This window comes from Clavelina lepadiformis, chromosome 5 (genome assembly GCF_947623445.1).
Source record: "Clavelina lepadiformis chromosome 5, kaClaLepa1.1, whole genome shotgun sequence".
Lineage (NCBI taxonomy): Eukaryota > Metazoa > Chordata > Ascidiacea > Aplousobranchia > Clavelinidae > Clavelina > Clavelina lepadiformis.
This window is the reverse complement of record NC_135244.1, coordinates 24004486-24278644: the sequence shown is the minus strand read 5'-3', so window position 1 is coordinate 24278644 and position 274159 is coordinate 24004486. Positions and strand designations below refer to the sequence as shown.

Sequence of the window (274159 nt, the reverse complement as noted above, 5' to 3'; positions counted from 1 at the left end):
TTTGTATACTTTATTGGCGAATCGCTTTTTATCAACGTTGACTCCGATGTGGGTCTGATAAGCTGGGTTAAATAAAGGGGCGATTGCCTCCAGTGATGTCACAGAGGGCTTTGTATGCATCGCGCAGTTCCTGATAGAGTTGGCAAACAAGTGGCCTCAACGTTGAAAAGATGAAGGTGTTTGTGACGCAACAATTAATATCTCTGTGACGTTGGTATAAACAGAGTGACCAGATTTCGCGGGCTGGTTATTAAGAGTCACAGAGTTGCAATAAACTGATTTTAATCCCGGCATCGTTTTAAATAATTGATCAGTTGTCGATCTATGGCCTCGTGTTTGCCGCCTTGATGGGTGGAAGGTATCACAGACGCTGTTCTTCGCAACACTTCACCGCACTAGTTGTTCGGTAATAACCGACCAATTAGTCAATAATCAGTGCTCCTGATTAACTGCTTGATTGACGTCATAAACGCTGTAAGTCACGCATGGATGAGTAGCGACGTTGAAGGAACTGGCAGGTTCAAAGGTCACCAAATGCCGACTTGTAGAATTTGTCACGGTCCACAGCATTAAGAAAGCGCGTTGGGCAAATACCTCGCATCTTTGCATTTTTATCTCACCTGTAACAACAACATAAATCGCGACACCGTGCGTTGTGACGCTTCGCATTTTATGACGTAACAATGAATGAGCGCGATTTTCGTTACAAGCACCAACCATTTAGTTTAGTGAAGAGTAAGTTACAACGAAATAACCGCTTTCACCCATTATGACAGCCAAATGGGTAAGGATGCTTTATAGTTGATTCCGAATACATATCGCACCTTGTCAACGTCATTTCCGTAAACATTCTTAAAATTTGAAAACTTTGTTCTTCTTTTGCTAAATATAATTGTGACCTTTCCAGCAATATCGCTTGAAATTGGCCAACGTAAGATCCCTTTTCTTACGTCATAAAGCGACAACTTAGTCACAAGCCAACGCGTGTTGGGCTGATTTTGCGGGCAAGAAACCAACCAGCTTGGGCGTTGTTGCCAAACGTCAATAAATATCAATGCTCGGATATTATGACAAAACAATTGTCTTATTTACGTAACCATGGCTGCTATCAATGATAGCATTGTGCGTGATAATGGCGATTAATTTTGCCCTGATTGGTTCCAACCAAAAGCGCCAGTCGGCAAAATTTCGAATTGAACGAGGCGATTGCGCAGGAAATTGTCGAATGTCGATCACAGTACACAGAAGCCTGGCCAGCCTGACAGCAGCTCTACGCATAGCAGCAAGCGACATGATACCTCGCATTCACGCGGTTTCTCGATCATTTGACGCTTGTGCAGTCATAAATGTCCATTGTTACGTAGAATAAGTTTCATAGAAGTTTTTACAGTATCAGCCGCGCATCACAGCGAGCAATGAATCGGTGAAATTGTTCGACGCGTACCAGGCTGTGATAAATAAGCAGCCGATTATTCCTGATCTCTATTAAGGCAAAAAGCCCACCGCCTTCGATGAGTTGGAGCTGTTTAAGAGGCCCGGCTGTAAAAGTCAATAAAATATTTTGCACCGTGTCAGCAAAGCAACGACACAAAATCATCGCCTGTATCAGTTGATACGCGCATTGCTTACAATAAGCGGAGATAATCGCGCGAAGCCGCATGCTAACAACAAAGCTATTTGCTTTTAAACCGTTTGATTGTGGCCCTCCACATGTGTGCTTTGCCTAATGTTATTACATTACCGCCCTATAATAAAGAAACAAAAAGAGAAGGATCGACGGGATAATAAAGAAAGAAAGAAATTCGTCTTTCCGTTTCGAGTAAGCGTAATTGTGTCAGAACAGGCACACTTTCGTAGCAGCCTAACAAGATGGAACAAGTTGACGAGAGAATTTCAGTTTTTGTTTCAACCTTCTGCCGTCACAATGCCGATTGTTTTTAATGAAACGCGGCTGTTATTGTCAAGTCATAATGCAGCTTTATTATAAGTATTAATTCGATCATAAAAGGAGTTAGGCGATAAGAGATTAGACGTTGTTCATCGATTTATCGATGTTAAGAATACAAGTTGTTGCCCAGTTCAACACAACCGGCCATGTATCGCGTTTTAGTTTGCTTAAATCGCTCATTAACCAGAGATAATGATTATCAGTTAAGGCAAAGACAGTCGTAGGTGGGTAGGGTGGTGACTGACATCCTAATTTATTTTTGTCACTATTTTTTGTTAAGGCTTTCCACTTTATGCTTCGTTTATTCTTTGATCGAGATTATTTACCGCCCATACCCACAGCTATTTCTGATTGATAGCAGGGTTATCATTACTTTAAGTTTAATTTTGACGTCGCAATAGGAGCTTTCTGACGAATTTTGTCGAGGTCAGCAAGTCTGTCTGAAATGGAATTGTTCGTCGTAAGTATTTGGAAAATTTATAATCTCGATATTATGTAAACATCTCGCTATTTCTATTTCAAATTTCGTTCGAGTATTGATTGTTACGTTATAATGGCAAACGAGTGCGAGTCATAATGCATCGGTGCTACGTATTTCCGGTGGCTTTGCTCTTCGCCAAATCGAACTAATCGGTTTTTGATTTTACAAACGACGCCGCATTATTCCTGCGCTCAGGAATTGGTGATTTCAAACCGAGGCTGAATCCTTGCAGCCGACACCGATTAAAACGGGCCCAGTCGCCAGCAGCAAAGTTTATGACTTATTTTTATCGCGTTCGACGCGTTGTTGTCTGAAAACATCTTGCAGTGGTGTAATCTCTAACCGCACCGCGCTGGGATTCAACTTTTTGCTAATTGTGACTCGTTTCAATTGTGAGGTCACAATGTTGATTATTAATCTACAAAGCCTATCCTTTATTACGTCATAATTGCTCACGATTGCGGGTATTTTATATGAATAAAATAAATAGTCATCTTTTAAAGTCGACTATGAAGTTGAAGCTGTCGATATGAGACATGCTGTCTTGCAAGGTGCAGTGTTGGGATATTATTACAAGGAGACAAAACAAACCTAGTTATGGGTTTTGTAACGAGAAGTCGCCTTGATTTGGAAAGAAAGGAAGTGCTATCGGTGAAAGAGGCGAAGAGAATAAAAGAAACAAGAAAAAGAGCAACGAGGGAGGAAGAGCTTACATTACACGGTGGTTTAGTGATGTCACACATAAGCATTTTGAAGAAACAATCAATGAATGAAGTGCTTCGTTATAAGCTTCTCTATTTCACTTCTTGGTTTTGTTGAAGAAATTTTTAAGATCAAAAAATAGGGCGCAGTCAGGTCAGATGAAACAGAATTTAGTTGTTGAAAAATATATTATGCTTGGTTGTAATTAATTAGTGAAGAAAATGACAGGTAATGAGTTTGTGCTGTTCTTAACTACGTCGGTAAGCACCGGTGCAGCGAGCCAGCAACTTTGATAATATCATCACATGTGGAATTTACTAATATCGTGGATATATGTTTCGATGACTTGAATATGCAGTATTTTTGGTCAGGAATGTTTTCTTCCAACGCTAAGTTATGTCAGTTGGGAGGCCAGGATTGACTGAACAAGTAGGCACCGCTATTGAGCTGTTTCAAATCAGGAAAACGTCACACCCGGCTATAAAGCGTCCATTCACCGTTTGTTCGATCCATTGATGCTTATTTATAATTTAACCCATTCATTCGTCATTTAGGGCAATTATCGTTGATGTATTTTATGTGTTAGAAGCAATATTATGTGGTTGACGTTCGAACTGAGTTGAAGTCAAAACAAGATTGTTACATCACAATGAACTTTTTCGATCGTTTTTGATCGAATATCAGAAGTCTCTCGCAACGGGAGACATCTCCAATCTTTATATAAAGGCCAACGTCAACATTTGTGCTCGTCAAGAGAAAAGAAGAAACAAGGAAATTATGACGACTCGCTCCCACTCCTCTCACACCAGGGCGAATGGCCAGAACGTGGAAATGGTTACGGTAAGTTGCTGGTGGCTTCGTTTGCTTTGATATAATCGGCCTCTTTAATGCACCGTTACGTCACAATCAGCATTATTTACGAAACAATCTTTAACCGGGCGAAGGTGATAAAGTGGGAATAAATTAAGTCGAAGAGTGAAATTTTATTTTGGAATTTCACTTGAGTTCGGCTCAAGGCGGTATTTTCGTCAGCGATGTTATTTATGCGGTCGCCAAGTGGACAGCGAGCTGGTTTAACATCAATAATGTATGAAATAATTCATCCCGATCCGCCTTGAGAAACGCTCGATTTTGCAGCTTTAAATTACTTATGATGTCATAAAGACAATCTAATCACAGCAGATGCCAACACGTGAAAGCAAAATGTCAATTAAAATACAGCGACTTAGATAAATGCGCGGTTTATTGCAGATGTCTGCGCGGAAACCATCGCCTTCAAACGTGTGCCGTCTCCTTAGCGGACCGTTCTCTGGAAATCTTGAATCTTTTATAACGGATGTAACGTGGCATAAGTTGCTCGTTCTCACAATCTTCGTTAAATTCGTTTAAATCGAAGATTTGAAATTGTTCAAAAAAGCATCAGATAATTTAAACACCTTGTGCCTGCTCGTAGTTTACAAATATCCTTCAATGCGATGGAATTATTTTTATTCTTTCACTCTGCCTTCTCACTGGCTCAGTGACGCCATAAACGCTTTTTATGACGATCACAAAAGGTTTAAGTGGTTCGTCGCTCGAATAAATAAAGCGGAGAACGCGCCCGGTAGTTTTCTAGAATTTTATTTCACGTTACAAAGAAGCTGCTTCCACTTCATCCGATCGGTTATCACGTTCTCTGTGACGTAATAGACATCGGCAAAAAATGCAACTCCATGTGTTAAATTAATTATTTATCGACGTCGTCTTAGCGCTGATGGTTGTTCGACAAATATTTATCTTTATTCGCGCCACCTAACGACCTTGAGAATTATTACTAAGAAAAGTGCTGATCTATGCTTTATTACGTCACAGTGGGTAGGTGGGAGCTGCGGACGGCACGGATCTTACATCTTCTACAAAGCTTTTCGTTTTCGGGTTTCGAGTGGATTACGTCAAGCCGCTTCGACGTCGAGCGTCGTGGTGCGTAGTAGAGCACGTGATCGACGTAACCAGGTCGAGGTCACGCCGGAAGTGACATCGTCATCGGTGGATCAAAGCGATGGGGAGGAGAGGATTCTCGGTTTAGGGGAATTTTTCTTCGTCCAGTGCCACCCCGGGGACCCGGTGTGTATGGGTGAGATCCAACTTCTTTGGCACGACCGCCACTCTGGGGAGGATCTCGCGTCGAGTCGCTTCTACTTCCTCCCCGAGACCACCCCGGCTGGGAGGAGCCCGCTACATGGGGAGGTGAGGTTATTTGATATCTATGTTGCTATTTCATGTCGGGGTCGGACCGAGATAGGGGGCGCAGATAGGTGGGTGCGTGATTTTAATACCATCTGGTTGCCATTGTTTATGATTGTTTAAAGTTATTATCTTTTGTCAAGTGATAGGTCTGTGATCTCACCATCACATCTGGATAGTGACGTCACATTAGTGAGTGGTAGCCACTGATGTTGGTTTTCATTAAAAAGCCGATCAACTTTGCTCATCTCTTGTAATTATTTTCTTACCTTCGGTCATTGAGCTCGTTTATGACACAACAATGGCCCCTCAGGCGTAGTCGACCACGTGTAAGTTGGACATTGTCTCAGAGACGTAAAATCACGGTTTCGCTCTGAAAGATTAATTTGTTAAACAAAATATTCAGATATCGATCAATTTTTTCTAAATATCTCACTCGAAGTGAAATATCAGGCCCCAGTGATTTTGCTTGTGCGAAAATATGCGAGAATTCTAGAAAATTCTGGTGGTTATTTGGCAACAAAGGGAAAATGTTCTAAACACGATTCGAAATCTAATCACCGATCCGCGTATCATCGCGCAATTGTTGTCATGTCACTATTATTAGCACGACTCACTTGCATTATGTCACAGTTGTAGCTTCCGCATCACGTGTTTTATGAACCAGCGCTTTATGACGCCACAGTGTGATTTTGTAAGAACCTGACAAGTTGTAAAAGCATGATTTTTACTTGGATTCGATTCTCCGTAAAATTATGTCCGCGACCGAGGCCGGATAGCGACTTGCGAGAGATTTAGCTGCGATCGTCGAATTATCGCATTTTTATGAATCGACTTCCAGAGACAACGATAGTATTCTATAGATTACAAGTTAAAGAAATGGAATTATAGAATGTTGAATGTTAGAAATTCGATTGATAGATCTCACTGTGGCCGCATACACATGAGCAAGTCGTCCTCGCCAACTTTGTCGATGATCGATTCGTGCGTCTCCATTTTTCATTTTAACCCGGAAATGAACCGCATTTCCGTCGCCAGGTGGCGTAGTATAATGCCCATTGTAGTAAACAATTAGTTGACAATCGCATGTTTTGGAATGTCGTTTTAGATAAAAAAAAAGTCGTCGTTCGCTGGGTTTAAAATTTGTAAAACCTGAGTGTGACGTCAATATGACCAAAATACCAATGAAACGATCTCAACTTAATCAACTTCACTTTCAGTTTAGAAATAAATTTTTAGTTGAAGTTTGATTCCACGTTTATGCGTCATACCTTAGGTCTCCGCCTTGCTTCTGTCTTGGGTCGCTGCTATGATTTCGCTGACAATTTGTTGACACATTCTCTTTATTATCTTCGCTTTATGAGCTCACAATCCCCTTTTATGAGCTGAAAACTAGTTTCATTTAAATAAAGACCTTTGTAACGTGCCATCCATGCAGCAGTAAGTTCGGCGACGAGATCGAATTTCATTGTTTGTCCTGGAAAGACATTCGCTTTAAATGGAATAATTTATTCCAAACCTACCCAGCACCAATGATTCAGTTAATTCAGAAACGCTTTGTCAATTATTTGCAGGAACTTTTGCTCGAATTGGCAGCCAACATTTTCTCAAGTTTCATTCTACGAGCTCTCATCGACGTGCAACTTATCTTAATACCGACTTCTTGCAATGATTACGTCCCACAATAAAAACACGATTTCCTAAATATATGTTTGAATGACACGTAACTGACATCTGCCAAATAATACAAAAACTTTTATTGACTCATTTTAGCTCATTAAAGTCATTTCAGTTTGTTACGTCACGAACACGAAGCAGACTAATTAGCTGTCAACAACGACGCAATAAATTGTTACGTTGCCGCCAGAGTTTTAACGAAAGTGGCCAAAAGCAGGAGTTTCAAAGAGATTGACAGATGAGCGTTGTCTGAAATGAACCCAAGTTTGCTGCAGCTCCACAATTCTTGTTTACCTTCTTTGTCGCGTGATTACTTACAATGACTTGATGTAATAATGTTTGTTGTCATGACGACCTTGCGTATGTCGACGAAATCCAGGTTATTTTTCTTTATTTTTGCTCTTGTGGTCACCATTGCGTCTCTCTTGTCTCGTCAGTCGTCACCTTTGTGACGACGAGAGCCTTAAACCGAAGCAATCTTGTGCCAAGATTGAAACTTCCAGTCGCTTCAATGCGCCCTGGCTCATAATTCTTCACCAACATTGCTTTATGACGTCACAATGATGTGTGGCACGATGACATTGTCACATGATCACGACTTACCTATGATTTTCTGACAATTGTTTCCGAACTAAATTTCAACATGACGTCACTGTAGCACCACGTCATCAACCTATTTGAACGGCGGTGGCTTAGTTAAACTTCGCTAAGCTATTAACTGGCATCTGGTTAACTGCTAACTAATTACCAGCCAAGCTACCATCAAGATACCTTCTTTGCATCCTTGTCTCTCATTGGAGGGTGATCCCCTGAAACCAACCCATGCCGAATCCATAGATTTTCGCGATCGAAATGTATAAAAGCTTCCCTTGTTACGTCATAATAGTAAATTTGTTTAGTTTTGTTTGAGCAGGCGCGTGTGCAATGAAGCGTTTGTTAAAGCGACAAATCGTCGACATTGTTGAAATTTCACCGCTAACATTGACACAACATTGACACATCACCGTGCAACTGGCTACAGCAGGTGCACGTGATACGAATTATGAGTATCATGTGATGCGTGATGCCGTGATATGATATGTTTGTCGCTTGCTTGGTGGCGAGATTTGTGTCGTTCCAATACATTATTATTGATTTACGCCTTCGCTGTGTTGTAATTATTATGATCACGTTTTGCTGACATTCGATCATTGAATATTATTACGTCATAGACATCTCGTGCAATGTCCAGTGAAGCGAATCGTGTCGCATTAATCCGCCAAATTGCTACCTCCCAATCAACAGTTTCACTTCCAGGATATTTTGTCTTTGCACGTTCGCCCCATTCACAGTAGCGCGTGTTAACACTCGACACTTGATGTTGCTCGTTGCTGCAGATCCCGGCAACAGGAACTTCCATGAATGTGTTGTCTGAAATGATTTGGTGCGCCTTGGAAGTTAGAATGCGTTTTGCTTAAAGCAAATTTCAAATTTTAATTTTAAAAGCTGAGGAATGTTTTAGACTGAAGGATAAAAGCAGAATAATTCGCTTTGAGTTGTATTATGTTGTCATAATTGATATATTGATATATATATTGTCATAGCCAGATAAAATTATTTTGATATCATCGTAGAAATTTGTTGGCAAATATTCACCGAATTTTGTTGGATTTACAACAAACCACTTGAAATATTTTTATTAAACAGTTGTTGATGATGTTTTGTGATTAATCTTCGCAAAAGGTTCAGGTAATCAGGTAATTTCACTTTGTCACCGCGCGAGTTTTCTCTCTTTTATTCTCTTGTTGCTCTCTGATTGCTCCTTACGCCATTAACCGCGAATTTTCAACGCTGCCGCTGTACTGGGTCGTAATCTAGAAATGTAATTCCTTGTTTTAATGCGATGCATCAACACATTGTAGCCGCAAATTGCTGCGTTCGCTGAAGTTTTGGAAGATCAGTTGTTCAGCAGAATTGCTTCTTGTTAGGTTCACTTAGATGTGTTGTCGTTCTTTTAACGCGATCTTTCGCTTTTTTGGAAAATTCTCTGTGCGGATTGGTTCGATGAATAATTAACGCGATTTTTCTTTTGTCTGTTTCCTGATTTTTAATCAGAATATATTTACTTGATGTCGATGTGACCTCTACGCTGTTCATTATTGAAATTGTGACGCAACAAAGCTGGGTTATAGTTACACGATAATGCGCCGCTTTGCTAAGAAGCTGTTTTTCAAACTTACAACTGACTTCGTAAACAAAGAATCTCGCTTTGACATAAATGGCGTCATTATGTGAGGACTGACTAATCTTTTTCCTGTTTATCAGCGATTCTAGAATGTCCCTCTCCACTTGCTATAGAAGTGACTTGGCTCGATGCCATCTGGCAAATATTAATTTCATCGCAATTCGCATTGTGACATCACAAAATATAATTTGATAAAGTTTTCTTTGCAGAAAATGGTTTTTATTGCATTATTACGTCATAAAGTTACACGCTGATGTTCATTGTGTTTTTAATTGAAATATGACGTCGTAATCAGGAGCTCAACTTTCATGGGCGCGGATTGATAATTTTTTTTTTTTCAACTTTGTCGTCATCGATCGCTTTGTTGGAAGTCACCCTTGTCACGTGGGCGCAGCATTGTTATGTTGTGGAAAAATTTTTGTAGGATGAAAATATTTTCTTTGCAAAATTAATTTCTTTTCTTGCCCATTAATAAGCCCATTATTACGTAACACTGTACTGTTACGCAATCGTTGATGCATCCATAGTTTTTGTTATACTTCGACCATTAGTGGTAGAAATTGTCGTTTATTCTGCCTCGTTAGGTGGCGCACTTATATCGTGAAATAAGCGTTTCCATTGTCATTATTGTATCAGTGACGTCATTTGTTATGAAATGTCGACCTGTATGTGATTTATCGAATTGTGAGGTCACAAAGTTGTTTGTTGAGCGATAGTTTGAGTTTATTTGTTTGATAAATAACCTACTCAACGCTGTATAAATAACTCGGTGCCCCCGTATGACCTCTGGCGATAGTTATGTCACGATTACACGATTATAGTAAACCAGGAACAGCGGCCTGCTCAACCCGCTCACAATTTCTCGGATGAAATCGTGGAACGCGCAACGATTTTTTATGCAGGTTATTGTTACGTCATAGTATGTTTCCTGCATAAACGTGATTTGTCAATTTTTGTTCCGTGTTTAAATTTTCCTTTGATTTTAAGAAATTTCTAGAAAAAAAAACCAACTAAACTGACAAAACAACGGCGACAGAATCTTTGGGACTGAAAAAGGTTTTGATAATGGCGTTGAAACGTCAAAGCCAAGGTCACTGATGATGCGGTTCACGTAATCAGTTGCCTACGTGCAGCCACGGAGATAGGTGAGGCGGCTGTGTTGCTGCGTTTCCACGAATTTCCTCGCAAATGAGAGGATTAAAATCTCCAATTATCGATTATTTAAAGAAACCCTTCGCCTCGCCAATAACTGTGACGTCACGTACTTGAGTCTTTCGAAGGTTTTATTTTTTGTTTTTGGATTTTCTTCTGACTTTTTTCAAGAAAAATTGAATTTCTCCCAAAATTCTCCGACTGAAAGTCGAGTCACGATTTAGTCTAATTTTAAACTCATTGTTTTGATGTCTATGTCGCCTCGATCAGAATCCCTTGTCGCTGAATTCGACTGGGAAGTTGGGAACTGATCACGAAGCTGATTGTTACATGACAATGATCAGTTTGTTTATTTTTGATAACCACATTCCAGCGAAGTTGGTTCTGCGCCAAACTGCATCGCGATTTTGGGATCCTATCGACTCCTCCTGGCGCAATTTTAATGTTTCGTTGCTTTGTGTAAACTTGCGCTCATCATACGTCATAATGTTAATTATTCCGTCACAATAGACGTTTTGATTAATATTAAACGTTATTGTTTGTGATCAATTTCCTCCAGGACGAGGTGATCGCGGTGTCAGAGAAAGTGGTGACGAGAGTTTCTGATCTTTCGTCATGGGTCGTTGAGCCCCAGGAGTGGAATTACGGCTGCCCTCTTCCCCCCACCCAGGTAATTCCCCCCAACCCACCCCCACCTAACTTAACCATCGACCACGCTGGTTTGAGAATCTCATCTCTTCAATTTCTTTCGCTCAAGGTTTCTCGCAAGTGTGACGTCATTCGGCCAATCACAGATCCGTTTTCCCGCTATTCCGTCATCCATGCAAGCGTCAATATGAGTGACGTCATAATGGAAAAGAAGGCGCTTCTATCGTCGGGTGAGTTTCACTTTGAAGAATTCGTGACTCACTTTATGGACTCGTTTTGTGACTCTTCTATTTTCAGCAGCCAATGGAGTTTGTCCGCTCCATAAGAAGAGACTTGGCCTGGGTTCGAACCCACAACCTTCAAATCAGAGCAGATTCGAAACAATCCACAGCAACAAAAGAAGTTGCTTCAACTGCTCACCACGTCACAAAGCGCAAGTTATCATACTGAGTATGTCGTCATATTGTCGTCACAAAGCCGTGATGAAGAGGATCGAAGCCCTGGGCCCTGATTGGCTGGCCAGACCCGGAGTACTGGAGCAGCTTGCCGCGTTGGGAGCGCTCACCTCCGATAATCCAAAGACGCGGATCGTCTTCTGTCGCGATTCCTTCGATTATCCTCAATTGTTCGAGCACGACCTCATCTGTGAGGAATTGGGTGAGTTTGAAAATAATAAAACGATAAACTCGCGCTAAAGTTCAAATGCCCAGGAATAGTCTGAGCTTTCAGTTCGACGAAATGTCTGACTTCCGGAATGTTTACTTTGTTTTCTTGATTACGTCATAAAAGACCTCGCGCTGGCATCTGAATCATCTAAACAGCGTAGGTCGAGCTGCTGAAGTCGATCTGAGGCTTTTCGAGGAATTTGTTCGATTACAAGCCGCAAATCTTAGTCAGAATTTTAATGTTTGCCGATCGTGTTATCGCGATTTTTAGCTGGCACATCGCTGTGGAAAGGTCAAACTCTGGGGTTATGTAATTCGCGCAAAGTCTCGGCCTAATTTGGACTTTGTATGAACCCAGCTTTGCAAGTGTTCACGACACGCGCTTCTACCACGTCACAATGCATGCAGTAGGTGTATAAGTTACGTGGATGTGTGAGAACGCCGACATTTTGCAGATGGCCAGTTCAGATAAGAGAGCTTCGTTCCCGCGATGGCAAATCGAACCAAGTGGACGAAGTCGCTGATTTTGATGCCTGTCGATTACATTATGACATCATAATTGATGCTATGAGATAAACTTAACAGAATATTTCCCTCAAGTTTGAGTAGGGACATGTTGTTAGCATAAATAGTTGCGATGGTCTGCTTGCTGTGGGGATGACGCAGTCTTTTTCAGCCGCATTTTTTCTCGAAATTTTCGCCAGGTCGTTTCCCTTTAAGGGAGTCGATTCATTCTCAAATTTTCTCGCGTTGTAACGCTGTGGATCGACTTTTAATTCAGAGTCGCGCGAATTTGGTTCATAGAACTAACAGAACAGTTTGTGACGTCATCATAAGACTTAACAGAGCGATGATATTGTTGAGGCGATTTACATAAAAGCAAATCTTTCCATTGTTTAGTCATAATTAAGATTGTTTATAGGTTCCTGTGATGCAATTTCTCTTGTGACAGTGTAATAGCTGATTGTGACGTGTCAATAATATCTGTTTAGCGCCGGTGTTCAAAGGAAGGCCGCGAAAGAAAACGAAGAAAGGGAACAACCTGTTAGGGAGCAGATTAAACCCCAAGAAGTCAACTGGTGGGTACAGGCCCCCCACCAACGACCGCGTAAGCACGGAGTCACCCATCAAGGTGAGACCCCTATTTTATGAAAAGTGGTTGCGCCAGATTGTGTGAAGTTTTAAATCATGGTTTAGTTTGAGTTTGAAGCGATTTTAAGCGAGTTTTTTTTCAAAATTATCGACGAAATTTTGACTTACGCAAAACATTTACGTTTGATTTAGAAAAGTTTAATTTAGGAACTTGGTAATTTTCATACAAGAGCAAATATTTTTTAACTCCAGTCAAGTCAAGCAAAATATATAATTTACCAGTCGCCCAGGGCTTAACAGCTTCGGCGAATTCGTCGAGATTTCGCTTATTAGACAAAATTGCAAATTTTCTCAACTGCTTATTTGTTCTGATATTCAAAATACCTCGTGTTGTCGCGGTTGGCTCGGTCGAGGCCGACATGGTCGCGCCTTTTACGGGGAAATCTCGAATTTCCTCGAAGTAGCAAACTCCATTCGTTCTTCTCCTGCTTCGAAAGCGGTGAGACGCGCGAGCCAGGATTAACCGATGCGCCGTCGCGATTTTAACAACCTCTTATGGCCTTGAAATTTGGGATTCGCAGAAAAAGATTCGTGTTCATTCGCACGAAATTAGAAGAAATCGACGTCACCGCGATCACGTCTCAAAGGTAGAATGAACACGAGTGGCCGGGCGCCAATGAGAACACGGCTAGCGATAGAGGTCGCCGCTGCCACATCGTGCTTTGTGCAGAATAATAACATGCCTGGTCACGACTTATTCTTAGAAGTGGAAAGGTTGCTTTATTTCGTTACCAAGCAGCCGGAAACCCTTCTAAGAAATTTTAAAAGTAATCACGAATTAACACCTAAGCGCTATAGCTCAGGTTGCGATCTCCAATTCCAATTTACAATTTATTGAGGTGCAGATACGCGCTGTTCTCGTTGCTTATCCTGCCACTTAGATTGCTTATTTCATGGGCGACAAAGTGCATCAGACATCGCGTCGAAAGCTGGATGCGAGAACGCGGTAATACCCTGCTATGTTTCGTGAAACGTCAATCTCTGTTGGAAATTTTCAATTCTCATTTCAAAGATCTGAATATGCATCCCAGCGTAAGAAAATCCCCTTAAATCGCATCCATCAACTTAATAGGCCGCCTCCTACATAAAAGATTTTTAAATTATTGCGTCATGCCCACCTTTGTGTCGTCACAGTTGATTTTCGTGACCGTAAACTCAGCGTTTTTTACCGAATTGCATTTGATCAAATTATGACGAGGTGATTCTTATAAGGCTCGATGATATGCCGGGCAGCGATCGCTTCTTTGAAAACGGCTTGTAACGAAGATAATCTCTAGTTACCTGATTCGCTCATCCGTTTCATTAATCGCGAATTAAGCCGCTATTTATAGAAGCATGCCGCGATAGAACTCGCCTGTATAATTCTCCTTTAATTGAACAGGACTCAGACTCTGCGACCCCGACTCGAAGAAGCAGCAGCCGCCGGAGAAGCAAGCGTCGATCTCCGCAGAATTACGAAAGTCATTTCATTCCTGCTGTGCAGAGATCAAACAAACGCGCGCGTCGTGGATCGGCGCGAACTCCGACCCCTGTTCTAGAATTGGAGAAAGGTCAAACCAGCAATTCCGAGCCAAATTCGCCCGCAATCGAAGAAAACAATTTCTCGGATCGTACAATCAGGGAAGCAATTGAAGTTGCCGCGCAAACAGCGGTTGGACCAAAGAAAAGACTGAAAAAGCGTTCTGGAGGTCGCTCTGCCCTCAGCATCGCGATTAAGAACAGTTTGTTGGAGAATCACAAGAACCCGGTTAGTTTGCCGTTAGATGGAGCGGTAGACGAGTGTGGCAAGAAAAGATCAGATTCCACAACTTACGTCACTTCCCCTTCAGTGTCGACCAGTTCCGGTGCATCTTCTAGAAGCGGAAGCCCATTGGCGGAGTTACTCCCGAATTCGTCGTCTGTGAAAGAACAGTCTCGAACAGAATCATCGCCTTCAACGCTTTCATCGACGAGCAACGAACCTTATGCATCGCCGTCGTCTCCCTCCCCAGATTTTTCGACTATAATGTCGACGAATGAACTCGATTCGAGGCAAGATAACCAACTTCTTACGACATTGGAGGACGATATGTATATTCGCGGGCTTAGCGACGGCCAACTCCCGGACAACAAAGTAAATTTTCTCGAGCTTCTATACCATTTTATGCGGAAACGAAACACACCAATCGGTAGAATTCCGTCCTTGGGGTTCAAAAAACGTGAGTGAAATATTGAATGATATGTTTTTCATTTAAAATGGCGCTTAAGCGATAAATTAACAAATAATAATAATTAAGCTAAATAACCATAATTAAAGCGTGAAATGGTTAAAATCATGCAATATGATGATCAGATATTTCACCAAGTACAGCAAGAATATTGAATCAATTGTTATTGACAAAATATTTAGAAAATGTCGAAAAATTTATTTCTTTTCATTCAACGTCAAACTCCGTTGTGGAGATTTGTAGTTTAACGTAAGAGCTGGATTTGCAAAGAGCTTGAGCCGCTTGTGAGATGAGAAAGTAATTGGGCCACAGGGGAATGAAGCAATGTTTGGGTCCCACTGTTTGTTTACATTTTGCTTATCTCGGAACATTCTTCTGTTCCTGCTGCTGATTTTATCTCAAAATATTTGAACTCGTTATCTAAGTAACAAGATGCGTTGATTCACATTAAAAAATGCTCCTGGGCCCGGATAAAAGTGTTCAGAGAATTTGCTTTAACCTGAGTTTTTGACCAAAACGGATGATTTTATTCGCTTTTTGTTGAATTTTAACTTATCAAAAAACATTTTTTTTGTTTTAGTTGACTTGTGGGCTTTCTTTAAACTTTCCCAGGAATATGGCGGATATGACATGGTGAGTTTTCATTGGCTGCTGAGTTTTCTTTCAATATGACGACTTCTAACTTTTTAAGTCAAACATAAACGCTTTTGACATATATTCGAGTTATTAAGAAACAATACCATCATTACGACGTTGCATTTAATGCTCAGGTGACCGCCAAAAGATTATGGAAGCATGTCTATGATCGGATGGGGGGAAACCCCTCGTGTACCAGTGCTGCGACTTGCACGAGGAAACATTACGAAAAGTGAGTTTGTTGTTTGTCGAGACATTTCAGTCGAAATGACGCAGAGTCAATTGAATATAATTAATATAGTTTGCGGTGGGATTTACCTGTAGATTTGGTCTTCATTTATATGGACGTCAGCCCGGTCTCAAGTGTTTATGCTCAAAGTAGTTCATAATTTCTTACCTCACATTCAGCTTTTGTGACTCATCAATGAGGAATATCGCTTCGTCGTCTGCTAACAACTGATTTCTTAGAATTTTAACCGAAATCTTGAAATTTTTAACTGTTTGTCATCGTAATAATCTGTACATATTTCGATTTGAATGACGTCATAATTTTTGTTTTATGAACAAATGCGTTTACTAAAAACGCAAAACAACGGAGTGACGGAAAATAGACAAAAAATAAACAAATGACAATGAGCGACGAGATGTAAATATTATTGAGCGAAGAGATTAACATTGTGACGTCATACAGGCTGCTACTTCCATTTGAGAAATATTCGCGACAAGTTCTTCGCAAAAAAGACGCAGAATCGAAGCAGAAAAAGTCGGTTGAATGCCAGAAAACAAAAGAGGTCATTAAACTATTTTCTACGTAGCCACCATAAACCTTTGGTTTATGTTGCTTAAAATTATGAAATTTGCTATTATCTTTACTCAAAAGCGCCCCTTTTAACCCAAACATCCTCGCAGACCCGACCCCAAATTTCCGCTTTGAATGGAAGGACTTTCAACGGTGACGCCTACTTCCACAAGGTGGCTAACATAAGCCAGGTGACTTCCACAACCGACCTCTCTATGCCAACAAAATCAACCAATCACGTCGCGACAACCGATTCCAACAGTGACGTAACAATGACGTCACTTAGCCCATCTCTTACGGAAGGATTGCGCATGCGCGCGAGCACCAACTCGACGCAGACAACGCGGCCATTCCTCGAAATGGCGCACAGCATCATTCAGGACAATTTAATGGCAGGCAAGCCACTAAAGCTGGAAGCCACGTCAAAGGAAATTGCGTCAATGAGCGCCAGGTCAGATTCGTCAAGTGGAAGGTCAACTTCAGAGGTTATTGACCTCACCAGCCCTGACCATACAAAGAAGGTGACGTCAAACAATGACAGCTCAAGCTCACATTCGAAGGTGTCCCAGACTACCACGTTTACCATTCCCACCAGGACCTACTGCCCCCGTACTAGTGGCGCCCCTCCCCCCTTCGTTCCCACCCGCTCATCCGGTTTAGTAAACTCTGGCCGTATTGAGCCTGTAGACAGGATGCGACCGCCAGAACTTCCTGGAAAGGAGGAAGAAGTCAAAGCGATTGAGGATCAGATGAAGTTGAGTCCGGTGGAAAGATGCTCAACATCCGAGGTAAGCACGAGACGTTTCTTAGATCGGTTTCGAAAGTTTCGCGCTACTTTGAATTTGTCTCAACACCTCGGTTATATTTCGCAGAAGCTTGAACACCCGGAGTCGATCCTTCGTCCTCTTCCATCGCCGTCCGCTCCGAAACCGGCTCGACAAGCAACGCACGAGTTGTCGCGTAGCAACGGTCGTTATGACATCCGTAATCTCGTGTCCTTGCCACCGGAAGAAGATAAAAGGCGTTTGAACTTTGCCCCGGGGTCATCGGTCACAAAGCATGAAGCCATGGTACCACGACCTCGAAATGATGTCACTTTTGCCCCAGTCCAGGAGAGACGATCTCCGGAGCTGCAGAGAGTCGGGCACGAGCGACAAAATCACCGGTTTCTTCCTTCTCCGCATCCGGCGGACTCAGGAAAAGGGACTCGAGAGGAAGAGTCAAGGAGGGCGGAGAGGAGTTATTACCGACCCTACCCGATGCTTGCCTCTCACCGCGAAGCGAACAAGATTCAACCCCGTCTTATGGAGCCACCTAACGGCCTTTTGAAGCAAGATCGGCTCCCGAGCGGATTAAACGAGGAGCGACTCGCCAAACACCCGGCCGCGTTCATCGATCTTGCCCCGAGAAGTGTGTCCGGGAATCAACAGACTGGATCTCCAGCTCAACGCTTTGAGAAACTTCCAGAACTTTCCCGGAAACCTTTTACCAGTTCTTTCAGCGTCCAGCGTCTGACTCGGGATATCCCGTCTGCGCACCCCTCCCCGCAAGTTGGTTTGGCCCGACCTCCGCCCGAAAATTCCGTAAAAGTTCATTCGATGCCACTGACCCCGAAGCTCCCGCAGCCTGGGTACCATGACAACCGGGCGCCCATCCTCCCCGTGAGTAAGAACCGCCCGGCGCTTCCTTTGAAGAAGGAGGAAGTGACTCGATTCCCCCACGATCGCGCTCACTGGACGTCGAAGGAAGCATTCGGAAGTTCGGGTCTTCATCCGGGGGAACCTTCTAGCGAGAGGGCGCCCTCCTCCTTGCCCGGAAGCGCGATCCTCAACGGAATGTCCCCGAGTTCCCACTTCCCCTGCAACCCTAAGGAGGTCTCGCCTCAGATGTTGGAGCTCATGATGCGTGACGCCATGAAGTCCATGGCGTTTCCTGTTGCCCCCGCAATAGCCCCGGTTGTTAACCCTGTTCCTTACCCGCCCGCCCCCTTCGATTTGTTACGTCAACGCGAAGCAACTTTTCCATTCATGCCCCAACAAGATCCACAAGTAGTGACGTCACAATTTTCCCGACCAATGCTGGGCAATCCCCCAAACATGGACCCGCAGATGTCGCTGGCGCTGTACCAGGCGTACGCCCTACAGATGGCGTCAATGCAACCGCAACCTGGGGGAATTCCCGGTGTTGCCAAACTTTACCCAGACTTGTTCACCGCGATCCCGCCGCGCAGTTTGCAAGAGTTAAGAAACGCTGCTTATCTACCAGCTGCTTCACAACTGGCACCGGGCGTGGCGCCTGACGCGGCGTCCGCGCTTGCTTATTCACTGCCACGTAGATAGCTGCCACGGTAATAGCATGTCGCATATTCCGCATCTTCGGAGTTGGATAGCATGAAGGGCATTGTTACGTCCACAAGCCGCTGTGAGGTCATACTTACTGTGCTACTAAATTTTTTCTAGGACGAGTGACGTCATGCACTGTGCCTAGCGAGCATTCCAGTTTAATAAATCGTTGTACCGCGTTTATGCGCTGATTATTTTATTTTTATGGTGACTATCGCAATTTTCTTGTATTTTTTTGAAGCGTCGTCGAAGCGTTTTTGTTTTCTCCTTCCTTATATGGACGATTTATTTAAAAGAGATTGATGACGAAACATGATGACGTGTGATACTTGACAGCGACCGCAGAAGGAGCTGATAGGCGACATCGAGCTGGTACGTCGTCGAACTGAGCTGGTTCGAAGAAAGAAAGATGATTATTATTGATTAACGCCAACATAGGTTTATGCGATGTTTAATAACCAGGCGAAACAACGTTCGAAGTCGAAGCTCTTATTAGCGAAGCCCAAACTGTCAATTATGCGGTGGCTGAATTTTTTCTATGCAAATATCATCGGCTTAAACAGCACGTCTGTGGTCCTCCAAACAAACCACCATGCTCGTCGAAAACTTGTCAAATTTTCCAATGAACTATTTGGCAAAATATATCGTAGGCTTCATTAATCACTCAAATGAAGTTTTTATTAAATGTTATAAAGTTATATAATCACGTGAATTAGTTTGCAGAATTCTTTGACACAACTTCAAGCATTTTGTTGTTATATAAACGAGACCGACAGAGAAAAGGTTGTGTAACAACTTGAAGAAAAATGGCGACTGGCATCAAAATATGCTTTATCACAAAACTCAAAGAGCTGTTTCGAAATTAACGCGATGTTTTTAACAAAACACACTTCAGAATCTTATTGACAAAACAAAAGTATAAATCATAATAATTACGTCACAATTTCAGAACTTTAATCTTCCTGTTGTTGTTTCACGCTCAAAAGGCGTTTGCAGTTTGTGCGCTAATTACGCTGGTTTGATGACGTTCAAGTGACCAGGAATGAATAAAGATGTTTTGAAAAAACGACGCATTGTTATTCACAAAGTTTAAAAATCAGTTTAAAAAAATCCTTCAAAAAAATATACAAGGCTGCACTTTGTTAAAAACTACGTGGAGCGTTCAACGAAGTCATGTTGAGCAGGTTCAAGTTGATTTTCAAGCAACAGAAAGCTAAGACAGGAGGCAGATGAACAACTTACTATCACATCAATATCGTGTAGGAACTTCCTATTGTCATCACCAATTCCCTCTCAGTTAGGATTTAGTTGCGATTGTTTGCAGAGAGCTGTTTCTAGTTCTTGTTCATTTCGTTCATGTGGACGATTGCTACCTGGATATTTGCGGATTATTTCAATGTAGCAGTCAGCACAAAAATTATGAAAATTCCAACAAGAATCAAAGAAAGCAGAAAGCGCAGGAATCGTTGAAATATTCAGATAGAAATTGGTCCCAAGAAAGAAAATAAGCTCAGGTAATTCCATGTTTTCATTCACACTTTGCATTGAAACATGTCGCTGATATTCTTTTCAAAACATAGTCAGCATAAATGCGCGGTTAATTATTAGTTTTGTCAAACCTGGGCAAGGTTTTGTGTTTGAAAGATTTTAATCTTAATTTAAATAAAACAAGAGCTTACCAGCGCTCCAAGTGCACACAATGCAACCAATTGTGATGAAACAAAGCATTGCTAAGTCATAATGTTTTAATTATTGTCGCGCATTTGCTTGAAAGCATGCTCATGTTTTTTCGTTTGCAATAGCACAAACTTTCTTGCTTACACCAATTATTATCGCTCCACATTGTCAGTTCTGTGAAACGTGTTTGAACGAACCTTATCCAACATTTGTTAATGTTTTACTTCTTATGTCTCCTGGGTTGGTTTATTGATTTTCACATGTTGTTTATAGAAGAAGTTTTTCCTTTAATTTTCTACAACGTTGATTCCTAAAACCATATAACATATCATTGTAGGTCCTAACTAATGAAATCTTGCCACGTTATTGACCTAGTTACATCATCATGACGACATTTATCTGTTTCTACAATTCGAATGAGTGAGATGAGAAATACGCGCGAGTTCCATTTTAGAACAAAACTTTTTGTCAAAAATTACTTTGTGCAATGAAGATAATCCCCGAAGTTAAAATATATTGACATCTCATGGTTTTGAACAGTTAAAACGTTAGTTAAATTTCATTTCATTTTAAATTACAAACCTTCAAAATGTCGAACAAACCTTCAAAATGTCGACGTCATAATCATACGCCGCCATTTTGCAACCAATCTTAATTTCGGTTTACGATTAAAAATCGCTGCATAGATTTTATTGCAGTTTATTTTTTAAATTCTCGAATAATTATTTCTTTAGCGCAAGATTCTGGAAACGACTGTTCATCGCCACGAAGTGAATTTAAGTGAAAGTTGTTTTATCTCCAAAGTTTTAGCGAAAAGTGGCAAAGTTAGAGAATGTGAATAAATATCGCTGCAGTTTTCACTCCGTCTATGACTAATGTGCGTCGCAGCTCACTTTGAAATTGAGTACAAAATACAGATAATAATAATAGTAAATAAAAAAATACAGAAGATATAAATTGACTTTTCCAAATCCTCTACAGGTCGGTTGCAAATCAAAGCATTTCATTAGTTGTTACGTCATTGATACTTTTTGGAACATTTGTTCAAAACAAGGGTTCGGGTTGACGGCTATAGCGCCTCTAAAGAATTGATAAAAGTTAAACGGACAAAGGAACCCATCACCTCGTAAGAGTAGGCACCGGCATTCCCTCTGTCTATAACAGGAGTGCCCAACCAGTCGATCGCGGTCTACCGGTGGACCGCGGACAGATCCAAAGCCGACCGAAAAGCCATTAGAAAAATTAAAATTTTCGGTGTAATTGTTTGTTTTGTGAGTTGCCGAGTAATACAGTAAACGTTAAATAGTTAGTTTTATTCAATTTTTAACTGGCTTTTGTGGGCAACTGTTTTCTGTTACTAATTACTAGTAGGCCTGATACAATCTGGTTCTAATTAACCGAGTGTTTGGGACGATATAATCGATTACTTTTCATTCACTTTCCTAGGCTTGAGTGATAATTTCGTCCAGCAGTTTTTGAATTCCAAAACAATTTATAAAACCGTTGCATTAGTTTCGACATCGCATGAAAAATGTTAACTTATAGTTTTGCTTATGACAGGTGCTTTAGAATATCACAGCCACGGAAAGCATTTTAGAGATAGAGAGAGAATTTATTTCACCGTTCAAACTAAAGCTAAAACATCACAACACAATGGGGTGGGGCAGAGAAAAGACCTCACGGTCATCCAGGTCAGTTGCCCCAGATTCTATTGCAAAAAAAGTACAATGGAAATGGATAGAAAAAAAAACTGAAGCTCAATTAATCAAAACAACACAAAGCAAAACAAAAACAGAGACACGCCACAGAACCAACGGCAGAACATTTTCTTTCAACCAAATCAATAACAATATGATGCAACCATACATATATCAGCCTATTCACAATTATCTGAACAGCGCTTCCCTTGCACGAGTCCACTTCTCAATTGATATGAGAAAGATTTATGAGACTTAATTTTTGTTATATTGATTGGTAGCTTATTCCAAAAATTAGGTCCTCGAAATTTTAACTTATTTTAATCTTTTACTGTTTTGGTTCGGGGCAAGAATAAGCTGTCCTGTGATGATCTAATGTTATATTTCTGTACTGTTTGATTTTCGCTGAAATAGTCATTAAATATTTGGGGAAGAAGATTTGTGTAATAATTATGCATGAATTTGTTTGTCTGTAATTAATAGATTTGAGATATATTTAGAATATCGCTTGTTCTTTAAAGTGTAGTTAGTTTGATATATTTGTTACTATTGGTAATTAGTCTTGCAATTTTAATATGGATTATATTTAATGGTTTTAAAACGCTATTCGATGCAGATTTCAAAGCCAATTATACACCATATTGTAAGGCACTGTAAACTATAGTATAACATTATCAGAACCTTTTTATTGGTAAATACTGTGGAGATACAGATACTGTTGAGCAAATAGACGTCTGTAGTCATATGTGTCAACATTCGCTTCTTTCAACGCGTTCACAATCGACAACATGTAAGTAAGATTTTTTGGCTGGCGAAAAGGGTCATAATAACGAGTTAGTAAATCGCATACTCGTTCAGAAATTGTGTGCACGCTCAATTATCGTGTAAATTTATTTATAGATATTATAAGCTTACTTTTATTTATGCATTAGTCGCCGCTTTATAAGCCCAGCCGCCTATTAAGCCCAATCCAGCACGGTCCTGATTCACTCCATTTGTTCCTGTTGTAAAATGCTCCACTTTATTAGCCTAAAACTCTGTCTAAGTAATTTGAGTAATTCCATAGTTTGAGCGTGAGTACATGGTGGGTGATGATATTTTGGCTGGTGGATGGATGGTTACATGGGTGATGATAGTGTACTACGGTAAGCTGTACATTAAATGCAAGTGTTGCGTCACAAACTTGATCTTTGGTCCTCATTCGTCTATAATAATCGTACTTTGATGTATTGTAACTGTTGCGGTGTGTAGTGATTTAAAATTTTAAGAACTACAGTAACGTGAAAACTTAGCGAAGTGTGCAGACAAAAGTCAAATTGTTAATAAAGTCGTTGCATGCGACAACAAACTTGCCTGTGGTCTGTGGGTATTGTGTACCGTCATTTGTAGGCTCAAGATTGACGAAAACACACATTCCACTTTATAAGCCCATCCGCGTAATAAACCCAAAACGGTCCGGTCCTGAGGTGGGCCCCCGGCGACTACTGTTGTACTTTTGACATAAAAAACAACGAATATTTGGCTGATATGGACTGATTGTTAATTTCTGTTGGGGAGGAATTGATAGTGTTTGGGTTTGCAGGAGCAGGGAAGCGAAAAAAATTTTGAGAACCACCAGGCTAACCATAGAGGACTGCAGCGCTTCTAACAGCTTTGGAGCCAACCCCTTTTAACACCTGTTCTTTTAATAGTGTTGCTGTTATAATAATTAGGCATTGCACGTTGTTATGTGCCTACTTGCCCTCACCAAGAGAGGAGCTTTACTGTGGGAAGGAATTCTCTGTAATGAGGAAATCGGTTTCGTTTCATTTTGCTTCTGCACAAATATCGCTTTATCGTGTCAATGAATGTTATTTAACCTGGCAAAGCACTAAAGCAGTGATTGCGTTTCTAAATAGGTTTAATGTTTCTCGGTTTCGTAATAAATTTAAAATTTTCTTTACGGGTTTTGAGCACATTTTCATTCATTCAAGTTTTGCGTCCGAGTTTAAATAACTTTCAATCTTAGCAAGTTGACGACCATGGTTGGAACTACGGCAGTTGTAGCTTCTGAATTTTTTTGCGCTGAGAACTCTGTAAATGTAGTTGAGTCGTAGCTACGCTCGCAGCGTTAATATCAAAATTGTTTGAAGTGGAATTGGGGTAAATTTTCTTGAAAAAATTTATGTTGAAATAAAGAAAGTTATAAATAGCCATCTCCGCCTTGTAGATTAGATCTGTTTAATCGCGCGATGTTGTATAATTTAAATCGTCAACTTAAATTTTCGCAACCTTTTGATCTTAATGTCCAGTCAAGTGCCAGACAATTGAGAGATGATGTTATTGGCCACATGCAGTGAAGTCTCCGCAAGTCACGACTTCAAAAGATTAGCTTGTCAATGGTTAAATTACCGGTCAATCTTTAACTCATCAAGTGAAATTCTGTCAAACTTGAAGATTATCAAAGATCGTCTGATCACAGGTTTTCGAAACTTGATTACTACTTTCATTTTCAAATATGATGTTTAAGACATCATGATTTCATTAAAATTGTTAAAGATATTGAACACTTCGTCTGGAGACAAAATTTAAACCACAGCGCAACTTTCAAATATCATGGCACCGCCATTTTGTTGACTGCGTTGGCAGTCGAAGGTTTTTATTCGAAAATATTGCACGCTGGAGCATAAGAAAAATAATAACGTTAAGGTGATGAATAAATTCACGAATAATTTTGCAGAATACTTAATAAAAATCAAAGAACGATGGATAATTGTGACGCTATAATTGGTGCTTTCATTGCGTAACAGAAGAAATCTGGTCTCGTATCTTAGCAAGAGAATCCAGCATTGTGTCCAAGCTTTCCGCGCTCATTTCAACATTCAAAGAACCTCTGTCCGATGTCTGTGACGTAATAGACAATACTAAGAAAGACGACACAAAGGTATTTGTTAAGTTGCAAGAAAATACAAAGTTATAAACCGAATATATTTGATTTAACGCGCGTATTTGATGAAACAACATCTTTTACTTTCTCACGCACCAGTACGTCACCCCTGATCGCTTGAATTACGTCCATTCAGTTATATTCATTTTTACAGGAAACTTTTGGCCGTAGCTTCAACTAACTTGGCTTTCGGACTCATAAATTTTGGGACAAATTTTATAAAAAAAGCTTCTGACAGATCGTCTTAATTCATTACGTCATGAATTTGTTTTCAAACAAGAGCAAACGCATCGACTTTAACCGATTTTTTGTTCAAAACTAAACGAAAGTGCAATTTTATCGGCGTCTTATTTAAAAGCAACGCAACTAAAAAGCGATCGCGCAACAAACGAGAAACACTCTCCCAGGAAAAGGCGTCTGTAGTTTCTTACAAAAAATGAGCATATTCCACCGGATAACAAACTTCGGTGGAAAATAGAGGTTTCTACTGAAATGTATGCGGAAAATATTCCGGTAATTGTACGGTCACTTGCTGTGAAAATAGGCAGAAAATCACGGCTGATGTGATTGAGATTATACTGCGGTGTAGAAGCACTTTAAGTCTAGCATGGTTCATAATATTATAACATGGTATGCAGTAAGCGGGACTGGAATTTCTTACTCCTCTTAATTTGGACTTAATCTCAAATATCGTGTCAAAGAAAGTTTGCGGAAACCAGCTTCCAACGACATATGCTAAAACGAACAGTATCCAGCCATTATGAGCTAATAATGTGCTTTGTGGCGTCATACAAGTAACGAGCTATGACGGTGTAGTACAAAGTTTTAAATGTTAACTCACATTCAGATGAAGAACACAAGATGGCGCTACTATGTTCTTCCTAACCTCCCAAGAGAAGTCTTTTAACCTTGGTAAGCTCACTAGAAATACAAAGAAATATGAATGAATTAAAAATGTGAATGAATTTTATTAAAAATAAATGAATAAATTAATAAAATATGAAAATGTGCTTTAATTAATTATGTAAATATGAAACATTCATTTTTTCTGTGCATTTAATTTATTCTATCATTCATTACTCAAACAGTTTTACTCTCAGGGAATCCGAGAACTGAAATTAAATTCCAATTTTTGTTTAGGGTTTTAAGGTTTATTTCATATGATCTAATATAAAGCCACCATTTGTAAGTTTTCTGCACTTCATGGTGAAATAAACGTTTGCGGGTTCGATGATGATTTATGGCATGATGACAAAAACCAGCTCATTTGCACCTAACAGTTAAATTTGAACGGTCGATATTGTTACAATATTGTCGTCTCAACTCAATAGTTGGGATTTGATCGCAAGTTGAAGAACAAAAATGTTACCTTGTTCATCAATTGCCTGACTCGTCCAAACATTGTGGTTATCCAAAATACCCTTGATGAGCAGTTCCTTAAGACTTTTGTGGAATTCCGATGGAAATGCAGCGTTTATTGCATCATAATTGGCACAACCTGAAAATATGTTGCAGAGTTGCTGCCATTTTTAGCATAATCTACGATTAGTTATAATTTCTATAACAGTAAGCAGCCTATAGTTTGTGTATGTGCATAGGTGGGAAATCCCGCGGTAGTATAGTAAGTGAGTTACTGTACCACAGTACTTTTTCAGTAGCGACACAACTACCGTCGCCAAATTACTTTTTTCAAGCATTTTTAGCTGGTCCCGGTACTTCTCAAATGGTTATTTCAAGACTTTGCAAAGTATTATTTTCAAACATTGATTTTAATTAAACATTGAAGCCAATTTTAATGGTTATTGTTCTTTTTTAATCTACAAATGTTTACTAAAGCTGCAAAGAGTGAGGTCACAAATGTTTTGACCTGGAGTAACCTTTAACAGGGGGCACAATTAGCGACAAACATGGCATTTGCAGCAGCATGTTTTGTACAAAAAGTACCGGTACCGAGTACCGACAAAGAACCGAACCACTTTTTAAAAATAGTACCGAATACCGGAACCGTCGGTACATTTTTGTCAAGTACCGGTACCGGCAGTACTTTCAAAGTACTGACTGCCCACTTGCGAATAATTTTTCAAATAGATTTTGCATCGCCATACAACTGAGCTTACCTGAGTAAATCACTTTTCGCAGCAAGATCGTCAACGAATGAAACAGAGCAGCAGATTCATCGGCATCGATGTCGAGACAGGATCTTAAAAATCCAACAACATCGTCGTCTCCACTTCGGAGCAGCTGGGAGGCGACTTTGTTTAAGATTTCTATGACAGTCTTCTTCGACGCAGCCTGCAAACTCAGAAACTTCAATGACATCTTATAAAATACTTATTGGGAAACAATTGAGCGAAAGTTACCTTCAGCAAATGCAGGAGACCGTCATAATCATCCAGATCAGAGCCCATTGTTAAGCAACAAACCTACATTCACATTTAAATCTGAAAAACAATAAAATTCTTTGCAGCAGAAAGTTTCATGCAACAATCAGAAGTTCATTTCATAACCGATTAATGTTGGATATAACCGGTTCATAACAATGCATTTGTAACAAACAAATTGCTTGCAAGATGAATAAAGGCGGCAATAATGCAAAAAATCCGAAACTTTAAGATGTTTGTGACAAGATCAGTTTCAAGTGTTGGTCTCCCTCTAGTGTTCAGTGTCTTCCATTGAATATTACACGGAGACCAAAGCAAATAAATATGTTCTTTTTATAAGAAATTGTTCAGCTTGTCCTCCCCAGCATAGCAAGGGTGGCCGCATATTCATGTCGAGTTTCTGAGATCCTGATAGTTAGCTCCTCCAGTTCACTTTGAAACCTCATCTGTTGTAAGAATCACAAGTTAATTGATCTGAGAAATAACATGACATTATTCGTTGCAACTTTGGTTACCTTCAACATTTCGTTCTTAATATTTTCCCCGTTAATTAAATGTTCCTTCCTTTGTCTTCTCTTTCGAAGCTCCCCGAGTTCCGACTGAAGTTGCTCCAAGCGAGCTTCCAATCGGGCTGAATTGAAAGCAAAATCGTTTTCATGTGATTTCTATGGAGACTGAGACAAGGATTTCACATAAATTGGTTGAGTGAGAGGAATTGTTATAACTTGACTTATACTTTGGAACAACGCTTAAGCTTACTGATTTGTACAGAATGAGATGTCTATTATTAACATTTATATTGATGCTAGCAATAAATAAATAATAGATCGATGAAAAGCTGATATCAATAAACTTGTAACCAGACTAGTCAAGCGAAGCCACGAACAAAGTTCACAAACCTCTCTCCTGCTTGTCCGTGACCACTTTGATGCTGTGGGGGATTTCAATCGAGTCAAAATCCTACAAAAGTACACATCAATCATTTTAAAGAAAATACCGGATGAAGATTTGATGATGTCATACTTTCATCACGTCAAGGTCATCCACGTTAACGTCGTCTTTCTCACTCTCGGAGCTCGAAAGATCCTGGAAGATTTTGTGAAGCTCATCTTGGTCTGAAATAAAAATTAATTTCATCATCACCAAGCAAAGATGAAAAAGTCTTTCATGAAATGTTACAAGATTTCCTACGATGCTTTCATGCCCCAAAAAAAACAAGTCACCTGTGATGTCTATGTCCTTCTCAGACTTGTTCTTCTCTCCTCCTTTTTCCTCCTCATTTATGATCTCATAATCTGCCCAATTGCTGATTAAGAAAGTGTCACACATTGTCGAATACAATATATAAAGGCGAGTAAAAATGTAATGTAATCATCAACTCTATGCTGTATATAAGGATACGGACATTGACCGCTTCCATATCAGCTTTTAGCAATCTTTTTACTTCTTTTTCTATGTCCGGCGAATCGATGTACTATAAAATAGACAACATATAACTCCAGCCAGTCAACAAGCAGATCTACAAAAGTTGAACCTTTTTTCTCGCTGTTTTCCGGAATCTTCTTTTTCGAACATTCTTCAGTGGAGGAGTAACTGGAAGTGAAAAGATTTCATCAAATTCTTTCTCAATGAACTTCACATCAACTACGTAGTTGACTCATAAACTTACTTCCGTGTGGAAAAAGATGTTTTTTATCTCTCGATACAACCTTATCACTAGGTAGCTCCGAGTCTTCATTGGATGCACAAACAAGCAGCTGGAACAAGATGATGTCACAATCAAACTTCTGCTTCAGGTAACAAGCAAAAATAATAGGACGAACAAAGACCTGGCATATGTCGGACGTCTTGTAGAAGGTCTTCATGTCCATGGTCTTGAGGCTTTCTATGATGCAGGGGAGATCTTGCAGCTTGGCGGGAATTGCTTCTTTGTCCAAGGTCACGACCCCGGACCTGCAATCGGCTGCAAACGAAGAAAATTAAGATCGGCGAGAGATGGGCAAAGAACTGCTCACTGACCTTGCATCTCTATGGAGAGCCTGTCTTTAAGATTTCCGGCCAACAATATTTCCTTCAACTTTTCCGCTTGTTCCTGAAGCAACGAATAAATATAATTAACAAACAAAGCGTCTGATGGAGTTCGTAAACACCAGCTGTTGCTCATAACTACGTTTATTGACGTGAACTTGACATTGAGACTTACTTTTGGCAGACGAAGTAGGAATTGGTTCTCAAGTTCATACGATTTATTGAAAATATCTTTCTCCATGGCAGCATTCAGATTTATTTAATTTTATAAAGGTCAACCAAGATGCTATGCTCAGCAGAATTAACAAAGTAAAATATATTTAGATATTCTCAACATAAGTGTTTAAACACAGGCAAGTACTCAACCAAAAAATAAACATGTTTTGATATTTGATATTATTATTGCAGACAGCATTAAGATTTAATCTTAAACACATTTTGGTAGAACGAGACTATCCCACTTGGTCTCCCGAGTGGAATGTTAAAGATAACCGTGAATAGTACAGTAAGATACAAAATACACTGATATGCAAAATTGTACCAAATACAGTTTAAACAAGATATTATGATGTCATAATAGATGAAAACAACCCAGGACTTGTAAATTTCAATTGATCGGGTCCACCAGTCCAATGGTGTTGTCGTTAAGGTTGTTCTCCTCATACTTGTAGAACATGCACCGCAGTCGCACGCGGGCTTCCACCACTGCCTCTCGTTCATCGTGGATGGAGTGGTTGAGTGCCTCATTTTTCCTCTCTATGGCTCGATTCGCTCGAATCAGCTCGTCTCGAATTCGCCACAAGTCCTCCAGCTCAAGCTCATCATCGGATGAGTTTCCTGATGCTGCATCATCCGCGTCATCACGGACTTCCTTTCTGCTCGACACAATGTCTGATGATTCGGCTGCAAGTGACGTGGGCTCATTGTGCTGCTTCTGATTTTCAAGATCGGTTAGGATGCCAACCAGCCTCTCGACTTCTTCTTGTTCCGTTGCGATCCTCTGCAATAGCTCATGATGCATCACCGTCAGCTCTTCGTGCTCCACCAACGCCTCTCTTTCCTGCTCCAGGAGAAGTTTCATAACTTCCATATCCTCGTCATCATCACTCTGAGATGGAGGAGCAACATTGTTTGCTGGGTCATGAGGAGGATTTCCCGCATCAACTTCTTCTGTGCTCTTGACAGATCTGCTCACTGGGCTTGGTCCTTGCTGCTTCTTCCGCTCGAGAGTCAGATTATTTATCTTCGTCTGGCATTGCTGACGCTCAAAATTTCGATTCTGTCGCTTCAGTTGCGTCAAAATCCTCTGGACTTCCCACAACCTCTCGTCCTTCTTCCGATCCTTGCAGCCAGCTTGGAGCTGAGAGTGCAACCGGTTCAGGAGGTGCTCTTGCCGTTTAATCTCAGCTTTAACTTCATCTGGTTCCTTGGGAAAGTCGGGAGTGGTTGCCCAATCCTGCCACCTCATTGGTTTGATCGGAGGTTGCAAAACGACAGTTCCAAGAATGTCCTTGGTATGTGTGAAGAAAATATTGAGGACACGATGGCTAATGTGAAGAGTTGGACTGAGAACGATCGAGATGTTTTGAATTGTCATCTTGCTCTGAGTTTCTTTGCAGATGATGTTGTTGAAATGAGTGATCAGCCATGAAATGAGGGTTCTGTTGCAAGCTGGCAGCTTTCCAAGCAATTCCTGAAATCCTTGAACTTTTTCAGCTTTTCCCGGCCGAGTCGAAGCCTCCTCGAAATCCTTGTAAAGCTCATTCGTCAAAATATGATCGGGAAGTTCTCGTAGGTAAGATTTCAAGACTCCGGCAATTGTATAAGGATCATAATTTGTCAAATCTGGAGCGTCTTCAAAGTTGAAAGATTTGATTAGGATGTCCATCTTGGTTTTCACACCTGATATTCGATAAATTCCTTCAGCAGTGAGACCACGTTGTTCAATACAAGCGATACATTCTCGCACCACAGAAGGCAGAGGGACTCCATCACTGTAACTTGTTCTTTCAACAGCTTCAGTTAATGATTTCCCGAAAACGTGGGGCAGTTCTTCTTGCCCGTCGCACTCTTCAAGGGCGACCTCTAGTGGCAGAGCCACGCTTTGCACTCGCTTGTTTGATTTTGTTTTCTCTTTTTTGTCTTTAAACGAAACTTTCAAATCTCTTGGCAAGCTTGATGACTTCTTTTTCATCTCCTTGGCATCTTGATCCCTTGACTTCATAGCAGCGTGATCTTCCGTGGGTGATGATAAGACATCTGATAACTTCCCTCGTTTTGTGTGCTTTGCCTTAAACGAAGGTTTTTTAAACAATTTTGAAGGTTTTGATTTCTTCGATTGAGAACCTTTTGCATCTATTTTCTCTGAAAAGCTGCTGTCTTCATCACCGCTGTCCAAGTCTGGAGTAAATTGGTGATATTTTCGTTCCTTTTCCTTCTTCTTCTTCTTCAAGTCATCACCAGAGTCAGTGGATTCAGCCATTTTTTTAAATCACCTACGATTATGTAATTATTCAGTTATATAATTTTTAACTGGTTTTAAATATGAAAATATAAATTTTGTTGAAGTTGTAAACGGCTGTCATAAGCATGACTCATCGAAGTACCATGACATGCAACGTTTTTATCTCCACAACAAATTAAAATAAACAAGCACATGTTTGAATGCCAATTATTAATAAATAAAGAAACAATTGAAGTTTCATTGCCGTCATGCTAAAGTTTTTGCACGAACGACTTCACGTCAAAAACTGCCAAACCTTCCAGTCAGGGTTGAAAACACAGCAGGTGGGTCTCCTTTACTGCTGCACTTGGTATAAGGATCAAGTATTGTTTATTTTTAACCTTTAACTGCGCGGAGCAAAAGTTGCGTGAATTTATATGTCATTACTGTATTGCGGAGTTATCATGTCATAATTTTTTTCTGTTACCTCACAATTCCTTCTCACTCAAGCCTTGAAGTTGGATTGCAAAAGTAAAAGAGACCGAACATCACAAAATAGGCAAAGTGGGCTAGTTCGGCGGATGCTTAAAAATGCCTTAGACGCCTAGGCCTAATTCAATTATTTTATTAAATTCAGTTATGGTGGATGAAAACACTACTGAGTAACCTGGCTCTTGGCTTGGTACCGGTAGTTGCTGCACTGAAATCCATCGCTATTCGCTATTCCCTGAACTTCAAACAGAGATTACACCATGATTGATACTCAATGTATATGATGTCTATGCCTGCAGTTCCAGTTCATAAAAATCAAAATTGCTTGTTCTTCGGTTTTTGTTGAAACTTGTTTAGTTACGTAGCACAAACATCCATCTATCTTTAAAAAGCTTCTAAATTTATTATATTTAAACAGAACAAAAATGATTATTAGGCTTAAATTTTTAGCTTCCAGTTGTCTATCCCCCACCCTTACGTCATAAATTGTTGAATTTCTTAGAGTCTGGCACAATTGTTAATTTCAGCAAACATGAGCAAAAAGTTTTTAAAATTTTTACCAAATGTTAATTTAGAATTAGATGCTGTTAGAGCGATGAATTTGACATTTAGTTATGGTCGTGGTAAATTTTTATGTGCAATAGTAACTTTTTTAAAATCCCCCAATCCAAAGATCATAGATATCGAATTTATCTAGTTACTTCGCCCCAGTCTTGGTCCAGATGAAGGTCACTTCGGTCCAAGTGGTTTCATCAGAGAACGATTAAGTCTGACAGGCATATAGTTGCAAATTCTACTTCAAAATCAGTAAATTTTATTGTTCCCTCTGTAGTTGAAGATAATTTCAGTGAAAAACTGTTGCCTCAGGTTTGATAGGTTGTGGCAATCAATCACTTCTTGTTTTCCTAAATAGCATGGGGTGATTTAAGCTTATTGGAAGTGAGCATTTCACAAGTCTTGAAGTCAGTTTTATTGTATATATATATACAGATATAGGCTGTACAGAAATAATACCGGTAGTAATTAGCCTAGCTTGGCGTTGGTTTTGAAAAGTTCCAAAGTTTTGTGCGGATTAGCTCTTCGAAAGCAGTGATTGCCAAAATGAACTTTGCAAGGATTTTAACGAAATGTGGATCGTTTCAAAGAACTCCACTGGTATATTGTTTTTGTTTTCTGATTATAAACTAGGATACATAACTGTTAAATTGTGTAGAGTAATGTTATAAAATGACCGAACCGATACAGTTCTAAATCCTGATAAACCGCTTGAAATTAATAGCCTACATCATAAAAAATCAAAAAGCCAAACAAAAATGATTACATGAGAACAAAATTGGAAACCAGGGCTTCAGCGATGATGAATAGAGATGGTCGAATTTTAAATCGTACAAATCATCTCAGTCCAAATATGAAGGTTGTGATACGAAAGTGTAAAGAAGTGCGACATGGTGTATAATTGTGCCGCACAGCAAACTTTCTGTCTCTGCGTGAACAATTTCTCGTTTAAAACTGTCACAACTATCAGTCTGAGTGTGGTGCAACATCCTTGAGTCTGAAATGTCATAAAATTTTTCTTTTTTGTGTTTTCATCCCAATAATGATAATGTCTTGCAACCCTGAGATCCCATCTAAAAGTTGTGTGACTGCAGCATACTGCTAAAGTTGGGGTCTAACGCAAGTTAACAACCGCAGGATGCCTTTGCTAGACCCCAGCTACTCAAATTCACACGTTATTTGGTTATGCAATTGTACTAGACTCCAAAATTGTACACAGGTGTTGAGAAGCATGAAAGCTTCAAGGGATGCTGTACAGAGGAATTCGACCACTTTGGTGTCGCGGAGGTTGTTGATGTCCAGCGTTGAAACTGGAGGAATTAAACCATTTAAAGCCCCTAAAAGTAAGCTGTCTATTTGCATTCATGATTTTTCTTTTTATTTCTCTTGGAGCAATACCTCTAGGCAAGTTCAGTTACATATAAAAGTTGGATGGAGGAAATTTAATGGAGAACACTGTGATATGTTTCTAGGGTGTATCTTGCTCTGTTGTATTAAATTTATCAGAATTTCTCACCAATGCTGGTTCTAATTTTTGCAGGAATTGGAATTCAGTTGAAAGTTCCTGCTGCAATTTTGCTTTTCGGCAGTCTGTATGAGTGGTACTGGTGGACAGTGAATGAAGACAGAATTAATAACTTTTTGGGTTAGTTGTTGAAGTTTTAATTCTACAATCTAAGGGCAATGGCCATTGCATTGCAAAGTAAATTTAATGTAATGGGCATTGATGCTAAGGTTCATTGTATACTGAGATGATATTCATTTATGGAGTAGGGAGAGCAAAAGTCGACTTTAATGCCATGAACTTGCACGCATTACAAATGTACGAAAACTAACTTTTCCTTGCGACTATTTCCGTACAAAGTCATTATAAATATTTGCACAACTTTGATTTTAACATTTACATCAGTTTTCTACTCTGATGAAGGAAATATCTTCATGTCCGGAACATGCTAGTTCTCGTACATTGTTAATAAATTGTTTCCTGCGCTAGTTACTTTGTTTACTATAAATTTATGGTATTTATTGTAAGCTTCATAATAGCTTTGTCATTTGCTTGTGCCATTTTCTTTTACGGTCGCTTGACAGATTCTTACATTTTTCTTAACTATTTCAGGCACAGAATGGAACACCTCCCTGGTTTTCGGCTTTTTGGAATGTGTAGTTGGACCTGTTCTTGCTTATATTACATTTTGTGCTACTTTACCTTTCTAGAAAATGAAGATGTAATTTATGTAGTTCGCCTTGAAATACATCTTGTGTGAAACAAGGCCTGTTTCATTGAGTTGTTCTTAGTCATTTGATTATAATAAATTTTGTGCCTACCATTGGCAACTCAAAGGTAGTCTATTTTAAACTGTTTGTGTGTGTTATCAATCTTGTAAACCTGACTATCATTTATCAAACAGAGTAAGTTTGGGATAAATATGAAGGAGACCTTGCAGCACACGCCATAAGAATGTAGTCACAATTCTACCCCTAAAAGGGCCAATTTCTTTACATGTTTTACTGGAAATACAATCACTCAAAACAAGATCTTGCAAGATCACCAAGCCTTGTTAGTTCATAAAGTCCCCATCAATACACATATCTCCAGCTTCCGCGATGGCTCGCCGAACTCCATGCTACAGTTTTAAGCTGAAAAAGTTTATTAATTTCAAGCAGATTTTAATCTGACTTGTGTAGACACAACCTGGAAGTAACACGCCATTTGCTAAAACTTCCTGCTACTCCAGCACTGAAAAACGATACTGGCCTCCGATTAGTCTAACGGAGTTTTTAAAGTTTAGAAGTCGAACCTTTCATGGGAGTTGCAATAGTCACCGCAGGAGGGGCTTTAAGCTGGTGTGAATGCAGATTCAGCATTTCACAATTCTCTCACATGCAAGTGATTTATATCTAAAAGAATTTATTTACACCAACAAAAAGATCACAAGAAAACTGGTGTTAAGATTACAATCGTAGATTTGATGTTTCATGCTGCTGAGTGTAATGGTTAAAAGAGTGTCTTGTCATCAGGAGTTGGGGATAAAGTGAAAGCGTACAAAGAATGAGAAACGAAAACAACTTCCAAAACCATCAGCTTAATTAGATTCTGAATTGGATCCTTCCCTTTAAAATAAAATTGGAAATTCAATGAACCTGGTTTAACAGCAAACCTCTCATTTCATACCTTCTCTCATAATTGTCCCGCTCCGGTGTGCAACTTCGTCTTTCGTATGATGGACTGCGTTGCTGTTGGCTTCTAGGTCGTTCCTCAGAAAACGACCGTGACCTTCTAAATATGAAGTTGTATGTGTTCATATTCAACTGTTTATGACATAGCTCACGAAGAAACTCATTGGCCTCTAACCTGGATCGGTTTCCGTGACAATGGTCGTGACCATTTTCAGGGGATCTCGCTCTTCTGTAACTCCTGCGTCCATCTCGTGAGTTGCTACGACGATATGGCGACCTTTTCCGTTCGAACGACCGACTTCTTGAACGACTGTAACGTCTGCGAGGGCTGCGGCTGTATGAGCGACGACGGTGTCTGCGCAAGTCAATTCACAACATTTTCTGTTTAATGAATGAGATCGTGGATATGAGATGTCAATGCAAATGTATATAAAGCACTCACCTTCCTGGTGGAGGGCTATCTTTGGTTCTCATCTGACCTGGTGCTGTGAGATAAAATTTGAATTCTGATTGTTTTCACTGAGCAGGTTACTTGGGATGATTAGCAATGTGAGAACATGAAATGGTCAGCATGCAACAATTGTAAACAAAATTACTTTTACGATCGCCGGCTGCAAATTGCAATTCGATGTATCGACCACAAATCCACTTTCGATCCATTTCATGAAGCGCATCCTCTGCGTCACGAACATCCTCAAACGTGGAACCAACGGATTAAGGAGTCAAATAAATGATGAAAAAATTGCAAATTTGTACTTCAGTTTAAAGGATATCAAGAACAATCTTGTCGACACAAGTTACTGCTTTAAAACATTCTTGTTCCTATTCCCTTAAATCTTTAAACTTTAACTTTATCCTTTGATGCGTTATCTTTTAATCCGTTTGTGGATTCTTTAAATCTCCGGATCTTTAACTTTCAACTTGGCCGACAAATGTCCGATCTACTTGTGCTTGCTTTTATATGCAAAAGAAAATGAACGTTCAGTTCATAAAGACATTAAAAAAATTTATCGTAAAATTAAATCCGTAATAAATTGTAGAGATAATGAAAGCTATTATCGCAAGTCAACATGCTTGAAGGCAAAATACAAACTTTAATTTGACTATTTGCTTTTCATGCCTTAATCAAAGTATTAAACCAACCAAATAAAACACTTGGCTTGGTCTTTGAACACAAGCTTTGTCTTTTCAACATATGCTTGAAAAATCTTTGTCTTTAAATTCTTTCTTTAACTTTAGTTCCTCAGAACTGCGTAAAATTAATAAAAAATCAATTAATAAACAAATTAGTAAAATAATCTTCATACTGTCGTAGTATAATAAAGGATATTGTATGTATGCAAAACCCCTCGGGCGGCGAGTGTAATAGTCAAGTGGGATGTAAACATCAGATATTGGGCCAAATTTGATAAACTCACGACGCAAATCTTCGGGTCTAAACAAAGTCCAAGTAGAAAAAAACTTAATAATAACCAGCAGGAAAGCAGAAAAAGTTTTCTTGGAAACAAAAAAAGATCTTCACACTTTAAACTGCATTAATTTTGTGAAGTCACTATTTCACCATAACTCCAACTAAAAAGTTTGTATTGTATGCCGGATTTCTCCAGCGAGAAAAGATGGCATATTTGCGAATGCACAGACACACAGAAGCTATATATCATCCAACATTTCGTTAACACATAGGCATACAAGTTAGGCTAGGGTCAATCGGCCCTATTGCGGCCACGGCGCTTTTGCGGCCGGTAAAATTTTTTCTGAAATTACCGAAAAATTTTACAACGAAAAATAATTTTTTTTTAATTAGCCTCATCTAATATTCCTAACAAACAACTCCAGCAAATTTCAGGAAGTTACTCCAAGTAAAACGTTTGTTATTACCCTTAGAACGTGACTACCTCAAACAGAGACCAGAACGATATGAAAAACAGCCAAAAATTTTTTTTCACTCTGCAAACTAAACTGCTGTTTCTCCACCAAATGTTGCTCTTTTTTCATTCTTTTTTCGCACACGAGTAGCTGTATCCTTCTTCTGTGTATGTACAAAATTTGAGATGTCTATGTCTCTTTTTTCAATGTTTTTTTTTTATTTTTCTGTGTTTCATCACAATTACAAAACAACCCCTAAATGCGGACAGCATAACGTGGTCATTCTAGTTTATCAAATGCTTTGTTTGCACGTGATTATTTGCTTACTTTGGTCTACTTGCGCAATATGGAGTTACCAAGTAAGAAATCAAGGAACTCTTACGATCAAGTAATGCTAAATGCAGCTCTTTCAGCTATTTGCTAAAGTGGAAAAGAGGTCCGGTTGAACCATCATGGGTAGCTTGTGATTTCTGGGACCATACCAAATGCACCAACCTCAATATCGAGGTTAATGAAATTGAAAACGTGCAGTGGTATTGTGATATGTTTGTGTGAAAATGGTGCTGATAAAATTTTTCGGTTCTTTTTTCATTAGCATCGACTCTCAAGTGGTATTTTCTTGAATTGTTTCTTGTCGCATGAAATAAACAAATACACTATCAAAAAACATGTTGTACCATAAAGTTTTAACATGTAGGCTACACGAGTATAAGCTTGCCGCCTTATTCCTTTGGAATTTTTCTTGTACTCGATGCAGGCTAAGCGTAATGACTAATGAGTATGACTCGCTTTTTATTTTGCATTACGCTGTAAACATACGATAATCGTTACGGTTAAGTTACGCTTATAGCATATGTGAGGTATACTAAAAACGTTTAAAACTTGGCCCGTCCATTATACAAACGCAAAAGTAAAAACGAATCGTAGTGGTTACGCATCATTTTACACCAACCAAGTTACCTGAATATTCTTCTCCCTTATTCTTACAATATTTATACATACATATATTTATTATGCAGTTATTCGATGAATCAATGAATAAAAACAATTTATTTTGCATTGCTTGTAACTCCAATGTTCTTCTTCAGTCTTGCACACAACAAACGGCAATACTGTAAAAGGCTAAATTCTTCATAAAAATACGTCCGCAAAAGCAGGGAAATGTGGACGCATTTATGGAGATGTGTGGCCGCATTTGCAAGGAGTGTCCGCAATTACCCGGAAAAAGTAGTCTTGGAAGAAATCGTTTTGCTCCGTTTTTGCATCAACAGAAAATAATATAAAAGTATAGTAAAAAAGTAGATTAAATTCTGCACAATATGGTGAAAAAATTTTTTCGCTAGCCCCAGGCAAACGTATTTAACATGAGATTTAAATCGCAAAGAAAAAATGTGGCCGCAATACCGCCGATAGACCCTAGCGTCATTAGGGCAAGATGGAATATACAATTTTTTTGCATAAACTTGTAGAATTTCAATTGCTAGGATACAGAGTAGGCCTAATAAATTACTTACGATTCTTTCCTGATTTGATTGGGCAAGGTCGTTACGAAAATACAGGTATAATGCAAAAATGTAATTTTAGGAATAAATTTTAGGTGAAGTAAGATTTAAATTATACCAGACGGTAAATTTAGGTAAAGTAGCTATGTTACAACAACTACGTTACGATTAGGCTATCAAAAAAAACTGGTACCAATACCGTACGTTTTTTTTTTTCAGTGAAATAGTGACAACTTAACTTTCATTCATAGGAATAATAACAATAAAGTTACCTCACATTGTCGGCAATATTTCGGACGAACAAGGAAATGTTGGGATGGCCTCTAGACATTTTCAAGTCAGCGAAAAAACTAAGGATTGCAGTCCTCAAGTTCTTGATAATCGGCAGCACGATGTTGCTCTTCCTTGGAAACGGAAACTTCTAATCTTTGACTCAGATGAGCATTTTGGGTAATGTTACGCTTCAGTGAATACATCAACATCTTTTGTAGTAATAAATTGTGAGAAATTCAATACGACCATTAAAACAGAAATAAAACAAAACCAAACAACTTTTTGGCTCTATAACCCAATAAGTTGCTTAAGTTTACCGATACTCTTACTTCTGAACTTCTGTATTGCTTTTTAAAAGTTATATCGTTATCTTACCTTACCTTATCTCGCTCGGACTGTGGATTTTAAGTCTTTGCACAACTCAAACTCAAAGATGATTCTTCATCGCTCGAGCACTGGTTATCAAATTTCTCATTGTGTATTTTTTGATCGTTTGTTTTATATTGCGTTCCTCAAGCTTGCCCGAATTTGTAATTGTTCACCATAAACAAATGATTTTTTTAAAACTTACAAAAGACAAAAATTTACAAAAAAGTTATCTACAAATATTTTGGTTGATGCCCCATTTATTTAACGTTATATCTCTTAATAAACTTGCGAAAGCTCGTGTTAAAAAATTAAAAATTAAGTTAACCGCAGAGTGTCATCTTATATCTATCTTTTTTATTACTGGACTATGCCGGGTTAACACGGTTCATCTACCATCAAATTTATTAACGAGTAAATATATTTTTTCACAAACGATATACTTACATTAGAATTATGTTAGCTTGTTTTTTCTGAATCGCTTCTTCAAAATAAAAACTGTTAAATTATTAACAACCTTTTGTTCTTCTCTGGGCTGAGTGTATGGAGCATGTTGTTCTTACTTACGTTTGCATTTAACAAGAGCAATGAGTTGCCATGGACTTTTAAAGCTAAACGCCAACTTTTCTTGTTATTTTGTGTTAAAGCTGGTCATTTGACGTGATAGGTAGTTAAGGCCAGAGGTGGGCAGTCGGTACTTCGAAATTACCGTCGGTAACGGTATCGGTACTTGGCAAAAAATGAACCGACGGTTCCGGTATTCGGTACTGTTTCAACACAATAGTTCGGTGCTTTGTCGGTACCGGTATTTTTTGTGTAAAAGATGTTGCTGCAAATGCAATGTTTGTCGCTATTATGCCCCGGTAAAGGTTACTCTAGGTCAAAACATATGTGACGTTAATCGCTTACATTTTTACTTAATATTTTTAGATTGAAAAAGGTCAACAGATGCATAAATTGGTATTAAGGATTAATTTACATGTATTATTGAAAACATAATTGTTAAAATTTTGAAATAATTACGTGAAAAGTACCGGGTACCGGGACCGACCGAAATTTCTTGAAAAAAGTAATCCATTACAGAGATTCGGTACATTTTTTTAAAAGTACTGCGGTACAGTAATTCGGTGCTGCAGTACCTATGGTTAAGGTTTTCTGGTCGTCGGCTATTTGTGCAATAAACGTTAGCTTTTTAGAAAATCAATAGAAAGAAAAATTGTTAACAAACTTTTAATCGGCCGGATGCACAAATCTTGACTCGATAGTCGAGTGGTTCGAGCGCTGGCCTCGCAATAAATGCGGCTCAGGTTCCCTGTTCTACACCCAGTGGCACCGTACCACCGTAATTCCCTTGCGCAAAGCATTGACGACACTTGCTCCTGTTCAGTGGATCTGGTGGACATATATAAATTTGCGCAATGCAAGATAAAAATCCAAAAAATTTGTCATACCATATCAACCTAAATTGTGAGATTGAAATGTAGCAACTTTTTAACGTTTTGCTTATTTACCAGTCTGAGTCTACCTGACTAGAAAGTACGACAGTTTTCGACGAGAAATCGTGCATTCGAAGGGGCCAGACTGCACAGTATGACTGTTCTCAGCAACATCTTGGGTGCGTCAACACCAAAACCAACAACCAGTTTGACAGTTTGACTCAAACTTTAAATCAACTGAAAATTGAGTGCGCAGTAGTTCTGTCCAAGTCATTAAGTGCAAAATAACGCCCCTTAAGTGCGGCACTGAAGCTCTTGAAAAGCAATATTGAGTGCATCTATGCCTAACTCAGCAATCTGGCAAAAACGCAAATTTTGATGGCTTACACCGAAGCCTCAATTGTTTGTTTGTTTATTATAAGTTGGCGTGAAGGTAAAAAAAGGTAAATAAATAAATAAAGGTAAAGGCATGAAGGTAAATCTTGTGCGTGCAGGTGCCAACAGTAAGTTTTATGCAAGTATTGTTTGTACCTTAATAAATAATTATGAGTATTCATTAATGGTGTAGTGTTGTCAATCTTTGTCTCTCAAGTCTCTCTGTCTGTGACAGTACTTTTTAGTTCGATGCAATTGACTAGTGGTCTTCTTTAACGGAGTAAAATCTAAGAGACATTGGAATATTTTGTGTTGTTAGTAAGTAAGAGCCAGAAAGAAATTAATGTAACACTTTTCTGCTTTGTCTAATCAAACATGATACCAGCATATTTTCATATTTTGGTAACTTCAAGAAATTATTGCAATCTTTGTGTTTTCAGTATTGGTATAGGACTTTCTTGTTTCCAATCAGGATGGTCAAATCTTAGAGAAATTTTAAATAAAAAGTTTTAAAGTCACTTTCATCAAAGAAGAAACAAGTTGCATGAAAAGAAGGAAATATGGCTGAGTCATACAATGAGTTGAAGAAGCTTGCGGCAGAATACTACATGAAGAACCATGTGCCAGAAAGAATTGAAGAAATCCTTAATAACATGTTTTTTGAAAATCCGAGAGATATTTATGGCAGATTGGTGAGTTCTTATTTTTACACTTTTTGACTCTAATAATTTGTTGTGTGTTTTTTTTGCTTTAATCTTGAATAAAAGTATATATGGAAATAAATAAAGTAAAATATATGGAAATAGAATCTCTTTTTTTAACATCAATTTGGGGTTTTCAAGCTTCAAACTTAGAATCTGCCAATTTCATGATTAACTTTTTTAAACTTGATTATTTGCAGTCCGAATTTTTTGAGAATTATGCACTTAGTCCTGTGTTATCTGATGTCCATGGCAGCGTTGTGTATTCAGCCAACGGAACACCGGCAGTGAAATGCAGCTTGCTTGCAATTGTGAAAAACAAGGACAAGGCAAGAGATATATTTCTAACTTATACTCTCTTAATTCCCTTCTATAATGGTATAAGTTGGTGGAACTACTTGCACGATAAAAGTTCATGTGTCTTTGTTTCTTTGGTCAGTTTCTTGCATCTTCCTACCTTGCACTTGACAATGAAATGCTGCAAGTTCAAGGCCAGGTTTATCAAGACAACGGTAAAATTAAAAAACAAGTATTTGAAATTGTGCTGAGTTATTATATTTATTAGCTATATTAGTTTTTAGTTAATTATACAGTAGTAGTTAGCTGTAGTCGTGGTAATAGTTAGTTAGTTATGGTTAAATAATAGTTATATTTTATATGAGTTATTAGCTGAGTTATGTTAATTAGTTAGTGCTTAGTTATTAGAATTTTGCACGGATACTTGTTCCCATGTTATTATGGTCATTGAAAGAAGAAATGAGGCTTAAACATTAACACGTTGAAGCTGCTTTCGTGTCAAACTTGTCAGATCTGGCAGAATTTTAGCGACTCGCCAGCTGCTGAATTTTAAGACGTTGATTTAATTTCATCCAGAGAGCCCACCAACAGTTGAAGAAATTGCGGATAAAACTTGCGTGAATATCAACGCTGAAATAGCACCAAAAATAAAGGGAATTCCCCTACTGAATCAAGCTGAAATCGATAAAGCACTGAGGTATGGTTGGTTGGAAATTCTTCTCATAATCGTGTCAAAGTTTATTTCCACCTCAAATATCAAAACTCCATTAAAATTTTCCAGTGATTGGATGAACGAGATGGAAAATGCTGTGTCATCATCTACTGACGTCAGCGAAAACAATAATCCTCGAACTCCCACCCCCTCTAGTGGGAAGAAGAAAAAAGTTCCTTCTGGGAAAGTCAAAGGTGGGAAAGCCCCAGAGAAACCTATCCCCCCAAAAGAGCCCGCAGCACCTCGATTAAAGGTACTTTGCCTTCGTTCAACTTATCAAGACGTTTTTAATGGAAAAATGCAGACATTTCTGCTGTTGACTCACATGCTCTGCTCCTTATTAAATTTGCACTCTTCAAGTTAAAATCTCAATTTAATCGAATCTCGTTAAGATTTGTTCACATAATTTTTGTTTACGGATAATAATTATTATTAATGGAACGCACATGTTATAATGCAATGAGTAGCTCTGTCAAGTGCAATCTTTGAATTGGAGATTGTTCTTGAGTCCAGGGATGCAGCTCCATCTCTGCCACTTCGCTCGTAACTTTGAAGGCAAGTTCGGTATTTCTTGCCCAACCTCCTTTCCTCCACCTCCACCGATCAATGTCCGGATGCGAGGGAAAAGAAGAGATTCGACTTCCTACTCCTGTGATCTCCATCATCACTGGAGGAAAGTCATCTCCAGGTATTTAGATATGAGGAGGAGCTATTTGAAAGACGTTTTAAGAGCATTTATGGTCCATATATTCGATTTGATGATTTCTCCGGTGTAAAATATCTTGGTAAATATTTGACATTTTATTCTTAGGCACCCTGGTAAAATATTTCCAATTTAAAAGTCAATTTATTTCACAGGAAAACTGAATATTTTCAAAAATATATTCGCAATATCCAGGCCTGGCTTGCCGGTCAACGAGAGCATCGGAAACCTGGTCAAGGTTTATCAGGCGGTGGAGCGCAGTTTGGCCGCAAAATCGGTGAATAAACTTGAACCACTTGTCTCATACACTGCATAGGTTTGCCACCTCGTAACGGTCCGTAGTGACGTCAGCGCGCAACAAGCATGGCTCATTCCTGTAGAGTTAGTCTCAATCACTTCACACTCTCATCGACCATGTTCCCATCTCTGCAGAGCGTCGGGGTCGTCACCGCTCCTGGTGGCGGCTTGCAACCGGTTTATGACAAACCTGAACAACCGCTAGATGTCGTTTTGGAGGCAATCCAGACTGCCGGGTTCACCCCAGGTCAAGACATTTACGTCGGAATCGAAACTGACGCAACAAATGCGTTTGATTACGTAAGTAACCAGTTTTCTTCATTTCCGTTGTTATATAATTGCGCGCTTGATAGAATTGATATGAAGCAAAGTAACGACAAGCTGCTGGTGCAGGACAAAGGCAAGTACGAAATATCGAACTCGCTCTTCAAGTCGGCCGATGAACTCGTAGAGCTTTACAGGGACTTGTTGGCGCGCTACCCGGCGGTCATTATGTTGATCGATCCCATCCGCAAGGAGGACAAGGAGCAGTGGCCCAAGTTATGTGACGTCATCAGTGAGAAGTGAGCTCCAACACTATTACCAGAGTCGTACGCGTCAGTAAATGTGACGTAATAAGATGTTATTGGTTGAAAATGTTGACCTTGTCAGGTGCTTTGTGATTGGTGGATCGTCCATTTACGGTCCACTGCACTCCTTAAACCAAAACCAGCTCTGCGCGCGCAGATCAAGCGGCGTCGCCATAGCAACAGGCAGTAGAGTGACGTGTTCAGATTTATATCGAATTGTCCAAGACGTTCGCGCCAATGGTGACGTCACAATCCTCCTCTCGCCTCCTGCTGACGCAAGTGATGACATATACACTGACGTGGTATGTTTCATAATCTTGCAATTATGACTTGATAATGAATTATAATTGTGACGTCATAAAGACTTGGTGATGTTTAGGGCGTTGGGCTCGGAGTGGACTTTGTGAGCTTCGGTGCGCCATCTAGAGGCGAAAACGTGGATCGTTTGAACAGATTTGTTGAAATCGAAGAAATTCTGAAGCAACGCGATGTGATGACGTAAGACCGTTTGACCTTAATGTATGACTGGTCACCCACCAGTCAAAAGCCCAAGTAGAAAATAGCGGCGCCACTGTGTCTGCGCGGTTGGTTAGGACCAGCTACACAGATGGCGTGGTGTCTTCTTAAAAATCAACTGAATCGATGCTGTAATTATTCTTTCCGCTTCTGACCGTTGGTCCTGCCATTGACTTAGCTCATAAACCTCCCCCTTTTTTCAGGGTTTCCCCTCAAAAATCTTTCAACTTTCCTCTCATAAAACCTCCACCGGCGCCACTAAGCGATGAAGAAGGTGACGTCATTCTGAATCCCCCGGATCAAAAAACAAAAAAGAAATGACGTTTTGAACATTTTATGACGAAACAATTCTCAAGTTTTCAAAATACGAGACCAGTAACGACAAATAACATTTAGTTGAAAATGTTTTTTTTGTTTTTATATAAACCAGTCTGTTGCTGAGCTGTTGCGCTTCTCTGAGCTTTTGTGACCCCAAATGACCCATCGAGTTTGGTGGAACTAACCCGGGGGGTCTCCCCTCTGTTTGTACGCCACACTAGTGGGTGGTCTTGGTAGGGACGCTCTTGGTAGAGGTCGATGGGATCGCCTCTAGTAGATTGCAGGGGTGGTCAGTGATGCCAGATCGTTGTTTCATCACTTCCATCGACGTCACATTCCTCTTTGTGGAAGACCATCATCGATTGGACGATGGTCTGGTTCTATGACGAACAAGTTGAGGTTAACACCGGAAATGTCTTGCCTTATTTTAAAAATTAAGAAACAGAATTTGTCGAGCTGTTTATGGAAACTCAGATTAACTCCACCTGGAACAAACTACGTCAGAATTACGTCATCACGTCAGCTTAATATGCTATAGATAAGAGGGGGATAAGTGTTTGACCGAACCTGCCGACAATGGCGTTGGTTAAAATGCCACGGCAACAGAGCAGAAAGTCAACAACTAGAAATTAACCGGTTTATCGGAGAAGCTAGTTGTGGGCTACGCTCATGCTCGGAAAATCCAAATGAAAATTTCGAGGTTTAATTAATTTGAAATCGCGTTGGATGTTTTGAGTTTTGATAAAATACATAAATTTTCGTGAAGGACCAAGATTAGACGCCGGTAGCTCGTGCGGTATGACGTAATTTTGACGCATTGCAATCAGGACCCAGCCAAGAGCATATCAGCCTGCATATACGTCACAGCAGGTTCCTCACATTGACGCACGACTCATAAAACTCGTCGAACGTGACGTAGCCGTCGCCATTCCGGTCAAATTTGTTGAAGATTTTCTCGGAATGGGCCAGGTGGCTCTCATCGGCCAGTGGAGGCTCCACCACCATCAGATGAACCGACTCCACGATTTTTGCCATCTCCTATCAATTGACATCATATAATAAAACACGTTATTTGTGTCTTTTGCGTCCCAATTGAAAATATTTTTTAACAGTTTACATTAACGCAAGGAAAGTTTTCGATGCTATGATACTGTACCAGCCGCACCTCTCTGGTAATGTATCCGTCGTGGTTTATATCATATAATCGAAACGTCCAACGCAGTTTTTCTTCCAAAGTTCCTTTCTGGAGCAAGGACAAACCGACCGCCAACTCCTGGCAAAATTAAATGAAATTTACTTTCGGAAAAATTAGAGTAGAAACCACGACTGCGCAGGGTCGGGTCTGGACTAGGCAGCTTAAAAGTTACCGCGACAAACTTTAACGGAGAGGTGTAAGCTGACGTCACACCTTTGAAATATTATCAAGTAAAATTAAAATTTTCTAAGGACACCTCAAAATTGATGATTTCTTCATCGCGGTGAGCAAAAGCGTGGAAGGCATAATGCGCGTACATTTCGGCCTCTATGAAATAGCAACAACGATTTAATCTAATATGAAATTCTCGAAATTCGATCACAATTCTATAAAAAATGAATAAATTTTGCCGCAAATTCAATTTTATGAGATTTTAAAGCAACCGCCAGAATCACCATAGAGGTAGACACCGATGACGTCATCTATTTATGTGAAAATAGACCAGGACGCAAATTATTTAAAAATCTAAGTAAGCAGGTGAGCCACGATTTCAAATTATCACCCAGCGCCACAGAACAAATCTCACCCCCTGTTGGGAAAAGTCCGCGGTAGATGGACTTGAACTTCTCCTCACTGACGATCCCATGCGGACATTCCTGGAGAAATAACGACGTCACAGTCAATATGTCATACGTCATAAATCATTATAACAATTGGCCTCTATAGTCTATGAGGTAAGAAGCGGACGTTTTGTTCGTATCTGCAGGTACACACGCCAAGGTGTTGCATAATTTATGTCAAATCGGATTTAATGAAAATTTATGAGAGCCGGATGCACGGCCATGCCTGGAGCTTAAACAGGTTTCTTTGGGTTAAATCTGAACAAGAAATGACGTAATGCGCCAGCATTCTCTCGCCTGACCTTTGAACTCGAGTTTATCGATTGTTTCATTGAACTGTCACACCCAGTTCTAATATGAAACGCAATAATTACGTCATTTTTCGCTACGAAGCGTTTTCATTTCAACAAACGCGAGAAGATGTCGACAAAGTTTGACTTAAACATAAACCGCTGTGTGTCGCGCGACAACAGAGCGCGGATTATTTTCCTTTAAAATCCAGTGATTCTCAACTCTTTTCAGCTCACGGCATTCTGCTAACAACCAGAAGGTTTGGCGGCACCCACAGTCAAACCAAAAGATTTCTGCATTAAATAAAAACAATTTTCGCAACCGTTCTCCTGGGCTAGTAATTAGTGCCCAATAACTTGCGGCACCCTTGCCAAACGTAAATGGCACTCCGGTTGAGAACCACTAGTTTAGACTGACAGCTTTAAGCGGGAACACTGCTTATGACGATGACGCACCGAAAGCGTCATATTATATAAAGGGAGAATTGTTGCGGTTACTAAGATGATGACGACAACTTTTTGGTGCACTTTGCGATAAAGACAATAAATTTTCTGGAGTGTTACTCTATTTTCTGAAGGACTGTCCCATTGTCCATTTACTGCGTTTGCTGCCAACCATACAATTCCTCGGGCCAAATAAAATATTTCGGCCGGCCAAAAGATGCGCTTATCGCGCGGGCGTTCCACGTCTATCCACGACAAACTCTAGAAGTGAAATTTCAAATGCGTCCACGTCTTTACAAACAGAAACAGACCAACATAAGACAAACTTTATGTGGCGGACTTAGAGTAACACCTATGAAAGTTTGATGCAATTATTTCTATCGCCAAGCGCCCAATCATTTTGCTGATTTGCTCTTCTTTACGTCAAGACGATTGTTTACGTCATAATGCTTTCGTAAAAATATCGCGCGTGAAAAGCTATATGCATTATGGAAAAGACAAACCGTTTAAAACAATCATCTTCATTCCACCAGCGCTCTGTTTACCTTCAATTCATCATTACGACGCTTTGCAAAACTTATGACGTAACAAAGCCCGTTTCATTACCGTTTTAAAGTTCCTGTAGAGCGTTTTGAGTTCGTCCCTGGAGAACCTGGTGATGGACTGCAATCGTTCAATGCTGCTGGGCACGAAGTGAAGGGTCGGCTTCTCCACGTCTACTCCATCGACATCTGAAAAGGACAACTATTATTACGGGAAATCCCCGAGCCTGACAGCTGCCGAGATTTCAAGTCGTTAATGTCACGTGATGAGCTGATTTTTAAGTCGGGTCTTGCAGCTTCACTCGCGGTAAACCGCGGCGCTAAAGTCACCCTTGAGCGTTGCTTGGTGCATATTGATGTATATATTCTGGCAGTAAATAGGATCACACTGATACCTACAACTTCAAGAACCAACAAACGACCAAACGCTCAAAGCCGAACTGACATGACATTGCTGAATGTCTAGATCAGGAAACGACAAGAATTCAATGTAATCAGAAAGAACAAGAGAAGCTGCAGCATAGTTGGGAGGCGCGGAGGACAAAATGCGACCAAAACAAAAACAACACAATACTATGCATAAGGATCGCAGCAAACCATAATTCCTGTCGTCATTGACCAAACGCTGATTATGACCTGATGGTTGCTTAACAATATAAACTTACAATTGATGGGGTTACCATATTGATCACGTGATTTTAATTCCTATCTGCTTTTGTATGACGTTTATAAGATGTTTATGAGATTTTTGTTAAAAACTTGACATCGGAGTTCAACCATCAGGCCGAATACTTATGCCACGACGTCATCGCAGTTGGTTCTCTCATTTACGTCACAATAGCCGGATAATATCATAATAATCGGCTTTCTGTAAGAAACGACTTTGTTGCCACCAACACCAATCGCGAGCGATAAGATCGATTTTGAACGCGAGCGATTTCATGTCGCGGGAGTTAATTTCCCGCGGGCACGAACCATAGGTGTCGAAATTTTCTCAAAAACTCGAATAAATCGACCATCATGGTCGCTAATTATCGCGTTTTCTGGAAACTAACTCTGATGAGGTCGAACCTTTCCTCCAGCACTTCAGCACCGGGATGTATCGGTGGATCCTGTTGAATATCACCATCACTATGCAGGAGAATGTGATCGCGATCCCGAACTTGTCAGACTCCCACAGACTAGATTCTTCGCTCATCCTCCCTCAACAATGAGCTTAATTCTTATCGCGATCCCTGTCTGAAGATAACTTGAGCTTCAATCGCTGCCTTCCAGCTCCTATACGCGCGTTATGTGCGCGGTCGTATAATCTCTCTATATGCCTGGATGGGTTAAAATGAATGAACTTTAAACAATTGACTTCGGGTCAACTCAGAATCGAGCAAGAACTCGCGACTGCAACGCGACGCAAGTTTCAACAAGGAATTGAACCGACCGCTGCCGCCGATGAAAGCGGTTTAAATTGCTTGGGGCGCCCGACACCGCGACTGAGTGAATCTTTCAACAAACTACGAAGAAGGATTTTTAAATTTTCGTCGCATTGAAAGTTGAAGAAACTCGGCAGCGTCATCTGCTGGAATCTCGACCGAGAGTTGATGATCGGCGACCGACCGCGAGATGGTTTTGTGATTTCAACAACTTCAACAAAAGAAACGGATCGAAGACGACGCTGCTGTGAAATTATTAATCGCTTCTGAACGCTATAAAATATTTATTGAAGCAGCGTCATTGTTACGTCATTTTTCTGTTTCCTTTTTGGATAAGAACAATGCCTGCTTGGATCTTTAACAAATGACTTCACTCTTCCCCCTTTATCCTGAGGTTCTAGAAGCTTTTAAACCTGCAAATTGATTTGACAGTGAACTGTAGACAAGGCCATCAATTCCATTAGTAGCAAAACTTGTAACTTAAAAGTGTGACGACCAAAACAACTGGAACGTTGTCAGCTCGTCGGCTGCTGTCGACTAATCCGCCAAACACGTGACAGGGTTGCTGAATCATTGTGAGATAGAAAGAAATGTTCATTAAATTTTAATGATCAATATTTCAACAATCGGATCTTCAGCGGGTGTAACAACAGAAACAACAAGATCACGATAATGGGGGGTAGAGGGCAATACGTCAAATAATAATCGTCATCGTCTATTAATCGCGCTTTCAGTCAACTTTTTGTTTATTCTTTATAAATGCAGCAGCTAATTACTGAACCTTGTCGAATCCTTTATTTCCGTCCAACACAAATATCAGCTTCGCCCACCCGGGAACCGTGAGCTCATAGAGCTGTCAATTGGTGCCTGGTTGTAGTTCTATGCAGAGAGGGAATATGATCTTGACTCCATTACAAAGGCCACCTTGTAAGCTCACGTCAGTCATCGTAACTGATCTGCCTATGACGTGTCAGCCCAGCCATTACGTCAACGCATTAGTCTGAGCACGTGACAGTACGAGAAAGATCACCAAAAGTTAGACACAAAAGCCTCGTACCCTGGCCAGGGGAGGTGAATATATTCGCGGAAGCAAATTACCGCTGGGCCCGCAGAAAGAAATCAATAATTTCAACGATCGGTTTGACGACGCTAAGCAAAATTTATGCTTTGTTTTGACTGGCGCCAGTGTATGGGCAAACTCAACATGTTAATACCTCACACTGACTTTTGTCACTCTGACGTAGTGTTTGACATCATTCTGACGTCATTAAGACGCCTCCCTACCAGCATCAATGTCATACCTCAACAAGCGGTGGTCTGTTAGAGATGGCCGGTTATGTTGCCTCAGGTTAGTTTCATAAGTTATGTAAGTTTCAGAGACCACAGAGTCACCGCAAATAGAAGTCACATCCAACGGAACAAGGTCATAATATAATGTTTATTACGTCATTGTAACATATATCATACCGGCGTGCGTTGATGCCTTGGATGACATTTGCATACATTTTAAAGCAAACCCAGCAAACATAATGTACCGGCTTCGTAAACACCATTATCTCATCGAACTCAGTTTATGGACGACAACCAAATCGTACATAACTTATCCCTTACATTTCTATCGGTACGTAGAGCAGTGCCCTTCAACCGGGGTGCACATGGTCCACTGATTTATATTGTGTTGTTTAATACCGGAATACAATGTTGCGCGGCATTCATATCTCCAACTGTGTAATCACCTTTCTTTAACTAGACTCTACTAGAGCTATAAACGAAGAAATCGAACATTTACAAGCCTAACTCCTCCAAAAAACAAAGGAGTTAGCGAGCTTTGTTACATCATTAAGCATTCAAACGAAACAAAGCCATAGTGATGTCATACACACCAGTCTTACTTAAAATACCGTAAATTTCATTGCTGTTAGCTTATCAGAAGGCTAAGGTAATGCCAATTGTGGTTTAGGTGGATACGAAGTTAACTTTAAGCAACTACTTGCGATTAACATCAGTTGTCAAATCATTTTCACTGCTGCTCTTTTCAAAAATTCTTCTTAAATGTGCAGAGTTGCCTTGACGTGGATATTAAGTTATTTCAATGACCAGGGCGGAAGAAACCAACGCATCACTATTGAAAGGTGCGCGGGAGGAAGAAGTGGAAGAGCTATGACGTAAGATTCATTTAGGCAAACAAAAACCACATCCAGTTCCAACAAATAGTGTATCGAGATAGGGGCGTCCCCACACAATTGCAGAACTAATCACTTGTTCTCATTTTGGTGTGACTGGAGAGAAACCAGAACGCCACCATGTGGAAAGTTACAGCAATTTACTGTGCCGCTGTGAGTGATCAAGAGAAGGACCTAACGTAAAATGGCGCTCAGCGAGATCTCGACCTCAAGTAACCTCGAATAAATCAATGCTTGACGCCACTGCTACGTCATAATGAACAACTTAAGCATTGAGAACTCCCAAAGATGGTTTAAATCTGCCTAAAATGAACGATGTTAAACTTGGCTTTGACCACGGCAAGTTCCGCCAATTTCCTATCTACTATTACGTCAACGTCGTTGCGACGTGACCAAGTCACGCAACCAACCAAGTTCGTTTCGCGCCATTTGACTTGAAACGACAATTAATCACGCAAATCTGCATTATAACGTCATAGATCAAGTATGACTTGTTACCTTGTTTGCTTGTCTCCATATTGTGACGTCACTTTTCTTCTGGAAGTTGTGCAGAACAGTTTTAAAAAATTATAACAGCAGAAGGCGTTGAACGTGAAATCTGACGCGAAAGTTCGAAAAATGAAAGACGTCGTGACCTGCAATGCGCTGTACACTGCGCAGTGACCAGCGGTCGCTTCTTTCAGGGGCAAACAGCAGGCGACACGAAATCTGGAACGCGTCTTGTACAAGTAATAAAACGTAAAAAACATTTAATTGAGAGAGCGCAGCCTACGATCGCTCATATATTGTTCAACAGCGAACGAGGAAAGCGGTTGGCGGCGCACGACAGGACGATTTCCTTTATTACCTCATATTTTCGTCATAGAAGTTACCTGGCAACGACATCTTAATAAAACGGGTTTCAATTTTTGATTCGCCGCCATCATCGTCATAATGCCGTGATCATCAACCCGACACGCTGTTGACCGGCGCTTGGGTGATGATTATCTTTACGTCAAAGCTGCTATCTCAGATTCCACTGTTTACAAACTCTCACTTATGATGACATAATAGTCTATTACGTCATAATGACTTTTCACGTCATTATTACCGACGAAACGGGTCAAGAATATAAAAACTTTCCCTATCTTGCTCATGAACTGTTACGTCATCAGAGAGGTTTCTTTGAAACTAACTTCAATAGAAGGTACTGCATAGACATCTTCCAACTACAAAAGCAACACGATAGCTTCATCTTATGAGCTCGCTTAATGAGTTGGTGCAGTATTAAATTTTCCTTTCAGCTGTTCTGCAAGTCGGTCGACTGGATCTAACGTTGTTCGAACAACCGCTGGCTGGTTCGCATGCCTTGTAGAACTCAGTTGAACTACGCCATTAATTTTTCAATAATAAAGAAAAAATAAATGAGTTATTACATCACAATGCTGCGATCAATAAAGCTTTGACAACTGTTTGGCGAAATACGACACGACTCGCCAACAAAGCTGATGTTGAAAGCTTTAAAAGAATCAGGTGGGCCCCGGCTCATGCACCAGCAGGCTAGCAGAGCCGGTCGATGCAACAAGTCATTTTTGCTGTGAACCATAATTTTTAAAATGACTTTCAATTTAAACAACTCCCAAAGGTACATCGGCGAAAATGACGTCGTAAATGCGTGGAAAGCTTGGGCGTATGTTAAGGCTCCCGTGGGAATGAAGCTTTTTATATCTCTCAAAACTATTGATTTAGGGCGTCAATTAACTTTTCTGCGTCCACGTTTCAATTAAGAGTAAACGTTGTCATGACGATCAATTCCGGGGTCATGAACCCCAGACCAGTGATCAAGATTTACGTCGACCATAAAATTTGAGAATGAATTTTCTGCCAAGTCATGGAGTTTCCACAACATATTGAGGAAAACGTTTCGATCCATCGAACCACCCAGCTGTGTGGTGGAAAATTTAGAGGTTCTGCTGGAAATAGAATTTCATCAAAAACGCGAAAAAATTGGAACTTTTGCTGAAGCCGCGAAATGTGATGTCACTTGACACTTCGCTTTAAAGTTTAAATCTATTCTCCGCCTGTGACGCGGAAGGAATTATGAATTATTGAGGCGCGTCAGGGAGCCGTTAATGAGGAAAGTTTGGAAATCGATAGAACACGAATCCCGGTTAAGTGGAAGTCGTTAAAACTGAGCAAGTTCCTTGAAAGTTCATGTTTTGTCGCGTTGAAGATATCGACCCAGCAACTTCATTGTGCCACGGTGTGGATGACGACAACGACACGACGACTTATTCACCGATTACTTAACTGCAAATAAGTGGGCAATGGAGTCACGTGATCGGCGGTAGGGAGGAAAAAACACTCCCCGACAAAATTGCCAATTGACGCACTTTTATATGAGCCCCTGGGTCCGGGATTTGAGAAACCATTGTGCAATTTGGGGAAAATTGCATACTGTGACGCCATAATTGTTTTTAGGTCATAAAATGCTTACCCTTCCCGGTGTTTATGACGCCATATCTTCCCAAGAATAGGAAGAGGAAGAGGAGTCCGACAAAGGCGAGCACCGTTCCCTGGAGATCTCCAGTGAAAGCCATGGCCAAGTTTAACAGGAACTCTTGTCACTTTATCGCAAGTTCACTGCCGGATTCTTCTACCTCAACTTCTCTGGTTATTCTATTGTTTGCCGCTGTATCGGACTATTGTTACGTCAGGAATCACAGCGATAACTGGTTGGGACCCAAAATCTCGAAAACTTCCTCGACTTGGTTCAAAACGTCACGATTTCCTTTTCTGAACAAGCATTCGACCTATTTCGATTCTCACTCGCCCTGAAACAGGATATTGTCTGTTTATCATAAGTCCTGTCTACGTCACAATCAAAGTCTACGTCATAATCCGGGTGAAGCCGGTAAGAAACCAACAGTTACCTGGCCGGTGAAAAAACTGCTGGAATATCAAATTTTTGCTGTTTTTTGCCAAATTCTGATCAGTTCTACTTCTTCACGCTTGACTAATCCTGAATGCCAACATCGTTATACGTCATAATTCAAGCGAAACATCACCCTTTAAAGTGACATCATAATGTATGCCAAGGTCAAAAGGTCGCTGAAGCTAAACTGGGTTTGAAATTGAGAACCCACCTCCCCCAAACTAACTTTTTCATCTAAACTCAAACACACCTCGTCCTGACTCCTCTTGTCTTGCCATACGTCATATGGCGGCACATCGCGATACTTGGCGCGGCTCCAAAATAAACTTTACGAGCGAACAAATGACGCAAAGTGTTTAGACAGAAATGCCAGCAACACGTTAAATATTTAACGTACATTTTGCGGAGTGCAATGTCCTTGAAATAGACCTGGCCTGGCCCAATGCGACAAACCAACCAACGAAAGGAAAATGTTGAAGCCGTCAATTCATTTCTCGCTGGAAACATTCGTGCAACTGAAAATATAACACTTTGAACGAAACTTCTATATTTCATGTCCAACGCGTGGCATCATTTGTGACGTCACAAGATCTACGCGTAAGGTAAGAACGAGGATGCAAAGAGACGACTTCATCAACGTCTATTATGACGTTATAATGTGCTTTATTGATCACTGAGTGCTCGTCTAATCATTCTAATGTACGATGTGGCGGATATTGGTCGTATCCACCCGTTATGGTGATAAATACGTCACAGGTAGCTCTTTGTTACATCATAATACGTCAATCATAACCCGGACGTTTCAACGAGCAAAGTCGGGCGAAGTTGAACGTATTAAGATGCAGGAGCACAGGACTCATACCCAGTGATAATAAAAGGCGCATAAATTACACAACAACCTTGCATCAGGCGTTTCATGTCTTGTCGAAGACTTCTCCAATTCTCTGGACAATGTAATCTGTGGAAATGAAAAGTCTTCTGAGATGACGTGCACCCGACACTAGAGATTGATTGACTTGAGGCTGCAGAGGCTTCAAAAGTTTTCCAAGAACCATTTTTATTTCATGTCCACGTCATTGTGGGTCGAAAAGTTTTGAAAATATTATCTGAGTTGAAAGGTCAAGCCTGGAAGAAGAATCAAAGCGAAAGATCCCAGCAATTGTCCGGGGAGGCGCGGACCCGACTGCGCACACTGACATCAGCATTTGTGTGAAGAGCACCTGATTGCCCTCCAGTCGCTTCTATAAAGGCGCATGAAATCCGTCTGGAGGCGCACTTTCTTTAAAAGCATTCACAAAATGTTTATGGCGTCAAGATGTTTTGTGACGATTAATCAATTTTGAAATTGAAAAAATATTAAAACTTGGCGGTTTGACAGACGTTTAAAGAATGGGTAAAACCTAGGATCGATGAAGGATCGATATTCTTAATTATCAGTTCTACGATTTGCCGATTTCTACTTTCAACAAAACAAGTAAAAGCTTTGTGACGTAACAGTGGCAAGCCGTTCCTGGGACTGATTTACTTTGGAAACATTTCGGAAGAAACAAGAACGGAGTTGGGTTGAAATATTAGCTGGTTTAAACAACCCGATCCCGTTGTATTAATCGAGTAAAATTGTTTCTTTATTTTTCTTGTTTACTCTTATTTTGAACCAAACTAAATGAAATAAACCGGGACTGGAACGAAGTTCGCACAACTTTAAACATGAAACATCGCACTCACCTGTTTCCCTGCCTTCAAACACGCCCCTGAATGACCCCGTCAACCTCCATAAGAATTGAAGCAAAATATCTCGCCAGCTTTTCCCCTTCCCGCCAGTTGGCGCCACGGAGGCCGGTTCCGTTGTTGTGGCGACAAGAACAGGTGACGTCACACAGCAAGAAGTTGAAAGGAAGTTGCGATCGGGAATTCTCGAAGATGACGGAAGTCCGGCTTTCTCTGACTTCTTGCTGCGACATCGGGTCGGGTGATCTCTGTCAGCCAGAAATGCGGCGGTTTCATTGTTTTCGTCACAAACAACAGCATCAAGATATCGATTATCCTGTTCCTTTGTCCGCAAATAATTGCCCTCGGATGCAGTCGACTTCCGCGCAGAGGAGGGAAACTCCTTTCGGTAGCTTCGATCAAACTTTAACGTCATTGTTACGTCATTTTTCAAAGTTTTCAGAACCTAAAACATCTGAATTGAAAAAGGAAAAATAAACAAGTTTTTTCTGTACAAAGAGAAATCTCAAAAAACAACACGAAAGTGAGACCCTCCCCCCACTAGCAACTTTTACTTTCTACGCAGACTGATGACGTCAGATCTGGGTAATTCTTGAAACTTTTCAAGAAATAAGCTTACGTCACCCACAGAGAGTCAGTAACCTCTAAACATAAACCGCATTGTTTGAAAATAGAAATCCAACAGAGCAGCGTTGAATAAAATCCTTTCTCTGTCTGCAGCTGACGACGAAGCTGACCAGAGTTAAATTAGAACTGGTCGCGGTTCTAATCAGTTTGCATCGCGCGTTATTGATCGTTGCACCGCGCCTTCCTTCAATCGCTTTGTGACGTAATTTCTTCTTCATCAAGTTACTTTGAGGAAAAGTTAATGGCTCTGCTTTTCAGACTTCATAGAAATCAAAATCGATCACGAATTTGTCCCAGAACTTTCAACTTGTCAAGTCAATTTTTTCGTCACAATCTATATTCGTCGTCTCTTTTAAGAGACACTCAGCGTAAGCTCATCTCGTCCACTCTAGACCTGAATAAGCCGCATTAGAACCTCATCAAGGGCTGAGAATGAATTATAAATGACAAGCCCTTGACTTTATAAACAAACCTGTCTCTGAGAATTGCACAAACCTCAGTCGGCACAAACCTGGCAACGTCAGAGCTTTCTTAGAAACATTTTGTTCCGCTCGTTTACAAATGATTTGTAGCATCGTATATGTTGCGTCATAGCATCGCGTATGTTGCGTCATACCAAGCACACTGATGTTCTTTAAGATTAAAAACTCTTGTTTGGTTCAACTTAAAGTCACAAAAACTTTCTCGTTAGTTACGTGAACAATCGGTTGTTTGTTCTGCTGCTTTTAAATGCGGCAATTATATAAAACTGCAGAGTTTGATCAAACTTTTTTGCTGAGCTTCAGTTCAGTTGTTTCCTCAACTGAAAAATGCTGATATTTTGCCTTCTCGCTAATTCAAATACAATAAGACGTCAGAAATTTTTATTATAAAATTTGTCCTAAAACTCACGGACCTGGATACCGAGTTGCTTGAAGCTACGACCGAAGTTTCTTATAAATGAGTTTTCGTTGAAATCGAAGAAGAAACAGAATCGCGTCGGTCGCGCTCAACCATGACGTGATAAAGTCTCGATAGACATCATCAGCTTCCCTGCGCGCCCTAGCGCGACTTTTTCACCTCATCTAATTAGCGCTTGACAACACGGCTCGCTATGCATTACGTCACAATATCCCTTGTTACGAGTTCGATCAAGTGACATGATCGAGACTGGCGAGGTGTTTGCGCGTCACAAATCGATTTAATTACGCCGATGTCGTCACAATGGAATGGATCCGGCTCATCCCAAATCCAAACCTTTCCTGGAGATTAAGGCCACGACCCGGGGAATACCCCTGTTTAGACCAGTGAATTTCTTCACGTCTTTAGCAGTCACGTGATTAGCGGCCGCTTCAGGGAGATAAGAACCTGTTCAAAGGTAACTTTCCGCTATTTTGCGTCCCACCGCGTTCATGAAACTGCTCTCACCGTGCATCGTGTTGTTGAAGCCTCATAGAAAGAAAGTCTGCAACGTCAGCTTTGTCCATCGGAAGTAACTTATGCCAAAAATGACGTCACGCTATTAAGAAGCTCGGACGTAGAGTAACCGCTGTAAATGATCAAGGTTAACGCGAATTTTATTGGAAAAAGTTTTTAAACCAGAGCAGTTTCTGGACCAACTTCATAGGCCCAGCCGTTTATTGCAGCAGTTTATGCACGAAACTGAAGTCGATTGTTAAACAAGGTCTTGTTAGGTCAAAGAACTTTCCCCACAATTGTTTGTCATTTGTAGCAGAACATAGTTTTCATAAAAGCGCCCACAAGAACGAAAACTTCCAACTGGGCACGGCTTGAACACAGCCAATGTGCGTTCATAAAAATACACATCGAATTGTTTAATTAGATTTGAAACACCAAAAATATTTCCAAACTCACCAAACGCGTCAGTCGCCAGATCTGCGTCATTTCCGCCCCAGGACGTGCAGAAAAATTCGAGACATTTCACCAAGAAGCAATTCGACATGCAGCTCTCTATCGCCCTCATGCAACCTTTCCTTGAGCGTTTTGCTTTTATCCATTTCCTGTCCATTATTTCGTCATAAACCGGGCTGACGTTGGCGATGGCAACGTTCTGTTTATTTGCCATCACGTGCAAGGCTTACTAGGGTCCAGGTCTGCACAGGTAGGTACACTAAAAAATTACAAACGTTTTTCCTAAATAACCCAGTAGGGTATTACTAGGTCATTTTAACCTGCATAATATTAAAGGAAAATATGACGAAGCGAAATGGTTTGAAATAACGGAGCGAAAAAACTTTCATGGTGATTTAAATTGAAATTAACGGCTTTGTTCTTACCCTGAGGTTTAATCACGTGGCCGTGAAAGATTCGAACGTTGAAAATATCGTTTCCATGAAGTTTATTTGTGACGAAGGATAATTCAAGCGCAAATTTTCCGACGTAAAGTTGCCGTTTTGGCGCAGATCTTGCGTCGGGTATTAGGTTGACTTGACGCAATGTTTGACGTTGGATTCATTGCTTTAATTGCCTTTACGTAAACCTTCCGACAGTGACCTACAAGCCCATATGCGTGCTCTGGGCAAAGTAATTCTCGTGTGAACTATTTTCATTTTATCCGTAACTTGATGTCTCATGTTGGACGGAGACATCAAAGTAATCCAGGACACGGTGTGGTTATGTAAAGTCGCATCGAACCTTCGTATGATGCAAAGCCAACGCTAACAGCGCAACAGAACAGTTGCATTGATTGTTGTAATCGTAGATGTTGCGCTATTTAAATATTGACCGCACTTCTTTAACAGCTAAGACAAAAAAAACTTGGAGTATTTTGTCGTACATAGCGACCCTTGCTGGTAAATTTTTTAGTCACAAAACTAAACTGTTTGAAAACAATTGTCTTGTGACGAGTCTAAACGTCACAACCGTCACTCCGCGTGACGTTTTTCGAACATTCAAATCACCACCAGAGCGCACCCGGTACCTTGCATTAAAAATTTAGCAGAATTGAATCGATTTGCGCGCGATTAAATTCATCTTGTGAGTCGCCATTTCTTGAGTTCTTCCGCCCGCGATGTTTTGTTTCGAGACCAGACCCCGGATCCACCCCTGGGTCATTTGCCGACCCCTGTCGTAGGGTTTCTACGGGCGCAAGCGATCTTTACACTTCCCCTTTAGCATGACGTAGTGACCTTTACGCGCCTGCGAGAAGTTTGACGATGATGAGAGCGAATGCATAATTCATGGTGGTTCTTAAACTTGTACTTTCGCTGGTCAAACACCAACTTTGGCGTCCTATTGTTGGATCAGTAATTCAAAGAATTAACAAAACGATCAAAATACTTTTATGTTAAACTGTGACGGACGTTTCGTTACAAATAGAAACTTTCTGAATATTCTGTTGATTCTCAACGGAAAGTACAACTTCATGATTACAAACTCGAAATTTGTCGCCAAATTTTTGTCGTGAGCGCTTTGTTTGTTGATCTATTGCGTCACTAAGTTGCCAATTGAGCAAATAAACAAACACAACTTGCAAAGCTAAACGCCGTTAAAAGCGTTTATACCAGTCAAAACAATTTACGATGACTTGTTCTTAAACCGCATTCCTTGCATAGCCGTCGGCGTTGCAGCGAACCTTAATAAAGAAGCCATCGCCATCGCCATCGCCATCGCTAGAATAATCTCCCCTCAAATTTCAGCAGATCGGTTTAAGATTGATCTTTCGACAAATCTTCTTTCTTGCTTACTTTTTGTGAACCTCATAATGACGTCAAACACGCCCTATTGTGACTCAATCAACCCTAACTGAGCGGCCTGCTTTGATCTTTGTCACTCATTCCAATCAAGATTTATTTTCTATTTTCTTTGTCTTTTAGCTGATTTAGAATTTAGCCTCGTCCAGAAAAAAACTGCTTTTCAAGAATTGGCCGAGAAACCTTCCCGTTGATCTCAGAAACGCTACAATCACAAAAGAGAGCGGATTGGCCTTAAGGTTAACCAAGCGTGACTAAGTGAACACAAAGAGGATTACAACGTAATAATCGACGCATTGAACCTTGCGACGTCTTTTTCACGCAAAACGCGCTTTACGCATTTTTCACATTTTTCTTCTACATTTTGTGCGTCATAATTTTACAATGCTGGCAATTGTTTATGAAATAACCCGAGTCTAAAATGGCGATGGATGTCTAAAATGATTGACCAACCATCATAAATGTGATGTAATTGTGCGTAGGGTACCGTGGCGCATTTCCTCGTTTTAAAGCAAATCATCTGAACGCAACCAGGCACAACAACCAGGCACAGAACTCGTTAGCAACATCCGTTTCAAACCGGTGTTGCTTATTTTTAACCTGATTATAACGTAATAAAGGTCATATGGCGTCATAATGAATGCGGCATATCAGCAAAGGGCTAATCTAATCGAGAATTGAATTCAGGGTCATATTTCCTTTGCATAATAAGGTCATCAAGGATCTGCAAATCTAGTTTGTGAAAGATTGTCATGTGACAACGTTAAATAACAGAAATTACAGGGCAACACAACCAAGATCGATGTAAATACGAAGTTTTGTGACAGTAATAATCAATATTTCGCTCGCGAAACAGTTTTCATCCAAATTTACTTGGCAATGCTTATAGACATAGTTTATACAATTTGCGTTTGACGGTACAGCGTGTACAGCATGACCGTTAGGAGGGCAATGTCGAAGTGTAGGCTTGATGCGACATTGTTTCCAGCGTTAACTTAATTGCTGAATCTAAATATGACACATCCTATAAGTAAAGCCTAATTGTCGTAGCCTAGCTTGGTATGCTTGGCCACGTTGTTCTCGATCGCAGATTGAAATTTATTGCGACGCATTTCTAGCGCACAACATAATTTCCATCCTTTATCTGCTTGGTCTCTGTCGCCTACAACAGCTCATCTCGTCACCATCTAACCTGGGATCAGTCGAGCTGCCGCGTAATATTACTATTTATAACAATCATTACTATTATTAACTATTATTACTGTTATTAACTATTGTTAACTATTAGACAATTCTATTTCTCAATAATTAATCTCCGGCATTAATCCTCTTCATTTCTGTCTTTCTCTCTCCCGGTGTCCGACAAACTTACGTAGACACTCGCAGCTTTTATCGGTATGACGTGCGTGAAGTCTTGTCTACTATAGAAGTAGTTGCTTTAAGATGTCGATAGAATAAGCGTCATGATGAAACAGCTTCTGTGCGTGATTTCTATGAGCGAGGCACCAACTTACTTGCTCGCGGGTGGTGCAGTGAACGCATTTAGCACCCTCCGGTGGAAGCATTTGCACAATCCTGGTGGGACTTGTGGACATAGATATCTTATACCTATAACCGGCTCGCGCTGATGTCACGATGTTTATCCCCGGACCGAGGAAAGTCTTTGCACGACTTAAACCCGGCGATGATTCCTCATCACTCGAGCCCCGGCTACTGAGCAATGGCTGTTGTGCAAGTTCTGATTTTCACAAACTTTTTAATCGGTGCTTTGTTTACAAATCGAATTTGTAAACTGTTACCACAGTTGGCCGTTCACCAGTCTAAGTGAATTGTGCATGCTTGATTAACTTATTTTAACTTCGTCTATTTCATACGGGTGAATGTGTATTACGCGCAAATAAAACGACATCAAAATAATGAGTGGCTGTGCAAACTGCAACTTTCCTGAGAATGAAAATAAACGCTCCACCCTATCATTATTCTCACCTGGATGCTCATTTCAGTCTCCATTGTCTTTCTAACAGGTCGCGCCCGCAGCACTTTATATAATCGAACAAAGGGACTCGGAGTTTAAGTTTAAGCCAATAGCAGGTGTATAGTGGAGGACGTTGTTGGCCATCGGTCGTGAATTTGCATATTTTCTTTCATTTTTATGTTTTTGTCCTGTTTGGCTAAAGATAACAAGCCATGATCGCTGCAGAAAGTCTGCAAATAAAATGAATCTTAGTTATGTAGGCCTATAGAAGTTTGGTCAAATACGTCGATCAGCACAATGCGTCGTCATGCGCGCACCCAACAGAAGCTGGAAGACGAAACAATCTGTTGACAATTCATTGCCAAGTGAATGTATAGTAACAAATTGACTGCATGTTCTCAATAGGACCACTCCACCTCCAGGTTTCGAGTAAAAAAGAATCAGGATATAGTTTGGCGCTCTGAAGGTTAACTTTATATTTTTCGACACGAGCTTTCGCAAGCATAAGCTTGCTTCTTCAGGTGTACAGTGAAATGGTAAAAAATATTTCAAAATTGCTAGGTGAATGTCTGCGTGGAAACCACAATCGCAATTGTGACGTAATATCTACATGGATCCAAGCAATCACAAAATCTTTAATGACGTAACAAAATAAAATAAATCGGTAAATGAAAGGAAAACGAGAATAAAAACGTATTAAAGTCAAATAATGAATATTTATTTATAAACTTCCATAAAACCGGAATCTCTGCTAAGGTGGTCATTAATACAATAAAGAAGTGAATGGTGCGCTGTTCCTCAATTCTGCGATCAAGGCGGTTATTAGAAATTAATTTTCTTAATACGGTGATGCGTAAATCGTTGATGTCATGGCCCGGTGAGTTGAAATGGCGGACATAGATGACGTTAGTGTTGTTGCATTGAAATCTTCCACTGATGCGATGCGTAGATCCATTTGGGCCGACTACTCGGTCAGTTGTGTAGATGTACGGACTCAGTTGACATCTAGTGTGTTGGCAGGGGAATGTTCCCAATTCTTCAGATGTGTCGGATAATTTGCTCGATGTCAGGAGATTTCTGAGGTTGGGAGGTTGTCAGTAAGTTATTAGACGTTGGTTTGGAAAGATAGCATTGAGTGTAGATCTTTAGTTATACGCTTTATGGGTCCCAGTTGTGGAGAAAATGTCATGACCAGTGGAGCCCTGTACGACTCTTAAGGCTTATTCGAGGAGCTTATGGCGTGATTTATTTCTGACTTTTTCGATTTGCTCTTCTGTGAGATCATTTTGGTAGCCGAGCTTCGCAAATTTCCGGTGTAATTTGACAAGATTATCGTTACCGTGAGTCCAGAACATGAATATGTCATCAATATAACGCAAGTAAAGGAGTGGTTTCAGAGGAAAATAGGATATAACGTCCTCTTCGAGTCGAGCCATAAGTTATTGGCGTACTGGGGTGCCATGTGAGCTCCCATATCTGTGCCTTTCTTTTGAAGATAAATTTTGTTTTCAAAAATGAAGTAATTGTGTTCCAACTTTTCGAGTTTTCGAGTAAGTTGTTTCAGATAGTGAAGCACTCACACATTTTACGTAACTACAGTTTAACGATGCATCTGTGAGTTAAGTGAAAAGCAATGACGCTTCAAGGCAGCGCATTGTCAGACTCATTTCCTCATCGAACTCATTGAAACTCTATTCCCTTTATACGATCCACGTATAAAGGATCGGCCGAGTCGTTCGAGCGCTGGCCTCGCAATGAATGCGGCTCAGGTTTCCTGTTCTACACCCAGTGGCACCGTAATTCCCTTGCACAAAGCATTGACGACACTTGCTCCTGTTCACCTGGTGGTGGGCCTCACTTGCGCCTGGTCCAAAGTTGTAAATTGGGGAAAAACAAAAAAATCGTAAATTCTGCTGAATAATATATAAAACTATATTAGAGCAACTTTGTTTGTTAGTGTTTTTATAACTATTTCTTTATTTTTTTGACTGTTGAGCGCAAACTTGATCGCTTACGCAGTTATCTTGAAAAAGTTATCCAAGGTTTCAACTTCAATTCTCAATGTGGTTCAATAGTAGATATGGCAGCATTCAATATTTTAACTGTGCTAGCACTTGCCTTCTGCCAATTCAAACCCATAATCAGAGTGAAGTTGATGACGTCACAATGGAAGTACAGGCTTTTCACATCATCAGCCATCAGGGACCTAGTTTGCTAGAAAACTTTGCAGAGGACAAACTTTGTGTGATTTTCGTATCATTGGAAGTTACAGAATACAATTCCAATTGTAATAGGTAGTAAAATTAAGAGGAACATTTCCCTGCTAACACAATTAACACTTGCAACTTTAAAGTTTCAACCTTCCAAAAAGCTGGTAGTGAAGGTGGTAAATCCCCTAAAAACTTGCACGCGAAGATGAACAATTGTGGGGTTGTTGGTAGCCAGAAAATGAAAACGAAATGGTCTGGTCTGTAGGGCAAAAACACAAAGGTCATAAAAACAGACAGTATCACTGTAATTATATCGCTGCTTGTAATGTTTGTTTTTGTGTTTTTCCGTAAAATCTAAAGGAGAAAGTAAGTTAAATGCTGACGGTTATGCACCATTAGAAGCCGGTCTACAGAATATGACAGTTTTCGCCAAGATCTCGTGGGTGCGGAGGCAAAATTTCAGTGTGCATGGAAGCAGCTGGTGTGCACTGCGACTCGTGACCCAAGGCTGCCCGATGCTTGTACAGGCAAGGGTGCCGCCTTTTACGTTAGAAATCGAAAGATAAATCCGTTTTTCCCATTTTTGCAATTCAAATCGGTGATAAATTTAGTAAATTTGATTTGATAAATTCCTTTATTTTGGAGACACTGATTTGTCCTGCTGTGAAATACCGTTTTGCAAAAAAATCTTGGGTGTGCTGTTGCCATACTATGCAGTCTGGGCTACAATGCAGGCTTGCAATATTATTCAGTTAATTACTGTATTTAGTGTATTAGACGAGCCATGGAAGCTGAATATTTTTCAGCTCAAGTCTATTTAAAGCCAATTAATCACCAAACAACGGAAAAAAGGAATTTTGGTTCGGTGAATAGTAGGCTAGTATCAGTTTTAAATCTATAATGAACAAGTTGAGGTTGCCAAAAATTGTTGTGTCCCTGTCCTATCTAATCGCATGCACCGTTTGCACTCGTGATTCTCCCGTCAAAGATCGCCATGCACAGGTACTTCTCAGTGTAACCTGTTTTAGGCAGTTTGAGTGATAAGTCAGTGAGTTGGCTTTTCCTAATGGGGCTTACGCACTAATATAGACTGGACTGCAAAGTCTGGTTTATAGGACCTGACAGCATCACATCCCCATATACGTCCTCATTGAAGCAATTCCACCTCTTTCTTCTTCCTCTGCTTGTGCTGTGATGAGCGTCTCACTCTGCCTCGCTTTCCGGACCAGTTGTGTGTGAGTGTGTGGTCATTTTCTATTAATTTGGAAATTGCAGCTCAAAGCCAGATAGTGTACAGTGTAGGGCTACACGCTGGACACTCATCATTGTTCAAGCAGAATTATAATAAAAATGTTGTTATGAAATTATAATCCCACTTTACTTTAGCAGCCAGTGACAAGTGATCTGATATAGTCCCATTTTCTTTATGTTTGTTTGTTATTTTTAAGGAAGAAAGAATTTAATAATTATGATGCAATAACATAAATCTTGAAGCTGTATCAGGAAAGTTGATGATCCTAGAGATGGAGAAATTCCTCTTTTCTCCATCTCAGAAGAGGAGACGTGAAGAGGGGCATTCCCAGTCAACTCCAATAAAAGCTGAAAAGAATTCAGTGAGAATTTACAAATGTTATAAAAGATAAGGAGAAAATTTATCACTTGACACTAGGGTTAGTTCGGATATCAATAATTTTACTATCCGGATAACGGATATATCCGTATATTTGGAATTTATCTAACCGGTTAACCGGATAATAACTGCTAAGTGAGACAATCGATTTCACGAGGTTTGCATGGAAAATGGATTGTAAAATCATTACACAGTTTTATTGTAGATCTATGTACACGCGCAGTACGAGCGAATACGAGAAAAATCACGCAAATTTAATGTTCACTGCTTCTGCAACGCCCTCCTTATAAACCTCAATGCATCAATTGTGGAATCTTGTAGATGGGACCGGAGTTTTTTAGTAGCCTCAAACTGGATTATCACTTTTGAAACGTTTAAATTCCATCTCTTAAATTTAGTCACTTCAAACTAGGTTGTAGTCAAAGCTTTTCAACTGACACTTCACAGACTTTACCTTGCCATGAGAATGCAGTCTTCTATTAAAAGAATCATTCATTATGCTTTCTTTGTGACGTGTTAGTAAATTTCACTCGTGCATTTTACGAGTACCGTAGTTGAAAGTATAGCCGGTTAACCGGCAGAATTATATCCGGATATCAGATAGAAAAAAAACCTGCGGTTATTTGGTTAACCGTTATCCGGATAATCCAACCCTACTTGACACCAACACACAGTTGCATTATGATGTGGTTGATAATGACGACATAATACACGAAGGGAGAATAAATAGTTTCATTGTGTGTGGAAGCTTAAGTAGTTGCTCTGGAACCCACCAAGTGTCAAGTTTAATTTGTGTTCAAACTTTTGCTCAGGCCTCACCTCCATTTAAAAGATGTCTATTGTTCGGACGTGCGGACAGCAGCAATATGGAGCTGAAGAATGCTGATATGGAGTCGACCAATCATACAGGTTGAATCCTTTGCACATCTACGTCAATTCTTCTTGCTCCTGTTGCTTCTTAATTTGAAATTTTTGCCTTAAAATAGGGTTGTTCATTTTTCCTTTTAGGGAAGAGTAAACTCAGCACAGACATCTTAAATGAAAGCGGAGATCTTTTTCCCGACGATGACTTTGATAATATTTTATCTTCTCTTCCTGATGAAGTTATGTCCGGGAGTCAACCGTTGCCGGGGGAAACTGCTTCAAGCCAATCAGCATCATCAGACAAAGTATATATTAAGTTTTTAAGCATTTAAAGAGTGAAATTGATATTTGCAAATCATTATTAACTTAGTAAATTTGGGACGGACTTAGCAAAACTTTGAATTACACATATTTATAATTTTCTACTTCGTGTTGCAACATATGTGAATAACTAATTATATATCATCTTTATTATTGTAACTAGCGCAAATGTAAGCCCCAGTTTTGTGTAAATTTCTTAAATTAAACAAAGATTTGTCAAATATTTTTAAGATAATTGAAGCTGACCAACTTCCCGACCACGTCCTGGAGAGCATCTTCTCATGCCTTCCAGCGGTCGATTTTTGTCAATCCTGCTCCGTTTGCAAAAGATGGAACTCCATAATATCCCACGACCAGGTTTGTTAGCATTGCAATGACTTGATTGCAGAGATGACGTTTTGAACGACATGAGATGACATTCTCATGGTTTTAGCAAATTTCTGAGCTTGTTTTAAGAGTTGGTGCCAATTTGTAAATAAAGTTGTATTGTAAAGTATTTTTGAAGTAATGTTGTGGAATCCATTTGACGTCGTGTTGATGCGATGATCACAACTTGAAGTAAACATTTTGCAGCAACAAACATTGCCATATTTTTTTTTGATTTACTTTCAGTTCATGCCTTGGAAGAAGTCGTACAACTTAATCCGCATCAAACAAGATGATGATGAACTCTGCAACAAACTTTCTATGCTTCAATCTGCTGATGGTCCGGATGAGGTTACGATGCCGGTGGTAACGCTGGTGCGGTGAGTTTTGCCCGCATATGTGTGGGGCTTCCCCATGCTAACCACATCATTTGCTGATGTCTCCGTTCTTTAGCTGATCAGTCGCTATTATTACATCAGAACCATGTCACGATGGAGGCCAATCACATTGCGTGAAGACGAGCGTGTTCAGCTTGCCGGGCTCCTTATCAAGCACAGACTCCATGATCTCGCTCATGAAATGACCGAGAAGAGAATTTCTGGAAACTCATCTACAGTGAGTTGATTCACGTGATTCAGTAGATTCACGCTGATATCAAGAAACATTTGCAAACCCACTACAACAACATCTTGTCTCTGACATCACAATAGAGCAAAGATGGATTGTGTTCCAGTGATACTGACGATGACGGTGTCAATCATTTTGTGTTTGATCCATCACTCATAAACAGTCTCATTTTGCTCCTTATCATGTTGTTTGCAATACAGTCAGATCTCGTTAATCCGGACCACTTTGTTTCATCATAAAATGTCGGTTTAGCGGGGTATCCGGATTATCGGAAAGCGAAAAATCAATCAATCTTGCAAATGTAGCACGGTGTTCAAAAAGCTGTATACACCTTACTCCAATTCAAAGAATGCGTATGTGTAGGAGTTTAAAGAGTGAAACTGCAATATTATTATGCGTAGATAATCGGCTATTCTGTTCGTCAACAAACTACTGTGTCTAGGACAATCTAAAACAGGGTTTGGATTAACGAGGTCTCACTGTACTTTGGTTTTCCAAGTCTGTTTCGGCGTAAGTAATAATTATGGAGTCTCGCACGACGTCATGTTCTATTTAAGATTCATTTTGCTTAAGGTTAAAGTTCATTTCATCAGCAGATGAACGATGATTATTTGTGGATGGTGGCATCCAGCATCGTTCTCCTCTCCCCCGACGTGTCATCCATCGTCGTTCTTCAAAAGTTGCTCCTCAAAGTCTTCCAACTTCCTCTTGTCCTCGACTTCTTCTATTCTCTTGCCACCTACGCATGGGTCCTCTACAAGGAGGATTATCTTAGCCAAACGTGAGATGTTCTCCTACTTTATTGGATGAGTTGTTTAAAAATGACTGAGATGATTAATAATATAATTAATGTTAATCGGCCACCACCAGCTGAAACGAACCTAATATTGGGAATTGGCAGGAACTTGTAAAAGTGCTGATTTGTATTTTTCCTTTGCAGACATCACTACCGAATATTCTGTAGCATTTCCAACGTTGAGAATTCATCAAAGCCACTTCCACTGGAAAGGTAGTTTTCCTTTGATCTTTCTACAACAAACACACCCATTGTTGCATCATAACGCCCTCCTGTGTTGTCCATTTGGTCTGCAGAACGGAGGAGAAATCTCTTTGTACATCGAAGAAGAGTTTAACCCACGAGCAGAGGAGAGTGATCAATCACAAGTTCGAGAAGGGACAGAAAGTCCGAGTGATGGCGTACGCTGGCACTGGAAAGACGACCACCCTCGCGGAATGTGTACGAACTCACCCCGATCTTCATTTTCTCTATACATCTTTCAACAAGTACAGTGCTTCGATTATTTCTAAAGCTTCTTAATGATTGGAGTTTGTGCTTCTTGTCTTTATAATCTCATCCACCTGGTGGTGCAGACTGTGATGCTTCGATTAATATGAACTATTGGCTTGGGCAGTCGGTGCTTGACCGTTTGGTTGGTCAAAAAGGTTCCCAGCTCAAATAAGGTTTTCATTTTTGATGTGAAACTTGGCAACCAGACCCTCCTCGCTTTAAATTACTAATTGTGCATCTTTTTATCAAATTTTAAAATATGACCATTAATTTATTGTTCTGATTCCAATGAGATTCAGTCAGTTTAAAACATTTGTTGATTAAATCCCCAAAATGTCACCTAAGTTGAGTTTTTCTTTTATCAGCATCGATTGACGATGTTGCAAAAGTAATTTGTTACATCAGGGAGAATTACGGCACTGAAAATGTAGCGTGGCGCAGTGATTTGGTGCGATTGTATCGTGGTACATCCCACCTCTGATGTGCAACGACTGAAGCAGTTGTGGGGTCTTAACGACTGATTTCGTGTAAACTTTGTGTGATTTCTATTCAGAGCTGTCGTAGATCAAGGCAGAAATGTGTTTCGCGCCGCGAACAACGTCAAATGTTACACGATGCATAGTATGGCTTACAGAGCTATGAGGATGCAGGAGTAAGTATGCATCGTCTCATCTTTATTTTCATCATTTGTTGAATCTGTTCTACCAATCACCGCGAATATGCTCTTTCATATGTGAACTTTGCATGAAAATCGCAGTAAATGTTAGTTGTTGGTATATTTGCGTTCATCTTGACAGACATCGACACAAACTTGGCCGCGGCTCTCTGCGTGCCCGACACATTAGGGAGAAGCTGGGGCTTGAAAGTGACACACGAACCGCGAATCTCGTAAAACGAACCTTCCTCAAATTTGTCGCCTCCAGTGCGAGTGGAATCAAGCTCCAGCACGTCCCGGCATTCGAGAGAGTCCATGATGATGCGCTGGGCATGAAGTCTGAGCCCGTGGAGGAGGATCGGAGGCGGGTGAGGAAGATATCACATTGCATCGAATGAATTGCAGCTTCTCACCAGGTCCACTGAACAGGAGCAAGCGTCGTTAATGTCGTGCCCAAGGACATTACAACAGTAGCGCCACTGTGTATGGAACACGGGTTGCATTTTTATGACACGAGCACTTTAAACACTCGGTTACAGAGCTGACGTGTCGTGATCAGTAATAATGCAGCAGAATTAGAATTTTCACGACAACAGCATTGCATTGAGCACTGTATGAATGCTTGCATCTGAACACATATAAGGATGAAACTCACCACAACGATCTTCAACAAACTTTCTTCTTTACAGTGGGTCCTGGACCTTACCAAGCTCTTCTGGAGGAAGACAAGTGACCTGAGCAACAAAGAATGGACGATGATCGACGATTGTAAGTCCATCGTCGTTTCACGCCACTACAGCGACCACATACGGAGTTGTCACACTTAGATGTCTGTTATTTTAAAGGTTACCTCAAGCAGTGGCAGCTTTCTGAGCCGGAGATCCTCGGTTATGACGTCATACTGCTGGACGAGGCGCAGGATTGCACCGAGTGCATGCGAGACCTCCTCATCAGGCAGCTCCCTCACGCTGCTCTCGTCTTTGTCGGCGACACGCATCAACAAATTTATGGATTTCGTCGAGCGTACGACGCCCTCCTTGCAATCCCGCCCACGCACAGCTACTACCTTACCCAGGTGCATCTCGATGCATTTTGTTAAGTTTTATTGGTCGGATTTTTTCTGATTCTTCGGCGTCTCTTTCTTTTAAGAGTTTCCGCTTTGGACAAGAAATAGCCCAAGTCGCTGACTGCATTTTGCGGGAATTAAAGTTCAACAATCAAGCTGGAAACACTGCTGGTGTGTCTGAGAAAACACTTCTCGGGGTTGGAAACCCTGGTAAGGTTCATGATTGCCAGATGTTGCAACAGCGAAGCTCATTCCTAACTTTCCCATCTCAGGTTCAGTCCACGGGGTGGAGGTAGGGAGCCAGAAAGCGATTTTATGTCGGAAGAACGTCGGAGTGATCCAGACTCTGTGGAAGTTGCTCAGCGAGAACGAGGACGGAAAGAAGATCGCGCTGGTTGGAGGATCGGAGAAACTTGGTCTCGGACTCGTCATGGATCTCTATGCTCTCTCGCTTCCTCAAAAGGAGAGAAGAGTAAGTCGCTTCCTTATTTTTATCTTGTCTTCTCTGGACTATGTTCATCATGTTTATTTGTCTAAGTCATAAACTGGGGACACTTGTACAACAATGTGCATTATGACATCACAATGATTGCAATGATGGGCGTATCATAAAATATGAATTAATGGCGACACAAACAGTTGTGGCCAATTAGCTGCAAAACTTCTTCTGACCAAAGCATAATATAAATATTTAGTAATGAAGTTGCAAATTGACAAAAAGTTCATAACCAATGACCAATATTGAACTTTCTTCTGCTACGATGCTGTCACTTGCAGCCTTTGCTTTCTCTAATAGAAAAACATCTTTGTATAACGCAACTACAGGGATAGCTTCTGCACGATTAGAGGCTGATCAGGCCAGCTTGTATGATATGCTTGGCACTCAGCAGTTTGGTTGCTAATATCTTGTTAAAATAATTTCCAGAACAGGCTTCTTTTCTTTGCATAGGAACAAGGCTTGACTATTCGAAGTCGTTTTGTCCGACAATTTCCAAGTTTGAAAGCGCTGGCAAAAGACGCCGACGAGTGCGATGACACCGAGATGCTGACGAAGCTCGAAATTGTTCGCGTTCTTGGCGATCAACTTCCTCAAGTCGTAGCTGCACTCAAGGTATTCTTTCACTGTTATTTAGTCGAGGGTTCCCCAATATTTTATCCCGCACCGCTTTTTAATTTCAAATAATCATGCGACCCATCATTGAACATGATATACTTGGGCCAGAGTAGAAGACGACCTACTGTGTTAAACAATAGACATCATCTTGCGAGCTCTCGTAATATGTTTATTTTCTTTTAAGAGTTTTTGCTTCACAAATTTCTTTTTTTTATTGTGTCGTAATGGCCGTAGCTTGACTAAAACTAAGATCTGTATTTTCACATTGTGTGGTATGAACTAGCCCTAGCGCATCGTGTAATTTGGACTGGTTCAGAAAACTTACTGCTGTGGTCAAATGTTTGGTCGCATAAAGACAAACCTTGTTGTGAATGATTTGGTTCTTGTTCAAATCTCAATCTTCAGTGTTTTCCAGTTCATTTTTCCTTGATGGTTCAAGTTATAACACTACAGAGCAGAGTGACCAGGTGTTTCATAGTTCACAGGTTTATTGCAAACATGGCTGATAAAAGCGAGCATAGGAGGTTTACAACGAGAAAGAAATCACAATCACTGAAAACATCTGACGACGAAAAGCGTGATAGTAATCATGGCGCGCCATAATGCGTTGCTTTGCACACAGCATGTCCGGCGCTAGATGGAGCACCGGAGCGGGGTAACTTGAGGAGCAGCAGATGACGTGGTTATAATTTGTTGGAGAAAACTTGCCCTTGAGCGATCATCGCGTCTGCCACTTTCTTGAAACCCGCAGCGTTTGCCCCCAGTTGGAAATCTCCTGCGGTCAAAATATGTTGTGGTTGACAATTCTTGGCACAGAACAGATTAATGAATAAACCTTATATAATTAAACAGTGTTTGCACAATAGAAATCATATAACCTGCGTGGCCGAGGTCTGCAGCGGTGTCTCTGCACGTGGTGTAGATGTTCTTCATGATGCCCTTCAGTTTCTCGTCGACCTCCTCCCTGGTCCAATGAACACGTCCTGAGTTTTGCGCCATCTCCAATCCAGACACCGCAACACCGCCTGCATTCGCCGCCTGTGACATCACAATAATGGCGGTCGTTATACAATGCTCGTCCCTGCAATGTCCAACACACGTCGTCGCCGAGGTGTCATGGTACCTTGGCCGGGAAGTAGATGACTTTGTTTTTCTTGAATATGTCGATGGCGTCGTTGTTGGAGGGCATGTTGGCCCCCTCAAACACGTATTTGCACCCCCCTCTCACTAGGTTCTTCGCATCGTCGAGTTCAATCTCGTTCTGAGTCGCGCTTGGAAGGGCGATGTCACACTTGATCGCCCACGGCCTCTTGCCTTCGAAGTATCTGAAAATTTTCATTTCGTTCAGAAATTTGATCCCATTCGTGCTGAGCTGTTCCAGTTCAGTGCTTCAATTTACACTTTGCGCTACTTGGTTTATGACGAAACAATGCTCACTGTGCTGTCTTAGACACTTCCAGATATTCCTTGCATCTTCCGCGTCTGTCCTTGATGGCAATCAGCTGCTTCAGTTTGGCAGCATCGAATCCTTTCGGCTGCAACGAGCGTGAAAATCGTCACAATCAGTCATTTGTGTCGTCACTTCCGCATGACTCACCTCGTATATGGTTCCTGCCGAGTCGCTGAACGTGAGCACGATTCCGCCGAGTTCGTTGCACTTTTCCGCCGCGAACTGCGCGACATTTCCCGATCCAGAGATGGTGATCTTCTTCCCAGCTATGCTCTCCTTTCTGTCTTTCATCGCGAAATCGAGCGCATAGACGAGCCCGTACCCTGTCCACCGACATTTCACGTTATAAAGGGTTGTCCCGGGGTAAGGGCGAATACCGGTCAACGTCACCCACCTGTCGCCTCTGGTCTGATGAGAGAACCGCCCCAGCCCCAGCCCTTCCCGGTCAGGACCCCGGAGTGGAAGTTGGTGATCCTCTTGTACTGCCCGAACATGAACCCGATCTCGCGGCCCCCGACCCCGATGTCCCCTGCTGGCACGTCGGTGTCCTGCGGCAGGTTTTAAGCACTGCTGTTCATATGTCACTTGGAATGGAGTATACAGGGTGGCCGCAGTGATTTCGTTTGCCTAAATTATGTCGTCACAATGACTTTTGTTCGTCATACTCACCGGGCCGATGTGCTTGAAGAGCTCTGTCATGAAGCTCTGGCAAAACCTCAGCACTTCACTGTCCGTCTTTCCCTTGGGGTCGAAGTCCGAGCCCCCTTTGCCGCCCCCCATGGGGAGGGTCGTGAGCGCGTTCTTGAAGATTTGTTCGAAGCCGAGGAACTTGATGATCGAGAGATTCACCGTCGGATGGAAACGCTGCGACAAAAATTTAATAATGACGTCGGACTTTGTGACGTAGTTTCATCTGCTGCCGCTCAATTGTCCATGTTTTTAGGAATTGACACGTTATGATTCACCATCCGCATTGTGCGTTGTCGTGACGTCGAAATGTTGTTGTTTTTACGATCGAGGTCAAAGTTCCACCGGCCCACAACTTATATCGGCTTTATTACGTCATCGCTAAACAAACGTTTCAGTCTAGTAAACAATGACGATTGTTTGCGATTACCGCGCCATTGTTTTCGACCAATCAAAAACGAGACTGATAGATCGGTTGCAAATTAACTGCTGAGCGAGCGTTCGTTGAAAATCAGTTTCAGCATTTTCCAAGGATTTTCATGACATTCAAATACATGTACTAGGCGGTCGGTGCGACTCGAATCGCAGTCGAGTCAACTCACTCCAAGTATGGTGTCGGTGACAGCAATCAACCGCGACTTGAGGCCACAGGTCGAACCTTGCACCGCCACGTTTTGGCTTAATAAACAGACCCCAGATTCATAAACTCATTATGACGTCACTGAATCGATAATAGGTAGGGCGATCGATAATAACGTCACAACTCACCAGTCCTCCCTTGTATGGTCCAATTGCTTGGTTGAACTGGACCCTGAACCCCCTGTTCACCTGCATGTTGCCCTGGAAACAACAATACGTGATTATGACGTGTGAAACGACGCCCTGTTACGTCGCAGTATCCTCACTTGGTCATCCTGCCAGGGGATGCGGAACTGGATCGCGCGCTCGGGTTCCAAGATCGCTTCAAGGACGCTCAAATATTTCGGATACCGGTCGAACAATGGCCGCAGTGACGTCAGCACCTCGTCGACCGCCTAAAATAAAAATTTTATGAAAAATGACAAAAAAGAATTCGTCCAATTGACAACGACTGGGCCTTTGTATGGTCATAATTGTACAATAATATGAAATGTTGACCGTGTAATTTCGAAGCCCAGGTGATGCTCAAATTTGAAGCTGGGGTAGTTAAGATGTTTACAATTACTGCCACTTACTTGAAGGAATTCCGCCTGGTTCGGGTCTCTCGCTCTGCATTTAGCCTGGACGTCTTCCAAAGTTGCCATGATGTTATTTCCACTATAACCGCCTAGCTGCCTACACAGAGCAGGAAAATACATTCAAAAATATGAAATTAGTACTTGATAAAAAAACGATTGTGACGACATAACAAGCTTTATGACGTCATTGTGGAAGTCAACAATGGCAGCACATGTCCAAACTGCTCACTATATTCAGCAAAACCTGGACTTAAATAAACAAATAACTTCTTCGCGTGCCACGTGCTTCTATTGCTGCCAGCGAAATAGAGTACCGGTACTTTTCTATGATGTCACTATTCAGAATATCACGCGTTACACTCGTGGTAGTGACCGTGGCAGGTTCGTGTTGTGGAAGCTTTCCAACATCAAGGGAATTCTCTGCATCTTGTCTTGTTTATGGCTACGGTGGTCTGTGATGCAATTATAAGTAACAATGTGAGCTGCCTCAGACTAAGCCGGCTTAATTGCTTGTCCACTTCACAGGCTGGCTATGTGGACCAGTCATCTCATCGCGCTTACTATGCTGCTAGTTGTTGCAGAGTCATACTGACCGCCTGTGTTGAACATGTGGGCGTGCTTCGTTGTTAATTGGCTGCTTATTATCACGCAATCAATGACGACGAATTTCTCACCATTCTCAGCCGTGAGTAAATAATTATGACGTTGCATCGATTAAAATCTGTCAAATTCTCGATGAAAATCTGCTGCTGGTTTAGTTTTGTGAATCATTTCACCTGTTTCATCATCTAAAATTACACCATTATGACGTCAAATTAAAACACGTTTTCAAACAACAACGATTACGTTGTAGATACGCTGCACCCAGCTCTAACTAGGCCACAATACTTGGCGTGATGACGTCAGATCGTTGTATATTGGCGTCATAAATGATTAATAACTGGTGAAAGGCGTTTTGACACAACATGACAATTTATTTGAATCAGTTCATGTCGTGAACGTGCTCGTCTGCTGGTTGTTGCAGGCTTCAGAGTAATGCTTCGGGCGTTGCACGTCCAAGCTGTCCTGTCCGGCTTTCTACGAAGTTCTCCGTAATTTGGTCACAACACTTCACAACATTTTGATTTGAAATGCTTCCTGAGATGTCCACGTCACACAAAACTTTTCTCTTTTTATTCTCTTTATTATTTACCGGTCGCTTTGTTGTTTCATTTTACTCTTCATGGCCGCCGCTTACTGAGTTTCTTGGGCTTTACACCTCGCTGTGGTGTGGAGATTCCACTTCACTCGTGTGCACACAACACGTACACCATTGTGACCTCATATGCACTGTTACCTTCTAACGTGTTCGTCTGTTGGGAGATCTTATGGCTCTGTCTGGCTGCCTTGTGCGGCTGAATTAGTCATGTTTGTGCACCGCACACGCCTTTCAAGTCTTTCCACGAACTGGTCGAGTGTTGAAGCAATAGGACGCGAACCCTCATCATCCTGTCCCTGGATATCTTCCACCTAGCGTTGATATTTTATATCAAAGTTGTCCACTGCAGGCGCTCTCAAGCCCTGCTCCCACACAGCCGCTCAATAAAATTTAACAGTGACAGTATCAGATAAGGGTCGGTTTAACAAACTCTTTGACTGAGTGGTAAACATTAATACAAGCGCGCTCAATTTCAAAGAAATTTGTCAGCAAGAACACTGAACAAAAAATTTACAACTAAAGCAATTTTAACCTGTAATATGTCGCTAATTTATAATATCTTATGACGTCACAAGGTAAAACGAACAGGCTTGCCAGCTGGTGTTCGTCCGATAAAGAGCTGGGTAAAGAAGGTTACCTCATGCGTTAAGATGATTAAGTTACAGGCCGCCGCATTATTGGAGGCATGAATGAGCTTTCCTGGAAGGCGCCGTGTTAAACAAGAATTGGGAAGTCGTTTTCCCGTTATGTTGTTCGCTTTACTTACTCTGACGCATGACCATGGAATGCGCGGTGAATCGAAGCAGAAATAACCTGGAAGAACGCGGGAAACATTTAATGAAGTTTTCTGTTCAAAATGCAAATTTTTCTCGAGACGTTTGCCAGTTATCTTCGTCACGTGCTGCTTTACGTGCAAAATTTCAGTTAAATTTAAAAATATACTGAAAATAAATATGCTGGAACGTACTATTTTAAGTTAATCGCAAAAACTGACTGTCTTTCTACTTATTCTACTTGTCTATATAAGGACCTAATTACGTCTTATTATGACAAAACAAAGCTGTTGTTCTAAGTTAAGAATATCCCAGAAATAGTTGGTCCCCCCCATCATGTCGCTATATGCAGTATGTCCAATTGTCATGGAATGGATCCCACTGTGAAAGCATCCCACGCAAATAAGATTATTCGTCACAATGATCCATTATGACAAATGAGCCTCTACTGGGAATATGGAAAGAGGAAGTTGTTTAACCAGAAGTGCCAGCGGCAATGAGCGCTGTCTCGGTTCCAAGAATCTTCTGATTACGCCACAAAGTGGAGAATTTTGTTCCTGTTGTTTCAGACTTGATCGCATTCATGGCGAAGACTTCTCGCGGAATTTTGGTTATTTCTTGTCATGCTCCGTGCAGTGAATTCACCGCTCTAGATTATATTTCTCGTGGAATTCTTGAAGTTTCGTTTAAGTTGTTTCGGTATTTGAGTAGTTAGGTTGGCCAGCATTTAAACTCGATGGAATGACGTCATTCAGGGTCAATTTGTGTGTCCAACGTTTTGAGCGAATTTTGCAACTTTCGTAAAACGTCTTTGTACTTATTCGATTTTTCTTAGGAGCTCTTCATTGGCGTTGCTCCACAGCGTGGACTGGTGGCGTTAAAGTGCAGTGTAAACGATTACGAGATGGCGCTGTCGTGTTGTTTCTTCAGCGTAAAAGGCGCGAGTATGGCCAAGTTCGTCTTAACCTTCCCATTGACCTGCCCATTCGTTTAGGGAAGCACCGGGAGAGCTATGACGTATGACGAGCTTTGAAAAGGTAGTAATTCGATTTCAGGCGCGTCTTTGGGCTGTATGCGTCAACTACGGGTTATATAAGTTGCTCTGTGCCAGGGAGAACCTGTTTAAACGCTGCATTCACAGTTTAAATGAAATCTCACTGCTTGTCATGGCAACAACAGACGAAGAATGCGGCCATAAATGTTGGTTAGAATGCGTCATAGCGTGCGTACAACTCTGAAACATTCAGCGAGTCTCTGCTCTAATCGTTGAATTTAGTTTGCTGTCGTGATGAGGTTAAATCGATGTTTTTGAACCGACGCGAAACCCAAAACAGATCACGTTCAAACAAACCGCTTTTGACGTCACTGAGGCATGCATAATCGCTCATTGTGCGGAAATTTTGCAAATATTTACTGCAGAGTTCTTAAAGAAATGGCAGCACTTTGAAGTGCCGACGAGTTCCACCGCAGGGGCCTGTGCTTCTGTGTTTGACCTGCTGCCAGCAAGAGTAGATTGGGGTGGATATCCCATGCAACCTACGCAACTAACCCGCCGCTGGATCTGGATGTTATCTGGATTCAAGACCAAGCCAACATCTTTCAATATCTCTTAGAAACCCGACTAATTATAACTTTTATCCACTGCTTTGGTCTTTTCTTAACTTGTATGTTATTTATTGCTTAATTACGTCATATATAGGTAATTACGAGATCTTACCTTGTGAAGATGATGACGTCACGGTGTCGGCATCTCTGAATGTTTCCTCCGGGAAGTCGCTTTATGACGTTGCAGAAAGATCTTGTCCACGACATCACTTGATGACGTCAGTTTGTAACTTATTTCTGCTCTTTCATTCAAAATTCTGATCCCTGCAATTTGAGGTCTGCATTCAGCTTTGACAATTCTTCTCTAAACCTCCCAGTTCATTGCAGCCGAGAAATTGGCCTTGAGCAATATCTTGTAATAATCTTAACTTGAGGTTGAAGGGATCTTCTCACACGCCGACTCAAAAGTCTTTTAACTGGGTCACGTTTCTTGATTTAAATGATCGTGATTGGTTGGTTGTGGGGGCGTTACTTTGCATATATTATGCTCATCTGTCTCTGTTCCTCGTCACAATCCACATTATCACGTCGTAGCTGCATGTCTGCACTTGCTTCAAATTGCCTTGTGATGTCATAATGGTTCCTTCTGCTTATTGTTAACTACCACTAGTTTCGGTTCAACAAAGCTCTTGGATGTGGTCGGTCGGAACTTTTCAAATATTTGCCGCTCATTATACTACCGAGGACTTCAAATAACTTCATTCGAGTCAAGTTCGCGTCGCTATCAACGCTATCAACTTTGCCTTTCCTTTTAATTGCTTTTAAATTAGCTATGTCTAGTCTCTTTCGCCGGAAGTAATCGCTTTTTGGCCTTCCACCAAAAATTAAAGCCATTTTGACGTGATTTTACGCAAATTTGACAGCCAAACACTCATTTATGACTTCATAATCGGATTTTTCTTGCGCTGTTTTTTACAACCCACCTCGCCTGTGTATAGCCCTCTATATCGCATATATGCATCGGGCTGCAGGCTACATGCACGTGTGATGCTCTAGCGCGGTTTCCCGCAATCACAACTTTGATTTATGTTCTCGGTGCGATCAATTCACATGTTCAAGACAATCCCGTTCGATTGATTTCTTGAAACTGACAAAATATTTTATAGGGCCTCCCGCTGTCGATAGAGGGCGCTGACATCGTGGTGAGCACAGTGCACAAGGCGAAGGGACTCGAGTTCGACACCGTCGTCATTGCGGAAGACCTCGGCAAATGCTTCAAGAACGCGAGTCAAGGTGGTAAGCTCGGGTTATATCGTGGGGAATCCCCCGGTCGCAATGACGTAATTCTAACACGGAAGTAAGTAAGAGTAATCTCAAATTTGATTGGTTGTTAGCTCCCGGACAAGTGAACTTCTTCCACAAAGAGGAGGCGAACCTGTTGTACGTGGCCGCGACCCGAGCCCGGAAGTCTCTCGTCATGTCGCCCACTCTATGCTCTGTCTTGCGTCGTTCAAAGGTTTGTGGTGACGTCATAATTACTCAAAAGAGCTGTTGTAGTTGACACATCGCTGTACAGGTAGATTTGTGTTTATATGTTTGGTTCAAGTGAAATTTCCAGGCTAGCTTTGAGGTTATACCAGTTGTCGCGGCTCCCAAGTACCAGTGATTGGTTTAAATCAGAGGTGACGAACCTGCGGCCCGCGGGCCGCATGCGGCCCGCCAAACAATTTTGTGCGGCCCACCAAACGATTTGACAAACGCCCATACATGCAAGGCATATAGGACTTATAGGAAATTCCTATAAGTATATTCCTATATTGTATATAAGTATATATAAGTATATTCCTATATTCCATATAGGGTTGCCATACCGTCCGGAAAATTCCGGACATGTCCGGAATTTAGGGTTAAATTTTGCGTCCGGGAGACCAGCAGTCTTGAACGAAGCGTCCGGTGAGACCAGCAGTCTTGAACTTTCTTTCACCTGTTTCTAATCTTTGCGCAATGCGATATCAAAAGCTGATAGCACAATTGAGTCGCAGCAGTATGTCTTCAATAGATTGCCGCACTCAATCGATGTATTTTTTGCGGCCGCGGGAGCAGCTAAAAATCTGCCAAATGAAGCGGTTGTGCTTGAATGCTAATTATTATGCAAAATGTTAAAAAAATTGTGCGGCCCGCTTGCTCAGCCGTAACTGACAAAGTGGCCCGCGTCATCGAATAGGTTCGTCACCCCTGGTTTAAATCATGATGCACGTTGGCAATGCACTTGTACTTGAAACTGACGTAGGACGACCCTGTATTCAGTCTTCGTAGGAACAAGAACGATGAATCCCACTTCGTTATTTTTTTATCTCCAGATCCGATTTTTCGAGCCAGGTTTTAAATCTTCTGACGACACAATCTGTTCCGTGTGCAAGAAAATGATTGAAACGAATTCTCGAATCATTTTCAAACTTCCCGCCATTCCTTACGTGAGTCTTCCCGCTCTTTTCACTTGCCATGACGTAATCTGGCCGAACTGACGTCTTGTTTGTGGCGTGTTGCAATCAAGGAGGCGTTGAAGGCCTGGCGTGGCTTTATTGAAATGCCACCTTTTGAATAATTTGAAGTTTGTTCCGCAGTTCATCTTATGTATAACGTAACGCTTTAAATTATGACGTAACAATCATTAAAAAAAACGCGAATGTTGTTTGAACTTTGCAGATGCAAGACGGTGGGGTCATCTGCCCCAATTGTGGGGTTGAAGTGGCCCCAGGGTGGGGTCACGTGCTCGGTGACTCGGATTAACTTGAACCTAACGACAAAGATGAGTTTGATGACGAAATAGTTCGTGAATGGGACGATTCTGACTCTGATGACCGATATCAGGACGGCAGTGTGTTTTTTCTCTTTGATTATGACGTCATTGTGTTTTTTATAACAAACAAGGCACTTCCAAATTTTCTTCATATTCTTTTTGTTGAGAGATTTTTCTTTAAATCATTTTACCGAGCATGTCGCCGTATTGATCAGCTTCTATTTGCGTCACCGCCTTATTCTATTATGACGTCAATATGCTCGACTATTTCTTGCTATTTTATGAAATAATTTTATTGAAGATCAATCGTTGTTCTGTTGAACCACGACCATCGAGGCGTTGTTTTGTCAACAATCATCATTTTATGGTGCTTTCATGTCCTGGTCACTTTCTCAAATATCTGGTCTTAATTCAGCACACGTGTTATATGACGTCATTTTTTCAAGATTTAACATTTTGTGAATTTCATTTAATTGAATCGCAGTGAGCTCGTGGTTTGTATTTCTAGGCAGTGATGAGATAATTGAAGTAAAATTTCTAGGTCGGGACATACCTCACTTGGCACTTAACAAAGCGACCTTCTATCAGATTAGAGTTTGTCGTTTAATTGTTATTTATTTATTTATTTCGAAGAAGTGTCCATTTCAATTCAAATTAGTTGGAAACCCTGCTTACATTCGACAACAAATGGCGCTTACGCGTGACGTCATCTGATTGGTTAGTTGGTTGGTTGGTCTGTAAGCCAGCCTCAACATATAAGCGATATTGCAATGCTGGACAAACCATGGATGACGGTGTAGAAAAGCTCCACTTTAATCTGTTCCATTTTGTTGCGATTGATGTCGCTACAATTTTAATCTATTTCGGTCATTATTTTTATTCTATATTGGCGGCGCCATCGTGTTCGCGTGACTTGGTTCGTGGTGACGTGCAGCCACATAAATCAGAAACAAGACAGTTGACATCTCAGGCGTTTGTGACATATCACGGAGCATTGTCTGCGACATAAGAATCGTTTTCGAATATTTCTGTTTTACCTAAGGAGGCTCCTACGTCGAGCAAGTGTTTGGCCGCCCCCGACATTGCGTGAAATATCGCGCTATTGTCTGGCTGTAGTTGTTCATGATATAACCTCAATGAAAAGAAATCTCAACCACAGAATGTGTGCAGAGATGTGCGTTGGTAGGTTGACCGGTGACCTTCGTAACAAAGTCATCCACGTTTTAAGGCTCAGGCTGAGTCGTTTGAAAGAAGTAACTTGAGTCAAGTGAATTGACATCTGAAACCAGACAAAACGCAAGAACACCGTCACACGTTGCTAGACTTTGATCGACTGAATTCCGTTCGTGTTGTTGCCTCACTATGAACGTTCGCAGGCACAAATGTGGTGAATAGTTTAGTTTTCAGGCGGAAACCAGCACACCGGATATGAATAAATACGACTGTTAACCGGCAACATCAGCTTACTTGCAAAAGTGTTAGGACGCAATCGCTACTGAAATCATTCTTCTCTAACAGCCAAGCTACCGTGTAATATTTAAAATAAAACGCTCTCAATTAAGTCGAATGCGATCGAAACAAGTCGTAATAATGCAACTGTCTATTGCACATCGTAGCAAGTAAGCACCTAGGTAAGTGAAATAGCTAAACAACCTTTGGTCTTTGTGTTTTGAGAAGCAACTTTCCAGTGGAAGTCGATCAAGATGGCAGACACGTCTAAGCAGGGTAAGACCGATTTCTGTTACACAGTTGTAGCCATGAGATAATCCTCACCAATAGCTCAAACCCGGGATGATTCTAATTCTTCTTCCACTGCATAAATGTTTACTCGAGAAAGTTTTGTTTTCAGACAACTTCTTCCAAGACAAGATAACTTCGATAAAATCAAAGCTGGAAAGTGGAAACACTGATGACGTCGACAAGGAATGTCAACAACTCGTTGCTACTTCTACCAAAAAGAGCTGCGCTGATTGTGACGTAGTTGTTCAAGACGTCATAAAAATCGGTAATTCGCTGGTTGAGAAAAAGCAGCTTTCGACGTCACTGTCGCTGATGAAATGGGCGATCAACCTGTGTGAGAATATCTCCGGTGCTGAACTCAAGTTGAAGATGTTGGTTGGTTGTGGCGAGGTCGTTGCAAAGGTTGGTGAAGAGTTTCTTATGAACAACTTGATAGACCAAATCAAAGATCAAGTCTTCCCAATCCAGCTGGACCTCTATACGACCGAATAAAAGCTGTTAAGAGCTCGGATCTTAAACTGAAGGCGGCGATGGAATGCGAGGGGGCTTGTTACTTGGGTGCTTGCCATTGTTACGTCGAAAATAGCGAAGCAGATCTAGAATTCCTGGAGTTGGCCATAAGAGGAATGGATGCTCAGTTTGGAGATCAAGCGATTAAACGTAAAATCTATGCCATGACGTTTGGATCGCTCGCTTACATGAACCACATCAAGGGCAAGACCCAAGAAGCTGTGGATCAGGCCACGAAGGCATTGAACATGCTGCGGGGAGCCGAAGATTACGAGAACGAGAAGGAGAGAGATGAATGGTATTCCTTCGCCAACCAATTCTTGCAATTCGCGAACACTTCTTCCTAGTCATGAAAACAAGATTTATTCTAATAAAATAGAATTGCTTCTGCCTGAATATATGCGGAAATTTTTCAATGCATAAATCTTAACCAGCTTGGTCTTCGAAATTTAGCGTACGTTTGTTGCTTAATGCATAGAGTATATGGAATGTTGTGTTATCAAAATAATACACACAGATGCGGAATTCTCTGTCTTTCCATATCACGCCAAATTCAAAGCTGGTGATGTCACAATACGCCTTTATTCGTCATTACACGGTAACCTGTAGTTTGGTGTTTCGCTTTCATATACAGTGGATCTCGCAGCCCCATAAGGCATCAACGATATGTAGGAAGGTAAAGTATAGTCTTGCTAAAGCGAAATACAGCATAACGGAAGGCGGCAAATAGGGTCTTGTAGACAGCTGGGTTAGGTTATGGGCTAGGTTGTACTATAATCTGACATATAATCCACAATGGAAAGTGTAGCGCCTGTACACTGAACTTCTATATATATCCCTATCTAGGCCTACGCCACGTTTCCGTCCGCTTTGGCCAACAACGATCCCAACCCACCGCTCCACTGTTTGTTATTGCGTGAGCGCCCGTAAATATGGCTCAAAGCTGTTCAAATCTTTCCGAAGCGTTTTCACTGCTGGAGTGTTTTAAAAACTTTAGCCAATCTTTTTGTCCTCATGTTTTGCAGCGACTTTGTCGGACCATTCATCCAGTTCAGATGCTATGTCAAGGCAGAAGAGTTACCACGGGAGAGATTCAGAATTCTGTCACTGAGCTTGCTGACATCTTAATTGCAGATTCTTCCAGCCATTCGTCCAGGCCCATCCGAAGCCCAATCTAAAACAATGCAAAGTACAATTTTTCAATTTGAATTTGCTTCTAAACAAGCCCGGTCACCTCGCTGAGTTTTTGCATCAACCGAAATGTAGGATAAAAGGACTTAATGCAGTATTTTGAGCAAATTCTCGTATCTGGAATTCCCACGCCAAATGCTTCAACTTTTACACAAGTTTTTTTCCAAAAAAAAAACAGCCAAACGCCTTAATTTTGAACCAACACAAAATGTCAACTTTAGCCTGGACCTGCACTCAACAAACGTCATAACAACAACAAACCTTCACAAATTAACGTCACATGTGCACTGGACCAGAACCATTTAAAAATTTTCTATAGTGACGTCTTGCATGGGACCTTCGTCACAATCGCCGTGTTGCCGTTTGAAAACTCCTTTAAATGGTATTACAAGACCTGAACACTTACCTCGGGTCTTCTCACTCGCTGGATCGTTTGAACAATTTGGCTGTTTTAGTCGTTCATCGGGAGGCTGCAAATAGAATAGATATCGATCGAGTGATCCAAGCATTCAGCCAAAACACAGACGAGCCGAAATCAATTTGATGAACCAAGTTCTCGATAATCTTTCACTTCTGCTAAATACAACAACCAGGGAGTTGAAAACAATTATTTCATTTTCTTGCTCTTATGTTACCTGTTGTTCGAGCGGCTGTTCTGACGCACGTGACCTCTCTTTTTTGGCAGCGTGTAAACACATTGTGAACAGGTCCCATGTGCTTGTTATTTTTGTAAACGTTTATGAAGTTTGTTTAACAAGAAGATTAGAAACTAAAAAGCAATAACCTTCTTAGAAAGCAATTAGTTTACACTGTAGCTTTGCAGCTTAACAACTGGGGATGTGCAAAGATTCATTGGTCGGCTTTTTCAGTATTGACCTTTGCCCTTTGCTTTCATTCCTCTTATGACAAACGCACGCGCCGTCGCACACACACTTGTCGCCTTTTTCCTTTTCTGCGATCCACCAATCACGGTTGAATGATTTTCATTTTGTGACTATTTAAGCGCTGGTGCGAAGTAGCAACCATCAAGTTGAGCGACACCGTACGTAATAATCGTCTTCGAAAAGGTCATACGAGGTGAATTGAAACCGTTGTGGGCGAGTGTCGTATTCTGAATAATGTCGATTCCAAAAATAAGAAACAATTCGATTAAAAAAGTTGTGTTTTGATTAGTGAAGATAAAAACTTGGGAGGGGCGAGTATATATTCTGGCATAATTCCACAAAATGTGCAATTTTTGTGATTGTTTGGATTTGTCTGTAATAATAATATGTAGATTTGTGCCTGTGCTTGTTACTATCAATAATCTGCCGACAGAGAATTGATTTATTCGTTCAAACCAAAGATTGTTAAGATCACGCAATTAGGTGCTATCAAAACGGTTTTGACAGAGTCAGAATTGATTTATACGTAGACTCTGCCATGACAATGAGGTTCTGACATCGGCTGCATCATCGGCCATTACATGAAGAATGTATTTGTATAAAATGTTAATCTTTATTGGGCTATTTCGCTGAACAGTAAATTTAATTAAAGCTTATTTTAGAAGCCCCTAAAAAATAAGTGATAATTTAAATTTGAAGAGATTTACGGTTTATCGGAACTGAAATTCTTTACTTGAAGTTGATCAAAATGGCGGACAATTGCACGCAAGGTGAGGATGATTTCTATGACGCAACAATCATGAAATATCGTCATGTGGGGTTCATGGAACATGATGGCGGTTAATTTTTTTTTTCAATGATGATCTAAAATACATGAGTTTAAAGATAAAAGAAATTTATTTGCTGGTTTGGGTTCCTTACCGTTTACTAATCTACTAATATCTATATATCTATATATCTAATAATTATATTAATAATCTACTAATATCTATCTAACAATTACATTACTTATCTACTAATATCTATATATCTATCTAACAATTACATTACTAATCTACTAATATCTATATATCTATCTAAAATTTATATCACTAATCTTCTAATATCTATCTAATAATTATATTACTAGTCTACTTTCGAAAGAAAAATAAGAATTAGAGTGAAAGCTGTTTAATCGTATTAATGTTTTAAAACGGTTTAGTTTGCTTTTAAAAGATCGTATTTTTAGTGGTTTTGAGGCGTGCGCTTGAGTCTCCACATCATCGAACCCTATTGCATAATTAGTTAATGATTATCTATGACAAAGACTCGTGTGACCTTAGAAGACTAATTAGTTTGTTCATGTGCGATTGCAAAGGACTAATATTTGTTAAATGATTAGATTATCAAATGGTCACGTATTAGTAGCTCTCGTTTCGTGTAAAAGGACTGATATATATTGGACCACAGTGCAAAGGTATTAAGATGCATTAATATTTAGCTAATGGGGCGACTACCAACGCGTTATGAACTTTAGACTTTTTACCGTCGCCAGCTTCTATCACGTCGTCATGTGGTAGTTCCTCTAAAGTCTAAAGTTGGCAAAACATAAAACGCTGCCTACTGTTGCACAACTCTGAGTCAAATTTAAATTCATTTTGAATCACAAAGACCTTTAACCGTCAAAGTTTTATTTTCAGACAATTTCTTCCAAGGCAAGATAATTTCGATAAAGTCAAAGCTGGAAAGTGGAAACACTGATGACGTTGACAAGGAATGTCAACAACTCGTTGCTATGGATACCGAAAAGAGCTGCTCCAATTGTGACGTAGTGGTTCAAGACGTCATAAGCGTCGGTATATCACTGATTGAGAAAAAGCAGCTTTCGACGTCACTGTCGCTGATGAAATGGGCGATCAACCTGTGTGAGAATATCTCCGATGCTGAACTCAAGTTGAAGAGGTTGGTTGGTTGTGGCGAGGTCGCTGCAAAGGTTGGTGAAGAGTTTCTTATGAACAACTGGATCGACCAAATCAAAGATCAAGTCTTCCCAATCCAGCTGGACCTCTACGACCGAATAAAAGCTGTCAAGAGCTCGGATCTTAAACTGAAGGCGGAGATTCAATGCACAGGCGCTTTTTACTTGGGTGCGTGCTATTGTTTCCTCGAAAATAGCGAAGCAGATCTAGAATTCCTGGAGTCGGCCATGAGAGGAATGGATGCTCAGTTTGGAGATCAAAAGATTAAACGTAAAGTCTATGCCATGGCGTTTGGGATACTCGCTTACATGAACCACTTCAAGGGCAAGACACAAGAAGCTGCGGATCAGGCCACGAAGGCATTGAACATGCTGCGGGGAGCTGAAGATTACGAGAGCGAGAAGGAGAGAGAAGAATGGTATGAATGGGCCAACCCATTCTTGCAATTCGCGAACACTTCTTCCTAGTCATTAAAACAAGATTTCTTTTAATAAAATAGAATTGCTTCTGCCTGAATATATGCGGAAAATTTTCAATGCATAAATCTATACCAGCTTGGTGTTCGAAATTTAGCGTACGTTTGTTGCTTAATGCATACAGTATCTGGAATGTTGTGTTATCAAAATAATAAACACAGATGCGGCATTCTCTGTCCTTCCTTATCTCGCCAACTTCACAGCTGGTGATGTCACAATACGCCTTTATTCGTCATTACGCGGTAGCCTATAGTTTGGTGTTTCGTTTTCAGATACAGTTGATCTCGCAGCCCCATAAGGCATCAACGATATGTAGGAAGGTAGAGTATAGACTTGCTAAAGCGAAATACAGCATAAAGGAAGGCGGTAAATAGGGTCTTGTATATAGGTGGGTTAGGTTATGGGCTAGATTGTACTATAATCTGACATGTAATCCACAATGGAAAGCGTATTACCTGTACATGTACACCGAACTTCTATATATATCCCTATCGCCTACGCCACGTTCCCATCCGCTTTGGCCAACAACGATCCCAACCCACCGCTCCACTGTTTGTTATTGCGTAAGCGCCCGCGATTCTGCTTTTATGTCCCACTTGGCCAACCCAATACCTTACATGTAACAGTTTTCACTTTCATCCATCATGACTTGGGTGTAAATAAGAATGCATTCAACTTCCATATCGCCCTTCGTGCTTTGGCAAAGCAGAGAGCAAGGCACAGAGCAATGAGTTCTACCTACGCTCTGCGATTGGTTATTCCACATTTGATAAAACAAGGATTGTTATCTATATAACAAAGACAAATGTAGTTGCATCACTACAAATGCCAACACATTCTCTGCAGGGTTATAAATTATCCAGGAAATTTTGGGTTTTTCATGCAAAGTGTGTTGGGCAAGTTGCAGCGTAGCTACTATAATAAATGTAATAAACTTGGCAGCTCCGTTACCGCGAGTTCTGTGTCCGCTTGTTTGTTTTAACTTGCGCAAGTCATGTTTTACCAGTTTCCAGCTTAAAAACGCAAACAACACACGACCTTAGCCTGTGAAAGGTCTAATCCAAACCCAGCACTCGTACCTTGTGGGTTTAGCAATTTCAGTCACTTTCAGCATCAAGCAACTCGAGATTTCTTCATCATTAGAATAGAATTACATCGTCCTCCAAGGTAAGATTAATTAGTTTGTTCAAGTTTGTTTGCAAAGGACTAATATTTGTTAAATGATTAGATTATCAAATGGTCACGTATTAGTTGCTCTCGTTTCGTGTAAAAGGACTGATATATATTGGACCACAGTGCAAAGGTATTAAGATGCATTAATATTTAGCTAATGGGGCGACTACCAACGCGTTATGAACTTTAGACTTTTTACCGTCGCCAGCTTCTATCACGTCGTCATGTGGTAGTTGCTCTAAAGTCTAAAGTTGGCAAAACATAAAACGCTGTGTACTGTTGTACAACTCTGAGTCAAATTTAAATTCATTTTGAATCACAAAGACCTTTAACTGTCAAAGTTTTATTTTCAGACAATTTCTTTCGAGAAAAGATAACTTCGATAAAATCAAAGCTGGAAAGTGGAAAGACTGATGACGTTGACAAGGAATGTCAACAACTCGTTGCTATGGATACCGAAAAGAGCTGCTCCAATTGTGACGTAGTTGTTCAAGACGTCATAAGCGTCGGTATATCACTGATTGAGAAAAAGCAGCTTTCGACGTCACTGTCGCTGATGAAATGGGCGATCAACCTGTGTGAGAATATCTCCGATGCTGAACTCAAGTTGAAGAGGTTGGTTGGTTGTGGCGACGTCGTTGCAAAGGTTGCTGACGAGTTGGTTATGAGCAACTTGAAAGACCAAATCAAAGATCAAGTCTTCCCAATCCAGCTGGACCTCTACGACCGAATAAAAGCTGTCAAGAGCTCGGATCTTAAACTGAAGGCGGCGATGGAATGCGCGGGCGCTTGTTACTTGGGTGCTTGCTATTGTTTCCTCGAAAATTATACAACAGAAGTAGGATTCCTGGAGTCGGCCATAAGCGGAATGGATGATGAGTTTGGAGACGACGCGGTGAAGTATAAAGTTTACGGCGGGTCGGTTGGAGTTCTCGCTTACATCAACCAGGGCAAGGGCAAGCACAAAGAAGCTGTGGAGCTGGCGAAAAAGTCACTGGAGGCGATGCAGAAAGCTGAAGATTATGAGAATGAAAAAGAGGAGAATAATTGGCTTGGTGCATCAAGTCAATTTTTGCACCTTTCGCAAAGCAAGCTTTTCTATAAGCACATTTAATTGCTGTTACGCATGTAGAGTGCAACTTGCATATATTTGTGTATTAATTACAAGTATGTTACTTGTGTTGTAAACGTTACATTCACCAGTCGTATGATAAACTTGTCAATCATGAGTGGCTGCTGTTTTCAGAGAAGTCGAAATTTTTGTTACGTAATTACTGCTGCAATTATTACGTCATGAAAATAAAATACACAGATGCTGCATGCCACAAGTAAGCTTTATGTTTTGTGATGTCAGAATAACATAATCCGTTATTAAGCATCATTCCGTCATTCGAATGTGACTTAAGCATAGCCTTGTTATGGTCAGAGCACAAGCATCGGCTGATCTCGTTTGTTCTGGATTCTGCTCACCACCAAGGATGAAGTTTTGGTTAACTTTTGCCGTAACAGCACTCCTAGTGGTAGTTAGATGGGAAAATTGATTAAAATTTCAAGTCAATCGACTCTAGGGTTATTTTGTATCAATGTATTTTAAAACTTTTATATTATTTTCTCTCGATAATGAGGACATTTGTTTTTCGATTCTGCCTCAAAATACACCGTGGATCACAGACAACAGCCATTCATACACGATAGAGGCATTGACGAGGGTTGTGGGACTTTGCTGTAAGACGCCCGTACATACCGCGCCAAGTTTTAACGACGAACAAAACAAAATGTGAAGATTTCGGATGCAAATTGTGTCAGTGTCGATTCCCATTTGATGGTGGTCAACCCTGCGCCAACCATCATCCGTGCCGTAAGCTCGGGTTTGATTCCTGAGGTCCGGTCGTACCAAAAGTTCTCAAAATGCACCCGAGCATGACGTGGATCGACACGAAGAGGGGTTGACGCGAAACGCGCTGACGTCACTAGAGGTCGGGCAGAGAGTCGGGTCAGAACTTAACACGTGATTGCTTATTGGATGCGGAATTTTTGAGATTGTCGCTTTCAACCAGGAAGATTGTCAAGTAAATCTGTGAGTTTCAAGTCTGGGGTTATCTGGGTGATAACCATGGAAACCATCAAGTCGTGGTTGGAAACAGACGAGCAACTGTAAAAGCTATGTAGGCTATTTTTGAGTTATCCAAATCATTATCGTGATTTTTTTTTACCGAAACTTCCAGAAGCATAAAGTGGCCGAGGGCTTCAGTGCGAGTCTTTATGTCACCATATGCTGCTGTTTATATGACGTCACCCGGGCAGGAAGCGAATGGCCGTTTTATGTTTTGAAATAATCTTGGCGGGATGATAAAAGCGATGAAGAGGACGTGATAATATGCACGACGAAGATTTTGGCGACAATCTCGGTTATGATGTAACAATGAGTCAAACCGCAACAGGAACCATCGGGCGACGAGATTGTTTGATAAGTGTTTAAAGACGAAAAGCGCTGATAGAAAGAGCAGTTTCTTCAAGAATAAGCCTCAAACGTCCCAGGTATGTTGTGTCTTGTGTGACGCTCTTACGTATGTTGAACCTAATTTTGGTCGTTGTTGTTTCAGGTTAAATCGATCAAAATGACAACCATCGCCGCACAAGGTAATCACTAATGCTGGTATTGTTCGTTTAATACAAATATATGATGTTTATGGTTAAGTGTAAGTTGCTCCACACCAGTTACTTTGCCCTGAACGCTTTTAAGTGAATTCACCTTCACCGCTTGATTCTAATGGAAATTCATCTTCCATTGTGAAGATATTTAACCGATAAAGTTTCATTTTCAGACAACTACTTCCAAGGCAAGATAACTTCGATAAAGTCAAAGCTGGAAAGTGGAAAGACTGATGACGTTGATAAGGAATGTCAACAACTCGTTGCTATGGCTACCGAAAAGAGCTGCTCCAATTGTGACGTAGTTGTTCGAGACGTCATGAACATCGGTAAATCGCTGAATGAGAAAGAGCAGTTTTTGACGTCACTGTCGCTGATGAAATGGGCGATCAACCTGTGTGAGAATATCTCCGATGCTGAACTAAAGTTGAAGATGTTGGTTGGTTGTGGCGAGGTCGTTGCAAAGGTTGCTGACGAGTTGGTTATGAGCAACTTGAAAGACCAAATCAAAGATCAAGTCTTCCCAATCCAGCTGGACCTCTACGACCGAATAAAAGCTGTCAAGAGCTCGGATCTTAAACTGAAGGCGGCGATGGAATGCGCGGGCGCTTGTTACCTGGGTTCTTGCTATTGTTTCCTCGAAAATAGCGAAGCAGATCTAGAATTTCTGGAGTCGGCCATAAGTGGAATGGATGCTCAATTTGGAGATCAAGCGATTAAAGTTAAAATCTATGCCATGGCGTTTGCGACGCTCGCTTACTTCAACCACATCAAGGGCAAGACCCAAGAAGCTGCGGATCAGGCCACGAAGGCAATGAACATGCTGCGGGGAGCCGAAGATTACGAGAACGAGAAGGAGAGAGATGAATGGTATTCCTTCGCCAACCAATTCTTGCAATTCGCGAACACTTCTTCCTAGTCATGAAAACAAGATTTATTCTAATAAAATAGAATTGCTTCTGCCTGAATATATACGGAAATTTTTCAATGCATAAATCTATACCAGCTTGGTGTTCGAAATTTAGCGTATGTTTGTTGCTTAATGCATACAGTATATGGAATGTTGTGTTATCAAAATAATACACACAGATGCAGAATTCTGTGTCTTTCCTTATCTCGCCAACTTCACAGCTGGTGATGTCACAATACGCCTTTATTCGTCATTACACGGTAACCTATGGTTTGGTGTTTCGCTTTCAGATACAGTTGATCTCGCAGCCCCATAAGGCATCAACGATATGTAGGAAGGTAGAGTATAGTCTTGGTAGAGCGAAATACAGCATAAAGGAAGGCAGCAAATAGGGTCTTGTAGACAACTGGGTTAGGTTATAGACTTTGTTGTACTATAATCTGACATATAATCGACGATGGAAAGTGTAGCGCCTAAGAATGCATTCAACTTCGATAAGCGCCCGCGATTCTGCTTTTTTGTCCCACTTGGCCAACCTTACATGTAACAGTTTTCACTTTCATCCATCATGACTTGGGTGGACATAAGAATGCATTCAACTTCGATATCGCCCTTCGTGGCTTTGGCAAAGCAGAGAGCAAGGCACAGAGCATTGAGTTCAACCTACGCTCTGCGATTGTTTATTCCACATTTGATGAAACACGGATTGTTACCTAATAAAGGCAAAGGTAGTTGCATCGATCACTACAAATGCCAACACATTCTCTGTATGGTTATAAATTATCCAAGAAATTTTGCGTTTTTCGCGCAAAGTGTGTTGGGCAAGTTGCAGCAAAGCTACTAATAAATGTAATAAACTTGTCAGCTCCGTTACTAATACTCGACAGGTTGCTGTCAACGACTAGTATTTTGAGACACATAGACACTCATATCATCATCAAAAGAGACCAAGTTTCAAAAACAACGTAGCTTAGAGGGTGACCGTCCTTTAAACCCTTTGCCCATCTTTGTCCAGCACAAACATACAACAGTCGTCAATAATTGCTGCAAGTGTTACATAATTTTGTGTCATCGTCATAAAATTGAGTCAGCCCGGTTTGTGCTGCAACAAACATTGTGATTGTGATCAAACACTTGTCTGTATGACCTGGCAATAGCTGACAAACTAATTTGTCACACAATCAACACAATTAGGAATTCAAATAGACATCTTGCGCAATTAAAACTCACAATCATTGTGACTATGATCAAAGTCTGGTTAAATAAAATCATCATCCTTAAATAAATCATCCCGTGAGGCAAGAATAAAATATTCTATAATCTAGTGAATAACATCTGGTGTGGTTTAATATTTTGATTGTGATTGAGTATTTTGATGCATCATTTATCGTTTGTAAATATCTTCTGTTTTAAGAGTTTTTTTTTTTATGTATTTTATAAGAATTTATAGGAATTTATAATTCCCTACTTCATATATTTTATAGGAAAGGTGCCAAAACAATTGGGTTCTATGATCCAGTCACCAACGAATGGCAAGTATCGACCAACATGGACAGAAAACGACAATGGCATTGCGTTCTTTCCATCTGAATTACGTTCGTGTTTAGTTGTTGTAATTGAAAGATGTAATTCCTGTAAATTTTGTAAATATCTTCAGAGCACAACCACAGTGCGCGTTTGTCGCCAAATCTTAAGTGACCAAGAACAAATTTTCCTCTTCGTGAACAACGAACTATCAATGCAAGAAATGATTGCAAGTCAGTACAAGTTTAAAATCTCAAAGTGTGTTTATTGGTGTAAGATATCGTTGATTTTTCCTGCACAATAATAAATGGCAAATTTTAAAATTTGGCGGAAAAATATTTATCTAAATCAATGAATACTTCGTGACCATCGCCTTCACGCGCATGCGCACGAAGGGACTACATCATGGTGAGAATATTGATGCGAACTTCACTTGTTATGTTTGCAAGCGCAGATGCATTAGAAGCCTGGTAGTTTCCAAACAAAGAAAACTTTAAAAAATTAGTAATAAGGTTCAAAGTAGACAACGGGAGAAGAGATGCTGATTTTAATCATGTTTAAGTAAAAAAATGTTTAAGCAAAAACAGGTTTTAATCATAAAAGTAGGCTATATAAGAATTTTGACAATCTTCCTCGAGTTATTGAAAACTAAAATCCCAAATTTAACAATTTTAACATTGCAAGCCAGTTACATGCCTGGAAGTGTCCAGTCTTGTTAGTTAGTCCAGTCTTGCCTTGCCAGTTGCGCTACTTCTATACAATTCTTCAACAAGGGCTTCGTTGTTGTGACCTCACAGTGCAAAGTCGTCAACCATGTCCGTTCTTGTGATCCTGATGAACAGTTTAAGCACCGGCAAGATTAAAATTTCGTATAAACGCATTTGGGGCTGGAGTGGTGAGAAATCAAGGCCCAGTTTAAACAAATTCACAAACTTCCAAATTTAGCGATAAATATTTTGACGCCTTTTCCGCTATCCGAAAGTTTCCGAACATCTTTAGCTTCTCGCTCCGTAATATAGTTACAACTGAGCGTAGACACTCCCGTTTAAATGTGATCGAGCGGAGCCGTTAGGTGGTGACACAGAGCAAAATGCAACCCAGCTGCAGGGATTTGATAGAAGCTCAGGTCATTCAAGGTCATGTTCACAAAATATCTGTTCTCCAATTCTGCTAAAGTTTAAAATAATCTGATTCTTTTATTTTATTTTGTTTTCAGATTTAGCAAAATTACGTTGAATATTTGGCTCGGTCCATACAATACATCTCAGCCAATCACCATCGTTATTTCCTTCATTCGTATTTCCCGCTTTTATTCTGGGATTTTAATCAAGCGATCTTACCAATGTGGAGTGGCTACGTAGGAATGTTACGCATATGACGTAACAAAGCATGGGGCGAGTCAGGAGTGGAGATTAATGAATCGATTAACAATGGCCGCCGGTGCAGTGAGCAAGTTCAAAATTATGCTATGACTTTGATATTCTGTCCTCAGTTATAATAAAAGTTTATATTTTTCCAGTAAACGCTTGAAAAATCTTGAACCTTCCTTAGACATGAGTCTCACAAGAACTTAGTTCTCATCCCTGCAAAGTGCGAGCAAGCAACTTAAAAATCACCTTGTATTCAAGATACGAGCAAAACATAAACAAAGGAAGTAGACACAATTTGTCGCGGCAATGAAACACGTTGTTATTTCCATCTTCTCCAATCACGTCATAATGGTCGAATCTGTCGTCTTCGCTACCTCGTGCAATCAAAAGAGCGTGCACTTTTCTCATCTCTGTGATGTCATAATTGGATTTAGACGTGTAACGTTGACTCGAGTGAAACATCTGTCACCCAAGGTAGGCTTCAACGTGCTTTTGCGTTCAAGATTGGGTTGAAATATATTTTGTTTATGTTGAAAATATCCGACCAAATCTGAGTTCGAGTTCGGTAACTTGCTCAGCAGACTCTGCTTTTACAACATCATCATAATTGCTTTATTATTTCGTCACAATGTCGATTGTTCCTATCCACCTTCCTGACGTAAAACAGGACGCGCGCGTCATAGTCAGGCGCATGCCTTGTCCTACATCAGTGGGGGTGATTCGGCATTTTGACGTCATAATATCTTTTATGACAGTCTCGCATCTTTACCGCCACAAAACGACCAACAAGTAGATGGAAGTTGATCGCTTGGTGTCGCTCATGTACAGTACAGCAGGTCAACTTGTCTCCTGCGTGCCTGCGCATCGTGCGATACCACGTGACCTCACGTCATAGAGGCAAGTATTGTTTCGTCATAAAATAATATTCGAAGTTAAATGGAATAAAGGACATTTCTGATCAATTATTCGACCAATCAACTCCGAGCCATAGAGATTAGACATTTACGTCATAATCATCTCCTATGTAACAATGCGCATGAAATGAAGAAGCTTTCCTGAAACCACTTCACTAGCTCATGTGACGAACTTGAAAGTATGAGACTAACGCAAAATATTCGAAATAGTTTCAGCGACGAAAGCGAAACCGGAAGTTACGTCAGCAGATCAGCAGACAACTTCGCGCGCACAAGATGATTGTGCAAGTCGCATTCCGATGACGTAACAATGTCAAAACTCGATCTTGTGATGTTTAGAGGAACAACAACAAGGGTGGAGAGGCTTTTGTCTGCCGTGTGGGACTTTCTGTCGCAATTCAATGAAGCGTGACCCCGAGACATTCTTCCAAATCTTCACACGTATTGAAACTGCACTTGCAATCATAACGAACAAGGCGCTTTCAACATGTGTGAAAATAGTTAAGCTGCTAGTTTGTGTTCAAAACGTTGCCCTAGCGACTAATTTGAAGAGTGTTTGCCTTGAATACCATAGAAATCGCAACATGAAACGCGTCACAATGGACTGACAGAAGAGAATTTGAGCTTCGAACGTGGCCATTCAGCGAACTCATTGTCAGATGCACCGAGTACATGCAATGACGTCATGCATGCCTGCACCACATCTGGCCACGTGTTGCCAAACAATCCATGCTTTGTGACGAAATAAATGAGCTAATATTATGCTTTGTTGATTGCTGACAAGTTGCGAAATGCGAAATTAAATGGAAATATTAACAACTGGAATTCCCCAACTCGTTTATTCTTCACAAAGAGATCAATTATCACGTCATAGAAAAAGTCGCTTCCAAAATTTTCTATGCAAATGAAGTTAAAAATAATCCGACATCGCCTGTCACAGAAGCGCTTCTTTCAGCGCTTGGCTGGTTTCTACAAGTTTTCTCTGCCGTCACGTGACACGTGGTACGATTATTTCCAAGCGGAAATCGACTTTCGATTTTGCGACACTTCCGGTTTCTGTCGATGAAACTTGTTCGTTCAAAGGTGGACGCGAGATTACTTTCACTTTGACTGGAGGGGTAATGAAGAGAAAATTTACATACTTTGTGACGTAATAGGCACCGATTTCTGCCGGTGACTCGAACGCAATTTGCTGCGTCACTCCGCTTGACTTAGATTGATCATCTGTTACGTCACTGAACACTGAGTGACGCGCTGTTGTATTCCGCTAAACCGTAAGATCCTTGCATGCAGATGACGTCAAAGCTGCTTACGTAATCTCATCGGCCCAATGTCATGTGACACGTGCATTAGGGGGTGCACGTGCCTGCAAAACATTCGAACCGGTGAAGATACCCCCCTTGAACTTGAACTTGGATTTCTGCCCTCCTTTTAAATACGTCCCCGCTATGCTGACAAATATCCAAAGTAATGCGCTGGACTCAATCGCTGCTGTCGTCATATACGTTCGTCTGTGAGCTCACAATCACTGGATTTGATCGATGACGGCGCTGGTGATGGAGTTGGGAGGTAGCCATCAAAATGCTGAAATAAACAGAGTATTTTGACAGGTACCTGCCACCGCCAACCAGCTTAAATGAAACCCTGCTCCCAGCTCGAAGCTCCTTTTATATGCGCGCTATTTACGGAGGATATATCCATGACGTAATCCCATTATGACATACTAGTCACCTGATGTTGCGCCAATTTGTGAAACTGATTTCAATATGTCACCGATCTTAACAAGATTCCGATCTAATATCACAACAAAGTAGCATAGTCACGTCACAAAGACACTTTCAAGGGACCACTCACAGTGCGACCTGACATGCACAATAAATAGTAACGCTTTGTTACGTAACCATGTTGCAATAAACGTCAAAACAAATCATAGACAGCAAGAAATCTTTTCAATGAAAGCGGTGCGTCTAGACACCAACCGTATTTCAACGTCATTGTTGAACCCCGCGTCCCGAACCACAGCGACAAAATCGTAAAGTAACGAAAGCTAGAACAGGAACGTTTTTGTCTATTTATATCTCACACCTCACGTGATGCCCTACGTCACTAGCGAAATCTTCCAGTAATTTTCCTCAGCGGCGTCCTCAGCAGTTGACAGCAATACGTTCTGATTGTTACGAAACTATTCCTATTCACTTTTCTCCACTGTTTTTATATGACGTCACAATAGAAAACTGGGAGATCGATTTGTAAAATAAACAGTCGCCGACGTCGCACGTTTGGTGGCGAGGTCCATTGTGACGTTAGTCTGAGGCAACTAAAATGCAAATGAAGTTAAAATTTAGTTGATTTTCAATTCCACTGTTTGGAATATGACCTAACCTGCGGTGATTGGCTGCATGTATATGTCAATATTACGTCGTTTCTGTGCAACTGAATTGTCTTAGCGCATTGCATCGTATTTGATTGTTCGTGTTAATATTTGCTGAGGCTGTTTGATGCCAAGCATACTGCATACAAGCATGTGCTGTGCGACTGCGACTGGCTTGATCAGGGGAAAGTCGAACTTTGCAGAAAACTCCACCATTGCCTCAGCTATGCTCTGTATGGGACGTATGCGCCTTCACCTGGCTCTACTACTCTCTGTCCTAACCGAGTTGACAACGTTTAAGTAATTATTCTGCTCATTACTTCAACTCGATTAAATCGCGTCCGCATCTCGCGGTATCTCGTTTCTCTCGTCTGTTCCCACTTTGCTTCGTCATTTTCAAACAAAAGGATTTTTTCGAAAAGAAATATCTCGGGGATTACCCAGGTTAATATTGTGACTACCGATGGCGTAATAGCGGTCACGTGAGGCGAGCGCGTGACAATGACGTAACTTCAAAAGAATCCCAGAGGCAATTCTGGTTCCCCGTCACGATTAGTCGACTCAATCGCGTTACATTTGATTGATTTCCTTATATGGTAAATTGTTCACCAGACATTTACATTCAATTTTAAAGAAGGGAACTCATAGCGTGATGCCATGGCAACGCAACCAACACTTCATCAATTATGTCGTCACAATTTCACATTCTGAAACTGCGCTTTTCCCCTGTAACCAGTACACACCTTTCTCCTCTATGACGTCACAATCTCCACGTCGCTTGAAAAGGTCTTTCGTGTTGAGTGAAGCGTGGCCGTGGGTGGGCGGAGATTCGTTGAATAGCTCGCAAAAAAGCGATCGACCGTTACCGCGCTTATAATGTCGCACATGCGCAGTGGAGGCCCTAATCACGTGACAAGGAACCTGTTTCCGCCTTGTGCCACGTGACAGCCAAACTTTGCTCGATATGACGTAAACAATCGTGATTATGATGCGATCGAGGGGTGTTTACTTCGCTAGTACCAATTTTGGGCTGGAATGACTCAGGATCGTGATTGGAGAGTTTGTCACGTGAGCGCAGGCTTGTGACACGTCACTCCAGAATGAGAACATGCATGAGCCTCATTAAGTTAACGACGTCATAATTATTTCTTTGTTGATCAATTCCAAATCATCGGGGTGATGCAGCAAAAGCCCCAGTTTATTTGCCGAAAATTTGTTGCAGAGAATCTCGCAAGACCTGTATCCAGCCGCTGTCCTGTTTGTGGGAAACTGAGTCGCGTCATATCCTTAGATTGTTGATCATGATTTTTGACTAAATTTACGCAACAAATTTAAACAAACCGCTGTCATTCGTATCTTTATGTCAACTTGTTTCACAACAACGCGTTGATGTTTGCTGCTGTTACGTGTCCGCTGCTTCCTGCCATGCTCGACCTCGCATTGCGCACTTGGCGTGGCGGCCTTGGTACAACCGCCATCACTAACCTGACGTTGCTGGCCTGCTTACAACGACAGGCCGGGTTGGACGAGCGCACGCGAGACAAGATTGCGCGGTGTTAAAATAATTGACGTCACAGCTGATGTAAGACACGGACTCTGTGACGACAACCACGTGCGACTTTCAGCCTGATCTTGCCTAAGGTAGAAGTTGCAATTTCGTGTGGAAATTTCCCAGTTTTAGGCGGAGGCGTTTAGGAATGCGGGAATTGTACGCGTGGTGGCACGCATGGAAGGGGTGCGGGTGATTGGACAAAAAATTGGCGAAGAGGAAAGAGCGTAAACAAGCGTCGATCGCGATAAAAACGCCCCAACCCACAACCCCATAAATACTGCAACAAAAACGGACTAAGGGCTACGACTACACAAGGCAACTTGTGACGTCATAATGCAAAACTGGACGTAGAAGATGAGCGGTATATTGTGTGAGATTAAAGTCACGATTGGTCAGCTCATTGTCACATGACTCCATCATAAAGACGTGTTGTTAATAAACGAAGTTGCTGCAGTTCCAACGAGGCGTGAAGTGGAAAATTTCAGCAGCAACAGCTGGCTATAGATAGAAACATAATCAGGTTTTCATACCAACCAGGTCACAAGACCGGAAGCGAAAATCGCCAACTATGTAGACAACTTACTATTTCTGCAGCTTATTATGAAATCATCGGAACTAACAAGACTTTAGCAACGGACCAAGGAACACGTAATAAAGGAACACGTAATAAATCTACCACGGTTGAAACTACTTGCGGGTTGACGTCAACGCCACTTTAATCTGTGATTGGCTGAAACAAGAAGTGGTCTCATTCCATAAATAGAAATCTCAGCATCGACTTGAAACTGGAGAAAGAAGTTGAATTTTAGACTTGTAAATACGACTGAGTCATCAATTGCGCCATTTAGAAATGTTTAAGCTAAAATCAAGTGGATTATGAAGCTCAATGTTATCAGCTGCATTGCGTGATGCAATTGTTTCACAAAATTCTACATGAAAAGACAGAAAACGCAGAACTTTTAAAGTAAAAAAATGTCATCAAATACAATCGCAAGATGCCGCTGTTCTGAGCAACATGTCTAAGATTTGGTAAAGCGAATTATCGTTTCTACCAATCCTATAACAGTTAAGTAACTTTGCTTAACGACCCTCCTTCTCATCAGGTATATTATATCTGCCAGACTATTTCAATCTTCTTAAGACTTTCAAATTCTCGGCGCTTTCTAAGCTCATAAAATGCAGCTGGAATGGAGGCATGCCTGATGCAAAAATTAATACTAACGATGGCAAGCTGCAATTGTGACGTAATAACCACATTGCGCTCGTGACAGTTTGATGCCGATCATGACGACTCGGGGAAGGCAAAGCGTAGAGCAGATATTTGACAACATTACGACCGAATATATCCGCGGTTACGACCAATGTTAGAACAACTTAAGGTGAACTTAAAAGCCTGAAAACAGTCACGCAACAAATTTCACAGCAAACTTCTCCATAAATTCTTCCCATATCCAACCATATTCGCTTTCCTGACTTTCTCACAGGTTACAACAGCTTCTGTAAGGAACGGCTGTTTTTGACAAACTCTCGCATCTTAGAAAATGCCTCAGGCCGCCGCTTTCTCGCTGCAGCATCGAGACAACTTTAAGAAAACATTGAACTAGAAATTAAATCGATGCTCGCACTTACCTTAGCCTGTGTTTGTGGAACCTCCGCGTGTTTAAGACGTTTCCATTAAAGAAGCGGTAACTCATTGTTACAAGACCGCTCTCTAGCCGCCGCCATTTTGAAAATCCTTCAAAGAATGCGGAACTGGACCCTGCCTGGGCCTGCGCCTTCAAATATGTATCCGGGGGTTTTCCACGGGGCTCGAAACTATCACAAACCCTTGCAATGGCGTCAGAGCCTCAACGCGAACATGTGCCTTGTATCACCTGCGCGGCCTATTATTGTGGTGCGAGATCGTGACATTTCCAGCTTTGCTCTACAGCAAACTGAAAGAAGCTTGGCCCAATCGCTCAAGATAACAGTGAGTGTATATTATACGTCATTATACTTGAAAACATGATTTCACAAAGATTTATCCGAGGTTAATTTTTAGCCTTGAAGGGACTTTTTGCTCAAAAAAGCAATCGCCATTTCCGAGCACTTTCACAGCGAAAAAATTCCAGGATTACGTCATAATCCGAATAAGTGTTGGATATAAATAGAAACTTCATAATTAATGCTAGAAAATATTAACTTTAAGCGAAACAACAAATACAAGCACTTTTGTTGAAGATTCCGAGGCCTGTTGGTCATTTTAACAAAAATCACAAACCCTGCAAAATTTGACAACTTTGCCTTCACCTGCTGCGCGATTAGTAGCTCAATGAAAAGGTTATTCCCGCAAAATATTTCACTCTCGCTCCTCATACGTCACATGACGTTTTAACGTCATTACCTTTCTCGTGCTGCCCAATGTACGAGCTCTTTGTCATCGTCTAACGGTGAACAAAATTCTACGTTTAGTATAAAATGACTTGTGCTAATGTGATTTGGAAGGGACAATATTTCACATCTAAAAATAAAACTTTTATAATATTCTGTCAATTCTGCATCATATTCACCGCAAAAATGCACAATCATGCACAGAGCAGTGACTCAATAAAAAATTAAATGATTTTTCCCTCAAAGCAATTTACTTAACTCGCCTCGATCTAAGCCACGTGGGGCGACATTAAAACCTTTCTCATGGTAGGCACAGCGCATGGTTGGAGCTCTTTGCTATCGTCTAGCGGTACACATATTTCTACATTTATTATAAAGTAATCTCCGCTGGTGTGATTTGTGTGAACAATATTTTATAACAAAATATTCTTAAAATTGCAAATAGTTTAGTCAATTCTTCATGAAATTCATCTTTTGCAAAAAAAACGCACAATCACGCACAGAGTAGTTTGGGAAAGGTTTGTATTGGTCACAAATCATGCCAATTGTGATGTAATAATGTAAACCTATATTTCTTTATACAAGTAAGTTGTTTGTCATCGGTAAAGGTCAAAGGTTAGAGGGTGCAGACGACACAAACGACCTCTCGCCCCTGGACAACGGGTTCGCACTGCAGGGAGGGGCACTGGGCCTCCACGACGTAGAGCAGTTCCCCGTTCTGTTCCGCCTCCGACCCGGGCACCACCTGGGGCGTGTCGTCGATACATAAGTGGGGGCTGGAGTGGGCGTGGCTGTGATATGACGTCATAATGATGCCGGTGTACTCACGCGTCCAACCATCGGGGCAAGTGCGCCTTCCAGGGATCATTAACTGGAGAGGGAAGGTTGGGTGAGGAAGATCGAGTTGAAGGAGAGAGTTTTAAACGAAGTTTACCTGCGTGTACCTGCTGCCAGCCATGCACAGAGCACACGGTACGTCATGCAGCCTCAGGGTGGTTCCCTCGATGAGGGAAAGATTAAAGAGGTGGTCCGCCCATGCACCCTCCCTGTACTCCACACCGTACAGGAATGTACCCCCCTGGTTGCCGTCAATGTACTTCCCCTGTAGGTATTGTACCTCTTTGTGCAAACAAATCAAATCTGACCCGCTTCCTGAGTGGGTGTAGTGGCCACCCGCCGCAAAACCTACGTCATAATCAATACTGTGACAACATTCGCGTCGCTTTTGTGACCGAGCGGGGTCTTACCTTCGTACACCATCGTCGTCCGTGCCTGGTTGGGGCAATCCCTGCGGCCCCATCTGACGTAGGTGACCCCGCCGCCTATATAAGTGATAGATTGGGTTAAGTTAGAAAGTTGGTGGTTTTGTATTTAATTGTGAGTGAAACTTCCTTCTACTTCTTAAACAAGTGAAAGTGAAGTCAACGACGAAACATAATCAATGCGCGACACTGAGATGCGACCGGGCAAGCTGCTTTTTAAAGCGATTATGTTCGCGTCAGACAAAAAGATTTAAGTAAATGTTTTATAAATTCGAAATCAAACTTTAACAGCTTTGCCACCTCATCCGCCTATAAACCGCCAACAATAAACTATGTAACGAACGTTCACAACCAACAGCAGTTTAGGCTTGAACAAGGCTGGTATTAAAACTTGGCAAACTTACCGGTCCGAGTAAATTCTCCCTGAATAAAAAAGAATAAATTCCCATATTTAAAACCAAAGAACGAAAGTTATTTGTAAAATAATTCAGCAAAAAACAAGTTCAAGCCGTCGTATAGGCTACTAGTTTGCACGTTGCAATCTACGAAATGGCTCACCTGACTTTCGTCATCAGCCGCTCTCTTAATCACGTGATGATCTGACCCTGCATGGTCATGTACGTCACGTTTTGAGCGAGTCAGCATCGCTCTCATCAATTGCAGTTCTTCATCTGATCTGTGATGACGTATAATATGACGTAAGGATTTACATCATCAATTTTTCAGTAACAGAATTAAAAATAAGATACAGATAACTTTCCAATAATAAGTAGCTTATAACAGTGTGGTAACCGAGTCATCAAACTCGAGTCCTCGAGTCAGGTCAAGTCACTTTTAAGACTCTAGTCACGACGACTATGGTATAATGCAGTGTAATTATCAATTATAACGTTAAGACAATACAGTGCGGCTGGTTACTTACATGTCACGTCCATCTTTGCTCGAGGATGCCCCGAAGTAATAAGAAGCCGAGCACAGGAGCAGAAGAAGAGCGAGGAAGATTCCTCTTTTGAGGAAGAACTTGAGATGAGCTTCATTCAGCACAACTATGTCGCGATTTCTTTTGCCATGGTAACCATCCCCTCTACTCTTGAGCTCATAAAGGGGCATTGTTTGCTCAAAATCTCCTCGATTATTGGAAAGAATCTGGGCTTTATCTGCGCAGACAAAATCCTAGTAATCACAGACTGGACAGAAACAGGCTTTGAAAAGCATAAAATATTTCCACGGCCTTTGGCAATTTTCGTGCCATGCCGACAGAGCGGCAAACAACTATAAAAGGTCAAAGTCAAGTGGTTTTGGTCTAAAACGCCGTTGAACTCGAAGCGTAACAGTTAACTTAAAATTCCTTCCAAAACGTGCCAAGGCTTTTGCCAGCAACTAACAATTAGATAGAAGTAGCGATGCAGCGACCTTACGCTTCTTACCGCGGTCGTGAGCGGTTTGTTTAAACTTTGCGGGATTCTCTTCTAATTTCTTCTCATATCTCTTTATATTAAGGTGGTTGGCGGTAAATTAAAGCGTTAAAGCGCTTCTGCTCTTATGAGCCTCTTGTTAAACACTTCTCGTTTCATTCAAGGCTCGTCATAGAAAGTGGGATATTTGTGACGTCATAGAAAGTGGGATATTTGTCTTCTTTCAACCTTGAGAAGGTTTTTGATGGATAAATTTTCTTTCATTTCAACAAGCCCTACACAATTGAAACAACAACACACGCCGAATAATTTCAGAGTTAGGTTTGTTTATTCTACTTTAAAACAAGCGATACAAAGCGCAAAGTGACCATTAAAGATGCGGAAGAAGTCGAATGTCGCTTCAGGAAGCGTTACGGAAATTACTCCTTGGTCTTCCAGGAGGATTTGGTCATCCGGACTCCAGAGAAGAGTCTCAGATAGAGCTGATACCGATGAAGCAACTTCATTTGTTCGCTCATCACCGTCACCCCTCCCATCGACGAATTAAACGCGTTCGGATAAACTCCGGATTGTGGTGACGTCATAAGAGAAGCGCGGTTGAAGACGTCCCCGAAAAGTTCGGGTCTGAAGTTAAGGGGACTGGTGGGCGTGTTGGGGGCGGGTTTGTCCGTTGACTTCCTCAAAAGTCTTTCGATGCTGTATGAGCCAATGACGTCATTTTTCTTCTCTGGAATGGTTTCATCCCTAGATCGACATCGCGGTTCTTCACCGGAAGACGAGGAGGAGGTTCTAGAATGCGATTTTCCAACATCAGTTTGTTCATCATTGTTACTCGCGACTTCGCCGCTGAATATACTCTCGCTCGCCACCTCGTGTTCATGTTCGTACTGCTCTAACTTGCAAACACGATCGTTAGGTGACGACAGTGCGTTGTAAGAGATATTTGCCGTGCTCATTGTGACGTCACTAACACCAAATAACGTAGAAGACGAAGATTGGAAACAACTCGATGGCGTTTTGTGCCGATGTCGACGCACGTCCAAGCCACGATCGAACTCAGCAGCCATAACGTTGCCACAGGAAGTCGAATCGCGATTTCTTTGTGTGACGTTCGTCGACCGCGATTGTTTCCGCGACATCGACATCGCCTGCATCACGTTCTTCCGGAGTTTTCTCGCCTGCTTCGAGCGTTCGCGTTCCTCCACTTCTTCCGGGTCCATGGGAACGCCTAAAAATTTTGAACCACTTGAAATGATGTGAAAAAAGTTAAATTTTCAAAAAAACTCTCAAAAAATTCTCAAAAAAACAAAAATTCTCGATGATTTTCGAATGAATTTGAATTTGTTTTCAAAAATAACTACGTTTTGCGAAATTTTTTATCAAACGTTTTCTCTGTCGCGCTTCCCACCAATAACGAGCTCAATTTGTTTTGATTGTTTCGTCATAAACTCACCGGAACATCGCTTTAATTGAGCATTGTGAGGAGGGCGGCCCGGCGCCTTTTTCGTATTTTCACGTTTCCGCCATTTTGCTCGTCTGTTTTGAAACCAAACCTGCAGAATAAACATCATAAAAACACATTTCCGTGGCCATGTAAATTACCTGTGACGTAACAAACCTATGAGAAATGCCACTGACATCTTATAAATTGCGTTGGTCTTGCAGATTTTCAAACCGGACAAAAGATTGTTCGATGCGGCGACAAATTACTCGGTTTCAATTACAGACTTACGGCGGGGGCTGGCGCAACTGATGAGACGTTGTAGGATGATATACAGGGGCAGGCTACCCCAAGCCCGGATTATGGGTTTAAGACTGAGCCCGGATCATGGCAGACAAAGCCCACGAATCAAAGCGGCCTCATATATACGCCAGGGGCTTAGTTGAAACACCGACCGTCGAAGATTTGATTTCGGGTGCGAGTTTACGCCTAATTTCATTGTAACCGCTTTTACATGCACTGACAATAGAAGTACAGATGTTTTCTGTGACGCAACAGTAGGTCGAGGTAATCTTCGACAAGAGTGAACGGTCATTTTCGCATCAAATTTGTTCCCGGTTAAGATAATGAGAGGTTGTGGAGCTTGGAAATGAAGAGGAAAATTACAGAGAGGAGCGAACCCATTGAAGTGAATCTGAAATGAGTAAGAAACCAAGGAACGACTGACACGCAAGACATTTTCTTCGAATTTTTTCTTCTTGGTAAATTATCCAATTTATTATGAATGGAACGCAAGAGTCCGTGAGAATGGTTAAAATATTTGCGCACATAATAATTTGAATTTCGCCAACAATCAGGCTTCAACCGAAAGTGTCAGCCACTCGTCACAATGGTGATTATTTATCAGTGAAATTTAGCCTTTACAGGTGAAAGACATTTTAACGCATTTCCTGTTTCCAGCTCAATTGTTTTATCGAACAACTCCAATAGAAACAAATCCCATTCTGATGTCACAATAGATGCTCCCTGCTTACTTGTATCCTGGACTCGACGAGTCTCAGTTTCACGGCGAGATCCTCTCTCATATACACGTCCGGGTAGTGGGAGTCTCTGAACGCTTTCTCCAGCTCGTCCAGCTGCCAACTGCTGAAGTTAGTCCGCGTTCGACGCCTCTTCACTCCCTGGGTTACGTCACAATGATGCTCGTCCATTATGACGTCTGAAGTAAAATCGAAAATTTCATTATATATTAATTACAAAAATAATTAAGGTATTTCAAAATTTAATTGACAAAAAAATCCTTTATGATGTAATAATGGTGTAAGGCAACAAGCCTATCCCATTTATTTGTGATGATGTCATCAGGGGTTTATAACCAAACAAACGAAATCGCCTCAGAAACCGCCAATATCTGTTGTTTCGTCATAATTAGCTTTATGACATATGCAGGCAAGAAAGATTTAATTAGTTCTAGAAGCCCGATCGATCAAAGGCAGCTATACTAACATTGTGACATCACAATGAAGCTTTGTTTTAATTGCTGCTCTTGCGCCGTCTGGAGCGTGACGTAATAATCGGAAAGCGACGGAGCTCCTACAACTGTTTATTCAGATTCGATTGCTGGCCCAAGATCGTTTCCTAATTGGTCAATTTCATGCCTGGCGAGTAATCATATAATCAGCTGACACCGATGTATTGGCGGGAATAATCATATAACTCGTATTTTACAGTTTCCCAACCTCGATATAATTTGGAAGGTGACTCCGGTTTTGTAAACAAATGAATTATTTTATTAATATTGGTTTTATTTGGCAAAAGAGTTAGAGAGTGGATTGTTTTCTAAATTGAGGCTTATTCTAACATCTGGTCAATGCCGGGATAATTTTCGACGAATCCCTTTTAATTTGCTTGTAATTTGAAACTTATTACCGTGACTTATTATTTGTTTGTGACGTAATCGATGATGCAAACCACATGATCAATCTCCCGCGTTTGATTGGCTAACTACCAGCAGATGGAGCTAATACAACCACAAGCAGGTGAACTCGAGCTGTTTTAGTGATTAGGAGATTGAATTTACTGAATCTGAAAAAAAATCTGTATTTCGAGCCGGAATTTACGAGTAAACGAACACGAGCTCCACGGTGTCCAATATATTTCGCTCTCACACAAAACTTTCAATCGCCAGCTTTAATGGAAGCATCATGCAATAAGTTCCAGGAACATTTACGAGCCTAACTAAGATGTATCAGATCATTGTTTATGGAAATGAAGCCGAAGTTTGCTTGAAGAGGCCATTTATTCACATTCCTCGGTTGGAAGCTTTTAAGAATATTTCAAAAAACAGATTTAAAAATATTTTATTTTCATGAAATTACCTGAATTTGATTGGCTCAACGGAAGACCACACGATAGCGACGTAATCAAACCAGATGACGTCACGAATCCCTCATTTGGATACGTCATCATATTTTGAAAATGAAAGTTATTCGATAGGTTTGTGACGCCACGGTTTGGTGACGTTGTCGAAAGAAACTAAAGGATAAAAACGTGAAGTTATTATCGATGTGAAATGTTTCATAAGTTTTGGTAATTCATTCATATATTTGTTGAAAAATGATGGCAAAAATTAATTTGCTTTTTGCCGAAAGCGTAGAATATAAAAAGTTCGAATTTTGAATTTTTTTATTTACTTTTAAGACGTGAAAGTTTCTGACCGACAAATAAAACTTACCGAATTTGAAGATCGTTTTAATTTCTGCTTTATCGGAAGTTTTTCCTTGAGCGTCGACCTTGCTCCATAATCGGGTAAAAACAAATTTCCCACCGGAATCGAAGCGTAGTTATGCGGCGGTATCATCGCTTCTTTAGTCGATCCAACAGGAGAGTTGAAAGGATTCACAGGCGGGCAATAAAAAGGAAGGAAAGAACCGGAATTGTAAAAGTCGCTCATTGCTTATTCGCCAAAATTAAAATTTCTAACTAAAAAGTAGAAATATATTCATTTCAAAATCGTTTCAATTTTTGATTTTATTAATTAGTCCAATCATATTTTTTACGCATATAACGGAATTAAAAAATTAAACTAAAAATAGAAGAAAACGAAGCATTAATATGCAGCGATACTTTGAAGAAAACAAAATATTGTCTTTCTCGTCAGTAGGTTACACCAGAGAATATTAATTTGTGAAAACAAGTAAAAAGAACGTATTTTACATTAAAATGTTTATCAGAGTTTAATCGTTTAAGTTAAAACTTGACAAAAATTGAAAAATATTCTTTTTACAATGCACATTCCGCTTCATCTTTCACAGAGATGGCTTTAAAATTTTATCATAACTCAAAAATACCTGACTCTACAATTGCAATTATCTCCTCAAAACTCTGGGACCGTTTGTTCTCAGAACTAAAATTAAATTCGCCTCCTGAGCCCGAAATCTCTAAAATGAAGACGAGATTTGTCACGTCACAATGACTTTGTTACGCAACAATTCCCAAAGCTTGTTTGCGTTTTTTCCCAAACGGGCCTCATAATTCTGTTTGTTTCTGCCATTTGCTCTGCGTTGCACATCATTTTCGATTATTACCAAACAGTGTTTGTTTATGAGCGCACAAGAATTAAAACGAGATTGATACGAGCTCTTAATTATATTTATTGACGGAAGAGAGCGATGCATATAAATTGGATCTTAATTGGCAAAACCGCATTTCCGTGGTCACGCTCATAGCGAGGAAGGTATCGCTTCAAACAAGCTGCTTACAATTGAACAAGATGCACTTTGGAGAAAAAATTGAAAATCTTCCGGCATCATTTCCGCTATTTCCACCATCGATCTCCCGTTCAATGACTTTTGACAAATTTTCTTTGTTAATATTTCAAGTTTTTCAGAACATTTCAATTATAAAATACAGAACAGCGGTTGTTTTATAAAGTTGCCCCTGTCAAAGTAACCACAGTTTGAAGGTTGATTTCGATAGTTTTAGCAAGCAGGTCGCAGATAACAACAACAAGCTTACACTAGCTGGCAACAAAGAGCTCTTATAAACATGAATTATACCTACAAGTTGCGACGTCGTTTTGAGGAGCCGAGACTCAACTTCTACTTTCAATAAACTAAGTTATTAAATCTTTGCCAAAACATGCAACTTTGTTGCTTTTCTATTCACTGCAAAAGTTGACGTTGGGACACGTCATTGTTTGGTCACTTGCATTTCGTTGCAGAATCGATGAAAGAAAAATATGAATAAAAGCGGCCGAAAGAAAGCGACAAGTCATCCTTGGTTCTTGTCGGGCCACTCAAATAGAATTGTGGATGCAATTATTGATGAAATAATGAAATCAGAATTAAGATCTGTTCTTAGAGAATAAGACCAATATAACGGGTGATTCCCTAAGGAGAAAATAATTTGACTAATTAGGAGCAAAATCCGGCGTAGGATGAAGTTTAACTGCATGAGACAAGCGTTAGGAGGAACCTTTAATTAATATTCTGAATGAGAGACCGAACTTTAATTGATACTGGTTGTATCAGCTGATCAATGACGTGGCAGCATCCTTCTGCAGAGCGTAGCAGCAGTGGTTGTGACGTAAGTATGTTGTCATGCAATGAGGTTGACTTCTAAGACGTCATCAGTAAAACTCTTCGTTTGTTCTCGTCATGACGTCAGGTTCAGTTCTAGATATTATTGTTTGCAACGCCCACTAGTGGCCGTGCTAGTTGTTACCTTAAAATTTAAGGCTTAAATCAGGGATGTCCAACCTGCGGCCCGCCTGAGATTTTTGTGCGGCCCGCTAGTCATTTTCACTCCAAAAGTATGTACTTTATGTACCCATTTTTCTTGAAATTTAATAGGTTCTGCGGCCCATTCAATTATTTCAAGTGACAATGCGGCCCACTATAATAAAAGGTTGGACATCCCTGGCTTAAATCATTTTAAGCACGTTTTCATCATTGTCCGTGCATTGGCGCGTGTTAGTAACAACTGGTTTGATTTTTTGTCCTCATCGCGATTTTGACGAAAAATAAAGTGATTGATATTTTGGTTCAGTTTGTATGAAGAGAAATTTGGCTTCAAACGTGCAATTAGCTGCATCGCCATCAACGACATCTTCACAACTGGAATGAAAACTGAGTTGTTGTCTTTCATTGGACAGATACCATCTGCTAGCTCTTAACCACGTGATGCGATTGTTTTATTGCAAATAACTTTGGTAACCTGTGTGCCTGCCACCTAACGGCCGTTACTGGTGCTATGAACTTCAAATCCAATGCACACTCGATCATGCGTGACCGGTTGTAACAATTCGATGCTGCCACCTAACGACTGGATGTTGACAGAAGATTTTGGTCGATTGCGGAACATTTTTGACAAAATGCGAACACGAAATTAGTGGAACTACACAAAACAATTCCAGCACCATTAAAAGTATTTACAGAGCAAATATGAACGCGAATTACAGTGAATTAGTGAAATCAGGTGATTATTAGAAAGCGCTTAGTATTAGGTGAGGGGAATAACCGAACGCATGTACATAGATTGAAGAAAAATTGACGTAGTGAAATTTGATTGGGGAAATACTTTGCAGATTGATCACGTGTCAAAGCCCATTTACATCAAGAATGACGTCATCAAGAACCATGGGGTTATATTACAAGGAACATGACATGACAATATAAAGTTGAAACCTACGATATCAGAACAATCTACAGTTTATTAGATCACAATAGAGAGCTATTACGTCATCAGCAATTGCGAGTTGTACCAGAAAGTGCCGCCGTAGAAATACAGCTTATACATAGAAATCTTATTTACAATGTAAAACTATTCACAATTATGACATTTTAAAACACGCAGTGTGATTGGTCAGTACGATAATGAACACATAATTACGTCACAATAAGATAAGTATTGGTATACTGCCTCATAATGGAAGGCGGAAGTGCAACGATAGCATAATAGTAGCGTCCAAGGCACTTTTGAAAGAACAAAAACTTTCTAGACAATAAAATCACCTCAAATAGGAATTAAACGAAAACAAAATGACGAAAAATCACATGACTTCATTCACTTGGTAAGCGTTGGATGATGTCATTCACAGACACTTGAATGACGTCAGAATAAAATTAGTACGTAGAGAATTAGGGCAGAGAAAGATAAGAATTCCGCACAACAAAAGTTCAAACGCTCAATTCGACCCGTTCTCGGTGATCTCTTGACGGCGCCGGAGAGCTTTACCGAGCTCGGAACTGGCACTGGACGATCTTAGACCGTTCGTCGACTTTTGAACCATCAGCTGGCTGTAGACCCTTGAGCCTTCGTCTTCACAGATCTGTTGAGTTTAAAAAAGTTACAACTGACCGTCAGTGTTTGGGAAGCGTGCAAGCCGGTTCATGGAGACTCAATGTTATGACTTGTGTTATAAGCACAGCGCCGTGGTTCTATGGAAACTTGTAAAGCGTGATACGAAGAACTCGGTGTCACAATCACAAAAAAACTTCACTATGGAGTCTGTATATTTTGCACCGGACTAAGGAAAGTTTTTGCGCGACTTAAAATCACCGCTGGAGCGCTGATTACCGAGCATAGCTATGAGTGCATTTTCTGATCCATGCAACCAGTTTAATTAATGACGTCACCCAAACTGGCTGTTGATTACCAATAGGGGAATCACCTGTTTCAGCTCCTCCTTAGTCAACGAGAAGATCTGTGCTCCGTTCAAAACCTTCAAACTCTGGATGGTGATGGCTGAAAATCCAAGCGACTTCAGCCAGTACTCTACTTCTTCTGGAGGCGACGATTTAGAGATGAGCACCTCGGAGTAGTTCACTAGATTACATGAAATAATAGTTCTTGTTCACAAGACGATTATGAAATAGCAAACTTGAATTTCTTACACAACAATCCCACCAACACAAGGTTGAGGATCAGTAAGATTATTACGTCATAATTCTAATGTTAACTTGAGCGGAATTTCATCTGTTTTTGGTTTAAAATCTGTGCATTTACGTCATAGAAGCGATCTGGACATCGCACTAACATCGCAATTATTAAACAAAATTGACTAAAGTTGGTGCAAGCTGCTGCTCATATAATTTCTTAAACACCATGAATCAAGATGCAACCTCTCCATGCATTTATATTTCTCCATTCAATCATGCGAATAAGCTGCGATTATTCTCCTACTATGACGTCATAATTACTTGTCTTCTTCGGGATGACAAAGTTCCTCGACTTCTTCCGATTGATGGAGACTCGCTGCCTCAGTTCCTCCTGCAGGGTGTCCGGGTCGATTGTCGGCTTTCTCGGGGTTCTATCCACCGGAGGGGGCCGCAACACCACACTGTTGATGCTCGCAGTCAACGACACTGACAACAATCAACAAGATGACATCATCAATAGATTAATAAGTGAGATGACATCATCAATAGATTAATAAGTGAGATGACATCATCAATTAAACAGCAATGTACAATACTGTTCGTGCCACAAGATCTGGCACGTCACATAACGCCACCCTACCTGGCATTATCTTAGGCGCCACAGGGGGTGGAGCAGAAGCAGAAACCGGGGCTACAGGTGGGGGAGGGGGTGGTGGTGGTGGGGGAACGTATACTGCCTGTGACGTCAAAAAACAAACATGCAATTAAGCTGTGACTCGAATTCGATTCGAATCTTCATCTCATTCAAGAAGATCTTCCTGGATCGGCAACAAACCTTCTCCGGCGTCGGAGGATAGCTTGGAGGAGAGTCGGTGGAAGATGTGGCTGGTGCTTTGGTCGCCGATGATATGAGCAGCATCAGGTTGGCCGGGACATATCCTCTCTGCCCTGCCGAACGCAACAACAAGCATGAAAGGTTGGATTCAACAAAGCGTGACACTTACCACACAATTTGATCACACACCAGAGACGCCGTAACTAATGTTATTATTAACATTGTTAACTATACAATTATCATGAGTTTGTTTAATTCAGAAAATAACTTGGCAGCTATAGTACGACAAGTTTTAAAATAATCAGGGGATGCTTGAAAGTGTCCAGGAGTACCTTGAGCATTCATCACCATCCACCAGGACTTTGAGTCATCAATGACGTCGAGAAGGTCGTCCAGTTGGACAGAGAGCTCGTGCTCGTTGCGAGCCGAAAAGTCGTACATGGCTCGGCACAACTTCCTCTGCGATGGCATCGATGCCGCGGCTTGTGCGGCCTGGTTTCTACAAAATAAATATTAAGCAACCGTAACACGGCTCATTTTCAACGTTATCCAGTGATTGTTCCCCACACGAGTATCACATAAACATCTCATAAAGCATGTCTCCGGGTAAATTGTATTCTCTACTCGCTGCCTACCTTGCCACATGACTCTGGACATGTTGCTTGAAAGCCATGGATGAGTCGTTCCCGTTTACCTGGCTGCTGAACTTTCTCACGGCGGCGTACTCCGGCTGTGGCACTGGTGAGAGCGGCTTCAAAGCGTCTTCAATCTTCAGATTTTTCAAGTAAAAGGCTTGTGTAAGGTTTTAACATGCACAATTCTTAACGAAGATCTAAACATCACTTTCACCATGCAAGTAGAAGCACCTACGACGGGCTGGTTTTTCGTTGCTTCACATCAAATATTTGCGTTTTTATTTTTAAAGTTTTAAAAGTTTTCAAGTTTTCTTTACATTTGAATCAAAACAAAACCGATAATGACATCACAATGGAGGCAAGTCATGTGACTCACGTTAGCTCCACCGGCCTTCCACGCTTCCTCGGCTCTCTGCACGACTGCGGCTTGCCCCTGGACGGCAGCAGCCAGCTGTCCACTTGCCTCCGTCTCCATATTCGGGATGGGGGGAGGCTCCCATCCGGACATGAATGTGGGGATGTAGGGAGGGATGAAGAGGTCCTTGGGGAAGTCCGACCTAAACATCAAATTTGATTGATAAGCTGTCAACCACCACTCACAGGTGAGCTGCCCTGGGAGCACAAACAGAGATGTGAAGCTGGAAAATTTTCCTAAGCTCTAGGGGAAGTCCCTGTTAAAGCATGGCTCTGGCATCAAGTAAGTACAAACAGGATCAACTTACCACCATTACCACGACCAATTAAATGATGTGGAAATGAATAATTACCAAAGGTGTTCGAAGAAAAAGTATTCAGCAAAAGTGATAGTAACTGTTGTTTCTCAAAAGTTTTAATTTTCATGTCAATTTAACCGAAAGTTAACTTTGAAAGCAAATAAAATTTTTTAAATTAAGTTTTTCAGGTTTTTCTTTCAGAGGCTGGAGCGAAACATTTTCGACAAATCAAAGTAGTTTCATGAAGACAACAGCCCTGTGCGATCAGACGAACACAACTGAAAGCAGCAAAAAGATTAAAATGGAAATTCCTTCACAACTGATGCGAGTTATCTACGGAATGTGTTCACAAAAGATGCAAAAACTACTGGCACATTCATCGTTTATGACAGAAAGTTAAATTGTAACTATCAGCAAAATAAACAGAAAAAGACCTGGTGTAACAATCACTTGATGACATCATTACAATACATCAGGTCAATGTTTGATTAAAGAAATTAAATATACGAGCAAGTAACAATCTGTAAAGAAAACAACAATGAGTAGTTTATATTTTACTTCAGAGCTCGCTTCATTTTTCTTGAAACTTTTCTTTTTAATTGAGCATGGAAAGCGAAACATTTAATGACTATTTGTAGAAGGAGAGCTCTTTAACCTTGAAATTGTTTAAATTCTGGTTCACTCAGCCTCTTAAAGTCCAACATTGAGAGGTTGGGTTCAAAAGGACGGGGACTCAAAATAAATTAAGTGGAAGAGAACAATAGAATGCGGGGATAGCACGACATCTATACGGCCGAGTCTGTTTAAATTATCAGGGAACTTTTAACCTTCTTGAAGTGAATGATTTTCAAAAGAATTTCCTGAATACTTTGTCAATTGGGAGAGAACCAGCAACACTGAAGCCACAAATCTTAAAGTTAAAAATACATTCTCGATACAAATCATTGGTGCTATGCACAATGCACTGAATTGACACCAGAATGAAGAGGCCGTAATAAATATGTGTTGCATTTCATATTCATAGTGAATTGAGCAACAAGAGTAGACTGACAAGAATCTGTGATAAATTAACAGACCTGCCCATATTAACGCGTAACTCACTGTTAAAAATGATAACAAACTGCTCGAAGATGCAACAAAATACCTTGATTTTGTCCAAAAATCGCCCAGATCCTGCCACAGTTCAAATTCCTGTGTGTTGACACAATTGGTGAGAAATTCTATGGTGTCTTTGTTCAGCATCGGGGACTTGATGGTGCGTGCTAGTTCCGGTCCACTGCACGTGTGGATAATCATGGCGAGGGGTTGGAAGAGGAAGTGGACCAACTCAACCGCGTTCGGATCCTTCAACTGAGTCTTTAGCTTTGCCTGGAAATATGCGAGTAATATGAGAACTTGTTGAAAATGAATCTATCAAATGTTTGTGCATAGTGAAGAATATAAAGGAGCGTCTCATCTAAAACTAACAAAACTTAGCTTTAATTATCAGAACTCGTCACAAATTGAAATAAACAAGAGATTTCTGGAGCACTAAACCGAAAAATGTGACATTCCACCAAACAAAACGACAAGGTGGAATGTCCAGTGGGGCAGAACCAATTAATTATTCATGCAAATTTATCAGTTAGACCTGGACATCAACACATTTAGAGATTCTACACAAGTCTTGAATGTGCTATGTTACTCGTATGGAAGTAACCAGATCACCATACACTTGCAGGTTTATAAAGAAAACAAACCAGCTGCATACTTCAGTCAACAAAGTTCTTGACCATTGTGCCTTTTGGTGCCAGCTTGTAAGCATCGAATTACCACAGACATTGCTCTATATAGCTTAGAATCGATCAATTTAAGTCAAGAGATAGAAATTGCAAAACGTCTGTGGTTTGGTGCGATACCGCTCGAGATAAAAGCAAGATTATGTTAAGAGGATTAACTCTTTTCAAGCAATCTCAACTTCTCGCGCTCCTAAGGTGACTTGTAAGAACAATCATCATTGTTTATGGCAAGCCTGAGCAATGATGATTGATGAAATGTACGTTACATTATTAAAGATGGGAAAAGTCTTTGAGTCAGAAATTCTTATACTTTAATTGCAAATGAAACAACCTCGCGGAAAGCATAAACAACATTCCCTGCGGTAAACTTTTAAAAACTAAACTCAATAAAAGCACAAAAATATTTCAAATACAGAAATTAGCAAAAAAGATAAAATTAATAAAATAAAAAATAATTGAGTGGATTTCACACAAATGTTGTCATAATTTAGAGAACTGGCTCCGACCAATAAAAAGAAAAGAAACATCATCATGGATAATCACACCTGGGGGTAAAATTCACTTTATGTTATGTTATGACTGTTTTAATCATATCCCAGCTAACCAAGTGTACTTGCCCCATCAAAATTGGAATAAGTAGAATAAATAATGAACAAAGCCTGGATGTTTGCTCAGAACCAAGAAAAAAGCAAGGTCAATAAAAGTCGACAATGGAGCAAGTTTGCTTTATTATGACACGGCTGGTCACGTGCTGTGGTGGTTGGCAAAGTTCCAGGAACAAATTAGTTTGCAAAGTCGTTAACAAAATGACAAAGAAAGGTGCGGTCACCATCAAGACACTCTATACTCTACAGTCACTGCATGGATTATATTTTTCATCATGGCTTGTGGGGTGCAACTAAGTGATAACCAGGACAGGGGAAAATCTCAGCCAAAAATAACCCAACAGGGAAAAACAACAAAGTCTCAAGGGTTTAAAATTTTCAAGATTTACAAATCAATTCAATAGAAATGAATAATGGTTACTACGAGCACAACTGCTAAACCAACTAACAAATTTGAAAATATGTGAAACGCCTCAGAACCTGGAAGAAACCCAATGTATAACTTTTTTAGCTCTTGAAACTCAAACATAATTAACACCTAAACACACTAACGCTACAGACTCTTGACAAGTATGTTTTCTACCAATTTGTGAGATTAATTTAATTGTTCTTCTTTTGCCGTCCTTAAATGTCTAGCGTCACACGCACGCTATTGCACACACACACGCACACACATGCACACTATTGCGTTACTTGTTACTACTCGCGGTCGACATATATATAATATCAGGACATTTACCCAGAGTTTTGAAAAAGATGACAATTCGTAACGAACCATCCAAATGCATTCGCAAGCCACAACAAGCTTAATGCAACAAACCCACCACATGTGGTGGCACAAGCGATTCATGAGTGAAGACAAAAAAATATTTTTACAATTAAGTCAAAATGCTTGGACATGAATATACAAATTCCATGCAAGGTAGCCAACCACAACAATATTCCAGAATAGTTTCAACTGAAAATAGATTTTAACAATTATCAATATCCGGTGTGCCTTGTGTTATTTTAATTTTAAGGCGATTATTTCTTCATGTCCATACATGGCTACTGTACACATAATCATTCAATTATTTGGCCACACAAAAGCATTGTTGATTATGTTATATAATAAATAAAAAGCACTTCCGCTCATCCAATTATCTCCAAACACAGTTATATAGGAGCTCATACTGTCGACCAAACAAATACATTCATGACAAAGTAGAACCATAAATTGTTGAGATTTTTACAGCCAGCATAGTTTTGTGAGAAAGCACTCAAAAGCAAACAATACAACGCCTGCTATATAAGCGCATGCTTCTAATATTGGTCGCGTTATTTGCCTGGCCACCACCATGTCTGGCTTGTCGGCTCACTATGATTTCTCCAGGAGATGACATCACAAACAACTTCAACAAAACTCAATTCTTTCATCTATGTTACGATATAGAAAGTAAATTGAAACAAATTACTTCATCACCGATCAATGATGATAAAATATGTTTCATAAAACATATAAATTAACAAAAAGGTGAAAAAGAATGAATTTATTATCTAAATATAGAAATGAAACATAAGCATCAACAGCTAAACACATATCAATTATGTGTTGTTTTTAAGTGGTGGCTCATTTTCATTTAAATTGAACACAAGTCAAGCTAAATTCTACGCAGGAGGCTGGGAACAAATAAATTGAATGCATTCACCCATTTAAATTGACAACAAGCAATTAATGCAGGAAGTAATTGCAGAGATGGAGATAATTAGAACCTAGATGCGACTGCCTCGAACAACAAGCGTGCTTATTACTACTCAAGCACCTTATTGGTCTCTATTCAGACGAGATAGATCACGCACACACACACACACACACACACCGCCTTAATCTGCACTCATACAATATTATATAATTAGGCTTACAAGATCTTTGTGTTATTGCATGCTCATAACTACGGGTTGTGAGAACGTGAATGAAATAAAACATACCAAGAGATTGAAGCAGAATCGGAACTTGCAGAAACAATCGATGAAATGTTCCTGAGGAGGAAGTCTCGATCGGAGCTCTAGGACCCCGGATCCGGGGACTTTCTTCTTCTTCTTGCTTGATCTCTTTGACTGACGCACGGTCAACTCACGAGTTGCCTCCGCGGACTTCTGCAACAGGGAGACGAACGCCTCGATGTCATCCAGCGCGTGGTTCAGCATTTGCTGGGAAGATGAAATCGAAGCGAGATCAACAACAATCTCATTTGTTCATTGTGTTTATAATAAGAGCGTCATCTCATACAATACTGACATGGTCCTAGCTGTAGCTTGCTTATTGGCATCAGGAAAGCACATTGAGTATAAGTACGGTAATTAAAATATATTTGTGACATCAAAGTAATCCTATTATAGAGCAATATTACATCATAATACTAACAACATCGCGTTGAATTTTGAATGCAACGATCTCAGGTGAGTCCTCATGGGCAGAGGGGATCAGGGAGCCGCGAGGAGATGGGAGAAGGTCATCTGCGAGAAGAGAGAGATTAAATCTGTGATGATCATTTGCATGACGGCAAATATTAGCTGGAGAGTGTGGTGAAGGAAATTGGTTTCATGATGATCATCGAATCAAAGCATACCAGGCCAGGCACACAGTGAGTAAATAAACTTGTTTGTCGAGTCATAAACGTCATTCCTGCTTATTAACAAAGAACAAACAAGCTGGAAGCGAAATATCTGGTTAATAATTAGCGACACATATTTACACTCTACAACGACCAACAGCAAACACTGTTCCATGGTAGTTGGGTCTCCTGGCCAACATTTCTGTATATTTAATCTGGCAAATGCTTACACTGTATATCTATATTACTTATACCGTACATTTTGCACATTATTATGAAAATTTACAAATTATTGCATATATACAACAACTAAAATTGTCACAGCTATTATTGATGAATTATGAATACAAATGTTAACAGATTATTACTAAATCATTACAACCAAAATACTTAGATGATCTATTAAAATAACTAAAATACTTGATTATACAAAATTAGCAGAAATCAGTTGTCAACAGTTAGATATTCACAAGATATAGAACAAATTGCTCCACAACACAGACCTTGGGCCCTATCCTGCCACTCAGCTACTCTTTCTCGAACCGGGACTTGAGTGGCTGAAGGGAGGATAGATGCAGAGTTTATCACGTCGCGATGTTTCCGAAGTGTGTCTGGGCGACTCCTCTTCCCCTTTTTGCTCTTGACATCCTGGAACGCGCTCCCAATGTCCGCACAGATTATGTCAGCCTGGATGAGACCAAGTATGGCTTTTATTTTCAAAAACTACTGAACTACTTTGAAGAGTTATCACCAAGATGAAAAGAATGCAACAGTTGTCGCTGCACGTTTGGGTTCGGTTCACTTGCATTGAGACAAAGCTCTCTTACGTAAGTGAGAAATCATAACGATTGATATTTTTCTATTATTGTGCGTACATGAACAAAACCCCATAACACTTTCTCGTACGATTATGTACCAAGTTAGTCACAAAGATAAAAAAGTTTATCTTCGTTGCAACTTGCAACACAATGAAGCATAAGACACAAATCCTACATCATAATTAGCAGCCAATGCACAGGGCAATTAATGGTATAATTTCCTATCAATGCATAACTCAGGAAACTATAAAGGGGCTAATTATTTCAGCAAACATCAGTGATTAAATTATAGGTCATACACGAAAACCCCCATTTTGGCAGGCATCATACAAGTAAGCATACAGCCTCTGCAGTAAGTGGATACTTAACAGAACCATATATCTGTATATATTTTACATATACACACATACACAGTATGTATGGTTGGTTTTTATCAGGTTCATCTTTACAGACCTATGTGTATTATCATATCATATATAATAGCAGCCTGTTATATTTGAACAGTAGAGTACACTACATCGGGTGTGTGTGGCTGTATCAACAATAAACAACCATTTAAGTTGAAATATTACACCCGCTTGTGAAAGCAAACCGGTATTAAATCACTGGTCAACGTGGACTGAGTGACATGCCATATAATATTTCAGTTGTCTTATCGTGCTGTTCATACCGGTATGCTGGAGCACTGGAAGAGGTGGATGTCTGGTGTTTTTTGGTCGAATTCTTTGATGACGAGCGCACAGATGCTGTTGTAGTTGCACGCATTGATCACAGGCTGAGTGTGCTGGACCACAGTTAAAGGAAAGTTGTCCAAATCTTCCTGATCAACGAATCACAAAACAACATCACGTCAAACATAAACGGTTGGATTTTATGGGTCAATATCATGCAAGTTACACTTTATATAAAACAAATTGCTAATTGTTTACAATATGTCATTTTATTGGTTGCAGCAAACATATCTGAAATATTTTAATCTGAGTACTTTGGTACACAAAAAATTTCTATTTTATGAACAAAAGGCCCGTGTAAAACTCTGAAAAGATTTTGGAGTGTAGCAGAGGCACTCACTCTAGTTTCAATGTCGATTAATTTGATGGATTTGTCGTCAACGTGCAAATAAATTTCCTGGGTCCATATTTTTCCTCGAGCATCGAGTAGCTGCAGCTTGCGGATGCTGTCATCAACCGTCAAAATTGCTTCTTTCCGATCGATTGCAAATGTTACCAGATGCTAAAATAAGCCCCTATTTAATTTTCACCTTTTTTTTATCAACAACAAATCATCTGAATACGAGCTGCTGAGTGACTCAGATTCAAACCAGGAACTAGGAGTAGAAAGACTGAGAGAGTCTCACAATTTCATAATCACAGCTCAAGTGGAAAGAAATTAGCACCAAAAAGTTCAAACTTTACTCACTTTGAAAATAAAACCTTCAATAACAGAGCCTCGGGTTCAAACACATTTCTATGAAAATAAACGTGAACCCACCTCTACTCTGTATTCTGAGACTTCTCCCATCGAAGCCACTGTCTTTGCATAGGACTTTCTCTGTTGGTAGATGGCTTTAGCAGAAGGTTGGGCCCCCCCTGAGCTGACACTCTGCTCAACATAGGGCTCCGGATCTTCTGCTGCATTTAGTGGTGGTCTCATCATCACCACAATTAACTCATTTATTCTATCACAATGTGCTAGAGCAGTGAAGATGGAACCGTTAAATACAGACCTGAGGAAAGAAAGTTTTTATTTTCGAGCCTCGAATATGTGTTGAAAACTTTTAGCTTCTGCGCTTTTTTACTCGTGGTAAAGCCATACAGATGTACATCCATGAGAAGTCAACAGCACTAACACAGTCAGTTTGACGTGCACCAAGTTTACAGGTTTAGTGAAATAGAAAACAAATAATGCAAGTTTGGTGGTTTGAATGCCAATAAATAAAGAATTGAAGGGGCCTTGCAAACCGCATTAATGACAAAATGTTCACTCCTGTATATGACGTCATAATGGTTCGAGTGACCCAGACTGAGTTCGGCGTACGCACACTCAGTATCGTTTTTCATGAGCTCCAGCGGTGCACTATAGATGTGTAGTGGACAGAAAACTTCGGTGAATTCAATTTAAAATTGGGTTAAAGATTGAATAAGTCAAACTACTATAGGCACAATAGGCCTACTACATAACTGCGCACATAAATAGGCACTTCCGTTGCATGTGAGCGTTTGTGCGCTTGAAATTTTTTATTCTCATACTGATTTATAATAAATAAACATAAAAAATGTGGTTGTTTGAACGCCAATTTAAAATAAATAAACAAATAATTGACACTTTGGTGCATGCCATCACGCAAGCATGCAAGATTTTTCGTTCGAAACTGCCGTACTTTCCAGTCTGGGACATTAAACCTTCAACAGAAGATCAGAGAGTGTAAACATTAATTGAAACAATATATAAATATTTTGAGAAGCAAGATCATTTTAAAACATTTCAAATGCCTAGATTAAATTATTTAAACAAATTAATACCGGTAGCCTACATAAAAATTAATCACCACTTTAAACAGAGCAAGGCCACGTTGATGTAAACACATCACATGTTAAAACATAAAAATGAAAAAGATAGGTTTAACTTTTGGCTGCCACTAGGCTATTTCACCGGATAAAAATCGTGTACTCAAAGTTATTTTTACACAGCTTGTTAACCTACTGTAACTTAAATGTTATAACATAGTAACCTAAACTTAACCTAAATCTACCTTCTGATCTATATCTAACTCCAATGAAACCTCAAACGGCTAAAATCAACTTTTTGCATACCCATTTTCCAAAGCTATCTGCCTATCTCTAACAACAGGCTGGATGACTGCACTTCTGCGCTAAAGGTCAAAACACAATGTTAAATATAAACAAAGAAAAGTTGTGGGACACTTTAAACAGCGGTGAAACCTGCACTTGACTTGACATGGCAGATGGTCTGCGTGGCAGCGACAGTTTTTACGACTAAAGTCGAAAAAAATTAACTTAGTAACCGGTAACAAACTTAACAAACCTGCTGCACGTCTTCGATTGTTCTTGTCTAAAAATTCCTCACCTTTACAGTATAATTTAGGCTTACATAAATCATACCCTACCCTACTACGAAGTACAAGGCCTAATACACCAATAGCTGAGAATCGCGAGTACAGCCAAGTAGCCAACCGGTCAACGCACATCGCGCACTCGCATTCTGAATTTCTGACTAAAATCTTATTCGCAAACCAACCAGAACAGTGTCAACAGAGATATATTGTGCGCTATATTTAGGATACTTGCAACATGGAAGTTCTCAAAAAGCTGCCTAATGTTTGATAACTTGATGATAATATAGAACATTATTGCACACAAGAACAAAGGCATAGTTCAAAAGTTGTCGTAAATTTTAATCAAAAACGTCAATATTCGAAACTTAGCTTAGTAGGTGTAATTTTGCAATTACACCGGTGAAGGTAAATCCAAAGTGACCAATAGTTTTAGCAAAACCGGATGTTTATATAACTGCTCTTGTTGCAAACTCATTCCATGCCGCTGGAACGGTTGCTTTTTAAAGCGAATAAAATCTTGAGTTCATCGAATGGAGCAGAAAAACGGAATCGGGACTTCATCTAACAACCGTGCGGTGGCGCCCATAAATAGCAACCATTATGCCGAACAGTGCATCACTTTTATTCGTAAAATCGCTCTGTTTTGCGTCGAAAGCGTTAAAAAATTTTATTGGAAGAACGTATGTCCAGCAGGCGACACAATTAGATTGCGACACACCAAGTATGTAAGCATGGCCACCTACAATGCACACCTTTACGTTTGAAATGATGTGACCAGTGAGAATTCCGGATTTATGAGTTGACCACATTCGGGAAACAATAAATTTCAAGGTAAATGCATGTGCTGGAAACATCCAACTACATATTGTTGTAGACAGTATAATATAACTTTATTTATTTACATTTTTGAAACCATGATTGCAACATTTGCCGCAAGTTTTGTTACTGGTGTTCGGAAAGCGCTTTGGTGCATCGATTGCGGCCGTTTCACACCTCAGTAGTTATTACCAATGGTCAACAGGTCGAGTATAATATGCTGCGCTGACTTTGCTTTATGGTGCTTTCTTAAAGTGGCAGCGGGAAGCGAGACGATAGACTGGAACCGGAATTTGAATTCCATAATAAGTTAATGATCAATTGCTTTTATAATTTCATCAGTCACATCTTTAGAAGAAAATTGTAGTAACAGAATTCATGAGCAAAGTCGCAGTTTTAGAAACTAAACTAAAAATCAGACATTTAATGTACTCTTTAACTCTCATTAGTGTTTATATCTTCATTTAAAATTCACCACTAAAAGGTGCTAACGGGCAATCATTGACAGCGCCAGTCAAGTTTTAAATTTTCAAAAAGAGGGCAAGGGTCAGAACGACGAGAGCACGTCTTCAGTGGTTCAAGTTAAAATGCCCTGGAACACCTTGATTGTGAATTTTGTCATCGAAGGTGGTCGCTCTGCTGATGGCCTGGTGTCATTTTGACGTTGCGCTTTCTCAAAAATAAGTCACTACTATATAAAGAGGTTGTCATAGAAACTTTAATTGTTGACGAACAATGAAAATTGATTCGACGCCGGACAAAATAATCGAATCGATGGCCGTGACATTTCATGTCGATAGCAGATGCTACGTCATAATTCTATTATGACAAACAATAGCCCAATTGATAAAAAGCGCGCTAAATCTTCGACCTGCAATGTTTTTGTCACGAGACACGACTTAAGCTCTGTTGTCGTAAAAACAGCGGCAGATGTTGTCAAGCTATTATTTGCATCAAGCGCCCCTGCACCGCCTTCTCTCAGTTTAATGCAGGTTCAAAGTCAGTCGATAGGTGGCGCAGCTATATGACATAGGGTTGACGTTTGAACGTAATGTTTGGTGTAAAACAAGAAAAGAATTGTTCGCTGTGAACTTATTTACGATAAATACCGAATTTGCAGCATCAACCAGGCTAGTTACGTCAATGATCCGTGGTTATGTCGATCATTTGAATCCCGCTATGACGTAAGTGCACACAGTTGGTCGGAGAAAGATAATAAAAGCATAAACTTAATCGCTGAACAACAACGCTTTAACGAGATAAACACGGAGCTCGTACAAACATGAGTTGACCCCGGCAAGCGCCAAGTCACAGCGAACATAGAGTGACTTCATTTGCAGAGTCGACGGAATATCGATCGTAATCTTTGTTGCAAAATCCTGGATATTTAGGTCATACAAAGACCTCCCGCCGCCCAATCAATCAAAATCATCGCGATGCTGCAGCCTGTTTCGCGGGAATGACGTAATAATTTATCAACTTCATCAGTTGACGTTTGATTATTGCGTAATAAAGACGACGCGATAGGAAAAGGAATTGCATTCGCGAATGACTAATTATAATAAAAGGTATATAACATCTTAATCACTAACCGACCACCCTGATGAGTGGATTGTTTACGACTGTGATGAAGCAGCGGCTGATGACGTCAAGATATGTCGTCATATTGAAAGGCTGGTAACTCGTTCGTGTAGTGAGCTCTCAGCTGGATGGAGTATTTCGCCCACACCTGAGTCCAGGTGCCAGAGATTTGTGTGAACAATTGCAGCAATTTATTTTAAACGCTTGAAAGGTGTTGACTTTAGAAGGAATTACGCGTTTCTTGCTAACACTGGAAGATTCCCACAATCTAAAATTTATAAGACTGTGACAAAACCTGCAAATTCTTTCCAACAGAGAATGAACTCAGGGATTTTTACGAGGCAGCCACGTACTACGCAGCATTTTATTAACCTCGCATATAAATGATTTTATTCCAGCAAACACGATCTGCAACGTCATAGAGCAGATAACGAGCAATAAAAGTTATTACCGCGGCGTGCAGCGCGCGGTGGTATTGTTGTCTTGACAGCAGATAAATGTTTCCGAACCTTAAGTTGAAAGATGAAAATGTTTAAGTCGCAACAAAAGTCAGTCGCACACCAGCAGTGAAAGCTATAAACTTTGCTCTTCAGCAAATCATCATCTTGATCAAGACATTCTTGATAGCAGAAAATACGTTGATTGACGTTTACAAGGGCTTTAGTAGATCAGATAATCAGCCTGGCTATTTCATTAGTATACTGTAAACCAGGGCTTCTCAAACTGTGGGTCGCGACCCCGGTCGTAAAATGTAATTTAATTTTCATGAATTGAATTGTTTTTTGTTAATTTTTTATTCGCTTAACTATTTCCATTACGAGGTTCTTTTATTACTGCAGGCTACAGCTACTTTACTTTGCGAGATTGTGTGCACTTGTATGACCTTGCCAGAGACAAAATACATCTTGAGATTTGTAATTCGACGTTTATTGTTTTAACATCTTTAACGTGTAGCATACCTCTCAAGGGGTCGCATATAGGAATTTCTTTTCTAAAACGAGGTCGCACAACTAAAAAGTTTGAGAAGTCCTGGTATAAACCCCAAAATCGATTTCTGAAGAAAACGTCTGTTTGCAAGAATTAGGCACAACTTGTATAGTTGATTGTTTCAGGTTCGATTAGTTTTTAAAAAGTTTAACATGGCTGCTTCTGGCGTTTTGACTGAAGCCACGTCAGTTGGTCAGAACGTAACGGAGCCTCCTTTTGACACAACGAGATTTTTTGTTCTGGAAACGGCGAATTGCGTTTTTACGTTGGTCACGTTCTACCTGAGCGTCGCCTTCGTAATTTACGAATGCAGCCGGCGAGGCAGGAACCGGTCGCCGCCTTCCATGCGTTCAAATCCGGCCAGCTCCGCACAACGAAGCCGAAAGTACGCTCTGGCAATGAAGATTGAATCGATAAGCGCATGCGTTTGCCTTTTCGGCCGCTTCATCTGCCAACACTACGAGTTTGTGGCGCAGTACACAGGCAACTACACGTACGACTATTGTGACGTGGTGTTGAAGGCCAAGTTTTACTTGACGGCCATCGCCGTTTTGGGGATTTACGGATTTCTATGGACACGTCAGAACTTCTGTTACGCCGACCCCGCCATGAAACATCTGACGTCATGCGCGGTTAAGACTTGCAGTTGGCTCTCCTTCGGCCTCATTCTGTGCGCTCAGGTCGTCGGGACTTTACTTTTCACTTTCACGCGATTCTACGCTATGACGTATCAAGGTTGTGACGTCGACCATTACACGGTAGAGCCTTTTATCCCCTGGCTGTGGATTGCGGGCTGCACAGTCGGTTTTCAGGTCATCTTGCTGTGCCTCTTTGTGTATCCGCTCATGAAGCATAGATCGAGCGTTAATTCTGGAGTCCGCGGGAATTCGGGCGCCTTTCTCCGGCTGATAAAAAGGGCCACGGTGACAACAGTTGTGTGCGTGGTGACCGATATCACGAGCACACTGCTCATCCTCCTGGTGGATGACCAGTTCAACATCGTTCCCACCCTCGTTTTCGATCTCTCCATCGTCATCAACATCACCTGCATCCTGGCAGCGTTCAAGGGATGGCAGGGAAGACTTTTCGCGCCCTGCTATTACGTCACAAAGAATGCGAAAATGAAAGAGGCCGAAACCGGGTTCGCAGCGTCCAGTCTGAGAATGAGCGGGAGGCAAAACCCAAATCGGGAACTTCCCCAACAAGAATCCACGCTTTGGTCGATTTCCGGGATAGTGACGTCACCAAGGACTCCCAGAAAGGTGGCGTTCGTGAATCCGACGCCGATTAAAGAAACCGACAGCGAAGAAAAGACATCCACTCTACCACGGACATTGTCATGACAACAAGTTTCGACTGAGCTCAGGTGTTTTCCCGCTTTTGAGAACCCTTTAAATTTTTTTTACATTTTCATTGCACTGTGTTCGCGCGACATTTTAACTTGGAACCAATAGAAATCTCATAATTTATTTTGCACGAAAATTACGACAGCTTGAATTAAAGCTCGCAACATGATCAGAAATAGGCAAATTATGATTTTGCTAATAGTTTTTCGCTTGACATCGAAGTATAATAATGAGACAGTATTCGGTCACAAATATAAATTATGACGACATAATAAGCACAGAGGAGGTTAAGGTAGAAGCTAAACAAGAATGAAACGACCCGGGTTCAAAATGACAAAACAATCCACCAAGCCCCATTAATAGACAAACACAGGAACCTAATCTGGAAGCGGAATTGATGACACCCGGGCATATTTATAACATGACGTCACAATAACACAAGTGCGCTCAGAATAATCTCATAAACGTTCATAACGTGACGTCATAATGCGAAATAAAGCAGGAGAATGCTTGGGCGGAAGATAATGATAGAGTTGGAACATCATCACAGGAGTTACGCAATTACAGGCCTTCGAGCCACTGACCTACCAGTCGCAAGTGTTCCAACAATAGCGCTAATATACGTTAATCATCTAACTTCATATAAACGTAAACGTTCACGTCTACTGTGCTTACATTTCATATAACAACTGCAAAATGTGTACGATGCGAGTCAAACTGGCCGAAGACAAGTGACTCTTACAACACAGAGTCAACAAAAGTCCAAAGTTAAATCGAAACAGCGAAAAAGTTGTGAACTAAGTTCAAGAAGTTGACAGACCGCAGTGGCCTTCCACATAGCGACAGTGAGCACAGAATCTAAGCGACCAAACCAATGAGCGCATTAGAAGCCGCAGCACATGCACCGCATGGTGGCGCAGGTGCCTACCTATTATAGGCGATATGGTTGTGCGGGTTGATGATGTTGAGACGTTGTTGCTTCCGACGTTGCTCCGTGACCTGGTCTTGAAGATCCTACGCAACAAAGCGCATTGTTGAAACTCGTACTTAAAATCGAATCAGGAACTTCCACAGATAGCTAATGGCAATGGCGCCTACGTCATAATGAACCTATGTGCGCTGGTTATAAGTTGTGACGACGGTTGTTAAGATTATTTCGCTCATCTCGAGTCACTTAAAACTATCGGCTCGATGGCGCCATCTACCTGTAGTTGTTTGGAGAGCGATCTGACAAGATCTGAAGTTCCTTCCAGATGGAGAAGGAGAGATCTCATGTCGTTGTGCTCCACCGCTTCATCTTGAGCAGTCAGTGACATCGCCTGCATCCTCGGGAACCAATCGAGCAATTTATCCTGGACATTACAAAAATGTTGTATTACGCGGTTTGACAAAGATGACATTTACAAGTCTAGGCTTGGACCTCGTTGAAAAGTTCAACGAGCGATTTAAGCATCTGCTGACAATGAAAACAAACCAACAACAATGGAGCATTATCTCAACAAACATAAGGAAGATGCTCAGGCCACCTTGACTTGATTGGACACGTAGCTCTCGGGTCCAGTGAACTCGGTCGAGTCCTTGACCTCCACCAGCACGATGAAGTAGAGGTAGTGCCACATGTTGTGCTCCTCCTTCGTGTGCGACTCGAACGACACCGTCTTATTGTCGAACGACTTTCGCTCAAGGCCTTCAACATCGACAACAAATTATAAACAACAAGCCATAATGGTGGAGCAAAAGAGACGGTTTCTTCTTCAGAACGATTGAAAAAGGCGACACCGAACCTGCCGGTGTCGCGCCAAGTTGTCCCGGGCATTGTGACAAAAAACGGCCGCATGATTCAGCGCAAGTTTCCGACCATTCCCGGCGAGTCGGTCTTGCTTGTTTGTAAGTTAAGTTAAGTTTGCGATCCTGCGGTTTATCGTCGAACCCGAGCGCAATATCCGAGGTTTACGAGCGGAAAAAATTACGCTGAGTCATGTCAAACCTCTACGTCACGATGACAGGAAGAAATTCAGCATGACACCGGCCTATAGGTTCAAAATCATTCAAGCATAACCATTCTCTCTTTCGTATTTTGAATGTTGAGTAAAAGGCGCTGCCACCGATATAATTAACGAATCAAGAAAAATCTTGGCTTTAGAAAAGTACAATAAAGAATTAAACCAGAGGTTGGATCAGCCTAGAACTGAAGATGCAGATGAAGAATGATGAAGAATACGCACCGCATATGAAGCAAGTGTTCTTCAGAACATCTTCCTTCTGCTGCTTCTCGGATCTAAGATCGGCGAATGTGTCGATGATGACTCCGAAGATGAGGTTGAGGACGATGATGATCAATATGAAGAAGAAGAGCAGATCGTACACCACCCGACCCATGAAGTTGAAACCCTCCTGAAACCACCAATCGGATGCTCTGGTTCGCACATGTGATAATGACGTAACAATACACAATATGACGCATAATACCGATTGTGAGGGCTTTCTGAGGATATCCCCGATGCCTCCTCCGTTCCTGAGTCCTTCATTGAGCGTGGTGATGATGCACATGAGCAGGGACTCGCAATGATTCTCCTCCACCGCCTGCTCGCATAGGATCGTGTCCATCTCCGAGTTCCCGCCCAAATTCAAATTTGAATCCGATTTTTGCCGCCACATCTCAGAGCTGAATGCTGCGTCATAATCAACATCGTGCGTCACAATACGTTCATTAGAAGATAATGAAGCAAGCTGGCGAAATGGCAGCGATACATTCTCAGTAGGTATTGTTACGACTAACTACGTCATAATGAGCTGAAATGTAGAGAGATGACCGAGAGCAGGCGGAATGCAAATGACGATAAAAGGAAGTATGACATGTAAAGTCATCACAATGCAATTAAAGATTGTCACAATGAAGCATTATTAGACAACCTGACTGGCCTGTGTGGTTGCAGCTTTCGTCGTCACAAATATTCATATGAGAGCCGACACTGTCACGAATCTCGTGATTGATCATGTAGCATCGAGGCGTGACGGTGACGTTGAAGTCGTGTCTCAGACACAAGTAGCCGACGATGCTGGAAATATGAATAATGTGGTAACAGAGGTCGATTATCGCAGACAATGTCCTTCTATGAGCAAACAATCCCACCTGAACAGATACACGAGTATGAGGGCGAGCATGGCGGTGAGAAGGAGCGATCTGACGTTCCTGGTGACGCTCCTTATCACGTTCAGCAACGTCTCCTCCCCGTAGATGAGATCAAAGAACTGTTTCACAAATAATCAGGTTAATAATGTCGATTATGACGAATCAAAGCCAGAATATGAGGCATAAATGCGTTCCAGTTGCTTACCAGGATGCTGTAGCACAGCTCATTGAAGAAGAGGCTCAGGAAACAGAAGATGATGTTCAACACGTGGATGAGGAATTGCGTCTCAGTGATCATCTGGATGACTCCCTTGTCCCTCATGCCCTTGTTACCGATGTAACTGACCAGGTAGATGAGACGATTGAGTAGCTTAAGAAGCAACAGACTTGTTATCAGCGTCTCATGTTATTTCCACAATACGCTGCAATAACCTGCCATAGGCTTACATTCATACGTCATAATGTACATACGTCATAGACTTGATAATGTGTACTTGTTATACGAGGGATGATAAACTGCATGAGCAGTTGACAAATTCTCAGTCAAGTTAACTTAACGACGTCTAGCATCAATATCCGCACAGACATCGGCTTTCAAACTGATCTAACTCAGTATTTCCTTGTTTTCACTCAAAATGACAACCGAACACTCAAAATAAGTCCAACTCACATTGAGTGCGCCTAATATGAGGAGAGCGTTCTGCACTCCGATCCAGAATATGGTCTTGACCATGACGCAGAGAGCAAGACTCCTCACAGCTATGGGGTTGGTTATGGTGGCGAGAGAGACAAGCATGACTGGCCACAGCAGCAACTGAGCTTTATCGTTCCAAGCTGCTCACATAGAAATCTCATTAACCGCTGCTTATTGTAGACGTACAGTGTGTAGCACACGAATTGCTTACGATGAAACAACTTAAACAAGAAGTTGCACATAACCATTTAAATATAAACGTATTATGTGCAGCGTTAATATGAGGGACTTGCTTTTGAACTCCAAGTCCTTGAACGGATAGAAGAGCGCCACCAGCATGTTTATGATGATAATAAAGTGAGTTGAAATCGTGCTCCACAGCGAGATGTGGCGACTGAACCAGTATAAAGTTTTGAACTCTGAAATTTAATCAACTTATTTATTTATAGAAGAAGCTTCAGTGGCCTGCACTCCAGAAAAAAATATGCTAAATTACTTTCCACTTTTACCATCAATGTTAACCAAGTAGCGATAAGTTAGTAAACCAATCACCAAAGTATTAACAAACCAACCTCTTAATCTCTTCTGCCAGACCATCTCTCTGTACATTCCCTGGACCTGCTCGAAGAAGCCGCCCACCTTGCTCCCCTGGTCATCCCGGTCAGTGCTGAGGTAGACGCGCTCCTTTGTCTCGTTGGTGAGGAAGCCGCAGACGTGAGGGACCGGGAAGACGATCTGCTCCATCGTGCGATCCGCTCTTACAATCTGTGGTGGATCATGCAAGTTGAGTTGTAACCAGGTTAGCGATTGTACCCTTGAGAGCGGGTTACGCAGGCATAGCTCATGTGTCTTATCACAGCATCAGGCGATAATAAGGTCACAACACGGACAGAAGTGGTGGCGTGCTGGAGTTTATGCAATGATTTGTTTGAAATCTACAAACTATTTCATCTATTATCAAGAGATTTGTACCACGCTTTGGTTATGACCTTTCTACAACACCGAGTTTCACACTTAAACTTTTGTCTAAAAATGACCCTTTATGGTGGAGTGAGTTATTTTTGGCGTCTGTTTTCCCTGTTTAGACAACGTTGATCTGAAATTGTTACAACATTCGCAACAGGTGACGTCAAAATTCTTATTTTCAGAAAATTCCATTTTAAACCAAGTATACCACAACCAAAAGCATAGCTTATTAAAAACTAATAATGTGAATGCAGGAAGACTGTAGCACTGCCGTCAACATTGTAACAACTTTAAACGAAAGGACACTTAACAATAGACATCTTCTATGCTCGCGCAGAAGTAGAACCGACCTCGATCTGGGCGGTGTGTTTCCTGTAATACTGCAGCGCTTCAGTGCCAGTTGGTGACCTGTCAGGACGGAGAGCTTGGGCCAGGGCTCTGTTGTGCTTGGCAAGCTGGTGGGCGAGGATGTAGATGTTATGACCCACTGCCCTGGGTGAACCGTCCCCGGTCACGTCCATCTGGGAATCCCCTTCCAAATCAGCCCCCGCAGGGAGTTCCCCGTCTTCCATGGCCTCCTCTTCCGCCATTCGTTGACCCTGGTATTATTACATCATAATCAAGTGCATTGTTGCATAAAGTATGAAAGTGAATTGAATCCACAATCGAAGCACCTTGGTGTAAGCTTGCTCTATGACTCCCACTAGCTGCTTGTGATTGATGTTCCGAAGAATTCTCTCTGCGTTCTCCGAATCATGACGACTCTCCATGATTGCAAGCAGCAACTTACTCGCATTGTTCTGCAATTGTTACGTAATAAAATATATTATCAAGTGAATGGCAACAAGACTAAGGGGTGGTGATTTCACAAACAAACCCCGTTTAGTTTGACGAGATTAAACATTTATTTCGTTGTTTAGGTTAATCTGAACCACTGCAACCCTCATTGACCCTCACCTTAAGCTGCATGACCAGGTCCATTCGCTGTTTGCCGAGTGGGTTGATGTCATTCAGTATCAGCGCTATTATGATGTCTATGCCGTTCGACTCGTGCCAGGCGATTGCATTCTGCGTAAATTTGATGAAACAACGATCTCAATGCAGCAAAGGGAATAGCGAGTGCAATAACGCATAAAATGAACCATGGATTAAGTTAAAACGACAAATAAAATTTCAAAAATTAACAAATTAAAATCTGAAATTGAATTAATTTAAGTCAGAAGAACTTTTAAAAAAACATGAGAAATAAAAAGAAGAATCAAATACTTGCAAAAACGAAAAAAATTTAACAATTTAAGTAAAATTGCGAAACCTGATTTTCATGGCAAGGTCCCTGGCAATACTCCGTCAAGCTCTCGAGTGTCTGGTTGATCAGTTCCACGTTGTTCTCATTGATATAGAGACCCAGCAGGCCAAGTCCGCCCGTGGTGCTCCCACAGATGCAGTCAAGGAACTTGAGCCCATCGCATACAAGGTTGTACGAATATTTATTCGGCTGATGCCTCAGGAAGTTCTGAAGCGGTCACAAGATAATGAGACAGAAAATACAAAGTAGGAATATTTTGTGATAAAACCTCGGGAATGGAAGTTTGATACATTCAATATTTCGACAAAGGCAGCAAACATCAACAACTTGACACTCTTCACTAGAAGCAGGATGGTACCTGGAGGAGAGAATTGTGATTTTCGCACAGGAGCTGGAGGAACCTGAGGATCGGTTTCATGATGCTCACCACCGGACTCACAACCTTCTCTTCATCGCGACGATCCGAATCACCTGCTTAAGCATACTTCATTCTTGAGAACAACTCAAGAGCATGGATATCTAGCTCACTCATGGTGGAGCCGATTGAATTTAAGTTAAAATTAGAATTACTCTGTCGTGCGATATATTTTTGTTCTTCTATCAAACTTCTTATGGTTTAACTCGGCAGAACTCTGCACCGACCTCCGATGTTGAGGTTCTGTGGCTCGTTTGCTGCTTTATTCACCGCATGAGGGCGCTGTACATTCTCGATTGCCTTTTTCGTTTGGGTCGCGGCGTCCACGAGTTCATCAACAAGTTGCGGCGTCATCTGTAAGATGCGAGACAAGCATCAACATCATATTGACAGTGAATAATTATTGTTTGAGTTAACGTACTTGTTTGAATGAGCTGCTGCCTTCCGAGCTGTCATAACTGGATGAGGGGTCAGACGCCCGACTCAAAAGATCACCTGCAAATACCTCACTTAGAATGATGTCGTCGCGAATCATAGAAAAGAATGTCGCAAAATACCTGCGTTGACAGACGAGGAACTTTTAAGGTCGGCCTGGGCAGCCTCCATCTTCTCGTGGAAGACTCTGAAGAACGTCTCGGAACCTTTTCCGTTCATGAGCTGGCTGTAGAACGCCATCTAGTGACGACAGCAAACAAGTTGGTGATGAGCCGACCAATTAAAATACAAGCACAAGGGCAAGTGGGTTGTTTTAGAACGAAGAAAATCGATTGAAATAAAATGACAGTGCAGTGGGATGTGGACCTGGTTGCCATGGTTTCCGCCTTCAAGGAGCGCAATTCCGAGAAGGACACTTTCGTGGAAGATCTTTTCGCTGTAGTTTCCGATGATCAGGTTTGCCACCAGATCTGTGGCGCCCTCTTTGTTGAGGTGGCACTGAACCTCCACTAACGTGAGCTCCGTTCGACGAAATATGCTGCTCGATAGTTTAAGATTTCTATGAGCATATGCTGGCATACTTTGTCGAATCCGTTATCGTTCGTATTTTTAGCCCAGCTATGAAAAGTGAGAGTTATCGGAGAAAACCACCTGGTGCTGCTGGACTTTGCCGATGAATTGTCGCGCTGTGCGAGGTCCTTTAAATGGTGATAGTTGGAGCCGTAGTACCTTGAGAGAAGAATCTGACGAAGGGCTTCACCCTGGAGCAGAGGAATGAAGTTAAAATGGACACAAATCGTGACTGGATGTTGCGGATGGGAAAAACAAAGAAAAACTAACAAAACTTTGTTCTGTCAGTTTTTCAAAGTCTACTTCAGCGTTAATGGAAAAGGTTAAAACCCGGAATAAGGTGTCACGGCATAACATAAGATCACACAAGATACGTCATGAACTGAAGCGTAAAACTAAAGTCACGGGATGGATGACACCAACGCAGCATTGTTACATCAGTTGCTTACAATGATGTCTGTTACATCACAATGATTAATGAGAAATAGTATTTTACGAATGAAGAATTTAGAAATGTGCATGCCACAAACATAACTACGTAAATGAGTAGAAAATAACACAAAGTGCACACACACACACACATTCAATGAAAATATAAGCATGGATAAAACACGCGATAACTTTATGAGAATATTTGGATGGATTTCAAAGACATTTCAATTAAAAAGTCAGACCTCAAAGTTCTTACCCTTCTGTTATCCTCCGTGGTTGTCCCCCGGACTTGATTGTCTTGCTCCTAAATTACAGCAAAATTTTCCCAAATTAAAAACAAGACAATTGTTGAATAAATTACGGCAAACACTATAAGTATCAGGAAGAATAACTTTTATATACTACGCGCAAACACACAGTAATATGTAATACTGCATGCAATTTATACAACAGAAAGAAAGCCACATAATGAGCCGTCTTTTATTTAATGCAACATGAAATATTCGTGCTAATTCGGGTTCAGAAATGTTGAAATTTTATTCTTGAAACATGCAACTTGTTATGTTGACTGTGATATAGTGAAATGCCATAGCATGCGTCTATGACACAACAATGAAGCCTTCTATTTCTGCTAGCCTACATGTTAATCATGCAATAGTGCTATGGCAGTATGAAGGAAGCCATTATGGCACAAAAAGAAGTTGTTCAATAGATCTGTCAGCTGTGTGTGCACAATTTTATCGAATAACTTGAACCTTAGCGACTTCCATGACTTTCTTATGACCATGCACAGACTCGGCAGTGACACCTTGATCTTGTAAAAACTTGTCTAAAATAATTGTCATTTATCTGTTGTGACTTGTGGTTAAAGGCTTTGTTTTCACCAACAGTTTGTTGACTTCAACTGAGTTATTTGTCAGAAAGAAAAACGAAAAATGAGGTTTTCTGAGTTAAAAATGTTGCAAAATGATGCGGCGACATATTTCATGCATTTCAGGCAAGACAACGAAACTAAAATATGTTCGAGACAGTTATATGATTTAACCTCTTCCCAGATGCTTTCATTGTAAACATTGCTCTACAAATATAAAGCAGCAGCTCAATGAAAGATTAACTTAACACACAATGCTTAGGTTGCTTCAACGTACCATGACAGTACCTGACAACAAATTTACAAAACGAAAAAGTTTTTAACTTGAGTGAGAAATTATCGGTGCAAATGATTTCTCAAAACAGCAAAACAGCAACCTTACAATCGTATGAATTATAGTTTAAAATTGTACTTAGAAGCTAGTATAACCTCACCGTAGTTAAATTCATAGTATTAGCCATAAGATTAGTTGAAGGGCATTAAGCACTGTCAATAGGCCACTTATCATTCATTGCATAGCCATCACCAACAAACTGCAGTGAACGAAGGATACCTTGTTGAAGCTGATGTGCACGGTCATCATTTCCCTCAACGTCTGAAGGACTTTGATACAGAGTTTCTCCTCCCTGTCCTCGAGCAGCTTCTCTGTGTGTTTAATCAACCTGCGTGACATTGTAGTTTTTCAACATCAGTTACTTGTCGTCATTTTTCTACTTAGCTTTGCAAATGTTCTTGTAAACTTTCACTGACAATTAATTTATATACATCATAAACTTGTTAAATACAGATGAGCGCTCTTTTCTTTAACCTAAAAATTCATTTAAACTTCAGATCCTTAAAAGTGAAATAGTTGCATAAACTTTACAGGTAAAACAGGAAAAAACAAGACGGATGCAAAAAACTCGTCAAACTTTGAAATGAATCCTCCATCTTCACACTGCTTCCGAGCATCCGTGTCCACTGGGAAGAGGAGTTCCGGTCGGTGAAGAATATCGACCAAAACTGACAATTCCGCTTGCACCAGAGGGCGCAAGTGAGTCTCTAAAACAGCGACAATGTCTTGCAAGCCTTCTATGATGTCACGGTAACTCTGGATGAAAAAGACCGGGTTGAGGTCAGGTATAAATTGAAGGAATTAAAATTCTCTAGCACTTTATTTCCTCCAAAATACTTTACTTTAAGTTTGAGAGCAAACACACATCTTAAATTACAGGGAAAATTATTCACCAGAAAGTCACGAAAGTTTGAAAGATAAATAGATTTATGAAATAACACTCATTTCAAGAGATAAATCCATAAAAAACCGTCCTAGTTTGCAAAACAATTCCACTCCAACTCAGCACAAGCACTCAATCTAACACAAGGCGCACTTCAACATTCCTTCTAAATCCATGTCAAAAGTTCGTGCAAGCATACTCGCACCCCAGAAGAATTTGCAGTCAATGTTTTAGAAAAGACATCATCATACACATTCAACATAAAAGCATAACAACAACCAGCAACTAAAACAGACGCTTAAAGACTATGACAATTAACCTTAAACATATTTTTTATCACAATCAAACCTGGTTAGCGAACCCTACAGCGATTGAGGGTCTACGAAGTTGTCGGCGGCTCATGAACCTGCGAAGCGCTTTCTGAACGTGGCTCGAGTTGGCATTACGAATCTCTCTCTGCAAGTTTGACGTCATGGCAACACCCTTTTGCTTTGCTGCGTATGTTTTGGACGATCGTAAGATTTTGATGTGATTTTTGTCGAGTAGATTTTGATGAACAACAGTAATCACAATTGTTGAGAAACAGGAATTATCAAATAATTGAGAGTCATTATAAAAAGACGTAATCAGATAAAATCATTTCAGGGCAGGTTCAAACACCTCATCACTGTTCAAATATTTTGAGATTAGGTATCTCAGGCAAAGCAAACCAGCGCCTCAAGCTGAACAGATCGGGCTTGATCTCGTTGATGTATGAGCAACACAGAGCAAATTTATTCGGATTTTCTTTGAATGAATAAACTTTGTCATTGCTTATAATCACCGGTATTTTACAAGAAACGGCGCGTTTTTCACAATAATTGCCCCATGTTGTACATCAGCATCACAAATTTTTACAAAATACACATTGCTTTATTTCAGAGGTCACCAAACTATGGCCTGTGGGTTGGTGCATGGGAGCATTGTGTTAGCCGGTTCCTTAGCACATAGACATGTTTAGATAAGCAGAAACATCACATTTGCATGCGGCGTAGAATCATCGCTACTTGCTCGTAAAGAACCAACCATATCAGGCTGAGTTTACTGACACTCAAAAAGTTTTCCACAAGTGGACCAAGAAAATCACCACATGGCTGAAAATTTAACTTTAATTCTACACGTTGTGGTGACTTTCGTCCATTCTAGCATATTCACATCAGCAGCTTTATGTGTTTTTCCCTTTCTTCCTCATTGCACTTTTGATCTCTTTTTCTCAACCTCACACTCTGTCTAAGATGCATAGTGTAAGGGAAAGCACACCGTGTACGAATCAAACATTATTTGAAGATTCTGCCAATCTTTTTCTTTAGTTTAGTCAATAATTGTTTATCCATGGAGCTTATTTTATAGGTACCAAGGGGAAGCGAGGTAGAGGCGTCTTTCCAAACATCTAAGAAGTTCTTGGACTTGGCCAACTCATTGCTAAAACGTTTTCTTGGTTGTTACTTGTACAATAAGTCGTTTGCTGTGCTAGCTTCACATGCTAATTTCACATGCAACTGTATGACTGTGTTTGAAACTTTGCTGTGAAGTTCAATCCTGTTGTCATCTCAACCCAGGATTGACTAAACTACGGTCCCTGGGTTAGCTTGGCCTGTCTCACTTTGCTACAAATGAGCTCATTGTGTGGCAGCCTGTTGAACAAAGTGGGGATCCGACCGTGATCATCAGTTCTCGTGCTTATCTGGCCCTTTGTGACAAAAGTTTGGTGATGATTGTCTTAATCAGTTAAACAAACTACCAATTTATTCGGCCTTTCATCGACTAACTTTCACAAATTCACGTCTTGCTAAAATAACAATCTTTGTGGAAAACTTTTTGAAATTTGTAAAATTCATGCCCAGCCTCAAACTTGAAACCAGAGAGCAAGTTTCATGATCGTGATGGTGGTGAAACCTTCACAGGATCCAATTAAACGAAACAACCTTTTCCAAAAAGTGTTTCAGTGGGAATTGATTTCATAAACGAACAGCATTGATCAAAAATTAACACGTCGTAGAAAAAGCTACTAATGTAGTAAAGTATCTATGAAGCAAATTTCACGCGATTATGATCTTGCAACAAAAAAATTGGTGGCACATCGATTTTTTACTCAAGTGATTATATGTCGGACAGTCGTGTTGAAACGCTTATTAAAAAGGAAGGTTACGCTTCCCGCGATGAATACATGACACATCTATCCGACCCACTTCAAATATCATTGGTGACCTCTGCTTTGTCCAGAAACATTAAAAGAATTTCTACACCTCTAATTTTCCTGCTTTGCAAATTACAGATCACAATGCAGGTTATTACAACGCAGCCGTGATTATTACAGAAGAAACTCAAATTATTCTTTCAAATTTGGAGAATGTTAACAGTTGTTGAAGAGATTGAGGTGCAGAGTAATTATGTGAAATAATGCGGCACAATCTTTGCATTCCCGGAGTGTTCAAGCCAAGCATGAATCATCACAAAAAGCATGACTTGTCAGTAATTACGACAAGCAAATTACAGCAATTCACGTCAAACAATGAGGCAAAGCAAGGAAAAGAAACCAAACGTAAAACTCCAACACACACAACCCACCAAACCAACCCTCACCAACATCAAGGACCCTAAGATCAAAAGTTTAAGAGAAAAAGGAAGACGTTGCTTGGATAAGATCGAGCAAACCTGTCCAGGTAGTGACTCCTCACGTTTAAGATTCGTGGCACGGAGACTTCGAAACCTCTGGATAACCTCCATAACATTGGGCCGGATTACGGTTGCTGTTATTTGGCTGCCCAGGCAGCCGGGAATGGCAATTTGGCGAACTTTTGCTGAAATTATTTGTAAGTTTTTCCACTTTGAGAAATTACTCGTTGATGATTACTGGTTTAATTTCGATGAAAAATGACGGAGTGATGCCGTAAAATTATTAAGACACTTCCCAAGTTTATGAGAATATTTGCTGCTAAAATACTAACACTACAGACCATGGATACTGAGGTACTTCGGCAAAAATTTCTTTTCTTGACCGAAACAATTTAAGCGATCAATCACCAATTCCATGCACAACCACCCATACCACGGCGCCCAGATCAAAGAAAGATGACGTTCATGCAGCGAACATGCAGGAAAATAAAACCAAAGCATTCAGGTCAAACCAACACAGCCCCCAACAACATAAATCTATCGCGAATATTGGCTTAAATCAAGTTAAGTTTGGCTCAATGAAAGCTAAATCGGAAATTACATTTACCACAACAAAACGGTTTGATCGTGAACTAGATTCAACGGCAACTCGATTTGAAGTTAGTAGCTACTATGTGCACGGCATGCAAGGTGACAACACAAGCTCTAACCAAGCATCTTAACACTATTTTGCAGAAGGATGAGATTTTGAATGTCTTGCGGGACGACAACGCTGCACGACTTGGCTGAGAACATAAAACAAAATCATGCATGACCAGTTGTAATATGATGTCAATGGTTAATCAGGCACAGTCAATGTTACAACGAATGAAAACCGAAATGACAGAGTCAATCAATGAAATGAGAGTGGTTATTTCCAAAGAGATGACAACTTTCTTTCACCGTTTTAATATTAATTTCATGAATATTAAATTGCTAGTGATGTGAAAAATATTCATTCACCCATTTTAATACATATACAAGACAGTGGCCGTTAAAGGCACATTCTAAATGCATAGACCTACAACTTAAGCATTTTACTAGAATAAAACAAATTTTTGAAGCGGCCTATTTTTAAATGAATGAAAAATTCAAACTCAGGTTAAGAGATAAATAAAAATTTCCACCCGTACCGTCGCGTCAAAATGCAAAAAAGCTAAACCATGTAGATGAACTTAGTTGGATACCCAGCAAGTTCCGAGCATCAAAGACGGCGTCATACGTCAATGAACTTACCAACTTCCCCGAGTTTCTTTATCGTTTCTTCGAGTCGTGGTTTGTACTGAGGAATAAGGCTGGGACTCTGGTAGAGCATCACAATCGACCTCAGCAACAGGACATAAGTCGTCTGTCTCGTCTGCACGTTTGTTGGAAGAATTTTTAAATATTAATATGTCTATGATACTTTCAGCACAATGACATAAATCTATAAACATGATGACGACCAAAACCTCAAGTCAACCATCAGAGTTTACAGACAAATTTGATACCAAAGTAAGCAATGCACAGAGCGACCTTACATGGTGGATTCACACCATGCACCAGAAACCGGCGCATTGGTTTGTATGAAATCACCGACTGTTTAACACACAATGCTGCTCATAGCCCAACCTGTATGAGTGTGGTGGCATCAGAGAACGGGGAACTGAAGAACATTGTGATGATTTCCATGACCGTCGTGGACAGATACTCCTGTAACTTCCTATTCTGGATGTTGTCTGCCTCCTGTGTCCGGATCTGTGATGCAACAAACATGAACTCTGACATCATAATAGTTAATACTTGTGGTACTGTATTGTTGATATGATGCATTGATGGATGTAGTGACATTTTAATAAAAATGTATTTTAAATGCGATATAATACACGATTTGAACAATAAGAACGTCCTTTGAATTGCGGAAATAGGCAAGAATATGAACCAATTTCATAAAAACAACAAAAAGCGTAGTTAAATGCCGACCCTTTCCATGTCTTTCATGAAGTCATCGAACAATATCCAAATATGAGATGAAGAATAGATCTCTTTCATCTCCACCTCCGTGTCAACGTAGCAGTGGTTGAGGAAGTTGACGTAGGCGTTCTTCACCTCCGGAATGCACGACTCGTGGGTCACAACCTGGTATTTAAGACACATCGACATCTCACTACTGAGTGACAATAAAATTGGGCAGAAATATTTGCCGAGTGCGAATAAATCAATCAACTTTGAGCATGAAATGGCACCAATCTAGCACAACTTTTTAAATACTGAGTGATCTTAGCAAAATGTTGAACTGAACCTGCACAATGTCGTCGAGTGGAAGTAAGCTGTGACATTTGATCTCCGTGTACACATTCTTGCCCTCGGTGCAGTAAGCTGCGATCAAGCGTGTAAGTCAGCACTTCAATCTCGAATTAATATGAACACTGGCTGCAAGTACGTTATTTTGGGGCACAGTAAGTATGTTCCATAGAAATCATATAACTACTCACCGAGAAGCTGAACGAGCTCGATGTGGTAGAGCAGCGGGCTCTGCTCTTCATCGCCATCGTCTGGTTGTGTCGCTTCAAGTCGTTCGTGGAACAGCGACATGCGGGCGTGGTCTTCCATCAACTCGATCAACGTCGTGGATGACGCACGATCGTTGTAGAAGAGAAGCACCTGTGATGTCACAGAGACGTGGCATGATGTCACAGAGGTATGTGGAGGCCAGGCGGTAGATGTCTATGTTACCTCTTCTCCGGCTTGCGTGTTGACGAGTTCAGCCATGACCATGTCCTGGCACCTCCGATTGTGACCTTTGCCCTCTGACTTAATAATGGCTTGCAAGAATTTCAAATACTGAGTTCGACGTCCGTGACTTTCTGAGAAGCGAATAGATATTAAGTGATGAGGTGAAGACATGATTTGGCAATCCCCACTCATCCTCACCGATGCAATGGACAAAGTGTTGGATGACGGCGTGGGTGACTTCGTTGCACAGAGACACATTGTCTTGGAATATCGCCTGCATCGTCTGGGCTTCCAGCAACTGGGCCGTGAAAAGTAAAACAGATCAAAACAAATAAAGATGTGAGGATGACCAGGTCTTTAACACTTCACATTAGAATCAGCTTCAGTAAGTCGTAATATTCCAAATGACGTTATCCCAAAACTTACAAATTCCACAAAAATCACAAATTTACTCAATGCTTATGATCAGAGATGAAGAAGGTCCCAAAGTGAATAATCATAATGAGCGTTTAATCAAGAACTCAGCATCCATTCACACAAACACTGATTAACCAACAAAACATTGATATTAGGTTTATCCCCACCCCTGGCGTCATAAAAAGGTTTAAATTCTTGTGCAGCAAAGCTTGGTTCTGTGGGTTGCCCTTGCAGAAGACTTGAAGAAACTTGTGCGCCGACTTCATCACAGTCTGCATCCGGACATCAGTGTTACGCTCGTACGAAATCTGCCGAGATCATATGATCAGTTCATCTGTTATCAGTGAATTTTCGGCAAATCATAGATTACAGAAGTCAGTAAACGAGGCCTTCCAGTTTTACAACATATTAAAATTAATCTAAAATATTAAAACTCAGCCATAATAGAGGTTTATACGAGATCTGCAAGAGGACAAGAGGACATCTAATAATCCGACCAACCTGGAGAAGATCAAGGACTGCCGTGTGTGCTCCCATGTTCCGGAGGAGACGTTGTTGCTCTTTCCGAGGACGACTCGAGTCCGAGATGCAAAGATTTGCCAACTTTGTCAAAATCTGAAGACATGAGAAGACAAACCCACAGTGAAATAACCTCGCGAGGTCTCGAAGCCGATAGTCTTCGCAACGATGATGTGCTTCGTGAAATACTCACCTCATTTATGATGGAATAGTTCTTGAACGACGAAGCACTTATCTTAGGTTTGTGAGGGTCGCTGATGTTGTCGTAATCGATGCTGCCGTCACGACTCGCAAACTGAAACAGAGTTAACGAGATGACTTGATGATTCAACCCGTGCACAAAATTTGAAAACTTTTTGTCTTCGATTGATTCAAAGCGGGACAAATACACTCAAAACAAAACCATGTACATCAACCATTATTACATCACAAGCTGCGATTTAAATCAACAATGCACACATGCTTGTGATCATGAAATCAAGTGACTGCACTGGTGTGGGAGCAGGCACCCATAAATACCTGGCACGTATCATGGCTTAGATGAGAGCTACATTCAGATCTGATTGATGGGTTGTGCACTTATGTCAAAATGTGGGGAGTGGCAGTACATCACTGCATATCAGTTATGAGATGTAGCAAAATGAATTAAAATAAAAAACAGAGATGTTTTTATGGGCAAGCTCAACTGATAGATCAAAGAAAAACAAAAACGCGATTCTCATGCTTTGATGAATTTAGTGGTTATGACTCAGCAATTAGCATGCAACGCCATCACTCAGCAATTAACTGTGAGGAGAAATGATTGGTTTCGATCATGAATTGTGATGCAACAAAGTCATACCTGGAAGCAGCGGTAAAGTTTGCCGAACAACAGACATCACAAGTTTATCGGGTTTAGTGCGTTAGTTAAATTTGGTTTACCGTGGTGACATGAAATTACGTCACTACATATAGCAAGGAATCGAGTGAAAACAACATTTTGCGAGTTCACAAAATTTTGCACCAAGCGATATGACTTTGCTTCAATTATCGAGTGATTGTTAGATATTCTAGAATACACCGACGCCAACGGCAACTACTCACGCTGTCAAATTTCTTACTCCTTGAACGAACACGTGGTGGCAGTATGCACACATCTCCCTGTTTCAGGAAAAGCAAGATTAACCGACATCGTCAGTGAAAATTGTTCATCGTTACTAGCGATGTCAGTTTGCATTAGACCACTCACATGGTGAAAAACTTGCTGGGGTGGTTATAAATTAATTTGAATAATTGCGCGCAAGACAATGACATGATAAATTACTTCAATGCTTCCTTGCTTGTATTGACATAATTGAGAGAGGCTCGTAGCAGAAGACACCATGACATAGGGAGGTAAAAGAAGGCTAATTGTCGTTAAAATGAATCCCCTTTGAGACTGAATTGCAGAGCAATGTTCAACGCTTTTCAAGTCAGATGATTAATTATTTAACCAAAGAAAAACATTGAATCAAAATTGCCATTCATGTCACAGAAGCACTGACCAAGATACATTGGTCAATTATTGGGAAATTATTATTGCTTTCACCATGAATCGCTTGACCACACCAAGCAATATGATGATGGTCCAACACAAAACATATGTCATGCATGGCATTAACAAGTTGAGGGAAAGTTGCTCAAGATGCGGCAGACAGCTTTAGAGTAGGACCAACCAGCAAATAGGTTGATGTCTATTGTGTTCTCGGCACGGAAACTAATCCAAATCATCAACATGATATTTAACGGAATCTCGCCATGTGACAGTTTGGCAGAAAAACACCAACGCTGCATCACAATGCTCACATCAACATCTAATAACACTTACAACGGGTGTGCTGATGTCAACGCTTCCAACGCTGGTGATCGAGTCGCCACGACGACTGTCTCGGCTTTCAGAGGCCGCACTCGACTTTCCCTTCCACACCCAGAGCTCACTTTTTTCCACTAGGAGGCGCAACTGGTCGAGGTTCTTCTTGATCTCCTTGTAATTCTCGTGCTCGTCTTTCGTGACGAGAAGTTGAACCTGGGTGTAATTTTTCACATTTAACAGTGGTAGAAGGATGAAAATCATCCATCGCAGAGCAACTAAGCTGAGCAATGAGCGACCGTCGTTGAAATAAATCTGATGTACTGCAGGGAAATGAGAATGAGCGGAAGGAATGCATTTCAGATGAATATTGCGCAATAAGCTAAACTGGTGATAACGGAAGACTCGGCCAGTAAACTTAAACGTAACAGCTGTGCGTCGAACATTTGCGGGAACAAAACATGTTCTTACGTTTTTAAAAGCTTGCAACACTTCCTGTCGTTGGCTGAAGTGGCGAAATAACAGCTGAAGGGCGCCAGACACAAGCGGTGGGTAGTCATGCATGACGAGGTGCAGAAGAACGCGAAGAAACATCCTTCCCCCGTCCTCGTCAAGGTCGAGTCCGCTGCTCTCGACCGAGCCGTCAAAAATTCCCTCCGCTTTGGCCGATATTATGCTCAGGTTGATCAACGGCGATGCTGGAACAACAGCAGCGTGTTTTAGGTGAATTACGCATTTTTTTATCATTTTCAAGGCATATTTGCGAAAATTTTCATAAAAATCTCTAGCCTCCTAGATCTCATCCAATTTTCTACCTTCATCCACTTCAGCAACAGCATTATTTTCTGTATTTCTGTCATTTTCATTGGTCGGAGTTGGAGGTTTCTTGCTGTTCTCGTCAAACTCACGCTTGAAGATGGAGAGGAGACTGGAGATGCGATAATCCAGACGAACATCGAGGATGAACTGAAGAGAATGAAATATAAGTCTATGATGATGTCATGTCATGACGTCATCATCAGTTCAACAACATGCAGCAAGCAAATGTGCATCAACTCATCAAAGAGTATGTTATAGTATAGTGACGTGGCAAGAATTTTGACGCTTAAACAGACGAAATATTTCGAAATATACACGACACACACTTTTAATTAAGCTTCTACATCTGGATAAAATAGCCGACAAAAACTTTAACCCCCGGTGCAATGTCAAGCAACGTTAATACGACGAGATTTGGGGCTGAGAAATACATCAAGATTTCTGCCGACTTACGTGAAGAATTTCAATGATTTTGAGCTTCGTCTCGAGAACGTATTCATCTTGTCCACTAGATGACTCTGTTGTAGGGGGCGGCGGCTCACTGTCGACACCTTGTGATTGCCCAAGATTGCCACCTAGTGTCATGGAGCTGACCATCATCCCGATGGTGCCGACGCTTCGACCCACAACCTCCGTGTCTTCCTCATCCTCCCCTTAAAGAAACACGAGTGGAGTGAATCAAATGATCAAGAGGTAATTTCCATTCAAAACATATTTCTTTCAAACATCATAAACAGTGGCATTTGGCAGCTAGATTGGTGGTGGTTTGCACAGGGTCCCGCATCATTGGTGACAAATAGACACCGTTGAATGATGCTCACCTCTGTAATTGCTCTGTGTGAGGATGCTTGCGCTGCCAGATGCTCCGTTCACGCAGTCGAGTATCTGGAGGAGGGTTCGGGTCAGCTTGAGGAGATCGGCGAACGAGTAAAAACCAAAGTAGATGAGATGACGTGCCAGGTTCACCACCTAGTGGTCAGGAAATAGTTAGATTTGAAAGAAAAAATCACACCATGAGTTTTAGGAAAATAAAATGAAACTTTATCAGAAAAAGCAGGTTTTCAAATTCAACTTATCAGTTTTCGGGACCAAAATAATAAATGGCACCATTAGGTCCAACCGGGACCGACAACAAAATCCGAAAGAGCGCAACTTACGTGAAATGTGAAGAGGGTTGCACCTCGAACGTGTTCCTTAGCCGCGTTAAACCACGCAAGATAATTGTCAATGTCAACCACTAATCATATCCATACCCATAACACTACAAGCACATTTTTAAGGGACTGGAAAAAGTGACATCACACGACAAATTACCTCAAATGTTAGTTTGTTTTCAGTTTTGTTCTTGAAGACCCACGCGTTGTTGACAAAGCCGTTGAGGTACTGGTCAACAAATTGCATCGTGGGAACAAACTTGCTGCTGCATTCTTCGTGGTGGCCTTCGTCGTTGTCGTACCTGAACAAAGTTGACATCATATAATTAAATGGCTGTTTCATGCAAATGCTGTTTCAAGCCATCACAACACACTCACGATAAACAATGCTGCTGTGGATAATCTTAGCCGGAAGATAAATGTGTAAAAATATAAGATGCTCACTCAGAGATGGTGATCTGGTTGGATATCTCCGACCACAGCCTGGCGTACTGCACCGGTATCACTTGCTCCTGAGGATCTCGATCGACGTGCATGTGCAGCATCAACTGCAATAAAACGACAACATGAAGTTGACAGCTTGTACTTTATAGGTGTGTTAAGTTTCCGAATAAAATGGTTAAGAGATCAAAAGCGGTGGGTGAACCCCTTTGAGATGTTGGAAGTACATTCAACCCCAGCCGTAAGATTCATATGTTTCATGTTGGGGACTTCCCGGGGAATAGAAACTCCACAGCATGGCAGAGTGCTGCCTTCTATGCTACGACAGCCTCTATACTCACTTGAACAAAAGAAGCGCGGAGATCGAACGGGAGCTGCATGTCGGACATACACTTCAAGATGATTGGGATGGTCAGCTCAGTTGAGATTGGGTTGATTGCGAGATACTGACGATCCAGACACATCTTACTGAACAAGTCAAGCTGGTGTCTGCGGAAACCATCAATTAATGCACACAGAGATATGACACCAGAAACAAATATTCTAGTTTTTCACATAATTACGACTTATAACGTGCTATTTTTGAATTATTACCACTGAAGCTCTGCTGCTGTGCTATTCTTAATGAAATCAAAAAAAATTTTACTTCCACTATTCATCGAAAAAATATTTTCAAAAAAGTCACCAACTTTGACGACATCATCAACGCGTATTATGACCTCATATTATCATATTATGACCTCACCGATAGTAACTGAGCACATTCTCGTCATGGCGGTCGGATGATTGAGCGAGTTGCCTGATCGTCTTTTCCACTTGCTTCCCGTCTCCGTATCGGAGCATAACCGCTTCGAAGCCGTTTTCATCGAGACCGAACCTGGTAAGAAGATTTTAACACAAACCGGTCAATAGATGAACTGGACGATTTAAATTCATTTTTTTCTTAAATATTCTTCAACTAGATTCTTCTCTTGTAATTAATTCGAATTGAATTAATGAGCTAGATTTGAATTTGTGCCCACAATAACAAGCAACTTCTTAATCAAGTCAAATCAAGTTTAAAATTATCTGAAGGAAGGAAGCAAACCAACTTGGTCTCAATGAGGATGTCCTTGTTGTAATCCGCGAGGATGTTCCGGCAGATCAACTCCTGAGTCTTAGGAATCGCCTGCTTGTTGGTCACGCAAAGGTCGGCGAGGTAATCAAGGAACCTGATAACATTGAAATCTTTTACAATTTGACGGCAGTCTGGGTTCAACTTTGCTATTATGATGAATATGAACGGGAAGTGGCTGCGAGCTTTCTTCAACATATAACAAGTGAGCATCAAAAATCTTGGGCAATGATCTTTGCCAACTAACATGAGCCCCACAGCAACATTGTACTCAAATAATTCGTCTGCAGTGACACACAGCACATGCACAAGTTGGTTGTGAACAATAAATTCAAAGAAATAGTTGACAACTTGTTCACCTCGGCTCTCTGTTCTTTCTAACAAGCGCCACAAACGTTTCGATCTCTGTCCCAGTAATATGCTGTTCGAGTAGCTTGCGATTGTTATGTAACAGAGCAGTGATTGTTTCTTCAGCCAAAATATCGTGCCCAATCTGCTGTTGCATGAGACCAAAAGATTTTGCGATGTATTCCTGCAACAACAACAAATAAATTTGGTTGCATATCATCACCACATGTTAGGTTGATGTCAGAGTTTTGGTAAAAAGTGAATTTGCACAACCATGACAAGGAATTAAAAAGTTAGATCTATTGAATAAAATGAAGCTAAATGTTGCCAATATTAAATGATTGTTGTCAATCCACCAATTCAATTCAAGGCAACTCACAACCACATTGAAATATGTTGACAAAATTATAACTTTCACCAACAATGTCCGACCATGAACTTTAATAACCTGGCAGTAATATCTCAACATTTTTTATTTATAGTTTCGTTATTTCAGGACTCACTTGATTCTTTCTATAGTCCTGGGTGGAGTGCTTGAGGAGCCGGTAGCACAGCTTAAGCATGTGTTGGTAGTGCACGTTCTTTTTGTCACGGAGCTCGTCCAAATGCAGTAAAGCTCCATCGCCACTGTCTTTGAATGGAGCCTACAGGAAGTAATAGAAATGTGAACTTGTCATACAGACCAGGCAAAGCATGGGTCGTATGATAAGGAAGCCACATTCTTATGCAGCTAAACCTTGTAATATACGGTGGACGGAATATTGATGTGTTCAATTCTGAGACAACCTAACTTCAAAGGTTAAAGTGATAAAAGTTGTAAAAATTCGGATGAAAGAAAAAAATATTTTGGTCCACCTGCAACATTTTGAAGACTTGCTTCAGGATATTTTGTTCACGAAGAAGTTTTTGTCGTTCTCTGTCTGGTTCGTTAACGTTCCAATTATCGAGGGCGTCCTTTGTGCTTCGAGGTTCTCGGGCAACAAAGAAAATCAAATCCTCAAGAAGTTTTATCACAAACCTGAAAATAACGAAGAAATTATTTCATGCAATCCAGCAACCTTGTCAAAGTCAAAGTCAAAGTCAAGTATGCTTAGAAAAGAAACACTTCAAATTTTGCATTTATATCGTAAACTTCATTATCTGGAAAAAGGTTCTATGTTTGGTTCAAAATTATATTCATCACAAGTGCAGGGAATAAAAATGTAGCAAAGAAATAAACAATGACACGAAGTTTCACGCATATCGGTTTGCAAGTGAAATCTACTCGGCATGCTACAACACAACAAGTCGATTGTGGAATAAACACAGACATCATAATTAACCTTCGTTCATTGACGGTTATTTTCTTAGTCTCCATGTCCTTGGAACAGTCTGCCAGCACTTTACTTGCGTCGTTAGCGAAGTCAAGGTCTCGCACTTCTTCAACGTTGACATGGACAATAGCAAATGCCTCTTTGTCCTCTTTATGCTTACAAGTGCCAATCTGGGGAGAAGATCTTCTTTAAAGGCAACTCCAGTAACACAAATGTCCGATATATGACAATGAAAGGTTGTTTATATCATTCATCAGTTGCCCAATCATAAATTTTATTCAAGCATCTATTATTTCTACCGTTATGACTAATCACATAAATCGGAGGCACATTTAGAACTACAAAAACGATCTCCCACGAAGACGGTGCCAAGCCACACAAACATCACATAAATCGGTATTTGAATAAAACAAATTTATCTGTAGCTGCAAATCCAACCTACCTTGAGCATGACTGGCCTCTCTTCGTCCCGGTCGATGGGTATGGTAGTGGAGTGGACCCACGTGTCTGTGCAGAGATGTTTCAAACGGACGTACGAATTGGACGGGACCAACGCATCGCTCTTTGTCAGTGAGGTGGGGTCCAGTTCGAAGATGGAGCTGGTGTCAAATTAAAGCGCCACAAATATTAGTCTCGCTTTATGTTTTATTCACCATTTTCTTGATTTCTTCCCCTTAACATCTACCTGACCCTTGTAAGTTGTAACACAAACATTCAAAAATATCTGAGAAGCATCTCAGTGGAGAAATCTACCTGACACTGCTCGGGTCGTCCGTGGCAACCAGACAGTAGGTCATTCCACCAGGTGGCCCCCTTCCTCTGCCGGAACGAGAGGAATCTCTCTCCGAGCCTCCCAGCTCGCTATCGACCGCCTTTGAGGAAGAGTCAAACTTTAAAACGAGTCACCAATAAATAGTCATAGCGTATGAGTTGAGCGTTATATGCAATTATAACTGTTCAATGAAATATAATTTTAGTATTTTTATGCAAAAAATAATGCACGATGAAGAACGAATAATTATAGTCGTGTTAATTCTTATGATTGAAGACACCGTTGGTAAATGATTGCTGATGGAACTACACATGACGGCATTGACAGGATATGGTCGCTGAGCATCACCCAACAATAGAATGCGACAACCAACAGGATATGACATTAATGTTGGCACCAATGTGGGTTTGCAAATCAAAGACATCACAAGCAACAAAAAGAGGCATCCAACATTCACATCGATAAGTAAGTTCAACTGAATTTTATCCAATCATCTATCACCGTGTGGCAACAGCAAGCACTTGCACCAAGCCAGTATAAACAACCACGTCAATATCAAGATATAACCTGACATTTATGATGCAACAAGTGAGAATAATTGATATGAAAAGCAAATAATTTGATAGGTTATGGCGGCAACATGCAACTAAATGCTCTGAACTTTTCTTTCATGATTCATTAATGTTGATGATTTTGTTAAGAGCCTCAGTGAAAATGTGCCCCCTTGTGGTTCAATGCAGTCATCACAGCATGCTTCGTGATGTGAGCATGCTTCGTGATGTGAGCATGCTTCGTGATGTGAACATGCACGCAACACCGCTCCGTGAATAATCATGACATTATGGAACAAACAGCGGCTAGAGTGGTATAAGATGTCTGAGTAATCATGCATTAGCGAACCTGACTCGAACCGGACAAGGATCGTGAGCCGTACTGCCGCGGGGAGGGGGATGAGTAACCGTTAGAAATGTGGTTCGAACCGGACGGGGCTTCGTAATTGTCAAGATTGTCCCGCAGGTTCCACTCAGAATCATCCTGGCGTAATGTGGTCGCATTTTAAATTCAACGATTGAACAAATCTAGTCAAACTGTAGCCTTAGCCGCACTACAAGATGCAGGAAATTAAAAAATCGATCCGTCTGATAAATTACTTGCCACAGAAGGCGAGGGCAATGTATTGGAGGTTGCACGATGCACAAATTACATTCAAGTACTCAGTTACATATTTCATAATGAATAACAGACATAATCTACGTGGAGATTGTCAGTGTTCAAGCCAAGTCACAAAATATACCGTAAGCAGTGTAAAAGCTCTTTTGTACAACTAACTGCTGGTGCAATCTTCTGTGCAACTGTACAGTGTACAACATGCAGTGGACAAAGGTGGAAACTTCCAAAAATAAATTCCAGCAAAGACAAAATCTTAGAAAAAACTGGACCAACCTTGGCGGCAAGATAGTTCCCAGAGGCGAGATGTTTGAAACGGAATAAATTATTCCAATGGCCGGCGCCACCTTGACATGGATCTTTGTGGACAACCTGGAACAAGAAAACAAGTTGTCCTCGCTGCCCACAGGTACTAATGCTAAGTAGCTCAAGCAACTGGTATTAATAATGTTTATATATAAATCGTTTAAGGATAAATGCTAAAACTAACTAACGATATTGTGTGAAAATACAATGATTACTCTGAACATGTACTCTTCAAATAAGCTGTGTTCCCAGCACTTTGTTCCTTATAAAAGTATTTTCGCGTGGGAAAGCTTGAGAGAAATAAGAAAATCACAAACCGGGTAGAAGTGAAAAAACCAAGTGTATAAAAGAACAAATAAAACAATTCCAAAAAAATCATCAGCCACTGATAATTCTTTTCAGAAAAATAACTTCTCATTTATGAAAGTAGGCAAGAATATAAACCCATTATATACAGTTAGGAGGGACCATGGACAAATCATACAGTGCAATAGTAATTGAAACCAAAAGTTGTGTCATGCTTGACTGGCCATAAAACTGCTTTGTGAAGCTTGGTGTTGTCTTCATATTGCTTTGTGCTTTTGAGATGGTGGCCATAAATAATTGGTCTAAAGTTTGACCTGACAGTCCAATCTCATAATTGCATGAGCAACTGGCAAAGTGCATTGTTTATGAATCACATACTTTTAAGTCTCATTTGAAGCAACGTCTTCTATAGCAGTAAAAAGCATTCAGTTTGACTTTAACGTCATAAAATCATCAAAGATCATGCAATTAAATGTTTATGCCTCAAACATTATGTTGTAAAGGTCAAGAACTGAGACATGATTTGCACGAAATATTGTAAAAACAAAAGAGACGAACAAACATATCTGCAAAACCATAATAACCACAGACATCAACGCTATTGTTATTGTTGATACGTTTATTATGATGCGTCAACAAGAATGAGAAGAACGCATTAATGTGTTTTAATGTGTTTTGTGTGTTTTAATGTGCACAAAACGACAATCACCAAGCTAATTACATGGTGGGAAAAGTGCTCTTAATTAAACCGTATTAATGGACACCCAATGCCTGCAATCAAACTGCAATCCACGATCAACATTTAAATTGACTTCTACTTAATAGACATCTTACTTCGTATAAATTAGTTGACAACGTACCTCGACTTCCCATAATGCTTTGGAGCTGGTTGCGGAAGTTGCCGACATTCTCCCGGTCGTTCTGAGGAAGACGTGAAGACCGCGACGATATTCATCACAAGTGAGGAACTTTTCCTGTTCCGCGTGGAATAGCCTCACCACGTCTCCTCCCTTCAACGTGTCGCCTCTGTTAACATCGAGGTCATGAATGCAGATAAAACAACTTGAATTGAGTCCTGCTAGGAGAGCGTGATTACCTGTCGTCCTGCCAGGACATAAAAAGAACAATCTTCCAACTTGTGTTCGAGCTGACGGAGTTGACCTCCTTGCATCCGGGGTTGTCTGTCAGCTCGCACTTGCTTGCATGGAGAGGTTGCCCGGCATTCACCGGCATAATCACCACTTTGTCACCTATCACCACCTGAAGTTCAACAACATCTTATAACTTTCAGCAATCGTAAAAAAACTGTCGCTATCTGCTTTGCAAGGACGTCTGCTGCATTTGTTGCAAAATTAATTGATTGATTTTCTTCATGTGCAGTTGCTATGAGCCAAATAAAATCAATCAGCACCATCAATCATTTCTTAAAAAGGGTTTCATGGATGGGACGAAACGAGCAGATTCCGATTCAAATTGGACAAACATTAAAATCTACTATAATGAGCACTTAACATGAATCTGAATGGTTTTCTAATCCACTTCAACTATCACCGTTAATAACAGTGAGCTGTGCCAGTTCGAGCCACAATAGGCAATTTCATGGTCAAATGGTATTGATGGTAGTAATTAAAAATCTCACATTGTCACCGGTTGAGCGGAGTTTATAAAAGAGTTGGATATAGAACCAGGACCCCTCGTTGCCATCGGGGTCCAAAGAGACCCTCATAGCATTCTTCTCGAGGAGGGCAGGAAGCCTCTTGTTCACGGTCAAGTATCTGGATGAAACATCGCAATTTACTGTTGAAATAATGGAACTTGAAATATGAGGGCCGCCATAAATAATCAACATTACATAGATCATGGTTTATTAAAAACTTATTAAAAAGACTCATTAGAATGAGATAAAAAATCTTGTACAGTATCATCAGAAAACTCGACAAAAAGTAGCAAGAAACAAAAATTTTTACCATAGGAAAATGGACAGAGAAATAAGATAATAATTTGACAGGTTGAACCAAGCTTCTCTCGGAAATCTCGCAACAAACTGTTCACTCACTTATTAGATTTGAGATGAAGCAGCTGGACCACGCTGCCGTATTTCACCGGTTGCCCAAGAAGCTTCTGATTTTCTTTCTCATTTTGCTCTTTTTCAACATCTGCAGATTCCTAAGAAACAAGACAAGACATTCAAGAAACAACTGAACTCAAACAAGAAAACAAAGTTCAACTTCCACCTTCAATCGAGTCATAATGACAGCATCGGCAATCCGAGTGTTTCCGCCGGTTTTTATCGTTTTCCAAAATTGCTTTTGTGCATTGTAGCGATTCATTGGACAGATCTTGAAAAGACAATCTGAAATTCCATAGAAATTTTAAACAATGAGCGATTATTTCTGTATAAAGTCATAAATAAAACAAACAACAACAACTTTTTATACTTATACATACACTGTGTAATATACGCTAGACAATTATATACTAAATATGTCCAGGAATTTCTGACATAGTCTCCGGGTCTATTCAAAAAACAAAATTACATGCATATGTCAGACATAGCACACATGGCAAATTTTGCAGATATTCAAATTGATCATTGTGAGCAATTTGCCAAGTTACAGAAACAGTTGGAAATAGCACAGCGCATAACTGTCTACTTGCTGTGGAGTGACAAAAAATAACATTATGTGGAAGATTCACCTCTGAATTTCTTGGGTGGGTTTTGAAGGTCTCCAGCATCGGGTTGAACGACGCATCGGTCATCAACGAGCCTGAGAAGAAAAAATATTTTGCTGTATAGAAGCGAGAAAAAACTTGAGGGCTAAGAGATGTAGATTTGTTGGATGGTTGGCAGCACTTTAGTGAAAGGCCTTTGTAAAAATTATCTTGTGCAAAAGCAAAATGTTCTTTCACAATTGAGCACAAAAATCTCATTTTATGTGAAAGAAGTGAAAATGTTGAGATATAGGTTCAGCTTCACTTTATAAAGCAAAAGTAATTTCTTAATGCGTCAAAGTAACAATTTCTTGAACATTTAATTCACAACTAACTCACCCAAGCGTGGAAATGAAGCCGCACACTGAATCCTGCCCAGAGCCTTCTGCATAGAGTGAGATGACATCACCGATGTGAAGAAAACTTGACGACATTTTGTGGACAGTAAAACACAAACTTTTTATTCTGTTTTACTGAGCTATGACATCACAGTTCCTATGTGACACGCCCAGTGACTAAAAAAAGTTAATATCAATATCACCGCAGAAACATCACTTCAAAATCTTTTTGTGCAGATTGCAGCTTTGGCTTGCTGTATTTTGTAGTATTGCATTTATATATGATAGTGAGTGGAATCTAGGTCACAGACCGACAGTTGTCTGCATTTCTTGCAGATTTGTGCCTGAGCCAGTAGACAACAAATCGGCAAATGTGTAAAAAAATTAGGTCTAGTATACAAGTGCATAACCAGTATGCAAAGGCATCTTGTGGTTGTGCACTTGTATACTAGACCCAAAAATTCAGCCAATCAGCGTAAACACACACAGTTGTGCACTCATGTGTGTTCCAGACTGCAAAACTTTCTAAGTTTGCATGGATTTTAATTCTCATATTTTAGTAGATATTGACCACCAGGAAGTGAGGCAAATTTTGACAAGGGTTTATGGCCACAGAGATTAAATTTTTGGACTTCCAATGCTGTCTTAACTAACTCTGTAATTCCTTATTTATTTATTATAGACTGGCGATGAAACATAAACTTTCACCTGTTTGCATGGATTAAACTCTGTGACGCTTCCTGATTCTGAAATTGAGGCACAATCAGTAGCAGGCACAGCAAACTTTTTCATCTATGGCCCAATAAATAAACAATATATAAACCAAGTTTCGTGTATGAATGTTAAATTTTAATTTAGATAAATTAATAATTGAAGCTTCATTGCACGCATCCCGGGTTGCAGAGTATGACTTTTTTCAGCAAAATCTTGGGTTCGCCAAACAACCAAAAATTACAAGTGCGGTTCGTAAAAATGCTCAGACGCAATGGAAATGTGCACTTAGGGCTAAGTACGCAATTACACAGTAATGTACAAAGTTCAGGGAATAATTAAGAATAAGCGCCGATTGAGGCTGCTCACTGACAAGCGTAAACATACCTCATCTTAAATTATTTTCATCTACAAACCGTTCAAGTAGGCTAGCGAACTTTAGTTTAGACCTACTTGTTATTGTTATTTTACTAACTAACACCTCAAACCTTCCCTTCTTCCGGCTGAAGAAAGTGCGACGGATTCTTTGAAGCGACGTCACTTAATAAACATCTTTACGCGTCATTGAAGAAATAACTTGATGTCTATGTTTAGAGACTTGTTGAGCATTTTCGACAAAATTTATGTAACATAAAAAAAGCTACAGTAACTTTGTAGCGAACGGATTTTCAGAGATGATTATTTTTCGAACTCTGATGTCATTATCGTATTCGTCTGGCTTGGGTAATAACCTGCATATCTTTGGTCTTGATTGTCTTTGCATCACAACCAGATTCGAAAAAAGACAAACAAAATCGTTTTTAAGTCGTTCGGTAGGCCTAAATAAATTAAATATCTTCGTTAGAGGGGGCCTGAACCGTTTTATGATCTTCTATTGAATGACAAATAACAGTGATGTTGTCTAGATAGGCGAAAGTGCCTTTTAACTTGTTTGTCTCAATAACACTACCAATAATACGTCGAAAAGCGGAGACGCCGTTTGTGACACCAACTCGTAAGCGGTAGTATTGGTACAATCTGCCATTCGCTTCGGACGCGCTAAACGTTTTATCATCCCCCTTTACAGGAACAATTCAAAGTGCTAAATACTAGGGATGTGCCGTGAGGAAGATTATTCGGGTTCGTGCGAACCCAAATATCATGAAGGTCGACACGAACGAATCCCGAATCTATTCGTATTAGAACCAAACAATAAAATTTTATCCAAAAGTTGTCAAGTTTTGCTTCTAAAATGGCGTAATCGATAAACAAATCGCTTTCTTTCGAAAAATAGTGTTCAAAAAACGATCGCAAAAGCAAAATCGTTAGGAAAACGACCTTCATTGTAAGTACTGCTGACTCTAGTTTAGCATTGTCGGGAAACTAGATCATCATTTTTTACGAAAGTCAGTAAATTTACAAGTAATATTGTATTCGGGTTCGCCATTGTTGGTATTCGTGTTCGCCCGAATCTTCCATAAAGGCGATATCCGGCGAATCTATTCGGATTTGGGTTCGTATCGGCTCATCCCTACTAAATACCTTAAACTTGGAAATAGAATTGATTCATCGATTCTACGCAGGGGATGCCCCTCAAGCAATCTAAACCTGTCTCTAGTCTGGGAGTAGTCGACTACCATCCTCTTCTTGTGGCTCTCATCATCTTCATTCCTGCAATGACTTGGCAACTTCTTCCAATGAACTCCCGAAACTGAAACTCCCTGAAACTGTGCATAATTTGTACCTTAAAATTTTGTACTGCCGGTTTTCTAGGCAGAAAGAAACGTTCACCTGGCTCAGGACTCTTGCTTGGAGTTGCGTAGAGTCCATAGGTATTACCGTAGGTAATTTTTAAAAGTGTCTTCGGATTGTGAAGACAATATTACGTATTACGAAAACAATGCTTTGCAAATTGCATCGATGACAATGTAACGCAATATACGACGGTATACTGGATAGCTTAACTGTTTGGTAATGAAGAATATTGCCTCGCCATGGCGAGGTAGAAAAATAAACTAGACTCATTGTATTGCTCCCAAACACGGAAATCTTTAGTAAAAGGCGATATTTTATTGCGGAAAAATAGCACAGAAAGAGAAAATATGTACAAGGCAAACTTTTCCAAAATCGACTTGCAAAATACTTCAATTGAACATGCCGGTGATGGTAATGGATTTAAACAAATGACAATAACACAGGTCGCGAAATCTTAGTAATGACACATCTGTAAATTGTAAGTAGAGCGTACGTAGCAGGTACGATAAAGGTTGTACATCACAAGCAACAATTACAACAAAGTTTATCTAGAATTTACACAGGTTCTAATTCATAAACAGTTTGATAATGACGTCAAAGCAACGGGACTAGCGTGTACATTTTTCATCAAAAGCTATGGTAGGGGTGGCGTTAAATACTTTTGCATTGCAGCACACAGTTTTTCAATCTGCTGTTTAAAGGTGCCTTCATTTCGCCGGTCCCATGTGCGTCTTGAAAACATCCGCTTCGTCAGTTTCTAAAATTTCACCATCAAACGATTCTTTTTTCGGGCGCTGACCGGGTGGTATTGCGGCCGACAGTGTTGAGTCTTCACATCGTTCTCGTTTGTCGGCTCTTTTTTGTTCTTCACTAGATGGGCATTTGTCGGTCCCAAGGGCGTCTTTGGGAATGTCATCTAAGGAGTCTTCCTCGTCGCTGAATTCGATGATCGATCCGTCGAAATGATCTACTTGGCCTTTTGATGTTCCCAATTTGGGTGGTTTTGTCTTGGCTGAAGGTGTTGAATGGCGGTTGTTCAGAGCACCCGAGTTGTTCGGCAATTCTGGAAAATCTTCTTTTGAAGGTGAATATCTTTCTGGAGACGTGTTTTCCATTTGCTTAAAAGTCACCACAGAGAAAGTGCGACGTGTCTCACCAACTGCTTTCCACGACTCATTAACGACGTCTTGTTTTGTAACCTTGTATGGACATTCCTTAACGAGATGTCCGGTTTCATCGCAATAATGGCGTGTTTTTACCTTGCCGTAGTTCGGGCATAAACGTTTGTCAAACACACGCTTCCCCGCTTAATCTTAATTGCTCACATAATTACTTGGCGAGCGCTTGAAGAAAAAGCGCGTTTCCGATAATTATTGAACCGTGACTACAGCGGCTTAAACTCACTCAGACGACGGTGACCAGCTCTATTGGTTGTGTTAATTTTTATTTCTAGGTTTGTTCTGTTTAGGTAAAATAACAAAAACAGTTTGGCATTGCTGTAATGCTGTGTATTAAAGATAAGACATGTACTGAAAAGACACGTACTTAAATTAATGACATCAGTATTTGTTGCTATTATTGTTGTGCACTTAAAACATTCCTTTTCAAGGTAATGAAGCTGTATCATTTCGTATATTTGGTTTCGGTTGTTAACATTCGTGTTTTTAATGTGTATATAAAATATACAAGCTATCAATAAGATATCTATGAAAAATAAACAGCAAAAAAGTTATTTTTAATTATCTGATGTATGATGATGTATGAATTTCGTGATTTTGGAAAATATCGTTTAAGGGAAATCCCAATAGCTGGTATTCGTTTTTCATTCGGTTGTATAGTGCCACTGTACTGCTCAGTTTGGATTTTCAAATACTTAAAACCAATTTATTTCACTCTATTCTAGCACAACCTTTATAGCTCGGTTTTATTACCTTTGCCTACCGGTACCGCGCATCCTTCTTTCATTAGAAAAAGTTTAACAACCGTTAAAAGTACTTAAAACCTTCTGCATAATTAAGTGGACTAAATAAGAAAGAGAAGGAGAAAGATTGTATTGTATTGTATTGTTTAGTTTTCGCCTTTAACTGTGCGGAACGAAAGTTAGGATGCTAACCGTGGTAGTTATAGCACAATAAAACACATGCTCACGAACAATTAACGAGCAGGAAAAAGTACATGTACATTGCTTTCAGGACTTTTACAGCGGCAACAAACGTGGTGGATTTTTAGCGACCTGGGTGGTATTTTAAATACCATTACATCATTTCTTGCAAAAGTGTTTTCTAGTTATTGATTGAAGTTAAGTCAAAGGCTCTTCAGATTCTTCTTTGTACACGTAAACTTGTGCGGCAACGTAGTTTGTTAAATGCTTTAATTATTCTGCCATCTGGTTGCCTGTAAGTGAACCTTTGACGGGTTCCACGAAGTTTTGAAACGTTTTAAGCCAGTACTTGAACTTTCGTTCTGCCAAAGAATCACTGGGATAAAATGTGGTAAGCAGGAGTATGGCGAAACTGATGTCCTGCGCGTAGGCAGTGCAAAAACGAAAGAGGGTCGGTAAACGAACTAACAGTGCGTAAATAAACATGTGCTGGGAGCATTGTGAGAGCGCCATCCAGCGACAAACAAACAAAACACCCAACGGCCGCTACAGGAGCGCATAAACTTAGCTCAAGCTTTATTAAACTAAAATTAGATTATCACCTGAGAACACACAATACACTCGAAAAACATAATTTTAGCGTATAAGTATAATATAAATGATTAACATCAGAAATAAATTAAATTAAACCACCCTGAACTATCCCTGCTACCACGTACTAACAAACCAAAAAGAAACAGACAATACAAGACGCTAATTGCCTTGTGAGGCACACAGAGCTATACTGCGTTTCAAAAATTCATGTCACTATGTAATCTCTCTGATTGCGCATGAGCAGTTTTGTGCACTGCACTTGTCATTTTTGGCTGTTAGGCGCACTCAAGATATTGCTGAAAACTCCAATATTCTACAGTCTGGGGCTAGGCCGCTAGAGTGGGCTAGTGAGCTGGTCCATGGGCAGTGTGGCAGACAGCAGGGTTGCCATATTGGCTCTTTTGACGCCAAATTCTTCGAAATTGGCTCTTTTTATTACTGTTTGGCTCCCAAAATTTTGCTTTGGCTCTTTGGCGTTTTTTGGCTCTTTTAATGAAAATTGAATTTAATTGCATAAATAATAATCCCTAATTTAGGAAGTGTGAAATATATAATTATCTTATTACTTATAATATTCTTGTTGGTTATTTCTTTAGTAGCCAATTAATATTTTCAAACCTATCATAACAAACTTTACAACAATTTGGTTTTTTGAATTTAATATAGGTTTTACAGATGTTGAGAATATAGTGTTAAAGATGATGTACAGTTGACTCTATAGTGTTAGGTGTATATTTTGGCTTCGGAATTCATTATTTCTTGCTTTTAAACCCATTATCTAGGGTTGAATTGTAATTTTGTGGTTAGTAAAATTATTTGGCTCTTTTTGGCTCTTTTTTATTGTCATCTTGGCTTTATTTGATGACTGGGATCTGGCAACCCTGGCAGACAGGCCGGACTCAGCGCTCTCACTTTTAGGGATTTAGTTCCAAATTGGAACTTTTAGCCCCTTTTAGGGACAAGTTTAGGGATTTTGATGATCTAGGGATTTTTGGGGATTTTTGAAATTGTTGATAGGTAGTCCTATAAAGTACTTATTCAGACTTCACTTTTAGCATGTAAACAAGGTTAATTTGTTTGTCATTTGTATATATAGGTCTATATATGTACCCCTACTAGCCATCTTTGAGGTAATGTGATAATTAGGGCGATTATTTTTTGACTTGTCAAAAAAAGTCAAAAATTTGTCAAATTTACAGCGTTAGGTCAAAAATTGTCGAAATTGTTTAAAAAGTCAAAATTTTTTACCAAGTCAAAGTCATTGTCGTGGTGTCATAGAGGTTGAACTGTAGGTGAACTTGTCATTTTACATTGTACACCTTGTAGCCTAGGCCTACTTTATACTGTTGTAAATGGCCCATTGTCTACTTACATATTAGTTTAGAGCAGTGGTTCCCAAACTTTTTCAGCTTGTGGCACACTAGAAAAATTAGAAAACGCTCGCGGCACACTTACAAGAGAAGAAATGTTGCTTTAAAAAATTACCCTGCTCTATATCGACAATGCCATAGTTGGTTTCATCGTCACATGTTCTTATTTTTCAGCTATTGAAGCAGCTAGAAAGCTTTTAAGTCGCATATGCTTGTCTGCATGCCTTATTTTAAATATTTATACAGTTCTTTTCCAAAATTCCAAAAAGATTCGCGGCACACTAGTGTGCCGGGGCACACAGTTTGGGAATCACTGGTTTAGAGTGTTGAGACAAATGTATTGAACAGTTTTTGCTGTGTCTTAGTTGCAGTGTTTTTGGCAGTGATTTGTAATTAGCTCATTTCCCTTTTCAGAATAGGCTAGGTCTGTGTTCAGATTTTTGACCTTCTTTACTATAATGAATTTTAACTTTTTGTACAATAATGCGTAATTGAGTACTTGAGTTCTTCATACGTCAAAATTTGTCAAAAAAAGTTTTTAATGTCAAAATTTTCAATTTTTAGGTCAAAAACTTTTGTTTTTTTAAGTCAAAAAATAATTGCCGTAATGATAACATACAAGTATAACGCACTAATTAAATTATTTATGGTTTAGGGATTTTTCATGCCATCTAGGGATTTTTTGGCATAGCTTTAGGGATTTTCTGGTTTTCATTTGTGAGAGCCCTGGCCGGACTGCAGTGTATAGTGTATACCCAATACCCATATCAGAAAGATCTTGGGTGCGCCAAACAACCAAAACTGACAAGTGCGGTGCGCAAAAATGCTCAGACGCATTGGAAGTGCGCAATTGCACAGTAATGTACACAGTTTAACTTGTTCAATCTTTAAATCAATTGCAAATTGAGTGCACAGAAGTTCTGTCCAAGTCAATAAGTGCGGCAGTACTGAGTGCGCCTATGCCTAACTCTGCAGTCTAATAGACAGGCACAAGCCAGATTTGAATTTTTCTTGCTTCGCCATTGTCTGTCCGGTGCCTGAATTTCAAGTTAGCGAAGTTTGTACGGCGCCGGTTAGTTGCCAACTGCAATGACCTTGTTGAGGTACTTGCCCTAACCTCGTAGTGGAAAGTATGGCAACTGCACCTCCGTTTTCTATTGTAAAAGGTTAGGCCTATACCTTGCCTACCACGAACGCGGGACAGGCTCAGGCCACGAGTGGCAGTGCACATCGATTGCTTCATTGCTCACCGGAATTTTGCTTCTGCACCCCGAGATCTTACCCCAGCCTGGGGTACTTCAGTAGAATATATACTTGTAGAATGATTAAATAGACAAGAAATGCGCTCGCAATTCATCCATCCATCAATGACTTATGAATGAAACAAACTGTCTCTGGAAAGTGTAGCACATCCATTGATGATTAATGAATAGGAACAAACTGTCTGTGGAAAGTGCCATCTGCACGCACGAGGTTCATAAACATGCTGTACTTTTTTTAATTTTTTTGCTCATTTCTAATGAACATACAAAGAAAAACTGATGGCTTGAACACCAATTTTGGATAAATAAGCAAAAAATTAAGGCTTCAATGCACACCATCTCGCTAAAATTTGTGTCTTTGCACGCAAAAGTTCTCGTGGAAAATTGCCTTACTTACCAGTGGTTGCGAAGAAATGCAACTGCTGTTAAGCCATATTAATCATGTGGTAGTTAAACAATCTAAAATGGCTGCGTGATTAACCAGCTACAGAGCCTTGAGCTACTGAGAAAATGCTTTGTGTGAGTTTTAAGCACTTATGTAAATTTATTATTCTGTAATACTAATGTTCGTTTAGTTTAAGTAAAAAAATTCTTTAGAAAAGATGCAGCGCTTCAATTTTTAAGTAGTTTTAATTTTGTTTGTTATTGCCTGGCAACATCACTTTGTTTCTTCTTTTTTTTTTGACCTGGAGAAATCCGAAACAGTTGCGCTTCGTACAGTCTTGGATTATGAAGAACGGCGAAATTTTCACTTCTCATTTTCGCTTCCGCGAGTGAGTATAAAGCTTCGTTAAATGATGACTTATTTAAGGATCTGCGTTAAGTGTAATTACAAAGATAAAGGCAATTGTTAATTTCAGGTCGGCAGAAGCTGGTGTTGTGAAGCGAATATCATCGTTTTGCTCAGCAGAAAGCTTACCCCATCGATTGGATTTTCTTGACCAGGTTTAAAAGAAATTATTGCTCAATGCTTGGTTTGAGTTAAATTTTTGTAATGTTCATTTTTTGAGGTTTGCAAAATAGTTTTAACTTTATTTGTAACTTGCTTTTCTTCTAATGTAGAATTAGCAAATGGTTGCAATAAACACAGAAGAAAGCACTGACAAATTATTTTTGTAAAAATGTAGTTACATGTTTCTTCTTCTAAGAAGGATAACATAAAATATGGCATTCATGGTTAGTACTGGGCATTTAAGTATGTTTATGTGATATCAATGACTTGCAAGGACAAAATAAAAACAGAAGAAATGAACAAATCAGCTTTTTACCCGTCTGTTTCTGCTTTTGTGGTGCTTATTGCTACAACTTGCTTTGTAAAATGCATCTCGACCGAGTTATGTTGTTGTATGTAGGAACTGTCTGTCTATGGGTACCCATCGATACAAACTGATGAAAAGCTGAATCAAGTGGCTCTTGTCAACGTGACCTACGACCTTCTACAAACATACAGACGAGCTCTCGAGTCTCACTCCGACACGGCCGATGGTCTTCGAAACTCTGAAAGTGACGCAGCGAGGTTTCAGCATCTCCTCTCACTTGCGAGGGTAATCGATATGATGATGATGTCATAGATGTGATGATGATGTAATCGATGTGATGTAATCGATGTGATGATAATGTCATCGATGTGATGATGATGTAATCGATATGACGTTTCTACAAATGTTGTCTTCATTCCATTCATCTGATATTTTTGGTTTAAAAAAAAAAGAAATTAAATTAAATGCAAAATGGTCCGGATGTAGACTCAATCCCATGTATCGGCTCAGTCTGAAACTATAACAAACCTACAGTTTGGATGTAAAGCTCAACGTCATCCTAATGAAAAAATTTGACGGAGGAAACTATCTTCACACTGTAACAAATATTATTATATGTACTGGTGCATGGTGGCATTGCATAGTCGTGATTGACGTGCGATGATGAGCTTCGTGCTGATGCAGGATGTGTCTGTGCATGGAGCAGATTAAATCATGAATGACAACAATTTTGTGACGATCATTTTAGGAAGATGTTGCAACCAAAGATCGTGAGTTAAAGACGAAGCGTATTGAAGAAGCTCACCTCAATCAGCGGATCGAAACTTTACGGAAGAAATTGAAATCGGAGCAGGAAAAGTGTCGTCGTCTGTCGTCAGAGATGCAGAGTCGGGACACTCAGTTCAAGCACGAGAAGAAGAAGAAGAGTCAGGAGGTTGAAAGGATGCAGACAAAATTGCATCAGTTACTCCAGGTTCGATGTGATTTTATCAAGTTTTACATCAGAGTCACACTTTGTACTGTCTGATAGTGCATTTTATCTGCCTGTCTTTTATGTGTTATCACTTTCCACTTCTTAGCGAGTTTGAAAATGACACGTTTTGCCATTTTTTGTGAAATTTAGGACAAGAAGCACGAGCGTTTGCTTGGCATAGAAATCCTTAATTCACTGCAACGGTCGGACGGGAAGCGCGGAAAGTGGACGACGGACAAAACAAAGAAAAAGTCGGGACAACTTACTTGAATTCTTATTGATTTGCCCATAGCACGATTATCATAATTGCATTTAGCGGCACTTTATCGACGTTTTCCTTTGAGCATCTGTCACATGACCAACCTTCAATGAATATTAAATGTGTCTACATCTGCTCTCAACTTACAGCAACGAGCAGGAAATGTATCAACTTATTCTCGCCAATTACGAGGACTCACAGAAGGAATTATTGAATGAGAACACGGCGATGAGGAAATACCTGAAGCAAATGCAAGACGAACTGGTCTGTGCTCTTAATGAGAAGGCAACGCAAAGAGGTTCAACTTCGTTGCATCTATTTAAAGCTGACAAATCTTTGTTGCTATACATTTGTCATTATGACATCACAATGTGATGTATTATAACGCTTCTATTGTTTTCACCTTTTGTGTTGATTTTACTTAGACATGAAGCAGAGAGAATCACGGAGATTGTCGTTGGATAAAATCGATATAAAATCATCAGCGTCGGTGTCAGTAAGTACACAACTCATCATACGTTAGTGCGATAAGTGATAACAGACATCTGTGCATTTAACTTCTAAACTTATAAATAATTAAATTGAATTTACACTTATAGCACAGATCTGCTCTTTATAACCAAACACGGAAGACACAGTGTTATTGTTGGGTCTAATTCGACTTTCGTTTATCTTTGTTAAGTCGGAGGAGTCAGAAGCATCGGACTCGGTGCTGGATGGAATGTTCGAGATGCCTTACGACATCGTCAAGGACGACATTGAGAAGAGTTTGAAATCGAAGTGGAGAGCTCTGAGGAGACTTTATCAACACAAAAATCTTCATCACCTGACTGAAGAAGATAAGGGCAAAGGTAAAAGATGGAGTATTATGATGTCATAATAAGAACTTGGAGTATGTGCAATAATGTGCAAATTCAATTTAACTTTCCCTTGTTAATTTTCTATTCTTTGATAACATCGTTTCCTGCAACTATGTTCACTTGTATGGGTCCATGCCTAGATGCATAATATGTCCTCCCTATTGATCCACAGCTGAAAATAAATCGGAGAAGATCACGGAGTATGAGAAAGTGATCCAGGAACAACAAGACCTGATCGATTACTTCACCGCTGGTCAGGGTAAGAGAACGCTTCTGAGCTAAGTCCGTTAGTCAGGATTCTCATTTAGCCGTGACAGTGCAGGGGTTGTCGTGACAACGCAACTGCTGTAAATCAGTTGAAAATTATCGATATCAGTTGTCCCCAGACTCTCAGAAGTAAAGTGGAATTATTTTTAAACTACGGTTATTGTGACCCTATCGTCTATGTGCTCACCTCTGTGATGTCTATGTGATTCGGTTATTTGCAGGAGAGAAGTCCAGCTCCTTCCCATCGGATGCTTATTTCCTTGAGGAGAAGTCCGACCTGGATCAGCAAAAATCCATCTTCTACCAACAGCGACTCGCTTTTGAGAACGTGAGAGAACAAAGTTGTTGACAATTCGCAAAACTCTCCTCTCTTACACAAACTCATGCGCTTGAATATAAATGGTTATTCGCTTAATGTGATTACTAAACTGCAGGAGCGTAAGGTTTACACCGAAGCACTTCTACAACTTGGACAGGATCAACAGAATTTTGAGGAGGAGAAGAGCAGATGGCTCCAACATCACTTCCTCCAACTAACTCCCTTCCGAGGTGATCTCCCACTTCTTGTTCATGTGTCTTTATGATGTCACAGCTATCATTGTTCCTTAATTAATTCAGGGAGCTCGTCGAAAAAGAAGTGGTCATCACCAAACAAATCCTTCCGGGATAAATCGCTATCTTTGAGCTGGAACGAAGGGTTAAAGGTCAGATGTCCATTTCTCAATATTTGAAAATCACTTGGAAAGTTTTGAGTTAGTGCAGCAATTTTTTACTAGTAACGTAAAATCCATCCAATCTACCAACAAAATTCAATACGAACTAAAGTCCAATTTAAAAAGTTTTCAGTGTCATGAGCATGAATGAAAATGAAATGATAGATGATGAAATGAAATGATTTGAACATATTTTGAGTTTGCACCATGTGTGGGGATAACCCTAACACGATACAGTTTGAGTAGATTAAAACAGGTCCGTTGTTTAATATTCCGCGATGACGTCTTTATAGAATCACTCCGCGCATGACGTATCTCCATCACTGAGAAACGCTAGAGGTCAAGCCGATGGTATGGGGACATCTGGTGGATCTAGTGGTGCACAACCCTTGCTCACTAGGTGGGGTGACAATTAATAAATTCATCAAAAAGATAAGCTTGGTGGTATTTTATCGGACTTTTATTTTTCACGATTGTGTCATCACAAACTCTTGTCTGTTTTGCAACGAAGATCCCCGAACAAGACAAGCCCCAGCAGAAGCCCGGAAACTCCGCACAACCCCTGGAATGGTGCTTCCCCACCGATACCATCTACCTGTGAGTTGTATCGTGCCCTCGGACTCCGATACAAAAGTTCTGACAAAGAGAACAACTCGTCGACGTCCTCGTTCAAGTGAGTCCATTGACATCATATTGTCAACTGCTTTTCATGACGTCATCGAGTGCAGATCGTTTGAGTCGTTGATATCTGCATGATAAGTTGTGTGAGTGTTGATAGGTTGTGTTAAAGCCGGCTATTGTTTCATCTAACCACAAATAACCTTTATCTACTAACCTATGAGTTCACTAATCGCATGAACTTTCACTTGGTTTTCACTTTTAAGTCTTGCATGCACACCTGTTCAAGTCACATCATGCATTGACGCAAAGCATGGAAACACCAGTATGAGTGAAACTAATCTGCAGCGCTCCAACGAGAGAATCCCACGCTTGAGTGATCGCTATTACGTCACGTACCGGGATGAGGCTTTAGCACGATCGCTAGAGGAAGCCGAGAGCTCTCCAGCGTCCGACACCACGGACACCTGGCACAGCTTGCTCGACAGCGACACCTTTAGTGTTTCTAAGTCCGAACTAGACTACCGCCAGAGGTCGCTATCTGATCAAATCCTAGTAGAGAATAGATTGGATGATTCTCACACTTCTCATTCGGATTAAAGTTTTTTTTTGAGTTGTTTGGTCTTGTTGCAAATTGCATGACGTACCTGTTCTTGCTCGCTTCTTATAATGACGTTATTAGCAATGACATCATCTGCATGATCTTGCTTCATCTTAGACCGTCATATTTACGACCGGAAGTGATATTTTCAGGGCCAACCTCTGTTGTGCGCGGCTAACAACCTTATCGCTTTATGACGTCACAGGGTGAAGTCGTGCCTGAAGAAATCTCCAACCAACCAATCACACGCCAGCCCCGATGGACAATCCGAACTCTTTTCCCCACGTGATTCTGGTCACACCTTGTTATTACGTCATAATCGTCTTAAGATGGACGACATAAAGACCGCTCTCTTTCAGATTTGAGGTTGCCATGGTGATTACACGTAGCAGATGACGTGCTTTTATTTTTGTTATTTAGGAAATGTGTGGTTTTTAAGAATGACGTCACAATGTTACTTAGCGATTATTATGCAGATGTGCGCTGCATTCCACCATAGTCTTCTGTGTCAATTTGTTGTCTGCCTCGTGTGCTGTGAAAACTGTCTGCTGCTACCTGGGTTGTTAGAATCATAAATGTGCGCCACTTTATTTCCGTCGTACTGTGCTGCTTATGACGTCATAGTAGTTAATGTCTTACGTTAGTTCTGTTTATTTATTGCGTCGAATAAATGAGACTAAAAGAAATTAATGACGTTTGGAGCTTGGAATATCCGCAAGAGGCCAAACTATTGCGCGTTGATGTCGATTAATGCGATTAGTTACGTTTATTCCGACGTTTTCTTTAACAACGGTGGTTTTTGGTTCAGTTTAAATAGTTGATGGAATGGTTTGTGAAGTAAAAAGTACAATTAAAAAGTAACATGTTTTATTCAAGGCGACCTTTTACCCTACCCATGTGTCATTTGGGCGATGTGCCGGATGTTTTGTTCGCTGTGTCCTTCTAGAAATCTAGAACGTTCTGCTTGAAAAACGGGACCTTCTTGTTTTCATTATAATTAATGACGTAACACAGTCACGTGTTTGTCAATCCATTATGAGAGAATACCTGTGTTGTTTTTGGCAACAAGCAATAATTATAACGTCATTAAAGGGGTTGCGCAGAAGCAAAAAAATATAGAATTTCAAGAAACTCGAAATAACAAAATATGTTAAAATGGCGGTGAACCGGTTCCGCTTTTTCCCAGCAAACACTGCATCGAGCTTAGATCCAATTTTACAACAGCGATGCCAATACCGTCCAACGCAACCTACTTGACAGGATCGTGTCGAAGCAAAGGCGGGCATGGCACAATCTGTGCAAAAGGAGCCTGTTGTGTGGATTTATTGGAGCCTTGTTCAAATATTGTTCGTCATCAGCGTGAGTGGCGAGCGAGGCAAGTTCGTTTTTCTCGATCTCATTGTGTCAATAGAACGGCGAAACCAGACCATACGCGCCGATAACCGAGACACGAAGCACTGTCGCTTATGTGGGCTCGGTAGTTAAATGTTCGTGAAAATTGCCGTCTAATTTTATTGCTGTTTGTTCGATTGAAAGTCATGGAGAACGTGACGGAGAACTCAAGCGGTTTCCCCACTACAACGGAAATATACGGTGAGTAAAAAATGTTCTTTTTCTTGAATTCTAATGCCCAGTAGCCTGTTTGTGTGAGTTAGAATCTTGGTTAATGTCGAATAACTGCTACATGGTCAGCGTTGGGGGATGCTGGGATGGTGGAAAGTCAACCTCTTAACAACGAAAATTTAATTGCACCCAGTACGTGGATTGATCGGGTGCTTGGGTTTAATTTTACGGTGTTGATGCAGTTGCATGAAAGCAAAGGAGGCACGGGCAACTATAACCTGAATACATAAACAGCGTTATTGCCTCGCAAATCTGTGACAACGTGGTGTGAAAAGTTGAGAATTTCCGAGAAAACTCGAGATATCTCCGTGGTAGGACTTGCGGTCAGCACGTGCTCAGTGCGGTGAAGACAGATAATCTCAGGTTTAAGTTTAATGAGATTGTTTACGTGAAATCACATAAGAACGTTACTATAGATCTGATTATCCGCTGTTTTACTAAATACCCAGGCCTGGTGATGGCTTTCATTCGATTCATTCGGGTTTGGAGAAATTTCCGCCTTCTTGTTGTCACGTGCCCAAACAATGTTGGTGGAAAACAATTATTAACTCGATTTGTGTCGACAATGTAACTTGTTTTCGTCTCCCCGACATTTCCATCGATTACCCGAGTGATTTATTGCTTAATAATCGCGTCTTTATTACGTAATTTTTATAATCATCATGACCTTATCCGTGGTTTTGAGAAGGGAAACCCGAACCGGATGTTTTTCCCACAAAATTTTGGGACTTCACGGCTTTGTGGTCGAAGTTTTCCACAAAAATTAGTCATAAAACTGACTATCTTCAAAAATATAGTTTTAACCAGGATATACATATAGTCGAGGGTGGGTCTGATGGCCCGTATTACGCCTATTACAGTGTCATCAAGGAACTTCAGCAAAGTTCTCCGATCTATCAAAATGTTAATTTTTTTTAGAAAAATATATTTCGCCTTTACAGGCCTCAGCAGAAGCAGAATTTGCAAACGTTCAATCGGCTCTGGCCTCGCCACCAATCCGCAAGTTTTTAATTTCTTTCTTTGAATGATAATTACGTCACAGAAGGGCATTCATGATTGCGTCGGTTACTTGGGGTCGAGGTTTGACTTAAAGAAGAGAAAATAAAGCATTAAGTTAAGCAAATTACTTTCATTTTGTGGCAAAAAACGGTAATATTTTCCCCATGAGCTACATCACATACATACACTATAGGCTGCTCACGACAACATGAACCGGTAAACAATCAATTATTGTCTGCATCGATTTTTACGATAATCGGTGACGTAATTCGCCGTTTTCTTGATCCGGTCGATGCAGTTGTCGTATGTTTGCTTTCTCAATCGACATCAAATTAATTAAATGACGCCTTTTGTCGTCAATGTGCTGCCAATTCCTGCAACTCTCCAGTTTAGAAGGGATGAAAAAATCGCTGTAAATTACTTAATTTAAAACAATTTAATCGACTGTTTCAAACAAACAATGAGCAATCAGTGCGTGATTTACAACAAACAAAAGCGTTTTCAATTTTCGTCGTAGAGGAGTCAAAATCTTAAAAACTGAGCTTTTGTTCAATTTTATTACGTCATAATGAACTAAAAACGAATCGTTGTTTTCACAGCTTTCAGTCCCTCTGTTACCGCCAACGTAATCGTGACGTCATTCGTGGTGATTTTCATGGTGGTGGGTTCGATGGGAAATCTTCTGACCATGGTAGTGATCATGACCAACAAGAATCTCCGGACCTCCTCCAACCTCTTCATCGTCAGTCTCTGCACATCCGACTTCATCTCCGCGCTCGTTTGCTCCCCCTTGTGGCTGTACAGAAGGACTTGGGGCTTCGACGTGTGGGACTGGGGTCAATTTTGGTGTAAGTATGTATGATATATTATATGGAGTGTTTTATGTGACATCAGCCTTTGCTTTTCTCTATATGGCTGTCTGTCGACTGTATTTGTACGTCCTGCGCTTTAAGGTTGATTTGGGATCAGAAGCGGTCTTTCAAATTTCTCCAGCGGTCTCTAAAAATGTATGCTTTTGCGGCAGAAAATTAGCAGCTATGCTTTAAAATTTGTGGTCTCTGTAAATTGCTTTGACGTCGCCAAGCCTTAAACTTGCCTCTAGCTATAGAATGCTTTGCTGCGTTTTAAGTTGCTGAATTTCTAAGTTGCTGAAACATAGACTGATATGATGCTGCTTTTAAAACGTTTGCTTCTGCAGTTTATGCTATTTTTAGCAGCGGATAAAAATTACCTTTATTTGCTCGGTTCAAGAACGAAAGCAGTTGAAGTGGTCGAATATGAAAGTAGTTCCTAGGCCATCGACATTTTCTCAGCTTTCTTGATTGACGTTGTATTTCAGGTAAATTCTACTGGGTCCTGGATTTTACAACCGACTACACCACTTCCCTGCACATAGTCTCCTTTGCTGCACTACGCTTCTACGCTGTCAAGCGGCCGTTTAAAGTTTCGTCGATCACGCGACGAAAAGTGCTGGTTTATATTTGTTGTCTATGGATTCTGTCTTTGGGGAGTTCCCTGCCTCTGATCCGATTCATGGGAGTGGACGAAACTAAAGGTATCTCGATGTAGATGTAGAAATATTAGTTGCCAGAAAACGCTCAAAATTCCGTAAGAAAAGATCAAACAGCTGGCAAGGTCAGAGCTTGACGAGTTTTGCGCAAACGACAGCGGCTGACGCGATCAATGCATTATTTTTAAATGGCCTTTGACATGCTCAACAATCGGTGCCCATTGATGACGTAACAATTGATTTCATCTGCAGGAGACGAAACGATCGGAAACAAATGGCCCTCATGCTCCATTAGAGACAACACCGCCAATGACATCGACGAGGACAATTGTTGCGTGGACCAGTATGGCCTCTATATGGCGATAGTGAGTCCATTGTTCTTTTACACTCCGGAACTTTGCGTCGTTCTCCTATCTGCCTTGATTGCGAGGGCGCTTCTAAAAAGAACAAAGTGAGTTGCTGTTTCGTAATAATGGTTCAGCGATTTAATGCTGTCGTTGTGACGTAATTGTCTTCGAGAGGGGGTTCTCCTCTCATTTTGATATCTTTCTTTTCTCACAGATGGAGAAGTAACCTTTTAAGCCTCTATGACGTCACCTCTCAAATTCAAGGTCATAAACGTCATAATCAAAGGAAACATGACATCACTAACGACGCATCTAACGTTTGCGAAGAACGACAGAACAGTGAAGCGTCCGAAAACAGACCACAAATGACGTCATTTTGCAAACATATCGAACCAAAAGTCGAACTGTCGTCAAAAGTCGACGAAATGTGCCCTGACAACGGGAAAGTCCCGATTGCAAAACTTTCGCCCCAATCAAGCGTGACGCGTTCGTCGTCAAGCACAAAGCGGGGACAGCGCGGGAGATACATAAACGGGAGAGTTCGTTTTCCGTCAATTCTTTTAACACATCGCGGTGTCGCGCGTGACTATTCTGCGCGACATTCGTGTCTAGAACTTCAATATCAACGCGAGAGGAAGACATTCACGCAGCTCAGCTTGATAGTGGTAGCTTACATGATTGGTTACATCCCTCTCACGGTCTACCTGCTCTGGACAACCGTGGCCGGTCCTCAGTCCGGCGACCAACTTTCAACCGACTACTGGTTCGGGGTCGCGTCCTATCTTTGCCTCAGGCTGAGCGAGTGCATGAACCCGGTCATGTACAACCTGGGTTCGGGGAATATCCGGGCTTCGTCAAGAAGACTTCTGAGAAAACTGCTGAGAATGGAAAACCGAGCTCGCCATTAGCTTCGCGTTGATGCTGTCACTGTCGCACTTTGCCACTATTGTCATTGGTTTAATTCTCTTCTTTTCTTGTCGATTGTTGTTATTTTTATTTCCTTGGCCTTCACCTGCTGATTGAAGACAAACTGTTTCACAATCCCATTCATACACTGGCGGTCGGTATACTACATTACGTCACACATAGAACTACCTCTAATGTTCAGAAGGCAGATGCAATATCTACGGAAAGTTCATCGTTGCTCTTATGACGTAGTTTTTGTCAATTGTTTGGCGCTCACTCGCGAGTTTGACGTCACATCATTCGCGTCTTATTAGAAAACCTCAAAATAAACTTTGTTGCTTCTTTGTCGAATTCGTATTAGGCTACTCATTATATCGTTATATCATATTTACCAGCTAAACGTATATCGACTTGTCGAGCTGCGGTTATACTTTTAAACGTGCATCAAAACTGTTAATATAAATTAACTTAGTTAACTTAAATTTAAATAAATGCTAGATACCTTTCATTATGACATCGCAATATATTAAAATTCCGTGTTACTGTATATTTATGTTTGGTTGGGTGGGAACTTAAATATGTTAGGTATTAGTAAGGGCCAAGGTGCGATTGGGTGAACACAAAAAAACGTTAGGAAATACTGATCTAAACTAACTCGTGAGCGCCATCTAACGAATGGGTATTTAATCATCTTCTTCCCATGTCACGTCGAACGCACATGAATAATATTGAAGCTTTCACCTAAACCTTTGCCGAAATTAAAACATTATGTATTTGCTCTAATTGTTGTTGAGGTGCTGCATAAGAGAATGTCTAATAACTCACGTATAATTAAGACGTTTATACTTTATAACGATAAGTCAAATCACTTTTTCCGGTTGTTTTAGTTGCTACGTTGGATTTAAATGGATAAGTTGCGCTTTCTATGAAGTTGAAACCACGTCAAGCACATCACGAAGCAAGGAGAAGGAATGACTCTGTAATAAATTTTGCCTGATCGCTTGTAGCAGGCTATCGGCTCCGGTACCAGCGCTTCCCGATTCCATTCCACCTCAAACGATTCACCACCTAGGAGTAAAGAGGCCGACCACCTACTATTTGGTAGGAAAAGTAGTTTTAAATGGTAAAATAACAACGCGATTGCCAATTGCTTCACATTCATCAAACAAAGGTCTATTCTACATTGTGTATCTGTGATTTGGGATTATGCCCGATGTTACGATATCAGCATAAGTTGTGCTGTAAATCACCCAGAGGTGGGCAGTCTGTACTTTGAAAGTACCGTCGGTAACGGTACCGGTACTTGGCAAAAAATGTACCGACGGTTCCGGTATTCGGTACTATTTTTAAAAAGTGGTTCGTTTCTTTGTCGGTACTCTGTACCGGTACTTATTTTGTAAAAGATGCTGCTGCAAATGCCATGTTTGCCGCTATTATGCCCCAGGTAAAGGTTACTCCAGGTAAAAGCAGATATGACGTTAAGCGCTTGCAATTTTACTTGTCATTTCTAAATTAAAAAAGATCAACAGATGCTAAAATTTGTATTAAGGATTAATTACCATGTTTTTTGCAAACATAACTGTTAAAATTTTGAAATAATTACGTGAAAAGAACCGAGTACCGGAACAGATAGAAATGTTTGAAAAAGGTAATCCAGTACAGAGATTCGGTACATTTTTTCAAAAGTTCTGTGGTACAGTAATTCCGTATTGTAGTACCGCGGTTGCCCAACTATGTACCAGTGCACAGTATTACAATAGGGAATATTCGTTTCATGCGACTGTGTTATAGTAACATAACATGGATAAAGTTAAATAATAAACTTATAATAGGTTTGTAGTGGGCGCAGAAAAACAGTTCGTTTTGTATTTAACGCTTTGTTTTCCACATTTTGTGACATTTTAAACTTTCGATTGTCATCGATTATAATCTTATCAAGTGCAATTGTTACGCAAACCCATTGTTGTATAATTTTACGACAGAATATCATGACCAGACTGTAATTTCAAATATTCTTATGTGGAGTGAGAGTTGTTCAATTCGGTTTCAAATGTATAGGAAATGTTTACGATCCAGCTGATAACCGATAGTGCTGGAAAGATTTAACCTGTGATGTGTGGCTTGATCTACCCTTGCTACAGTTTGGCTCGTAATGAATTAGCCGAGAAAGACATGTTGCAGAAACTATTGTATTGGGTATATGACAGGTTACGATCAGCTGTGTGTGAGGTTTCCTGTACAAAGTACAAGAAACGCAAGTCACGCAACATATCTAATTTTGATACTAAAATGCTGTTCTTGCTATTATTCAAATATGCATAAGACAAATCTTTTAGAAAATGCTAACCGGTATATAGAGGTGGGCAGGCGGTACTTTGAAAGTAGGCCTACCGTTGGTAACGGTACGATATATGGCAAAAAATGTACCCAAGGTACCAGTATTGGATACTGATTCAAAAAAGTAGTTCGGTATGTTTTGTCGGTACCTGTACTTTTTGAGTAAAGGATGTTGCTACAGGCCGATGTGTGGCTACGGTACTGCCCACCTCTGCCGGTGGGTTATTGCTGTTATACGCTACAGAACTTGACAGAGAGCAAATAGGCCTAGGCTTATGTAGACTACAGTAGCTGGAATAATAACAACAGTCCTAACTTGTCAACGTTTTATATGTCCAATATACTTTGAAACAGTTGTAAGTTTTCCACCTAATCATTGTTAGATTTAAGGTAATATTTGTACATTATTATGTCATATTTAATGAAAGGTATGATTATTGTGACGTTTGTATTTGCTGTGTACGTCATGTTCGTCAGCCTGTTCTATTTCAGCCAGCATCTAACACACAATGCCATTGGACAAAAAAATTTTTATCCATTACCAGCAAAATCTCGTCCTGTGAAAAAACAATCTAGCATCTTTTGGGAAGAATCAACTCTAAAACACATTCCTACAACTCACCAGATCTTTGTCGAGAATGCCACAAGCTCAAATTTTATCAAATCAAAAAGCTCAGATCAAACGAACGATGATAAAGTTTCTGAAGAAGATCGACTAAAGGCGGCATTGGAGAAAGCAACAGAAAGAGTAAATTCAATAGAAATAAAATGAAGGTTTTAAACAAATCTGAACACATTCACTTTACAACAAGAATTTTGGCATCAACAGGTAGTTTGCTATTTATTTTTAGTATGACATCATAGCCTGGGATGCACCGTTCGGCTCAAAGTGGATACCAAACAACATAATAACTTCAAAATGTGGCAACTGCCAGTTTTCTTACGACAGAAGTAAGGTCGGTTGGGTCTGAGTAACAATATGAAAGACAAGTTTTCAACTTAACTTTAAAATTTCCTTGTAATTTCTAGATAAATGATCCTTCAACGAAAGCGGTCATCTTCCATTTCAACGAAGCACGAATCTCTAGAATGCCAAAACAGAGGTTTGCTGTTTTCTTCTAAATTTAACAATTTATGTCAGAAAGAAGCGACATGTTACTTGTATAGTCCTGACTACTTAGATATATTCACAGACGAACAGACCAATATTACATCTGGTTCACATTGGAATCGCCAGTCGCGTTAGGAACGCTTCGTGGTTTAACTTTGAAGGAGTTTGATGACGTCTTTAACCTCACTATGACGTACAGGTATGACAAAAACATACCAAAAATCACGTGGAAAGTACCGAGTACTGGGGCTGATTGAAATTTTTTGAAAAAAGTAATTCGGTACTTTTTTTGAAAAGTACCGACGATACAATAGTTCGGTACTACAGCACCTCGGTACTGGCAACCATCGTAGCTTACACCAGGATATGTTTATTATTAGGCGGGGCTCAGACGTCTACTTCCCTAGTGAAACCATCAGAAGCATTTCGCAAACAATTCACGACCAAGATTCGGGAAATCCCCAACAAGACTTAGATGAATTGATCAAGAGCAAGCGCAAGGTGGCGCTATGGGTCGTTGGAAATTGTGGGAGCACGCCGGGAGCTCGGGCGAGGATGAAATACTCGGAGCAACTGGTGAAGGCCGGACTCGACTTAGATCGAAGAGGAGGGTGCTTTCCCAATGCGCCGAAAGTCCTTCCAAAGGACAAGAGAGCTACACCTAGTTGGGACAACTTTTTAAGGCCGTACAAGTTCTACATGGCATTCGAGAACGCTTTCTCATGCAACGATTACATAACAGAGAAGTTTTTTCGAAACTCCCTCACCCACGGACTGGTTCCTGTCGTCTTGGGAGCGAAGAAGTCGGACTACGAGGCCGTGTCCCCGAAACATTCTTTTATTTATGCGGATGACTTTGAAAACGCAGAGAAACTTGTCGAGTATCTCCGCTACTTGGACGGGAACGACACAGCATACAGGGAGTACCTGGCCTGGCGTACACACGACCCTGAGGAGATGCCATATCACGGTAGGGCGGTGGGATTGTGTCAGCTTTGTCGGATTTTGCACGGAATCAACGTCGACAATAAATATGATGAAAACTTTAAAGAAAAATACTCACAGATTCCCTTACATGGTCATTCTAAGAAACCAAGAATCGTTCATTCTTTAAGAAACTGGTTTTATGGAAATGAAGAAAAGAAATGTATAAGTAATTACTAGCGTCAGTTTTATTTAAACGTTTTTCATTTTTTAACTTGGGTCCGCTGCTATTACAAAGCTATTTTGTGGTCTTAACATAAAAGTCGTTAAAGTACTCTGTTTGCTACCAGGCATATTTCCTGTAACAAAAGGAGCATAACAACATAATAAAAGTCGTTGCTCTGGTCTCAACTGAGTTATGTCATATGGTTGCATTTATTTCTGCGTCTTTTCAGTTTTAACTAAAGTCATTCGACACAAAAAATTTTTTTGTTTGTTGCAAACACCTAAAGTTCGGAGAAATCATTCTCTATCAGGTTATTAATATTATTCGTTGGTCCAAGCCTGGTTGTACCGAAACATGTAGCCCTGCTTGTGGAAGTTTGTAGCAATTCGGTAATTGCAGTTGGATAATTAATGACGCAACAATGATAGCAATGTCTGGATCACACAGTTCAACATAATACTTGTTAATCTCACGTCATAATTTTCACTTGAATAGTTTGGGATGAAGTTAACCCTAAGGAATGAGATATTGATCACATCCATTTGTTGTTTGTGTGGCTCATAGCAGTGCTACTGCCAATTACGAGATTATAAGTAAACAAGAGTGAAACGTGGCCTATTAATCAGCACAAATCATTATCGGTGTGTATGCAATGTTTATAACCAAATTACATTTATATTATGACATAACAATACTTAATAACAATACCATAAAGTAAAAGGAATACAGCGATCAATTTTCTCAAACTGAGTTTTGTAATTTTAGACAAACAAAGTAAGAAAAGTAGAAAACTGTAGATGGTCATAATGACATAGCAAAAACTGATTACAGATGACGCATAATAATAGTAGTGACAACATGATTCTTGATATTATAGAAAAAAATTCTACTCAAAAAAAACGAAAACCGATTTAAACAAAATGACGTTAGTAATTACTTATGCATTTCTTATCTTCATTTCCATAAAACCAGTTTCTTAAAGAATGAACGTTTCTAGGTTTCTTAGGATGTCCATATAAGGGAATCTGTGAGTATTTTTCTTTAAAGTTTTCATCATATTTGTTGTCGACGTTGATTCCGTGCAAAATCCGACAAAGCTAACACAATCCCACCGCCCTACCGTGATATGGCATCTCCTCAGGGTCGTGTGTGCGCCAGGCCAGGTACTCCCTGTATGCTGTGTCGTTCCCGTCCAAGTAGCGGAGATATTCGACAAGTTTCTCTGCGTTTTCAAAGTCATCCGCATAAATAAAAGAATGATTCGGGGCCACGGCCTCGTAGTCCGACTTTTTCGCTCCCAAGACGACAGGAACCAGTCCGTGGGTGAGGGAGTTTCGAAAAAACTTCTCTGTTATGTAATCGTTGCATGAGAAAGCGTTCTCGAACGCCATGTAGAACTTGTACGGCCTTAAAAAGTTGTCCCAACTAGGTGTAGCTCTCTTGTCCTTTGGAAGGACTTTCGGCGCATTGGGAAAGCACCCTCCTCTTCGATCTAAGTCGAGTCCGGCCTTCACCAGTTGCTCCGAGTATTTCATCCTCGCCCGAGCTCCCGGCGTGCTCCCACAGTTACCTACAATCCATAGCGCCACCTTGCGCTTGCTCTTGATCAATTCATCTAAGTCTTGTTGGGGATTTCCCGAATCTTGGTCGTGAATTGTTTGCGAAATGCTTCTGATGGTTTCACTAGGGAAGTAGACGTCTGAGCCCCGCCTAATAATAAACATATCCTGGTGTAAGCTACGATGGTTGCCAGTACCGAGGTGCTGTAGTACCGAACTATTGTATCGTCGGTACTTTTCAAAAAAAGTACCGAATTACTTTTTTCAAGAAATTTCAATCAGCTCCAGTACTCGGTACTTTCCACGTGATTTTTGGTATGTTTTTGTCATACCTGTACGTCATAGTGAGGTTAAAGACGTCATCAAACTCCTTCAAAGTTAAACCACGAAGCGTTCCTAACGCGACTGGCGATTCCAATGTGAACCAGATGTAATATTGGTCTGTTCGTCTGTGAATATATCTAAGTAGTCAGGACTATACAAGTAACATGTCGCTTCTTTCTGACATAAATTGTTAAATTTAGAAGAAAACAGCAAACCTCTGTTTTGGCATTCTAGAGATTCGTGCTTCGTTGAAATGGAAGATGACCGCTTTCGTTGAAGGATCATTTATCTAGAAATTACAAGGAAATTTTAAAGTTAAGTTGAAAACTTGTCTTTCATATTGTTACTCAGACCCAACCGACCTTACTTCTGTCGTAAGAAAACTGGCAGTTGCCACATTTTGAAGTTATTATGTTGTTTGGTATCCACTTTGAGCCGAACGGTGCATCCCAGGCTATGATGTCATACTAAAAATAAACAATAACAATTCTTTGAAATACTTCAAATGATACAGTTGTGCGTGTGTTGTGCCAATTGGTTAAAGTGTAATAAGGTTTCTCTGATCTTTCTTTGTAACTTTATGCTGCAAAGTGGGCATTATCTTTGATCGTCAGTTGCTTATATTCATCGATAACTTTAGCTCATTCTTTTTATTTCTATTTGCTTTTACCCTTTCTGTTGCTTTCTCCAATGCCGCCTTTAGTCGACTTTCCTCGGCAACTTTATCATCGTTCGTGTGATCTGAGATTTTTGATTTGATAAAATTTGAGCTTGTGGCATTCTCGACAAAGATCTGGTGAGTTGTTGGGATCCCGTTTAACCCAGAAGCTTGCTGTGAGATCTTTGATTGTTTAATAAGAAAGGGAAATAACTTTAGCTGAGGATAAAACTTTTTCGGGGCAATGATATTGGGTGTTAATTTTGGGTTGAAGTAGAACAGGCTGACGAACATGACGTAGACAGATAATGCAAACGTCATAATCCTCATCGCGTGAGACCAAGCCATGCTTATGTGGAAAGTTTACAAATTTTTAAAGCACCCAAAGCAATAATACTGTGAAGTTTTTATTTCCTTTACTTGCTCGGAAACTTCCTGACACTGTTTACAGAAAGTTTCACCATCAAAGTAAGTTAAATCAAATTTCAATCGAATCTTGGGATAAATCTTGCAGTGAATATTTTATTTGCCGAGTCCAACATTAATTATCATGATAACAGAGAAACCGTTTCATTCTTTGCTACTATTCTCAACTAAAACAACTACACAAAGGTGCATGTGATGCACATTTTCAACAAAATGTTTCCTAAACGTGAATATTTGAGGCACAAAGTCTTCTGCTGTAGTTGCTGTGGAGCCTTAAGTTGTCATTTACTGTTTCCAGTTAATCTCTTTCTGTGATTTAAATTTGTACCATGACTTTCACAAAGCTACGTATGTGATTGTTTTCTTGATTTTTCTGTTCAATAAATAGTTTACTATATATGTTTAATTCTTCAACTTGAAAACTTAAATCTAAACAAATCTATTCTGGGATAGTTTCTGTTTCTTAAACTATAGAGAACTTTTATTACCTATACATACTATTCTGAACATTAAAACTTTCCTATGAACAAGGCAATCGTTTTGTTGAAATTATGAAATATATTTTGCTAAATCGAAACCCATTAAAGTTAAGCCTTCTGTAATTTTTAAGCATAGTTTTTCAAGGCCTGTTGCGACATCATACATTAGCATACTAACACTACACAGGCACGACTTGTCTGACGTAATAAATTTACAGTTTTTCTCTGAGGCAAGTAAATGTGAAAGCGTACATCAGTCTATAAACTACCATCAACATTCTAACAGCGCAGTTAATGCTGCATTATTTGACATTACTCTAAATCAGTGTTTCCCAAACTTTTTTCCGATAATGGCCTCTTGCCTCTTGGACAACTTACTAACTATCAAACGACCATTCAACAAAAAAGTAACAACGAATTTACTATTTATTCGAGAAGCGAGGAAAAAAGCACATGCACGCTTGCAAAACCAACACTAAAATTAGCCTGAAATTTTTACAATTACTCGACGTACGATGGGTCAATTTTGACAACTAAAATATTTCTGACATGGCAGGACATTCATCTTTCGAACCGTGTAATCGCTTTTCTTTAACTGCATCGTTAAGCAAATAAATTGAACGTTTACAAGTCTAGCTCCTGCCATCAAAGTTAGATAGCAGGCATTATTACATCATCCACCATTCAAGTCAAACAAAGCTTTTGTTACATCATAAACATTTTATTACATTTCAATTCACACACAGGGTGGACTCACCATCTTTATTTAAAGACGAAACGTGAACAAATGTGTAACATACAAATTAACATGAATTACAACTTCTAATTAATGTTTGTTTAGTTCTAATCTCTAGTGTGAAGGATGAGCTTGGAGCAATTTCATAAACTTCTTGATATCCGGTTCCATTTCAGTTAGAAACAGTCGTAAATCTCCCCGTCTCACTATATCCACGCGGTTTCTTTTGTTGTCCAGAAGCATTGTGACGGCACTGAACGCACGCTCTACTAAGTATGAGCTGGGAAACGCAGTGAAGAAAATTTTTACCCGATCCCACACGTGAGGATATTTCACGTTAATTTCGCGTTGCAGCCAAAATGATTGATACGAGATACGGAACTTTGGTTTGAGTTCAAAATCATTTTGCAAGGTTATAAGTTCCTCTGCAAGAGGTCCTTGCTCGGAAATATGAATAAATGGGTCGATTATCCAGTCAGGAATCTCCAAATGTATTACATCCTGAAACCGAACTTCCATGTCTTCATGCAATTCCTGAATATGCTTGCTGTATGTCTCAACATCAACATTAGAAAAAGCTTTGTCGCTGATAGCAAGTTGTTGCAAGCTGGAAAACTGGAAGAATTTCGTGTGGCTAAATTTCGCCCATACAACGCAAGCTTATTTTTGAATCCACACAGTGCTGATTTTACCTTGATTACATTTACCTCGTTGCCCTGAAGGGGTAGGTTCAATTCGTTAAACTTGGAAAATATATCTGACAAGTACGCGTCAGATACGTCATCAATGACGTAAGTCTGGACGGCTTTATCGCTTCATTAGAAAACACTTTAGAGCACACAAAACACATCGGCAGTGATTCGGAATTTGGGGCTGGAATAAATCCATGCTGCATGGAGATGACTTGAACTGTATTGTCTGTTTGCATTTCTTTATATGGCCGTCTGTCGTCTTTTTTTGTACGTCATTCGCTTTAAGGTTGATTTGGGATCAGAAGCGGTCTCTAAAACTTGATGCTTTTGCGGCAGAAAATTAGCAGCTAGGCTATAAATTTGTGGTCTCTGTAAATTACTTTAACGTCGACAAGCCTTAAACTTGCCTCTAGCTATAAAGTGCTTTGCTGCGTATTAAGTTGCTGAAACATAGACTGATAGGAATGCTGCTTTTAAAACGTTTGCTTCTGTAGCTTATGCTATTTTTAGCAGCGGATAAAAATTACCTTTATTTGCTCGGTTCAAGAACGAAAGCAGTTGAAGTGGTCGAATATGAAAGTAGTTTCTTGGCCATTGACATTTTCTCAGATTTCTTTATTGATGTTGTATTTAAGGTAATTTCTACTGGGTCCTGGATTTTACAACCGACTACACCACTTCCCTGCACATAGTCTCCTTTGCTGCATTGCGCTTCTACGCCGTCAAGCGGCTGTTTAAAGTTTCGTCGATCACGCGACGAAAAGTGCTGGTTTATATTTGAACGACACAACAGTGAAGCGTCCGAAAACAGGCCACAAATGACGTCATTTTACAAACACCTCGAAACAAAAGTCGAACTGTCGTCAAAAGTCGACGAAATGGGCCCCGACAACGGGAAAGTCCCGATTGCAAAACTTTCGCCCCAATCAAGCGTGACGCATTCGTCGTCAAGCACAAAGCGGGGACAGCGTGGGAGATACATAAACGGGCGAGTTCGTTTTCCGTCAAGTCTTTTAACACATCGCGGTGTCGCGCGTGACTATTCTGCGCGACATTCGTGTCTAGAACTTCAATATCAACGCGAGAGGAAGACATTCACGCAGCTCAGCTTGATAGTGGTAGCTTACATGATTGGTTACATCCCTCTCACGGTCTACCTGCTCTGGACAACCGTGGCCGGTCCTCAGTCCGGCGACCAACTCTCAACCGACTACTGGTTCGGGGTCGCGTCCTATCTTTGCCTCAGGTTGAGCGAGTGCATGAACCCGGTCATGTACAACCTGGGTTCGGGGAATATCCGGGCTTCGTCAAGAAGACTTCTGAGAAAACTTTTGAGAATGGAAAGCCGAGCTCGACATTAGCTTCGCGTTGATGCTGTCACTGTCGCACTTTGCCACTATTGTCATTGATTTAATTCTCTTCTTTTCTTGTCGATTATTGTTATTTTTATTTCCTTGGCCTTCACCTGCTGATTGAAGACAAACTGTTTCACAATTCCATTCATACACTGGCGGTCGGTATACTACATTACGTCACACATAGAACTACCTCTAATGCTCAGAAGGCAGATGCAATATCTACGGAAAGTTCATCGTTGCTCTTATGACGTAGTTTTTGTCAGTTGTTTGGCGCTCACTCGCGAGTTTGACGTCAAATCATTCTCGTCTTATTAGAAAACCTCAAAATAAACTTTGTTGCTTCTTTGTCGAATTCGTATTAGGCTACTCATTATGTCGTTATATCATATTTACCAGCTAAACGTATATCGACTTTTCGAGCTGCGGTTATACTTTTAAACGTGCATCAAAACTGTTAAAAATTTTAAATAAATGCTAGATACCTTTCATTATGACATCGCAATATATTAAAATTCCGTGTTACTGTATATTTATGTTTGGGTGGGTGGGGACTTAAATATGTTAGGTATTAGTAAGGGCCAAGGTGCGATTGGGTGAACACAAAAAAACGTTAGGAAATACTGATCTAAACTAACTCGTGAGCGCCATCTAACGAATGGTTATTTAATCATCTTCTTCCCATGTCACGTCGAACGCACATGAATAATATTGAAGCTTTCACCTAAATCTTTGCCGAAATTAAAACGTTATGTATTTGCTCTAATTGTTGTTGAGGTGCTGCATAAGAGAATGTCTAATAATTCACGTATAATTAAGACGCATGAAAAAAAAAATTAAATGACTAAAGTTAATTAAGGGAAGATATATCTTTCAAGCTGTATTATCCAAACAATCGTTAAAACGAAAAGATAAACGACAGAATTATCGCTTTGCATATTTCGTTTCGTTAAACGTCGTTTCGCGTATTGCCACGGAACATTTCGCCAATGTGCAAGCGCCGCACTTAACGTTTATAACGATAAGTCAAATCACTTTTTCCGGTTGTTTTAGTTGCTACGTTGGATTTAAATGGATAAGTTGCGCTTTCTGTGAAGTTGAAACCACGTCAAGCAAATAACGAAGCAAGGAGAAGGAATGGCTCTGTAATAAATTTTGCCTGATCGCTTGTAGCAGGCTATCGGCTCCGGTACCAGCGCTTCCCGATTCGATTCCACCTCAAACGATTCTCCACCTGGGAGTAAAGAAGCCGACCACCACCTATTTGGTAGAAAAAGTAGTTTTAAATGGTAAAATAACAACGCGATTGCCAATTGCTTCACGATCATCAAACCTTGGTCTATTCTACATTGTGTGTCTGTGATTTGGGATTATGCCCGATGGTACGATATCAGCATAAGTTGTGCTGTAGTTCACCAAGTGGTGGGCAGTTGGTACTTTGAAAGTATCGGTACTTGACAAAAAATGTACCGAAAGTTCCGGTATTCGGTACTATTTTAAAAAAGTAGTTCAGTACTTTGTCGGTACCGGTACTTTTTGTGTAAAAAATGCTGCTGCAAATGCAAGGTTTGTCCTTATTACGACCCCGGTAAAGGTTACTTCAGGTCAAAACATTTGTGACATTAAAAGCTGGCAATTTTATTTGACATTTTTAGATTAAAAAAGATCAACAGATGCTAAAATTAGTTTTAAGGACTTATTAACATGAATTTTTGAAAACGTAACTGTTAAAATTTTAAAATAATTACCTGAAAAGTACCAAGTACCGGGACCGACTGAAAATTTTTAAAAAAGGACTGCGGTACAGTAATTCGGTACTGTATAGTACCGCGGTTGCCCAACTATGTACCGGTGCACAGTGTTACAATAGGGAATATTCGTTTCATGCAACTGTGTTAGTAACACAACATGTGTTAAATTAAATAATAAACTTATAATGGGCTTGTAGTGGGCGCAGAAAAACAGATCAAATTTGTATTTAACGCTTTGTTTTCCACTTTTTGTGACATCTTAAACTTTCGATTGTCATCGATTATAATGTTATCAAGTGCAATTGTTACGCAAACCTATTGTTGTTCAATTTTACCACAGAATATCATGACCAGACTGTAATTTCAAATCTTCTTATGTGGAGTGAAAGTTGTTCAATTCGGTTTCAAATGTATAGGAAATGTTTACTATCCAGCTGATAACCGATAGTGCTGGAAAGATTTAACCTGTGATGTGTGGCTTGATCAACCCTTGCTACAGGTTGGCTCGTAATGAATTAGCCGAGAAAGACATGTTGCAGAAACTATTGTATTGGGTATATGACAGGTTACGATCAGCTGTGTGTGAGGTTTCCTGTACAAAGTACAAGAAGCGCAAGTCACGCAACATAATTAATTTTGATACTAAAATGCTGTTCTTACTATTATTCAAATATGCATAAGACAAATCTTTTAGAAAATGCTAACCGGTATATAGAGGTGGGCAGGCGGTACTTTGAAAGTAGGCCTACCGTCGGTAACGGTACAATATATGGCAAAAAATGTACCCACGGTACCGGTATTCGATACTGATTCAAAAAAGTAGTTCGGTATGCTTTGTCGGTACCTGTACTTTCGAATAGAGTATGTTGCTACAGGCCGATGTGTGGCTAGGGTACTGCCCACCTCTGCCGGTGGGTTATTGCTGTTATACGCTACAGAACTTGACAGAGAGCAAATAGGCCTAGGCTTATGTAAGCTACAGTAGCTGGAACAATAACAGCAGTCCTAACTTGTCAACGTTTTATATGTCCAGTGTATTTTGAAACAGTTGTAAGTTTTCCACCTGATCATGTCATGTTTTATGAACGGTATGATTATTGTGACGCTCGCATTTGCTGTGTACGTCATGTTCGTCAGCCTGTTCTACTTCAGCCAGCATCTAACACACAATGTTATTGGACCAAAGAATTTTTTTCCATTACCAGCAAAATCTCCTCCTGTGAAAAAACAATCTAGCATCTCCTGGGAAGACACAACTCTAAAAAACATTCCAGCAACTCACCAGATCTTTGTCGAGAATGCCACAAGCTCAAATATTATCAAATCAAAAAGCTCAGATCAAACGAATGATGATAAAGTTTCCGAAGAAAGTCGACTAAATGCGGCATTGGAGAAAGCAACAGAAAGGGTAAAATCAGTAGAAATTAAATGAAGGTTTTCAACAAATCTGAACACATTCACTTTACAACAATCAACAGGTAGTTTGCTATTTATTTTTAGTATGACATCATAGCCTGGGATGCACCGTTCGGCTCAAAGTGGATAAAAAACAACATAATAACTTCAAAATGTGGCAACTGCCAGTTTTCTTTCGACAGAAGTAAGGTCAGTTGGGTCTGAGTAACAATATGAAAGACAAAAAGTCAACTTAACTTTAAAATTTCCTTGTAATTTCTAGATAAATGATCCTTCAACAAAAGCGATCATCTTCCATTTCAACGAGGTTCGAATCTCTACAATGCCAAAACAGAGGTTTGTTGCTTTCTGGTAAATTTAACAATTTATGTCAGACAGAAGCGACATGTTACTTGTATTTTGCTTATTACGTGGATATATTCACAGACGAACAGACCAATATTACATCTGGTTCACATTGGAATCGCCAGTCGCGTTGGGAACGCTTCGTCATTTAACTTTGAAAGAGTTTGATGACGTCTTTAATCTCACAATGACGTATAGGTGTGATGTAATAGTTACAAAAACTTGCCATGTTCTTGTATTACACGCAAAGATACAGCTTACCAGAGGTGGGCAGTCGGTACTTTGAAAGTGCCGTCGGTAACGATACCGGTACTTGGCAAAAATGTACCGACGGTTCCGGTATTCGGTATTATTTTAGAAAAGTAGTTCGGTACTTACTCGATACCGGTGCTTGTTGTGTAAAAGATGCTGCTGCAAATGCAATGTTTGCAGCTATTATGCCCCGGTAAAGGTTACTCCAAGTCAAAACATATGTGACATTACTCGCTTGCAATTTTACTTGACATTTCTATATTAAAAAAGATCAACAGATGCTAAAATTAGTATTAAGGATTAATTAACACGTATTGTTGAAAACATAATTGTTAAAATTATGAACTAATCACGTGGAAAGTACCGAGTACTGGGACCGACCGAAATTTCTTGAAAAAAGTAATTCGGTACTTTTTTTGAAAAGTACTGACGATACAATAGTTCGGTACTACAGCACCTCGGTACTGGCCACCTGTGCAGTTTACACCAGGAAATGTTCATTATTAGGCGGGGCTCAGACGTCTACTTCCCTTATGAAACCATCAGAAGTATTTCACAAACAATTCACGACCAAGATTCGGGGAATCCCCAAAAAGACCTGGATAAGTTGATCAAGAGCAAGCGCAAGGTGGCGCTGTGGGTAGTAGGAAACTGCGGGAGCACGCCAGGAGCTCGGGCGAGGATGAAATACTCGGAGCAACTGGTGAAAGCCGGACTCGACTTAGATCGAAGAGGAGGGTGCTTTCCCAATTCGCCGACACCGCCGCCAAAGAACAAGAGAGCTACACCTAGTTGGGACAACTTTTTAAGGCCGTACAAGTTCTACATGGCGTTCGAGAACGCTTTCTCATGCAACGATTACATAACGGAGAAGTTTTTTCGTAACTCCCTGTCCCACGGACTGGTTCCTGTCGTCTTGGGAGCGAAGAAGTCGGACTACGAGGCCGTGTCCCCGAATCATTCTTTTATTTATGCGGATGACTTTGAAAACGCAGAGAAACTTGTCGAATATCTCCGCTACTTGGACGGGAACGACACAGCATACAGGGAGTACCTGGTCTGGCGTACACACGACCCTGAGGAGATGCCATATCACGGTAGGGCGGTGGGATTGTGTCAGCTTTGTCGGATTTTGCACGGAATCAACGTCGACAACAAATATGATGAAAACTTTGAAGAAAAATACTCAGAGATTCCCTTATATGGTCATCCTAAGAAACCTAGAATCGTTCATTCTTTAAGAAACTGGTTTTATGGAAATGAAGATAAGAAATGTATAAGTAATTACTAACGTCATTTTTTTAAACGTTTTTCGTTTTTTAACTTGAGTCCGCTGCTATTACAAAGCTATTTTGTGGTCTTAACATAAAAGTCGTTAAAGTACTCTGTTTGCTACCAGGCATATTTCATATAACAAAAGGAGCATAACAACATAATAAAAGTCGTTGCTCTGGTCTCAACTTATTTATGTCATCTGGTTGCGTTTATTTCTGCGTCTTTTCATTTTTAACTAAATTCATTCGACACAAAAAAATTTTTTTGTTTGTTGCAAAAACCTGAGGTTCGAAGAAATCGTTCTCTATCAGGTTATTAATATTATTCGTTGGTCCAAGCCTGGTTGTACAGAAACATGTAGCCCTGCTTGTAGAAGTTTGTAGCAATTGGGTAATTGCAGCTGGATAATTAATGACGCATCAATGATAGCAATGTCTGGATCATATAATTCAACATAATACTTGTTATTCACGTCATAATTTTCACTTGAATAGTTTGGGATGAAGTCAACCCTAAGGAATGAGATATTCATCACATCCATTTGCTGTTTGTGTGGCTCATAGCAGTAATACTGCCAATTACGAGATTATAAGTAAACAACTGTATAGTACCGCGGTTGCCCAACTATGTACCAGTGCACAGTGTTACAATAGGGAATATTCGTTTCATGCGACTGTGTTATAGTAACATAACATGGGTAAAGTTAAATAATAAACTTATAATAGGCTTGTAGTGGGCGCAGTAAAACAGTTCGTTTTGTATTTAACGCTTTGTTTTCCACATTTTGTGACATCTTAAACTTTCGATTGTCATCGATTATAATGTTATCAAGTGCAATTGTTACGCAAACCCATTGTTGTATAATTTTACCACAGAATATCATGACCAGAATGTAATTTCAAATTTTCTTATGTGGAGTGAGAGTTGTTCAATTCGGTTTCAAATGTATAGGAAATGTTTACGATCCAGCTGATAACCGATAGTGCTGGAAAGATTTAACCTGTGATGTGTGGCTTGATCAACCCTTGCTACAGGTTGGCTCGTAATGAATTAGCCGAGAAAGACTTGTTGCAGAAACTATTGTATTGGGTATATGACAGGTTACGATCAGCTGTGTGTGAGGTTTCCTGTACAAAGTAAAAGAAACGCAAGTCACGCAACATATCTAATTTTGATACTAAAATGCTGTTCTTGCTATTATTCAAATATGCATAAGACAAATCATTTAGAAAATGTTAACCGGTATATAGAGGTGGGCACTGGGCAAGCGGTACTTTGAAAGTAGGCCTACCGTCGGTAACGGTACAATATATGGCAAAAAATGTACCCACGGTACCAGTATTGGATACTGTTTCAAAAAAGTAGTTCGGTATACTTTGTCGGTACCTGTACTTTTTGAGTAAAGGATGTTGCTACAGGCCGATGTGTGGCTACGGTACTGCCCACCTCTGCCGGTGGGTTATTGCTGTTATACGCTACAGAACTTGACAGAGAGCAAATAGGCCTAGGCTTATGTAGGCTACAGTAGCTGGAATAATAGCAACAGTCCTAACTTGTCAACGTTTTATATGTCCAATATACTTTGAAACAGTTGTAAGTTTTCCACCTAATCATTGTTAGATTTAAGGTAATATTTGCACCTTATCATGTCATATTTAATGAAAGGTATCATTATTGTGACGTTTGTATTTGCTGTGTACGTCATGTTCGTCAGCCTGTTCTATTTCAGCCAGGATCTAACACACAATGCCATTGGACAAAAGAATTTTTATCCATTACCAGCAAAATCTCGTCCTGTGACAAAACAATCACGCATCTTTTGGGAAGAATCAACTCTAAAACACATTCCAGCAACTCACCAGATCTTTGTCGAGAATGCCATAAGCTCAAATTTTATCAAATCAAAAAGCTCAGATCAAACGAACGATGATAAAGTTTCTGAAGAAGATCGACTAAAAGCGGCATTGGAGAAAGCAACAGAAAGGGTAAAATCAATAGAAATAAAATGAAGGTTTTAAACAAATCTGAACACATTCACTTTACACCAAAAATTTTGGCATCAGCAGGTAGTTTGCTATTTACCTTTAGTATGACATCATAGCCTGGGATGCACCGTTCGGCTCAAAGTGGATACCAAACAACATAATAACTTCAAAATGTGGCAACTGTCAGTTTTCTTACGACAGAAGTAAGGTCAGTTTGGTCTGAGTAACAATATGAAAGACAAAAAGTCAACTTAACTTTAAAATTTCCTTGTAATTTCTAGATAAATGATCCTTCAACGAAAGCGATCATCTTCCATTTCAACGAAGCAAGAATCTCTAGAATGCCAAAACAGAGGTTTGTTTTTTTCTGGTAAATTTAACAATTTATGTCAGACAGAAGCGACATGCTACTTGTATAGCCCTGACTACTTAGATATATTCACAGACGAACAGACCAATATTACATCTGGTTCACATTGGAATCGCCAGTCGCGCTAGGAACGCTTCGTGGTTTAACTTTGAAAGAGTTTGATGACGTCTTTAACCTCACTATGACGTACAGGTATGACAAAAGCATACCAAAAATCACGTGGAAAGTACCGAGTACTGGGACTGATTGAAATTTCTTGAAAAAAGTAATTCGGTACTTTTTTTCAAAAGTATACTGACGATACAATAGTTCGGTACTACAGCACCTCGGTACTGGCCACCTACGTACCTTACACCAGGATATGTTCATTATTAGGCGGGTCTCTGACATCTACTTCCCTAGTGAAACCATCAGAAGCATTTCACAAACACTTCACAACCAAGATTCGGGAAATCCCCAAAAAGACTTAGATGAATTGATAAAGAGCAAGCGCAAGGTGGCGCTATGGGTCGTTGGAAATTGCGGGAGCACGCCAGGAGCTCGGGCGAGGATGAAATACTCGCAGCAACTGGTGAAGGCCGGACTCGACTTAGATCGAAGAGGAGGGTGTTTTCCCAAAGCGCCAAAAGTCCTTCCAAAACACAAGAGAACTACACCTAGTTGGGACAACTTTTTAAGGCCGTACAAGTTCTACATGGCGTTCGAGAACGCTTTCTCATGCAACGATTACATAACGGAGAAGTTTTTTCGAAACTCCCTGACCCACGGACTGGTTCCTGTCGTCTTGGGAGCGAAGAAGTCGGACTACGAGGCCGTGTCCCCGAATCATTCTTTTATTTATGCGGATGACTTTGAAAACGCAGAGAAACTTGTCGAGTATCTCCGCTACTTGGACGGGAACGACACAGCATACAGGGAGTACCTGGTCTGGCGCACACACGACCCTGAGGAGATGCCATATCACGGTAGGGCGGTGGGATTGTGTCAGCTTTGTCGGATTTTGCACGGAATCAACGTCGACAACAAATATGATGAAAACTTTGAAGAAAAATACTCAGAGATTCCCTTATATGGTCATCCTAAGAAACCAAGAATCGTTCATTCTTTAAGAAACTGGTTTTATGGAAATGAAGATAATAAATGTATAAGTAATTACTAGCGTCAGTTTTATTTAAACGTTTTTCGTTTTTTAACTTGGGTCCGCTGCTATTACAAAGCTATTTTGTGGTTTTAACATAAAAGTCGTTAAAATACTCTGTTTGTCACCAGGGATATTTCCTATAACAAAAGGAGCATAACAACATAATAAAAGTCATTGCTCTGGTCTCAACTGAGTTGTGTCATCTGGTTGCGTTTATTTCTGCGTCTTTTCATTTTTAACTAAATTCATTCGACACAAAAAAATGTTTTTGTTTGTTGCAAAAACCTGAAGTTCGAAGAAATCGTTCTCTATCTGGTTATTAATATTATTCGTTGGTCCAAGCCTGGTTGTACGGAAACATGTAGCCCTGCTTGTAGAAGTTTGTGGCAATTGGGTAATTGCAGCTGGATATATAATTAATTAATGACGCAACAAGGATAGCAATGTCTGGATCATATAATTCAGCATAATACTTGTTATTCACGTCATAATTTTCACTTGAATAGTTTGGGATGAAGTCAACCCTAAGGAATGAGATATTCATCACATCCATTTGCTGTTTGTGTGGCTCATAACAGTAATACAGTACTGCCAATTACGAGATTATAAGTAAACAACAGTGTAACGTGGCCTATTAATCAGCACAGATCATTATCGGCGTGTGAACAATGTTTATAACCAAATTACATTTATATTATGACATAACAATACTTAATAACAATACCATAAAGTAAAAGGAATACAGCGATTAATTTCCTCAAACTGAGTTTTGTAATTTCATAAAAACAAAGTAAGAAAAGTACAAAAGTAGAAAACTGTACATGGTCATAATGACATTGCAAAAAAGAATTACAGATGACGCATAATAATAGTAGTGACAACATGATTCTTGATATTATAGAAAAAAATTCTACTCAAAAAAAACGAAAACCGATTTAAACAAAATGACGTTAGTAATTACTTATACATTTCTTTTCTTCATTTCCATAAAACCAGTTTCTTAAAGAATGAACGATTCTTGGTTTCTTAGGATGACCATATAAGGGAATCTCTGGGTATTTTTCTTTAAAGTTTTCATCATATTTGTTGTCAATGTTGATTCCGTGCAAAATCCGACAAAGCTGACACAATCCCACCGCCCTACCGTGATATGGCATCTCCTCAGGGTCGTGTGTACGCCAGGCGAGGTACTCCCTGTATGCTGTGTCGTTCCCGTCCAAGTAGCGGAGATACTCGACAAGTTTCTCTGCGTTTTCAAAGTCATCCGCATAAATAAAAGAATGATTCAGGGACACGGCCTCGTAGTCCGACTTCTTCGCTCCCAAGACGACAGGAACCAATCCGTGGGTCAAGGAGTTTTGAAAAAACTTCTCTGTTATGTAATCGTTGCAGGAGAAAGCGTTCTCGAACGCCATGTAGAACTTGTACGGCCTTAAAAAGTTGTCCCAACTAGGTGTAGTTCTCTTGTTCTTTGGAAGGACTTTTGGCGCATTGGGAAAGCACCCTCCTCTTCGATCTAAGTCGAGTCCGGCTTTCACCAGTTGCTCCGAGTATTTCATCCTCGCCCGAGCTCCCGGCGTGCTCCCGCAGTTTTGAACAATCCATAGCGCCACCTTGCGCTTGCTCTTGATCAATTCATCTAAGTCATGCTGGAGATTCTCAGAACTTTGGCTATGAATTCTTTGCGAAATCTTTTCAATCGTTTGATAGGGGAAGTAGACGTCAGAGTCCCGCCTGTATGACGTAGTTCCATGAAAAGGGTTTTCATTTTTTGGTATAAATTGAAAATATTGTAAACTAGTTTTTATTTTCTGTATGTTTTTGTCATACCTGTACGTCATAGTGAGGTTAAAGACGTCATCAAACTCCTTCAAAGTAAAACCACGAAACTTTCCCACCGCCACTGGCGATTCCCAACTGAACCAGATGTAATATTGGTCTGTTCGTCTGTGAATATATCCACGTAACAAGCAAAATAAAAGTAACCTGTCGCTTCTGTCTGACATAAATTGTTAAATTTACAAGGAAACAACAAACCTCTGTTTTGGCATTCTAGAGATTCGAGCCTCGTTGAAATGGAAGATGACCGCTTTCGTTGAAGGATCATTTATCTAGAAATTACAAGGAGATTTTAAAGTTAAGTTGACTTTTTGTCTTTCATATTGTTACTCAGACCAAACTGACCTTACTTCTGTCGTAAGAAAACTGGCAGTTGCCACATTTTGAAGTTATTATGTTGTTTGGTATCCTTTTTGAGCCGAACGGTGCATCCCAGGCTATGATGTCATACTAAAGGTAAACAATAACAATTCTTTGAAATACTTCAAATGATACAGTTGTGCGTGTGTTGTGCCAATTGGTTAAAGTGTAATAAGGTTTCTCTGATCTTTCTTTGTAACTTTATGCTGCAAAGTGAGCATTATCTTTGATCGTCATTTGCTTATATTCATCGATTACTTTGGCTCATTCATTTTATTTCTATTTGCTTTTACCCTTTTAGTTGCTTTCTCCAATGCCGCCTTTAGTCGACTTTCTTCAACAACTTTATCATCGTTCGTTTGATCTGAGATTTTTGATTTGATAAAATTTGAGCTTGTGGCATTCTCGATAAATATCTGATGAGTTGTTTGGATCCCGTTTAATCCTGAAGCTTGCTGAGAGATCTTTGATTGTTTAATCAGAAAGGGAAATAACTTTAGTTGAGGATAAAACTTTTTCGGGGCAATGATATTGGGTGTTAGATTTTGGCTGAAGCAGAATAGGCTGACGAACATGACGTAGACAGCAAACGCAAACGTCATAATCCTCATCGCGTGAGACCAAGCCATGCTTATGTGGAAAGTTTACAAATTTTTAAAGCACCCAAAGCAATAATACTTTGAATTTTTTATTTCCTTTACTTGCTCGGAAACTTCCTGACACTGTTTACAGAAAGTTTCACCATCAAAGTAAGTTAAATCAAATTTCAATCGAATCTTGGGATAAATCTTGCAGTGATTATTTTATTTGCCGTGTCCAACATTAATTATCATGATAACAGAGAAACCGTTTCATTCTTTGCTACTATTCTCAAGTAAAACATCTACACAAAGGTGCATGTGATGCACATTTTCAACAAAATGTTTCCTAAATGTGAATATTTGAGGCACAAAGTCTTCTGCTGTAGTTGCTGTGGAGCCTTAAGTTGTCAATTACTGTTTCCAGTTAATCTTTTTCCGTGATTTAAATTTGTATCATGACTTTCACATAGCTACGTATGTGATTGTTTTCTTGATTTTTCTGCTCAGTAAATAGTTTACAGTATATGTTTGCTTTCTTCAACTTGGAAACTTAAATCTAAAAAAATTTATTCTGGGATAGTTTCTGTTTCTTAAACTATAGAGAACTGTTATTACCTACATACTATTCTGAACTTTTAAAACTTTCCTATGAACAAGGCAATCGATCTGTTGAAATTATGAAATATATTTTGCTAAATCGGAACCCATTAAAGTTAAGCCTTCTGTAATTTTTAAGCATAGTTTTTCAAGGCCTGTTGCGACATCATACATTAGCATACTAACACTACACAGGCACGACTTGTCTGACGTAATAAATTTACAGTTTTTCTCTGAGGCAAGTAAATGTGAAAGCGTACATCAGTCTATAAACTACCAACAACATTCTGACAGCGCAGTTAATGCTGCATTATTTGATATTACGCTAAATCAATGATTTTGGTCAGAAAATAATGTTCATATTTTCTTATTTCGGCGCTGTAGGAAACCGGGAAGTCTAACTTATGTTGTATTTTGGTTTTAAGTTGATCAACTATAAATAAAAAAAAAACGGCAATCATGCTACAACTTGTTTTACTTGCTAGTATGTTATGTTTGTGACTAGAACTGTCTCCTAACGTACTGACTCTGACAACTGAACATGCGAGTTACAACAAAGTCAATAACGCGACTGCACTGTGTCTCCCCCATGATGCAGATAATTGATAACTGAACCAAATAGAATGCATTTTCTACTTCAGCATGAACCGAGCAACTATGAGTAAACCAGGTGTTGGCGATAATCTGCCACTGGCGCAGAATTTGAAGTAGGACCATCAACAAAGTCATCGATAACAACCTGCAGCGAGAATATTGACTGGATAAACAAAGTAAAGAGTGATCCTGTCGATTGCAATTTATTCGAGTTTCCTTCCTAATTGTCAGACCTGGTAATCGATTGATTTGAAAATTTGATATGAAATTGGCTGTTTTTTATCAGTTATTGTCTTAGTGCTCTCCACTTTCCAACTTTTCGTCAAGCATGCACCTTGTTTTTAGCGACTTTGCGCTATAACAGTTAAATGTGATAAAGAACAACAGGTGGAGGCCTACTGTACATATACGGTACTTTATACCTTATGACTATCATCAAACCTCATACAAAAGACGTCAAAATAGGAGGACAGGTTTTGGCATGACAACGTATGAGAAATGAAAGTTGCTCTGACATAGGAGGACGAGGTCGTTCAATGACTGACTTAATTGAAAACCGAAGTGGAACAGACTGACTAGCGCGACATACACAGCAAGTGAATTCGCCGCTACTTTTATCCAGTTCATCGAACACGTCATGATTATGTGGAAAGTTTAAACTATATCAAAATTACTTAAACTACTAATCACAATAAACAAAATTTACTTTAGATTAATGACGCCGTTAATGAAAACATTGGAGGGTGATTGTAGTGACGTGAATATAGTCAAAGGCTACTCAGCGCTAAAACGAGAGCTGTTGGACGGAGAGTAGCAGCGCCAGCTTGTGACCGGTAGTGAGGATGACGAATAAAATAAGCGTTGTTTTTCCACTTTTCTATTTATTTGCGATCTTGCGTTCCTTAACTCTTGTGAGTACAAATGGTAGCTTAGAAGTCCAAGTTAAACTGTCAGCTTTTTCGAAACAAATCAACAAAAACGTTAAAGAAAGTCGCACAGTTTGAAATTTTATATCCAACCAACCGAGCGTGACGTATTTAATTATATTTCATGATGACGAAAGATGAACGTTACATGACTGGTTCTTGTGAAAATAAACGTAACAATGACGTTTTGTTTAGGTTCAGTCGCGCTTGAGTTGAGCTGAAGACGGATGGCGTTATGTAATAATAATGAACAGAAAAGCCGATTATAAGTTGATCAACAGTTCAATCAATAGATTTATAAGGCATATTTTTATATTGAAAGAAATAAATGTAATCGATATTGTATTTTTATTCTTGAACTGATGATAATTCCTTGATTACATCTTTTATTGCCAGGACTTGGAACTGTTCACAAAGACCACTAAACAGAAGCAAGCGTCGTTCATAGCCCGCTCGGTGTTGTTACAACGGACACGCAAGCGTGTATCAAATGTTATTTGCACATTAACGAGCCTTGCACATAGACATCTTATATAAAACTACTAGATTTCTATGACGCTGAAAAGGCTTCATTTCTTAAAGCACGAGCGCAAGTCAGCTGGATATCTAGTGGTTATACGTAAGATATCTATAGTCAGGCACTCGCTCTCCACGAGCTCATGAACGGTTGTACGTCACTTGCGGTGTTTCCCCAGTTAAATATCGCTTCTAATCGCCGTTTATCTGGTCGTCCAAATAGGTAGGCTTGGGGGTAGGCCTAATCGAATATTTTGTATTCAAAAGCAAACGGATAAAGTTTAAAGATACAGTTGTGTTCGCATTCGAACATTTTGACAAGGCATTTAACATATAAACGAATTATTAACTATCATGAAATAATTAATGAAGTAAGCATATCCTATGTAGTATTGTTGCCAATTGTTTTCCGGCCATAAACTTTCAAACTTACAAAAAAACTTACGTTTCGTCATGCTGCATTTTCCGTCACAATGTTAGGAACAATTCTGGCGTGACACTGGCTTGTGACAGGACCTGAGTTTATTTTATTACGTCACGTAGTGCAATAGACAACCCATTTTCAGATCATAAAATATCTCTTCAAATTGTTGACGAATCAAACTTTAGTTTCCGGAACCGAAAAGAAAACTTCAGCAACATTTTCAGATGAATCAAACGTTCCATCGACATCACACGTTGAAAAATGTTTTAGAAGAATTTTGCTCTTTTAGTGGGTGGTTCCCCTAAACAAATCCCAGTATTGCTTAACTGCAAGGGTACGGCTGGTTTTTAATCAAAAGTCCTTTAAGTTTATTAAAAGTTTAAAAATGTCATTTGTTTATACTTATGAAAAATTTAATTACATACACTTCATTCTTCAATTTACACAATTTCTTTTACTGATGTATTATGTTTGACACGTGCAGGTAGCCCTTGCAAATGCATGAATAAACTGAATTGCGGACTTTGAAGCCTTCACGCATGATATGGTGCATCCTCGACTGTGGAGATGAACTACTTAATAGGGCAGAGACACAGAGGGATTACAATGGTATCAAATCGAACACGGACCACAACTTTGACAATTGACAGGCCGTCTTGTTATGAATCAAACGCTATCACTACTCTGCTACCCAGATAGAAAAGTTTTTTAAGTGCGCGTATATAAACATTAGTATACAACTACAGGATGCCTTTGTAGTACCCTAGCTACTCAAATTGTGACGTCATCTGTTTGTGCACTTGTATACTAGACCAGGCTTTTTTCTCATCTTTGTTGCATGGCAGATTTCGCATCCAAAAACATCAAACTTGACAATCTGGCAGCTACCGAACCGACAAATCAAAGAACGTGCTCCTTTTGATGGACACAATAGGAAAGTAAACTTGGGGCTGTTTTCGACGGAAAATTGTGCGTGCAAATGCAGATTTTGGCATCCACTGATGCCTCAATGGTGAATTTATGGCATGAAATGAACCTGGATGCATTTCTAGCTCGTATAGGCTCGTGCTTAAAAATTAAAACTGAGAGTGTCAGGTGGCGATGATGTTATCAGCTGTTGCTGAAAGCAAGTGACGTCAAAATTATCGAAGTGATATCCGTACGGAGTTATTTTAAATCAACTTTTCAAACGTGTTGTGCTTAATGTAATGCAATTGATGTGTGATGTGATATCACACTATTGTGAGATGTAAGGTGCAGTGTTTGTCACTTCATATATAAAGATAAACTACAAAATAATGAAACTGAAAATACAGAAAAGAAGTTGATTCGTAACGATAAAATCATATAACACAATTTCTTGCTACAATAGACGAACACTTAAAATTAGAAAAATTGACTATGGTAGTTTGCAATAACTATTCTGTGGAAAGTTGTGAGTATAATAATACACTGTTTGTGGCAAGATTTTTATCTACCTTTCCCCTTTTTAAGCAAAAAACTGTTTTTAAAAAAAGTCTCAAAAAGTAAAGGTTGTAAAGGGTGCAAGTTGATAAAATTGTTCATGCAAAACTTACCACGATGTTCCACTCAGCTACTGAGCCACTAAATGTACTTAGATTGATTGTACTCACGTACCAGCGTATGTAATTATTGGCCTAATTATACTATTAGGCTATTACATTACCTGATTTATGCTATAGGGATAACGCTGCTGGAAAGTTTAAATGATGCAAAGGATAAAATTGCAACTTTAAATAAGGCCAAACTGCTCTGGTAGGCCTAGTTAGCTATAACATGTGCAAGTGTTGGTCGTTTTCTGCCATTTTATACCATAGTATGAAGTGTTGCACAAGATCGACCAATGTACACACCGAATTTTAAATGTTCTCACCAATCTATAGGCTTGATAATCAAGCCAGGCAAATTTGGTTGCTTAAATGTCAGTTTATAACGAAGTAAAATTCAAGCTTCAGTTTACGTCAAAATATGTGTCGGTTTGATGATTTCTCCTTAAAAACTGCTGCACTTCAGTTGGGTTTGACACCGTGCGAATATTTTAGATTTCGATGCTGTGTTTTTGTTAATTACTCGTTCTTTAACGTCACTTTCCATAACTGATTGATTAGTTTTGACAAAGGTTCCTTTTTACCATTTATTGCATTTATACTGCTTTTAAATTCATTCATTTTTGCTGGGATGAAAAGAGTTCGAAACGTGTTACGTATATTTTTTGTCAAAAAATACGTTTATTTCTGCATTCTTTGTGCTAATTGCAATATTTTGTTATAACTATAAGTAACAGATAAATGATTGTTAATTACAGAAAAAATGCCGCTACACAGTATGATTAGAAGCATTTTCTATAGTATTTCTAAACTATTATACTTTGTAGGAACAGCCCATCTATTTATACTTTACTAATCTTTTATCCATGTAATGTAGCTTGTAAAATGTTCTTTTTTATGTCTGACATGTTTTAGAAATTTAGGAAAAATTTTCTGTTAAAATTTCCAAGATGGAGCTTCAAGCGATTGTAATGGCCGCTGGTCGAGGAAACCACATGACTGATTTGACCAATAGCATTCCAAAACCATTGCTGCCTGTCGGAAACAAGCCTATGATTTATTATCCTGTTAGCATGCTGGAGAAAGCTGGCTTTCAAGGTACATGACTCAAACGTTGTACCTCATTTTTTTTTAAAAACTCATTTTAGTTTAATTATTAACTAACCGTGTACTGCCGGTATCTGTGATTTGTCACGTATGTGGAAGATAAAAGTCAAATTTTATTTCATCTTGATTTTATGATATATTCACAGAAGTAATTATCATCACGCTCAACTCCATAAAGTCATCAATAGAGCATACGATGAAGGACTTTAAGATATCAGTGACTGTCTGCGGCATTTCCGACGACTCTGACTTTGACACTGTTGACTCTCTGCGATATGTTAAAGACCTTGTCAAGGTCCAAAGTTAGGCATCTGGTACATCACTGACATTTATGACATTAACTCAACGACGTTACTTGTGTTTAGAGTGACATGCTCATCATCAGTTGTGACGTCATAACCCAACTTCCTCTGCATCGTTTGGTTGATGCGCACAGGCTCTACGACTCATCGGTTACGATGCTGTTGTCTCCATCGCGGCCAGCCGGTGAAGCAGGACCGGGCATGAAAGTGAAGAAGAAAGGTGAAACGACAACTTTCTAAATTTTGTTTCCTTCAGAAGCATTTGCACCAAGTTTTAATTTCACTTTAACCTGTGGTTGACTTCCCAGGATTTTACTGTCGGTTCGCGTCCATCGTATGACTTTTCTCTTAAGCAGTAGCAGCTATTACATAGTTGAACATCATAATGCAGTTATCAACCCTGATGATTCTCTCTTTGTTGTTAACGTTTCACAAACAATTTTTTGTCGCAAACAAATTTGGTTGAGAAAAACTATTTTGAGTCACCAGGCATGGTTAAGCGTTGTTATAGTAACAATGACGGTATTTCAGGTCAACATGACCAACGTGAGTTCATAGGTTTGTGTCCGACGGAGCAATGCTACCACCGTGTCCTTTTTCTTTTCAATGAAGCTGACCTTGAGGTGCGTCCTGCTATTTGCTTTGCTACTTGTCTGTGAGTTTCGCTCAACCTGAGTCGAAACTTCAATTAATTTTTTTCTTTAATTGAATCTTAGAATACTTTGCATAAACCTTTTCGTGACACAAAAACTAGCTTTTAATCTGCGATGAAGCTGTTTGCAAGTTTTCATGCCTCTGCAAATGCCTCCAGTTTTTGATTAAATTTTAGGAAGACTCGCTGACAGTTCGTCAAAGTTTGTTATGCGATTTTCCGAGAATCCAGGTCAGGGATGAGTTGAAAGATGCCCATGTGTACATCGTCAAGAGATGGATTGTAGACTATATAGCTCATAACACGTGAGTTCAGCAGCGTGGCATTACCAGGCTTGATTTCACGAACAACGTCATGATCGTTACCACCTTCAGGTCTCGAAGTTCATTCAGAAGCGAGTTATTGCCTTACATCGTTCAAAAGCAGTTTGATCGCCACCACAAGGTGGAACCGGGGAGCTTGGAAAAGTCCCCCGAAAGCGTGGTTGGAGTCCATGACACAAACTTGAACGTTAAAGGTTTGTTGATTTTTGTTTTTATTGAAACTATCTTCTGTGAGTAATGAGAATAACAATGATTAATTTTAACCGCCCTTATTTTGAATGGAGCCACACAAGCATGACGTCATAATTTGTTATAAAGACCTGATTCTCTATCATATAATACCATATAACCTTATAATAAGAGGAATATAAAGTGAAGTTCACTTTAACAAAACCTAATTACAGATTTTAAATTTTAGATATTTTCACCTTTATCAAACAAGACGAAGAAACAAATATCATTCGTGATTTGACGTTATCCAGTCACACTCGAGCTGACAACCCGATATCATGCTTTGCGTTTATCTACGAAGACGGTCCGCTCGTTAACGCGAACAACATCGCCTCGTATGTGGAGGCCAATAGACTTGTAAGTTGGCTGCATGCATTTTTCTTCATTCCAGTTCAATATTGCTGCCCCCCTCCAACAAGATGATGCAAGAATAATTGTGAATGAAATATGTCATCTAACAATGCCCACCACCAGTCTTGTGCTTAGTCATGAACCACCTTTTACCAGCTTTCAACAAACTTACTAATTACTACGATTACTAATTACTACAATTACTAATTACTACAATTACTAATTACTACGATTACTAATTACTACAATTACTAATTACTACGATTACTAATTACTACGATTACTAATTACTAAGATTACTAATTACTACATACACTAAACCTCACCAACCACTTTGAATATGATCATTCATTGTAATTTGTTCAGGTGTCGAAAGCAGAATATGTCTTTCCTTCTGAACAATCCCTCATCCATCCATCTTCGAAACTCCATGAAAAGTCGCAGGTGAGTGCACAACACGTCATTGCCTGTGTGCTCTTTTAATATGATTTTTATGGCCAGGCGGGGAGTGACAGCATGATAGGCGAACGAACGTCAGTCGATGAGCAGAGCATCATCAAAAGGTCGGTTATCGGGAAGGATTGTCAGATCGGGTCGTCGGTTCGAATCTCAAATTGCATCTTGATGGATCGAGTTAAAGTTGGAAATGGGTCAATCTTAAGCTTAGATTCTTGCAAGACTTTATTCAAAATATTTTATTAAAGGATTTTATTTGCAGCAAATTCTTTTTTTCTTTTGGTCCTTCTAATATAATCTACTGAACACGTGATAAAAACAGAAATATTGCGAAATTAATATTTTTTCACATCAAAATCCTGTCAATTCTTGTCGAAAAATTGCTGACTAAGAATTCATCAACTACAAGAATTTCTTCCAAGTTGTTTTAAACCTATTTGATGTCTATGGCAGGTGCAACTTGCAAGGGTCAGTTATTGCTGACCGAGCAATTATTGAGGAGAAATGCGAAATAGCTGACTCATTGATCGGAAGCAACAAGGTCGTGACGTCATCATGTAAGTGGATTTGTCAGTTTGATATTTCTCCTTTATCTGAGACTGGCTGAGTCTTTTAACGACTTGAACTTGAAAACTAAACCAGCCAAATGTATCGGCCACATCAGCACCACCAAGCGGATATTCTAAAATGATCTCAATTTTAAATAAAATGGCGTGCTCTGTGACGTCACACGTTTGTTTAACTCCTTTTTCAGCGAAACTTAATCGAGAATCGATCGTTGAAAGTTCGACAATGATGGAGTTCGATTGATGCTTTTACGTCACAACTCTGGTCGGTGACATTTCGGAATGTTGATGACGTCATAAAAAAAATTGAATGAACTCGGCGTTGTCTCTGCGCCATGGAGTGGATTGTTTGATGTCGATGTTTTACACTGAAGAGATTTTGTTCGTTATGTTGCCAGATACTTGGTGAATAGATACAGGATGTCTATGCATTAGACGGGATAGTATTGTGATTGGGGATTACCCTTCTGTCGTATTCGGTGTTGGATTGGATGAATAAAATTTTTCCCGGCAAAATTTGAAATTATTTCAACTATTTAGTCACAATCAATGTTCCCTCTAATTTTTCACGAGTCTGAGCAAACACACTAACTCCCTGAGCGGTCCCTTGGACCAGTGCGAGCAACATCAAACGTTCCACTTGCGCACTGTGGCCATTATTATGCGTTTATTCTATTTTCAATTCAGGTTGGATTATTTTCTTGTGCGCAGCACAGATTTTCTGTGCGCGGAGACCGTGTCAGCAGTGCGCATTTGCGCACACGCGCAGCTTAGAGGGAACATTGGTCACAATGTCCTCGGGAACCTAATAGTGCTCACCGCTAAGTGTCTCTATGAAAATTCACACAATTGCTTCCTTATTTGTTTTGATTAGTTGATCATGTTAGATGAGCATCAGAGTCGTAATGAATCGAGTTCCTAATAAATTGCCCAAATGACTTGGCTTGAATCTTGGAATGACTTAAGTCGGTTATTTTTGGTCACATTTAAACATCGGGAGTAAAATAAACCCTTATTCTTTGTCCAAACACATCGAAGTGTAATTTGAAATGAATTTTTTTTGTCTTCAAACGCATTTGGTGCGCTTAAATGAGTTATGACGGATGATGGAGGTGTAGTTGAACACAATAACAAGTCGTAAAGTTGCAGCTGGTTGTGATTTCAGGTCTAACGAAAATTATGAGTCTCCAAGGTCGTGTAAACTTTTCAGAACCAGAAAGTTCGGTTGTTTGAGCTGGATCATTGTTTGTCTGATCATAGACATTTTGTCAGCAGTCACTTCAGATTAAATTGCTTGTAATTTTACTCCTTACACGATCAGTTAGGCGTCGAATCTTATATAACCGTCAGTGGTTAGCAGGAAATCGCGTTGCAACGCAGACAAGCGAGCAAAACCGCGGCTGTTTAAAATGTTCAACAGGAAATTGTTTGTAGGTCGCTGAAGGATTACGACATCTGTTCCGAGAAAATAGCGTCTTGCCAGTAATACAAACATAATTACTTAAGTCACAAAATTTTACTTAATATTTGTTTCACTGTTGCTTTGCAATTCTTCATACTTTTATACGTCATAAAATAATCAAATACTTTGAGATCATCCTAAACGTTTCTGGTTGAAAGAAATGGTCTAATTTCTCTTTGGCTTAATTGACCAATTGGTTCGCTTCTATCAAAACAACTCGACTTTTTTAAAGCGTGGTTGACTTGTGACCCGAGTTTGATGACTTAATTAGGACCCTGTTAAGCATAACCCAGCCATCATCTTCAAATATCGTATGCTCATAAAAACACACGTCATTGCCCACCTCTTGTTATGTAAAATATATTTATTAAAAGAATCAAGTTTGTGAGGTTTAGGCAGCGATCAACTGATAAAAGCAGGCGATGATAGATAAATGGGAACGATGGAAAGATCAATCAAGTGAGCAGTTGCATAGATCATTGTGGCTCTTGGTATGTGGGTGAAGTTGCTTCCGCGTAAGACGGAGGGGGCAAACCGATGCTTGTAGTCGGGGGCTTGAGTTCGTCAACAATCACAACGGGAGAGTGTTCAAACTGGGGAGGGGGCACGTAAGTGGGAGGCGCGGTCGGATCGGGCTGACCATTTGTTGGTATCTGTCCACTAAAAGGCTGGCCGTACCCACCGTAACTTTCCGGGTTTACGACGACCGCTGGAGGGACTTCCCCGTTTTCAGCGGACCCCGGAGTTTGTGTTTGCTCCGTACCTTCACTTGCCGGTTGCCCCACTTGGGTTGCGGATCGGTTTTTCCAAGCTCGAATCATCAGGTTTAAACCCATTAAGACGCCGAAAAAGAGCACAACAAGTCCCGCGATGAGAAGACTAAAGCCCGTGCTGTTTCCAATACCAATATGGACGCCCAAGAGAATGATCCCGACCAGTATCAATAGCAAAGAAATCCACTTTGGGTTCCTCGCGGGCGCCGCGTTTCCTTGACGCACTCCCGTACGGTTGACCGCGCGATGTCGCCCGACCCCGATTCTGTGGTGTATTCTAATGTGACCTGCTCGTCGCTGTCTTCTTTGGCGGGCTGCATGGCGGTGCCTAGCACGACCTGCGTGAATTCCGCCAGCTCGACGTCTGGCGCCACCTGCACGACGTCTTGCCCCAGCTCCCATTTACAGTTCTTTCGGAAAGTTTTGATGTTGATTAAAGTACTTTGTAGTTTAATTTACCTTCCTTATAAATAAACGAACTCATCGAATCACAGTGTTAACGAGAAAGAAGCCTCTGAAAGATTTAAAGAAAAGTCTGTAGTTTTGCATAAACTTTCTTCAGTAATGGCATCAAGACTAACATAAACCCAGCTCAAACCCACAAATTCGTTCAATGTGAAATTGTAGCCTCACGGTTGATCAGCTTCAGCCAACTCATACGCTCAGTTCCTTTAAAAATCATTACAGCAGACAGACTTACAGCGGCTTCGACAATTTCTTCTCCCAACCATTACATATCTCAAGCGCACCAGGCGTAACTTTTTGGGAACGTAAGTAGTTGACTTGGTTTATATCTCTGAGACTGATTTTGTTGAGGACTGGTTATGGATTTGTCTTACTCGTCATAACTATACGAACCACTTTTGTTAAAGTGTTGTAAGACTGCCTCAGGCTACTTTTTATTTTACAGCGTCATGAGACTAAACAAGACGTTACAGCGGGTAATTGTTCGCTCGCCCCTTTCAGAATCGCTCGTCCGTGACCGGTAGTATTTGCTTTATTACGTCTTGTAATCTGGAATTTGAGCGATTTGCTTCGCTGGTTTTCGTCATTTACCCTTGATTTACGTTTAATTACAGACTGCCACTATTTCGCTGGAAAAAATCGTGCGTTCGAAGCTGTTTTTACAGTTTCTTTTTAACCAAATGTTATAACATAATAACCTAAACCTAACTTAAATCTAACTCCAATAAACCTTAACTGGCTGAAGCGACCTTTTGCATGCCCACTCTCCTAACCTAACAGCCTATCTCTAACAACAGGCTGTGTGACCTACATACGGTGAAGTAGTCACTTCGATTAACTTCAGTTGTGATAAAATACGCTGTTTGACGGTTGGCCTGCGAAATGTTCACCAAACTCAGATTTGGGCCTCGCTCAAACAGTTGGGAACTGTTGCTTCAAATAAAAATGGGAAATCCGCATTGTTTTGGGAATCTGCTGTTTTGAGATTTATCCATTTATTTTGTTCATAAAGTGTCCTAATCCTAAAATGCTTCAGATAATGCTGAACATAGAAGAATGAATTACGAAGCACATGACGCGCTATATGGCCAGGAGAAGTTACAAGGTTCGTTAAATGTTGGAAAAACTCTTTCACCATCGTTAAGGCGCTCACATCGAAAAGCCAACGAGCCAACACTTAAAATTTTCAGCAGAATCTGCAAAATCTCACCTCAGCTTTCCCAGATAACTTCATTCACTAGGCTAAGCTACACTGTAGCCTTCTTGAAGTGCTGTACGTTCTTGCTAGCCTGCTAATATGGTACAGTAATATCTAGCATTTATTCATGTTGACCATAAGCAGTCTTTGCATAACTTGCCACACTAACCACGAACTATGCCCTTTGTTGCAATTCTACATACTTATTATGACGACACAAACTAAACAAAAGAAATATACAGACTTTCAATTGAAAATCTCGTTTTTCGACTCAGCCTTGCGAGTGCAATATTTACTTTTTATCCTTTTTGGCGTCATTGTTAGCTCATAAATACAATTTTCACAGCAATGTGCGCTAACATGGGGCTGCACAAAGATGAATTCTATAAACTTCCAAGTCACTTCATAAAAATGCACTAATTTTACCACACATTCCTGGCAGCATGCATCAGTAATTTGATCTCTGTTGGAACAGCGGATATGACGTAATATTAGTGCAACGCGTCAGCTGCAGTTACGCATTTGTGGTTGATGGGTTTTGAGTAGAAATCATTATAATACGTACGTCACTATTGCATGACGCATTAAGCACAGTGAGACAAAATTCCAAGGGAATTTTTAGGTTCTCTGTTCTTTTGGGTCTGGATCGCCAATATTTTTCAATTGAGGGCGATTTCAAGGTTTCTGACCATCAGTAGAAGAACCAAAGGTCACCAGTTCGATGACGCACTTATGGAATAATATAAAGTTGCGCGCTATATTCTTATTGAAATAATTCGGAACGATCCAGCAAGGTTGGCAACAGAGACAACAGCGGTTATTTGCGCTGCTTTCACAACTAGTTTGCTGGCGACCTGGTGCCTTCGGTCATCGTGTTGGCGACCCCTGAAAGCTGATGGTTGACAAAACACTCCGATGTTATTTAGAGCTTAAACAACTATTCCAATTGGGTTTTTAATGGGATCAAATCAAAAATATTCTGTTTAAATGTGGACCAGAGTATCATTTAGGAAAACCCCGAAGTTCAAATTATAATGATGCTGACATTTCCTGTGTTTGATAAAGTTTTATACGACCACAGTGAAAACAATTTGTGCTTGAAAAATTTATGTACACTAGAAAATAACACAAAATCCTCTTTTCTTTTAGCGCAAAAAGATTTGAATTGGTTAATTCTACTGCAAATATTTGAAAAACATTTCTGACGTAAGTACTTTGTTCGTTGTTGGCAACAATGGACTATTGTTTTTTCATATTTACATGTTATGAAGTCATAAGCTTGCACGACGTGGTTTGTTTCAAGTAGACCCAAGTAGTCCTTCCCTTGACCAAAATTTGCTCTCAAGTCCTGAACGGAACTGGTGCGCCCGCGGTTAAGTGGCGGTTTTATGAAAAAGTTCATATAAGAACAATTAAAACCGAAACAGCAATAAAGAAGCGATCAAGCAGCTCCGCAATCCACTTGGTGGGTTTGCAGGTAGCAAGAGCGAAGCGTCAGTATGAAGCGTTGTTGTGTTTAGTGGAAAGTTTGCAAAGAAAATTTATAACTTAAAATCTTAATTCAAAGTTTTAAAACCGTTAGAAATTTTCTTCGACATTTTTAGTTACAACTTCCCTTTCTCAGCAAATGTAGTTAAATCAACAGAAATAATGGCTGTCAATAGTTTTATAAAAATTTTTAAGATCAGCTTTTTTGTCTTCTTAAAAGAATAAGTTATCTTATGAAGCGAAACAAACCGACAAAGGTTTTAGTCCTCATTAAACTTTTTTGATACATTTTTTAAATATGAAAGAAATTATGTAGCGGACTCGATCAGGACAAAAGATCTCTTCCAAAGTTTGTTTGTTGTTGTTCAAATGTTGGGAGGTTGTCATCATCAATCAATCATGACACAAAATCTTCCTGCAATTGTCGTGAAACATTTTGTTCATAGAAAACTTTATAGCGTCCATAAGTTAAAGTTGTTCAAGCGGGTTCTAGGAAAACCTCATTTACTTCAAATAAAGCAATTTCAACGTTAAATTTTTTGCCTAGAAAGTCTGTAGTCGTCTGACGTCCTCAAAGTTCATTGTTATAAGTGAGCGCCAAATGTTGAAGGTCGCAAATGGCAAAGACACTTACGACGTCGATCACATTTCTTCTTGTGGTGAGATAGGTGTTACATGTCGGTACATTATACTCTGCTATACTTTATACGTTGCTAATCTCCATGACACACCCCTTTGTTGCATCGGGTAGGTATTTCTTTATGACGTCACTGGTCACGTGGTTTTGACTTTCCCTCCGGCGCGTCCGTTCGCGTTCGACTTTCTGGACAATTCACAAAGCGAGGGGCCTTGCGGGATGACGTTTAACAAAGGTGAACGCGCTCTGTACGTTTCTTTCGATATGACGTCACCGCCATTAGATCTGTCCAACCTATTAATTTCTACCTTTTCAGTTTTCAACGGTTTTTTACTCCGTTAACACATTGCTATGATATATGTGTTAATTCCAATCATGTTTACGTTTTTTCTACAAATCAGAACATAAAATCATGACCTCACTGGCGGCGGGAACACCCTTCAATGTGACGTGGCACGTCGCCTACCCGCATCTGGTGACTTTTTTATATTTTATTATTTACTTTACTTTCTCCTTGACGCAGTGATCGCACCGGTTTATATCGGGCTTGTATTTCTTGTTTAATCAGTTGAATGTGGATGCGCAACCCTTTTCAACGGTTTTATGTCTTATATAATAACTAATTATTTATAATCACGTATATTACATGTATATTATGCATAATTGTTTGTTATTTTAATGTTATATGAGTGAAGTTTGTATAACACGCCTAAGCTTCGACATAAGCAGCCTGTTATAAAATATATTGCAACAGATTTAGATTGTATTTGTAACAGGTTTAGACGGAAACACTTTGTGTTATTCGCGCAAATAATCGATCATGTCTGGATATAAAATCGATACCAGATCAGAAGATTTTTTAATTGTTTTAGGGAGGAATCAAATTGCAACTTCTTGACACGGAGGGCGCTGTTCTTTCTGAACTAACAGACTCCAATTTTATTTATAAAGATGATTCCACGTCAGTCGCTGTTTATTTTAATACAAAGTTAACAATAAATCATTAATTTATATTAAATACCTGCGAGTTAATAATAATCATCATCATACTTTTTTCGATATTATTTCTCGCTTTCCACCATGCGGCCATATGATGTAGGAGACTGAACCACGAGGTAACGCTCAAAAGCGACATTGCCTGCGATCACTGCGTTCTACGTATCATAAAGCAAGCGTCAGAATGGACCAATCAGAACACATCGGATGGATACTTGTTCTGGTCATGTGCTGACGTCACAATGGTTTCCGACGGTAAGCTTCCGGTCGGTTTTTATTTGAAAAGAAAATAGTTCAGTTGTTTTAAAGTTATCCGCGCAACCGAATTTCTTTTCTCTCTTCAAACATTAAACTTTTTTGATTTCATCAAAGCTGACGTAAACGGTGGTTGCTATGACAACAAGTGTCTAAACGGCGGTACTTGTGAAAGCGGTAAATGCGCATGCGCGGCGAGATACGAGGGCGGGAGGTAAGAGCGGTCAGTGCGAGCGACGGGGTCAGGTCATGTGAGTCGATTTCCGCGCAGGTGCGAGCATGAGAACGAATGCGCGGATGATGGCGACTGCGCGCACGGAAGATGCGTGGACGTGGATTCGACGAAATTCCCGAGCAAGTTCTGCTTCTGCGAACCTGGCTGGATGGGTGGAAGTTGCGAGAAAGGTGGGAGACAATTTCGTTAAGATGCGATAGTGTTAAGTTGCGCATGCGCACTGACATAGGTGGGCAGTACCGTGGTACTACAGTAGCGAGTTACTTTTTTCAAGAATTTTCGGTCGGTCCCGGTACTCGGTACTTTTCACGTAATTATTTCAAATTTTTTTACAAGTATGTGTTCAAAATTACATGTTAATTAATCCTTAAAACTAATTTTAGCATCTGTTGATCATTTTGAATCTAGAAATGTCAAGTAAAATTGAAAGCGATTAACATCACACATGTTTTGACCTGGAGTAACCTTTACCGGGGGCATAATAGCTGCAAACATTGCGTTTGCAGCATCAACTTTTACACAAAAAGTACCGGTACCGACAAAGTACTGAACTACTTTTTTAAAATAGTACCAAATACCGGAATCGTCGGTACATTTTTTGCCAAGTACCGTTACCGGTACCGTTACCGACGGTACTTTCAAAGTACCGACTGCCTACTTCTGCGAACTGAGTATCATAAGAAGGCTTGTAAGAAGTTACAAAATGGTCCCCATGTAGTTAAAAGGAGTGAAACCGTTATTTAGTGCCAAGCAAACTGTTTTTCTACTTTAACGTGTAAGTTGAACTTCCCCTTGCAAACTTTGGGTCTCTGTACGAAGGTTGCCCAAACTATCCTAACTATCCATTGTTGTTCTTATTGGTCAGAATCGGAGCTTTCGGAGGCAAAGTTGGACGAATCCGATGAAAAGGACTTCCACAAGGTGGTGCTCTACGACAATCCCAAGTTCGAGTGAGATTTCTATGGAAAGATTTTTGGCAGGCTGGGTTTTAGATTTCAATCTTTCGAAATTGACTCCCTCTCGGGTATTTTAATGAAATCGTAAAATTTCTTTCATCGTATCCCATTTTATTATTTTCGAGACTTTTTTGGAAATTGTTCGACGATCGCCCTCAGGTGGAAATTGCTCTGCGTGTTGAAACCGACACTTGGTGCGCCATTGGGTGGAGGCCAGATGACATTGATAAGAAATGCAAGGTAATGATGACTGTGCATATACTTTGAGCCAGAATGCAGCCAGCTGGTGACCATCAATCTTAACGTTGCCAATCCTACAATGTACGTCATCATGCGATCATACAATGTCGCATAAAACGCTGAGTGTCGACGACGGCCGATATTTATACCGACATAAGCTTGTATAAATATAAATACACCGGAATCATCAAGGGATGTAAAATTCTATTAAAATATCCCAGATCGGGGCCGAAATAAACTTGTTTTGAACAAGCAAAAAGGACGAAGCATTTCGAGGTGAAAATCTTAAAAAAACTTTGTGAAAGATTCGCAAACTAAATTTCTTACAAGAAGGAACAGGCTTAAAAACCGCAACTTGTCAGACACAACTTTGAGAGTAGCATGGGCGTTTAATACAGTCATGAGGAAGCATCAACTGTTTGGGAACCAGGATTTTTATTACAAAGTTGGATTTGAGGCGGTGCATTTTACCCATGACGTCATAATGCCATACAGTTGCCTCATTTTGTTGCATTTTTTAGGATTTTCCTCTCAGCACCAGCTCAAGTTCTGAAGGCGATGACGGAGTTAATGACGAAACGTCCGATAACAATGGTATGATGTGAATATGACGTCAGGCCACCCTGGCTAACAAATCACTAGTTGATGTAATTCATGTATTTATAGTTATAGTTGCATTAATTGCATTATCCTTGCATAGCTGCAATTTTGGTGTAGCTTAAAGTCAGTACATTGACTATCTTTGGGTGCAGTGGTTAAAATAGTCCGTAACATACAGTAAACTTCTTAAAGAAATTCCTATCGTCTGAGTAGCACTAATATTGCCAGTGGCATCGCTCTCTATCAACAGACGTAGAAGCCACCCGGCGCAAAAGATTTATTTCTTTGAAGTACGGTAGAGGGCAACAAAGAGCTCGGCGGGAATTGGTTGATAAACGAGATAATGACGTAAGCCTTAGATTAAATTCCGGGCGGCATTTTTTAATGGACTTTTGATGAATTCCAATTGTTCAGGAAAATATGATCAAAGTTTTTTGCAATGCTGGGAACATCTCTGCTGCCGCCGAGTGGGCGAAGGAAACGTTTAATGACGTTCGACCAAGTTCAGGTGAAAGGTCATTTCAAGAAAACCGAAACAATGTCACTGTGTCATGTTTTCTGCTTATTATTAACCTATATATTCTACACAATATGTTGATTGTTTGACCATTTTGGAATTTTTTATTTCCGACCAACTGACTTTTGAGTCTTTTATAGACAAACTTCACCCTGAACCAGAACCGAAACCGAATAGCAAATCTTCCCCGAGTTCTAACCGGAAAACGAAAGGAGATCCCGAACCGGAGCCAAATGTTGAGCCGGGACCGGGCTACAAGGACATCTTACATCCAATGGACTGCTCTGATATAATTTACGGTAATTTGGTTTATTCTGCAAATGTGCTTATGGCGTCATAGACAAAGCGCTAAATTTTCTTCCAATCTCAGCGACGGCGGAGGGCAATCTTCACCGCGTCTTGGATATGTATACGAGGGACAGGGCGAGCCCGAAACATGACCCCTGGTTCGGCGGAAGTGATGACCTCACAGGGGTCGTCGCCCGACGCGAGGACGGAATTCTCCACGTGAAGTTTAGAAGGTCGCCATCGCCGTATATCGCGACGCGTTCTTGTTTATTTTTTTAAGGAAAGATCCTCCGACTTATTTTACCGAGCTGGACACGATATTGTGAAACGGAAACATCTCTAATATGTTGATTGATATGCATGGTTGATCCCATTTCTTAGTGATCGCGCGTCATCGTTTATTACGTCACAGGAACCTCGTCTCGTCCGATCCTTCTGACCATTCGTTGAGGGACGACGAGGTGATGCTTATATGGGCCCGTGGGCAAACCTCTTATCTGTTCAACCACCGACCACTGAGTGGGTTGGAAAGTTGTGCAGCTACTGACTATGACTATTACAGGTGAAGTCACTTATTTGTTTCGTGAATCAGATGAAATGAATCGCCAATTTCACCTTCCCTTCACAGGATAAATGAGCTCAAGTATCACGGAACAAAACCGTCACAGCGTGGGACCACATCATTTAATTTCTATGGTAGGTGGTTTTGCATCTTTCCGTTAAGTTTTTCTTCGATTTCAGACAAATTTTGAAACTTAACTACTTTAAAATAACATTAATCTTTTCGCGGGCAACTTATCTGACTTACGGAAAAGACGCCTTTGAAAAAAAAATCAAGTTTTTTGTATAAGCTGGGGACAGCTTCATGAATTTGAGTATTATATGATTTCTATCAAACAGACGACCCTGATGACGAAAGCAAATCGAACAATGGGTCGTTTCGTCATCCAGAGAAATGCAAGACCGACAAATGCGAGTACATGTTGGAGTGGAAATACCGGGAAAAAACCGGATTGGTTCATTTCAAAATAAAAGCGCGCGTAGAAGAAGACCAATGGGCTGCGGTCGGTTTCTCGGAAAAGCCAGAAATGGTTAAAAACCTTTCAAGTTGTTTGTGGTCGCATGAGCCAGACATTATCCACCTGTAGTATGTAAACATGACGTCATCCTCGCAGGAGAACTCCGATGCTGCCGTGGGTTGGGTAGAGCCATCTAGCGGTGAACTGACACTCACAGATCGTTGGCTCACTTCAAAAGCACCGGAAGGTGTCGCTCTTGACAATGGACCTGCCTCGTTTGAGAATGTGCGCGGTTCCTACAGAGACGGTTTCCTCAAAATCTCGTTCTCACGAGCTCTCGACACAGAAGTAAGCGTTTGAAATGTTCACCGGCGCACAGGTCCGTAGTCTGCTCAAAGTTCAAGGCTTATCGTAAAACATCGAACAATATATACATTTAGCGAGTTCATTTCCTAACATATTCGCAGGACCCGAACGATCTTGCTCTGAACAAATGTGTCTACTTTCTATATGCGTGGGGTGGGAAGTTGAAAGACGGTGACGTCACCAAACACAAATCAACTTACGTGAGCGAGGAGACAGTGTGTATCGGTGAGTTTCCGTTTTTCATTTCTTCTCGAATCATTATTTACTTTACAGCGCTATAACAGTGAAAATGATAAAAACGAAATTGGCAACACTATGCTGTCTATGTCGCGATTAACTCGTATTTATTTGATTCTTCTATAGGTTCTTCCGCTCGCTCTCGAGGAAACTTCAACTGTCTTGTAATGCTTTGTGTCGTCATTAACCCCTTTGTATTATTTTTTTGAAAACAATACGTCATTCATACGTCACTAACTAAAAAGATAAGCGTTCCGTCATGTCGAAGTAAATTTGCAGAATATTGAGAAAACAGAATTACTCTGAAACTCTGAAAATAGCACAATAGCAAAAAAATCCAACAAATTTTAGGATTTAATTTTAACTGAAATATTTCAATGTAACAGAAAAGCAGTACAAGGTGTAAAATCAAAACAATTCGTTACAACAAACTGACGTTAGTAATTACTAGGGCAATCAAAAGTCAATATGGTCAATTTTTTTAACCTGCTCAGAATGCTATCAAACAAGCACAAAACAAATTTCAGCTTTGTACGACGTGTGGTATAGAAGTTATTAGGTCATATAAAGTCAAAATGTTACGTTAGGTCAAAATACGGTCAAATTGTTTCTTTTAGGTCAAAATCTATTAAACTTGTAATTTTGTAACCATTTTGTAATATTATTCTTCCGTTTTTCTCTTTTCTTGTACCGCAAACAATTCCAGTGCCGCAAATTATACTTAGAACCAAAGCCACAAAGAGAGGGAAGGCCTTTCAGCGCGTCTGGTGACGCCACGATGTGAAGGCATTGCATTTGAAAGTGCAAGTTGTCAATCTTAATACGCAGAAACGAAAAAAAGTCAACACTAGAAAAGCGTTTTTTCAATTTTAAATGCAGCTTTAGATTAGAAAGTTGCTGTAAACAGTGTAGAGACTATCAGTATAGCGTTTTTCAGTTAGCAACATGCAAGATTTTTGATTTTAAAATACAAGAACTATCATAGCAGTTTGAGCTTTACAATACGCAAGTTATTACTTCTCTAGGTGGCATTGGTAGATCTAAGTTGCCGACAATTCTTTTCGTCAATTTAAACTTTTTAGGTCAAAATAAGGTCAAAATTTGCAAATTTTAAGGTCAAAATTTAAACTTTTTAGGTCAAAAAACTGGTTGCCCTAGTAATTACTTATACATTTCTTATCTTCATTTCCATATAACCAGTTTGTTAAAGAATGAACGATTCTAGTCTAGTCTGGTCTGGTGTGTCTGTCTGTTAGCAATAGTTCCTAATGGATCGTCCCTGAGCGATCTGTCGACTGCTAGTACGAACCGCACTGCCATATTTCACGTGTTGCCTGTGCGTGAGATGTACCTAAACTGCCCACCATAGGCCAGGAGTTCTGGATTCAGTTACTTGCATTGGTGGCACAAGCTAGTGACGTCTGTGCTTCCGGCCTGGGTGTTCAACTGGCGTCGCCATCGTTCCGGTGTGGCGTTTTCTATTGTCAGCATCTACTTGCGAGCGAGATCGTTCATTCCATCCGGTGTCTGTGTGATGGTGCGCGATAAACTACGTCAGCAGTGTACGCTGTACAGCGTGGCAAGCTAGGCTACAGCTTGCATGTAAGACTTAGCATCATTTCAACCATGGATCAGTCGACAGCTTCATAATGCTGTTTATGTGACGTAGAGAGAAGGGAGTGTTGCGTTCAAATAAACTAGTTGTTTTCCAGCCTACGTTTGAGCTCCAATGTAACGACAACACAGCATTGACTTTCACTTGGCCGCGGCATTTTTCACGCCGTCAATTTTCGACGATCAAAAGTAGAAAAACTCTTCACCGTATCACACCAAGCGAGCCACCTGTGTTCAGCTGCTGTGAAATATTTGTATGACATCACACTGTTTGCTGAACCTGTCTTCAAATCTGTGACACATTCTTTGCAATAAGGACGAAACCGCAGTAACCTTTTTCGAAACTGTTTGATTTGTTCGTTTATCTGTGCTAGTTGATAGTTTTAATGCGAATAAACCAGGTATGTTTGTTTGGTCTGTTTCACTTCCATGATAAAAGAAATTCTAAATCTTACAACACTTTTTGTGATAGACTATTGTGATAGCTCCTTTACTGGTAAGCAATGCTGATATCTCCTCGCTTCGTCTCAATGTAACCAACTCCACATATAATTTGATTGATTGAGAGGCAATTCTTCTTGTGTCATTTGTTCAGGCGCTTTGCTTTACACCTGGTTTAGTTCGCCTTCCGGCCCGCGACGTTTTCATTTGCTCTACTAGTCATGGCCTCTGTGAAAACAACTCAGTCATTTGTGATCGCTATCGCCATTATATTTAGATGCTTCTCTTTGCTGCAGCTTGGGTCTGTGACCTGGGAGGAACTTACGTTAATTAACGCGATGGATAATTTACATTTAAAACCGTGAATTCCTGAATTACGTCACTTTCTTTGTCTGTATGATGCATGAATTTCGGCAAAAATACTGGCTCTGTCCTCGCTCGCTCTTTCATTATACGTCATGGTCAAGGCAAGTATTGTTCAATTGTCACGTGTCTGCTGATCATCAAATATTTATCTGACCAATCTATCTCATCGCGACGTCTCTTCAACACAGAAAGTCCTTCTAACTGCCTTGCAACTTGCTATTATTTGCGCCCCGGTGCTTTTCAATATTCCCCTCCGCCCCTTTTAAACCGAATTTTTTCTTGACTCCAACAGTGCATGACGTCTCATTCCTTTGAGACCGTCAATGATCTTTCCTAATCTGACAACAGTCTTTCAAGTCAATATGGCGCATGTATCAATTTCACCAGCATGCCGCTTTTAGATAAAGGCGCTGAGTAAAAGGTTTTGCTATTAACGTGTAATATTATTAAATGTAATATTTTCGTAAATGTTTAGACGATGATATAGAAACCGCGTTCGGCTCTTTTCAATTGTTCAACAAATTCATTGCAACCTTTATGGTGTACGTAAGCTGGTAGAAATTGGAAAAGACAGAAACTGTAAAAACAACACAATAGTAAAACGGATCTAGAAAACACAAAATTGAGCTGCCAACTTTCCCCATGATGGCAGCAGACTTTGAAAACTGGAAATATTTGATGAAAAACTGAAATGTTATTGTCATTTCAATAAAAATGACGCTAGTAATTACTTATACATTTCTTATCTTCATTTCCATAAAACCAGTTTCTTAAAGAATGAACGATTCTAGGTTTCTTAGGATGACCATATAAGGGAATCTCTGAGTATTTTTTTTCAAAGTTTTCATCATATTTGTTGTCGACGTTGATTCCGTGCAAAATCCGACAAAGCTGACACAGTCCCACCGCCCTACCGTGATATGGCATCTCCTCAGGGTCGTGTGTACGCCAGGCCAGGTACTCCCTGTATGCTGTGTCGTTCCCGTCCAAGTAGCGGAGATACTCGACAAGTTTCTCTGCGTTTTCAAAGTCATCCGCATAAATAAAAGAATGTTTCGGGGACACGGCCTCGTAGTCCGACTTCTTCGCTCCCAAGACGACAGGAACCAGTCCGTGGGTCAGGGAGTTTAGAAAAAACTTCTCTGTTATGTAATCGTTGCATGAGAAAGCGTTCTCGAACGCCATGTAGAACTTGTACGGCCTTAAAAAGTTGTCCCAACTAGGTGTAGCTCTCTTGTGTTTTGGAAGGACTTTTGGCGCATTGGGAAAGCACCCTCCTCTTCGATCTAAGTCGAGTCCGGCTTTCACCAGTTGCTCCGAGTATTTCATCCTCGCCCGAGCTCCCGGCGTGCTCCCGCAGTTACCTACAATCCATAGCGCCACCTTGCGCTTGCTCTTGATCAATTCATCTAAGTCATTTTGGAGATTCCTAGAACCTTGGCTGTGAATTCTTTGCGAAATGTTTTCAGTCGTTTGATAGGGGAAGTAGACGTCAGAGTCTCGCCTGTATGACGTAGTTCCATGCAAAGGGACTTCATTTTTTGGTATAAATTGAAAATATTGTACACTGGTTTTTATCTTCTGTATGCTTTTGTCATACCTATACGTCATAGTGAGGTTAAAGACGTCATCAAACTCTTTCAAAGTTAAACCACGAAGCGTTCCTAGCGCGACTGGCGATTCCCAAGTGAACCAGATGTAATATTGGTCTGTTCGTCTGTGAATATATCCACGTAATAAGCAAAATAAAAGTAACCTGTCGCTTCTGTCTGACATAAATTGTTAAATTTACAAGAAAATAACAAACCTCTGTTTTGGCATTCTAGAGATTCTTGCTTCGTTGAAATGGAAGATGATCGCTTTTGTTGAAGAGTCATTTATCTAGAAATTACAAGGAAATTTTAAAGTTAAGTTGATTTCTTGTCTTTCATATTGTTACTCAGACCCAACCGACCTTACTTCTGTCGTAAGAAAACTGGCAGTTGCCACATTTTGAAGTTATTAAGTTGTTTTTTATCCACTTTGAGCCGAACGGTGCATCCCAGGCTATGATGTCATACTAAAAATAAACAATAACAATTTATGAATAGTTTTTATAATGAAACCAATTTCATAATTGTGAAACATTTCGCAAGTCTTTCGTTTACTTATGTGGGCCTACGGGGTTGAATCTTGTTTCAATCTACGACCCTTACTTTTGTAGGGATCATTTTATACTCCACGACTTAGCTATTGATAACTGATGCAACCAACATGTTGTTATTCTGATAAGCTACAATACACATCGACTGCGTTGTAAAGTGTCGTCCACCTGTTCCTGTGCCTCTTCCAACGCCGCCCTCAGTCTATTTCCATCTCCACTGAGTTGATGTGGACTCTTTGACTCGGTGAAATTTGTTTTGAGTGAATTGAGTGGAAGAATGAGCTCTTCTGCTGGCATCTTTATTCCGTCTGAAGAGGTTTCTGGAGAGGTTTCTAACTCTTCATCAGACAGGGGCCTTTCCATTGGAAGCGGATAAAATTTCTTCGGTCCAGTGGCGTTAAGAGTTAGACGAGGGCTGAAGTAGGACAGACTGACCAACACGACGTACACAGCAATTACAAATCCCACAACCTTAGTCCCGTTCATAGAACGCGCCATGACTATTTAAGCGTGGAGAGTCAAGGGTTGTAGTTAGAAGTGTTTTTATTTCTTCAAATAGTTCGTTTCGCCGTGGAATTTTACGCCTGGTTTAGTTCGCCTTCCGGACCGCGACATTTTCATTTGCTCTACTGGTCATGGCCTCTGTGAAAACAACTCAGTCATTTGTGATCTCTTTGCTGCAGCCCGGGTCTGTGACCGGGGAGGAACTTACGTTAATTAACCGCGATGGATAATTTACATTTAAAACCGTGAATTCTTGAATTACGTCACTTTCTTTGTCTGTATAATGAATGAATCGTCGCAAAAATACTGGCTCTGTCCTCGCTCGCTCTTTTATTATACGTCATGGTCAAGGCAAGTATTGTTCAATTGTCACGTGTCTGCTGATCATCAAATATTCATCTGTCCCATCTATCTCATCGCGACGTCTCTTCAACACAGAAAGTCCTTCTAACCGCCTTGCAACTTGCTATTATTTACGCCCCGGTGCTTTTCAATATTCCCCTCCGCCCCTTTTAAACCGAAGTTTCTCTTGCGATTACGTAACTCGTCGGTGTCGAAGCTTTTGTTTTATTCTATGACATCACAATTTTTGCTGACCGTGTCACAAGTAACATCCAATTTATGTTAAAACGAATTCGTCCAATATCAGAAGACGACAGTAGCTAACAATTTTCGAAAAAGTTTCAGCAATCAGCTAAATTTAATTGTTAGTTTCAGCAGTTGGTAGTTAGCAATAGTTCCTAATGGATCGTCCCTGAGCGATCTGTCGACTGCCATTACGCACCGCACCGCCATATATCGCGTGTTGTCTGTGCGTGAAATGAACCTAAACTGCCCACCATAGGCCAGGAGTTCTGGATTCAGTTATTTGCGTTGGTCGCACAAGCTAGTGACGTATGTGCTTCCGGCCTCGGTGTTCTACCGACATCGCCATCGTTCCGATGCGGCATTTTCTATTGTCAGCATCTACTTGCGAGCGAGATCGTTCATACCAACCCGTGTCTGTACGATGCCGCGCGATAAACTACGTCAGCAGTGTACGCTGTACAACGTGGCAAGCCAGGCTACATCTTGCATGTAAGACTTAGCATCATTTCAACCATAGATCAGTTAATAGCTTCATAATGCTGTTTATGTGACGTAGAGACAAGATACTGTTGCGTTCAAATAAACTAGTTGTTTTCCCGCCTACATTTGAATTCCAATGTAACGACAACACAGCAATGACTCTCACGTGGCCGCGGCATATTTCGCGCAGTCAATTTTCAATGATCATGAGTAGAAAAAGTCTTCACCGTATCACACCAAGCGAGCCACCTGTGCTCAGCTGCTGTGAAATACCTGTATGACGTCACACTTTTTGCTGAACCTGTCTTCAAATCTGTGACACCTTCTTTGCAATAAGGACGAAACCATAGAAACCTTTTTCGAAACTGTTTGATTTGTTCGTTTATCTGTGCTAGTTGATAGTTTTAATGCGAATAAACCTGGTATGTTCGTTTGGTCTGTTTCACTTCCATGATAAAATAAATTCTAAATCTTACAACGCTTTTCACGATAGACTACTGTGATAGATCCTTCTCTGGTAAGCAGTACTGATATCTCCTCGCTTCGTCTCAATGTAACCAGCCCCACATATAATTGAATTGATTGAGAGGCAATTCTTCTTGTGTCATTTGTTCAGGCGCTTTGTCTTTGTTTGTGACAGCCTCCGGAAATTCGCTTTCAGAGCAAGGAAGTTAGCGTCACCCTGATAGCAATGTTGTAACAATTGGAAACCTCGACTAAATTCCGTCGTTTCTCTCGGGTGTCTTGTGCCGTCCTGTTAGTTGTAGCATAGGCCGTGTCAGCGCTGTCGTAAAATGCCGGGCAGTTTCCCATATTGTCCTGGTGTGGGAACGACCTGCCATCAGGTTGTGTCACCTCCTCCACATCACCTCCTCCACATCACCTCCTCCACATCACCTCCTCCTCATCATCTCCTCCACATCACCTCCTCCACATCACCGCCTCCACATCACCTCCTCCACATCAACTCCTCCACATCACCTCCTCCTCATCATCTCCTCCACATCACCTCCTCCACATCACCTCCTCCACATCACCTCCTCCACATCACCTCCTCCACATCACCTCCTCCACATCACCTCCTCCACATCACCTCCTCCACATCACCTCCTCCACATCACCTCCTCCACATCACCTCCTCCACATCACCTCCTCCACATCACCTCCTGCACATCACCTCCTCCACATCACCTCCTGCACATCACCTCCTCCACATCACCTCCTCCACATCACCTCCTCCACATCACCTCTTCCACATCACCTCTTCCACATCACACCGCAATTTGACGATGATGACAACCGATGATGTTAAATTAACAACTTACTTATAACCTTTAAAGAAGTAATTTTCCACCACAAGCGCGTGGTCATTTTTCCATATCGTCCATTATATATAACTTTCCTTTAATAATTTTTCATCTTGAGAATTAATTGTTTAATAAATTGATTGATTAATTGCCAGTAATTGTTTTAAGCATGGACTTTACGTTATATTTTCATGCAAACGATCGTAACACGGAAGACTTCGAAGCTCGTTTTTACCAAAATAAAAACCGAACGAACATTTACATCTGCGACCGTGTGTCTTGTGTTGGGTTGGCGCGGGCGATTTTGTAGGGCAGAGCTTTAAGCTACTTCTGATGAATATTACATGTGATGTGTTTTCTGATCTTTAGTAATTTCGGTGTCTGCCACATTGTATTCTAACTTGACCACAGATTTGTTTTTGTATAAACCATTATTAATATATTCCGCATCGTAATATTTCCTTAAAAGTTTTGGACGATGATAAAGAAACTGCGTTTGGCTCTTTTCAATTGTTCAACAAATTCATCGCAACCTTTATCGTGCAGGCCAGGTGGTAGAAATTGGAAAAGACAGAAACTGTAAAAACGGCACAATGGTAAAACGGATCTAGAAAATAAAAAAGTTGTGCCACCAACTTTTCTAATGATGGCAGCAGACTTTGAAAACTGGAAATACTTGATGAAAAATTGAAATCTTATTGGCATTTTTATAAAAATGACGTTAGTAATTACTAGGGCAACCAGTTTTTTGACCTAAAAAGTTTAAATTTTGACCTTATTTTGACCTAAAAAGTTTAAATTTTGACCTTATTTTGAAAAACGCTATACTGATAGTCTCTACACTGTCTACAGCAACTTTCTAATCTAAAGCTGCATTTAAAATTGACAAAACGCTTTTCTAGTGTTGACTTTTTTTCGTTTCTGCGTATTAAGATTGACAACTTGCAGTTTCAAATGCAATGCCGTCACATCGTGACGTCACCAAACGCGCTGAAAAGCCTTCCCTCTCTTTGTGGCTTTGGTTCTAAGTAAAATTTGCGGCACTGGAATTGTTTGCGGTACAAGAAAAGAGAAAAACGGAAGAATAATATTACAAAATGGTTACAAAATTACAAGTTTAATAGATTTTGACCTAAAAAAAGACCTAAAGAAACAATTTGAACGTATTTTGACCTAACGTAACATTTTGACTTTATTTGACCTAATAACTTCTATACCACACGTCGTACAAAGCTGAAATTTGTTTTGTGCTTGTTTGATAACATTCTGGGCAGGTTAAAAAAAATTGATCATATTGACTTTTGGTTGCCCTAGTAATTACTTATACATTTCTTATCTTCATTTCCATAAAACCAGTTTCTTAACGAATGAACGATTCTTGGTTTCTTAGGATGACCATATAAGGGAATCTCTGAGTATTTTTCTTTAAAGTTTTCATCATATTTATTGTCGACGTTGATTCCGTGCAAAATCCGACAAAGCTGACACAATCCCACCGCCCTACCGTGATATGGCATCTCCTCAGGGTCGTGTGTACGCCAGGCCAGGTACTCACTGTATGCTGTGTCGTTCCCGTCCAAGTAGCGGAGATATTCGACAAGTTTCTCTGCGTTTTCAAAGTCATCCGCATAAATAAAAGAATGATTCGGGGACACGGCCTCGTAGTCCGACTTCTTCGCTCCCAAGACGACAGGAACCAGTCCGTGGGTGAGGGAGTTTTGAAAAAACTTCTCTGTTATGTAATCGTTGCATGAGAAAGCGTTCTCGAATGCCATGTAAAACTTGTACGGCCTTAAAAAGTTGTCCCAACTAGGTGTAGCTCTCTTGTTCTTTGGCAGGACTTTTGGCGCATTGGGAAAGCACCCTCCTCTTCGATCTAAGTCGAGTCCGGCTTTCACCAGTTGCTCCGAGTATTTCATCCTCGCCCGAGCTCCCGGCGTGCTACCGCAGTTACCTACAATCCATAGCGCCATCTTGCGCTTGCTCTTGATCAATTCATCTAAGTCATGTTGGAGATTCTCAGAACTTTGGCTGTGAATTCTTTGCGAAATGTTTTCAGTCGTTTGATAGGGGAAGTAGACGTCAGAGTCCCGCCTGTATGACGTAGTTTCATGAAAAGGGTTTTCATCTTTTGGTATAAATTGAAAATATTGTAAACTAGTTTTCATTTTCTGTATGTTTTTGTCATACCTGTACGTCATAGTGAGGTTAAAGACGTCATCAAACTCCTTCAAAGTTAAACCACGAAGCGTTCCTAGCGCCACTGGCGATTCCCAACTGAACCAGATGTAATATTGGTCTGTTCGTCTGTGAATATGTCCAAGTAATAAGCATAAAATACGAGTAACATGTCGCTTCTGTCTGAGATAAATTGTTAAATTTAGAAGAAAACAGCAAACCTCTGTTTTGGCATTCTAGAGATTCGAGCTTCGTTGAAATGGAAGATGACCGCTTTCGTTGAAGGATCATTTATCTAGAAATTACAAGGAAATTTTAAAGTTAAGTTGACTTTTTGTCTTTCATATTGTTACTCAGACCCAACCGACCTTACTTCTGTCGTAAGAAAACTGGCAGCTGCCACATTTTGAAGTTATTATGTTGTTTGGTATCCACTTTGAGCCGAACGGTGCATCCCAGGCTATGATGTCATACTGAAAATAAACAATAACAATTTATGAATAGTTTTTATAATGTAACAATCTCTATAGTTATAAAACATTTCACAAGTTATTCGTTTACTTATGTAGGCCTACGGGGTTGAATCTTGTATCAATCTACAAGCCTTACTTTTGTAAGGATCATTTTAAACTTCACGACTTAACTATTGATAACTGATGCAACCAACATGTTGCTATTCTGATAAGCTACAATACACATCGACTGCGTTGTAAAATGTCGTCCACCTGTTCCTGTGCCTCTTCCAACGCCGCATTCAGTCTATTTCCATCTCCACTGAGTTGATGTGGACTCTTTGACTCCGTGAAGTTTGTTCTGAGTGAATTGGGTGGAAGAATGAGCTCTTCTGCTGGCATCTTGATTCCAATTGAAGAGGTTTCTAACTCGTCTGAAGAGGTTTCTGGAGAGGTTTCTAACTCTTTATCAGACAGGGGCCTTTCCATTGGAAGCGGATAAAATTTCTTCGGTCCAGTGGCGTTGAGAGTTAGACGAGGGCTGAAGTAGGACAAACTGACCAACACGACGTACACAGCAATTACAAATCCCACAACCTTAGTCCCGTTCATAGAACGCGCCATGACTATTTAAGCGTGGAGAGTCAAGGGTTGTGGTTAGAAGTGTTTTTATTTCTTCAAATAGTTCGTTTCGCCGTGGAATTTTACGCCTGGTTTAGTTCGCCTTCCGGACCGCGACATTTTCATTTGCTCTACTGGTCATGGCCTCTGTGAAAACAACTCACTCATTTGTGATCGCTATCGCCATTATATTTAGATGCTTCTCTTTGCTGCAGCTTGGGTCTGTGACCAGGGAGACATTTACGTTATTTAACCGCGATGGATAATTTACATTTAAAACCGTGAATTCCTGAATTACGTCACTTTCTTTGTCTGTATAATGAATGAATCGTCGCAAAAATACTGGCTCTGACAACGCTCACTCTTTTATTAGACGTCATGGTCAAGGCAAATATTGTTCAATTGTCATGTGTCTGCTGATCATCAAATATTCATCTGACCAATCTATCTCATCGCGACGTCTCTTCAGCACAGAAAGTCCTTCTAACTGCCTTGCAATTTGCTATTATTTACGCCCCGGTGCTTTTCAATATTCCCCTCCGCCCCTTTTAAACCGAATTTTTTCTTGACTCCAACAGTGCATGACGTCTCATTCCTTTGAGACCGTCAATGATCTTTCTTAATCTGACAACAGTCTTTCAAGTCAATATGGCGCATGTATCAATTTCACCAGCATGCCGCTTTTAGATAAAGGCGCTGAGTAAAAGGTTTTGCTATTAACGTGTAATATTATTAAATGTAATATTTTCGTAAATGTTTAGACGATGATATAGAAACCGCGTTCGGCTCTTTTCAATTGTTCAACAAATTCATCGCAACCTTTATGGTGTAGGTAAGCTGGTAGAAATTGGAAAAGACAGAAACTGTAAAAACAACACAATAGTAAAACGGATCTAGAAAACACAAAATTGAGCTGCCAACTTTCCCCATGATGGCAGCAGACTTTGAAAACTGGAAATATTTGATGAAAAACTGAAATGTTATTGGCATTTCAATAAAAATGACGTTAGTAATTACTTATACATTTCTTATCTTCATTTCCATAAAACCAGTTTCTTAAAGAATGAACGATTCTAGGTTTCTTAGGATGACCATATAAGGGAATATCTGAGTATTTTTCTTTAAAGTTTTCATCATATTTATTGTCGACGTTGATTCCGTGCAAAATCCGACAAAGCTGACACAATCCCACCGCTCTACCGTGATATGGCATCTCCTCAGGGTCGTGTGTTCGCCAGGCCAGGTACTCCCTGTATGCTGTGTCGTTCCCGTCCAAGTAGCGGAGATATTCGACAAGTTTCTCTGCGTTTTCAAAGTCATCCGCATAAATAAAAGAATGATTCGGGGACACGGCCTCGTAGTCCGACTTCTTCGCTCCCAAGACGACAGGAACCAATCCGTGGGTGAGGGAGTTTATAAAAAACTTCTCTGTTATGTAATCGTTGCATGAGAAAGCGTTCTCGAATGCCATGTAGAACTTGTACGGCCTTAAAAAGTTGTCCCAACTAGGTGTAGCTCTCTTGTTCTTTGATAGGACTTTTGGAGCATTGGGAAAGCACCGTCCTCTTCTATCTAAGTCGAGTCCGGCTTTCACCAGTTGCTCCGAGTATTTCATCCTCGCCCGAGCTCCCGGCGTGCTCCCGCAATTTCCAACGATCCACAGCGCCACCTTGCGCTTGCTCTTTATCAATTCATCTAAGTCATGTTGGAGATTCCCCGAATCTTGGTCGTGAATTCTTTGCGAAATGTCTTCAATCGTTTGATAGGGGAAGTAGACGTCAGAGTCTCGCCTGTATGACGTAGTTTCATGAAAAGGGTTTTCATCTTTTGGTTTAATTTGAAAATATTGTACACTGGTGTTTAATTTCTTAATGTTTCTGTCATACCTGTACGTCATAGTGATGTTAAAGACGTCATCAAACTCCTTCAAAGTTAAACCACGAAGCGTTCCTAGCGCGACTGGCGACTCCCAATTGAACCAGATGTAATATTGGTCTGTTCGTCTGTGAATATATCCAAGTAATAAGCATAAAATACAAGTAACATGTCGCTTCTGTCTGACATAAATTGTTAAATTTACAAGAAAACAGCAAACCTCTGTTTTGGCATTCTAGAGATTCGAGCCTCGTTGAAATGGAAGATAACCGCTTTCGTTGAAGGATCATTTATCTAGAAATTACAAGGAAATTTTAAAGTTAAGTTGAATTCATGTCTTTCATATTGTTACTAAGACCCAACCGACCTTACTTCTGTCGTAAGAAAACTGGCAGTTGCAACATTTTGAAGTTATTATGTTGTTTGGTATCCACTTTGAGCCGAACGGTGCATCCCAGGCTATGATGTCATACTAAAAATAAACAATAACAATTTATGAATAGTTTTTATAAGGAAATAAAATTTATAATTCTGAAACATTTCACAAGTTCTTCGTTTACTTATGTGGGCCTGCGGGGTTGAATCTTGTATCAATCTACAAGCCTTACTTTTGTAGCGATCATTTTATACTCCACGACTTAACTATTGATAACTGATGCAACCAACATGTTGCTATTCTGATAAGCTACAAAACACATCGACTGCGTTGTAAAGTGTCGTCCACCTGTTCCTGTGCCTCTTCCAACGCCACCCTCAGTCTATTTCCATCTCCACTGAGTTGATGTGGACTCTTTGATTCCGTGAAGTTTGTTTTGAGTGAATTGGGTGGAAGGATGAGCTCTTCTGCTGGCATCTTTATTCCAATTGCAGAGGTTTCTAACTCGTCTGAAGAGGTTTCTGGAGAGGTTTCTAACTCTTCATCAGACAGGGGCCTTTCCATCGGAAGTGGATAAAATTTCTTCGGTCCAGTGGCGTTAAGAGTTAAACGAGGACTGAAGTAGGACAGACTGACCAACACGACGTACACAGCAAATACAAATCCTACAACCTTAGTCCCGTTCATAGAGCGCGCCATGACTATTTAAGCGTGGAGAGTCAAGGGTTGTAGTTAGAAGTGTTTTTATTTCTTCAAATAGTTCGTTTCGCCGTGGAATTTTACGCCTGGTTTAGTTCGCCTTCCGGACCGCGACATTTTCATTTGCTCTACTAGTCATGGCCTCTGTGAAAACAACTCAGTCATTTGTGATCGCTATCGCCATTATATTTAGATGCTTCTCTTTGCTGCAGCCTGGGTATGTGACCTGGGAGGAACTTACGTTAATTAACGCGATGGATAATCTACATTTAAAACCGTGAATTCCTGAATTACGTCACTTTCTTTGTCTGTATAATGAATGAATCGTCGCAAAAATACTGGCTCTGTCCTCGCTCGCTCTTTCATTATACGTCATGGTCAAGGCAAGTATTGTTCAATTGTCACGTGTCTGCTGATCATCAAATATTCATCTGTCCCATTTATCCAAACTATCTCATCGCGACGTCTCTTCAGCACAGAAAGTCCTTCTCACCGCCTTGCAACTTGCTATTATTTACGCCCCGGTGCTTTTCAATATTCCCCTCCGCCCCTTTTAAACCGAAATTTTTCTTGACTCCAACAGTGCATGACGTCTCATTCCGTTGAGACCGTCAGAGACCTTTTGTAATCTGACAACAGTCTTTCAAGTCAATATGGCGCATGTATCAATTTCACCAGCATGCCGCTTTTAGATAAAGGCGCTGAGTAAAACGACTTAACCTAATGTCTCCACCTTCTAACTGGTAACTAACAGGCGTGATGTGTAACCACTTTGCATCCTTCCTGTGCTGGAAACATATCGACCAGCTTCTTTATCTTAACAAGGGATGTAGCCTCCCTTGGAACACGCTGTGTTGTTGTTGTCACAAAGAGTTGTCCTCTTTCACTTGTTAATGCTGCTGCTGCTGCGAAAATCGAATTTCATGGGGTAGCCTAATAGGCCTGGTATTCACTCATTGTTATAAGAAGCTTCTTTATGTTGTTAATGTTGTTTGAAAAATGTTTTTCTTTATAAAGTGTTTCTTCGTTGCGCTCATTGCATCCTCTATACATGCTAGACGTAACTCACTATGACTTATATCAAGCCAACAGCTCGTTCAGGTTGTTCAGATCAAAGGGAATGAAATAAAACGAAGCTCACGGCAAATTTATTCAAAACTCATCGATTCTACATTCTCTTGCAAATACTTTCTCATAAATAACGCGCGAACTAGATTTACTGCTCTATTTCACAACACTTTTAGACTTTCAACTATTTCTGCTACTTTCTGGCTTGAACAAGCTGTCCAGGAAATCATCAAATCGAGGCATAAGCACTTTCGCGTGACGCGAGGTCATCATGTGACGTCGGCAAAACAGTGTTTTCCTTGTCACGTGCAACGTGCTTTGAGAGCACTTTAACCGCTCTTAGAGCATCAGTGTCGCCGTTCGGGACCGCTGAGCTTTCGCGGTTGTGGTCAGTTCTGTGCATACGTCACAAATTCATCTTCCTGTTGTGAGCTTGAATTGTCATAGTAATTGTCATAATTGTCATTGTCAGCTTCAATAAAAACGTAAAACGGAGGTCTCGTCCATAGAATGCGCTTGCTTATGCCTATTTTCGAGCTTCGACGTTGTTGAGTGTTCTATGACGTAACAATAGAGAACTTTGCTCGAAACAATTTTGGTAAATTCCTATCGCTGCGCGTTCATCTTTCTGTTGAAATTATTTTATTAACCATTGATTACTAACCATTTATTACCATTTATTAACCATTGATTTCTAACCATTTATTAACCATTGATTACTACTTGCACAGTGTATTTTTTAGATTTCTTTATTCCTTTTGGCATCAATGGTCCGGATTGATGCCAAATTGTTACGTTACGGTACGCCACTGATTTCGTATAGATGACTCTCGACAATCTTCGCCTAAAACCACTTGAACTATGCAGCATTCGGTTTAAGTTTGTTGTTCGGTTGGTAAGTTTTCAAACCAACACTATTTATTCTGCTTATTATGGCGTCATAATAACTTTTATTCTCGGAGTTAAGAACTGCGATGGTGACGCCATACTTATAAAGTTATAAGGAAGGCTGTGCTTTTGAAAAAATACTGGCTTTGTGTGCAATCTATATAGTTATTATGTATGTATATATACAGTTACATAACTGCTGTTGGATAGGAAAACTGGAACTGTCAACCGTCAAAGTAATTTATAGGGATGTTCCTGGCTATAATAGAGTGGACTTCGTCGTTTCACTGCCGATAGCGGCTGATGAAAGTGAATGCGAACACACGATATTACTCAAAACATTTTACAAGTAGTTTCGTTTTATGCCCTAAGTGAGCTAGTGAACGTTTGAACATTTCGAGATATCTGTTATAAGGGTACCACCAATAAAAGTGTCTAGCATTTGTGGTTTGTAATGTTGTAACCAATGCTGAGAAATTTGAAAGTAATTGACCAAAATACCACAATGACACTCACCATCTGAAATGTTGAAGTTACTTTTGCCGGTTTCTTTACCAATGGTGTCTTGGTAGCCTTAGTTCTATTGGAAGGTTTGATATCCTCGTGTTCACCTCCTATGTGAAGGACATGAGAAGGGGTACTCATCTGCCGGCTATAATTGGGCGGCCATCACTTAACCGAGAAATGGAAATGTCCTTTCAAGTTGCATTTCCCACTCTTTCTATTTCTAATAATGGCGCTTATTGTTTGTGCTTGTACGCGCAACCACTTGCTCGTAGTGCTTCATGATATAAACGCGATCACACGATAAATACCCTATGACGTAGGAGGTATGAACAGTTGCAAATTAACAGTGAAACAAAATATTGAATACAATTATGTGAAGTCAGTAACCACATGTTTGCATTTTTCGCAAGATATAAATTGCCTGTCAAATATTGTAATCGGCCTGCAAGTAATTTCTAACGACTACACTGCGCGTCGCGTATACGTTTATTTCTTTGTGACGTGACTTCCTGCACTAACCAGAAAAGCTGTGAATATTAATATGGGTTGCCACCTAAAATAATTCGTTATTATTATTACTGTTCCACTGTAATCAGTCTGGTACTCAAGCCTGTGTTTTGTGATCTTGTTCTAGTCTTAGTGGAATTGGAATATATCGCGATGTCAATAAAATGAATCTTTAAATGGACAAACTTTGTCGAGTTGATTGCAAGCTCAATAATATCAGAATTCTGGCTGCGGAATATTTCACGACCGATAGATACGAGACTCGTCGAATAAAGCCAGAAAGCCTCAAGCTATAACCACGTGACCATGAACTATGAGTGTAACTCAACACCAACCAAAGCAACCAATCACCAAACGATTAGGCCTAACATATTTGGTTACTAAACTATATTTGGTTACGCCTATGAACTCAACACCAACCAAAGCACTCCAAAAGGCTCCAATATTTGGCTGCACTGAACAACACTTGGTTATAGGCTCAGCTAGGTTCACCACATCTGAAAAGGCCAAATTCCTGACGGCCTCAATGACCCCCTTTCGGGACACCGAGCTTTGCGGCATTTTTCAGTAGCCTATGTTTTTACATCTTATCAAACCAAACGCTCGTTTTTTCCGCAAGACAGCATCACTGTCACAGAGGGAAAAAAGCACAGGATTGCCACATTGGTTTAGTCTAGTGCAGGGATGGCGAACCTTTTTTAGTGCATGGGTCACAAAAGAGACCTTAATCCTTGAAAAAGCGAAAGTGGGTCATACATTTAATTACATGTTAATGCGAAACTTGCTGCTGCACCTTCTCTGCAAGTCTTATTATCCTTGGTTGGTAATCCGTAGTTTTTAGCTTCACACATGCAGCACTCATATCTTAGCTGAGACGATTCCGTGTACTTGATTGTATAAAATTCATGTGCAAAACTAAAGATTTGCACGAATATGAAGAACCAAACAACGTTAACAGAGCTATCGCAAATCTTTTCATAGTTTCAAACGAATTCGGCAGGGAGTTCCACTCTGTAAGAATTATATTTTCAGCATGGTTTTCAACAGCAAACGAACAGGCCTAGCAAACGAACTGACAGTTAATAATTAGGTAAAAGATACTCATTTTAGAGTTTCTGGAAAGACTATACTCAACTACCGCTAGTGCAAAACAAAGTAGGCCTACAAAGAGACCAACTCAACAGAATATAAAAACTTAGGCCTACTTGCAGGCATTAAATGTTTAAAGCTTACCAGACCACACTAATCCTGAACAGCCAAGAGGCATGCAGTCACTAAAGGGTACAAATATGTAACATGATTTGCTAACAATCAAGAGCACAATACCTTTATTACGTTATAAGCACCCAGTAACTTGCCGTGATACTGATAACGCACTACTACCGCTTTAGTTGTGTCAGACTGCTATTCTATATGGCAATTCGGTACGGTACTAGATTAAAATAGGTTGGGGCCTTATTACAAATATTTAATAGAGAAAAATTTATTCTTTGCTTAAATATTTGCTTAAATTCCATTATTTAAAAAAAGACAAGTGGGTCACTGAAAATCTGTGATGGGTCACTTCGTGACCCGCGGGTCAGTGGTTCGCCATCCCTGCACTAGGCTAAGCTAAACATGCAACCTACTTGCAGTGATGTAAGTTCTTGCCTGCCTGCTAGTATGGTACAGTACAGTAATATCTAGCATTTATTCAAGTTGACCATAAGCAGTCTTTGCATAGCTTGCCGCACTAACCACGAACTATGCCCTTTGTTGCAATTCTATATACTTATTATGACGACACAAACTAAACAAAAGATATTTGTAGCCTTTCAATTGAAATCTCGTTTTTCGAGTCAGCCTTGCAAGTGCAATATTTATGGTACTTCTTATGCGATCCTTTTTGGCGCCATTGTTAGCTCATAAATATCATTTTCACAGCAATGTGAGCTAACATGGGGCTGCACAAAGATGAATTCTATAAACTTCCAAGTCTCTTCATAAAAATGCACTAATTATATGACACATTCCTGGCAACATGCATCAGTAATTTGATCTCTGTCGAAACAGCGGATATGACGTAATATTAGTGCAACGCGTCAGCTGCAGTTACGCATTTGTGGTTGATGGGTTTTAAGTAGAAATCATTATAATACGTACGTCACTATTGCATGACGCATTAAGCACAGTGAGACAAAATTTCAAGGAAATTTTTAGGTTCTCTGTTCATTTGGGTCTGGATCGCCAATATTTTTCAATTGAGGGCGATTTCAAGGTTTCTGACCATCAGTAGAAGAACCAAAGGTCACCAGTTCGATGACGCACTTCTGGAATAATATAAAGTTGCGCGCTATATTCTTATTGAAATAATTCGGAACGATCCAGCAAGGTTGGCAACAGCGACAACAGCGGTCATTTGCGCTGCTTTCACAACTAGTTTACTGGCGACCTGGTGCCCTCGGTCATCGTGTTGGCGACCCCTGAAAGCTGATGATTGACAAAACACTCCGATGTTATTTAGAGCTTAGACAACTATTCCAATTGGGTTTTTAATGGGATCAAATCAAAAATATTCTGTTTAAATGTGGACCAGGATATCATTTAGGACATTTCCTGACATTTCCTGTGTTTGATAAAGTTTTATACGACCACAGTGAAAACAACTTGTGCTTGAAAAATTTATGTACACTAAAAAATAACACAAAATCCTCTGTTTTTAGCGCAAAAAGATTTGAATTGGCTATAATTCCACTGCAAATATTTGAAAAACATTTCTGACGTAAGTACTTTGTTCGTTGTTGGCCACAATGGACTATTGTTTTTACACATTTACGTGTTATGAAGTCATAAGCTTGCACGGTGTGGTTTGTATCAAGTAGACCCAAGTAGCCCTTCCCTTGACCAAAATTTGCTCTCAAGTCCTGAACGGAACTGGTGCGCCCGCGGTTAAGTGGCGGTTTTATGAAAAAGTTCATATAAGAACAATTAAAACCGAAACAGCAATAAAGAAGCGATCGAGCAGCTACGCAATCCACTTGGTGGGTTTGCAGGTAGCAAGGGCGGAGCGTCAGTATGAAGCGTTGTTGTGTTTAGTGGAAAGTTTGCAAAGAAAATTTATAAATTAAAATCTTAATTCAAATTTTAAAACCGTTAGAAATTTTCTTCGACATTTTTAGTTACAACTTCCCTTTCTCAGTAAATGTAGTTAAATCAACAGAAATAATGGCTGTCAATAGTTTTATAAAATTTTGTAAGATCAGCTTTTTTCTCTTACTAAAAGAATAAGTTATCTTATGAAGCGAAACAAACCGACAAAGGTTTTAGTCCTCATTAAACTTTTTTGATACATTTTCTAAACATGAAAGAAATTACGTAGCGGGCTCGATCAGGACAAAAGATCTCTTCCAAAGTTTGTTTGTTATTGTTCAAATGTTGGGAAGTTGTCATCATCAATCAATCATGACACAAAATCTTTCTGCGATTGTCGTGAAACATTTTGTTCATAGAAAACTTTATAGCGTCCATAAGTTAAAGTTGTTCAAGCGGGTTCTAGGAAAACCTCATTTACTTCAAATAAAGCAATTTCAACGTTAAATTTTTTGCCTAGAAAGTCTGTAGTCATCTAACGTTCTAAAAGTTCATTGTTATAAGTGAGCGCCAATTTTGAAGGTCGCAAATGGCAAAGACACTTACGACGTTGATCACATTTCTTCTTGTGGTGAGATAGGTGTTGCATGTCGGTACATTATACTCTGCTATACCTTATACATTGCCAGTATCCATGACATAACCCTTTATTGCATCGGGTAGGTATTTCTTTATGACGTCACTGGTCACGTGGTTTTGACTTTCCCTCCGGCGCGTCCGTTCGCGTTCGACTTTCTGGACAATTCACAAAGCGAGGGGCCTTGCGGAATGACGTTTAACAAAGGTGAACGGGCTCTGTACGTTTCTTTCGATATGACGTCACCGCCATTAGATCTGTCCAACCCATTAATTTCTACCTTTTCAGTTTTCAACGGTTTTTTACTCCGTTAACACATTGCTATGATTTATGTGTTAATTCCAATCATGTTTACGTTTTTTCTACGAATCAGAACATAAAATTATGACCTCATTGGCGGCGGGAACACCCTTCAATGTGACGTGGCACGTCGCCTACCCGCATCTGGTGACTTTTTTTATATTTTATTATTTACTTTACTTTCTCCTTGACACAGTGATTGCACCGGTTTATATCGGGCTTGTATTTCTTGTTTAATCAGTTGAATGTGGATGCGCAACCCTTTTCAACGGTTATATGTCTTATATAATAACTAATTATTTATAATCACGTATATTACATGTATATTATGCATAATTGTTTGTTATTTTAATGTTATATGAGTGAAGTTTGTATAACACGCCTAAGTTGATGAACAATTGAACGTGGTGACTTCGACATAAGCAGCCTGTTATAAAATATATTGCAACAGATTTAGATTGTATTTGTAACAGGTTTAGACGGAAACACTTTGTGTTATTCGCGCAAATAATCGATCATGTCTGGATATAAAATCGACACCAGATCAGAAGATTTCTTAATTGTTTCAGGGAGGAATCAAATTGCAACTTCTTGACACGGAGGGCGCTGTTCTTTCTGAGCTAACAGATTCAAATTTTATTTATAAAGATGATTCCACGTCAGTCGCTATTTATTTTAATACAAAGTTAACAATAAATCATGAATTTATATTAAATACCTGCGAGTTAATAATAATCATCTTCGTACTTTTTCGATATTATTTCTCGCTTTCCACCATGCGGCCATATGATGTAGGAGACTGAACCACGAGGTAACGCTCAAAAGCGACATTGCCTGCGATCACTGCGTTCTACGTATCATAAAGCAAGCGTCAGAATGGACCAATCAGAACACATCGGATGGATACTTGTTCTGGTCATGTGCTGACGTCACAATGGTTTCCGACGGTAAGCTTCCGGTCGGTTTTTATTTGAAAAGAAAATAGTTCAGTTGTTTTAAAGTTATCCGCGCAACCGAACTTTCTCTCTTCAAACATTAAACTTTTTCATTTCATCAAAGCTGACGTAAACGGTGGTTGCTATGACAACAAGTGTCTAAACGGCGGTACTTGTGAAAACGGGAAATGCGCATGCGCGGCGAGATACGAGGGCGAGAGGTAAGAGCGGTCAGTGCGAGCGACGGGGTCAGATGATGTGAGTCGATTTCCGCGCAGGTGCGAGCATGAGAACGAATGCGCGGATGATGGCGACTGCGCGCACGGAAGATGCGTGGACGTGGATTCGACGAATTTCCCGAGCAAGTTCTGCTTCTGCGAACCGGGCTGGATGGGTGGAAGTTGCGAGAAAGGTGGACCAGGTGTCTTCGTTAAAATGCGATGATGTTAAGTTGCGCATGCGCACTGACATAGTTGGGCAACCGCGGTACTACAATACCGAATTACTGCACCGTCGGTACTTTTGAAAAAATGTACCGAATCTCTGTAACAAATTACTTTTTTCAAGAAAATTCGGTTGGTCCCGGTACTCGGTACTTTCACGTGATAATTTCAAAATTTTTACAAGTATGTGTTCCAAAATACATGTTAATTAATCCTTAATACTAATTTTAGCATCTGTTGATCTTTTTTAATCTAAAAATGTCAAGTAAAATTGCAAGCGATTAACGTCACATATGTTTTGACTTGGAGTAACCTTTACTAATAATAGAGGGCATAATAGCTGCAAACATTGCATTTGCAGAAGGATCTTTTACACAAAAAGTACCGGTATCAAGTACCGAAAAAGAACCGAACTACGTTTTTCAAATAGTACCGAATACCGGAACCGTCAGTACATTTTTTGCCAAGTTTTTGCCATTTTTTACTGTTACCGACAATTCTTTTCAAGTGCCGACTACCTACCTCTGCGCACTGTAGCAAGTTGCAAAATGGTCCCCGTGTAGTAAAAACGAGTGAAACCGTTATTTAGTGCCAAGCAAACTGTTTTTCTATTTTAACGTGTAAGTTGAACGTTTCCCCTCGCAAACTTTGGGTCTCTGCACGAAGGTTGTCCAAACTATCCTAACTATCCAGTCATTGCTGTTCTTATTGGTTAGAATCGGAGCTTTCAGAGGCAAAGTTGGACGAATCCGATGAAAAGGACTTCCACAAGGTGGTGCTCTACGACAATCCCAAGTTCGAGTGAGATTTCTATGGAAACATTTTTGGCAGGCTTGGTTTTAGATTTCAGTCTTTCGAAATTGACTCCCCCTCGGGTATTTTAATCAAATCGTAAAATTTCTTTCATCGTATCCCATTTTATTATTTTCCAGACTTTTTTGGAGATTGATCAACGATCGCCCTCAGGTGGAAATTGCTCTGCGTGTTGAAACCGACACTTGGTGCGCCATTGGGTGGAGGCCAGATGACATTGATAAGAAATGCAAGGTAATGATGACTGTGCATATACTTTGAGCCAGAATGCAGCCAGCTGGTGACCATCAATCTAAATACACCGGAATCATCAAGGGATGTAAAATTCTATTAAAATATCCCAGATCGGGGCCGAAATAAACTTTTTTTGAACAAGCAAATGACGAAGCATTTCGAGGTGAAATTCCTAAAAAAAACTTTGTGAAAGATTCGCAAATTAAATTTTTTACAAGAGGGAACAAACAGGTTAAAAACCGCAATTTGTCAGACACAACTTTGAGAGTAGCATGGGCGTTTAATACAGTCATAAGGAAGCATCAACTGTTTGGGAACCGGGATTTTTATTACACAGTTGGATTTGAGGCGGTGCATTTTACCCATGACGTCATAATGCCATACAGTTGCCTCATTTTGTTGCATTTTTTAGGATTTTCCTCTCAGCACCAGCTCAAGTTCTGAAGGCGATGACGGAGTTAATGACGAAACGTCCGATAACAATGGTATGATGTGAATATGACGTCAGGCCACCCTGGCTAACAAATCACTAGTTGATGTAATTCATGTATCTATAGTTATAGTTGCATTAATTGCATTATCCTTGCATAGCTGCAATTTTGGTGTAGCTTAAAGTCAGTACATTGACTATCTTTGGGTGCAGTGGTTAAAATAGTCCGTAACATACAGTAAACTTCATAAGAAAATTCCTATCGTCTGAGTAGCACTAATATTGCCAGTGGCATCGCTCTCTATCAACAGACGTAGAAGCCACCCGGCGCAGAAGATTTATTTCTTTGAAGTACGGTAGAGGGCAACAAAGAGCTCGGCGGGTAGTGGTTGATAAGCGAAATGATGACGTAAGCCTTAGATTAAATTCTGGGCGGCATTTTTTAATGGACTTTTGATAAATTTCAATTGTTCAGGAAAATATGATCAAAATTTTTTGCAACGCTGGAAACATCTCTGCTGCCGCCGAGTGGGCGAAAAAAACGTTTAATGACGTTCTACCAAGTTCAGGTGAAAGGTCATTTCAAGAAAACCGAAACAATGTCACTGTGTCATGTTTTCTGCTTATTATTAACCTAGATATTCTACACAATATGTTGATTGTTTGACCAATTTGGAATTTCTTATTTCCGACCAACTGACTTTCGAGTCTTTTATAGACAAACTTCCCCCTGAACCAGAACCGAAACCGAATAGCAAATCTTCCCCGAGTTCTAACCGGAAAACGAAAGGAGATCCTGAGCCGGAGCCCGATGTTGAGCCGGGACCGGGCTACAAGGACATCTTACATCCAATGGACTGCTCTGATATAATTTACGGTAATTTGGTTTATTCTGCAAATGTGTTTATGGCGTCATAGACAAAGCGCTAAATTTTCTTCTAACCTCAGCGACGGCGGAGGGCAATCTTCACCGTGTCTTGGATATGTATACGAGGGACAGGGCGAGCCCAAAACATGACCCCTGGTTCGGCGGAAGTGATGACCTCACAGCGGCCGTCGCCCGACGCGAGGACGGAATTCTCCACGTGAAGTTTAGAAGGTCGCCATCGCCGTATATCGCGACGCGTTCATGTTTATTTTTTTAAGGAAAGATCCTCCGAAATCTTTTACCGAGCTGGACACGATATTGTGAAACGGAAACATCTCTAATATGTTGATTGATATGCATGGTTGATCCCATTTCTTAGTGATCGCGCGTCATCGTTTATTACGTCACAGGAACCTCGTCTCGTCCGATCCTTCTGACCATTCGTTGAGGGACGACGAGGTGATGCTTATATGGGCCCGTGGGCAAACTCCTTATCTGTTCAACCACCGACCACTGAGTGGGTTGGAAAGTTGTGCAGCTACTGACTATGACTATTACAGGTGAAGTCACTTATTTGTTTCGTGAATCAGATGAAATGAATCGCCAATTTCACCTTCCCTTCACAGGATAAATGAACTCAAGTATCACGGAACAAAACCGTCACAGCGTGGGACCACATCATTTAATTTCTATGGTAGGTGGTTTTGCATCTTTCCGTTAAGTTTTTCTTCGATTTCAGACAAATTTTGAAACTTAAATATTTTAAAATAACATTAATCTTTTCGCGGGCAACATGTCTGACTTACGGAAAATACGCCTTTGAGAAAGAAATTAAGTTTTTTCAATAAGCTGGGGACAGCTTCATGAATTGGAGTATTACAGTATATGATTTCTATCAAACAGACGACCCTGATGACGAAAGCAAATCGAACAATGGGTCGTTTCGTCATCCAGAGAAATGCAAGACCGACAAATGCGAGTACATGTTGGAGTGGAAATACCGGGAAAAAACCGGATTGGTTCATTTCAAAATAAAAGCGCGCGTAGAAGAAGACCAGTGGGCTGCGGTCGGTTTCTCGGAAAAGCCAGAAATGGTTAAAAACCTTTCAAGTTGTTTGTGGTCGCATGAGCCAGACATTATCCACCTGTAGTATGTAAACATGACGTCATCCTCGCAGGAGAACTCCGATGCTGCCGTGGGTTGGGTAGAGCCATCTAGCGGTGAACTGACACTCACAGATCGTTGGCTCACTTCAAAAGCACCGGAAGGTGTCGCTCTTGACAATGGACCTGCCTCGTTTGAGAATGTGCGTGGTTCTTACAGAGACGGTTTCCTCAAAATCTCGTTCTCACGAGCTCTCGACACAGAAGTAAGCGTTTGAAACGTTCACCGGCGCACAGGTCCGTAGTCTGCTCAAAGTTCAAGGCCTATCGTAAAACATCGAACAATATATACATTTAGCGAGTTCATTTCCTAACATATTCGCAGGACCCGAACGATCTTGTTCTGAACAAATGTGTCTACTTTCTATATGCGTGGGGTGGAAAGTTGAAAGACGGTGACGTCACCAAACACAAATCAACTTACGTGAGCGAGGAGAGAGTGTGTATCGGTGAGTTTCCGTTTTTCATTTCTTCTCGAATCATTATTTACTTTACAGCGCTATAACAGTGAAAATGATAAAAACGAAATTGGCAACACTGCTGTCTATGTCGCGATCAACTCGTATTTATTTTGATTCTTCAATAGGTTCTTCCGCTCACTCTCGAGGAAACTTCAACCGTCTTGTAATGCTTTGTGTCGTCATTAACCCCTTTGTATTATTTTTTTGAAAACAATACGTCATTCATACGTCACTAACTAAAAAGATAAGCGTTCCGTCATGTCGAAGTAAATTTGCAGAATATTGAGAAAAAAGAATTACTCTGAAACTCTGAAAATAGCACAATAGCAAAAAAATCCAACAAATTTTAGGATTTAATTTTAACTGAAATATTTCAATGTAACAGAAAAGCAGTACTAGGTGTAAAATCAAAACAATTCGTTACAACAAACTGACGTTAGTAATTACTAGGGCAATCAAAAGTCAATATGGTAAATTTTTTAACCTGCTCAGAATGCTATCAAACAAGCACAAAACAAATTTCAGCTTTGTACGACGTGTGGTATAGAAGTTATTAGGTCATATAAAGTCAAAATGTTACGTTAGGTCAAAATACGGTCAAATTGTTTCTTTTAGGTCAAAATCTATTAAACTTGTAATTTTGTAACCATTTTGTAATATTATTCTTCCGTTTTTCTCTTTTCTTGTACCGCAAACAATTCCAGTACCGCAAATTATACTTAGAACCAAAGCCACAAAGAGAGGGAAGGCCTTTCAGCGCGTCTGGTGACGCCACGATGTGAAGGCATTGCATTTGAAAGTGCAAGTTGTCGATCTTAATACGCAGAAACGAAAAAAAGTCAACACTAGAAAAGCGTTTTGTCAATTTTAAATGCAGTTTTAGATTAGAAAGTTGCTGTAGACAGTGTAGAGACTATCAGTATAGCGTTTTTCAAAATAAGGTCAAAATTTAAACTTTTTAGGTCAAAATAAGGTCAACATTTGTAAATTTTAAGGTCAAAATTTAAACTTTTTAGGTCAAAAAACTGGTTGCCCTAATAACCTTGTTTCTTGCTTGAAAAAAGTAAGTTATACTGTACAATGATCTCGCGGGCCGGAAATAGTTCAATGTATAAAATAACATTGCGGGCCAAGTTTTGTTGTAAAGCGGGCCGGGAGTTTGACACGTATGTCATAGTTGAACTAATTTTCGATCGAATTTGGGTCGAGGTAGTTTTTGCTTGAGAAGGTCTGACGTACTTTCAACTAAGTAATTTGCCTTTGTTAATAATGGACTGTTTTTATCACAATGAAATTATTATTTTTTTATGATTATTAATAGGGCAACCAAAAGTCAATATGGTCAATTTTTTTAACCTGCTCAGAATGCTATCAAACAGGCACAAAACAAATCTCAGCTTTGTACGACGTGTGGTATAGAAGTTATTAGGTCAATAATAATTGACATTATTAGGAATGTTACGTTAGGTCAAAATAGGGTCAAATTGTTTCTTTTAGGTCAAAATCTATTAAACTTGTAATTTTGTAACCATTTTGTAATATTATTCTTCCCTTTTTCTCTTTTCTTGTACCGCAAACAATTCCAGTGCCGCAAATTATACTTAGAACCAAAGACACAAAGAGAGCGAAGGCCTTTCAGCGCGTCTGGTGACGTCACGATGTGAAGGCATTGCATTTGAAACTGCAAGTTGTCAATCTTAATACGCAGAAACGAAAAAAAGTCGACACTAGAAAAGCGTTTTGTCAACTTTAAATGCAGCTTTAGATTAGAAAGTTGCTGTAGACAGTGTAGAGACTATCAGTATAGCGTTTTTCAGTTAGCAACATGCAAGATTTTTGATTTTAAAATGCAAGAACAATCATAGCAGTTTGAGCTTTACAATACGCAAGTTATTACTTCTCTAGGTGGCATTGGTAGATCTAAGTTGCCGACAATTCTTTTCGTCAATTTAAACTTTTTAGGTCAAAATAAGGTCAAAATTTGCAAATTTTAAGGTCAAAATTTAAACTTTTTAGGTCAAAAAACTGGTTGCCCTAGTAATTACTTATACATTTCTTATCTTCATTTCCATATAACCAGTTTGTTAAAGAATGAACGATTCTAGTCTAGTCTGGTCTGGTGTGTCTGTCTGTTAGCAATAGTTCCTAATGGATCGTCCCTGAGCGATCTGTCGACTGCTAGTACGAACCGCACTGCCATATTTCACGTGTTGCCTGTGCGTGAGATTTACCTAAACTGCCCACCATAGGCCAGGAGTTCTGGATTCAGTTACTTGCATTGGTGGCACAAGCTAGTGACGTCTGTGCTTCCGGCCTGGGTGTTCAACTGGCGTCGCCATCGTTCCGGTGTGGCGTTTTCTATTGTCAGCATCTACTTGCGAGCGAGATCGTTCATTCCATCCGGTGTCTGTGTGATGGTGCGCGATAAACTACGTCAGCAGTGTACGCTGTACAGCGTGGCAAGCTAGGCTACAGCTTGCATGTAAGACTTAGCATCATTTCAACCATGGATCAGTCGACAGCTTCATAATGCTGTTTATGTGACGTAGAGAGAAGATACTGTTGCGTTCAAATAAACTAGTTGTTTTCCAGCCTACGTTTGAGCTCCAATGTAACGACAACACAGCATTGACTTTCACTTGGCCGCGGCATTTTTCACGCCGTCAATTTTCGACGATCAAAAGTAGAAAAACTCTTCACCGTATCACACCAAGCGAGCCACCTGTGTTCAGCTGCTGTGAAATATTTGTATGACATCACACTGTTTGCTGAACCTGTCTTCAAATCTGTGACACATTCTTTGCAATAAGGACGAAACCGCAGTAACCTTTTTCGAAACTGTTTGATTTGTTCGTTTATCTGTGCTAGTTGATAGTTTTAATGCGAATAAACCAGGTATGTTTGTTTGGTCTGTTTCACTTCCATGATAAAAGAAATTCTAAATCTTACAACACTTTTTGTGATAGACTATTGTGATAGCTCCTTTACTGGTAAGCAGTGCTGATATCTCCTCGCTTCGTCTCAATGTAACCAACTCCACATATAATTTGATTGATTGAGAGGCAATTCTTCTTGTGTCATTTGTTCAGGCGCTTTGCTTTACACCTGGTTTAGTTCGCCTTCCGGCCCGCGACGTTTTCATTTGCTCTACTAGTCATGGCCTCTGTGAAAACAACTCAGTCATTTGTGATCGCTATCGCCATTATATTTAGATGCTTCTCTTTGCTGCAGCTTGGGTCTGTGACCTGGGAGGAACTTACGTTAATTAACGCGATGGATAATTTACATTTAAAACCGTGAATTCCTGAATTACGTCACTTTCTTTGTCTGTATGATGCATGAATTTCGGCAAAAATACTGGCTCTGTCCTCGCTCGCTCTTTCATTATACGTCATGGTCAAGGCAAGTATTGTTCAATTGTCACGTGTCTGCTGATCATCAAATATTTATCTGACCAAACTATCTCATCGCGACGTCTCTTCAACACAGAAAGTCCTTCTCACCGCCTTGCACCTCGCTATTATTTACGCCCCGGTGCTTTTCAATATTCCCCTCCGCCCCTTTTAAACCGAATTTTTTCTTGACTCCAACAGTGCATGACGTCTCATTCCTTTGAGACCGTCAATGATCTTTCCTAATCTGACAACAGTCTTTCAAGTCAATATGGCGCATGTATCAATTTCACCAGCATGCCGCTTTTAGATAAAGGCGCTGAGTAAAAGGTTTTGCTATTAACGTGTAATATTATTAAATGTAATATTTTCGTAAATGTTTAGACGATGATATAGAAACCGCGTTCGGCTCTTTTCAATTGTTCAACAAATTCATTGCAACCTTTATGGTGTACGTAAGCTGGTAGAAATTGGAAAAGACAGAAACTGTAAAAACAACACAATAGTAAAACGGATCTAGAAAACACAAAATTGAGCTGCCAACTTTCCCCATGATGGCAGCAGACTTTGAAAACTGGAAATATTTGATGAAAAACTGAAATGTTATTGTCATTTCAATAAAAATGACGCTAGTAATTACTTATACATTTCTTATCTTCATTTCCATAAAACCAGTTTCTTAAAGAATGAACGATTCTAGGTTTCTTAGGATGACCATATAAGGGAATCTCTGAGTATTTTTCTTCAAAGTTTTCATGATATTTGTTGTCGACGTTGATTCCGTGCAAAATCCGACAAAGCTGACACAGTCCCACCGCCCTACCGTGATATGGCATCTCCTCAGGGTCGTGTGTACGCCAGGCCAGGTACTCCCTGTATGCTGTGTCGTTCCCGTCCAAGTAGCGGAGATACTCGACAAGTTTCTCTGCGTTTTCAAAGTCATCCGCATAAATAAAAGAATGTTTCGGGGACACGGCCTCGTAGTCCGACTTCTTCGCTCCCAAGACGACAGGAACCAGTCCGTGGGTCAGGGAGTTTAGAAAAAACTTCTCTGTTATGTAATCGTTGCATGAGAAAGCGTTCTCGAACGCCATGTAGAACTTGTACGGCCTTAAAAAGTTGTCCCAACTAGGTGTAGCTCTCTTGTGTTTTGGAAGGACTTTTGGCGCATTGGGAAAGCACCCTCCTCTTCGATCTAAGTCGAGTCCGGCTTTCACCAGTTGCTGCGAGTATTTCATCCTCGCCCGAGCTCCCGGCGTGCTCCCGCAGTTACCTACAATCCATAGCGCCACCTTGCGCTTGCTCTTGATCAATTCATCTAAGTCATGCTGGAGATTCTCAGAACTTTGGCTGTGAATTCTTTGCAAAATGTTTTCAGTCGTTTGATAGGGGAAGTAGACGTCAGAGTCTCGCCTGTATGACGTAGTTCCATGAAAAGGGACTTCATTTTTTGGTTTAAATTGAAAATATTGTACACTGGTTTTTATCTTCTGTATGTTTTTGTCATACCTGTACGTCATAGTGAGGTTAAAGACGTCATCAAACTCCTTCAAAGTTAAACCACGAAGCGTTCCTAGCGCGACTGGCGACTCCCAACTGAACCAGATGTAATGTTGGTCTGTTCGTCTGTGAATATGTCCACGTAATAAGCATAAAATATAAGTAACATGTCGCTTCTGTCTGACATAAATTGTTAAATTTACAAGAAAACAACAAACCTCTGTTTTGGCATTCTAGAGATTCTTGCCTCGTTGAAATGGAAGATGATCGCTTTTGTTGAAGGATCATTTATCTAGAAATTACAAGGAAATTTTAAAGTTAAGTTGACTTTTTGTCTTTCATATGGTTACTCAGACCCAACCGACCTTACTTCTGTCGTAAGAAAACTGGCAGTTGCCACATTTTGAAGTTATTATGTTGTTTGGTATCCACTTTGAGCCGAACGGTGCATCCCAGGCTATGATGTCATACTAAAAATAAACAATAACAATTTATGAATAGTTTTTATAATGAAACCAATTTCATAATTGTGAAACATTTCGCAAGTCTTTCGTTTACTTATGTGGGCCTACGGGGTTGAATCTTGTTTCAATCTACGACCCTTACTTTTGTAGGGATCATTTTATACTCCTCGACTTAGCTATTGATAACTGATGCAACCAACATGTTGTTATTCTGATAAGCTACAATACACATCGACTGCGTTGTAAAGTGTCGTCCACCTGTTCCTGTGCCTCTTCCAACGCCGCGTTCAGTCTATTTCCATCTTCACTGAGTTGATGTGGACTCTTTGATTCCGTGAAATTTGTTTTGAATGAATTGGGTGGAAGGATGAGCTCTTCTGCTGGCATCTTGATTCCAATTGAAGAGGTTTCTAACTCGTCTGAAGAGGTTTCTGGAGAGGTTTCTAACTCTTCATCAGACAGGGGCCTTTCCATTGGAAGTGGATAAAATTTCTTCGGTCCAGTGGCGTTAAGAGTTAAACGAGGACTGAAGTAGGACAGACTGACCAACACGACGTACACAGCAAATACAAATCCCACAACCTTAGTCCCGTTCATAGAGCGCGCCATGACTATTTAAGCGTGGAGAGTCAAGGGTTGTAGTTAGAAGTGTTTTTATTTCTTCAAATAGTTCGTTTCGCCGTGGGATTTTACGCCTGGTTTAGTTCGCCTTCCGGACCGCGACATTTTCATTTGCTCTACTAGTCATGGCCTCTGTGAAAACAACTCAGTCATTTGTGATCGCTATCGCCATTATATTTAGATGCTTCTCTTTGCTGCAGCCTGGGTATGTGACCTGGGAGGAATTTACGTTAATTAACGCGATGGATAATCTACATTTAAAACCGTGAATCCCTGAATTACGTCACTTTCTTTGTCTGTATAATGAATGAATCGTCGCAAAAATACTGGCTCTGTCCTCGCTCGCTCTTTTATTATACGTCATGGTCAAGGCAAGTATTGTTCAATTGTCACGTGTCTGCTGATCATCAAATATTCATCTGTCCCATTTATCCAATCTATCTCATCGCGACGTCTCTTCAACACAGAAAGTCCTTCTCACCGCCTTGCAACTTGCTATTATTTACGCCCCGGTGCTTTTCAATATTCCCCTCCGCCCCTTTTAAACCGAAATTTTTCTTGACTCCAACAGTGCATGACGTCTCATTCCGTTGAGACCGTCAGAGACCTTTTGTAATCTGACAACAGTCTTTCAAGTCAATATGGCGCATGTATCAATTTCACCAGCATGCCGCTTTTAGATAAAGGCGCTGAGTAAAACGACTTAACCTAATGTCTCCACCTTCTAACTGGTAACTAACAGGCGTGATGTGTAACCACTTTGCATCCTTCCTGTGCTGGAAACATATCGACCAGCTTCTTTATCTTAACAAGGGATGTAGCCTCCCTTGGAACACGCTGTGTTGTTGTTGTCACAAAGAGTTGTCCTCTTTCACTTGTTAATGCTGCTGCTGCTGCTGCTGCTGCTGCTGCGAAAATCGAATTTCATGGGGTAGCCTAATAGGCCTGGTATTCACTCATTGTTATAAGAAGCTTCTTTATGTTGTTAATGTTGTTTGAAAAATGTTTTTCTTTATAAAGTGTTTCTTCGTTGCGCTCATTGCATCCTCTATACATGCTAGACGTAACTCACTATGACTTATATCAAGCCAACAGCTCGTTCAGGTTGTTCAGATCAAAGGGAATGAAATAAAACGAAGCTCACGGCAAATTTATTCAAAACTCATCGATTCTACATTCTCTTGCAAATACTTTCTCATAAATAACGCGCGAACTAGATTTACTGCTCTATTTCACAACACTTTTAGACTTTCAACTATTTCTGCTACTTTCTGGCTTGAACAAGCTGTCCAGGAAATCATCAAATCGAGGCATAAGCACTTTCGCGTGACGCGAGGTCATCATGTGACGTCAGCAAAACAGTGTTTTCCTTGTCACGTGCAACGTGCTTTGAGAGCACTTTAATCGCTCTTAGAGCATCAGTGTCGCCGTTCGGGACCGCTGAGCTTTCGCGGTTGTGGTCAGTTCTGTGCATACGTCACAAATTTATCTTCCTGTTGTGAGCTTGAATTGTCATAGTAATTGTCATAATTGTCATTGTCAGCTTCAATAAAAACGTAAAACGGAGGTCTCGTCCATAGAATGCGTTTGCTTATGCCTATTTTCGAACTTCGACGTTGTTGAGTGTTCTATGACGTAACAATAGAGAACTTTGCTCGAAACAATTTTGGTAAATTCCTATCGCTGCGTGTTCATCTTTCTGTTGAAATTATTTTATTAACCATTGATTACTAACCATTTATTACCATTTATTAACCATTGATTTCTAACCATTTATTAACCATTGATTACTACTTGCGCAGTGTATTTTTTAGATTTCTTTATTCCTTTTGGCATCAATGGTCCGGATTGATGCCAAATTTTTACGTTACGGTACGCCACTGATTTCGTATAGATGACTCTCGACAATCTTCGCCTAAAACCACTTGAACTATGCAGCATTCGGTTTAAGTTTGTTGTTCGGTTGGTAAGTTTTCGAACCAACACTATTTATTCTGCTTATTATGGCGTCATAATAACTTTTATTCTCGGAGTTAAGAACTGCGATGGTGACGCCATACTTATAAAGTTATAAGGAAGGCTGTGCTTTTGAAAAAACACTGGCTTTGTGTGCAATCTATATAGTTATTATGTATGTATATATACAGTTACATAACTGCTGTTGGATAGGAAAACTGGAACTGTCAACCGTCAAAGTAATTTATAGGGATGTTCCTGGCTATAATAGAGTGGACTTCGTCGTTTCACTGCCGATAGCGGCTGATGAAAGTGAATGCGAACACACGATATTACTCAAAACATTTTACAAGTAGTTTCGTTTTATGCCCCAAGTGAGCTAGTGCACGATTGAACATTTCGAGATATCTCTTATAAGCGTACCACCAATAAAAGTGTCTAGCATTTGTGGTTTGTAATGTTGTAACCAATGCTGAGAAATTTGAAAGTAATTGACCAAAATACCACAATGACACTCACCATCTGAAATGTTGAAGTTACTTTTGCCGGTTTCTTTACCAATGGTGTCTTGGTAGCCTTAGTTCTATTGGAAGGTTTGATATCCTCGTGTTCACCTCCTATGTGAAGGACATGAGAAGGGGTGCTCATCTGCCGACTATAATTGGGCGGTCATCACTTAACCGAGAAATGGAAATGTCCTTTCAAGTTGCATTTCCCACTCTTTCTATTTCTAATAATGGCGCTTATTGTTTGTGCTTGTACGCGCAACCACTTGCTCGTAGTGCTTCATGATATAAACGCGATCACACGATAAATATCCTATGACGTAGGAGGTATGAACAGTTGCAAATTAACAGTGAAACAAAATATTGAATACAATTATGTGAAGTCAGTAACCACATGTTTGCATTTTTCGCAAGATATAAATTGCCTGTCAAATATTGTAATTGGCCTGCAAGTAATTTTTAACGACTACACTGCACGTCGCGTATACGTTTATTTCTTTGTGACGTGACTTCCTGCACTAACCAGAAAAGCTGTGAATATTAATATGGGTTGCCACCTAAAATAATTCGTTATTATTATTACTGTTCTACTGTAATCAGTCTGCTACTCAAGCCTGTGTTTTGTGATCTTGTTCTAGTCTTAGTGGAATTGGAATATATCGCGATGTCAATAAAATGAATCTTTAAATGGACAAACTTTGTCGAGTTGAATGCAAGCTCAATAATATCAGAATTCTGGCTGCGGAATATTTCACGACCGATAGATACGAGACTCGTCGAATAAAGCCAGAAAGCCTCAAGTTATAACCACGTGACCATGAACTATGAGTGTAACTCAACACCAACCAAAGCAACCAATCACCAAACGATTAGGCCTAACATATTTAGTTACGCCTATGAACTCAACACCAACCAAAGCACTCCAAAAGGCTCCAACATTTGGCTGCACTGAACAACACTTGGTTATAGGCTCAGCTAGGTTCACCACATCTGAAAAGGCCAAATTCCTGACGGCCTCAATGACCACCTTTCGGGACACCGAGCTTTGCGGCATTTTTCAGTAGCCTATGTTTTTACGTCTTATCAAACCAAACGCTCGTTTTTTCCGCAAGACAGCATCACTGTCACAGAGGGAAAAAAGCACAGGATTGCCACATTGGTTTAGTCTAGTGGGATGTCCAACCTTTTATTATAGTGGGCCGCATTGTCACTTGAAATAATTGAATGGGCCGCAGAACCTATTAAATTTCAAGAAAAATGGGTACATGAAGTACATACTTTTGGAGTGAAAATGACTAGCGGGCCGCACAAAAATCTCAGGCGGGCCGCAGGTTGGACATCCCTGGTTTAGTCCAACAACTTTCTGTTTTATTAAGATCTTTTTCCGCTTAAATAAATAAGACCAACTTTGCTACACACACCACCTAAAAGTTACGAAATACGAAGGTAGGTCTGGTCACTATACAGCAAACAGCAAAATTGATCACACAAAAACACTCACCTAGTTAAATGACTCGAAAAAAAAAACCAATTCGCATAATTATTAAATAATGAAAATTATTATGTCACAAAGCAAAGTTAACTGAAAAATCACACTAGACTGACGCTTGGGCGAGGCCTTTTACCCGATAGGCCTTGAAGTCCGCAGAAAGTTGAAATTATCATTTTCACAACACGTGCACATTATTTCAAGTTAAACATAACTTACTAGATGCTAGAACTTCATACATTAGAACACGTTATTTCCGGACACAGATTCCAACACCGAAATTCCGGGCGTATGGTAACCCTAGGCTAAGCCTGACATAATTGACGATGATATAATTCACATTACTCGTACCACTTCTTACGTGATAAATTCTACTGTATAGCAAGGTACCATTGCTACCCAAATTTTTGAGCTTGGGAGATGCTTTGAAAATATAAAATGACAGAGTTGCACCAAAAACTACAGAAATACTTTGTTTGAGGTCAGTTAGAGATTAGTTTTGAAATTTACATCTTTGTAAATTGCTCGTAGTCAGTCGCCTTTGACGTTTTTAATCCGGCAGTCCATCCTCTGTGACGTAGGCATCAATCGATACAAACCTTTAGTAAGTTTAGTCACAATGTCATTAGTCTTCTTGCACGGTATGGGTTCATCTGAGTCCTTCAACGAAATGTTTATCCGAAGAATTGAAAACGCATGTGAGTGATTTCCGATAACAAAGAAATGGTGAGAGTTGGAATCAACATTTCTTCTACAACAAGAAGCATTATACGCTTAGTTAAGTGCCATGAGGACGCGGTAAACGTTTGCGTTGAAATGCTTTGTAGAAAAATAAAACCATTGATTGGTTGAAAATGTAGTTTATTTCACAAGTAGGCCAAATTCATTTGTGACGAAAATCATTTTGATAAAGTTACTCTACCTGATACCTGACGATTGTTGAAAAAAATGGATTGCGTCGACCGGGAGTCGAACCCGGAACTAGTGCTTGGAAGGCACCAATGCTAACCGTTACACCATCGACGCAACGAGCTACACGTATCTTATTTGACAATCTTATATGAGCAGTCGAAGTTACAGTGGTTTGTTTCTTGAGTCATTTGAAATGTTGCACAACATTTATTAGGGTTTTTAACTTAGACTTGCAGTTTTCTTCAATGTCTAGGAAATACTTTTAGTTTTTTATTAGCAGTTCTAGTTCAAAAATGACTGCGACGATATAGTGGGCTTATAAATCGTTTAAATATGTCCGCCTTCTTGTAAATGAATTTTCTTAGAAATTTCGTTTGACCATCTCAGTGAATATTAATAACTTTTTCACCTTCTGTCTTTTTAAAACGTTTGTTTGCAAAAAATTGTATTTCGTAAAGAAATGTAAATCAACAACACGGTGACTCTATCGTACAAAGAAGAGGTTAACATTAGGCGCTAATCGAACTTGGTTAAATAATTGAAATAAAAATAAACAAAAATTGTACACAAAATTCATCAAATTAAAATAAATAGAGATTTCTATGTAAGACAATTACAGAAAATTTTGAACTTAAAGACAAAGAGATTCCACAAATTGCTAAAACTTAAAACACGAATTGGACGGGGATTTTTTTTTGATCTCTATTGTTCGTACAAAGTCTCTAAAAGACTGGGAATAGTTGTTTTAACGGTCGACTTTAAATTTGAAATGGCTTATACACCTAACCCTCCTTGCAAAAGGCGAAGGGGGATTCCCAATGACGTAAAAGATATTGATGAGGTATATTTCATACGTCATCGAATCCGTGCAAACAGTTTTATTGTGAGGTAGTGACGTGGTCCAAACCAGTCGTCATCAGTCGTATACGTCACTCATCATTCTCAACAGCTCGTTGACGCTCATATTCAGCTGACCCGCCATCGATGAGATGTCTATGCCGAGGTAGTCTCTATTCAGCTGGACGGCGTTGATCTCTCGGTAGCTATTCGGGTGATAGAGCGGGGGACAGCTGGGGTTACAATGGGGCAACGAACACGGGTCAATGACCTTATCCTGACACGTGTCGGGGTCAAGGTGCGCCTCCTCGTAATAATACTCCTGATACATTTGACTTCCTTCCGGCATTATTACGTCACTTGTTTCATTTATTGTGTCATAAAAATCTGGTCGAGTTTGCGCTTCTGGTCGGTTGTTGGTTGGTTGTTCGCTTGTGCCGCCGTGACGTAATTCCCAACACTGGATGGCGTCGGGGAGACGAACGTGTGAGATGGCGACTTCAGACCAATCGCTTAAGAACAAGACGACAAAAGTTAAAGAGTTAATTTCTCATAGATGTTGTGACGCGCGTGTTCAACTCTCACCTGCTAGTCAAAATGGCGTGTCCGACGCATGACGAGGCAAAAACTCCGCTAAAAATAAATAAGAGATGGTTACTGAAATCAGAAAAAGACTTACTTATGACATAGATCCAGGATAAATTGCATTTGAGTTCCCATCTTTATCGAAGAAACTTGCATCCAATAAATTCTGAAAATGTTTTTATCTATCTGCCGCTAGCTGACGCTGCTGAACAACCGGAACATTTTGACAGGTGTTAAGCTTAAAGAGTTCGAAGTTGACTCAAAGCTTACCCGACATCGATCAAGCTCGCCTTTACGTCTCTGTACAGTTTGTAAATGTACGACTGCAGTTGCGTTATGGGACCTGGAAACTGCCACACACTGACGCGGTCGCTCAGGAACTGGACCTCGTCGAAAAGCATCTGGACCACGAAAACGTCAGCTGTAACACACGAAACTGCTAAAAACACTTGTCGTTGTTCGTTTGTTACGTCATAATAAAGCGCTCAAATCACCTTTGATATGAGGATAAACCACGTGACCGAAAAAGCACTTCCAGGATTTGTTACGCATGGACGACCTCGGCGAGTTCATAGAAATCAAAGATTTCTGCTGATTGAGGCAGCCCGGTGGCATGTTAGGACGCCACAAATGAACGCCACGTTTAAGCATGGCAACCGGAGAGCACGCCGTGACGCCTCGGCAGTAATTCTGCAAATAAGTCGCGATTAAAATTCCATTTTAAATGAGTGAGGATAATTACTGGTCTACAAAAACAAAAAAAAAATTTTGCGGCATGAACTTTGATGATTGATTTAGGCTAAGTTTTGGTTGCTGAATCCAATTCTGAGCTCAGAATTGCTCTATCACGTCAGGTTTTTTCGCTGTGCATTTTGCCCAATTTCATAAATTGATCAAATTTTGATCAAATTCACAAAATAACGCCAGATTCGGATTCAGCGCCCCGAAATTAAGTAAAAAAGACCCAAATACAATCTGCCGCAAAAACCGTGTTGACCAGTGATAATTGTTTCCGAATTTTAGAAAACTGTAGAAATGACGTCATGAGGACGTTCTTAAAAATATCCAAATGAGTTTAATGACGTTCGTATGACGTAATGTGCTGCATCAAGGAAGAAGACAAACGGACAAACAAAAGTGTATTATCTCGACCGCCTAATCCCTGATAATCTGTTCTTCGAACTCTTTGATCATGAGAGTTCGCAAAACTGCCTGTTTGGGTCGAGGTCGGTGAATTCAAGAAACTTTTGAAGAAGATGCAATAATAGACACGTAGTGCTTTTCATTTCAGCGAACTCAAATCCTTTGATGCGCACGGAAGCGTGAAATTATTGTTTGAAAACAATTGATCTTTGTTCGTGTTGAAAACGCAAAGATTCCTTGAATCCGAAGATTGCTTCTGATGAAAACACTAATGACCTTAAATGACCTTTTCGAACGCTTTCGTTACATCATATTAGTTCAATATGTCGTCACAATCCACCAATTGTTTGATATCAGAGCGGTAAACATCGGATGAAATCACTCCGCTGTTGTGAGACTATCACGCAACTCCATGTAACAGATTCCCCTGTGACGTCTAAGCGAGGTAAAAAGGTAAATATTTTTCTGTCCTTTTTTTCGAAGTATAGGTTACTTTTAGGTGAAGAATATTAGATGTTATGGGGCGTGATAATGGACGTGTTTTTTTTCTATTTTCTCAATCCTCACAGCAAAAGAGACATGGTGTACGTCACAAGCTGCAGCAAACAAGGAAAGGATCGCAGCCCCCGCCAAAACAAAACTCTTTGAGTTTGCAAACACTTTTGGTGTTTGCAAGGGTTATGAAAACAAACAGGCCGGCACAGAAGCAGAAATAGCTACACTTATGAGACAAGACATCCAGTTCAATGTGAATCAACTCACGTCATTTTCCATGTCCGGCCGCAGCAGGTACCACGCCGAGTCGACCACACCCCGGACACGAACATCGATTTCCGCCGAAGTTAAAACTCTTTGAACCCGGTCGATGTTCAACAAAACACCCGTTCCTCCAGCGCTGCTGCCCGCCATCACTACACTAGTGGCTTCAAGCATACCATGGTTATGAATCAGTCTTCGCACGACTTGTTCGACGATGGCGGAGCCCATGAAGCTGAAGGCCACTATGAAGAAAACGAAAGATTTTTTGAAGAACATAAGTTTATTGTTTGTTTATTTCATATAGCCCGTCTAAACAACTAAGCTTGACTAATTTTAATGTAACTGGCTCCGCCACACGCCATTTTGAACGTGGTTGCCACTTGGTGTGGGGAAAAACGAATTTCAGTTTTTTACAAACAACATAAGAAATAGTCTGTGGCAGAATTTAACAAACAAAATCCGACCATTTCACCTTTTTTTTTGTAAAATGTTGAATTTAAACGTTACGGTGTATTAATGGTTAAATTTGGTGTCTTGGTTGAAATTAATCCATGATTTTTTGTGATAAACTAAATTATCCCGTAACAACAACTTTTAAACTTACTGTCTCCTAAGATGCGATTTCTTACGGTTCCAGACCAAACATCGCTCGAGCAATAAGGAATGTAACTGCACAAATCACAAAGCGGGGTTTACTGTGCGCTAATGTTTTTTAACAAAGTACTTTTATTTGTATCTGCAAAATATTATTAAATTAAGAAGCCGCACTTACATCATGTTTGCGTCATAAAGGTGAGGATTAACTGTTGATGACATGGAAATGATACCATCGCCTGAAAAGGAAATCAAAAATGTAGCGGTCACGTGCATAAAATATAAACATCAAACACCATGTTCTGTGAAATCGCCATTTTTGAGAATTTCCGCTTTCAAGATGAACAAAAATATTGACAATAATAACACAATATTTTTGTTTGTTTGTATCACGTGTGAAAGTTATTCGAATGAGGAAGAAATTAAATTGAAGTCAAATCGAAATTATTTCTAACCTGTCCCGGTTTACAGCAACATTTACGCCGCGACCTTTGCGCAACATCTAAACTGACCTTTCTATTTCGGCCTCAAAGGAGAATATGACTCAGAGTCTTATTATAGTCAGGACTCTCTGACCCTTATCCCTGCTGCATGTTCTTCACCGTTGCGTCATTATTGTCTAACAATCGGGCCATTCATTGCACTCACGTGACCTGATAAGCCAATCAAGATTACTAATTTAACCTGGCATGCTTCGACTTTCTGTTCCCTCGCCAAGGCAAGCCCCTTTGTGACGGCATAACGTGTGTTCTTCCTCATTGTTATGTCACAAAGTTCGACCACCTAGCATGTTTCTTGCGGTCGCCCGAAAAAGATAAGCTGAGAGTTGTTTTTAAGTTGAAAGTTGTCTAAAATGTTTCTCGAGCACAGTCGCGTTCACCGTCAAACATTCGGCTCAACTACAATGCTCCATAAGCGATTGGCCGCTGTGGTCTCTGTGTCGCCGAGGACAAAAAGATCCGCTTGAAAATAAATCTTCATCACGCTACGAACCTGTCTTGCAATTTCTCCAGGATGCTGATCCGGTGAGAGACGGGATTTGAGCCATCCTCAGTTTGCAGCTCTCCTCATCCGCACAATACCATCCTCCCTGCAGATAGATGATCCACTTCCTGCTCGATGGGCGTCGGAGGAGATAATATCTGGGACAAACATAACGCGATCAGTTATTGCGTCACAGAGTGGAAAATAACTACAAGCAACGTTTGCGGGTATCACAGTGATAGTTGAAAAATGACGAAACGCAAAGAATCCAACTGCGCACGCGCGACGGACGTCAGAGCGAAAAGCTGGAAAGTTCGTTGCTTCGGCTCAACCGTTCGTCCTGTGCGTGAGCGGTAACTCTTGACGATTTACGCCTCGACAACCAGTGGCGTTTGACAGCTCACCCGGCATCTGTGCCGTCGTTGCACTTGGCCGAATCCCGCCCGGTTAGTTTGAAGAGCCCCATCTTAGGCTGCGAGAAATTGATGCATTCCGCCCCCAAGTTCGTTTCCCCATTCAGCTGCCTTCTCTCCTCCTCAAGACGACCCCGGACCACGACCTCCGGCTGATCCCCGACCCCAGGCACCGAGCGACGATTGTGTTGCGATGGCAACGCTGACGTCAGCGCAATTATAACGATTAGCGCGATGTTGAACGAAGCGAAGATCATGTCGCTGAAAAATGAAGAAAAAAGGTAAATTATCCACAAGTTGTTTTTCAAAACATTGAAAACTAATTGATGCTAGTTTTTCTTCTTAATCGCTTCTGTACGGCGAATTCGCGGGCAACGTCGATTTACAAGACAATTGCTAAATTGTGATGAATATAGCGGTGCTTCCCCGACCAAAGAAACGGTCACGCTTCGAGGCACAGGCTATATGATCCTGGCTTGATCCGTCAATCAAAGTGCGCGGTGCTTTGAAGTTACATGACAGAGCGCGCGCGAGTCGTGTTTGCGAAATGGATCAAGATCTGGAATTAGGCGCACGCGAGTCAACGAGGAAGCTCCTTTGTGAGATCACAAAGCAGCTTTTCTTTCAACTAAATCTTCCGACCCGACTTCAAAAGTAGTCCTAAGACTTGGAGACTTGTAGAGAGAGGGGGATCCCCTTGCTTGTAAGAAAATTATTTGGGGAGGCAATCGCCTCATAAACATCTCACTCATCACTTGTTTTAAATAAAATGTCTTTTGGTTATTGTCAGTCCTGGTCACTTATGTCATGATGTTATATAATCATCAACCGCTTTTATTTGTCAAAGGCGCTTATTTGTTGTGAGCGTTGTATTTATTATAAATATCGAATTAATAAACAGTTAAATACAAGAAATAAACTGAAGATGATGCTAACTTTGAACAAAATCTCACCTAAACTCTTTCTTTGTCTTTGTTTCTTCTTTTTGGAAATTTGACAGTTGTCGAATGAAGTTTATTAAAAAATCAAAACAATCTCTGCGAATAAGTCAAGTCACAAATATGTTAAAAATTTATGTAGATTGAAAGTTGAGACGCGATCTTTTACCAAGAAGATAATATTAATTGCAACATTCGTAATTTGACTGGCTGCAAACATTAACGCAGCATTTGCGCAATAATGAGCATTTAGCAGAAAACAATTTTCATTTCCAGCCAGTGCCATATTTATTTCTAAATTTTCTTTCTACAAAAAGAATTCAGCTTCTGGCCTTAAGAGCTGGATCTCTCTGAACTTAAACTTAACCAGCACACTTCTAAACTTTCGTTGTTACGTCACTGACAAGCACACCAACTACTGCTCACACAAAGGAAATGACGTAACAAGTCGAAAATAGGCATTCTGGAAATGAGCGGATTCAAAGTTTGGGAATTAGTCAGCGGTCGGCCCCGCCTTTAATGTTCTTCGAGGGGCGAGATCAAAGCGTTAGCAGGAAGTTGACGGCGGCGGATCAAACGGCTCTTGCATTTCTGCTCCATTGTTTGATTTATTCGGTCTCAAAGCGATTTTCTGGAATTTATAAATACGCTCAACTAATCAGCCCCCCCAATATGGAACCTGCCCCAATTATCCGGGTTTTCGTCGACAGACGACGACGCGATCCTCGGACGAAATTAAGCTCTCGTAATCTAATCTTGACTCCGCTTTCTGCATCGACTTATATTTTGACGAAAATCCCTCAACCTTCCCCCCACCGCTTCTCATCTGTCGGGCGCAGATTTCCAATCGACTTTGCCGCGATCTTCTTCGATCAGCGGCCTCTTCAATCGAGATACATGAAAGCGATTGTTACGTCACTTTTGCGGCGGTTTCTTTTATCGCGTCGTAATACGCATGGCTGCACACGGGCAGGCATGTTTACCGCTGCTGGCATTAGCGGTGGATCGAGCACAAAGGACGACTTTCCACGCGTCTTATAAATCTCCCATAAACATCAATTACCACCAGGTCAAAGTCACGTCACAATAAAGGCATAGTGACGGAGCATATTTTCTTGCTGACGTCAGTTTAGGTGTATACAGCGGCCAGTCAAAACACAGTTTTGTGGATTGTCTGGCTTCTCATAAGTCAAACCTAAATTTAAATTTTTGAACAAAAACACTCGCCAACTCCAAACACTGGGAACAATTTATCAAACCATCCACAGTGTAAGCTTCTGTTCAAACTTTTAAAACCGAGATCAACCTGATTTTGCTACAAAAGTCGCCGAACCCAGCTCGAAAAATCGATCCAAGACCGCTTCAAATTATCCAACTTCCCATAAAGTCAAAATAAAGTTTTTCTAGTAAACAACTTAAACTGAAATTGAGAGCTCTCGTATTTCTGATCGAATCTGAGGAAATCTTCTCTATTGGTGACGTCATATCGCACTGAGTTTAAATCAGAAGCTTTCTCAAACCTTAACCGACCTTCGCCGATCAAAAGTATAGAAGCCGATTGTTTAAAAACCCGGTATTTTCCACTTAATTTGCCTGCAAGTCAAAATTCTTTTATCCATTCAACTTTCATCTCCGACCTTCGCACAATGAGCTTCTTGTCTGCGCCGTTCCCTGGGACTTGGCTATAACACGACGCTTCGTTATGACACTACTACAAGTTGGTTGGACTGCAGCTAAACCTGATTGATGGTCGGTGTCACATTCGACCACATCCGTGGAAAACGCCCAGTGGAAGTGACTTGTGACAGGACACCACGATTTAAAGCGATTTGTGAACGAAGAAGTAAAACCGACCGCTTGTGCGGTGACGTAAGATATAAGTTTGGCAAATTGCGAGCGCTGTTAAACTCGGAAATAGAAAGATTGAAGCAAACATCGTAAATTCGCTTCAATTACCAAAAAATTTGATGAAATTTAGATAAAGACGCATTTCTCATTGAAGTCAGTCGCGCTGTTGATCGAAACGAGGAGAAATTATCGTAAAGTGACCACTTTTTAGTCGTTTTGCCTAAATAAAAGCAGAAAACATTGTCATTAACATTTTTTTGGCAACGATAAAATTTTCGCAATTACGCGCGCAATCTGACGTCAATCAATCTGCAAAGTGGTTACAGATTCCTGACGTCAGACATCAAGCAAGGCAGTGTTAAAAGAACGCAAAACTTTTTAAAGAAATGTCGCGTTTGCTAAATAAGTAGCCTACGTGACGTCACCAAGAACGCTCTGCCTATTTGTTGCCAATGGAAACGACGCTTACTTCAGGGCAAATGTCGTCAAACCTGCCCTTCTCAGTATGACGCACTGGCGTCAATGACGTGTGAATAAGTGAGGGAATAGTGCAAGTTGAAGAGTTTAATGAATCGTATGATTAAAATGAGGCGTCTTGTCCAAGCACAAAGCGATGTTTGCAGACAATTACTTGTAGCAAGAGCCACATTTCGAACCGGACACGTCACTTGTTTTATAAGAAGGTTCGTTTTTTAGCTTTCACTGACTTTCTCTTGCGCAATGGTGCTCGACTTAAAATGTATTGTCATGAAGGTCTCGATATGTAATCTAGCGGTTAAATATTCTACATATTTCCAGCCACTAAGCACAACATGGCGCTAAAACTGCAAGACTCTTTGCCACAAGAGGTTTTGATGAAGTATAACTTTAAAAAAAAGCTTTTCAGCCCTGATTATAAATCACAAGAATGTGCAAAGATGCTTCACTGCGATGTCCAAGTTTTTATTTTGCTTAAAACCAGGGGCCCAGGAATCTAACTGAGGCAACAGTCACTCAATCTGCAGGATGATTTGAGTGGTCATCAGAGGGGCGATGTTTGGAAGTCAAATGGAAGGATTTCCGCTGCTTCAAAATACTTCTATTGACTCGCTCCAGCCTAATCTTGCGCTGGTGTAATTAGTGGCGAGAGAATTTTAACATAATCCATCGCTAGTGGTAAGAAACGGAGCAATCTTTGCTGCGAAGCCTCGTTACTTAAACAAGGTCACCCGAATCTGACGTATGTGATAGTGGAATAACTTTTATATGAAGAACCTTATCTTAGTTTTGTAAACAGTATAGGCCGTATCCATATCAGTCATTCCGTTGCACGATGGGTGTGTTACCTGCTTCACGCTTAACACATACTGCCTTGCTATGGCGCGTATTGCTTTCATGTCATATCATCGCCGTGTCGTTGTTCTTTGCTTTTACATTTTATTCTCCTGCAACTGCCCATGATTTATCGCCTCCTCCTCATCATCCGTTAATTATTGTTGTAGAGTTCAGTTTTACATCGTTTCATTTCAATTTGGTCGAGAGAGTGAGACATGACCCGATACATCTCGGTTTGTTCAATGGATAAATTTGTTTCTGTCTCGTTCCGCTCATTGCAATATTTTCATAAAATATGATTCGATCGCCGCAAGGAAGATTGCAACAAGGTTAATCTAAGCCCTAAACAATTCAATTGTGAAGCAACTGATGTCGTTGTGTGGCGTTGTAGTGATAAATAATGTGGCAGTGACACGGATGCCACTTACCATGCAACAGCGGACGAAGTATCTGACTTTTGAAAATGTGAAAGCGAATGCAGATGTTATGACGTAATATTTGAACAAAGAAATCGATTCGGCGACTAATTACTTCGCTAGAGCATCGAGTCCGACCAATCAGAAGCTGCCAGGTCGACCTCACTCCTGACCCCGGGTCAATACCTTAATCAAGCGAAGTAGGTTAAAATAAAAAAGACAATCAAAAGTGAAAGGAATCGATCGACTGCTACATCGATTGGACGCCAGTACGCCACCTCATTCACCTAAATGTAGTATGACGTCACAAAGCGATATGTTTACCAGTGGCATAGTAGATGCGGGCGTCTGTTTAACTCGGAAATTGTCCCCGTTACCATCCTATTGTGACCTCATAATACACACGCGCGTGGGTTGTTCGTTGTATTTCATCAAGGAGCAAAATATTTTAATGTGCAAGAATTTACAAAGGATTAGAAAAAGCTTTCACGAAGCTTTTAAATGGGAACACGTTTAAGCCAGTCAGCATTTTTTTATCAAGTTTAAAATTTGGAAAATAATTTTGATCGTTGATTTCACAATTTTTACGGCAGACCCAAGACACAAAACAATGATAAACTATCAGGTATGGTAACATGTACTACATATAAACACAATACAAGCGCACGTCTATAACCTTACCAATACATTTTCCAGATAATGCTTCATTAGCTAGATACAAGAATGTTCAGAGAAACGGTTTCATAAAACCCGGAGCACTGAGTTGGAAAGTTCACAAAATATGCAAATGTACATGGACCAACTCTAAGAAGGTGGACATCACAGGTGACATTGTGACATCACAGGTGACTCTATGAAGACATCCCACGAAAACCATGACGTGCCACAAGCCAAGAAATCGTAGCAGGAATGAGGAATGTCTCAGGAAAGTTCAATTTAACCACGAATCTCATTATCAGTTTACTGCATTAACGCAAAATTATGGTCGAGAGAAAACTGCAAGAAGCACCACAAGCTATGGGACTATATTTATGCACAATAGACATCAAACTTTTAGAGGTTCAGTGATTATAGACAAAGTTCTTGGCAACGTCAATAGGGCAAAGGTAAAAATTTTTCTCCTTTTTTTCCAGAAATTTTATGTTAAACGCTCTGTGCTCTGGTTAACACGAAACTGGCCAACGACCATTCAAAGCTACACCACAACAAATATCACAATATCAATGTAAGGTTGAACAAATAGAAATAAAATTTTAAAATCAGGAGAAATAGATCGACGCCAACCTTCACTTCATTACATAATTCATTAGTGACAACAAGTTAAATAAACAGGATGTCTATGGAGTCGTACCCTGCAATTCACACACGTATATATCCAGGTGTACAAATTTAATTTAGTTTTTACTACAAACTTATTTCCATTTGCCAAGATGCACTTGCACTAGTAAGGAGGAGCTTGGTAGCTTGGTTTTTCACCTTCCTGTGAAAACGGGCCCTAAAATGAGAGAATATCCTCTTGAAATTAAGCACCAATGCACTCAGTAGTACGATTAAAAACTTTCAAAAAAGATCTTGCTGCAAAAGCTGTCATAATGTAAACAAGAAGAAAAATACGACATACTTGTTGATACGAGGATGGCGAAGACATCTCAGCTGCTCCCGGGAACGAGGTGTAGGGGGCGCTACTCTCTGCAGCTGGATCTGAGTAGGTCGGAGCAAATGCAGACAAAGCACCCTGTCTGTAAGCTTGTACTGCAATGTAGGTCAGCCCACCCTGAACAAGACATTGTGAGCTCAATGCTGACTTTAAACATCACACGCGAACATCAGCAATATAGGGTAGTTCACACAACTGTTGTGTAAAAATAGTCCAACTGCTGGGATGGACTGACACTTGATTGAGTACAATTAAGATATATTCAAACTAGTTATACACTTGGTTTGTAAAATAACTACCGGTGGCACCTACCCAAGATAAAATTGAAAAGAATAAGAAGGCGATTGCAGCTCTGGCATTATCCGCCCCATAATCAGAGCTGGCGGGATCGGCAGCGTGGCGATTAGCCCACGCGTTTGTGAGGAAACAAAACCCAACAAAGAAGAGAAAAGTCCAGACACCTTGACAGTTATTGTTCAAATATTAGTCAGTTGTCATTTAAACACATTATAATAAACAGAGAGAAGAAAAGATATTAAACACAACAGAGTGAATCTAAAGAATAATGTTATGAAAAAAGAACTTTAGGAAACATGTTAAATTCCATGCTAGTTATACTACAAAGAGTGTGAGCTTTCAGTTTATATAAAACATTTTCCCTTTTGCCTCATGATATTAATTTAGAGCAAGCGACGCATTATTAATGGTACTGAGCACCTGAGAAGAACATGTCAGCCATCACAATCTTCTTTCTCTTCTCTGCGCTACTGATGCTTGGGAATATCAAATCAACGACGAAGAACACAGTGACGATGATGAAACCCATGATCCCAATGGCGACCCCATAATGACAGGCGTTGTCGTTCTAAAACAACGTTTTTCAACCACAAAAACAGTAGAAAGAGCAGATGAAGTATCAGAGAATTGTATTTATACATGTATAGGTTTATAATATTCTGAACCTGGCCAAAGATACATTCATTCTTTTTGTCATACGACTCTGAAACGATGCAGCCAAAGACAATAATTGCAAAGACCTGAAAAAAAATTAAAAATAAGGATAATTTTTATTCTAGAAACGTAAAAGTCCAAATGCTCCAGCAAGTGATGTGGAGAGGAATGTGATGACTCACCCAACTGAGGAGTCTTAAGATGGTTCGGGGTCGTTTTAAGAATTCGATCGGATGAAATGGCTCCCCGGCTTTTCCAGCACCATACGCACCACCTTCATCCATGCTTGCTAGAATTAATCAACTGTCTTGCTTGCAAATGAAAGATATAACTTAACCTAATTACACTTCTTTATTCTCATTAAATCTGCCGATTTTGGATGCAAAATAAATTAATATTTTCTGTGCACCTCAACACCTTAAGCTGGTTAACTTCATTGTTTTTACCAACAAAACAAAAATTAAAGCTTTTCCCAAAAGCTTCGGTCTTGAAATGCAATTTTTTACTCAGACAACCAGCCTACCATTGTCTGAGCTGTCAAACATCTCACATTTGGACCAATATTGCTAACTGTTTCCGATAGCAATGATGACAACTTTAAAATGGAAATGTTAAATGGAAGGCAACATTAATTGCTCACTAATAGACTATAATAGACAGTGAAAATTTAAAAAAAGTGAAAAATTACCAAAGCTTAATAGATCTCTAAAAGATTGATACTAAAAAGGTTGATTTTGTTCAACCTTCATAGCCATAACAGGCTTAATTTTTTACCTTCTTGCCAATTCATAATAAATAAATAAATAAAGGCTTCAGTGGACTCCATCACGCCAAAATTTGCGTCTTTGTACGTTTAATTTCTCGTCGAAAACTGCCATACTTTCCGGACAGCCAGTCGGGGTTCCACATGAACCATAGTTGAAAGTGTGGCATCTGCGCATATAGCTACACACTAGACGTAGCAATGTGCACATAAAATTTTTTTTTACGCTGATTTAGGCCATAACAAACAAAATATAAATTGTTCGAAAAGTAAATTATTTTAAACAAACAATGACTTGAAACTTCCATCACGCCAAAATTGTTTTTTGTTGTATGTATTCTCGTCAAAAACTGCTAAACTTCTGTACTTTCCGGTCGTATACAGTAAGGCTTGAGCGGGAACTTGGGTTCCAGTTAATTATGAGATAATAAGCTAGAGCATTGAGAGAAGTTATAACGTACGGTAATATTTCCAAAATAATCAACCCTTATATGAGAGTGCAAAAGTAATGGGAACCCTAAGGGTTTCCGACTTGAAGGCCTGAATGGGATTGCAAATGTAAAAGATGACACCAGACCTGGTTAGGATAGAGCTTAGCCTACAATAAAAACTACCGGTACCCAACCAAAAAATCAGATCCTTAACAATAACACTGCCTTTCTCGTGCACCTAATTAATTGGTCCGTTCAACCGTAATAAAAATAAACTCGGTACTGGCAACAAATTATTGCTATCAGCGATAAGATAACCCTAAACTTAAGCGACTCCATTTTCACTTCATCAAGACTGAGGTCTTGAAATAATAAAACCAACAGAACATCAAAGTTGAACGAATTGTCATATGAAAGCATAGACATCTTACAACAAACTAATAACATGCAAGTATCTGAAGTTATAAACTTTCCATGGCCAGACTGGCGCAAAGCAAAATATTTATTTCTGCCAAGTTTTCGGTAACTTTTTCGGTTTATCGTCATCAGAACAAAGTTTTTATAAGTATTTTGAGTTACAATTATTAGAACACAATACATTCAATGACTTAACAACAATTGTAACGTACAAATGTAACATTATAATAGTGTTAACTTAATTTGTATTAAACATAATACGGGAATAGGTTAATGATGAAAAATAAAACAAGCAGTATTAAGAAAGTACAACTTTTCTACGTCTATGTATTGCTGTTAATATTCCTCGGTACTTAGTAGCGAAGCGGATATAGCACTTGTGATAAATATATCACTTAATATAATATAAAATTGTGTACTACATAGAATTCTCATCTATGGAATCAGTGAAGCATAACACTGCGTGACGTAATCGATTGTTCCCTTGTGCGTGCATTTTGATTCATTCAGTCTCTTTTCAGTCGTACGTTCAACGCCGCAACATGTCTCTGTGCTGTTGCTGTTATAATGTTCTATCTTGATGTATTCGTTCAAAGAAGCTTCAAATATAATCAGATTATACAGTAGTCATTCCTGTGTCATTATTGCTGAAGTCTATCAAAGTTCACTGTTAAGTTATACACAAGGAAACAGACTTTGTAGTGTAAGTGGGTAAACCTTTCAGGCAAAGGTACCAATATACCACTTTCATTACAAACTGATGCAGCCGAGTGAGGACGAATTGACGATAAAAGAAGACATTTCCATTACAAGTGTGGTGGAGCCGAAATCGCTGAGAACTACGCTTTTCTTTTATCGAGGAATCTATGAACAGTTAAATTTGAGGCTGAGAGAAGTCTAGTGATCTCAGACTACAAGTTTCGAAGATATGTCTCATCCACAACCCATACAACACTCATTGGATCTAGCCGACAGACATCTCGACAATTTGATATTCGAACAAATCAACTACAACGACTGTGACGATGAATCGCCTGGACTTCAACCAATTTCGAATGCAAGAATGACCGACGAACAAAGCACTCCAGTGAAAACACTTTGTCGGTATTTGGACAT

The 274159-nt window shown here is 40.2% G+C and overlaps 34 protein-coding genes, 1 long non-coding RNA gene and 1 other non-coding gene across 49 annotated transcripts; 15 read left to right on the top strand and 21 right to left on the bottom strand.

The window, feature by feature from the left end:
* The first annotated feature begins 3670 nt into the window (after positions 1-3670).
* Positions 3671-19172, top strand: LOC143459415 (uncharacterized). Of its 2 annotated transcripts, none has more exons than XM_076956567.1 (12): positions 3671-3971; positions 4983-5357; positions 10967-11077; positions 11165-11285; positions 11356-11712; positions 12713-12852; positions 14254-15070; positions 15660-15712; positions 15850-15947; positions 16407-16506; positions 16625-17302; positions 17387-19172. In XM_076956567.1, the coding sequence occupies exons 1-12, from the start codon at positions 3909-3911 to the stop codon at positions 18851-18853; spliced, it is 4380 nt and encodes a 1459-aa protein (XP_076812682.1). In that variant the 5' UTR covers positions 3671-3908; the 3' UTR covers positions 18854-19172. The 2 variants fall into 2 exon arrangements, with proteins under 2 accessions (XP_076812682.1, XP_076812681.1); XM_076956566.1 differs by having other exon boundaries at positions 11353-11712.
* A 5665-nt stretch (positions 19173-24837) lies between these two features.
* Positions 24838-27658, bottom strand: LOC143459419 (COMM domain-containing protein 9-like). 2 transcript variants are annotated; one of them, XM_076956572.1, is made up of 5 exons: positions 27517-27658; positions 27274-27448; positions 26526-26654; positions 25998-26077; positions 24838-25113 (listed from the first exon to the last, which is right to left on the bottom strand). In XM_076956572.1, the coding sequence occupies exons 1-5, from the start codon at positions 27562-27564 to the stop codon at positions 25006-25008; spliced, it is 540 nt and encodes a 179-aa protein (XP_076812687.1). In that variant the 5' UTR covers positions 27565-27658; the 3' UTR covers positions 24838-25005. The 2 variants fall into 2 exon arrangements, with proteins under 2 accessions (XP_076812687.1, XP_076812688.1); XM_076956573.1 differs by lacking the exon at positions 24838-25113 and adding an exon at positions 25149-25891.
* Positions 27597-29878, bottom strand: LOC143459417 (transcription initiation factor TFIID subunit 7-like). Of its 2 annotated transcripts, none has more exons than XM_076956570.1 (11): positions 29741-29878; positions 29557-29629; positions 29367-29500; positions 29207-29294; positions 29072-29130; positions 28939-29011; positions 28761-28832; positions 28561-28652; positions 28437-28497; positions 28053-28168; positions 27597-27983 (listed from the first exon to the last, which is right to left on the bottom strand). In XM_076956570.1, exons 1-11 carry the CDS (start codon positions 29804-29806, stop codon positions 27885-27887), a joined length of 933 nt encoding a protein of 310 aa, XP_076812685.1. In that variant the 5' UTR covers positions 29807-29878; the 3' UTR covers positions 27597-27884. The 2 variants fall into 2 exon arrangements, 1 of the variants encoding a protein (XP_076812685.1); XR_013117759.1 differs by having other exon boundaries at positions 27950-27983; positions 28053-28211.
* On the bottom strand, positions 29852-33170 carry LOC143459416 (ralA-binding protein 1-A-like). The gene has a single exon (XM_076956569.1). It carries the CDS (start codon positions 32045-32047, stop codon positions 30173-30175), a length of 1875 nt encoding a protein of 624 aa, XP_076812684.1. The 5' UTR covers positions 32048-33170; the 3' UTR covers positions 29852-30172.
* Positions 33171-33466: 296 nt separating this feature from the next.
* Positions 33467-35324, top strand: LOC143459420 (uncharacterized). Its single transcript, XM_076956574.1, has 4 exons — positions 33467-33655; positions 34275-34398; positions 34596-34700; positions 35172-35324. The coding sequence occupies exons 1-4, from the start codon at positions 33602-33604 to the stop codon at positions 35267-35269; spliced, it is 381 nt and encodes a 126-aa protein (XP_076812689.1). The 5' UTR covers positions 33467-33601; the 3' UTR covers positions 35270-35324.
* Positions 35325-35943: 619 nt separating this feature from the next.
* Positions 35944-40021, bottom strand: LOC143459418 (serine/arginine-rich splicing factor 12-like). Its single transcript, XM_076956571.1, has 7 exons — positions 39873-40021; positions 37563-37667; positions 36829-36932; positions 36675-36717; positions 36408-36587; positions 36228-36332; positions 35944-36166 (listed from the first exon to the last, which is right to left on the bottom strand). The coding sequence occupies exons 1-7, from the start codon at positions 39929-39931 to the stop codon at positions 36139-36141; spliced, it is 624 nt and encodes a 207-aa protein (XP_076812686.1). The 5' UTR covers positions 39932-40021; the 3' UTR covers positions 35944-36138.
* Positions 40022-42472: 2451 nt separating this feature from the next.
* LOC143459956 (enolase 4-like) lies at positions 42473-46286 on the top strand. The gene is made up of 12 exons (XM_076957277.1): positions 42473-42742; positions 42952-43080; positions 43191-43263; positions 43625-43745; positions 43830-44013; positions 44274-44448; positions 44619-44740; positions 44896-45060; positions 45154-45323; positions 45412-45631; positions 45709-45827; positions 46049-46286. The coding sequence occupies exons 1-12, from the start codon at positions 42611-42613 to the stop codon at positions 46164-46166; spliced, it is 1728 nt and encodes a 575-aa protein (XP_076813392.1). The 5' UTR covers positions 42473-42610; the 3' UTR covers positions 46167-46286.
* LOC143459957 (calsenilin-like) lies at positions 46164-60298 on the bottom strand. 5 transcript variants are annotated; one of them, XM_076957278.1, is made up of 8 exons: positions 59988-60123; positions 57504-57960; positions 49319-49443; positions 47945-48014; positions 47615-47685; positions 47329-47436; positions 47043-47201; positions 46164-46543 (listed from the first exon to the last, which is right to left on the bottom strand). In XM_076957278.1, the coding sequence occupies exons 2-8, from the start codon at positions 57919-57921 to the stop codon at positions 46454-46456; spliced, it is 1041 nt and encodes a 346-aa protein (XP_076813393.1). In that variant the 5' UTR covers positions 57922-57960; positions 59988-60123; the 3' UTR covers positions 46164-46453. The 5 variants fall into 5 exon arrangements, with proteins under 5 accessions (XP_076813393.1, XP_076813394.1, XP_076813396.1 ...); XM_076957279.1 differs by lacking the exon at positions 57504-57960 and having other exon boundaries at positions 59988-60298; XM_076957281.1 differs by lacking the exons at positions 57504-57960; positions 59988-60123 and adding an exon at positions 55341-55892.
* A 7164-nt stretch (positions 60299-67462) lies between these two features.
* LOC143461246 (F-box DNA helicase 1-like) lies at positions 67463-86386 on the top strand. Of its 3 annotated transcripts, none has more exons than XM_076959085.1 (21): positions 67463-67623; positions 68453-68549; positions 68649-68809; positions 69057-69182; positions 69438-69571; positions 69671-69806; positions 70415-70599; positions 70759-70827; positions 70911-71102; positions 71660-71758; positions 71904-72129; positions 72451-72529; positions 72607-72836; positions 72911-73037; positions 73100-73299; positions 73777-73938; positions 81978-82107; positions 82206-82327; positions 83172-83285; positions 83518-85336; positions 85461-86386. In XM_076959085.1, exons 1-20 carry the CDS (start codon positions 67522-67524, stop codon positions 83599-83601), a joined length of 2775 nt encoding a protein of 924 aa, XP_076815200.1. In that variant the 5' UTR covers positions 67463-67521; the 3' UTR covers positions 83602-85336; positions 85461-86386. The 3 variants fall into 3 exon arrangements, with proteins under 3 accessions (XP_076815200.1, XP_076815199.1, XP_076815198.1); XM_076959084.1 differs by having other exon boundaries at positions 70412-70599; positions 81978-82104; XM_076959083.1 differs by having other exon boundaries at positions 70412-70599.
* LOC143461247 (NADP-specific glutamate dehydrogenase-like) lies at positions 74412-77452 on the bottom strand. The gene is made up of 10 exons (XM_076959086.1): positions 77293-77452; positions 76984-77112; positions 76847-76918; positions 76061-76255; positions 75786-75939; positions 75539-75714; positions 75379-75476; positions 75065-75266; positions 74820-74979; positions 74412-74716 (listed from the first exon to the last, which is right to left on the bottom strand). Exons 1-10 carry the CDS (start codon positions 77413-77415, stop codon positions 74625-74627), a joined length of 1401 nt encoding a protein of 466 aa, XP_076815201.1. The 5' UTR covers positions 77416-77452; the 3' UTR covers positions 74412-74624.
* Positions 86387-88557: 2171 nt separating the features above from the next.
* Positions 88558-90539, top strand: LOC143461245 (uncharacterized). The gene is made up of 2 exons (XM_076959082.1): positions 88558-88706; positions 89616-90539. Exons 1-2 carry the CDS (start codon positions 88685-88687, stop codon positions 90359-90361), a joined length of 768 nt encoding a protein of 255 aa, XP_076815197.1. The 5' UTR covers positions 88558-88684; the 3' UTR covers positions 90362-90539.
* Positions 90540-93958: 3419 nt separating this feature from the next.
* Positions 93959-95378, top strand: LOC143461244 (uncharacterized). The gene is made up of 3 exons (XM_076959081.1): positions 93959-94081; positions 94147-94183; positions 94369-95378. Exons 2-3 carry the CDS (start codon positions 94162-94164, stop codon positions 95112-95114), a joined length of 768 nt encoding a protein of 255 aa, XP_076815196.1. The 5' UTR covers positions 93959-94081; positions 94147-94161; the 3' UTR covers positions 95115-95378.
* A 2856-nt stretch (positions 95379-98234) lies between these two features.
* LOC143460854 (uncharacterized) lies at positions 98235-101490 on the bottom strand. Of its 2 annotated transcripts, none has more exons than XR_013117967.1 (2): positions 100052-101490; positions 98235-99969 (listed from the first exon to the last, which is right to left on the bottom strand). It is a non-coding gene; the product is annotated as an uncharacterized LOC143460854 (long non-coding RNA). The 2 variants fall into 2 exon arrangements; XR_013117968.1 differs by having other exon boundaries at positions 100056-101490.
* Positions 101491-105711: 4221 nt separating this feature from the next.
* LOC143459698 (uncharacterized) lies at positions 105712-107654 on the bottom strand. Its single transcript, XM_076956936.1, has 6 exons — positions 107391-107654; positions 107027-107144; positions 106873-106891; positions 106454-106528; positions 106141-106391; positions 105712-106077 (listed from the first exon to the last, which is right to left on the bottom strand). Exons 1-6 carry the CDS (start codon positions 107576-107578, stop codon positions 105823-105825), a joined length of 906 nt encoding a protein of 301 aa, XP_076813051.1. The 5' UTR covers positions 107579-107654; the 3' UTR covers positions 105712-105822.
* Positions 107655-108237: 583 nt separating this feature from the next.
* On the bottom strand, positions 108238-112340 carry LOC143460106 (uncharacterized). Its single transcript, XM_076957496.1, has 5 exons — positions 112059-112340; positions 111703-111859; positions 110359-110543; positions 109337-109436; positions 108238-109111 (listed from the first exon to the last, which is right to left on the bottom strand). Exons 1-5 carry the CDS (start codon positions 112275-112277, stop codon positions 108303-108305), a joined length of 1470 nt encoding a protein of 489 aa, XP_076813611.1. The 5' UTR covers positions 112278-112340; the 3' UTR covers positions 108238-108302.
* A 2327-nt stretch (positions 112341-114667) lies between these two features.
* On the bottom strand, positions 114668-125931 carry LOC143460014 (epidermal growth factor receptor kinase substrate 8-like). The gene is made up of 15 exons (XM_076957365.1): positions 125675-125931; positions 125255-125416; positions 124854-125003; positions 123869-124052; positions 123176-123267; positions 122740-122961; positions 119533-119756; positions 118052-118232; positions 117676-117809; positions 117373-117539; positions 117041-117153; positions 116846-116942; positions 116527-116691; positions 115998-116152; positions 114668-115655 (listed from the first exon to the last, which is right to left on the bottom strand). Exons 1-15 carry the CDS (start codon positions 125837-125839, stop codon positions 115512-115514), a joined length of 2355 nt encoding a protein of 784 aa, XP_076813480.1. The 5' UTR covers positions 125840-125931; the 3' UTR covers positions 114668-115511.
* A 4575-nt stretch (positions 125932-130506) lies between these two features.
* Positions 130507-132130, top strand: LOC143460832 (uncharacterized). Its single transcript, XM_076958473.1, has one exon. The coding sequence runs from the start codon at positions 130796-130798 to the stop codon at positions 131984-131986; it is 1191 nt and encodes a 396-aa protein (XP_076814588.1). The 5' UTR covers positions 130507-130795; the 3' UTR covers positions 131987-132130.
* On the bottom strand, positions 132092-161181 carry LOC143460831 (inositol 1,4,5-trisphosphate-gated calcium channel ITPR1-like). Of its 3 annotated transcripts, none has more exons than XM_076958471.1 (63): positions 160993-161181; positions 160639-160709; positions 160176-160294; positions 159998-160107; positions 159581-159716; positions 159038-159201; positions 158802-158967; positions 157606-157701; positions 157063-157197; positions 156144-156262; positions 155833-155989; positions 155400-155560; positions 154933-155095; positions 154581-154721; positions 154089-154261; positions 153707-153826; positions 153361-153492; positions 152957-153104; positions 152619-152722; positions 152335-152476; positions 151842-151989; positions 151474-151673; positions 151017-151167; positions 150673-150899; positions 150220-150417; positions 149457-149513; positions 148567-148668; positions 148356-148469; positions 148022-148162; positions 147636-147735; positions 147438-147568; positions 147197-147365; positions 147004-147080; positions 146685-146840; positions 146334-146459; positions 145959-146079; positions 145394-145468; positions 144723-144868; positions 141723-141901; positions 141365-141473; positions 140986-141018; positions 140197-140244; positions 139590-139699; positions 139305-139476; positions 139061-139178; positions 138925-138998; positions 138731-138857; positions 138447-138559; positions 138095-138295; positions 137740-137850; positions 137457-137582; positions 137133-137381; positions 136389-136581; positions 136110-136235; positions 135793-135956; positions 135328-135492; positions 135123-135241; positions 134903-135048; positions 134459-134661; positions 134215-134383; positions 133516-133676; positions 133195-133341; positions 132092-133003 (listed from the first exon to the last, which is right to left on the bottom strand). In XM_076958471.1, exons 1-63 carry the CDS (start codon positions 161085-161087, stop codon positions 132914-132916), a joined length of 8544 nt encoding a protein of 2847 aa, XP_076814586.1. In that variant the 5' UTR covers positions 161088-161181; the 3' UTR covers positions 132092-132913. The 3 variants fall into 3 exon arrangements, with proteins under 3 accessions (XP_076814586.1, XP_076814585.1, XP_076814587.1); XM_076958470.1 differs by lacking the exon at positions 144723-144868 and adding an exon at positions 142377-142522 and having other exon boundaries at positions 139305-139497; XM_076958472.1 differs by lacking the exon at positions 149457-149513.
* A 7087-nt stretch (positions 161182-168268) lies between these two features.
* LOC143460468 (afadin- and alpha-actinin-binding protein B-like) lies at positions 168269-175003 on the top strand. 2 transcript variants are annotated; one of them, XM_076957963.1, is made up of 15 exons: positions 168269-169536; positions 169624-169708; positions 170116-170307; positions 170771-170995; positions 171146-171246; positions 171404-171552; positions 171680-171750; positions 171937-172105; positions 172287-172373; positions 172603-172709; positions 172816-172930; positions 173000-173085; positions 173388-173494; positions 173606-173767; positions 173979-174512. In XM_076957963.1, the coding sequence occupies exons 1-15, from the start codon at positions 169493-169495 to the stop codon at positions 174310-174312; spliced, it is 2034 nt and encodes a 677-aa protein (XP_076814078.1). In that variant the 5' UTR covers positions 168269-169492; the 3' UTR covers positions 174313-174512. The 2 variants fall into 2 exon arrangements, with proteins under 2 accessions (XP_076814078.1, XP_076814079.1); XM_076957964.1 differs by lacking the exon at positions 173979-174512 and adding an exon at positions 174519-175003 and having other exon boundaries at positions 168273-169536.
* A 495-nt stretch (positions 175004-175498) lies between these two features.
* Positions 175499-180135, top strand: LOC143459649 (uncharacterized). The gene is made up of 5 exons (XM_076956868.1): positions 175499-175906; positions 177535-177783; positions 178275-178490; positions 178698-178896; positions 179007-180135. Exons 1-5 carry the CDS (start codon positions 175852-175854, stop codon positions 179698-179700), a joined length of 1413 nt encoding a protein of 470 aa, XP_076812983.1. The 5' UTR covers positions 175499-175851; the 3' UTR covers positions 179701-180135.
* Positions 180136-182457: 2322 nt separating this feature from the next.
* On the top strand, positions 182458-184438 carry LOC143460009 (alpha-(1,3)-fucosyltransferase 7-like). Its single transcript, XM_076957361.1, has 5 exons — positions 182458-182783; positions 182887-182991; positions 183065-183138; positions 183229-183345; positions 183527-184438. The coding sequence occupies exons 1-5, from the start codon at positions 182466-182468 to the stop codon at positions 184308-184310; spliced, it is 1398 nt and encodes a 465-aa protein (XP_076813476.1). The 5' UTR covers positions 182458-182465; the 3' UTR covers positions 184311-184438.
* Positions 184439-185338: 900 nt separating this feature from the next.
* LOC143459631 (alpha-(1,3)-fucosyltransferase 7-like) lies at positions 185339-187185 on the bottom strand. Its single transcript, XM_076956846.1, has 5 exons — positions 186850-187185; positions 186542-186646; positions 186395-186468; positions 186188-186304; positions 185339-186006 (listed from the first exon to the last, which is right to left on the bottom strand). Exons 1-5 carry the CDS (start codon positions 187183-187185, stop codon positions 185394-185396), a joined length of 1245 nt encoding a protein of 414 aa, XP_076812961.1. The 3' UTR covers positions 185339-185393.
* Positions 187186-188592: 1407 nt separating this feature from the next.
* On the bottom strand, positions 188593-188997 carry LOC143459630 (protein FAM200A-like). The gene has a single exon (XM_076956845.1). The coding sequence runs from the start codon at positions 188995-188997 to the stop codon at positions 188593-188595; it is 405 nt and encodes a 134-aa protein (XP_076812960.1).
* Positions 188998-189975: 978 nt separating this feature from the next.
* LOC143459855 (uncharacterized) lies at positions 189976-190880 on the top strand. Its single transcript, XM_076957157.1, has one exon. The coding sequence runs from the start codon at positions 189989-189991 to the stop codon at positions 190529-190531; it is 543 nt and encodes a 180-aa protein (XP_076813272.1). The 5' UTR covers positions 189976-189988; the 3' UTR covers positions 190532-190880.
* Positions 190881-193291: 2411 nt separating this feature from the next.
* LOC143461050 (uncharacterized) lies at positions 193292-199308 on the top strand. The gene is made up of 8 exons (XM_076958802.1): positions 193292-193684; positions 193777-193881; positions 193955-194028; positions 197294-197549; positions 197653-197757; positions 197831-197904; positions 197995-198111; positions 198295-199308. The coding sequence occupies exons 1-8, from the start codon at positions 193346-193348 to the stop codon at positions 199076-199078; spliced, it is 1854 nt and encodes a 617-aa protein (XP_076814917.1). The 5' UTR covers positions 193292-193345; the 3' UTR covers positions 199079-199308.
* Positions 199309-199711: 403 nt separating this feature from the next.
* Positions 199712-201888, bottom strand: LOC143459629 (3-galactosyl-N-acetylglucosaminide 4-alpha-L-fucosyltransferase FUT3-like). Its single transcript, XM_076956844.1, has 5 exons — positions 201553-201888; positions 201245-201349; positions 201098-201171; positions 200891-201007; positions 199712-200794 (listed from the first exon to the last, which is right to left on the bottom strand). The coding sequence occupies exons 1-5, from the start codon at positions 201886-201888 to the stop codon at positions 200011-200013; spliced, it is 1416 nt and encodes a 471-aa protein (XP_076812959.1). The 3' UTR covers positions 199712-200010.
* A 3533-nt stretch (positions 201889-205421) lies between these two features.
* Positions 205422-210969, top strand: LOC143459838 (translation initiation factor eIF2B subunit gamma-like). The gene is made up of 11 exons (XM_076957134.1): positions 205422-207563; positions 207719-207867; positions 207938-208094; positions 208406-208497; positions 208704-208831; positions 208901-209043; positions 209268-209437; positions 209798-209875; positions 209933-210081; positions 210341-210444; positions 210642-210969. The coding sequence occupies exons 1-11, from the start codon at positions 207416-207418 to the stop codon at positions 210695-210697; spliced, it is 1374 nt and encodes a 457-aa protein (XP_076813249.1). The 5' UTR covers positions 205422-207415; the 3' UTR covers positions 210698-210969.
* A 4857-nt stretch (positions 210970-215826) lies between these two features.
* Positions 215827-222480, top strand: LOC143461130 (uncharacterized). Its single transcript, XM_076958924.1, has 20 exons — positions 215827-216498; positions 216591-216711; positions 216878-216951; positions 217349-217437; positions 217576-217727; positions 217845-217941; positions 217999-218132; positions 218828-218912; positions 219044-219158; positions 219680-219752; positions 220009-220106; positions 220173-220266; positions 220416-220574; positions 220646-220796; positions 220976-221125; positions 221192-221259; positions 221464-221654; positions 221739-221930; positions 222050-222173; positions 222312-222480. The coding sequence occupies exons 1-20, from the start codon at positions 216457-216459 to the stop codon at positions 222392-222394; spliced, it is 2292 nt and encodes a 763-aa protein (XP_076815039.1). The 5' UTR covers positions 215827-216456; the 3' UTR covers positions 222395-222480.
* Positions 222481-224967: 2487 nt separating this feature from the next.
* On the bottom strand, positions 224968-227836 carry LOC143460785 (alpha-(1,3)-fucosyltransferase 7-like). Its single transcript, XM_076958413.1, has 5 exons — positions 226918-227836; positions 226561-226665; positions 226414-226487; positions 226207-226323; positions 224968-226110 (listed from the first exon to the last, which is right to left on the bottom strand). The coding sequence occupies exons 1-5, from the start codon at positions 227245-227247 to the stop codon at positions 225327-225329; spliced, it is 1410 nt and encodes a 469-aa protein (XP_076814528.1). The 5' UTR covers positions 227248-227836; the 3' UTR covers positions 224968-225326.
* Positions 227837-230146: 2310 nt separating this feature from the next.
* LOC143459761 (3-galactosyl-N-acetylglucosaminide 4-alpha-L-fucosyltransferase FUT3-like) lies at positions 230147-233441 on the bottom strand. The gene is made up of 5 exons (XM_076957027.1): positions 232532-233441; positions 232175-232279; positions 232028-232101; positions 231819-231935; positions 230147-231722 (listed from the first exon to the last, which is right to left on the bottom strand). Exons 1-5 carry the CDS (start codon positions 232880-232882, stop codon positions 230939-230941), a joined length of 1431 nt encoding a protein of 476 aa, XP_076813142.1. The 5' UTR covers positions 232883-233441; the 3' UTR covers positions 230147-230938.
* Positions 233442-233575: 134 nt separating this feature from the next.
* On the bottom strand, positions 233576-240752 carry LOC143460791 (alpha-(1,3)-fucosyltransferase 7-like). Its single transcript, XM_076958423.1, has 5 exons — positions 235479-240752; positions 235122-235226; positions 234975-235048; positions 234766-234882; positions 233576-234669 (listed from the first exon to the last, which is right to left on the bottom strand). The coding sequence occupies exons 1-5, from the start codon at positions 235827-235829 to the stop codon at positions 233886-233888; spliced, it is 1431 nt and encodes a 476-aa protein (XP_076814538.1). The 5' UTR covers positions 235830-240752; the 3' UTR covers positions 233576-233885.
* Positions 240753-242159: 1407 nt separating this feature from the next.
* Positions 242160-248451, top strand: LOC143459964 (uncharacterized). The gene is made up of 20 exons (XM_076957291.1): positions 242160-242499; positions 242592-242712; positions 242879-242952; positions 243375-243463; positions 243601-243752; positions 243865-243961; positions 244019-244152; positions 244900-244984; positions 245116-245230; positions 245643-245715; positions 245972-246069; positions 246136-246229; positions 246379-246537; positions 246609-246759; positions 246939-247088; positions 247155-247222; positions 247432-247622; positions 247707-247898; positions 248018-248141; positions 248279-248451. The coding sequence occupies exons 1-20, from the start codon at positions 242458-242460 to the stop codon at positions 248359-248361; spliced, it is 2292 nt and encodes a 763-aa protein (XP_076813406.1). The 5' UTR covers positions 242160-242457; the 3' UTR covers positions 248362-248451.
* A 3364-nt stretch (positions 248452-251815) lies between these two features.
* On the bottom strand, positions 251816-255587 carry LOC143460898 (3-galactosyl-N-acetylglucosaminide 4-alpha-L-fucosyltransferase FUT3-like). The gene is made up of 5 exons (XM_076958574.1): positions 253768-255587; positions 253411-253515; positions 253264-253337; positions 253055-253171; positions 251816-252958 (listed from the first exon to the last, which is right to left on the bottom strand). Exons 1-5 carry the CDS (start codon positions 254116-254118, stop codon positions 252175-252177), a joined length of 1431 nt encoding a protein of 476 aa, XP_076814689.1. The 5' UTR covers positions 254119-255587; the 3' UTR covers positions 251816-252174.
* Positions 255588-259035: 3448 nt separating this feature from the next.
* On the bottom strand, positions 259036-259107 carry Trnag-ucc (transfer RNA glycine (anticodon UCC)). The gene has a single exon. It is a non-coding gene; the product is annotated as a tRNA-Gly (tRNA).
* Positions 259108-259473: 366 nt separating this feature from the next.
* LOC143461128 (palmitoleoyl-protein carboxylesterase notum1-like) lies at positions 259474-265450 on the bottom strand. The gene is made up of 10 exons (XM_076958921.1): positions 265262-265450; positions 264300-264569; positions 263905-264053; positions 263090-263150; positions 262922-262986; positions 262321-262559; positions 260910-261105; positions 260686-260836; positions 260416-260463; positions 259474-260342 (listed from the first exon to the last, which is right to left on the bottom strand). The coding sequence occupies exons 2-10, from the start codon at positions 264563-264565 to the stop codon at positions 259910-259912; spliced, it is 1608 nt and encodes a 535-aa protein (XP_076815036.1). The 5' UTR covers positions 264566-264569; positions 265262-265450; the 3' UTR covers positions 259474-259909.
* Positions 265451-269234: 3784 nt separating this feature from the next.
* Positions 269235-271816, bottom strand: LOC143460855 (synaptogyrin-2-like). Its single transcript, XM_076958509.1, has 6 exons — positions 271615-271816; positions 271444-271518; positions 271199-271346; positions 270794-270942; positions 270446-270598; positions 269235-270319 (listed from the first exon to the last, which is right to left on the bottom strand). Exons 1-6 carry the CDS (start codon positions 271714-271716, stop codon positions 270266-270268), a joined length of 681 nt encoding a protein of 226 aa, XP_076814624.1. The 5' UTR covers positions 271717-271816; the 3' UTR covers positions 269235-270265.
* Between the last annotated feature and the right edge of the window lie 2343 nt (positions 271817-274159).

What these genes read in the sequence shown, in the direction of transcription:
- LOC143460468 (XM_076957963.1), top strand. Translation starts at nt 169,493, where the DNA reads ATGAAGAACGGCGAAATTTTCACTTCTCATTTTCGCTTCCGCGA. An exon ending in TCTCATTTTCGCTTCCGCGA is followed by an intron (nt 169,537 to 169,623) that starts GTGAGTATAAAG and finishes TGTTAATTTCAG; the next exon opens with GTCGGCAGAAGCTGGTGTTG. An exon ending in AGCGACTCGCTTTTGAGAAC is followed by an intron (nt 172,710 to 172,815) that starts GTGAGAGAACAA and finishes ACTAAACTGCAG; the next exon opens with GAGCGTAAGGTTTACACCGA.
- LOC143459629 (XM_076956844.1), bottom strand. Translation starts at nt 201,888, where the DNA reads ATGGCTTGGTCTCACGCGATGAGGATTATGACGTTTGCGTTTGCTGTC. An exon ending in TGGAGAAAGCAACTAAAAGG is followed by an intron (nt 201,350 to 201,552) that starts GTAAAAGCAAAT and finishes GTTTACCTTTAG; the next exon opens with TATGACATCATAGCCTGGGA. An exon ending in TTTCTTACGACAGAAGTAAG is followed by an intron (nt 201,172 to 201,244) that starts GTCAGTTTGGTC and finishes TGTAATTTCTAG; the next exon opens with ATAAATGATCCTTCAACGAA.
- LOC143461130 (XM_076958924.1), top strand. Translation starts at nt 216,457, where the DNA reads ATGGCAAAGACACTTACGACGTCGATCACATTTCTTCTTGTG. An exon ending in ATTTATAAAGATGATTCCAC is followed by an intron (nt 217,438 to 217,575) that starts GTCAGTCGCTGT and finishes CATATGATGTAG; the next exon opens with GAGACTGAACCACGAGGTAA. An exon ending in CGAGGAGACAGTGTGTATCG is followed by an intron (nt 222,174 to 222,311) that starts GTGAGTTTCCGT and finishes ATTCTTCTATAG; the next exon opens with GTTCTTCCGCTCGCTCTCGA.
- LOC143461244 (XM_076959081.1), top strand. Translation starts at nt 94,162, where the DNA reads ATGACAACCATCGCCGCACAAG. An exon ending in GACAACCATCGCCGCACAAG is followed by an intron (nt 94,184 to 94,368) that starts GTAATCACTAAT and finishes TTTCATTTTCAG; the next exon opens with ACAACTACTTCCAAGGCAAG.
- LOC143459415 (XM_076956566.1), top strand. Translation starts at nt 3,909, where the DNA reads ATGACGACTCGCTCCCACTCCTCTCACACCAGGGCGAATGGCCAGAAC. An exon ending in GAAGGCGCTTCTATCGTCGG is followed by an intron (nt 11,286 to 11,352) that starts GTGAGTTTCACT and finishes TTCTATTTTCAG; the next exon opens with CAGCCAATGGAGTTTGTCCG. An exon ending in GCACGGAGTCACCCATCAAG is followed by an intron (nt 12,853 to 14,253) that starts GTGAGACCCCTA and finishes TTAATTGAACAG; the next exon opens with GACTCAGACTCTGCGACCCC.
- LOC143459964 (XM_076957291.1), top strand. Translation starts at nt 242,458, where the DNA reads ATGGCAAAGACACTTACGACGTTGATCACATTTCTTCTTGTG. An exon ending in TACGACAATCCCAAGTTCGA is followed by an intron (nt 244,985 to 245,115) that starts GTGAGATTTCTA and finishes ATTATTTTCCAG; the next exon opens with ACTTTTTTGGAGATTGATCA. An exon ending in CACATCATTTAATTTCTATG is followed by an intron (nt 247,223 to 247,431) that starts GTAGGTGGTTTT and finishes TCTATCAAACAG; the next exon opens with ACGACCCTGATGACGAAAGC.
- LOC143459698 (XM_076956936.1), bottom strand. Translation starts at nt 107,578, where the DNA reads ATGCCCCTTTATGAGCTCAAGAGTAGAGGGGATGGTTACCATGGCAAA. An exon ending in AGCAAAGATGGACGTGACAT is followed by an intron (nt 107,145 to 107,390) that starts GTAAGTAACCAG and finishes ACGTCATCACAG; the next exon opens with ATCAGATGAAGAACTGCAAT. An exon ending in GACGACGATGGTGTACGAAG is followed by an intron (nt 106,392 to 106,453) that starts GTAAGACCCCGC and finishes ATTATGACGTAG; the next exon opens with GTTTTGCGGCGGGTGGCCAC.
- LOC143461246 (XM_076959083.1), top strand. Translation starts at nt 67,522, where the DNA reads ATGATCCTAGAGATGGAGAAATTCCTCTTTTCTCCATCTCAGAAGAGG. An exon ending in CCGGTGGTAACGCTGGTGCG is followed by an intron (nt 69,572 to 69,670) that starts GTGAGTTTTGCC and finishes TTATTACATCAG; the next exon opens with AACCATGTCACGATGGAGGC. An exon ending in CTGTCTTGCGTCGTTCAAAG is followed by an intron (nt 82,328 to 83,171) that starts GTTTGTGGTGAC and finishes TTTTATCTCCAG; the next exon opens with ATCCGATTTTTCGAGCCAGG.
- LOC143460785 (XM_076958413.1), bottom strand. Translation starts at nt 227,247, where the DNA reads ATGGCGCGTTCTATGAACGGGACTAAGGTTGTGGGATTTGTAATTGCT. An exon ending in TCTAGAATGCCAAAACAGAG is followed by an intron (nt 226,324 to 226,413) that starts GTTTGTTATTTT and finishes ATATATTCACAG; the next exon opens with ACGAACAGACCAATATTACA. An exon ending in AACCTCACTATGACGTATAG is followed by an intron (nt 226,111 to 226,206) that starts GTATGACAAAAG and finishes TACGTCATACAG; the next exon opens with GCGAGACTCTGACGTCTACT.
- LOC143459630 (XM_076956845.1), bottom strand. Translation starts at nt 188,997, where the DNA reads ATGGAAGTTCGGTTTCAGGATGTAATACATTTGGAGATTCCTGACTGG.
- LOC143460831 (XM_076958470.1), bottom strand. Translation starts at nt 161,087, where the DNA reads ATGTCGTCAAGTTTTCTTCACATCGGTGATGTCATCTCACTCTATGCA. An exon ending in CACACAGAGCAATTACAGAG is followed by an intron (nt 151,674 to 151,841) that starts GTGAGCATCATT and finishes TGTTTCTTTAAG; the next exon opens with GGGAGGATGAGGAAGACACG. An exon ending in CAAGGACTTGGAGTTCAAAA is followed by an intron (nt 135,957 to 136,109) that starts GCAAGTCCCTCA and finishes CTATGTGAGCAG; the next exon opens with CTTGGAACGATAAAGCTCAG.
- LOC143459649 (XM_076956868.1), top strand. Translation starts at nt 175,852, where the DNA reads ATGGAGAACGTGACGGAGAACTCAAGCGGTTTCCCCACTACAACGGAA. An exon ending in GGGAGTGGACGAAACTAAAG is followed by an intron (nt 178,491 to 178,697) that starts GTATCTCGATGT and finishes TTTCATCTGCAG; the next exon opens with GAGACGAAACGATCGGAAAC. An exon ending in GCGCTTCTAAAAAGAACAAA is followed by an intron (nt 178,897 to 179,006) that starts GTGAGTTGCTGT and finishes CTTTTCTCACAG; the next exon opens with ATGGAGAAGTAACCTTTTAA.
- LOC143459417 (XM_076956570.1), bottom strand. Translation starts at nt 29,806, where the DNA reads ATGGAGAAAGATATTTTCAATAAATCGTATGAACTTGAGAACCAATTC. An exon ending in GCTCTCCATAGAGATGCAAG is followed by an intron (nt 29,501 to 29,556) that starts GTCAGTGAGCAG and finishes CTTCGTTTGCAG; the next exon opens with CCGATTGCAGGTCCGGGGTC. An exon ending in TTAAGAACGAAATGTTGAAG is followed by an intron (nt 27,984 to 28,052) that starts GTAACCAAAGTT and finishes TTCTTACAACAG; the next exon opens with ATGAGGTTTCAAAGTGAACT.
- LOC143459838 (XM_076957134.1), top strand. Translation starts at nt 207,416, where the DNA reads ATGGAGCTTCAAGCGATTGTAATGGCCGCTGGTCGAGGAAACCACATG. An exon ending in GGAGAAAGCTGGCTTTCAAG is followed by an intron (nt 207,564 to 207,718) that starts GTACATGACTCA and finishes ATATATTCACAG; the next exon opens with AAGTAATTATCATCACGCTC. An exon ending in CATGAAAGTGAAGAAGAAAG is followed by an intron (nt 208,095 to 208,405) that starts GTGAAACGACAA and finishes ACGGTATTTCAG; the next exon opens with GTCAACATGACCAACGTGAG.
- LOC143459416 (XM_076956569.1), bottom strand. Translation starts at nt 32,047, where the DNA reads ATGGCTGAATCCACTGACTCTGGTGATGACTTGAAGAAGAAGAAGAAG.
- LOC143460014 (XM_076957365.1), bottom strand. Translation starts at nt 125,839, where the DNA reads ATGATGAGACCACCACTAAATGCAGCAGAAGATCCGGAGCCCTATGTT. An exon ending in GGAAGGCCGGTGGAGCTAAC is followed by an intron (nt 117,810 to 118,051) that starts GTGAGTCACATG and finishes AAAAATCTGAAG; the next exon opens with ATTGAAGACGCTTTGAAGCC. An exon ending in TGTCATCCCGAAGAAGACAA is followed by an intron (nt 116,153 to 116,526) that starts GTAATTATGACG and finishes CATGTAATCTAG; the next exon opens with TGAACTACTCCGAGGTGCTC.
- LOC143459761 (XM_076957027.1), bottom strand. Translation starts at nt 232,882, where the DNA reads ATGGCGCGTTCTATGAACGGGACTAAGGTTGTGGGATTTGTAATTGCT. An exon ending in TTTCTTACGACAGAAGTAAG is followed by an intron (nt 232,102 to 232,174) that starts GTCGGTTGGGTC and finishes TGTAATTTCTAG; the next exon opens with ATAAATGATCCTTCAACGAA. An exon ending in AACCTCACTATGACGTACAG is followed by an intron (nt 231,723 to 231,818) that starts GTATGACAAAAA and finishes TACGTCATACAG; the next exon opens with GCGGGACTCTGACGTCTACT.
- LOC143460855 (XM_076958509.1), bottom strand. Translation starts at nt 271,716, where the DNA reads ATGGATGAAGGTGGTGCGTATGGTGCTGGAAAAGCCGGGGAGCCATTT. An exon ending in GGCTGACATGTTCTTCTCAG is followed by an intron (nt 270,943 to 271,198) that starts GTGCTCAGTACC and finishes ATAACTGTCAAG; the next exon opens with GTGTCTGGACTTTTCTCTTC. An exon ending in TCTTTTCAATTTTATCTTGG is followed by an intron (nt 270,599 to 270,793) that starts GTAGGTGCCACC and finishes TGTCTTGTTCAG; the next exon opens with GGTGGGCTGACCTACATTGC.
- LOC143459418 (XM_076956571.1), bottom strand. Translation starts at nt 39,931, where the DNA reads ATGTCTAGAGGCCATCCCAACATTTCCTTGTTCGTCCGAAATATTGCC. An exon ending in AGGGGTTTTGCATACATACA is followed by an intron (nt 36,933 to 37,562) that starts ATATCCTTTATT and finishes CGTTGGTTCCAC; the next exon opens with GTTTGAGGATGTTCGTGACG. An exon ending in GATAGCCCTCCACCAGGAAG is followed by an intron (nt 36,588 to 36,674) that starts GTGAGTGCTTTA and finishes TGACTTGCGCAG; the next exon opens with ACACCGTCGTCGCTCATACA.
- LOC143461247 (XM_076959086.1), bottom strand. Translation starts at nt 77,415, where the DNA reads ATGTATTTTCCTGCTCTGTGTAGGCAGCTAGGCGGTTATAGTGGAAAT. An exon ending in TCCCCTGGCAGGATGACCAA is followed by an intron (nt 76,919 to 76,983) that starts GTGAGGATACTG and finishes TGTTGTTTCCAG; the next exon opens with GGCAACATGCAGGTGAACAG. An exon ending in TGCAGACCTCGGCCACGCAG is followed by an intron (nt 74,717 to 74,819) that starts GTTATATGATTT and finishes TTTTGACCGCAG; the next exon opens with GAGATTTCCAACTGGGGGCA.
- LOC143461128 (XM_076958921.1), bottom strand. Translation starts at nt 264,565, where the DNA reads ATGATCTTCGCTTCGTTCAACATCGCGCTAATCGTTATAATTGCGCTG. An exon ending in AAATCGCATCTTAGGAGACA is followed by an intron (nt 262,560 to 262,921) that starts GTAAGTTTAAAA and finishes TTTTCTTCATAG; the next exon opens with TGGCCTTCAGCTTCATGGGC. An exon ending in GGCCGGACATGGAAAATGAC is followed by an intron (nt 261,106 to 262,320) that starts GTGAGTTGATTC and finishes ACTTATTTGCAG; the next exon opens with AATTACTGCCGAGGCGTCAC.
- LOC143459631 (XM_076956846.1), bottom strand. Translation starts at nt 187,185, where the DNA reads ATGGCTTGGTCTCACGCGATGAGGATTATGACGTTTGCATTATCTGTC. An exon ending in TTTCTTACGACAGAAGTAAG is followed by an intron (nt 186,469 to 186,541) that starts GTCGGTTGGGTC and finishes TGTAATTTCTAG; the next exon opens with ATAAATGATCCTTCAACGAA. An exon ending in TCTAGAATGCCAAAACAGAG is followed by an intron (nt 186,305 to 186,394) that starts GTTTGCTGTTTT and finishes ATATATTCACAG; the next exon opens with ACGAACAGACCAATATTACA.
- LOC143460898 (XM_076958574.1), bottom strand. Translation starts at nt 254,118, where the DNA reads ATGGCGCGCTCTATGAACGGGACTAAGGTTGTGGGATTTGTATTTGCT. An exon ending in TTTCTTACGACAGAAGTAAG is followed by an intron (nt 253,338 to 253,410) that starts GTCGGTTGGGTC and finishes TGTAATTTCTAG; the next exon opens with ATAAATGATCCTTCAACAAA. An exon ending in AACCTCACTATGACGTACAG is followed by an intron (nt 252,959 to 253,054) that starts GTATGACAAAAA and finishes TACGTCATACAG; the next exon opens with GCGAGACTCTGACGTCTACT.
- LOC143460832 (XM_076958473.1), top strand. Translation starts at nt 130,796, where the DNA reads ATGGCTGCTTCTGGCGTTTTGACTGAAGCCACGTCAGTTGGTCAGAAC.
- LOC143459957 (XM_076957278.1), bottom strand. Translation starts at nt 57,921, where the DNA reads ATGACGTTAAAGTTTGATCGAAGCTACCGAAAGGAGTTTCCCTCCTCT. An exon ending in GTTTGAAGGCAGGGAAACAG is followed by an intron (nt 49,444 to 57,503) that starts GTGAGTGCGATG and finishes TGTCCTTTTCAG; the next exon opens with ATGTCGATGGAGTAGACGTG. An exon ending in CGGACTTTTCCCAACAGGGG is followed by an intron (nt 47,686 to 47,944) that starts GTGAGATTTGTT and finishes GCTATTTCATAG; the next exon opens with AGGCCGAAATGTACGCGCAT.
- LOC143459855 (XM_076957157.1), top strand. Translation starts at nt 189,989, where the DNA reads ATGACGTCATTTTACAAACACCTCGAAACAAAAGTCGAACTGTCGTCA.
- LOC143461050 (XM_076958802.1), top strand. Translation starts at nt 193,346, where the DNA reads ATGTCATGTTTTATGAACGGTATGATTATTGTGACGCTCGCATTTGCT. An exon ending in TTTCTTTCGACAGAAGTAAG is followed by an intron (nt 193,882 to 193,954) that starts GTCAGTTGGGTC and finishes TGTAATTTCTAG; the next exon opens with ATAAATGATCCTTCAACAAA. An exon ending in AACCTCACTATGACGTACAG is followed by an intron (nt 198,112 to 198,294) that starts GTATGACAAAAG and finishes GTTCATTATTAG; the next exon opens with GCGGGTCTCTGACATCTACT.
- LOC143460791 (XM_076958423.1), bottom strand. Translation starts at nt 235,829, where the DNA reads ATGGCGCGCTCTATGAACGGGACTAAGGTTGTAGGATTTGTATTTGCT. An exon ending in TTTCTTACGACAGAAGTAAG is followed by an intron (nt 235,049 to 235,121) that starts GTCGGTTGGGTC and finishes TGTAATTTCTAG; the next exon opens with ATAAATGATCCTTCAACGAA. An exon ending in TCTAGAATGCCAAAACAGAG is followed by an intron (nt 234,883 to 234,974) that starts GTTTGCTGTTTT and finishes ATATATTCACAG; the next exon opens with ACGAACAGACCAATATTACA.
- LOC143461245 (XM_076959082.1), top strand. Translation starts at nt 88,685, where the DNA reads ATGGCGGACAATTGCACGCAAG. An exon ending in GGCGGACAATTGCACGCAAG is followed by an intron (nt 88,707 to 89,615) that starts GTGAGGATGATT and finishes TTTTATTTTCAG; the next exon opens with ACAATTTCTTCCAAGGCAAG.
- LOC143460009 (XM_076957361.1), top strand. Translation starts at nt 182,466, where the DNA reads ATGATTATTGTGACGTTTGTATTTGCTGTGTACGTCATGTTCGTCAGC. An exon ending in TTTCTTACGACAGAAGTAAG is followed by an intron (nt 182,992 to 183,064) that starts GTCGGTTGGGTC and finishes TGTAATTTCTAG; the next exon opens with ATAAATGATCCTTCAACGAA. An exon ending in AACCTCACTATGACGTACAG is followed by an intron (nt 183,346 to 183,526) that starts GTATGACAAAAA and finishes GTTTATTATTAG; the next exon opens with GCGGGGCTCAGACGTCTACT.
- LOC143459420 (XM_076956574.1), top strand. Translation starts at nt 33,602, where the DNA reads ATGAACTTTGCAAGGATTTTAACGAAATGTGGATCGTTTCAAAGAACT. An exon ending in ACCATTTAAAGCCCCTAAAA is followed by an intron (nt 34,399 to 34,595) that starts GTAAGCTGTCTA and finishes TAATTTTTGCAG; the next exon opens with GAATTGGAATTCAGTTGAAA. An exon ending in CAGAATTAATAACTTTTTGG is followed by an intron (nt 34,701 to 35,171) that starts GTTAGTTGTTGA and finishes TAACTATTTCAG; the next exon opens with GCACAGAATGGAACACCTCC.
- LOC143459956 (XM_076957277.1), top strand. Translation starts at nt 42,611, where the DNA reads ATGGCTGAGTCATACAATGAGTTGAAGAAGCTTGCGGCAGAATACTAC. An exon ending in TTGTGAAAAACAAGGACAAG is followed by an intron (nt 43,081 to 43,190) that starts GCAAGAGATATA and finishes TTCTTTGGTCAG; the next exon opens with TTTCTTGCATCTTCCTACCT. An exon ending in ATGACATATACACTGACGTG is followed by an intron (nt 45,632 to 45,708) that starts GTATGTTTCATA and finishes GGTGATGTTTAG; the next exon opens with GGCGTTGGGCTCGGAGTGGA.
- LOC143460106 (XM_076957496.1), bottom strand. Translation starts at nt 112,277, where the DNA reads ATGAGCGACTTTTACAATTCCGGTTCTTTCCTTCCTTTTTATTGCCCG. An exon ending in TCGTCGAGTCCAGGATACAA is followed by an intron (nt 109,437 to 110,358) that starts GTAAGCAGGGAG and finishes TTTATTCTGCAG; the next exon opens with GTTTGGTTTCAAAACAGACG. An exon ending in TCAATTAAAGCGATGTTCCG is followed by an intron (nt 109,112 to 109,336) that starts GTGAGTTTATGA and finishes CAAAATTTTTAG; the next exon opens with GCGTTCCCATGGACCCGGAA.
- LOC143459419 (XM_076956572.1), bottom strand. Translation starts at nt 27,564, where the DNA reads ATGGGCTCTGATCTGGATGATTATGACGGTCTCCTGCATTTGCTGAAG. An exon ending in GTCTCCTGCATTTGCTGAAG is followed by an intron (nt 27,449 to 27,516) that starts GTAACTTTCGCT and finishes CTGAGTTTGCAG; the next exon opens with GCTGCGTCGAAGAAGACTGT. An exon ending in CTTGTGTTCTTCATCTGAAT is followed by an intron (nt 25,114 to 25,997) that starts GTGAGTTAACAT and finishes ATTACGTCACAG; the next exon opens with ACATCGGACAGAGGTTCTTT.